Raw genomic sequence first — 269,421 nt, 5'->3', positions numbered from 1 at the left:
TTCGTTTTCTTCATTTATTTCCTTTGCTAAAAGGTATGAGAAAACGTCATCAATATCATCCATCTCATTTCGTTTCCATATCTTTCCATTATGGATGTAATTGATAGAAATCTCATGATTTCCTTCAGATTCAAGATGCTCTATATTGTCGTTAGATTCACAATTTTCTTCTTCCAAAATATTTTCTGCTATTTTGGGAGTATCATGCTTTTCACATTCCTTACGTTTTCTAGGAAGTTTATCCTTTGAACCAATAGGTCTACCGCGCTTTAAACGTGTTCCTGATTCACGTGTATCAACTGCCGTTCCACCATTTTGTGGTATTTCAATACGAGCAGGAGTATTTGCAGCGGGTATATGTGATTTAGTTACCATTTTGGTATCAGCAAATGCATCAGGTAGCTGATTTGCTATATTTTGTAAATGCATGATACGTCGAACTTCTAGTTCTGACTGTTTCGTAGGAGGATCAAGGTGTAATAACGATGGTACACTCCATTTGATCTCTTTTCCTACTTGTTTATTGTCTCCCCCTAGAGTTGGGAATTCTTTCTCATTGAAATGACAATCGGCAAATCGTGCCGTAAACACATCACCAGTTTGTGGTTCTAGGTATCTTATTATTGATGGAGAATCATAGCCAATATATATTCCCAACCGTCTTTGCGGTCCCATCTTTGTACGTTGCGGTGGTGCTATTGGAATATAAACCGCACAACCAAAGATTTTTAGATGAGAGATATTTGGTTCTTTTCCAAATGCTAACTGTAATGGGGAATATCTATGGTATGCACTTGGTCTTATCCGAATTAGTGCTTCTGCATGCAAAATAGCATGTCCCCATACAGAGGTTGGGAGTTTTGATCTCATGATCAATGGCCTTGCAATTAGTTGCAGCCGTTTAATTAATGATTCTGCCAAACCATTTTGTGTATGAACATGAGCAACAGAATGCTCTACTTCAATCCCTGATACCATACAATAATCATTAAAAGCTTGGGATGTGAATTCACCAGCGTTATCTAATCTAACTCTTTTAATTGGATAATCTGAGAACTGTGCTCTTAATTTGATTATCTGAGTTAGAAATCTCGCAAATGCCATATTTCGAGATGATAACAAACAAACATGTGACCATCTACTCGATGCATCGATTAATACCATAAAGTAGTAGAATGGTCCACACGGTGGATGTATTGGTCCACAAATATCACCTTGGATTCTTTCCAAAAACTTTGGTGATTCTTTGTCAATTTTGGTTGGTGATGGTCTTATGATTAATTTCCCAAGAGCACACGCATCACATGTCATTTTATTACTTTGGTATATATCTTGGGTTTTTATTGAATGACCATGTGAGCTTTCAATGATTTTTCGCATCATTGTAGTGCCTGGATGACCAAGGCGATCATGCCATAATGTAACATCTTCTGGATTTCTTTTTATCACAAGATGTGATTCTATAGCATCAATATAAGTGTGATGCAATCCAGAAGGAAGTTCTGGAAATTTTTCCAGTACAAGGCCTTTGCCTGATTTTTCAGAAGTTATATACAAATACTTCTTTCCATTCTCAGTTGCAGACTGAGTGTTATACCCTTGACGGTATATATCTTTGAAACTCAACAAATTTCTCTTAGAATTTGGAGAATATAAGGCATTATCTATGGAAAACTTTGTTCCATTAGGCAACATAAAGTTCGCCTTGCCAATTCCTTCGATCAGGTCTGTAGGACCTGATATTGTGTTTATAGTCATTTTTACTGACTTTAAAGTAGAGAAATATCTCTTATCCTTCAGTATAGTGTGCGTTGTGCCACTATCTGGTATGCAAACTTCTCTACCAATTTGTTTAGTTGTTGTTCCATTTGCTTTCTTATCCATTTCTGTAACACACAGTTAATATTAATAAAGAAAATAAACTTTCATAAGTAAACATATTATGCATCAATAACAAGTACACAATAATTATACATTAGATATTTTGAAATACAACATTATTTTGAAAGTGAAATACATAATATTTTATGGCATCACTAGGCATTATTAAGCTTGATCAGTACAAGCACTTCAATTATTTTGATGAGTGGCCTCGTCGAAATCTCCCATAAAGTCAGAGGATTCGAGGTATGTCGATGTTGTACCCACAAGGTGTTCATTGAGATTTACTTCCTTTGCCTTGCCTTTAATAGATTCTTGGTACAATTGGCATAGATGCCGAGGAGTTCGACATACTTGAGACCAGTGTCCCTTCGATCCACATCTGTAACAGACGTTCTCATTTTTATGAGTAGGGTTTTCTTGGGTTTCTTTCCCTTTTACCCGATCAGATCGATTCCATGTGTTGGATCCCCTTCCTCTTGGGTTGTTACTCCTTTCATGGTTGCGGTTAAATCGATAACCACGACCACGACCAAAACCACGATTGTGACCACGGCCACGACCACGCCCACGATAGGAATAATTTCCTTTTTCCGGATTTTTTATATCCGTTGCATTTACCTCAGGAAATGCTTTGGTTCCCGTGGGTCGGGCATTGTGGTTTTTAATGAGGAGTTCATTATTTCTCTCCGCTATTATAAGCGCCACAACGAGTTCAGAGAACCTCGTATACCCACAATTTCTATATTGTTCTTGTAGAACATAATGATTTTTGTGGAACGTTTGGTAAGTTTTCTCGAGCATTTCTGCTTCCGAGACAGGCTTACCGCAATAATCTAATTGCGCCGCTATTCTCAATATAGCGGAATTGTACGTTTCCACTTTTTCAAAATCTTGAAATCGTAGATTTTTCCACTCATCGAGTGCATGGGGGAGAGTAATTTTTCTTTGGTTATCAAACCTCTCCTTCAGAGCTTTCCAAAGATCTAAGGGATCTTTGGTTCTCGCATAATCATGCGTAAGATTTTCATCTAGATGCCTTCTCAGAAATATCACGGCCTTAGCCTTTTCATGAGAGGTTGATATATTGCCGTCTTTTATTGTTCCGAGTATTTCCTCGGAATCTAGATGAAGCTCCATGTTTGTAACCCATGCCGTGTAGTTTGTCCCAGTTACTTCCAATGCCGGAAACTGAAGTTTCTCGATTTTTGCCATTTGTATTTCTAAAGCACATAAATAAAAATTATTAGAATATTATTCATATTAAAAGGAACCGTTTACATTAATCATGCAAGCAATTACAAGGAGAAGCGATGTAAAGAAAATTAAACCGATATTCATCTTAAATTCACTCGGAGTAAATTCTCCAACGAATAAACCATAAATAGAAACACAAATAAAAATGGCACATAAAAACAAAAGTGCGCGAATCATCTTTCTTGAAATGAAAAATCGGAGGAGAGCGATTTGAAATTTTTGAGAGAAGATGAAATGTTTTGGATGATGAAATGGAGTGAAAATGAGTTGTATTTATAGATGAAAAACACTGTTCATAACCGTTGGAGAAAGGGGAAATTTTTGAAAAATTTTCTTTGTGACCGTTGGGGTTAAATCGAGTGCACCAAAAATTAGTCTGAAAATATCGTATTAAACGGTCAATCAAATCTATAATATTTCATAAAAGTAAAAATTATGACAATGAAATATTTATGTTATGACAACAAATCATGCGACGGCTCAGCCGATCAATGCAGAATAATAAATAAATTATACGGCGGCTCGGCCGACCAATAAATAATAAACAGGATATAAGGCGGCTCGGCCGACCAATAAATAATAAACAGAATATAAGGCGGCTCGGCCGACCAATAAATAATTTAAATTACTAGTAAATAATATAGGCGGTATTCCGGCCATTATAACATGATATAAGTAATAGTAGAGGCGGTATACCGACCATTATAACAGGGTATAAATGATACAAATAAATTTTACCGAATCGTAGAGTGATCGTGCTGATAACGTGTTATAAAAAGAACTGGTATTTTATTGTATCGCAGGAATTTAAATAAGGGCAAAATTTTATACCCGTAGAAAGAAATAACACTGATATAGAGAGAAAAATTTTCTTATTAAGGAGAGAAGAGATTGAGGTGTGTGATCATTTACAAATGATCGAAATCGATCATATATATAGAAAAGAAATTTACTGTGCAAATAGTGCAGCGGACCCCACATCCTTTATATTTTCAACTTATGCGGCGCTGTCTCTATATGACTTTCATAACAAGCTGATATTTTCTTGTTTTTTTGTCGGTTAAATTGAAAGAGATTACTTTGTTTAATGGTCTATTTAGGTCAATATACAAATTGTGGATGGTAATTACAGATGTGTGCATTTTTTTAAAAAAATAATTGGCGAACCAAGTAATTTATGTGATGAGTTGTCAATTCTGTCCTCGAAATGACACTTCTGTATTACGTATATGTTACCTGCTACCGGCACTGATGCCAAAAAAATGAGTTTTATTTCTACTAAAGGGGAAACGTAAACTACAAACGAAACCGGATACATTGATGGTAATTGAAGAGATAAGAGCTTGAAACCGGATATAGCTTTAATAATTGAAGAGAGAAGAGTTGTAAGATATTTTACAAATTGTTTGTCCGAAATGTGATTCATAGCAAGATATTTTACAAAATGTTGTTCCATGTTCTGAATGTAAGGTGGGAAGTGCTCGACGCCATAGGATCATGGTTTCCTGTTCAGCTAGAGATATCCATTAAAAAACTACCGATGTTGTATGAATCTTTTGCTTAAACTGTATTTCGTCCATTAAATCCTAGAGTTATTTCACTTGATGAACATTAATCGTGAGTTATCTAGGTAACTAAGCTTTAGCTTTCACCAAGAGATAGAGGAAGCAAAGAGATAGAGGAACTCATATATTTGTGACTATGCTGTAATGATTGTAGGATTACATATTTCCCCCCCCCCCCCCCCCCCCCCGGATTTTAATATTAGTAACCTGATATTTAAAAGTAGGATGCATATCAACATATTAACGAAGCCAAAAGATAGAGGAACTCATATATTTGAAAGTAGGGTGCATATTAACGAAGCCAAGAGATAGAGGAACTCATATATTTGTGACTATGCTGTAATGATTGTATGATTACATATTTTTTCCTCGGATTTTAATATTAGTAACCCGATATTTAAAAGTAGGGTGCATATCAACATATTAACGAAACCAAGAGATAGAAAAACTCATATATTTGAAAGTAGGGTGCATATTAACGAAGCCAAGAGATAGAGAAACTCATATATTTGTTTCAGAACAAGACGATATACTAGAAAATAAATTTATATCAAACCTCTTTGGGTTTTTGCAGTCAAGAGAAAGAGTTTTTGAACATTCATGATTCTTTGCATTATTATCACTCTCTCTCTCTCTCTCTCTCTCTCTCTCTCTCTCTCTCTCTCTCTCTCTCTCTCTCTCTCTCTCTCTCTCTCTCTCTGCAACCGTCTTTTCGGATTCTTTAATTTCCCGATTGTATTTCTTTTTTATACGAACAAGAACACTTTCGGTATTACTCAAAAATGCACAGTTCCTTATCCACTTACCTAATATAGTTCTATATTTTTGCTATCTAGTGCAAAAACCCTCGTTTAATTCATACTAAAAATGTATGAAATTATGAAAATGAAAAAAAATGTATGAAGGTAATTTTATGGGATAATTTGTCCAAAAACCAAGGAAAACATGGAAAGTAAAAAAATGCCAAAAATAGTGCAACAGGAAAATGTGTTGGTTACGTGGAGAGGTTGATTTGTCCAGACTACCCTTCAACAAAAGCGATCTTCCTTTCGTATAGGGCTCAGTGAAGTACAGTTAGAATCTTCCTAAATCTAACTAAGTACAAGAAGATTTGGAAAATATATGGGAATAGATTTGTAAAATATCTCTCGATCAGAGTGGGTGACCAGTGCTCTCATGCAGGTCTTGCATAACCTTCTCCACTAACTGTGTGACACATAAGGCTCAGGGAAAAAAAAGAGAAAATCCAGTGAAGAGATTGCATAGAAAACGCAGACAACTACGGGTAATGAAATACTTGTACTGTTCAGAAAACATTGGGCATCTATAAATGGTGGTGTCTGGTCTGTTAAGCTCAGAAAAAACTCAGAGAAAGTTGTAGAGATTAAATCTGAAGAAAGGTTAGCTTCATCCTTTTTTAGTCATCCCGACAGTTTTTGTAACTGTTAATTCGTTGCGTTGTATTTATTAGATCGTTTATTGTTCTGCATATGTATACCATCATTTACTCTCGTGAATCAGTTAATGTTCAGGTGAACCAAACTGAATCAATAATTTACAGCATTTATGGGTCGTAACTGAAAATCCGTAGCTGAGTTTATGAATATGAAACGCATAAGTTCAAAGTTACTGATTATTATTTATTTTTTTACTGTTTTGTCGCAGGACATGGAGAGGATGTTGCGAATGTGGCGTGGAGAGTGGAGGAAGAATGATTCCCAGTACTGGCATTTTGTTCCGGTACAAACCGATTTCGGTTTGTCTTTGTACATGGATGAGGGTGAGAGCTTCGCCACTGTTGAGGGGATTGTGAGGACCCATTATGGTGTCAGTGAGACCACTCCAATGGTTATCACATACGGATTACCTGAATGGATGGTTGTCCCAAGTGGTCATTCTCCACCTCTAACCATAGGAAGTACGACCGAGCTCGTTGACCTGATGGCCGGAAGACCTTGGATGGTGGAGTTCACATTGTTGGTGACATTGGGGGCGAAGAGTGTTGCACAATACCATTTCAACCGCCGCTCACCGTTTTACATCGGTTCCTCATCTTTTGTTGTTGACCAAACGCAAAAGCGTCTTACGAGAGTGAGTATATAATTTAGAGTATATTTCATAGTCTATAGTTTATAAGGTTATAGCACTTGGCTAACATAGTGGGTGTGTAAATATCAACGTCTCAGGGTTGGTGTTTGGCAAAAGGATGGCAACAAGTGAGAAGGTCATGACAGAGATCTTCGGTGAGGAAGAGATGGTGGTATTTTACAGAGTTGCAATGGAGATGGAGTTTGCGGAGAAGGAAAAGACTCGCCAGATGGACGAGCAGGCACAGCCAGGGCCTTGGCTGATTTGTCTTGACGAGGACTCTGATATGGAAGACGCCAGCAAAGGTGTTGGGCGTATGGATTCAACCATGGGAGGTCTGAAAAGTAAGTGGTTCAACCCAAAAAATTTTGTATCCAGCTAATAAACGTTTAATATTGGCTGGTTACCATATTCGGATCAGAACCAATAAACTGGTTAGCTGTGAAAACATAAGTCGTAGATGAGCTAATTAAAATATAGTACGGTTACGTTTTTTGTTACGGTGGTTAAATTAATTCCTGAACGGCTAACCGTGCTTATAATTAGCCATGTACAAAATGATGGCAACCAAAACATTATATCATGTCATTATGAATTTTGTTTGGTTAATGTTAATAAGATACGCTAACAAATATTATATCATGTTACTATGTATTCTGTTTGGTTAATGTTAATCAGAACTAAATTATTCTATTTTGCACAGGGGGACAAGGCACTCTGGATAAAGGAAAGGGTATCATTCAGGAATCTGTGGGTCAGACCAAAGCACCCGCGGTGTTGTGGGATGTGGGGATAGATGTTCTGACTTTCCCTGAGTTTTGCAACCGTGAGCGTGCTGCTGCTATGGAGGCAAGTAGGAATGTGTTTTGGGTGGGTGTTTTGCGTGAGGAGACCAAGTCAACTGATGAGACAGAGTCAACTGAGGATTTACCTGAATGCGATGGAGGTGGTGCTGTTGGTCTTGGATTAAAAAAAGGTGGAGCTGTTGTGAAGGAGGGAGTTGTTGTGGTCACGGGTGATGATGGTTCCTCATCCACCAGCGACACTGCAGTGATTTGCACTCAGGTTGGTCCAAAGGCAACATCAGTCCGCATGGAAGTGGGTGGTGTGGTCGAAACTGCAGTGGGTGTTGGATCTGTTAGCGTGGACCCATTGGAGGACAAAGGTATAGACCAAATTAAATTCTGTTAGGTGACTTATTTTTTTAAGCTTACGTAAGTGATGATTTATATACGTTGTGTTTTCCATGCAGGGGGACGCAACGCAGCTAAAATCCCACCGATAGGTGATAACCTTTCTGCTGGAAGTCAGGGGCTTCCTCCACCGGCTCTGATGCTAACCTTAGCTTGCGGAGAAGGGGAAGAAAAGGTGGGAACAAAGTCTACTAAGACCACAGAGGGATCAACTCATGCAAGCGACAAAGAGGGTGGGTCTGGAAACGCTTAAGTCCATCACCAGCTAATGGGTTTAAATGTTAAATTATGTCATATTTTGTTTATGTTGCAATAAGGAGGGTACGGATTTTGGAAACGGTTAACATAAAGTTTGGCCGGGGTGGTTGGCTTTTGTTGGGGTAAACTTTTGAGTAACCGTTTATGTTTAATATGAACCTATGTAAGAAAGTTGTGTAACTTTCCTAATAATGCATGAATGGAAATGCAAAGTTATGTTTACATTTATCTGTGTACAATGTATTTTAACCGTTCCAGCATTGGACTTAGCTATTTATGAAAAATGGCACTTTAACATATTGTTTTGGAAAATTAATTAAAGAGTTAAGACTGTCTAACCAAGTTTTTTAGTGTTATTTCTCGTAATGATGATGTAAGTTGTATAACTTTTAAAATAATGTATTAATGGAAATGCAAAGTTATGTTAAATTTAGGGTATCTGTGTCAACATTAGACTAAGCTATTGATTAAAGAGAATGCCGCTTGACCATATAGTTGTGAAAATTTATATTTAACTAAAGCGTTAGGACTGTCCAACCATGCTTTTTCATAATTATTACTCATAATGATTACGTTGTCCGCCGCTTCCATAATATATATGTAACATAGCCTTTGTCTCTAATACATCACTAGTAACAAAATGTAGCCTTTTTGGGTGTTCAGGAGAAGTTGGTGATCAGGAAGGGAAGTTGGCTGTTGGAATGATTTTCAGAACAAGAGAGGATTTCAAGCAGCATATGGCCTTATACGCAATCAGCCAGAAGTTTTGTTTCCGAAATGCAAAGTCCGATCCAACAATGATGATCCTAAAGTGCTGCGGAAGGGGGTGTCCATGGCGCGTCTATGCGGTTAGGTTAAAGGATTGTGATGTGTTTGAAATAAGAACCTACGAGAGTAGGCACCAGTATACAATAGACGAGCGTGGAGGTTACCAGAATCAAGCCACGGCTTCTGTTATTGGCATGCTAATGAGGACAAAGTTTGCTGGTACTGGGGGTGGGCCCCGCCCGGGAGAAATAAGGCAAATGATGCGGGGAGATCATGACGTCAATATCTCATACTGGAAGGTTTGGCGATCGAGAGATTTGGCAATAGATAATGTACAAGGGTCTTGTAACGCATCGTACATTCACTTGCCATCGTATCTGAACAAGCTTGTGACCGTGAATCAAGGAACCATAGCCAATCTTTGCGCAGAGCCCACAGATGATGGAGAACACCGCTTCAAGTACATGTTTGTGGCATTGGGAGCTTCTGTGAAAGGATATCAGTATATGAGAAAAGTGATTGTGGTTGATGGGACTCACTTGAAAGGGAAGTATGCAGGTTGCTTGTTGACGGCCTCTGCACAAGACGGTAATTACCAAATATTTCCGTTGGCTATTGCTGTGGTTGATAGTGAGAACGACGCATCATGGGAATGGTTTTTCAAGCAGCTAACAACGTTTGTGACGAACATTGGGGGTTTAGTGTTTGTTTCTGACCGGAATTCTTCAATTTACAAAGGCCTAAGCAAGGTAAAGGGCGCGATCCTTGGCATAATGTAAATTGTATTATTCTGTCCTAGTATGAATTGGTAGGTTAATGAAATGCGTAGCCAAAGTCCGTTTTTGTTAGCTAGTTATAGTTTTATAGAGTTGTGTAAATGTAGCCATAATCAATATTTGTTAGCTAGTTAGATTGTTATAGGTACAGATAAATGTAATTCAGTTAGAGTGTTAGCTGGTTAGAGTATTAAAGGTGCATGCAAATGTAGCCATAAATAATATTTGTTAGCTGGTTAGAGTGTTATAATTCGGTGAGCATTAATCTTAACTTACTATTGTGCATCCCTAGGTATATCCTGGCGCAGGGCACTGTGTATGTATCGTCCACCTAAAGAGACACATCCGGACAAATTTCAAAGGAAGGCACCTGCCTTTCTTGGTTGCCAAAGCAGCTAGATCATACCGGCTAGAGGACTTCTACAAAACGTTCAACGAAATAAAAGAAATGGATGCGGGCTGTGCAAAATACCTGTTGGATATAGGGTTTGAACATTGGGCAAGGTCGCATTTTCCTGGAGATAGGTATGACATAATGACGAGTAATCTAGCGGAGTCGTGGAATGCAGTCTTAAACGAAGCGAGAGAGTTCCCGGTTATCCGGTTGGTTGATTACGTTAGAGGGAAGCTGACGGAGTGGTTTGCAAGCAGGAGAACTTCAGCAAATAGGAATAACAACGCCCTATCGCCCCGTGTGCTCGGGATTGTAACAAGAAACTTTGAGATGACAGGGGGTTACGAGGTAACTAATATTGCTGATGGCGAGTTCGAGGTGCGGGACAAGAAGGGAGGAAGCTTTCATGTGAAACTCGCTAACAAAACTTGTAGCTGTTTTGCGTTTCAGATGCTCATGGTATCCCATGTCCACACGCGATAGCTGCGGCATTGCAGTCTGGTGTGTTGGTTGAGAATTTAGTGATGGAAGCTTACAACGTAAGTATGCTGAGGGGTGCTTATCAGGAGAGGATAGTGCCGGTTGGGGATTACAGTGGATTTCCAGAGAATGATGCTATCTTCAATGGCCGGCGCCTTAGTCCTCCAGCAACGAGACGCCCCTCGGGTAGGCCGAAGAAACATAGGTTCTTCTCGCGTGGAGAGAAATTGGTAATGTCTATCAATCCAAACTTATCGCTTGTTCATATATATTTGCATTACGTAAACTAATATAATGCTGGGTTGGCTATGGGTGTTGTGTGGCTTATCAGATGAAATGCGTCCGTAGGAGAATTGTATGCAGCAGGTGCAAGGGTCTGAACTATAACAAGGCGACATGCAAGCGTCCAATATAAGAAAAAGTAGCAAGCCGAGGGAAGGAGATGGTTGCGTGGGAGAGTTGTATGGAAAGAGGATAGTTCAGTTCAGCAGGGCTAAAATAAAACTTTTGTTATGTATTATATTGTAGCTTTCTGCTTTGTATGGGTTGTTGGATTAGTGGTAATATCGCAAAGTTATGATAAATAAAGGTTTTATTCCCTACTAAATTTGACGCTTGTCTGGACAAGTAAGAATTGTATATTCAGAAAGATGGTGATGATAGTGGTTTGATGGAAAATCAATTTATAAACTGTAAACCAAATTTATATTTAGAAACACATACATTTCTGAAAGATGGATGGTTGGCTAGTAGAAAAATATTAAATAAAGTCTACTCGAAAGGTTATACGGTTAATCATAATATTACACGGTTAACATGTTAAAAAACACAGAGAACTAGCTAAACCAACCATACGTAATGTTAGACGGTAAACATGTTTAAAAACACAAAGAACTAGCTAAACCAACCATCTATAATGTTAGACAGTTAACATGTTTAAAAACAAAAAGAAATAGCTAAACCAACCATCCGTAATGTTAGACGGTTAACATAATAGCCGGTTAACATGTTCGAATAACGGTAAATAGAAAATTTAGAGGGGGTAGTGCCCAGTTATGAGACAATAACATGGTTCATCGTATCTCCGCCCGTTTCCGAGTAGAACCAGGTAACTATACTGGAATTGAGTAGTTGTAAAACATACAACAATCAGAAACAATGTTGTTACTTGTCATGCATCACATACTTCTGGACATATTGCATTCTTTTCATCACATGTGTTAGAGATTTGTAACCAATGATGAAAGGAATATTGGCTACACATTCGATTTCAAGAGCTGGCTAATAATTTAAGGGAAGTCCATAGTGTATATGGCTACAGAATATATAACACCTTCATTAAACTTAAATCGACATTATAAGAGTTCGATCAACATGATTCTCTTTATTTTTCATAAGAGTTATTGAAACGTAGAAAAGACCTAATAAAAAGCATAAGAGTATGATAAGCAGTACGATAGTCCGTTTTCATAGATAGAGAGACTTAGCAAAAACAACAAACACACATGTGCATGACATAAAGGAGTGACGGTAGGACGGTTTAGAGCATTCCCACGGTGGCTTCGTAAAACATAACCGCCAGCCTCTCAACTTCGCTGCCGATTTTATCAGGGGTAATGCATTTGCAGAGGTTGACACCTGCGACGGCGTGAGCTTGCACGAGAAGAAGGGCTGACACAGCAGAGTCCGCATGAGATGTATTTTGCGGAATGCTACGAGGTCTCTCAATGGGAAATGCTCTAGCATCTTTGTGCAGAAGCTGTTTACCCCATTGTTTCAGCAGGTATGGAAACATCTGAGCAATGGGAGTAACCTCTTTCACCATCATGCTGTCAGTCCTGAGTTCTATGTTGCAGTCCATCAGAACAATTGACCAGCTGCTGCAATCAACGCAAACACCGACCCAGTGTTTTCTGTCGAGAATGAAAGGAAGATAGTAACGGTCAGCGTCTGGATAACTTCGTACTCGCTCAAGTATATGGCTGGGAAACCGGAAGGACTCTTTCTTGGACATCTTAGAAAACTTGGTAAACAGTTTTGAGAGCTGGGAAACAAACTGAGTGTCCATGAACACAGGGTGGTTGGACTGGTTTGGGGGTGAGTTTAGCGTAAACTGTGAACTGATATGGCCAATGAGAACATCAACCACCTGTTATTGAAAATTAAAAACAATAATATTAAGGTACAATATTCCTAGCAGCACACCAATAACATTGCAGGGCAGATGAACAAACCTTTGGTGGCAAGGGAGAGGATCTTTGAACAAGCTCTTTTAGGTCATTGCTCTCTAGCGTTGATTGGCCAATGTGTATTGTACTACATGAGGACGTACAAGAAAGTTTAGAAGACGGTATCTTAAATAATTATACAGCTAGCAATTAATTTGACCATCTAGAATATAAACTTACAATGGTGTCTTCAGTTTATCGAGGAGGGAAGAGAACTTAGCAGCGTAATCAATGTTCCCGCCTATGTTGTCGGGATCTACAAATGCTACTCGGGCCCGATTGAGGAGACGCATGTCGCATTCATACTGTCCCACCAGAGACTTGGGTAGGGCCTTAAGTCTCTTACTTTTCCGGCAGGCACCCAGCTGATCATCCTGTTCGCAAATTTCTTTGCCAGCAGCATTTGCGCACGTAGTATCGCCTTCAGTGGCAGCCTCCTTCTGGTGCGGGCGTTCCTCCTGAGTTAGCCCTAGGGAGAAGGTTGGTTTTGGGAATGGTAACTCATGGTCAAGATTCTGCAAAATTAATTAGACTCAAATTAGGCAGAGGGAGCAGTGTGGCGCTGTGCAACCTGAAACAAAGTTGTACGTACCGTATCTGGTGAGCTTTGACTATGATCAACATCATTTTCACACATGCTAACCCCTTCAGTGACAGTCTCTTTCAGGTGTGGACGTTCCTCCTGAGTTAGACCTAGGGAGAAGGTTGGTTTTGTGAATAGTAACTCAGGGTCAAGGTTCTGCAAAGTAATTAGACTCAATTAGGCAAATGGAACAGAACTGGCGCAGTGCTACCTAAAACAAAGTGGTACATACCATATCTGCTGAACATTGCCTATGATCAGCAACTTTTCCTTCACGGCCAAGGGAATATGTTGGTGGGGGATTGTCAACGACCAACGATGCAGATGTGTTACTGGCAACCTATTAACAAGAAAATATCACTAAAGACTTAGAAAAGAATCAAAGGGAGTCATCGTGTTAATCGGCTGGTATCATAGTGTAGCCGGTTATTGAGAAACTTACATCGACATAAAATGTATTTGCTTGATTTGAGAATAGGATTGCACCGGGGGGATGGTCAGTTATCATCTCTTCATGGCTGTCGCGCTGTGTCTGATTTCCGGTGTGTATCACTGGCTGAATCCCTTGTCCTCCGTTCAGGCCCTGCAAAGTGGTGAATATTATGTATACAACCTCAGAGAATTATCTGGTTAACATAATATTTGTCTGGTTATTGAAAAACTTACATCGACAGGCAATGATGTTGTTTGGTTTGCGAATCGGATAGCGTCGTTGATAATATCATTTTGGGCGGATTCGGTATGAATACCTACACAGTGTGGTGAAGTGCGCCTGATGTCTCGATGTTGGCCATCTCTAGGGACATTGGAAACATTTTCAGTCTGCGCTGAAGAGCTAACTGGTATCTGGCCAGAAGAAACCTCCGATTTACGAACCAATTGTTGGATTCTTTCTAGGACATTGGTTTGGAAGGTGATAAAAGATTCAGAAAGCGTGCTTAATTGCCTCTCAATCCGGGAAAGATCTTCTCTAACTTTGTCTCTGACCATCGATGCAACTGATTCAACATCTATGACCTCTGAGGTTGTTGTCTGTTTTGTCTGCTTTGGCTTCACTGTTTTCTGGTTAATTGCCTCTGTTTTTGCATCTTCGCGCATCCTATTGACCTCTAGCTTAGTTACGCCACCGGTAAAGCTTGACTTGTTGAAGGGAAATTGCTGCTCGAGTAGACTCATCAAATTGTCCACGATAGGATCCTCCTCGTCGTCCGACCAGCCAAGATCAGGTGACGCTTTGAAGTGTTCTTTGTCTTCTACTATTATAGAATGAACTGCGACCTACCACGCAAAGTAAAAAAGTAACGAGAAGTCAGTGTTGGTTGCAATGGAGACAGTGCTCAAATTGTACTATTTCACATTTTGACTGAGGACGTGAATAAGTATGGGTAATGGTAATATGTACCTCTCCAGCTGCGTCAATGACGCGAGCATGACCCGGGCTGAGGCTCCGCTTCCCATTCTTATCTTCATCTACTAGATCATCTTCCTCACAGCCGTCACTTTCTGAGCCAGATGAGGATCCATCGTTGACAACCTCTGTTAGAGCAGGGATGGCTTCGACCATTACAAGCTGTAGTGAAAGCACAAATCCTTTCAGAGCAATGGTGTTTTGCGACAGTGAAACCTCCTTCCTCTCTTTAATACTACTCATGAGCATGTCAAAGGATACTCTGCCCCATGGGTATGCAAAGAAATCATCTATGTCTTTGATAAGCTCTGCGTGATCGTGTGAGATACGCGGTGTGTGCGTGGTTGGTAGAATAACAGCAGCTAGTAAAGCTAATAGAGCGTATTTCACACGAATGCAGCTATCTTTGACGGTTCTTTTCTTTAGCATTCTTACAACAGAAGTGACGGGGACCTCCTTCAGTGTCCCAAAAAGCTCCCCCCAGTATGGTTTTTCCGAGATAATTTTCTTGGCTCTTTTTTTTTGTGTGTTTGGGAAGCTTGCGACAGTTTAGCCCAGTTACATAGGCGAACTCTCGAAGAGAAAAACGTACAGGTTTGCCTGCGAAGATGAACCAAGCTTCGTGTTTGCTTGAGACTAATAGCTGCTTGGAGATTATGAAACGGCCAAAACGTCCGGAGAAAGAAGGCTTCTCCCCAATCACAATAAGCTTCCCGAACGATGAGCCCCTGATGGTGTCTACTTCTTCAGGATCGAGAGTGTTGAGTATTTGCCTAATGGCATAGGGTTTGTGGTATGGCGTTACTCTAACGCCGACTGGTTCATGGTCCACCGCGAAAATCCTGTCTGGAATGCGTAGAGGTGGAGATGAGCGATCTTCTTCTTCCATTTTGTTACTAATTTTGTAGAAATTGGGGTTTGGTGATGAACCTCGATGATAACGATGAGAGAGATGGATGATTGTATCGGAGAAAGAGGAATGAGATTTCAGAGAGTAAATATATGAATATATGTAAGAAGAGAAAGATTCACTAAATCTATTAAGATTTCTTAAATATTAAGGACTGACAAAATCTCAAACTACGTACTTCATATCTTCTATTTTAGATTTCGTAATCTCACGCCGAATTGGTACATATAGGGGTAGCAGTGTCTAGAAAATTTACAAATAGTGTTCAGAAAAGTGTTCAGAAAAGTGTCTTTTGGTGTGGTGTTAATTATGGTATAATACCTTGGTATACGTCCTAATTTCTCTATTTCTCTAATTTTATTAGTATTGAGTAGCCGACTATCAGGGAAGAACATACCTCTCTGAACATGGGACCCACCGTCATGTTATGTTGCAAAAACGCGTTGTAATCCTACCGCCTGGGATGATTAGTGTTCAGATCCTACGGCTAAAGATGAATCTTAAGACTGTTCTTCCCATGTAATTTAATTATGGTATTTGATATTAGTAGTATGACTTAGTGTTGGTTAATGGAAAATGTTGATTAGTAATTAATGATTAATCAGATGCCTATCTTCATTTTCGAACATCCGAATTAAAAGTCCTGTGTAGGATGCGGATGTAACGTTTGGTCGATGATAAGAGCCGTTGTTGTGGACCTGTGGTTACTCCGATTTTTCAAACAATATAACTTTCATAATTGACATCATCAAACGAACAAACACTTGTTTTATCGTGTAACTATACGTCTTCAGCAACTATCACGAGTTTACCTTGATGTGAGACTGGCTAGTTGACTGTAGACCCAACTGCATAAACGTCACCAGCACACTCATGACGAACTAGCAGTTAACATATAAGGGCATTTCCGATGACACACAAATTTTTTTATATATTTCACACTAAAATAGAGTAATTCTATTATAAAATTGAATTTGCTCAAATTGTTCACTCTATAATAAAGTGAAATATAGAATAATGTTAGTTTTTCACTCTAAATATAGAGTAAAAAATAACATTACTCTATATTTCATTTTATTATAGTGTAATTTTATTATGGAGTGAACTATTAGAGAAAATTAACTCTATAATAAAGTTGCTCTATTTTAGAGTAAAATATAAAAAAGAAATTTGTGTATCATTGGAGATGGTCTAAAAGGCTTTTGATAGTCAACATCAATCCACCATGGCGAATAACTACAATCCAAACATTAGTGCAAGTTTTTCCTTAGAATCCAGAAAACAAAATGCGATACGTACGTGCATCTAAATGTATTTAATAGGACATTTATTCATATTTTTTTTTTTTTTTTTTGACATTTATTCATGTTGGTTGCTGATCAATAATCAAATAGTGTTTGACTTCTAGTGATAAATAGCACTACTAGTCTTCAAGTTGGATTAGCGACTCGCTATTGTACTCCCTCAGTTTTTAAATATACGATATTTAGTTAAAAACACACATATTAAAAAAAACAAATTTTGTTTAGAAAATAATATTAAAATTATAAATTAATGGTATTTAACTAATTACAAAATAAATTATTAAATATGATTGGTTACACAGTTTTTAATAAAGTAAAAAATAATATAAAAAAAATAAATACATTTTATATATTAAAATATTAATTTTTTTTAAAGCATCCTAAATATTTAGGAACAGAGCGCAGGAATATCTTCTTTCGAGAGTACCTACACCAAGTTAATCTGTATTGGTGGTTGAATGCTCATTTTCATGAGACCAAAACTTGTGGGATTTTGAGAAAAAAAATAATGATTGGAAAACAATAAAATAGTCGGTGTAGGTCACCCAACCCATCATGCCTCACCCTTTTGTCAGAAATTTACTTATCATCAATAGTTCAGCTTTTAAAATATAATTATGCTTGTTACTATTATTAGCGATTTAAGTAAGATCCAGACCCAATCTAGATTCAGTATGCTCAATCCAAATCTGAAAAGTGAAAACTAATGTACATGATCCAAAGTATACATCGGTGTTGTTACAGCACTCTCAATACGATTTCATTGATAATGTTTTGCATTGAAATTAATAAAAAAATTAAAAGAGAGAATATGGTTTCAACCAAATTAATAAAATTAGAAAAATTAAATCAATCAATGCTGTTACTTTTAGAAATATCATCGAACATGGTTGGAACCGATTGAAACAATAAAAGCTGACGAAACTGACAAGTCTGGACTCATTGCTGACTAGTGACTAAACATAGTGAAGGCCCAATACCGGTCTTTAGAAGAACTCACAACTTGTACTTTCTGTCGGGCATGAACTCACAACTTATAGGCCCAAGAGACTGAAACAATGATCTTATCGTGAAAAATGGCACACATCCGAACGTCTTACAAAAGGCGGTTAGATGAAACATAGTGGAAACATATTTTCGAATGAGGAAACATCTTACATATACAATAACTTTTTCCTTTAATTAAGTACCTTAAACTGACACTTTAATCTAAACCAAGATAAGATAGGCGACAATCAATAATGTTCAACTGGATATTCTAATAATATTGAGACTATATATGATATGATGACATACTATTTCTCTCATTTCACTACAAAAAAATACAAGTATAGCGACGGCCAAAATCCTCGTTATTTCCTCGTAAAAGAAGGGTTACGAGGAAATGGCGGTGCAAGGCGTTTCGTCGTTAAATGTTTGTCGTAAGAGAAGATTCGTCGCCATTTTCTCGTTCATTAGCGAGGTTATATTTTCCTCGTAAAAAAGAATTAAGGTTTCGTCGAAAAGACCACGTGGGGTTTCCACGTAATGCGGTCGTTGTGTTTCCTCGTAAGTAACTCGAAAAGGATTCGTCGTAAAAGACCCGCAAAAACCTCTAAATATATTCGTCGTAATAAAAACGTAAATAACACAAAAGTAATTCGTCGTAATAGAATCGTAAAGTATACGAAAACGAATCCACGTAAAATCCTCGTTAATAGTTCCTCGAGATTTTGTCGTTAATTTTCCTCGTTAATACATCGGGAATTAGCTACGAAATTACTTTGTTTTCTATTTACTGAATTTATAAATAAAAATAAAATAAAAATTATATTTATTTAATTTATTAATAAAATTTTAATTGAAATTAAATCGAATAGAAAATTTTTTTTTGGCCGAATCAAAATGAAATTATATAATATATAAATAAGTTTTGAATTTTAAAATACAATAACAAAAAAAAAACTAATGCTGCATTGCCGCGTCGTAGAATTCCTCGCTCCTTCTCGAGAGATCTGCCTCGTTGACTTGCACGGATGCCTCGCCTGGAATGGGGTTTTGTTGTTTCATGGTCCTGAACATGGCCTCCCATTCCGGATTTGTGGCCGCTATGACGTCCAAGAAGTTCTCGAGACCACTCATACGAGCTGTGAACGACGTTTTTGTCGAGGCCAACTCGTTTTGTGTCGACGACAGCTGATGTTGTGTCGTCTCCAACACGTCGCGCAGCTCAGAGACTTCATCATCCCGTCTCTGGCCATAAGAGGAAGTCGCTCTCGGAACATCGTTGACGGAACCAATCCCCAACACACGTCCCTTTTTCCTAGGAGCGACCTTAAAAAACAATAAAATATATATTAAAATTTAAATTTTAAAGTAAAATGGAATTAATAAAAAATTTATATAAAATTTACCTCCTCGTAAATTCTATCCACTTCTATTGTGGATAAGACGACGGGTGATCCGTCGGCGGACTCCTGCGCCAGCTGGGTCTCACGCTCGTCAATACGAGCTGCCACATCGTTGTAGATCTTCTCAGACTTCTCATCTACAAATTCGCCCGCCTTGTTCTTGTGGGTCCGATCGAAAAGTTCCATAAGAGTCGGTAAACGTCCCAACTCCTTGGCCTAAAAACAGTTAAGAAAGTTTTTATTATACATATATATATATTAAAAATTAAAAAGTTAAATATTTAAATTACGTACCATTTCCAAACGGACGCGGGCGTGTGGCTTTTGGCCCGTACTATGTTGCATCGCCCTGTGGCCGTGCTCATCTACCGAGTTACGGGAGGCGGAGCAAGACTGGGCGACTCTCATGGCATCAGGATCCCTCCAATAACGGATGAGGCCATCCCACACGTCCGTGGTTATGGTTGCGGGTTTGCCCCGCTCATAGCCCTTCACGATCCAGTCACCCTTCCAGTTGGAGACCGTGTCCAACAAACGTTTCTTCGCCTTGTCGATAAACTCTTTCGCACCTTCTCATTGACCCCCATGGACCAATTAAATTTTTACTGCAAAAAAAAAATATATTAATAATTAGTTTAGAAAAATAAAATTTAAAAAAATATAAATCAGGAATAAATTGTAAAAACTTACAGCGTAAATCTTGAACCACGTCCTTCTGATGTAGATCGGAGTGGATTTCCAGTTGGGATGTGGCATGGAGAAGTAACCTTTAATCGTCTCGGTTACTTCTGTTGCAAGGCAGTTATCAACCCCAAACCTGAAAAAAAAAAACAAATTTAAAGTTTTAAATATTTATTAAAGTCACAAATGAATTTTAAAAAATTAATGTAACATACATACCAGAGAGTTCCGTCAGGTCGGTCGGGGTCTATGATCGGTAAGCCTTCTCTGCCTGGCAAACCGAGAATGTCCTCAACAGTGTACTGAGAGTAAGGACGACTCGGTGGCACCATCAAATCAGCATGAACCTGATTGGCGGGCATCTGAGGAGGCACATGAGGAGCTGGCATCGGAGGAGGAGCTATCGGAGGAGGCACATGAGGAACTGATGGCGATGCCGTAGAAGAAGGCGAGACTCTCTGAGAAGATTGAGTCTCGGGGACGGTCTCCTGCTGACCCGAAGAACCGGGAGCTGAAGAAGAACCGGGAAGTGAAGGCGGGTCTAACCGACTACCCGGTTGACCGAACATCTGCGAGTAGTGAGCAGTACGATGGTGCTTGCGAATAGTCTGCAAAATTTAAATTTCTAAATTAAAATCAAGAGTAAAAAAAAAATTATGAACAGTATTAACTACGTAATTAATAAAATTACGAAACCTAAATTTTCTAAACTAATTTCCTAAACTAATTTCCTAAACTAAATTCCCTAAACTAACCACCTAATCTAAATTCCCTAAACTACTTAGAGAGGAATGAGAGACTTACCATGGCGAGAGGAAATAGAGAGGCTGTAGAGAGGAAATAGAGAGGAAATGAAGAGGGCTGCGGTTTCGCCTATATATAGGATTAGGTTTCGTCGAAGATTCGTCGCAAAATGACGAGGAAAGACAGAGGCCCGTCTTTCGTTTCGTCGCAAGGCCCACGCAAATTAACGAGGAAATACAGAGGCCCGTGTTTTTTTGCGAGGAAATACAGAGGCCCGTGTTTTTTTTGCGAGGAAATACAGAGGCCCGTGTTTTATTTTACGTCGTTCTTGCGACGATTTTTGTTTTTATCATCGACATTACGTGCAAATAGCGAGGCTTTTTTTGCTAACCCCTAAAATCTTAAACCCCAAAAACCTCAAACCCTATCTTTCTTATCTCCAAACCTCAAACCCTATCTTTCTTATATTTCTTATCTTATACTTCATATATTTCTAACCCTTTAACTTCAATATATATATTTTTTTGAATTTGAAAGGTTTAATACGTTGAAAAACTATTTTACAAATTTTGAATTTGATATATCACACAACAAATCAAACACACTCTACAAATCAAGTATGAAAGGTTTAAAAACAAAAAAAAAAAGAGAAGAAGATATTTGAATACAAATGATGTACATTTATGTGGGCTACACTTACGTATCTCGTCATATGTGTTTCCAATATCTTTCTTCTCTCTTTCTCTTTTTTTAAGTTTATATAAAATAGAAAATAATTTTTTTTTAGTTTATATGAAGTAGGATGGGGAGTTTTAGGGTTTGCACATTTGGGGTTTAGGGATTTGGGTTTCATTTTAGTTTAGGGTTTATATTTACCGACGAATTAACGACGAAAAGTAAAATAAAAAAGCGGACCTCGCTCATTCCACGTAAGTTCACGAGGCTCTTACGACGTTTTGATCTTACGTGGAATAAGCGAGGTCCGCTTTTTTAATTATAAAGCGTCTCTTATTCCACGTAAGTTCACGAGGCTATTACGACGCTTTGATCTTACGTGGAATAAGCGAGGTCCGCTTTTTTAATTATAAAGCGTCTCTTGTTCTACGTAAGTTCACGAGGCTATTACGACGTTTACTGTTACCGTGGAATATGCGAGGTAATGTATTATAAATCGTCGTAAAATTCCCGTGAGGTAACGTGGAAAGTACGACGACTGTCTCTAAACCCCTAAAACGAAACCCCAAACCCCAAACCACATCTTCTTTATCTTCTACTTCATATATCAAACACTTCTATCCTTTAACCTCAAGCAATTCATTCTAATCCAAACCGAAAATTATAAAAACACAATTCCTTTACTTATAATTAATGTCGATATCTTATTTATAAATAAACTCCCATTATCTTTAATTATATATAATAAATCAAACTCATACAAATATCAAATACATTAATCGGATTCATCGACATTCTCGTCATCACTTGAAACATCATCATTTTCATGAAACTCGTCTTCAACAGCTTCCTCCGTGGGATCTTCGGTAAGATCTTCATACTCGTGATTATGCGGATCAATGAGAAGGATGTCATCAATTTCTTGTTCAGGTTCATGAACTTCATTTATTTGTTCTTCTTGCAATGGTGGTTCTTCTCCTATGATGATTCGTCCTCGAGGTGTAACTTTGATCACGGCTAACCAATTTATACCCGACTCTCTCATCCGAGGGTATGGAAGGAAGCTAACTTGGTCTGCTTGTGAAGCTAAGATGAAGGGCTCGAATTTGTTGTACCTCCGGCCACCGTTGACATCTACTACACCAGATTTGTTCAACCGAACACCTCTATTGACGACGGGGTCGAACCATTCACACTTGAAGAGGACGCATTTTAGCTTCAATATCCCTGGGAATTCGACTTCAATAATCTCCGTCAAGATTCCGTAGAAATCTGTTTCTCCTTTCACACAAATTCCATAGTTACTGGTTGCCCGCTGTTTACCATACTCATATGTGTGAAAAGTATAGCCTCGTGTGAAATACATCTGTGATGTGGTGACCTTTACAAGTGGAGATTGAATTACTTCGTGTAACCACTTAGGATAATCTGCATCGTCGTCATAATCAACCTATTTAAAAATAAAAAGAACGTTGAAATACAAATCATTCATGTATGAAAATTTTAAAAGTATTTGATTAATACCTGATTCTTCAACCACTTAACAAAGTGTTGATCTTTTCTTTTGTCTACGTCACTTGTGGATATACCAGAAATGTTTCTTCGACTTGTGAAACAAACATGCTGTAAAATCACATTTTACATGAATTAATCTCTCTCAATTATATAATGTATACTCAATTTAAGTTACCTTTCAAAATAACGCATCAATGGATCCTCGCAATTGAGTAGAATATAGGTGTGTGCACTATGAGCGTCTTCTTCACTCGACCACCAAACCTGTTTTGATTTCCCACCAAGTCGTCCAATCTGGCTAAAGATTTCTGGAACACCAACAACTGCATATGTGGGCGCAACGCCACCATCATCATATCTTCTTGGAGCTCTTCTTCGGGTACGTACTTTTGACGCAAAGTAGTACGATGTGAAGTGAGAAACTTCTTCTGTCAAACTTCCAGCAATTATAGAACCTTCAACTTTGGCGAGGTTCTTTGCTTTTCCCTTCAAATATTTCATGGCTCGCTCGTACTGATACATCCATCCGTAATGTACCGGTCCACGAAGCAATGCCTCATATGGGAGGTGGATAGCTAGATGCTCCATCACGTCAAAAAAGCCTGGAGGAAATATCTTCTCCAAGTTGCACAATAAGATAGGAATGTTCTCCTGAAGCTGTTCTACGACTTCTTCTTTAAGAGTGCGTGTGCTCAAATCCCTGAAAAATGCTCCAATGCCTATTCCAAAAACAATTAAACACATTGTTAGTCAAATACTATTATTGTAAACTAAACCAATTTAATATTATTGTCCTATTGTAAACTACCTGCAAGTGCTTCATGTACGTTTGTTGGAAGTAGCTCCGCAAATGCAAATGGCAGAAGTCGTTGCATAAAGACATGACAATCATGACTCTTCATCCCGGAGAACTTTTGACCCTTTTCAACACATCTTGAAAGATTTGAAACATACCCATCAGGGAACTTCACTTCTGATGCCACCCAATTGAACAAAACCGACTTTTTTTCTGAAGACAATCTAAAAATTGGAACGGGAACTTGGCCATTGCTTTTTATATGTAACTCACTTCTTGAGCAAATATCCGGCAAGTCCAACCTCGATTTTATGTTGTCTTTTGTCTTCCCTGGGACATTCAATATTGTATTCATGATGTTCTCAAAGAAATTCTTCTCTATATGCATCACATCAAGGTTGTGGCGCAGAAGAAGATCCTTCCAATATGGTAACTCCCAAAATATACTCTTCTTGTGCCAGTTGTGATGAACACCGTAAGAATCAGGCATATTACGAGGGACATGCCAATTACCACCCCAGCGAACTGTTTCGTTAGCTCCGTGATAGTCGATTTGCGCTTCAATTTGTTCTCCAGTTAGATATGGAGGAGGAGTGTCTCTCACAACCTTTTTGTGCCTAAAAAAATTCTTGTTTCTTCGGTACGGATGGCCAACTGGAAGAAATCGACGGTGACAATCGAACCAACTTGTCTTTCTACCATTCTTCAGTTGAAATGCATCTGTCGTTCCATTACAATATGGACAAGCTAATCTCCCATGTGTAGTCCATCCAGACAACATCCCATAGGCAGGAAAGTCACTTATGGTCCACAAAAGCATAGCTCGCATCGTAAAATTCTTCTTCGTTGAGCAGTCATACGTCCTCACCCCTGTTGACCACAAATCCTTCAACTCTTTTATCAGTGGTTGTAGGAAAACATCAAGTGACCTTTTTGGATGCTTCGGACCGGGTATTAATATGGTCAAGAATAAAAACTCCCGTTGCATGCACATCTCCGGTGGCAGGTTGTATGGCGTAAGAAAGACTGGCCACAATGAATATTGTCTCCCTGACATTCCAAATGGACTAAATCCATCTGTGCATAATCCGAGGTACACATTCCGGCTATTGCTAGCGAAATTCGGATGTACTTTGTTAAAATGTTTCCAGGCTCTTGCATCTGATGGATGAGTCATCTCACCATCCGTCTGAGTATGCTCGGCATGCCACCTCATCTTTCCAGCAGTCTGCTCCGATTGGTACAATCTTTTCAATCTATCTGTAATTGGTAGGTACCACATCCTTTGGTACGGTACCCTATTACGTCCCCTTCCTTGCGGCTTGAATCGTGGTTTCTTGCAGAATCGACATTCTTCCAACTTCTCATCATCTCCCCAGTAGATCATGCAGTTGTCGATGCAAACATCTATCATCTCCGAAGGCAACCCAAGACTATAAACCAGTTTTTGAATCTCATAATAAGAATCAGCAGACTCATTGTCTTCCGGCAAATACTCTTTAAATAAATCTGCCCATTCGTTCATGCAACTTTCAGGTAGATTGTGATCAGTTTTAATATTCATCATTCTAGCAGCCAATGACAATTTAGAGAGACCTTCTCTACAACCACTGTAAAGTGGTTGATTTGCCGCATCTAACATTTCATAAAACTTTTTTGAATCTATGTTAGGTTCTTCATCTTCATCATCATGAGCTACGAATGCATCAGTTACCATATCATGAACCCTATCATAATCTACCATCGGCTGATCCTCCTGATGGTAACTATGTGCATTATGCAATTGATGATCAACCGGTTCTTCTTGAAAGTTGCTATTACTACTACTAGCTTCATTCTGATCATAACTATAACCTTCTCCATGTTGAAACCAGATATAATAATTTGGCGTGAAACCTCTATTTACTAAATGCTTCCAAACATTTTCACGATTTGCCAACTTTGAATTGTTACATTTCCTACAAGGACATAATATTTTACCGCTTTCTTGGGCGAGCGGTGTAGAATCTGCTTGATGCATAAAACGCTCCAACCCAGCAAGATATTCTTTCGTCACTCTCCCGTTAGCATCTCTATGCATATACATCCACCTCCGCAACTCGAAAATATTTCCCAAGCCCGACATTTTTTTCACGTTTTTTTTTCTTGTTGGTGTGCTTAAAATTATGTTCAAACCTCCATATTTATAGAAAATTTTCGAATCTGGTAGTTGAATTTTGCTAGGAATTTACGACGAAATATTAGGTTGGTTGCAAAAAAAACGTGTTAAGTTGGTGGATTTCTCGTTCTTTCCTCGTAAGTTATTTCCTCGTAAAAATCATGCTAATCTTACGACGAATTTGCGACGAAACACATTTTTCTCGGAATAACCACGTCAACTTACGACGATTTTACGAGGAATCGCTTTACTCGGTATTTTACAAGGCCGTTACGAGGAAACTTTATTTCCTCGCAATTTCATCGTTAAGTCAACGTAATTTCACGAGGATTAATTTTCCTCGTTAAATTTCCTTGCTAAAACCGTGTTTTCTTGTAGTGTTTGCTCATCCGTGCGTGAACCCTAGTTGGACAAATATGATATAAACATTACGTAATGACCGAAATTAACGAGTTTGGTCAAATATAAAAATTAGAAGGCGAGAGACATGACATGATTAACCTTAGTTAGAGAAATATGATACAAACATTACGTACGATTTTTTCCAGATATAAAAATTACAAGGCGAGAGACATGATTAATTAACTGTGGTGAAGAGGGTTAATTTTTTTTTTTTGGCTCAACTACAATTTTCATTAACCAACTGGGAATTACATGATTTTTACCTCTACAGAGATTAAACCACACATACAATGCAGTCAACTAGTATCACCTAGAAAGAGCGTTAATTAGAGCATCTGCAACGCAGGATTTAAAATAATTCTTAACTGTTCAAAAAATAATAAAATAATTATGTGGAGTCCGTGTTTTTAGGTTTTTGTGTCACCAAAGTTTCAAATAATCCTTGCTTAAGGATTCATTCTTATGCAATATCGTTACTGTTTGTGGAACTCGAATAATTATCTTTTTTTTCAGCTTAAAAATAAATAAATAACAATAAAAAAATTTTAATTACTATTTCTAACAATTTGTGCACAGGTTCGGTTGCTGATGTCCTTATGTCCACGAAGACAGGTATTGATGCTTGGGCTGAAGACTTTGAACTTTTGACTAATATTTTTTCTTATATAAATAACTAAACTATACATTTTCTTTAAAAGTTAAGGAGAAAATATATCTCTAATAACAAGTGCACACGCTTGGGAAGTAAAAACCAAAAAGAGTCAAACCTAAAAGAGAGACAAAACGGGTATAAACCGAGGAAACTTGGCTTTTTGGAATTTCATTGGGTTTGACGTATATAGCCTACCTATGAATTTTCTTTCCTACCTATGAATTTAGACTTGTGCCTATAGTGCGATCTGGTTTTGGAGTCGGTACCAAAAATTAAACTCAGGTGAAGCAGGACCATCGAGATACATTCTATTTTTCCAGTTTTTCACAAGTTATATTTTTATATTTTGCCTTGTTGATGCCCTAGTTTGTTGAGGTCAAAACGCATTGTTGGAACTTCTAAAAGTATTTTTTTTATGCGCGGGTAAGATATATTTATCAATCTAGTATCCGTTTTGAAATTTTGAATGTAAACATTCCAGTATGAGACACTTCACAAAATGCATCTGACGTTCCAAAATAACTGTGATGCGCTTAGTCAGTAACCTGTTTGAATAATTATTGGATCACTTCTTAAGAAATATTCATACAGAGCTAAATGATTTAATAAAAGGTACCTATAAAATTCGACAAATAAAACTAAAGACTTGAATCTACTAGTTTGATGGAAAAGACTGTAAGCATATGTATAACAATACGAAAATCCAAAACATTTAACTTAATATGGATCGACTATGTAGTTATTACATCTATGGTTGCGAAAAACTAATATATGTTTCATTAGTGACAAATACATCTAGTAGGGACTTAAGTTACAAAAAAAATACATCTAGTAGGGACAGAACAACAAATATCATATCTACGTTATATCTCCATAAATCAAACTCATTCTCTTTCGTGAAGTCATCGTTTTGTATTTTATCCCTTCTGTGAGTAATCACCACTTTACTGGTAGACTGGTAGTGATATTAATTATAAATCTGTGCCGTTCTAGGTAATCAACATCAATTTCATATAAATTCTATTTGCCTTGTCAATTAGCAGCTAATAAATTATATGACCAGACTTCCGGAAACCGATAAATTACTACTCCATTTGACGGTGTAGTAAAAAAGATAATTGACGGTACTTGTACATACACAAGAATGATTAAATAAATTAAGATTGAATTTTACCAAAAGCAAGAAAAGGTTGAGAAATTCTATACTTTGGTATTCGGTATTTCAAAAACCAACAAGAAATTCGAGTAAATTTGACTTTTGTTATATAAATGCTACACACATCTAGTTAATGTTACCTGTTTAATTAACCGCGTACCCGGTAATATTATAACCTATTTTGCATTTACTATAGTACTTCAGAACTAATTAAGATTTATTATTACTCCTGAAGTCCTTTACGATTTTAGTTTCCCCTACTTCGAACTTTGGAGATGCTTATCGTTTCTTGAAGACACGTTTATATGGAGGCAGCATGCCAGCATACGTATAAATATATATGGATTGTGCGTGTGTTTACTTTAACAACATAAATTTTAAACCCTAACTGAATTCACTTCTTGTAGCAATTTTAATTTACTAAGTCTAATAGGATTGCTACGTGCAGCGCAAACTATATAAAAAAGAATGTGATTGTGTAGTTTTTAGGTAGTTAATTTGGTCAAATGAGTGGATGTAGAGGATTAGTTACATCTTACTGCCGATATTAGTAGATGCATGTTAGCCTTGGGATTAGTGTAAACTGGCTTAGTGAAATCTAAAAATCGGATTTCGTTAAATTATCATTCAGTTTTGTGAAACGTCTTCAAGATAAAATTAGAAATACAAATGTTAGTTTAAATACTTTTGTTTATAAACCCTATCATCTATCTGATCGGCCCTCGTATATCTAGGGACTTAGTGACAATGTTTTTACTCTACCGAAAATAATTCATTTTGCCCATCACAACATTTCAATCAAAAGTACACAATATCTTATATAGTTACAGGCTGAGTGAATCATATATATAAATAGATTTATTCTTTGCGCTTCATCAAAGTCACCGTAGTCTCCGTCAACTAGAAGCTATTGCCTATTGGAGTAAGCCGATAAGTATACACATATGCCGGAGCGACCCATATTACAGCCTTACATGATGGCATAGTTTTTTTTTTGTTGCTAAACTCAGAATGACAGGATGACACACAAGTTTTTTTTTTTTTTTTTGCTGAACTCAGGATGACACACAGTTGAAGTTTAGATACAGTTGAAATTTACCTCAAAGATAAATTGCTTATGAAAAGGTATGTCAAACAATAGAATTAAAAGAATAACACTTAATTTACAGGTCAATGAATAAACCAATGTATTTGATTTATTCTTCTGAATAACACCAATGTGAGAGCATTCTTAGTTTGATAATCCTTGATATATATATATTTTTAGCTGAATATATATAGTTGCAAACGGGATGGTACTCTGCGTACAGCTAATTACTCTAGTGAACTAGCGGAGTTAGCCTAGTGGTACTTGAGGGAGCTTCGGCCCAAATACGGTCCCGGGTTCGATTCCCGCTGGCCATCCGGGCTAGCGTTAAATCGCAAGAATACGTGGACTGCCGTGGACTTCGTGGTATTAGTCGGTTGACCACGATCGTCGGATCAAAAAAAAAAATCTTAATATATGCAAATGTTTTTTTTTCGACTGAATAATATATGCAAATATTGCGATAATGAACTTTGTGAAGTTAGATTCTTGAATTAAAAATATACGTAAAAGTCGACCCCTTCAACTAATTTCATAAAGTCTTTCCTTAAGAGGATTTGAGTCAAAATATAAGAGTTGTCGGTTGGACAATCCTAAACGCAGAAGTTTCTAAAAAGGTCAAAGCCAACAGAATCTTTCAGACATTTAGTCAAATCGAATGAAAGGGTGAAACGGTAAATTAAGGTAATGTCATTGATCCCATTGGGCATTGGCCACATAAGCCCATTAAGCTATCTTTTTAAGTTTAACTAAAAGTTTTTATTTGTAATCTTCTGACATTGGTCAGTGGGAATAGAAACTGTGATGTGGAATGGAATAGAAACTGTAAAGATTTTTAAAAAATTCGCAGTTTAGTCTTAATTAGAAACCTGAAGGCAATTGATTAGTAATATTTTTATTAGTACGATTGAATTAATTTCGAATCTTTTTGTAGTGGCAGCTGGCCTCGATCGGCCCTTGTTTCCTTTTATTAATTAAAAGACTTCAAACCGAAGCGACAATATTAAAGCGGTTCTTAATTGGTCTTTAATAATTTTTCATCTTCGTTCATAACTAGTACTGATAAATTACATACATTCAAACACACACTAGTATAAATACGGGGTGACGAAAATTTCATGAACTTCCTGACGTCGTGGTCCATGTGTGTCTACGTTACATGTACGTGCGTGTGTATATGCGTACATGACTACATGAGATGCTGATTATTCTTGAAGTAATGACAATGTTTAATTTCATTTGTACGTATTGATATATACGTATTTTACGTAATAGTAATATGTAAGAAATACAGATTGTATAAAGTATAATACTACGTTTTTTCATTTGTTTTTCTTGCGCTTGTCCTCGTGTTTATAACCTTTTCCCTCAGCTCCATTTTTTTTTAAATTGTCTTGAAGTAAAACCAAAGAAGTATTCAAACAAACTTTCTTGGGAGATTAATTCAAAAAGAAAAAATGGAATAAAAAACTCAGCTGAAATGGCGGCTGATCCTTCGGGTTCAGACCCCTCGCAAGGAAGCATAAATTGATTTCACCTTAAGCTAAATCACTTCACTTCCACTTCTCTACCAGAGTCAATATTTTTCCAGTTTAGGTTTCTTTCTCTAACTCCTTTTGTTTTTAGGGTTTTAAGGAAAAATGGAAGAGAGAAACAACGATGGTGATCAGAAAATGGAGGAAGTATTGTTGCCCGGGTTTAGGTTTCATCCAACCGACGAAGAGCTTGTAAGCTTCTACTTGAAGCGGAAGGTTCAACACAATCCTCTCTCCATTGAACTCATACGACAACTCGATATCTACAAATACGACCCCTGGGATCTTCCAAGTATATAATTTTTATTTTTCATACTATATCTCATATTCTTTGTTTACGTATAATATAATGGAATAATTTCTAAGCAAATCTGTTTGTTATTTTTGTTGTTGTGAATCAATATTGTAGAGTTTGCCACGGGTGAAAAAGAATGGTACTTTTATTGTCCGAGGGACAGGAAGTATAGGAACAGTTCGAGGCCGAACCGAGTGACTGGAGCCGGTTTCTGGAAAGCCACGGGAACGGACAGGCCTATATACTCGTCGGAAGGAAACAAATGCATAGGTTTAAAGAAGTCACTAGTGTTCTACAAAGGCAGAGCTGCAAAAGGAGTTAAGACTGATTGGATGATGCATGAGTTTCGTATGCCTTCGCTCTCTGTGCCATCTCCTTCTACTAAGAGGTTCTTTGATTCGCCTGTCTCTCCAAACGTAAGCTCACGTTAACTTCATCTATACATGCTGACATTAACTCAATGATTTGTCTAGATTTGATTTATTTGGAAAGAGAAAAAGTTATGGAGACGACTAAGAGTACTATATTTAATTATTAAGATTGAAAGATTTGGTTAGAAGTCTTTTGAGAATAAATTTTCAATGTGTAAATAATATATTATGTCTTGAATCTGGTGCATTTGTTTCTCAAAGTAGCTAGTGAGTTGAACTAAACTATGTATTTATGTATTGCATTGAGAAAGCAAATGAAGTTATAAGTTTGATTTATAGACAAATACGAGAGATGTGAATATATGGTTTTTATATTTTTCTGGAGTCACTCTTTTTTCTAACTTTTCCCTTTGATGTAAAACTCATTTTCGTGCCTACTAAAATCCTTTTTAATAACAATGAGGTTTTACAAAACATCTTCTTAAAATTTCAACTCAAACGCAAAACATAAAAAGTGCAATATATTATCTTTTCTTATAAATATGAAAACACATGTTGCAATATATATATATATATATATATATATATATGAAAAAAAAACCATATTACATACCGCAAATGTTTTTGCTTGAAATGATTTGACTCTTATTTTGTTATAGATTAAACAACTTAATATTTGTTACTTATACAAAATAATGTGGATTTCTGCAGGATTCGTGGGCTATATGCAGAATCTTCAAAAAGACAAACACAACGACCCTAAGAGCTATGCCTCACTCATTTGTTTCCTCGTTGCCATCAGAGACAAGCATAGACACAATGTCGTCCGACCAAAAGCTATCAAACACATCACACTTTTCTTCAGACAAGATCCTCAAAACTAGCTCTCACTTCCAGTTTCATCATGAGAATATGAGCAGTACTCCCAAAACTAGTACTAGTCCAACTTCTCATGTTGCCACTATAAATCCATTCTCTTACTTGGATTTCACTTCCTACGAGGAAACCACCAACGTTTTCAATCCTGTTTCATGTCTAGACCATCAACACCTCACTAATCTCTTTCTTGCCACACAAGAAACACAGCCTCAGTTTCCAAGGCTTGCCTCACCTAATGAATCCCCCTCGTTTCTCGTAAACATGTCTTCATCAGATTGTGCCTTGTTGGGAGAATGCACAAGCCAGATCGACCTAAGCGTGATGTTGGCTCAAGAGCAGTGTCCCGCGCTTGTAAGCCTACCACAAGAGTATCAAGAGAAGGGACTCGAAGGAAATGGGGAAATAAAGAACCTGGGTGGTTGCAATGAAGATTATCATTATCAAGACGTGAAACATAACATGACATTGTTGGAGAGTTATTATTCCTCTTTGTCTAATGGCGAATTGGCAAATTGTTTCTCCACAACTTGATTGATGTGGGTCGATTTCATGTCTTTGCCTTCTTGCCTTGGCTTTCTAAGCTAGGTTGTTCCCTTTGTAGGTTTTCTCTCTTTCACTAGCTGATGCAATGAAATTAAACCATTATCAATTATGCTTCGTTGAGTGTTTTATTTCACACAATTTAGTGTAGGATTGACTCGAGTGGAGGATATAAACAAAAAACTAAATTAAACGAAAGAAAAACCTTAAACATATAACGAAGCCCAAACAAACCTTTATATTGATATAGTACCAAAAACAAATCTTTTCTAGAGCTGAAAAGTCAGAATGACCACAATAAAATACAGAATTGTTACTGAAATATTGCAAACAAAACAAAATTGGAATATATAGTTATAGCATAAAGAAGTAGGAACATTCAAAATGACAATAAGTGTATGCCAAAAATGGTTCGGCAATTCACAAGAAATGTTGGGGTGTAGTTTCCATGAACTATTTACTTCTGGTTAGGCCTGAGCGTAATATCCGTAACCCGAAATCCGAACCGAATCCGAACCGAAAAACCTGATCCATATCCGGTCCGAAATGTAAAAATTATCTGAATGGATCTTGTAAGGTGGTACAAAACATATCCGAACCCGAAGTGTTATTAACCAAACCCGAACGGGTAACCCGAAAAACCGAAAAAATCGAAAAATCCGAAAAAATATCCGAAGAAACCGATCTGAATGTCCAAAATAATATACAATATAATTATATGAAACATGAATATATACTTCAAATATTCAATTTCATATTTATTTTGATATGTTGTCTAACAATAAGTATTTAAATTTTAAATAACTACCTTAAATACTTAATTATATATAAATAAATATATATTTCTTATGTTTTACTTTTAAATTTTAGATTTTATTTCAGGTATATCCGAACCGATCCGATATAACCCGAATCTGAATGATATATGATTACTTTATGGGTTCTATGATGTGATACAAAACCGATCCGAACCCGATGTGTTATATCCGAACTCGACCCGTACTTGCAAATTTACTAGAATGGGACCTAGGAGGTGTTATAAAAGAGAACCGAAATCCGAAAAACCCGACCCGAACGCCAACAGGTACCCGAACGCCCAAGCTACTTCTGCTAATATATTCAATTTTTATTAAAAAGAAAAAATTTCATGAACTGCTGAACGAATGGCCATTGATGAAGTTGAGCCTGATCCAATAGAACTTTCAGAACCATGTCCAAAGTTGCAGTCAAATAGAAGGCATTTGTTGGCCTTACTTCAGAGGTTTACCAGTTTTAGTCTGCCCAAAAAAATTAGAACCAGACAGATATTACTCGGGAAGGAAGATGTTCATAGTGTATGATGCTCGAGTTCATTCTATATATCAGCAATGGCACTACGTACTTATAAGTGTCAATCAAACTAAAATGTAAAAGACACTAGGACAGGTAAAAATGTATGTAATTTATAATGTCAGAGACAAAGATAAGTGAAAAAGATGTATCCCCAAAATAAAATAAAAAACGTAAAACCCTCAAGCCTTGGTAGCTACTTTCTCCTTAGCCTTTTGGAGTTTCAAAACTTTCTTCACGATCTTCTGCTCTTCAACAAGAAATGCTCGTACGATCCTGTAAAAATCCAAAAACACACACACCACTGAGTTTAGCAAACTCTCAAGTTCTGTAATACAAACATATGACTTATAGGTTAAACAAACAAACCTTTCCCTGACTGCCAAAGCAGACAAGACTCCACCATAAGCACGGTTCACAGTCCTCCTGTTTCTTGATAACCTAGACCTCTTGTATTCTGTAGGCCTCAAGTGAGGAATCTGAAATAAAAATGTAAAACCCATTATAACGTAGTTACACTCACAGTAAAATATACTTATTAAAAAGATTAAAAATTTCTGCCACGGGTGGATAGTAATCCCTTATGTAATTAGGGAGGGACAACTTGAAAGACAAAGTGGCACGAACACTTTAGCTTATGAATATGTTATGTACTGATGGATGTTTGTCTAACCAGCACAAGACCGTCAATAAGCACGACACTATTTCAACCAAGTTACATGGTTTCCTAATTCTACAGACTGATCAACAATCAAAGACATCAACTTCATTTCAACTCTCATCTAAAGATCAAATCTTGCATGAATCAAAGACTTACTCCATGGATACGCTTGCCTGTAACAGGGCATTTGGGGCCACTGGCTCTCTTCTTGGTGGTTTGATACACCAATTTGCCTCCAGGAGTTTTGACGATACGGTGCTGGTTCGATTTGGTGGCGTAGCTGTGTCGCGACCGGTATACAAGACGCTGCACCATTTTCTTCGCCGCTCTTTCTCCTCTTGGGGTTCTCTTGCGACGGAGATAATATAAGAGGGAGACGACAAAGCCTAACCTAGACTCATTTGGGCCTTGTAAGTCACATAATGGGCCTCTTCATCTTCCTACTACTACGGTTCAAATTACAAGCCCACATAAGTTTTTTTTTCAAAAAAAAGTTTAAAATATTATATATTCATCTTCCTCAAAAAGAGTGATCCGGCGAACTTACACATTTCGGTTAACCAAGCCGGCCCTGAAATTTTGGGGGCCTATGTATAGTTTTTTCCTTTTACAAATTTAGAGGCCTAAAAAATTGGTTAGGGACCTATTTGTATTTAAGTTTTTACAAAAAATTTAGGAGCATGTAGCAAATGTTTCACTTAGCATGGCTCATGGTCGGCCCTGCGGTTAACCGGACGAAAGAGAGGCCCTAGGTTACATGGATCTACAACAGCAAACAATCAAAGCAATAAGAGCAAAAAGAAGAGGCTCAGCGTGGGTGAGGTCTAGCGTGGGTGAGAAGACCTGATGTAGCACATAAGTTAAAACTTCCCTAGATTTTTATTTACGGGTTTCTTATTTAAATTTTATATACGCCGCGGTGAGTATTTATTTTACTGTTTGGAGTTTGACTACTCGAGTACCTTAGTATATATGTGAATTAATCGGAAAATTTTATGTTAATGTGAGAAAAAGACAAGCAAATTGTCATGTCTAATCTTCTATAAACTTCCTTGCAAATCAATCAAGATTGGTTTACTGAACAAAGGTAAATACAAGATTTTTTCTTCTTCTTCTTTTGCAAATGGATGGTCTGATTGTATTGACACTAGTCAGCTTCATTTTGGGTATGCAAAAGGCTTCTTGTTGATGTTTTAGTTTGTAAATTTTGTAGGGTATTCACAAAGTTTAACCGTGCTGATTACTACTAAGCTAAGGCAAGGGAAGAGGATTGTTCATGATGGCTTGAATGCCAAGTTTATGTGTTGCCACGGTCAGTTGGCTAACCGTCAGCCTGGAAGTGCGTTCTTGGCGGCTGGTGCACAATGCTGACTTGTGTATTTGGCTTCGATAAGTTTTGGATATATATATCTTGCTATATAAAGTAGACATTCGTTCTTTTTTGGTGAAACCACCTCATCAAATAAGAGAAGAAGAAGATGCCACGTGTTTCTGTCTTAAAAAAATTGTTTTTCATTTGACTTTATATTTGGGTCATATTTTCTAAGTCCAACTAACACATCTTAACCTATCTTTTACCATCGTCGAATCACTTACCCTAACTCTTGTCGGCTCTCCACAACTTCCACTGAAACGTATTCACTCTATATTCACACCAAGCAATTATTCTTCTCATTATTTCCTCCAATCCACGAAACCCACTACGTCCTAATTTAATATCTCTTTTATACTTCTTCCTATTTGATGAGGTGGCTTCACCAGGAGAGAATGAATGTTATTTTATATAGTAATAATATTTCACTCTGTATTCACACCAATCAATAATTCTTTTCATTATTTCCACCAATCCACGAAACTCACTACGTTCTAATTTAATATCTCTTTTATACTTCCTCATATTTGATGAAGTGGCTTCACCAAAAAATAATGAATGTCTACTTTATATAGTAAGATGAGTATTATTTGCTAAAAACAGATTAAATATTAAATACTATATGTATGGTTTAAATGTTATGTCATCAAAATAAATCCTTTATATACTAAATCGCAAGTCGTCTAGCGAATCAAATACTGCCATGTGAAAAAACTTTAAAAAAAAAAAACAAAAAAGAATTGAATTTCTTTTTGCATCCTAACTTTTATGTAATTCAGATTTTCAACTACTCTTCTTCCTATTTTTTCTCAAAAATCTAAACCCATGTTAACTTGCATACTCTTAAACGGTTTTCTTCATCTTCTATACAAATTGCAAACCTACTCTACTATGTTTTTTTACTTTGCGTCTCCGACAAACAAAATGTATACCCCGGCCTCTTCAATATTTTTTTGGTTTTCATTTGTTGTTAAATTATCAAAATGAAGAACTGCATCACGTTATCAAAGGAAGAAGTAGGTGTTTCATTGTTATCAAATTTATGTTTCTTGCAACAGTAATATAAAAGTGTATGTTATCAATCTTATCTATGTGCAACCATAATCAATGTGAGTTTTCTTTGGCTTATAATATAAATCTAGATATCAATTTTTGAATATGTTTCTCTCAATTATATTTTAAAATATTCTACTGCATATTTTCTATAGATGGAGAGAACAAATGCTAAAGAAGATGACAAAAACCTGCAACTCTGCTCAACCATCTCAATATTTGATGAATCATCGACAAGACAAAACATGAGATAAAGGTGTGTAGGGGTTCAACGTGAGATAAAGGTGCTTAGTGGGTGAAATCTATGTTCATATTTAATCTTAAAATCGTGTCAGTTATTGTCAAATTGCTTTTTTTTTTCTTAAGAAATCTAAGTTCATATTCTATTAATTTTAAAAAATAGTGGGTTATTTTCAAATGGTTTCATGTGTAAGTTAAAAATCATAATATATCTTAGTATATTTCAACTACTCACTCACGCGAAATATCTCACACGTGTTTTTTTCCGGAGCATCAAAATATTGATATTATTTTTAATAATTGTTTTTTTCTATGTCATAATTTATCATAATTTTATTGTTTTTCAAATTACTTTTATTCAAAATACAAAAGTATATTTTATGAAAGATTTATTTGCAATGCAAATACATAAAAATTGAATAAATCAAGTATAATTTTTCTTAACAATGTTTTTATATGTTGTTTATATCTCAATTAGATAACATAAAATGCTTACAAACATATATCATCATATCTATTTTTAAAACAAAATTCTTTTAAAACATCTATTTTAAAACAACATTAGATATTCTGTAAACCGTTTCCAGCTTATTTTTTTTTTAAATATTACCTATGTGACAATGTTTATAGGATGTGTAAAAAATTATAAATTTATATGATTTAAAATTATGATAAAATAAATTAAAATTTAATAGATTTGACCCGTGCATAGCACGGGAGTACACTAGTATATACTAATAACTAACTGCGAAGCGTCAATTGTGGTATCTTCTACCATTAGGGTTTGATTCACATTTGGCAAGAATGCTTTACGACTGAAATAAATCGGGCAATGTCCCAGGAACCAAATCTGGATTAAAAAAATTCACTAAAAAGGTATATAGCTAAATAGTATGATAAATTTATTTAACTTATTGATTATAATCAAAGAATAAACATAATGACATTTTCATCATAATATTTTTAAAAAATGTTTTTATTTTTAACAAGAATATAAAAATATTCATTAGAATATTACTTTATTTTAACTATATTTTACTAATTAATATGTTTTAATTATTTTCATATGATTACCCGCCCGTAAGGCGGGTTTTACCCTATATATATATATATATATTTGATATACATATATATATTCGAGCCATCAGTTTCGTAGTTTACACTTGGGATTTTATTGTTCACGTTGAGCGGGCCTTGTGGTCCAGTGGTAGTGGACGGGCCTTGGATGCAAACACATTTCGGGTTCGATCCTGCTACTGCGGAAACTAAGTCACATTGTCTTGCTCACCACGGCTGCGGATACGTCCGTATGAAAATCTGGGAGAGGGTCTGTCGTGGGCTGCACCTCCCACCTAGGGGTTAGGTCTGTGTCTTTAATTGACCCGGGTTTAACCCTTTTTTAACAAAAAAAAAAAATTATTGTTCAAGGAGGAGTGCTATGGTAGACTTTTGATTTCTTTTTCTTCAAAATAGTTGTTCCTGTTATGAAAGCCGCAATTGTTGAAAATATAAAGATGTGGGGCCCGCTGTACTATTTGCACAATGAATTTCTTTATATATATACAAACATTTTCGTTCGTTGTAATACACACTTCAACTTCTCTTCTCACTTCTAATAAACTCTCTCTATCAGTGTTATTATTTCTTCGGGTATAAAATTTCGTCTTTATTTAAATTTCTGCGATACAATAAAATTCCAGTTCTTTTTATAACACGTTATCAGCACGATCGTTCTCTAAATTGGTAAAATTTATTTGTATCATTTATACCCTGCTATAATGGTCGGTATACCGCATCTGCTATTATTTATATCATGTTATAATGGCCGGAATACCGTCTATATTATTTACTAGTAATTTAATTTATTTATTGGTCGGCCAAGCCGCCTTATATTTTGTTTATTATTTATTGGTCGGCCGAGCCGCCTTATATTCTGTTTATTATTTATTGGTCGGCCGAGCCGCCTTATATTCTGTTTATTATTAATTGGTCGGCCGAGCCGCCGTATAATTTATTTATTACTCTGCATTGACCGGCTGAGCCGTCGCATGATTTGTTGTCATATCATAAATATTTCATTGCCATAATTTTTTTTTACTTTTATTAATTTTTATGAAATTTTATAGATTTGATTGACTGTTTAATACTATATTTTCAGACTAATTTTTGGTGCACTCGATTTAACACCAACGGTCACAAAGAATTTTTTTCAAAAACTTTCCCTTTCTCCAACTGTCATAAACAGTGATTTTCATCTATAAATACAACTCATTTTCACTCCATTTCCTCATCCAAAACATTTCATCTTCTCTCAAAAACTTTCAAATCGCTCTCCTCCGATTTTTCCATTTCAAGAAAGATGATTCGCGCACTTTTATTTTTATGTGCCTTTTTTATTTGTGTTTCTATTTATGGTTTATTCGTTGGAGAATTTACTCCGGGTGAATTTAAGATGAATATCGGTTTCATTTTCTTTACATCCCTTCTCCTTGTAATTGCTTGCATGATTAATGTAAACGGTTCCTTTTAATAATAATAATATTCTAATTATTTTTATTTATGTGCTTTAGAAATACAAATGGCAAAAATCGAGAAACTTCAGTTTCCGGCATTGGAAGTAACTGGGACAAACTACACGGCATGGGTTACAAACATGGAGCTTCATCTAGATTCCGAGAAAATACTCGAAACAATAAAAGAAGGCAATATATCAACCTCTCATGAAAAGGCTAAGGCCGTGATATTTCTGAGAAGGCATCTAGATGAAAATCTTACGCATGATTATGCGAGAACCAAAGATCCCTTAGATCTTTGGAAAGCTCTGAAGGAGAGGTTTGATAACCAAAAGAAAATTACTCTCCCCCATGCACTCGATGAGTGGAAAAATCTACTATTTCAAGATTTTGAAAAAGTGGAAACTTACAATTCCGCTATATTGAGAATAGCGGCGCAATTAGATTATTGCGGTAAGCCTGTTTCGGAAGCAGAAATGCTCGAGAAAACTTACCAAACGTTCCACAAAAATCATTATGTTCTACAAGAACAATATAGAAATTGTGGGTATAGGAGGTTCTCTGAACTCGTTGTGGCGCTTATAATAGTGGAGAGAAATAATGAACTCCTCAATAAAAACCTCAATGCCCGACCCACAGGAACCAAAGCATTTCCTGAGGTAAATGCAACGGATATAAAAAATCCGGAAAAAGGAAATTATTCCTACCGTGGGCGTGGTCGTGGCCGTGGTCACAATCGTGGTTTTGGTCGTGGTCGTGGTTATCGATTTAACCGCAACCATGAAAGGAGTAACAACCCAAGAGGAAGGGGATCCAACACATGGAATCGATCTGATCGGGTAAAAGGGAAAGAAACCCAAGAAAACCCTACTCATAAAAATGAGAACGTCTGTTACAGATGTGGATCGAAGGGACACTGGTCTCAAGTGTGTCGAACTCCTCGGCATCTATGCCAATTGTACCAAGAATCTATTAAAGGCAAGACAAATGAAGTAAATCTCAATGAACACCTTGTGGGTACAACATCGACATACCTCGAATCCTCTACCTTTATGGGAGATTTCGACGAGGCCACTCATCAAAATAATTGAAGTGCTTGTACTGATCAAGCTTAATAATGCCCAGTGATGCCATAAAATATTATGTATTTCACTTTCAAAATAATGTTGTATTTCAGAATAACTAATGTATAATTATTGTGTACTTGTTATTGATGCATAATATGTTTACTTATGAAAGTTTATTTTCTTTATTGATATTAAACTTTCATAAGTAAACATATTATACAGAAATGGATAAGAAAGCAAATGGAACAACAACTAAGCAAATTGGTAGAGAAGTTTGCATACCAGATAGTGGCACAACGTACACTATACTGAAGGATATGAGATATTTCTCTACTTTAAAGTCTGTAAAAATGACTGTAAACACAATATCAGATCCTACAGACCTGATCAAAGGAATTGGCAAGGCAAACTTTATGTTGCCTAATGGAACAAAGTTTTCCATAGATAATGCCTTATATTCTCCAAATTCTAAGAGAAATTTGTTGAGTTTCAAAGATATATACCGTCAAGGGTATAACACTCAGTCTGCAACTCAGAATGGAAAGAAGTATTTATATATAACTTCTGAAAAATCAGGCAAAGGCCTTGTACTGGAAAAATTTCCAGAACTTCCTTCTGGATTGCATCACACTTATATTGATGCTATAGAATCACATCTTGTGATCAAAAGAAATCCAGAAGATGTTACATTATGGCATGATTGTCTTGGTCACCCCAGGCACTACAATGATGCGAAAAATCATTGAAAGCTCACATGGTCATTCAATAAAAACCCAAGATATATACCCAAGTAATAAAATGACATGTGATGCGTGTGCTCTTGGGAAATTAATCATAAGACCATCACCAACCAAAATTGACAAAGAATCACCAAAGTTTTTGGAAAGAATCGAAGGTGATATTTGTGGACCAATACATCCACCGTGTGGACCATTCTACTACTTTATGGTATTAATCGATGCATCGAGTAGATGGTCACATGTTTGTTTGTTATCATCTCGAAATATGGCATTTGCGAGATTTCTAACTCAGATAATCAAATTAAGAGCACAGTTCTCAGATTATCCAATTAAAAGAGTTAGATTAGATAACGCTGGTGAATTCACATCCCAAGCTTTTAATGATTATTGTATGGTATCAGGGATTGAAGTAGAGCATTCTGTTGCTCATGTTCATACACAAAATGGTTTGGCAGAATCATTAATTAAACGGCTGCAACTAATTGCAGGCCATTGATCATGAGATCAAAACTCCCAACCTCTGTATGGGGACATGATATTTTGCATGCAGAAGCACTAATTCGGATAAGACCAAGTGCATACCATAGATATTCTCCATTACAGTTAGCATTTGGAAAAGAACCAAATATCTCTCATCTAAAAATCTTTGGTTGTGCGGTTTATATTCCAATAGCACCACCACAACGTACAAAGATGGGACCGCAAAGACGGTTGGGAATATATATTGGTTATGATTCTCCATCAATAATAAGATACCTAGAACCACAAACTGGTGATGTGTTTACGGCACGATTTGCCGATTGTCATTTCAATGATAAAGAATTTCCAACTCTAGGGGGAGACAATAAACAAGTAGGAAAAGAGATCAAATGGAGTGTACAATCTTTATTACACCTTGATCCTCCTACAAAACAGTCAGAACTAGAAGTTCGACGTATCATGCATTTACAAAATATAGCAAATACTCCTGCTCGTATTGAAATACCACAAAACGGTGGAACGGCAGTTGATACACGTGAATCAGGAACACGTTTAAAGCGCGGTAGACCTATTGGTTCAAAGGATAAACTTCCTAAAAAACGTAAGGAATGTGAAAAGCATGATACTCCCAAAATAACGGAAAATATTTTGGAAGAAGCGAATTGTGAATCTAACGACAATATAGAGCATCATAAATCTGAAGGAAATCACGACATTTCTATCAATTACATCCATAATGGAAAGATATGGAAACGAAATGAGATGGATGATATTGATGACGTTTTCTCATACCTTTTAGCAAAGGAAATTAATGAAGAAAACGAAGATCCAGAACCAAAGTCTGTATATGAATGTCAAAAGAGACATGACTGGATAAAATGGAAAGATGTGATTCAAGTCGAACTAGATTCGCTTAACAAACGAAACGTATTCGGACCTATTGTGCTCACACCCAAAGATATAAAACCTGTTGGGTACAAATGGGTGTTTGTCCGAAAAAGAAATGAGAAAAACGAGATTACAAGATACAAAGCTCGTCTCGTAGCCCAAGGTTTCTCTCAAAGGCCAGAAATTGATTATGAGGAAACTTATTCTCCTGTTATGGACGCAATCACATTTAGATTCCTGATGAGCCTAGCGGCCAATGAAAATTTAGAAATGCGTCTCATGGATGTCGTTACGGCATATTTATATGGATCATTAGATACTGATATCTATATGAGAATCCCAGATGGATTTAAAATGCCAGAAACATTAAGTTCCAAACCTAAAGAGTTATGTGCAATAAAATTGCAAAGATCATTATATGGGTTAAAACAATCTGGACGAATGTGGTATAATCGTCTCAGCGAACACTTAACAAAAGAAGGATACACGAATGATCCTATATGCCCTTGTGTTTTCATAAAGAAAACAACATCCAAATTTGTGATAATCGCGGTGTACGTTGATGATCTTAATATTATTGGAACTCAAAACGAAATCCAAAAGGCATCAAACTATCTAAAAGGAGAATTTGAGATGAAAGATCTCGGGCAGACAAAATATTGTCCAGGATTACAAATTGAGCATTCTCAAAAGGGTATATTTGTACACCAGTCTACATATACCAAACGAGTATTGAAACGCTTTAACATGGATAAAGCAACTCCTCTTAGCACCCCGATGGTCGTTAGATCACTTAATGTTAAAAATGATCCGTTTCGACCATCTGAGGAAAATGAAGAAATACTTGGTCCTGAAACTCCATATTTAAGTTGAATTGGAGCTCTTATGTATCTTGCAAATTGTACTCGACCTGACATATCTTTTGCCATTAATCTTTTAGCGAGATTCAGTTCGTCTCCTACGCGAAGACATTGGAATGGAATTAAACATGTCTTTCGTTACCTTCAAGGAACAACTGATTTAGGTTAGTTTTATCCTAAAAACTCGAAAGGTCAAATGATTGGTTTTGCAGATGCAGGTTATTTGTCAGATCTACACAAAGCTCGATCCCAGACAGGATATGTTTTTACAATTGGAGGTACCGCCATATCTTGGCGTTCTCAGAAGTAGACACCTGTTGCTACTTCTTCAAATCACGCTGAGATCATTGCACTCCATGAAGCAAGTAGAGAATGTGTATGACTAAGATCAATAAGCCGACACATCTGTTCAAGCCGTGGGATTGACAAAAATACGGAGCCAACTATTCTATATGAAGATAATGCGGCATGTGTTGCTCAAACGAATGAAGAATATATCAAAAGCGATAGAACCAAACATATACCTCCGGAGTTCTTCTCATACACTCAAGAGCTCGAGAAGAATAAAGAGATTAAAGTAAGATATGTTCGATCATGCGACAATGCAGCCGACCTCTTCACAAAATCACTACCTACCTCGGTATTCAAAAAACACATCCATAACATTGGAATGCGTCATCAGAAGGATCTATGACTGCTTATTCGAGGGGGAGCTTACGTGGTTGTACTCTTTTTACCTTACTATGGTTTTTCCCATTGGGTTTTACAAAAAAAAGTTTTTAACGAGGCAACAAAGACGTTAAGCGAGAATGGATAGTGACACCGGTCCCCAAGGGGGAGTGTTATGAAAGCCGCAATTGTTGAAAATATAAAGATGTGGGGTCTGCTGCACTATTTGCACAGTAAATTTCTTTCTATATATACGAACGTTTTCGTTCGTTGTAATACACACTTTAACTGATCTTCTCACTTCTAATAAACTCTCTCTATCAGTGTTATTATTTCTACGGATATAAAATTTCGCTCTTATTTAAATTTCTGCGATACAATAAAATTTCAATTCTTTTTATAATAATTCCGATTTTTTTATGTTTAGTTATATTTCTCCAAAAGTACTATTTGGATACTTTTGCAATATTGTTGTAGTGAACAATATCACTAGTATTTTAATGTTAAAGTGCAATATTGGTGTAGTGAATAATGGAGAAAAGCGGACATTACATTATCGTTTTCCTTTGGTTGTCATTTTCTTTTTATTCATCATAAACATCCCCACAAAAAATAAAACAAAAAAATCGTAAGCATTTTCATGTTTATAAATTAGGCTCAGCTTTAATCATTCAAACATAATCAGGTTGTCTTAATCATGACTTGTTGTTATCATCCCCCTCGTTTGTATATTACCCACTTGATATTCTTTTATTTTAACACAACAATGTCGGGAGGAAAAAAAAATCTTGAGTTGGTCGTGTTCATATATATAAGAACGAATAAATACATAAATCATATAACTTTATGCATATACAGCAAAACTCATGACATTATTCAGTTTACCGACTTTGTTTTATTATTTTTGGTTATCATGTCCTATTCGAAAAGGTAAGAAGTCTAATGAAAATGTTAAAACTTATAATACAAGATATTTGATAACGTGAATGCGTTTTATCATATATAATTGAATTTCCCGAATAAGTTTGTCGTGAATTGATTTGAAGATGTCATGTGAGTTTCAAAACTGACAAATACCCTTCATTTTTAACGCAAACTAAAATAGTGATTGAAATGTATTTATGTTCATAATAATTATCTACTTAACTAAAAAATTTAAGACAAATAAAATTATTTATAAAATGGGCTTTTTGCAAAATTGACCTACAACTTAAAGTCAAACACAAAACTAACCTCTTTTTTTTTGAAAATTGGTTTTGACCTATTCACCCCACAAGTTCATATAATTTACGAAAATGCATCAATTTTTTTTTTTTTTTTTTTTTCGAAAATGACATCTTTACTCCCTCACCCTCATCATCATCAAGTAATTACAAGATTGCCATTGTCATCAATACCACAACCACCATGAACAACCAATTTGAAGCTCTTAAAGCTCCCAAAATCGATTTACCCTTCTTCTTTTTCCATTCTTGTGAACTAAACACAACATATCTCTCACTTTCTCTCCACAATGAGCTAAAAAACCCAAGATTTTGATTCTAAAATTTTTATGGTTCATAGAGTCATAGAAGCTAACGATTCTGGGTGGGTGACTTTCGTTTGTGATTCTGTGTGCTTGGAGAAGCCTTATGTATGCTAAGGAACTTATCTCACCAATTTAAGGTATGACATCGAGTTTTTTTCCAGATCTGTTCGTCAGACGACTTACTTGGGAAGTCGTCTGGCTGTAGACGACTTAACTGGAAGTCGTCTGGCTGTAGACGACTTACCTGGAAGTCGTCTGGTCAACGCAAAGGTTATTTTTGCAATTGACTTTGAAATCTGTAACCTGAGACGACTGAAAGTTAAGTCGTCTACTATTGTTTGGTTTCAAAAAAATTTCCAAAGAACCTAGACGACTTACATTTCAGTCGTCATAGGTTAGTTTTGCATTTGACTGGATAATTACAGAAGTTTGACTTCCCCAGACGACTTACATTTCAGTCGTCTGTCGAAAATTAAAATAATAATATTTTTTTTAAAAGTAAACGACTTACAATTAAGTAGTCATAGGTTAGTTTTGCAATTGAAAAAAAAAACTTCAAGATTTAATTATACACAGACGACTTATAATTCAGTCATCCACCAGACGACTTACTTGTAAGTCGTCGAGGATTTTTTTTCGAGATTCTGGTCAAACCTCGTAAATCCTGGACGACTTACATTTCAGTCGTCTCGTGGACGAATGAATTATAAGTCGTCTGTATATAATTAAATCTTGAAGTTTTTTTTTCAATTGCAAAACTAACCTATGAAGACTTAACTGTAAGTCGTCTACTTTAAAAAAATATTATTATTTTAATTTTCACTAGACGACTGAAATGTAAGTCGTCCAGAAAAGTCAAACTTCTGAAATAATCCAGTCAAATGCAAAACTAACCTATGACGACTGAAATGTAAGTCGTCTAGCTTTTTTAGAGTTTTTTTTTTAACCAAACAATAGTAGACGACTTATTTTTCAGTCGTCCGAAATAACAGATTTCAAAGTCAATTGCAAAAATAACCTCTGCGTTGACCAGACAACGTATAGTTTAGTCGTCTGGACAACTTAGATTGAAGTCGTCCGCGTCTTCTCCGCTAGTTTTTAAGTCTTCTACGTTAGTTTTTGAATAACTTGTATTTTTAAGAGTGATAAGTAACTTCAAGATATGTAAAACTCATATTTACAAAATATGTTCTCTCCCTTAGTTTTACTAAATTTGACTAAGTTTTTCAACGCAAACTTATAAAAAAATATGATATGCTTTGACTAGTTACTATTGTTTGTTTCTATCTCTTAAGTATTATTGTTATAGACAATAATGATGACTATTGTTATGAGTTGGAAGAAGGGTTAAATGCTTCTCAAAATGTTGTATCAATATGAAGCTACCAACATTCTTGTTTATTAAGATGAGAAAAGGCCATTGGAATTTATTATTGCATATGAGAGATCCAAAGATAAGAAAAAGGCTATTGAAGTCTATTATTTCATTGATTTGTAAATGTGTAAACACATTGTTAGCACATTTAATACATCTTGGAAAATATTATTACTGATTTTACAAAAAATTCACAACTAAAAGAGTAGACATGCAATTCACAAAACAGACCACAAACAAAACTATTATAGATCATTTCTCTACAAAGACAAGCTTGGATTCCACTTGAGTAGACAAGACCAGACGACTTCTAAGAAGTCCAGACGACTTCTAAGAAGTCCAGACGACTTCCAGCAAGTTCAGACGACTTTGTCAGAAGACTTTTAGGAAGTTAGAACGACTTCCAGACGACTTTACAGGAAGTCCAGACGACTTTTAGGAAGTCCAGACGACTTTCAGACGACTTCCGGACGACTTCCAGATGACTTCCAGACGACTTCTAGACGACTTCCAGACGAATTTCAGACGACTTCCAGACGACTTCCAGACGACTAACAAGTAAGTCGTCCCAGAAGTCTTCCAGATCTGAAAAATCTGCATATTAAATCCAGATCTAAAAAATCTGCATATTCAAAAACGTTCAAATGGCTTAAAAACAGAAAAATGAGTGGAAGATTAGATAAATCTACCTTTACAGAACACACAAAAATACATATCTAAAAATAATAGATCTACCTTTAAATTAGTGGAAGATGAGTACCATCTAATTAAAAACCTGCAAAAAAGATAGATTAGTAAGAAAGACATGAGACAAAACTGAAAAATTCATATAAAGTTTGGTGTTTTGAAGTCAAAGAGATTAGAGTGGGTTTGGAGAGTTTTAGTTTGGGAAAAAAGTAAGAACTTTATACAACAAGAAGTTACCAAAAGAAGAAAAATCAGACATAAGAACTTACCAAAACGCTCAGAAAAATCCAGACGACTTCCTGGAAGTCCAGACTACTTTGTCAGAAGAAAAAGTGTAAATTGCATTGAAATTTCAAAATAATATTTTTGTGTGATAAAGAAAAAGTGTCAAAATATATTTGTGAAAATAATAAATCTAATGAAAAATGATCTCTGATATTTTTTTTTATTGAATAGTAAAATTTATTTATCAACAAAGAAAAGAATACTACAAAAAGTAGTTTGGGGGGGGGGGGGGGGAGGAATTCGAGACATTTTAAACAATCACGACAAGCCTAAGGGAAATAGGAGGCGTGTAGAAAGAAGGCCGCTCAAACCAGCGCTGCGACAGTTTGCTGTAGAGCACAATGTTCTTATGCCGAAGTGAAGAGAGGCGGTTCCGTATTATTTTCTCAACGTATCCAACAAGCTGAGAAACAGACCGATACTCGTTCTTGTGCTTCCGTGTGTTCCCGCCATATGGTGTGAATTGTAGCCTGAAACGCCAGACGTAATATGGGGAGATCTAGTGCTGGGACGTTGCTGGAAAGGACGAAAGATACTGTATCAGTCCAGTCCGGAGTAGCCCTTGCGCCAAGAAGGTACCCCACCAGTTCGGTCCACAACGTGTACGAGAATGGACACGCGAAGAAGAGGTGGTGGTTCATTCTAAGGCGCGTATGAAGTCACGCGCCCCTAAAATCGCGACAAAAAGGCGACCTAATTTTTGTGTCCAAATCTCAATCGGCGAGCTCACCGCCGAGTACCGTCGCCGGCTAGTTATGTGCTCTACTTCAGAACCTCTGCGTCTTCTTCAAGCTCAGTTGTTTCAACCATGGAGATGACCATTAAAGCTTCGACTACCCGAGTTGATGCAAACAAACCACCTAGCTCTGGCACCGTTGTTGATGTCGAATCTGATGAAAAACAAGCTACGACTCCAAATCCTAGATGGCCCTACGATGGTCATCAAACCCGCTTCACGAAGCTTCAGCACCGGCTGCGTTGAAGCTCGTTCCACCGCATCCTCAGACTGGTCTTATGGTTGAAACAGAGTCCGGTACTTCTCTGACTGAAAATGGTGAGAATGAGGGTCCGCTGGATGATTTGAAGATAGTCGCCCCTCTCGGCGACAGTGGCGCTCCACCAACATCTTCAGTCGTTCCACCTTCTGTGACTCACGACCAGGAATCCTCTATGGTTGCTGCCGCTCACGACTCCTCCACCATCTCTGACATCCATAACTCCTCCCTCGTCACTGCAGTCCACGACTCTCTCGCCACTGCCGTCCACGACTCTCTCGCCACTGCCGTTCACGACTCTCTCGTCGATCTCGCCCACGACTCTCTCGTCGCTGACGTCTACGAGTCTCTCGTCGTTGCCGTCGATGAGGTCATTGTAGACAAAGCTCCACCACCAGCAAGCTCTGACTTAATTGGTGTAGATGACAAGGATGAGCTTAATGAAAATGAGAATACTGGACAAAAAAATACTTTTTTTCAGTCTTTGGGTGCGTGGTCCAAGCCTCTTCACTTCACTCCTCCTCCACCTCAGCTTGGAGTCTCTGAGGCGGTTCAATGTCAGATAGATTCCTTATGGCCGGCGATCGGTGAGGCTATTGTAAATGGTCCCAAGACCAAAAAAGGACAAAGGTTGTTTCCTGAACAAGCAAAGCCGCATCTACCGGTAAAAACGATTCCGCCTCCAGCTCTTAAGGAAGATGGTAGTCTTCGATTCCCATGGGCTGGACGCATGAACCAGTCTTCTAGAAACCTTTTTCGTGCTACTGAACCAACTTATCGTCCGGACGGTACACCTCAAGTGACAATTCCCGCAAAGGTTATTAGATTAGGACCGGAGAACAAGGAAGAATATGTTGTTGGACAGTTTCATAGGTGTTCAAATCCGCCTGGGGGTCTTATCCATGCAGTTCTGAATAGGTTATGGGGTCGGGAATGTAAGATTTCCTGCCAAAAGTTAGGAGACTCGTCATATTTATTCCATATTCCTCATGAAAATACTCGTAAATGGATTATTCAAAGAGGCGTGTGGCATGTTGATGATTGTCTACTCTTTATGGCTCCTTGGAATCCTGTTGACTCATTTAAAACACCCGAGATATCTACCTTGCCGGTGCGGGTAACGCTTAAGAATATTCCAGATTTTTGCTTCTCTAGACTAGGAATCAGCCACGTAGCATCGGGTTTGGGAGAGCCTATGCTTACACACAAGCCCCGTTTAGATCCAATCAACATGGGGGAAGCAAAAGTACTAGTTGAGGTGGAGTTAGATAAACCATTCCCGAAGCTCATTGCACTTGATGACAAGCAAAGTAATATCTATTTCGTAGAAGTTGAGTACTCTTGGATTCCTAGTGCTTGTGAAAGGTGTGGAGCACTTGGACACAAGGAGAAGAGGTGCTTATTACCACCTCAGTCATAAGATAATGCTCATATTACAAAAGAGCATCATGTCATATATGAAGAGATCCCAATGGTGGACATTGTTAAGTTGTTGCAAAATTCCTTTGCATCTGGTGTAGATCATCCGGAGCCAAGTTCACGCTCACCCATTGCCCAGCAAACACATGAGACTTTCAAAAAGCCATTGGTCACTCTTCCTCCTAAGGATGCATTTGCTAGTCTGGTTACACATTCGCATGAGGTACACTCGGACCCTTGCTCACAGATTAATCACACTTTACCCTTGTTAGCAGCAGAGAAAGCTGTGCCAGTTCAGTCACATATTATGAAAAGCATTCCATCACATTCTATCATTTTGGAAGACTCTGAGACTTCTAAAATTGAGCAATCAATTGATCCTCGTTCTCCTTTCACTCTTGATCATCACAACTTCCATACAGAGGATACTCCGCCTGTATATGGGAAAGGTAATGGTTTTGATGTGGTTGGAGATTCCTCTAGTTACACCATAACTAGAAGTGGAAGGACTATAAAACCAACACAAAAGGTTCAAGATATGGGGTGGACAAGGGCTAGTGGAAGAGGTAAAAAAGGTCATCGTGGCCGAGGGAACCAAAATCACTAGTTAATGTCTTTAACTATCTTGTTTTCTAAGATTCAAATGTGAATCTTTATCTAGGATCTCTATACCCTTTGATTTGTGTCAAACTTTACCAAACTTAATGAGTAAAAACTCATATTATGTAGTTTCTTGCACTTTAATATGAAAGCCATTTTACAAAAAAAAAAAAAAAGAGGTGGTCGCGCGTCTCATTCGGCTCTCCGCAAAGACGACACGATTGGACAATACCCCAACTCCGAGTGCGATCACCAGTGGACAGTTTATCTTTAAAAGCTAGCCAAGTAATGAACGAGAAACGCGGAACAGCCTGTGTAAACCATACGAGCTTGCTCTAGGTCACACGATGATGGTGTTCCCTCGTCAGGTTCCATGTCTTCGTTGGAGAGAAAGCGGGTCGGAAGTCATCATCGCCATGACGCCATAGAGAACAGTCTGCTTCAGCTTCATCTACCGGTGGCGGAACAGAGTGGATTCGATCTATCATCGCCCATAGGTGATAGCCTCGACTCCGACTAATGTTCCACCTTCCAGACGATGCAGCCTCTGCAACTGTGGCATAACGGCGGATCCCCAGAACTTGCGTACCGGATGGACCTCCAATGTCAAGTAATTTCCCCATATGTAGCCAATCGTCAAAGCAAAACAGGGTTGATCTGCCATTCCCAATCCTTGCTCGAAGGAAGTGTGCTGCTTACATCACGAAGCTTTAACAGCTTTCGCCATATCCATGAGCCGGCATATTTGTCATTTGCATCCCAGAAACTGTGTCTCCGATATTGACTATTACTTAACTGCACAACCATTCTATTAACTAGACAGAATTAATTAGAAACCGATTTCTGTTATCGGTGGAAGTTGGGCTTTTTGCAAAAGTGACTCAAAACTTGGAGTCAAACAGAAAACTAACTTTTTCTTTTGACTCCTTTTTTTTTGAGATTTTAACCCCACACCTGCATTTTATCTACGAAAATGCCATTACCATTTTGTTTTTTTTTTTTCGAAAATGGCTTCTTTACTGTCTCAACCTCATCTTCTTCAAGTATTTACAATATTGCCACTGCAATGAATAGTGGCAACAACCTTGTACGAACTGTTTGGAGCTTTTAATGCCCTTTAATGCACGTAAATCTCTTTACACTCTCTCTGTTTCAATTGTTATGAACTAAAAACAACATTTCTTTCACTTTCTCTCTATATTCATCCAAAAAACTCAAGCTTTTGATTCAAAATATGGGCTATGGTTGACAGAGCCATATTTCTTTCGTTTTTACTTACGGTTGCTTTCGTTTGAGGTTCTGGGTGGTTGGAGAAGACCCTGTGTGCAAACGAAGTCATCTCACCTAGTTTAAGGTACGAATTTGAATTTTTTTTCAAGATCTGTTCGCGTAGAAGACTTACTAGTAAGTCATCTGTATGTAGAAGACTTACTGATGAGTCTTCTGGTCAAACGGACGACTTAAATTAAGTCGTCCAGCTTTGTTTGTTAAAAAAAACACTCCAGACGACTTATATATACGTCGTCTACGAGAAACGGGCTAGTTTTGCATTTGACCGAATCGTGTCAGATCTTTGACTATTTCTGGACGACTTATAATTCAGTCGTCTCTGGGAAAGTTAAAATTTCAATATTTTATGAAAACTTGACGACTTACGTGTAAGTCGTCCTAAGGTTAGTTTTGTAATTGAAAAATAAAACTTGAAATTTAACTTTCTCCAGACGACTTAGATGAAAGTCGTCCAGCTAAACGACTTAATTTAAGGTCGTCCGGGATAAGCAAGGTTTGACCAGAAAATTGGGAAAAATTCTGGACGACTTTGCTTTCCCCGGACGACTTTAAATTAAGTCTTCTGGAGGGACGACTTTATATTAAGTCGTCTGGTTAAAGTTAAATTATGAAGTTTTATTTTTCAATTACAAAACTAACCTAGGACGACTTACACGTAAGTCGTCAAGTTTTCATAAAATATTAAAATTTTAACTTTCCCAGAGACGACTGAATTATAAGTCGTCCAGAAATAGTCAAAGATCTGACACGATTCGGTCAAATGCAAAACTAGCCCGTTTCTCGTAGACGACTTATATATAAGTCGTCTGAAGTTTTTTTTTTAACAAACAAAGCCGGACGACTTAGAATTAAGTCGTCCCTTTTAATTTTCAATTGCAAAAGTGACCTCTTTAGACGACTTACCTTTAAGTCTTCTGGACGACTTAATGCTAAGTCGTCTGCGGCAATGTTTATTGAACTTCTTCATTTTCTCTATGTTTACTAATGTGTTTTATTTTGAATATTTGCAGATGATTTTTCAGTTACATGCAGTGTATGGAGAATGGTTGTTGAGAGATTTCCGTTGGGATTTTGTGGTTGATGATCTCAAAGGAGCAAGATTGTTTTTATTGAATGAAGATTCAACACATGCTGAACTTGTTGCAATGGCTCAAGAAGATTATAACCTGGACATGAGAACAGTGAGTGTGGAGATTAGCTACTCATTACCAGCAGAAATGATGATGGCTCCAGGCAGTCTTCCCATTCATGTTACAAGTGATAGACAAGTTCGAAACTTGCTGGAGATACTCAAAACCCATAGAGTATGTCTTTGTGTATCAAGCCGCAGCAAGGTCGAAACGGTTTCAGAGAAAAGGGATATTGATGAAGCTGGTGAATGGGAAAAAGATGTTGGTGATAATGATGAAGCTGGTGAATGGGAAGAAGATGTTGGTGGTGATGATGAAGATGTTGGTGATAATGAGTTTGTTGAAGATGAAAATCAAGATGGGGAGGAGGAAAATGGGGAGGAGGATGCTGATAATTCTATTGTTGGTGAAACGGATCAGAATGGTGGGGATTACAGTCTTTATGGAAAGGTTCCAGATGAGGACGAGGAAGATGATGATAATATTTGTTTTGAAGAAATCCAAAAGGCATATGCTAAGACAAATGCTATTGAAGGAGGAAAATCGAATGGTACCATCTATGTCAACCAGAGTTTTGTTAGCAAGGGTGCACTGCTTTCAGAGCTGCGGTTGGCAGCAGTGAGGGGTAAGTTTTCTTTCAGATTATACAAATCAACGAAAACTCTCGTTGTGGCAACATGTCCGGTTAGCTATTGTGGATGGAAGGTCAGAGCGAGTGTCAAACATGGGACAAACACGTTTTGGGTAACAAAGTATGTGGAAAAACATTTATGCTCAGCGGGAGACCGAATCGCTCAGCGGAGACACTGTACTCCGAAGTATGTAGGTAGTCTTTTCATTGATCGTGTTGGAATCATTGATGGGATAACTCCGCAGCATATCACTGATGCAATGAGGAACATGTTTGGCATGGCGCTTGATTACACCACTTCATACAGAGCACTGTTATATGCACAAAGATTGGTGAGAGGATCAGCAGAAGAAGGGTATTCGCGTCTGGCATCATATCTCGAGCAAATCTCCATTGCAAATCCTGATTCTATCACGGCGATAGAACTTGATTCTATGAAAAGATTTAAGTATCTATTTCTCTCTTTTGGAGCTTCTATCAAAGGTTTTAAGTATCAGAGAAGGGTCATTGTGGTGGATGGAACTCACCTAAGTGGAAAGTATGGAGGAACTATGTTAGTTGCAGCCGCACAAGATGGCAATTTTCAGATATTCCCATTGGCTTTTGGGATCGTGGATGAGGAAGATATACCTTCTTGGGAATGGTTTTTCACAAAATTGGCTAGTTGTATATCTCATGACAAGCCTCTGGTGATAGTCTCCGACCGGCACAAGGCCATTAAAAGTGCGTGTGATAAGGTGTTTCCTTGGGCAACCCGAGGAATATGTTATTATCACCTTCAAGATAACATTGTCAAAAAGTTTAAAGGGAAACATCTCATGTACTTGGTGAAAGGGGCTGCTTATGCTCACACGGTTTACGATTTTGACCGGTACATGGCTGAGATACGGAGTGCAAACCCGGAACTTGCAACGTATTTGGAGAAAGCCGACGTCAGGCTATGGTCAAGGGTTTATTGTAAGGGGAACAGGTTCAACATAAAAACAAGCAACATTGCTGAATCTATTAATTCCGCACTGAAGCGAGCAAGAGGATTTCCGATTACGTTCCTGCTGGAGTTCATAAGGCAGAAGTTAGGAAAATGGTATTGGAAAAGGAGACAAGATGCTTTGAGTCTCACAACTGAACATAGCCGGGCTGTTGAATACTTGCTTGCTGTTCGAGAAGAGATAGCGGGTATGATGACGGTCGAACCAATTGATGGATGGCATTTCTTTGTCAAAGGTGGCAAAATGGACTGTGTGGTTGATTTGGAACATGCAAAGTGTGATTGTGGTGTCTATGGAGTGGAGAAAATACCTTGCTCTCATGCTATAGCTGCTGGAATACATGCTGGTTTGCATATCTCCACACTTGTATGTCCACTGTACTCAAAGAATTATCTGTATGCAGGATACTCAGAGAATATATATCCTATCGTGTCACAACATATTGAGGAACGAGAATGCTTTCCTCCAGAACTAAAGCGTGGTCGGGGGAGACCGAAGAAATCAAGATGGCAATCTTGGTTGGAGCTATCTAGGATGAGAGGACACAAACCCAGGAAGAAACACAGGGCACGGAGATGCTCAAACTGCAAGGAAACTGGCCATACGAAACCACAATGTACACAACCAGTTGACTAGTTGTCCAGACGACCTAAATTTAAGTCGTCCCGTCTTGATTACCCGTCCAGACGACTAAATATTTAGTCGTCCAGTGTATTTTATTTTTAGACGACCTTCTACTAAGTCGTCCAGTGTATTTTATTTTTAGACTACCTTCTACTATCCCTTCAAGTCGTCCAAACCTTCTAGACGACTTATTTGTAAGTCGTCCAGTTGGAAAACCTTCCAGACGACTTATAATAAGTCGTCCAAACCTTCTAAACGACTTATTTGTAAGTCGTCCAGTTGGAAAACCTTCCAGACGACTTATTTGTAAGTCGTCCAGTTGGAAAACCTTCCAGACGACTTATAATAAGTCGTCCAAACCTTCTAGACGACTTATTTGTAAGTCGTCCAGTTGGAAAACCTTCCAGACGACTTATTTCTTCCAGACAACTTATATCATGTTCAAATACAAAAATCATGTTAAAAAATCATGTTCAAATACAAAAATCATGTTAAAAAATCATGTTCAAATACAAAAATCATGTTAAAAAATCATGTTCAAATACAAAAATCATGTTAAAAAATCATGTTCAAAAATCATACATGCCCACGAACTTATCACCATCCACATTTTCTTTCAGATGCTGATCAACAAGCTCCTTCCATATATCCACCGCCATATTATCCCTCATTTTCTTCGCGTTGCACCTAGCAAAGTCTTTAGGGTCAAAGGAGCCCCCGAGCGCATGACATTCAATGTACTTTACAGTGTACACGCCACAATCACCATTGTTGGCCGTGGGTACACCTTTCAGCGGTCTCTCATATGTGTATGGCTCCAACCCGTATTTGACCCGCATTTCGTCGGTGGCTGCGCACTCAACAAGCAGATAAGGGACCATCTGGAGAAAAGGCTCCATTATCGCATCCCATGCGTCTGGTACACTAGATGAAGGTATGCTGTCCCAGACGACTATGTGCCTCTTAGGGATCGATATCCAAATAGCAACCCAATGCTTGTCGTCCAAGTTCACTGGCGCATAGATATCATCAATGTCCTCCCCCCACTTCTTGTTTGATTGGCAAAATGAAGGTATTGATCCGTCATAAAAATACGACGCCCCACCAGGTAGAACTCTTCCTAAACCTTTGTGATCAGGTTCCGATGTTTTGAAGAGCTGATACTGCTCTCTCCAAGACTGAGAAAAGTTGTGATCCAGGAAGCACATTCGCTCGCTCCTGAAAGCTTGTGGGTTCTCCTGATACCTCTGCCTTAGCACATTAATCCAAGCATCTATATGCTGCATATTAAATATAACAAGTTAGAAGTTACCAGACGAAGACGACTTATATTTAAGTCGTCTACGTGGTCGTCCAAGTAGACGACTTTCCAGACGATTTATCTTTAAGTCGTCTGGAAAGTAGTCTACTTGGACGACTTTGTAGACGACTTAAATCGTGTGCAGAAGACTTACGCAGTCTTCCAGCCATCCTCTGGCTGTCCGGAGGAAGTGGTACCACCTTGTTGGTGATGTACGTGGTTTGTCCTCGATCTTAGTTAAATAATGACTGCAAACAAAAAAGCAATCAGTTTTGGACGACTAAATCAAGCTATTATGGGTAAAGCAATCACTTACGGATCAGTTTTCAACCAATCAGCGAGTTCCTTCAACTTTTCTTTGTTTACTGGCGGAAATGGATTATAGGCTGCCACTTTATCTTTTTTTTTCTCTGCCATATAAGGAGATCTCACAGTAGGAGCAGGTTTCTTCGCTCGTTTACTCTTTGCACGCTTGTCCAATACAACCAGGCTCGGTTGTGAAACTGGATCGCTTGGCTCGGTGGAAGCGAGGCTCGGTTGTTGATCTGTGGAAGCGAGGCTCGGTTGGTGATCGGTGGAAGTGACAGCAACAATCTCTTTGGAGGTGACACCATCTGCTTTATTTACCGAGTTCGCCTCGGTTGCTGTATCCTCCGGCAACCATCTCTGCAATAAAAGTTGCACACAAGTTAACCCTGGACGACTTAAATAAAAGTTGTCTGGACGACTAGTTGACCCTGGACGACTTAAATAAAAGTTGTCTGGACGACTAGTTGACCCTGGACGACTTAAAATTAAGTCTTCCGTGGTCAACTAGTCGTCCAGACAACTTACGTTTAAGTCGTCCAGGGTCAACTAGTCGTCCAGACAACTTTTACAGTCGTCTGGACAACTAGTTAACCCTGGATTTGATACTAACATCTTTGATTTGAGGAGGCTGTTTCTTTTGAGGAGGAGGCTGTTTCTTTTGAAGAGGAGGAGGCTGCTGCTGTTTCTTTTGAGGAGGAGGAGGCTGCTGTTTGGTTTGATGAGGAGGAGGCTGGTTACTAACCACGGTTTCATTGGCATGAGGGGTAGCCTGTTTGTTTCTACCCCCGGTTTCTTTGGCAAGAGGGGTAGGCTGTTTATCTTGAGGGGTAGCCTGATTGGTTAGAGGTGGAGGGGTAGCCTGATTGGTGACACCAACCTTCTTCTCCACAGCTTCCAATCTATCAGACAACTTCCTAAACTCCCTCATGCACTTATTAAACCCTTTTTTCATAGCCTCAGCTACGCCCTTGAACATAATTTCCAACTCCTCTCTGGTCACCCCTCTAGCCTCTTCTCTAGCCTCTTCAGGAGCCTCTTTACGAGCTTTCTTCCGAGGTCTTGGATTGTCTTCCTCCTCCTCCTCCTCCTCCAACACAACCATCTCTTTGGCCTTCTTCGATGGAGTCACAACCTTAGGTTTTGTATTGACCTTAGTACCAGTGACTTCCCAGCAATCCATGGTCCACTTCCACGGTCTCCGCTCATACATGACTTTAATGATGTTCTCCGCGGGCAGGTCCTCAACCTCAGAGTCCCATTTTGGCCACATTTCACTAATGTCCTTCTCAACAAAGTTGATCACGCGGGTCTGCAGTAAATAGAAGAATCGAGTTAGATATTTGAAAAAAAATACTAAATAGACGACTTAATTATAAGTCGTCTACTAAGTCGTCCAGCTGGAAGACCTTCCAGACGACTTATAATAAGTCGTCTAATAAGTCGTCCAGATGGAAGACTTTCCAGACGACTTAATTAAGTCGTCCGATAAGTCGTCCAGCTGGGAAGACTTTCCAGACGCCTTATTATAAGTCGTCTAATAAGTCTTCCAGATGGAAGACCTTCCAGACGACTTATAATAAGTCGTCTAATAAGTCGTCCAGATGGAAGACTTTCCAGACGACTTAATTAAGTCGTCCGATAAGTCGTCCAGCTGGGAAGACTTTCCAGACGCCTTATTATAAGTCGTCTAATAAGTCGTCCAGATGGAAGACTTTCCAGACGACTTAATTAAGTCGTCCGATAAGTCGTCCAGCTGGGAAGACTTTCCAGACGACTTATTATAAGTCGTCCGATAAGTCGTCAAGCTGGACGACCTTCCAGACGACTTATAATAAGTCGTCTGCGCAGTCTTTTGGATTGAAGTAAATACCTGACTCAAGATAGCAGCTTTCATTGATCTGCGGCCTCTGCTGCCCTCGTAAGCCAGTATCGGTGGAGACGGACTGTCTGCTCTGGGACCACCAATACTAGCACCCAATTCCGGCATAGCTGTGTACGTCCAGACTTGAAGAACTTGTATAAACCCATCCACGGTGTAACAGCCAGCAATTTCTTTGTTCCACAAAGAGTCCATCAGCACCTTAAACGCGACTCTCCCCCATGGATAATTCTCAAACCGTTCTAAATCCATCACTAGCCTTGCCAGAGTAGATCGTGTAGCGGTTGAAAACTTTCTCCCTTCAATGAATCCAGTGAAGATGGAGAGGTACGCGAGCCGCTTGCGATCTTCCCTGGACCAATCCCCGCATCTCTTCAGTGCTGCTATTATCTGATCAGTAGTTGGCCCAGCTTCCAGATGAACTCCCAGCATCCCCCAGAAAGAAACCATCTCTGGGGTAACGTCACATTTTGGTGTCTCAAGGTCCTCGATGTACTCGCAGTTTAGACCAGTGAGGTTTTCAAACTCTAACAGTGAAAACCTCAAAGGTTCTGGACCAACGAGAGACCACATCTCATACTTCTTCTTAATGTCCAGCTTGAAACTGAGCATGTAGTGAACCAGCCTTGAAGCCCAACCAAATCCCTGCTCCTTGAACTTGATGAAAACTCCCAAACTCGACTCCTTGAGCTCTTCAAATTCGTCATCAGTAAGAGCTTTCCTAAGAGCAGTATGCAACTTGCTGTTATCCGTATGATACGAAATGCTATTGTGGGCTTCTGGCTCTTCCCCTGATGTGTATAACCTACGGGGAAGTTCTGGAATATCCATCCTTTTTGTCTGCAAAATAATCAAAGACAAAAATATAAGTCCAGACGACTTAGTAGACGACTTATAATTAAGTCGTCTGGAAAGTCTTCCAAATGGACGACTTATATTTAAGTCATCTACTAAGTCGTCCAGTTGGAAGACAAAGCCGGACGACTTAAATTACTTACAAGTCTTCCAGTCGCAGAAGGAGTTGGAGTACTCGTCATTGCGGTTATAGATCTGAAAAAATAAACGTGAAACGGTGAGAATGAGTAAATTGATAGAGACAACGTTTTATGTTCATCTTTTCCTCAAGATTGATGACTTAGCGGCGTTAGGGTTTACAGAGAAACGGCGCTAAGGTTTACAGAGAAGAAGCGGCGGCGCTAGGGTTTAGAAGAAGCGGCGGCGCTAGTGTTTAGAGGAAGCGGCGGTGAGAACGTTGGTGACCACGGTGGCGAGGGCGACGGTTTGTTCGGAAATAGTGGAAGCGGCGGCGCTAGGGTTTAGAGGAATCGGCGGCGCTAGGGTTTAGAGGAATCGGCGGCGCTAGGGTTAGAAGAAGCTGCGGCGACAACGGTGAGAATGAAGTGAGATAGATAGCCGACGTTGAGAACGATGGTTTGTTCGGAAATCGTGGGAATTCGAAATCGCCTTTGAGAGAGAACTGTTAGGGTTTTGAGAGAGAACTGTTAGGGTTTCTGAATTTCGCGAAAAATGAAAAAAAAAAAAAAAATCACCTTATATATTGGGTAAATAATCCGGTTAGCTTTAAAAGTACATTGGTAAACTTTAAGGTTTGGTCCGGTTTAGACGACTTATTCTGGCTGATAATGTACAACAGACGACTTAATATTTAGTCGTCTGTTTTCAGACGACAAAATATTAAGTCGTCCTAGACCCTAAAATGAACCCCTAAACTAAAATGACTAGATTAACTAACTAACCACGTTATAAAATCAAATTATACTTAAATAGTGTTTACTATACACAGAAATGAACACGCATAAGTAATTTTAAAAATTTTCAAAAACGGTTTTAATGCTTTCCAAAATCTAACCCTAAGAACACATACAATACTACAACATATGTTGATGAAACATAAACTAAAGAATATCATGACTCACTACTTTCACTCATCTATGCTGAAAACAATTGAAATTTGTTATATCTTAATTTATACCTCCTAAGACATATGTTAATTACATAATTCCCATTTTTCACTTATCAAAATATTTTTTACAAAATTTTTAAATTATATTTAAGACTAACTGTCCAGACGACTTTCAGTTAAGTCGTCTGGACGACTTATTTTCAAGTCGTCTAAACAGACGACTTGCGAGGGGTAGAAACGTAAAACAAATTCCGTTTTTTTGTTTGGTCACAAGGGGATAGTTGTAATTTCAATAGCCTTTTAGGTTATTTTTGCCTTTGACCCAAGTTGGGGTATTGTTTTGGGTTTGACTCCAAGTTTTGAGTCACACTTGGCAATTCTCCCGTGGAAGTTGGATTGATTCGAAACTTGTCGACTCCACCATAACATTTTACAATACTATTAACTAGGTAATAACTCGCGAATTGCGCGGAATGTGATTATTAGTTTCGTTATTTTTAATAAAAAGACATTAAATCTGTTTAATCTGGATATTGGTTCGGTTTTAAGTTTTTTTTTTTGGTTTTTAATCTTCTAAAATATAACTATTATTTTAAATTAATATTCATTTTAGTTTATTCGGTTAAAATATTTGATTTTTTGGTTTTTTCCGGTAAAAACCAAAAATTAATATTATTTGTTTATTTTGATGTTATGAATTTTAGATGATCGTCATGTCAAACCAATAGTTTCATATTATAGTTTCTAAACAGATAATAATTTAAGAAAAAGAAAAGAAAATTAGTATTTCACTACAATTTGGTCGATAGTGAAAGAAGCATTAAGAAAAAACATTTCAACTTTAAAAAAAAATTAGATACTTTAGTTGTGGTGAATACTTAGTTACAAGGTGCTCACATCAAGGTGCACATGTATGTGTATGTGTATGTAAAAAGTATATAAAAATAGTTGACAAATATATAAAGATATTGCTAATTAATATTAAATGACATTTTTGTTCAAAATAATACATGAAAGATAAAATTAAAATTAATTTAAAATAAAAAAGGCCTTGACATTAGTCATTTTTTACATATAAAGAAAATAAAATTGTATTCGTAAATAGGTGTGGGCACATATCGAATATCTGGGTATTTGGAAGCATTCATGTCGATTCGATCTTTAGCCACCTAGATATTCGGTGACTCGAATATCCGAAATGCTTTAGAATTTTACAGAATATCCGATTTGATCCGTAAATAAAATAAAATTTTAAAAATAATTGAAAATTTTAATAATAACATTTTATTACAAAAATAAAACATTATTTAACTTTTAAAATTCTTGTACCTAATATAATAAATTTAATTCATATATCTCATATAAGATTATTACTAAGATTATTACTAAAGTCTTAGTCAACCGGCTCAAGGAACATCTGAGTAATATCATCTCAGAGAATCAAAATGCTTTCATCCCGGGAAGAATGATTTCAGAACACATTGTGATAGCTCATGAGGTATTCCACAATCTTAAAGCTAGGAAAAGACAGGCTTCGTCTTACATGGCAGTTAAGACAGATATTACTAAAGCATATGATAGACTGGAGTGGAATTTCTTAGCTGAGACTATGAAGGTTATGGGTTTTGATGGCAAATGGATTCGATGGATAATGAGTTGTGTCACTGCAGTTAAATATTCGGTGTTAGTGAATGGATCTCCGGAGGGTCTTATCACGTCAGCTCGTGGACTAAGACAAGGGGATGATCCTCTATCCCCTTATCTGTTTATACTGTGTGCAGAGGCGCTATCACATTTGATGACAAGAGCAATGCTGGATAGATCACTATTAGGAGTGAAAATATCAAACAATGCACCAACGGTCAATCATTTGTTGTTTGCGGATGATTCTTTATTCTTTTCCTTGGCTAATGAGAAGGCGGCAAAGAATCTCAAGACTATATTTAGCATCTATGAAGCAGTTTCAGGCCAACCAATCAATCTCTCCAAATCTTCGATTACTTTTGGAACTAAGGTTAACCCCACGGTTAAGACAAAAATGAGTTGTTTGCTAGGAATATTTAATGAAGGAGGAATTGGTAAGTACTTGGGACTGCCAGAACAAGTGGGAAGCAAGAAAAGTGAGATGTTTGCCTATATTATAGATAAGGTTAAATGTGTTACACAAAGCTAGAAACAGAGGTACTTATCTACGGGTGGAAAGGAGGTTCTATTGAAAGCTATTGCAGTGGCGATGTCAATCTTCTCAATGAATATATTTCGGTTACCAAAAGAGGTATGTGATGAGATCAATGCAGTCTTAGCTAAATTTTGGTGGGGAGCTGGTGATAAGAAAGGCTTGCACTGGTATTCTTGGGATAGAGTAAGTGTGCCAAAAAGAGAAGGAGGTCTACGTTTTAAAGATTTGGAAATTTTTAATCAAGCTCTGCTAAGCAAACAAGTATGGAGAATTATGCAACATCCTCACTGTCTGATGGCTCGTATTCTGAAAGCGAGATATTTTCCCGAGGAGGACATTCTGAATGCAAAGCTAAAAAAGAAAGCTTCTTATGCTTGGAAGTCGATTCTACATGGGCGTGATCTTATTAATAAAGGAATGCGTTACATTATTGGTGATGGAACTCTGGTTAATATGTGGACAGATCCATGGATACCGGATCACCCACCTAGACCACCAAGAGCCCGTGGAGTGTATCAGTTGGAGGAAAATATGAAAGAATATTTCAACACTACTTGAGATCAATGGAATGAACAAAAACTGTGGGAAGTGATCATTGATGAGGATGTGGATAAGATTCTAGCTCTAAAGATAAGTTCAGTGGCACGACAAGACTTATTGGGTTGGCACTATAATGAAGATGGTATTTACACAGTGAAATCAGGATATTGGCTAGGTACGCACTTACCGTCCAACACACCTACAACTCCAACTCATGGACCTGCAGTTTTGAAAAACAAGGTTTGGAAAACAAAAACTCCTGCTAAGCTAAAACATTTCCTGTGGAGGCTTCTGTCTAGGAGCTTAGCGACTGCTAATAACCTGAAGAGATGTCACATAACTCAAAATGATCAGTGTCGAAGATGTTGCTCTGAAGTAGAAACGGAGGATCACATTTTCTTTGAATGCCCTTATGCGAAAAGGATATGGAGAACATCTGGAATCTCTAATCTCATTATCAGCAACCCGAGTTCAACGCTAGAAGAGAAGATTGATGCATGCTTGCAATGCTCCTTATCAACTCGATTGTCACACATGCAGTATTTGCCCTTTTGGTTGCTATGGAGATTATGGAAGAGTAGAAACATGTCAATATTCCAGCAAAAGGAAATTCACTAGAGAAGATTATTGAGATATGCACGAGAGGATGCAAAAGAACGGAAACAACTGGATAATAAGATTGAAGAGATTCATACAAGACGGAGACAGAGTCATCAATTGCCTGAGTGTCTACATTGGAAGAGACCTATGATTGGGTGGGTTAAGTGTAATACAGATGGAGCTTATAATCCACTACTAAATCAAAGCTCGGCTGGTTGGTTTATAAGGCACGCTAATGGTTCTTATAAAGGTTCGGCTCAAGCGAGGGGGAGGGTGAATAATGATGCTTTGGAAAGTGAACTACAAGCTATACTGATGGCTTTACAACACTGCTGGAGTTTGGGTTATAGAAAGGTTATTATAGAAAGTGATTGTCAGAAGGCGATAGATTTCATTAACAAGAAGAGACTTCACTTTGCATATTATAATTGGAGAAGAGAGATTCAATGGTGGGCGGCAAAGTTTCAGGATGTTAAGTTCCAATGGACAATAAGAAGTGCAAATAAAGTTGCAGATTTGTTGGCAAAACAAATTGAAGATGGTGTTGCATTTTCTTTTCATTATTATGTACCATAGTAATTAAGTGTATTACTCCATGATGATCATTTACATTCAAGTTAAATCAATAAATCAACGTTATATAAAAAAAAAAAAGAGTTGGATTTTATGAAATTGTTTTTTTCTAAAACATGTTAGTTTTTTTTATCTCCATGTATACTTGAACATTCGAGTCAAATTCATTTCTCTGTTGTTTTTTTTCTGTTTTTCTTAACTTTTTTGTCAGCAAAAATAAAATTGTTTCGTGTTCTTAATCTTTTTATCTCTCTCTCCTTTGCCTTTGCCTTTGCCTTTGCCTTTGTCTTTGTCTTTTTATTAGAGCATCTCCAAAAGACACTATATAACTCCAATTATGAAGTTTTTGTTATACAAAAAGGAACTTCAAGTGGAATTCTATATTTAAAATTTTACTATTCAAAACTTTAAATTTTTTATTTGTATTTTGGTCCCTACAATCATACAACACATTTATGATTCATAAATATTTTCTTTTTTATTGTTTTAATCCTTAAAAAAATTATAACTCATAAATATTTTAATTTTTGTTTACAGATTTTAAATTTTACACATAAAATTAAATAAAACTTTTAAATAAAATTTAAATTAAACTAGATTTAGACAACAATAATATACAAAAAAAGACTTAACAAAAAAAGATTTTTTAAAATTACATGAAAATATGACTATTACACATATTTAAATATTACAACAACACTAATAGTCAGGTAAGTTTGATCCGGAACCTTCAAAATTTTCAAATATTTTCCAATTTTTTTTGTGTAACTGAAGATGGTTGTTCTTGTTGTTGTTTTTGATGTCTTTATTCGTTCAATTCGTTATTGTACATATCGAATATATTCACGAGTATTAATATCATCGAAAAGAAATTAGTCTCAATACTTTATGTTTCTCTTTTACTTTCTTGTTCCGATCTAGTGTATTTACAAGTATCAATATCACTCGATTTCAATAACTTTTAACTCGTAATCTACAAAGTAAAAATGGAGAGAGCTATTTTTACTTCGAAATACACTAATAGATCATATATTACGAAAATAAATTTATGGAATAATATGGTATTTTGTTTGAAGTTTAATATTAATTAAGTTATTTTTATTTTTATTTTTATATTTTAATAGAATATTTATTAATTAATATTGTTGTAATATGTTTATATAAGTGCTAGTATTTAATAAAGTTTTATGAGTTCAAATTAGTTATGACAAATATAAGGTCTATATTATAAAATATAAATAGTTTTAAAGTTGAGTTTGAATTTTTGATTTTGAAGAAGAACATTTTTAAACTTCAAATATAGAATTTTGGGAACTTCAAAATATAGTTTGTGTTATGTCTCGTGGTAACTGCCATATTTATCTATTTATTTAACTTAATATTTTCAATTGTATTATAATTTTATTAATTCATTTAATATTTTCACTTGTATTATATTTTTTAACCGCGTAATTTCAAAATATAACCTCTTCCTGATTACCAACTAGAGGAATTCACAAGACAAATAATTGAAACGGTCATTCTAACTATAAAATACCCAATGTTTCATACCTATTTTTCAGAGAAAAAAAAACAGATAGGAAACATTTTATACTTAGATTTCTTTTTCTTTTTGAAGAGGTAGTGATAGAACTTAAAACTTGTCAATAACTAATGGAAATACTGTACCTGGTAAAAACAAAGAAATGGTACTAGTGTTGCTTTACTAATGCTAACACCTAAAATGGTTTATACCCCTGTTCAAAAACGCGGGTACTACGGGCGATTAGTCAGCAAGGAGGCGCTCGGCGGTGCCTGGCCGTGACCTGCTTTTTTTTAATTATTTGAGTTTTGAATTCTTAAAATCTTGTGTCTTGATGACGGATCTATAGATTTTAAGTATAAAAACATGAGAACACACCAAAATCTAATGATATGTGTGATTATAAACGTTTACGGCCATGGAAAGGCTGTAAAATCAAAAACCCTAAACATAGTTGGGGAAGATGAAGATGAAATGATGCTAATTCCCTTCACTAAAAGCAAAAAAAATTAGAAAAAAGAAAAACGTGTTGCTGTACGTCGAACCCAGGTTATTACGTTGAGCCAAGACTATGTAACCACCAGAAGACTACTCCGAATACTTGTCTACTATTATGCAAAACTAATAAAAATATTTCAAACTAGGCCCCGATTAATCTCTGATTACTCTCCGATTAATTGTTAACTCGTTAGGCCTATATTGTCTGTCCGACTAGTGCCTAGCGTAGTTCGGAACAATAAAAGGGATATAAACACACATACATACAATTCAACAAGAAAACACTGAAAACTTGTATAACAAAAGGTTATTATGGTAATCAACTTGTAATTTGGATGTTCTCAAAAGCCGTGAGTTGAAACTAAAATAGTCTCAAAACTAAAATAGTCTCGCTAAAGTCGGTGAAAATGATAATTTGTTTTCAAGCCTCAGTGACATGTTTAATGTTTTGATTAACTAGTGGAAAATCATTATGAGATTATCTCGATGAATATGTTTGCTGTGACTCGTGAGATGTGTGATCTGTGATTAGTTTAAGGTATGGCCAGGTAATAAGAAGCAGTCTCTTTCCATGTGCAATCAAAAGATGTGAAACGACCGCCATCCGATTATCTCCCGTAGATTACAAGCTCGTTTTGGAAGGCTAATCCTAAGGTCAATACAACACCAAGATACTGTCAAATCTCTATGACAACAACAACTAGTTCTTTTTCTTTTGCCCTCTCTCTTGCAATATTTATAAAATAAAGATGAAGGGAGCATCCTTAACTTCATTGATAATCGAGTCCAAGAAGGCAAGAAACGTTACTTTTATTTCAAAGATAAAAATATATGCTTACATATCTTCTTAAGAATCTAGATATATTTTGGACACGCAATTCATATTCCAGAATTTTGTGAATATATATTTTGAAATTATTATATATTTATTTGTAAAATAAAATCATCCGCATAATTTATTAATTGTTGGCTGTTGTTATTCATGGGTTATATAGCAACTATCAAAGCTTGCATGCCTAATTCACTCTGCAAATCAGAATTTCAAAATATTAAGCAAATAAGATTTCTTTCCGGATAATGCGAAAACTTGAAAAAGCATTCACATGTTTTTCCCTTCTGACATGCACAAAGCAAAATAAATTTTGCTTTTTGAAATAATATTTGATACTAAATCACATAATAAATTAAAATACTAAAAAAATAGATATCTTGACCAAATAATCTCTATATATACATTTTAGAGTCTCCATTTCGCTTATCACCCTCACTATTGTCTCTCTCTCTCTAACGATATAACAGCTTCTCTCTCTCTTTCTCTTTATTGAATACAATGGCTGAAACAACTCCATTAAAGCGCCACCGAGAAGAAGAAACCCTAGCCGAAGAAGAAACCAATAAACGACAAAAGCCCTCCTCATCATCTTTTTCCTCATACAATGACCAGATTCTCTGTCTCCTTGACGATTCAGACGAACTTAACCTACCCAACAACGACCTAACTTCTTTTATAAACGCTCTACAGCAAGATATCTCACCAGATGACCAAAACGGTGTCGTTTCTGGAGTCTCCAACGTGGAAGATTCGTCGACTTCGTGTGTTTCCTCGAAGGAAGACGATGTTGATGAAGAGAACAAGGAGAAAGTCATGCAGCATCTTTTGGAAGCTTCTGACGACGAACTAGGGCTTCCTAACAACGAATTTGGCGAGAGTAATTATGAGATGATTAAGAATGAATCTAGTCAAGATTATGTTTATGGAGATAGTTTGTTAGATGGGTTTGGTGATGCGTTTTGGGAGCTTGAAGATGAAGCTGCTAATTATTACACGTTGCTCCAGTCTCAGCTGTTCTTGTAGAAATCTTAAGGATAAATCTGGGGGAAAAAGTTAATTAATATGAAAGAAAAGGCCAATTAAAAAAATAAAATAAGTGGGTCGGTTTTTTATATGAAAAATTAATTTCATTTTTAAGGCACACATTGGTTTCGGCGGAGCTACAAAATAGTTTCATTTTAATTATTTGATTAATATGTAGTGGACAAATGATAATGGTATTATTATTATTTTTTTATTAATTGTTTTTTACTCTACTTACTCGCTAGTGCGTCGAAAGATCGTAATGCATAAGTATAATAATTTAACTAAGAAAGTATAATTTAAGTAACGAATATAAACTTGATTTAAGAGTCAAAAATCGTTTCTCGTGAAATTAAAGTGTTATATATGTTTTGGAGCTTTCGATTGATCTTTTATCTTTCGTATAGTTTTTATTTTGCATGCTGTGATAATATGTATGGCTTAATGCCATAGACCACTTATCGTTAGGAATTAGTCTGATCTTTCTGTAGGTTCGAGATACTTCCAAATTAATCCAAAAAAAATGTTTCGGAAGTATCCAAGAAAACCAAACTGAGTTGTACTATCACGAGTTGTACTACTTATGAGCTGACGAGGACGAAGAAAAATCTAGTCTTTAAAGTAGCATTTTCCCTGGAGCTCCCGATAAGGAGTTGGGCCATTGAAAAATAGCAGTGTCCGATCCTACAACAAAGATACATGAAGAAAGATACTGGAAGACAAGCCCAAAAAAAAAGAGCAGAATCAGCTTCCATTAAATCAACCCGAGACTATTATTGTTTACTAACATATTTATCCAGGCGCAACAACCGAGAAAAACAACAATTTCCAGCAAAAATTAGCAAAATTAGCTTGAGACTGATCAGTTTATTCTGGTTATCACGCATCTTAATCTAATGTATGAGTTCATAGTCAATAAAAATGCTTTTTAAAATCATACTTTTAATTTTTTTTCTAAATTGGTAAGTGCTAATACATATTATTACTATTATTGAAGCCCATAGTGAAGCTCAACTTATGATCCATTAAGAAGGTTTTGAAACCATGTCACTAGGGTTTTATAAACCACTATATATGTCGTTAGAATGCTTTCTAGTATATAACTTTGGCTGCTGTAATAGAGCAGCCCTTCTCCAAAACCTTATATGAAATATTAATCTTATTTTGCTCTTGGTGACAACGTTAATTTTCCCCTTTCTCTTTACCTTCTCCTTAAATAAAAGCTCACTGAGCTATTTCATTTTGTGTTTAATAATGTCTCTGAGACACAAATCTATCTTGTTCCACAAATGTTATCAACTATTATTATGATGTTTCATTAAACTATTTTTCACAACTACAAAAAGTTTGAGATACATCTATAAAACTTTCATTTGACACGATACTTTCTAGGGGTGGACGTTCGGATACCCGTTCGGGTTCGGATAGGGTATTTCGGATTTTCGGGTATTTCGGTATAGAGGTATAGATCGGATAGGGTATTTCGGATTTTCGGGTATTTCGGTATAGAGGTATAGAACCCGTTCAGGTATTTCTGTACTTCAGGTCGGGTTCGGGTATTTTTAGTTCGGGTTCGGATATTTAGATTTTGAAAAAAAAAATGAAATTTTTCATTTCTCAAAGTTCTTGTATTTAAAAATATAACTTTCACTTAACTAATTTTTTATTTTTAAATGTTGAATGATTAATAAATTTGGACATAACATTTTGAAACTAAAAAAGACATTAATTTGGTTATTGTTTTTAAATTTTGGATGTAACTTTTTGTTAATTCTTGAAATAAAAAATTTTTGACATGCATTTTAAGTGAGTAGCAAATCATTTTCTCCGTAATTCTATGTATATCATATGAATTTAAAGTATGTGTAGTATCAATATAAATATTTTATATAAAATGAGAGATGTAAACTAGAAATATATGGTTAATTATACATATGATCGGTTGTTTTTTGATATCCATTCGAGTTTGGATATTACTCGTTCGGGTTCGGATATCCAATCTCTCCTAATTCAATACCCGTTCGGATATTTTGCTACTTCGGTTCGGATTTTTCGGATCGGGTTCGGTGCGACTTCGGATATCGGGTAAAGTGTCCACCCCTACTTTGTGAGAGTATAGATTTTCTGTTATAAACATAATTTTTTTTTTGTCAACAAACATAGTTATTAATTAATAAGATTGTGGTGGACAAAAACTCTTATTAGTTTATGACAATAACAATTTAAAAGAAATAAATAAATAGAAGTATAGAACGCCGTGGCCAAACAAAAATTGGTTCTCAGTAAAATAATGTGATAAACATACATACTTATAATTATTTTAAAAACCCCGAATTTATATATTTTCAAAATTCAGAATCACTAATTAGAAAATATCCTTTCTTCAGCGAAAAAAATAGAAAATATCCAAAACAGAAGGTGCGTCGATAAAGTTGAAAAAATGATTCATCACAAAAGCGAATATTTAGACAAATACGAAATGCCGATCAAAAGAATGCGAATTTTGAAGGAGCTAAACAAGTAGAGCCAATTAAATCTGCGAGAATACATATGCATACTGGCCGTACTATATGAATTATATATCTTATATCAAGTGATACGAGTTAGTGATATCAAGTGATCACGAGTAAGTGACATCTCTTACGGTTGCCCAAGGGCTGATATGTTCAAAATGACTGTTCTGAACAGTTTTATGCTATGAAAGATTGTTTTTTCAAGCACATATAATTTTTTTTTCCCGTAGAGCCTATTCTCGTGGAGAACCATCATATATATTGCAAAACTGCGGTTTAAAAGAGCGGTTATGTAATCACAACAACAATTGACAACATGCCTCTTGTTCTTGTATTCTTTTTTTTCTTTGTAGCCGATAAATTCTGAATTTTGAACAATCGCTTACGATCTGTAAATTTGTAACTAAGCCCATCATTATATCATATAGTTTTTCTTTTAATAAAGCATATTCCAGTGGATTACCATATTGCAAAACTATGGTTTCGAAGAGCCGTTATATAATCTCAAAAACAATAGACAGTACTGCTCTTGTTCTTGTATTCTTCATTTTCTTTTTCTAAATCGATGAATTCTGAACTTTAAACTAATAAGCTTTTGAATCAAAGAACAGAACAAGGTAAATTAGTATCATTTCCAAAATTAACTAATTATCTTGTATTTGATCAAAGTTATTTATGTAAACAGTTATATTGGAACTCATAATTAGTATTCATTTAAGTTCCGAATCTGGAAATGGTGTTTACTTTAGAGTAGTGGTCAGTGGAGGCAATGGCATTAGCAATAATAGTATAAACAATAAGCAAATCAATATTATTTTCTAATAACATCACTTTTGAAAGCTGATGTTGCATTAGTGGAGAAAACATTAGGGAATCAGCAAAAGCAATCTCATTTTATGAGATTTTACAGTTGTATTAGACGACAAATTAACAGATTTAAGTATGTTATTAAAATGATAATGCCAAAATGGGCTACTATACTAGCACAAGCCTCCACCAACACTAACCTTGCTTTACCTTTTTATGCCTCAATCATGGGCTCATTTTCTACTGCACCAAAAGAAAAACTTGCAGTGGTCAATTAAAAATGACATTTAAATCAAATTAAAGTTCTACTCGAATATGATACTCCTGTCAAAACATTTCATCACATAAAAATTGAAAGATAATATATTAATATTAAATAAAAAGGAAAATTCATCTTTATATACATTGGTACTTTAGCATAATCAAATAGTTGAAGATTCGACCCACATAAATATGCTTTTAGAGTTGATGCAGGTGCTACTGAATGTGAATAAATACTTCACAGACTTGGAGTTAAAGTACTCGACTGAATCAATAACTTTTAGGTCACAAAACGACAAAAACAACTAGCAATCTTTAGTGATATCTACTCTTTAGTGATATCTACTCTGTTTTACAGTGAACTAAGATGTAATCACACTTAAATCAATTTAAAAGCTGTAACTGAGTATAAGGATCAAGAGTTTGGAATCTCTAGAGCATGAGAAAGATCTAAGAGCTAAAACCGTAACAAATGAAAAGATGAACCATACATTGAAGTGTAAGATCAATAGAACTCAGCAAGAAACATGAAACTACACATTAACAATAAGAAACAGAACAACAATCTCCTCAAATTTCATATTTTAATCATAACTAATAGGCCTCTCAACAACTGCTAAACCAACATTCTTTTTTCACTTCTTCAACAGCTCATCACGGCGCAATTGTAAACGAAATTAACAGACTGTTTCTGGCCAAGTAAATGCCACTGCGGTGCACCATGACTTGGAACCCATGAGTTCAGCTCAATGAACCCTTCACCAGGAGCCTTCGGTCCACCGATCACTATAACCTGATCCCCACAAGCTCTAAACGCTAAGCCCCAACCGTTCATCGAACCCGCTTGGTCAGGCAAACTCCCAACTTGAACCCAAACCCGACTCTCCTTATCATATCTCCTAACCGCCATACCGGCATGATCAGCCGCGTAAAGCTGATCATTCACAACCGCTACAAGCGGCGGAGCCATCGCAGCCGCAGACATCCCATTCCCTTGGTTCGACCTCGGCGGCGACATATCAGGAATCTCTCTCCACGCCCTCGTCTTCATATCGAACTCTTCACCACAAGTCAGAACCTTAGGCTCGTTCCCTTCCCCAACACCAATCCCACCAATCACATAAAACTTCCCATCCATAAACACACCCGAACACATCTTCCTCCGCTTGTTCATCGCCGGCAACACCGACCAAGTCTGGTCCTCGGAGTTATACATCTCCGCGGTGTCAAGAATCCTACCGTTCGAATCGCAACCGCCGGCTAAAACCGCGATCTCGCCGCAGCTAGCGGAGCCAAACAAGCATCTAGGCATGTTCATACTCTTCCCGGTAGACCAAGAGTTAGTCAAAAGACTGTATCGATAGATTACGTAAGAGCTCACTTCCCAACCGAACACAAGCAAATCAGTTCCGACAGCGAGAGACTCCTTGTCCGCGTACCTGAAACACTCGTTCTGCGGCATACTCGGCAAACGCATCCACCGTTTCGACCTCGGATCAAACGCTTCCCATTCGTTGAGATGGCACGAGAAGTAAACCCAGTGCTCGAGCGTCCCTTGCAGCCTCCGGAGCCTATAAATCTCGCCGCTTCGGATCAGAGCGCGTAGGCTCCGGCTCACCGAAGCAATGGAGCAGTAATCGGCTCGAGAGCAGCGAAGCAAACAGCTGATTGAGTCGTCTTTGTTCATCCCCGGGATTAACGAACCCGAATCTGAAGAACCGTTCTCTCCATCTCCTCCTCCGTCGAGATTCAAGAACTTGTGAATCTTCTTGCGGTGGCGACGATCGGTCTCGTGGCTCTCGTCGTCGTTGAGAAAGGGGCGTTTGGTAGAAATCGAGAAGCTCCATTTGGTTTCTTGATGAGTTGGCATGGTGAAGAGAGTTGAAACCAGACAAGAATCTCGTGGTCGACCTTCGAACATCTTGTCGGAAAGAGAAATAATCAAATTCGCAAGAAAATCTAGTTCTTGCTTCAGATTGGATCCAAGCTTTTAACCAAGAAGAAGCACAAAGTCAACTCCATGTTGCGGAACTATAACTCGGAGTTCAAACTTTACCTGCAACTACAATATAACATTTCTTGTAAGAACAACAAAACAGAAGATGGATAATTGTAATAGAAGATGAATGAGACTTTGCTGATTAAGAAACTTAATATTTAATTAACTAATGTTATCTCTCTCTCTCTATGTTTTCATTTGTATATCTTTCTTCATAAACCTTAGGCTCATCTGCAAATCAGAAGAAGCGAATGGCCTTTGTAGACAAGAATAAATCTTAGTGTTGTGCACATTTATTAAATTAAACATTTATCTAATTATTCTGTACTGTTTTACTGTTGTCGTCGTTTAGCTACAAAACGAATAAATATTTAGTAATTAAGTTCTTCATTACAGAACACAGGCGTGTAATCCAACACCTTGAATCTAACCATGCCATATTGCTTCAATCGTACAATATTGTTCTATAAATTTTTAAGTACCATACTTTTTTTTTTTTTGAGCAACATGGTACCATACTTTATCATCAAAATAACAGTTTATAAAATTGTAATCGTACTCTTTCCTTTCTTGGGACATGGGTGGTGCCAAGAATGTGGATGATTTTTTTATTGAATTAATTACTGAAAAATTTTGGATAAGGACGAATAAAACGTAATCATCGGAAGTTTGTTGTTTTCCCCGGCGGTTCTACGACGGGGCCGCCGAGTTTTGCGGTGATAATGAGACCCGGTTCGAACACGTGTCGTCGCCCCCTCCACAACTTGTCAGTTTTAGCTTCTTCTTTTTTTTTAACTTTTGACTCAATAGTTAAAAGCCGCCTAGGGACAGACTGGAATAGCCTACGGCTGAGAGTACGATACACCTGATGCTTCTGGGCCCCACATAAACTCGAGGGGAGTTTGGTATTTGAATACAGCAAGATGTCATGTATGATGGTCCCTGTTAATTAACGTTTGGTCACGAGTCATGACGATGATCGTTTTACACCTAACCATTGACTTTTTGTTCGAAACTCAATACATAGATCAACGACATTGTAATTTAATAAAAGTACAACACTGTTTTCATGTTGAAATCTTCCGATTATTTGACTAGTTTGAATAAGTACTCATGCTTATGAAGTTTTTTTCTTAATTAGCGGTAAAACTTCGTCCAGACATATCGTTACATGTTCCATCAACTAAAGTTTCAACATTTTGAACTACATTATTCACGTTCTATTTTTCTAAATTATGGTACGGTAGTTTGTGTTTGTAGCTTGTATGTTTTAATATCAGGAGTTCAGAAATAATGTCATATTCTCTAATAGAGGGATTTTAGCAACCTATATTTTTGTTACCTTTTTTATTTAGAGTTACAATGACAATGTACCATTGTATGATCGAACCGATTACTTTTTGTAAGAGTTTTTGAGTTAAATGTAGTTTGATGGACTTTCTGCGATTATAAATTTTAGTCTAAGACCGTCTCCAAACCCACTTCATTTTTCACTTCATTATCTCACAGTATCAAGTTTGTATGAAACACGAACACAAGAACTCGATTATCAAATATCAGTTTCTTATTAATCACTCAATCACAAAACCCATAAAATCATTGCCACACATTGGTATTCACTTATATAGGACAAGACAATTCCTATTTTTATTAGGGATAACACAAACACATATTTCCTAATCACTTTAGTAATCCATATCTTTATGTGGTTAGGATAGCTTGCAACTCAAGCTAACTTCAAGTTTATCCCAACATTCTCACTCTTAAACTTGAAGTTATCTTCACTCACCATTTGAACTCCAATCAACTTCCTCATCTCGATAAGTTTTACTCTTCCAAGAGACTTTGTCAAAATGTCAACTCCCTGCTCAATACACGGAACATGCTCGACTTCTACTTAATCATTCTCAACACACTCTCTTATAAAATGAAACCTTCTATGTATGTGTTTGCCTCGTCCATGAAACATTGGATTCTTAGTCAGAGCGATTGCAGATTTATTATCAACCTTTATAACTACCTTTCCGCTTGCTTGACCAATGACTTCCCCTAGAAGTTCTTGAATCCAAATCGCTTGCTTAGCTGCCTCAGCTGCTGCCATGAATTCGGCCTCACACGAGGATAAGGCCACGATTTCTTTCTTACAAGAACACCACGAGATTGGACATCTATTCAGATAAAACACATACCCCGCAATACTCTTCCCATCGTCAATATCAACATTGAGAGAGGCATCACTAAAACCTGTCAGCTCCAAACTTGTCGACTGTGTGTAGGCAAGACCAAGTGAGATAGTTTCTCGTAGGTAACGCATTACCTGCTTCAGAGCAGCGCCATGCGACTCATGCGACTCCTTAGGAGCGTGCATGTACCTACTCAAAACGCCCACACTAAACGAAAGATCAGGTCGCATGTGGAGCAAGTATCGTAGACATCCAATGCTTCTTCGATAATATCTTTCATTAACGCTCTTCTTCTCAACTGACTTTGCCAATTTTACGTTGAAATCCATGGGAACAGAGGTCGAGTTGCAGGCGTCCATTCCACACTCTTCAAGTATCCTCCGAGCATACCGATCTTGCTTTAGTGTGATGCCTTCTTGGCTCTGACATACTTCAATCCCAAGGTAATAGGTTAGCTTTCCAAGATCACTCATCTCAAATTTTTTTGCCATCTCCCTCTTAAATTGTTGGATCGAATGTACTGATGTTCCTGTGACGAGTAGATCATCGACATACACTACCACGATGAGAGTTCCACCCTTTTCTTCCTTACGATACAATGAAGGCTCTTTCGAACATCTTTGGAACTTAAACTCTCGTAGGATCTTGTTCAACTTAATATTCCAAGCCCTAGGTGCTTGTTTTAATCCGTAGAGAGCTTTTTTCAATTTGTAAACCTTAAGTTCCTTGCCTGCAACTTCAAAACCTTCTGGTTGAGTGACGAACACTTCTTCTCTAAGTTCTCCAAGAAGAAATGCGGTTTAACGTCAAGGTGATGAATTTCCCAAGCTTTTGAGGCTGCAAGAGCAATAACCAGACGGATAGTCTCAATACGAGCCACTAGTGCGAACACTTCGTCATAATCAATTCCTTTCTTTTGAACATAGCCCTTTGCAACCAACCGAGCTTTGTACTTAATGATAGTACCATCATCATTCCTCTTTATCTTAAATATCCACTTCAAACCAATAGGTTTTACTCCCATAGGAAGATCAACAAGTTCCCATGTTTTATTTTTTTCAATACTAAAGATTTCATCTTCACAAGCATCAACCCATACCTTTAGTCTTTTAGCCTCAGTGAAGTCCCAAGGTTCGTCATTTATTATTGTTAACAAACGTTCACACTCTGCTTCAGCCATGAGAGCGTAATCCTCGAGGTATGCCGGCTTGTTGCTGGTTCTAGACGATCGTCTCAACTGTGGTTGTTCCTCTTCATCATCGCCATTGTCATCCTCATTATCCACTTCATCTTCTTCACCGGTTTCAATGACAGTCTCTGTCTCATTCTCTGTTTCACTCGTCCCATCTATATCATCGCTTTCACCCATCTTCTTGAACTCAATTGCAAAGGTGCCACCATCATCATCTTGAACTGTCTTGTTATTAATCCAGTTCCATCCTTTACTCTCATAAAAAACCATATCACGGCTGACTATTATTCCCTTCTTCGTAGGATCAAGTAAACGGTAAGCCTTAGAAACCGATTATGTTCCCAGATGAACAAGGATCTTAGACCTATCATCAAGTTTCTTTCTTCCCACTGCATCAGTTTTGGCGTAACAGACACAACCGAACACCTTAAGGTGCGCCACATTAGGTGTTTTACTTCGCAGAACTTCATATGGCGTCTTGCCTTCTAGAGTTTTCGTCGCAACCCTATTGATCAGGTACGTAGAATGTCTAACAGCTTCGCCCCATAACCCATTTTCGGTACCTTCATGTGTTTTAATATACTCCTGGTCATCTCTAGAAGTGTTCGGTTTCGTCTCTCGACAACGCCATTCTGTTTATCCCAACACATTTTGTGTTTCATTTTGAAGTAAGTTTTACTCCAATCTCACTTCATTTTCTGTTTCAAAATAAAGTAGTGAATAGTGTTACTTCAAATTTGAAAATATACTGTGCATATCTTCATTTTTTTTAAGATAAATTTTTCAAATTGTTAATTGATCCTTAACTTTTACTTATTCTCTTCTTTTGCCAAATTTGAACTACACTATTCACATTCTATTTTTCTAAATTATGGAACGGTAGTTGTGTTTGTAGCTTGTATGTTTTAATATCAAGAGTTCAGATATAATGTCATATTCTCTAAGAGAATCTCCAATGTATTACTTCAATTTTTACTCCAAAATGGTGTAACTCCAAAATGGAGTTGAGTTTTACTTCAATGTATTATTCTATTTTTACTCCAAAAAAATTTCACAAATGATTCCCTATTTATTTAGTTAATAATTGTTAGTAGTACCTTAAAATTTAACAATTAACCCAACTATTTTATGTTTACAAAATTTCATAAAAATATTATATTTATTAATAAAAATACAGTTAGAGCTTTTCTTCCAACTTCAATTGGTGCAATTTTCATCATATGCAAATTTTCTAATTCAAAAACAAAATTATGCAAACATAAATAAGAAAACAAAGTTTTGTTTTGTAATTTAAATTACGTACTTGATCCAAAATTTTGTGCATATATTAAGCTTAGTAAGTACGAATGTTATCAATTGAAAAGTTGACCCACAAGATAAACAAACTCATCTATTCCATTTGAACGATACTCTTCACCGATTTCAAAAACAGTTTACAGAATTATTAAATCACTTATTTTTATTATATTATATATAAATTTTTTATGTTTTGTTTTGATTTTTAGTAATTTATGCATCTTTTATGTAAAACTATTAAATAATATTTTGTGGAGTATTATATTTATTTTCATGTTATTGTAATATTTTAAATATTATGTAAGTATGAAATAAAAATATTCAAGATTAAAATGACCATTTCATAAATAAGAAAGTGCAACTCCAAAATGGAGTAATGGGTAAGATTACTCCATAAATGGAGTAACCCTAGCCATTACTCCATTTTGGAGTTGAATATGAAGTGGGGTTAAAAAAGATTTTACTCCAAAATGAAGTTTGAAATAAAAAATGGAGTAAGGTTGGAGATGTCCTAATGGAGTGTTTTTAGCAACCTATATTTTTGTCAATGTGAAACTTTTTTATTTAGAGTTACAATGACAATGTACCATTGTATGATCGAACAATTACTTTTTGTAAGAGTTTTTGAGTTAAATGTAGTTGATGATCTTTTTACAATTATAAATTTTAGAGTGTAAGTAGTCAAGTGTGAGGTTAAGGATGAGGATCACAACATTTCATTAAAATAAATTTGGATGCTGGCAAAAGTTCTTTGACATATCGAACAAAATTGTTTTTTTTTCAAAGTTCTTATATTACATTTTTTGTTTTTTTTAAACATAGGAACAGGTGCAAATATTAAAGGCAGAAAAAAAAAATAAAAGAACAATATAAGTTTTTGTGTTTCATAATTATGTACCAATGTTTTTTTATCAAATCTTCTGCATGAAGATTATGTAAACTCAAGTTCTAATTAATAATAAAGTATGATGTTATGAAAAAAAGAACAATATAAGTTTTAGGTAAGTCATGTCAGGAACTTCTCTACAATATTGCTTTTAAAACAGAATTTTCATTCAATCTCAGTTTAACAAATTCTAATAAAACGGAGTTTAGAAACGATGCTAAATACTCAATGATATTATTACTTTTGTATCTATGGTAAAATTATTTAACCAAATGATTAAGTTGATTGTGTTTTGTTTTCTTTTCAGATTTAACATTATTAGTTTCTAAAAAAATAGATTTGATTCGTTCGAATTTACACCTAAATAAATCAGATGTTTAAGGTAATTGATATAACCATATAGGCTAAATTCTTCTTATGCGATTTTCCCATTTGACACTCCTTTTATAAGAGTTGGAATTTAAACTTTCTATTATATTAGAATCTTTCCTAACCACTAATATGAGAATTATATATGATGTTGGCTATATATTTAACATGCATGTAAGATGTTTGTATGACTTTTGTGTCTTTGTCTAGTACTTTCGACTTTAACCTTGAAATATTAAATTTTAAACAAGTTACAACTATGATCTAGACAGGAAAAGAGAATTCGTCTTGGACAAGCAAAGACTTGCTTTAGGCGGCTATTACAAATAAAAAGTGTGTTCACCACTGGGAAAATAGGCATTTAATTCCCGAAGTATTTGAAATCGGCAGTTTTAATACTCAAGTATTGCTTACGCATATTTATTCCTCAACTAATAGTTGACTGCGCAAAATTGGGAACAAAATAGTCAACGGTTAACTGATGAACGGAAAATAACGGTTTCCGTCAACTTTTTAACGGTAGAATATTCTAATCATGATTTTATGCAGTCAATGATTAATTGGAGAATAAATATGCGCATATAATACTTGAATATTTAATTTTCCGACTGAAAATACTTGAGGAATTAAAAACTCATTTTTTCTTTATATTTCGTATAAGATTGAAAGTCACTAACATCAATCCCTTTAAAAAAAACATAAGTAAAATTTTTTTCAAGTTAAATAAAATCATTATACGAGATATTTGCCTTTAGAAATAGATTGTTGATTTTTTACAATGACATATAAAATAATACAAAATAATTACAGTTACATCGTATTGTTGATGTACTTCATGTTTAAATCACTTTAGATGATTTTTAAAATAATTCATAGTTAGAAAGGTTCATAATTTGAAATAATATACAAGATATTTAATCCCAGAAAAAGATTTATTTAGTTTATAAAAGCATTTAAAATAACATAAGATAATTACATTTGCATTGTATTGCTGATATACAATATATGAATGTGTAAAGTACATATAATTATATATGATCGTCTAAAGTAGAGATCCAATGTACAACATATAATTGTCTAATAGATAAAACTCTCGTATATTGGTTATATCTAACTTGAGAATATTTCAAATTATAATTTTCTATAAAAAAAAGAGTGTTGTTTTTAATTAAATACTCAAGTATTATATGCGCATATTTGTTCTCCAACTAATCAACTGCGCAAAATCATGATTAAAATATTCCACCGTTAAAAAGTTGACGGAAACGGTTATTTTTCCGTTCATCAGAACAGTTGACTATTTTGTTCTTAATTTTGCGCAGTCAACTATTAGTTGGGGAATAAGTATGCGCAAGCAATACTTGAGTATTAAAACTGCCGATTTCAAATACTTCGGGAATTAAATGCCCATTTTCCCGTTCACCACTCTACTTTAAATCGTTGAATAGATAACAATGGATGTCATTTTATACATAAATAGGATTCAACGTTTTCTTACAAAATTAGAATTTGCTTACTCGTTTCAACACGCATGGGAATGCGAAGATATAATGACAAATTTGAGAAATATTAATGGTATTAGCCTATTAGGAAGCAGGAAACAGAGAGAAAGAATACGAAGTTAAAGAAAATTTGTCCAAAAATGAAGAAAAAGTCAAAAAATTAAAAATGAGACTCTAGGTTTTAGTCACATGTCTGACTCAGCATCTGACTAGATTAGACTCGACGCTTAAGTTGGCGATGGCCCCCATCTCATTCTACCCATTTAAGTTTGGAGAAATGCAACGAAAGAAATCCTTAACATTTCTTACAAAAATAGAAAAGGTAGTACAAAGAGATAAATGACAAAAAATGGTAGATGATAGATAATTGGTCATATTTGTTTCCGTGTGTATGTATGTTGTGTATAATTAATGTGGTATGTGATGGACTATATGTTTAATTAATTTTCTTTTTGTTTAATCAATTTTTGCATTCTTATGTATTATATAGTTTTGATTGAATATATTATGGTAGACTTGTTGAATATATGCTTTTGTGGGTTTGGTTCCGTCGAAACCCCAAGTGGGCTTCGCGTTCCGCGGTCCAGCCCCAAATCTCAGCCCAGATAAATCAGTTAAATGAAACTCTACGTTTCACTACTCGAGTGGATAAGGTTGTTATAACGGCCAACGATTCACAGAGAAGAGTAGACGATCAAAATTAGAGATCGAGAGAGAGATAGAGAAGGTGACTTAACTCGAGATCGTGAGGGTGAAGTACGACGGAGTTGCGAACGCGGTACACGGTTAAGCTGAACCATTCCGGCGGCGACTTTCTGGCTTCACAGAGGATACGATAAGCTTGCTAACTTCTTTAACGCTTTCTTTGTTTTGGCGTGTGTTGTCATTGTTGAGATCTTGTACTTGTGATCATAAAGTGATAGTGAAGTTGTTGAGGGATCAGATTCCCTCCCCGGTGAGTAGATCAGCGAACATCAGGTGAACAAATCTTGTGTCGTTTCTTAAGTATTCGATCTCAACCTAAAACCAAAACAAATCGATTCAAATCACTCGAATACACGAAGCTAGAATCTAAGAATTGAGATCTAAAACTCTACAGCTTTTTTATGTTATGTAGATTTTAAGGTACAAAATGGTAGATTTTTTATTATTGAACTTGTTGTGTACATTTTTGATTATGTCATATAGAGTTGGAGTATCCAGCTATAACTAACTATCTCGACGGAAAAGCATTTTGCAACTCATAAGTATGATGACTAGCTACTGTGTTTTCTCCAACACTATGATATTTGTAGATGTCAGAGGTATGATGTGTGATAACTATTAGATTCTTTTCTGGGTGTCGTTGGATCGAAGCCAGTTCATTATCTGCTAATTCGTCACTTGAATACATTTTAAAATTATGAAACGTGGATTTTGGTTGATAATTATCAACTAATTAGGCTTATGTAGTGTGAATTTGATGCGATCACAAAGATAACTACCGAGCCCGAGCCCTACGCGGTATGAATTTGGTGACTAATGGTCTGGCTGGTTTTTCCGCTACCACCCGCAAATGCAGTTTTTGTGGTTGGTAGTGGTTGTTGGTTGAACCGATTTACATCGAACTACTTCTGAAAATCAAAAGCTGGTTGCAGCTAGCGTTTGCGATTGCGGACGGTTACGAGAGAATAAATTGTTTTTTATTTTTTTGCAAAAATTATAAAATATAAAAATAAATAAGTTTTAAAAATTGAGATGATATAAATACTAATATATATATAAAAGTTTAGTACTATAATTTTATAAATATAATTTTTATATTTATTATTTATTTTTGGGTTTTAAAATTATCATTTTTTGTAATTAATTTTTTGTCTATTAAATTTTCTTTTATTAATTAATGTTTGTATTTGTGGGTAAACCGGTCAAAAATAATCTGCAAATGCAATAATTTTTAAAAATTATGTCAGTCGTATGAAACACTTAATAAAGTTTGAAACCGCAGTCACCCGCTTCTGTAAACTCCTGCACCCGCAACCGTAAATCGATGCGTTTAAACCACTCAGGCCTAATGGTTCATAGTGAACCTTAAACAGCGTCTGAGTGGGTCTTCAAATTCATATATTTACTGATTCGAATTCCTTATTCTTATATACATGTTACCAATTCACAGGCTCACAGATAGGCATGGACGTTCGGGTACCCGTTGGCGTTCGGATCGGTTTTTTCGGGTTTTCGGGTTTTTGGGTTTACGCTCTTAGGTCCCATACTAAAATTTTATTAATACGGATCGGGTTCGGATAATAACACTTCGGGTTCGGTTCAAAATTGTATTGCGTCTTAAAACCCAGAAAGTAATCATATATCGTACGGATTCGGATTATATCGGTTCGGTTCGGATATAACCGAAGTAAAAAAACAAAAAACTTGAAGCAAAACATAAAGAAAAACATCTAAATTAAATAAAAATTAATCTATCACACATAAAATTGATAAAATAACAATATATTAAATCAAGCATGAAAACAAACATTATTTGTTAACAATATGTATTGTCTTATAGAGAGTAGACTTTTTTATTTCAATGAGCAAATTATAAAATACTTATTTATAAGTAATTGTGTACTTAAATTATTTATTAAAATTTTAATATTTATTATTACATATCATATTACCAGAAATTTTGAATTTAATAATTGAAATACTTATATATATTTCAAAATATTTATATTAACTATTAATTTCGGATTTTCGGGTTACCCGTTCGGGTTCGGGTTCGGATAATAACACTTCGGGTTCGGATATTTTTTATACCACCCTACAAGACCCATTCGGGTATTTTTACATTTCGGATCGGATAACGGGTCAGGTTTTTCAGTTCGGGTTCGGTTCGGATTTCGGGTTCCGGATTTTATGCCCAGGCCTACTCACAGCCTACTATATGTATGTGTATATGTTCTCTCGGATGCTGAACACAGAAAATCACAAACAACAAATCACTATTACCACACACTGACTGTGACACACATAATAAACACACACGTACATATATTATATGCATAGAAAATAACAAGAATGTTTTTATCAAATAATAAGAAATAATAAGAATGTAAAAAGCATAACGTAATGTTCAACAACAACAAGAAAGCATCGTGTAATTTCTGCTTTTAAAAAATCAGAATACTTTGGAGGATTGGGTTTGCGGAGAAGAAAGGGAGTGGGCATCTTTATAGACAAATTTAGACACACCTCATTAATCATTTGTTTACCATTTTTTACGTTTAACCATTTGTATTATAATAAGACATTTATATCCTTTTATTTAACTGACTTAGAACTCTTTGCTCATTAACAAACTTATTTATTTATTTTCATTTATCCTTGTGGAGTTTCAAGATCAAAACAATATAACTTGCAGACCTCTACAGTCACCATGTCCATTTATACGTTAAAACAAGAAAACTAAGTATGATACTATATGTTTAAACTAAGAAGAGTCATAAAACTATATCTCAGTATTGCATATTAAACTAAGAAGAGTATAAAGCTATGTCTCAGTATTGATATACTAAAATTCTTAAGTTGGATCTAGACTCATTTCAGGATTCATAGTAACTATACCACGTATGCACAAGGCCATATATAAGTAACAAAGGGATATAATATGCACGGATTTTCTTTTCTTCCATACATCGAATGCTTTTTTGTTGAGGGTCCGTATCTAATACTATGACATCGATATGAGTTTACTATTTTTGAATCAAAAGAAAAAAAATTATTCATTTTAAATTATCTAATATGTGTGCAAGATTATTTGATTTTGTAGTTAGTTTCTCTAATGACGCATATCAACTATCAAGGGCATGCATGCTGACTAATAAGTATGTAAAATATATTAATAGCGGAAAAACAAATGTAGATAAAAACAGGTCTCAGTATTAGTTAAATGTCACTTTCACAAAACCACGTTTGATCTCATGATCATTTACACGTAACTGGAAATACTCAGATGCTAAATAGGATTTCTTTTTAAAATTCTGTTTTAGAAAGACGTGTTGCAGACTTGCAGTGGATGGTACTCGTGTGGTTATAAGCATATCTTCCATAATGGAAGCATCCTTTATTTTAGCATGATTCATCCGTGTGCAATGTATGTATGCATCTTAAAACTGAAAGATAAGGTTGCGTCGAGATAAATATATAAAGAAAACAACTGGATATTTCTCCTAATTTCCTGAAAACAACTTGCATTCTTTTTTTTTGTTAGCTTTTCGAAATCGATATGTTTCCGCTGGACCGTGGATATGTTGGGAATCGTGTTCTTCGAGGGAGCATTAACTCTAGATGTTGATTGATGTAACTGAAACCTAAAATCATAACATGAATCTGGCCAAACCCAAACTCCAAACACTCACACAGAAAAAAGTAGAAGACGAACAAATGCTTTTGTTCAAAATTCAACTCTTCCAACTCCCACACGCCGTTATATTGAAGCTTTGCTCATTGTTTTTAACACCCAAGTACGAATAATTGCCGAGAAAGGGTAAAACAAATATAGAAACTTAAAAATATTACAGATTAGTTTTTTTTTTCTAAATCAATAAAGTACAACAGTGGGAAAAAACAGAAAGGTGTACCCAATTAAATTCAATCATAGTTGTTCATTTTTAATAACTTTTGACTTGATCATAGTTCGATCGATAGTTGCCTAGTTGGTTGTTTAAAACGAGATCAAATGATTCTTTCAGGATGGCTATGCAGCAGAACATATCATGAGCTAAAGTTTATGAAGCATCAGTTTTAGATGGAAAATTTATGTAAGAACTTAATGGCATCAAAATTTCATACTGTAATGGTTAACAACAAGTTTTTATGTTCATGTTTTAGGCATCCAACTAGATAGAATTGGGTCTACTTAGTTTGGATCAGTCATGCCGAGTGGATCCAGATGAGGCTAATTAGACCTCATATCGTGGACAAATACAGAGAGCCACATGGATCATAGTTTTTGTCTATGTAGCAAATACACTTTCTGCTAATTTGTAAATAACAAAGCTACATTGACAAAAGATAATGGGCCGTACCTATGGCAATTAAAGGCCTTTAGTTAAACAAATAATAGGCCCAACTCAATAAAATAATATCCTTCATTCACTACGGATACTCCGGTCATCGTCCCCGACGAACATAGGTATCACTGCCAGTGTTGACTTTGATCAGATCGGCGCCGGAAATGGGAAACACGAGAATCTTAATCTTCACTTTGGCTTGTGTAGCCTTACTCTCCGTAGTGAAAGCTCTTCCTCACGAACCACAACTTGGCTCAGCTCGTGTCGTCTTCCAGGTTCATTCTTCGTCTCCTCTTCTCTGTACTGTTTTCGATTTCTCTTATGAATATTAGCATCCTAGATTCTGGGTTTCTAGAATTTAGGATAAAAATCTCATCTTTGATGTTGCAGACTAGTTATGGAGATATCGAATTTGGATTCTATCCCACGGTGGCGCCAATAACGGTGGAGCACATCTTCAAGCTCGTTCGTTTAGGTGGCTACAACACTAATCATTTCTTCAGGGTACTTTAAAAAGGCTCAACCTTTGAATCTGATTTTTACATTCTCTTAGCCAAGACTGTGAGGTCATGATGCTAAGTGTTGAAGTGATTTTGCAGGTTGATAAAGGTTTCGTTGCTCAAGTTGCAGATGTGCCGAATGGAAGATCAGCCCCGATGAATGAGGAGCAAAAGAAAGTAGCGTACAAGACTATTCTTGGAGAGTTCAGTGATGTCAAGCATGTCAGAGGCATCCTTTCCATGGGAAGGTACTAATGAATGTTGTGTGTTAATTAAGACAATAGCAAGTTTTGATTTGTTTTTTTTTTTGGTTCGGGTAGACATGATGATCCAAACAGTGGTGGATCTTCATTCTCGATGCTTCTTGGTGATGCTCCTCATCTTGATGGCAAGGTCAGTTAGCTTTATTCAACTTTTAGCTATTTCATTTGTCTAGTAATGAGATTAGTGGTGTTCGAACAGTACGCTGTGTTCGGTAAAGTGACTAAAGGAGATGAAACATTGAGGAAGCTTGAAGAAGTTCCCACTCGCCGTGAAGGCATCTTTGTAATGGTACTACTACTAGCCTCTCGAAAAAACGGCTGTTTTATTTCTTGGTCTGCCTAGTAACTAGTTTGGCTTTTTTTTTTACCTTCCCCTTTTGCAGCCGACGGAGAGGATCACCATTTTGTCGACATACTATTACGGTAAACGCAATCAAATCCAATTAGTTTCTTAGCTGATTAAGTGACGTTTGATGCTGACATGTGACACTTCAATAATGAGACGTGACTGTAGCCTGCATCGCTTTTGAATGAGGTCGTTCATGTGTCCTAGTAGATAGGACTCAGGATATCTAGATAGCCTTTTGAGCGATTGGTACTGTTTTGGAACATAATAAAATGATGCTGAACTCTTTTATAATCTTTGTTCTTAGACACTAAGATGGAGAGCTGTGAAGAGGAGAGAACTGTCCTGAAAAGAAGGCTTGAAGCATCTTTTCTTGAGGTGGAAAGACAGGTGATTTGAAATGTCCTAGAGATCACATTTTTTTTTATTAGAAAACTCGACATTTTTAATGAAACCGTAACAGTTTATGGTCCCTTGTGTTTTTTAACAGAGAATGAAGTGCTTCCCGTGAAGACCTTTGTTAAGTTAAAAAACTGTTCAACAAAGAAAAACCGACATGTATGTTTCTTTTTTTGCCGTTAAAAAACTCTGGATGCTAAGACAGATTCATTGGTCTTAGAGTGTAACAAGTGTAAAAAAAAAACTGGTTGAGAAACATTTGATCATGGTTTGTTTCCTTCTTGGTCTGCAAAATCTGATTTCAACCGGGACAACATCCCAGGTTCTGAGCACCAAATAGCTCCGGAGGAAAATTGCAACAACACATGTGCTCTGCTTTTGTGGCTCTTCTTTTCTCTCTCTCTTGAAAAACAAGGCATGTCTCTCGGTTCACACAAAGTCTTTTCACTTTCGTTGACTTTTGTCTCTTCCTTTCTCCTTCTTTGTCACTTTCATCTTAATTTTAAATCAACTATGTTTTTGTTTTTGGTCTAAATATCCAAACATCACCACTTCTCTTGCATTAAAGGAGATGGCTAGTTGTGTCTGTTGTTTAGGGTTCTTATAAAACAAATTAGACCCCAAAAACTTAGGAAGGGGTTATATGATATGAACCCATGGCTTAAAACAAGTGTTGCATTAGGGCTTTGTAGTGGTGTGACAACTTCAGTGACCCACCACAGTAGTTGTTTAGCCCATTGGTTGCAATTTGCGATAGTATAATAGTCTATTTACCAAAAAATAAAAATAATCTGACACGTGATTTGATTAAGATATCCACTTTATAGATCAGAATCACATCGATTTGATTCCATTGGCAATGCATTTGCAGTCTCGAGATCTATGAGTGAAGTTGTTTTTGTTCACATGATAGGAGAAAGTAAATTAACCACGTGAGTTAAATTTCTTTTCTTTTACAAAAACAAAACATCAAGATCCTTTCTTTTTTTGTTCCAAAACACAAACATTCTAATAAATACCATTCTAAAATATTTTTTTCCTAAATTACTGGAAGTTTGAAAACATAATTTGATGATAATATAACCATCATTCATTGATATCTTCCTAAGGTTCATCTTCTTTTCCATTTTATTACTCTACATGCTATGGTGCTTTGATGACAAGAAAGCAAAGAGAAACATGCTATTTTCCTATCATGTTATTTCTTTCTGATTTTTAATTATTTTACTCAACACCTTATTGTGTCGTATGCTTACTTGTATTTCTTATGTCAAACCCGAAGCAGAATATATTATCTTTATTTTTGCAGTATCATTTGTTTGGGGATTGAATGTATTGTCTTGATTTTTTTTTGTGTCTGTTTTGTGGGGCAATGCAAGTCAAAGTTATAAGATGAATATTACTCGCTTACTCGTATCAATGGCTTAAAATTATCTTGTTTCTTTCCAATTATTTGAATAACTAGAAGTTTATAATTACTATAATATTTCTGTTTTCAAACGCATTTTGTGATGTACTGCCAGATAGTTATGGTTGAGCCCGAAATGAATACATTAATTGTTATACCTTCAGATATTATCTGGCCAGTTTTCTAAATTTTATTTATCAGATTTATATTTGATAAATCCCAACAATTCATTTTACATTGCAATGTGTACACATCAACGTATCGAGTAATTTGTCAGAAATTGGATTTTATGAGAAGACAACAGTGGCAGAACATCACATGAGGCCTCACACCCAACCTTTTCTATTTCATTTTTTTCCACAGAAAACTGTAAGTCTTGTGGGTTTTGGACACATGTTTCATGTTTGGATCGGTCAGATAAATTTGTGGACATGTTAATTATTGGACATATCACCGAATGTTAAAATTTTGTATGTGAGTAACTGTTTTGGGTCAGGTTCAAATGTACTCTTCAGTTCAAATGCTTCTCTGCATCACGTACGTTTATCAAAGTAATACATATATTTGACCGATTAAGCTTTATTCTTCCTTTTAACGAAAAACTTCCAACACGTTGATTTCTTTGCTTACTTGTAATTAGTATCTTAAATCATATACTGATGGATTAAATAATATAATTAGTATCACTGTTATAAAATCATTTAGGGCAACTTCAATCTCGATCTATTTTTCATTCTAAAATAAAGTTTAAAGTAAAAATGCTCTAATTGTACTATATTTTTCACTCTATAATATAATGAAAAATAAGTTTACTCTAAATATATAGTAATTTTTTTTTTGTTCATCACTATATTTTCTACTCTAAAATATAATACCATTACAGTAAATTCAAATTCTATTACAGTATTACTCTATTTTAGAGTAAAAAAATAGAGTAAATCATTGGAAATGGTAAGATACAGATTAATTTCCATACAATAGTTTTTTTCTTGTTTCGCCCCCCCCCCCACCCTTTATTTAATTAAATTTAAGTTTCGATCATACCACAAAATTTATACTACCTTGTTGTAGCGATTGTACAAGGATCCAAAAGTTTCAAGAATATATCAAAAACATCGTAAATATTCTATTATAATTTTGAAAGATTTGTATATGTTTATTGTAATAGCATTAGTCCAAAACAGGTTACATAATTGTAGGTATTGTAACCATTGCTCTTATCATCTTATGATAGTAAATAGAGATTTTTCTAATTACATGTATTTGAAGTGGGCCTCTACATGCGGACAAAATACCTATGTAACCTCTCAAACTAATTGTATTTTAGTAGTACGTATATGATTTCATGAATCTATGTTAAAAATGCTCCTTCTTTTTCTTTATATCTATGTGGTTGGCGTAGAGTCAAGCTCGTGGAAAATCATTTCATTCCGAGAGATCAGCTATATATTATAGATTTAAGCTAATCCTACTAACAAGTAGAACGCAATCGGATTCGATCTCGAGGGATCCTTATCCTACCTACATCCACACTAGTTGTATGTATGCCAGGAAGATGCCACTTACAAACACACGTATTCGTACAATAATTAATGAGTTTATTAATGATATTAGAACAACATTAGGGAGATTCTCTGCGTCATACGAACTCCAAGAACGTTGTTTAGTAATAATACTCAGAAAATCTCTGGACTATCGTCCTTGCACTGTTCAACAAGTAATTGAATATACGTAAATATATGCTTCCATCAATGTATCTATATAATTAAATAATGAAATGTATTATAAATATTGTTTGTAAATGAAAGAAAAACAGAGATTGCGAGACAACACATGACATGTTTTACAATCTGGGGTATGGGTTGGTTTTATCGTTATATGTCTTTGACCGTCAACAATGTGTGGCTCCTCCAATCGTTTTTAACCTTTTAACCCATACTATGAATTGTCCGCAACTAATTTACTTGTGACGTGATAAGCATCTTCTCGTTTAAAACGTCTAGGGTTCGGCTTTGCCACAAACAGAGAGCCAATATAGAAACACTACACAGGTTTTGAGAAAAAGTACTATAGCTCAGTACTACCTAGCTAGTAGTCATCAGTTAATTAACTTCATTAGTTCATATTCGAGGCATGGTCTTTTGGAAATAGTATAGAAAACGGTTACAATTTTGTGGTTTTTTATGACGTAATTAAAGTCAGAAAATGCGGCATAAAATTAAGAGGTGGAGTGGTTCCTAATTAATAGGAAAGCTACTGATCTCGGACTGTGTGTAAGGGTAGGTTTAGGTCTCATTAATAGATATGCATGTTGTATTCACTCCGCCGGAATTAACCGTATTATACTTTCAGATTCCTATTCCAATCAAATCCTCAAGTCTCGCTTCAATTTAGATAGTCGATTCTGTATCCAATTTCTATATGGGTTTAGAGCTTTAATTGTGTGTTTCAGCAATGTATTTTTAGGTTATATGTGTATATCAACGTATATTGAACCTGAACCAAAATTGTCGCTTCCAAGTGGATGTTCTTTTCATAGTAATCCAAGATGTTCATTTAGTTTTTAGTACAAGTAATCTGTCCTGTAGCTTTGGGGGTTATTGTCAAACAAAACAAGTATACATACTAATTTTTTCAAACTGTATGGGATACCAAACAGAAATTAAATTAAGCTAATACAAGTCTAATTAATAAGACAAAATACATATTTTCATTGTTTAGCTAAAAGTATGATATATATATATATATATATATTTATTTTTGTGTGATTAATAGAAAAAAATCCGTTCTTGACAGAAAATAAAATAAAACCGTGATAAACAGAAACACCTACCTGATGATCAACCGAAAAAATCATCAAGCTGAACCCAAATGATAATCAAACACTTTACCTCTACATCTACCTGATCATGATACATGAAATTAGATTTTTATGGACAGTAGTTTTAAATATCAGAGTTGCAAGTGTATCGCCCAACATGATCCGTATTTTGGCTTCAACATCTTTTGGTATTTTCTTGTACCATATGTCCTACACTCTTTTGATGATATCGACCTCCATAAAGAAAACTAAAGAATATATGTTAATTAATCTCATAAATTACCATAATTTTTTTTTGCTTTCTTCGGTTTAGTCTTCGCCAATATACACAAAAATCACATTTTCATCTGATATATGGATATGAAAACCTGCATGTATGAAGAATACATTATGTGATCCAAACCCATACACATATTACATTCACATAGATAAATGCAAGAGTTTGAAATGAGAAAGAATGGTAGAAAGAGAAGAAGAGAGAATAGTGGATAAAAAGAGAGACAAGGAAGTAATACATATAACGTGGGGATGCAATGGTGAGACTGACAGAGAGAGAAGGCAAAGAGGGACAGTTTAGTTTGGCGATAAACACACATTTTACCATTTTAAACCCCACTTGAGCCCTCTTCTCATTTCCATGGCCCTCTCTCCTTTTCTACGTCACTTTCTCTTCGTATTTTATTTCTTTGTTTTTTCTCATTTGTTTATACTAGCTAGTCGGATGTGTAGATCCAAAATGTTGCAACGAGTTAATTCTACTTGGCCCTGTTCTGGAAGGCTATATATGTAGCACTGTGGACTGACTTTGATTGTATTTGCTTTTAGTTTTAGATCGAGTGCGGATTAGTCCATGGTTAAACGTTAACCACAACGAAAAATGGCCTGCAGCGGTTTGAACTGTGTCTCCATCTTGACTTATTTGGTCCTATATGGATTGGATAAAAGATGGCTTCAATTTTTTTTCTTTCTAAAACATAGAAAACCCATGTTATTTGAAGTTACTAACACATCATGAATTGTGAAATTTTGTTACATACAAACATCTCTATATAGCTCATATGTAGTAGATATTTGGTTAGCCGGCAGAACCAACATCATATGGGTTCCTAAACAAAAAAAAAATTGGGCTATCTTAGTAACAAATTTATCACAACCACATATTCAGATAGATCACTCAATAATACTGGTGGCCTGAATAATAAATGTTTGCACATAAAATGGAACCACATCTAAGTGTGCATTAACCCTTATCCGTATATTGGGTACTCATATGTTCAATACTGAGAAAAAGGAAACATGTAGCTTTGAAATACCACTAAGGTGTTAAGTTGAAGTTGATACTGTACCATGTGAATAGCTCGTTAGAAAGAAGGTTAAGTGGAACAAGATAAAAGAATTTCAGAGAAAATAATAAAACCCGACGAGGTTGAGTTTCACACATGTAACAATCAAGACGTTGGTCTCGCAAGAAAGTTATTTTAGAAGCTTACCCAAAATAAACAGTATCTTTTTGTACTAAGCGATGATGCAAAAAAAAAACGGAGAACAAACAATAATAAATAGTCGAAAGCTAACTAAGGACGCTCTTATAAAGAAACATAACCCACACCCTCGCTCCATTCACTTGTCTCGATCTTGTCTATCTTCTTCCTCCTTCATCTTCTCTCTCTTCATAAATTTGCATTATAAAAACACGTCCACTTTGCTCCTCCATCTTCAAAACAATCTTCTTCGTCTTCTCCACTCTTATTCTCTTTCTCTCTCTGACACATCAACTACTTATCCTTGCTGCATTCCTCTCTCTCTCCACACACACACACACACACACACACACACAAACAAAGACACTTACTAAAGATATGTCGAGCAGAAGATCATCACGTTCATCACGACAGTCAGGAAGCTCAAGAATCTCTGACGATCAGATTTCCGATCTTGTTACTAAGCTCCAACATCTCATCCCTGAGCTCCGCCGCCGCCGTTCTGACAAGGTATATACAATTCAAAAATCCATTATGTAAATCTATCTTTCTTAAAAATACAGACAAACAGATGTTCCATGTTTGTATGGATATATGTTTACGTTAGCACATGGACTTGGAAAGTTCAAATGAATTTGAACCGTATAGTGTATAACTAATCAATATGAATGGTGAAACCCAATGGCGTCTTGAGTAAATACATGTGGTCTACAATTAACTATCCGTAGATAAAGTAACATTAATTCACAGCCTCATTTATGCATATATACACTATCTCTTTTGTTCCTTGAATGTTTTTTATGCATTTAATTTCACAAGTTGGTGGTGTGGGGTTCAGTTTGTTCCCTTCTTACTTCCACGTACATTAACTCCATGTCTCCTCATTACTCTTTTGAGTCTTCTCTACCAAATACTCACCATAACTCACCATAATCTATATATAGATGAAAATAGAATTTATTAAATAGTGGCCGTTTATACCGTTGTGAACATTGAAATACTAGTAATAGTGAAAATTTTATTTCTGCTTGCCAAATTTTGAAGATATATATGAAATGGTTATATAGAATAAAAAGCAGTCGCACATGTCATGTACTCTTTGTAAAAATCTAAATTATCGTTATTTTGTACTCTAATTTTATATTCTTGTAAATATAAATGGACAGGTGTCAGCATCTAAAGTACTACAAGAGACTTGCAACTACATCAGGAACTTACACAGAGAGGTTGATGATCTCAGTGACCGTTTGTCCGAACTCTTGGCTTCAACGGACGACGACAGTGCCGAGGCAGCCATCATTAGGAGCTTGCTTAATTATTAAAATTCTCACTAATTAATCTTGAGAACTATAAATCATAAATTTCCGCCACGGAAATGTATCGTTATTATGATTATGAGTATTTGTTTCCTTCTACTTCCAATATTATGTTATAGCTAGGGTTTCGGGTCATTGTTAGGCCAACTCATATATTATATATGGTTTATGTATGTATGCATCTTAATTGTATGTGAGGGTCCAGACATGGCTGTATAGTAGCCTGTGTATCATGAGATCCTCTAATATTATGATTAATGACACAGTCCGTTTTCCTTGAATTACTAATGAGATCAACCATTACAAGTTTTATGTCTAAACTTTTACGCAAATAAATATAGTTCTGCTAGGAAGTATGTATATACAATATAAAAACGTTGAGAAGCTGTTACTGAATTTAAATTGTTTAAAATATGAGAAACAAACGAAGACCTTGATGTTTTCGAGGTCGTTTAGTTTGGACTGTCTGATTATAAATATTATCTATGGTGTATGCTATGGTCGTGCCACTTTATTTAATCTTTTTGCATGTGATCATTAATGCGTGATCTTCGTCGTGTATCATAACACGTATTGACTCGATAATTAATTACGGTAATAGCGTGATGAATTTAATACTAGATAACTTATTTTTGAACTTTATTGGCAATCTAATATCGCGCGAATAATAAGAAAAGCAGTTTCTCGTATTATACGGTATATATATATCTGTACTCGAAGAAAAAAATGGAATGAAAAGGTTCATTACAAATGCAAGAAGTTCACATGCAGAAAGTATTGCGCCTGAGAATTAAAGCACCTCTGTAGTATCATGAGGAGTTCTCAGCATTTAAAGAAAAACTAAACCTGGTCGCGGATATGAATTTTCAGTTTTTAATTATTTATTTTATTAAATGATGTATTTGTAATATTCGTTTATATTGAATTCATTAAGTAAATATTTTTTTTTGCATCTTAAACTATCTATTTTTTTACGAATATGTGATATCATATAAAAAATATATAAAAAATGAGTATATAGTTAATTAGATAATTTTAAAACATAAATTTTTCTTTCGTGTGCGATATCATATAAATAATGATCCGCCCAGTTAATAAAAATCATGATTATTTTATGTGTAATTTTTTTATTTTGACCATTTCATTAAAACTATATTAAATTTTACATATTTTAATTAGAATATTTTAATATCTTTACCTTTTTATTTGAAATGCAACTCAATATTTAAAAAATATTTTTAGAATTTGTTTGAAAAATATGAAAATTACATTTTAAATTAAAATTATCCTAAAATATGATAAGTTTTGATGTAAACGAAAACTCAAATTATGTCAAAAATAATGATATTCAATGATAATAACAATTTTAATTGATTATTTTTTAAAAAATACATTTACAAAAATATTGTTTGAAAGAAAATTCATTTATCTTTCAAATATAAAATGAAAATATTATAATTAAATAATAAAAAATATAAATAAAAACCATAAATTTAGCAAACGACAACTGAGTTATATTATGCTAAAATTTTCTTTCTAATAATTTATCAAATGACAAATGAGTTATGAGCAAATAATACCATATAATTTTTAAAAACATAGCCATTCTTAAATATTTTTTGAATAAATAATTATTTTTAAATTTAATCAACTGAAAATAATATCCGTACAATTGTGTGAGTCAAATTCTAGTTTTATTGATGCATGTTATATATTAGTGTTGTATGTTTTAGGTAACATTTTAATGATGCACGTTTTTAAAAAATTTCATTATTAAAATTATGCACGTAAGGATAACTCATGAGTTTTTTTGGTTGATTAAATGACATTATGTCCAAATTTATTTAAGGATATTTCATTAAGGTAACTGAAGACAAACAATAAAATAGGAAGTTTAAATTCATTTAAGCATATTTCATTAATGTAATGGAAAAGACAAGTAATAAATTAAGCAGTTTTATTCGTTTTAGGATATTTCATAAATGCAACTGAAAAAGACAAGCAAAAAAAAAGGAATTTGATTAATGAAGTTAGAACATTTTCAAATAGGTACTTCTCTTTTAATAATATAGATAAAAATAAAATAAAATTAGAAAAAAATGATTTTTTTTAGTTATGAGTTTTAAGAAACTTTGAGATACTAAAAAGACACATGTCATTCAAATAGATGATTAACTAGTTTTTTAAAAAATAAAACATAAATAAATAATTTTAGTACTAATATTTTTTTTTTGGTTTAGAAACCTTCCTTAGAGGTGCTCTAGTATATATATAATTATGTATTACAAAGTTAGTATCTCTATAATATTATTTGAGAAGTCAGTTTTCTATGTGTCGCGCTCAAGTTAACTCTCACGATGGTTGATTACACTGATACCTTTAATGAATTAAAAATATTACATTTAAATACTATTATTGATTTTTATTTAGTAATTTCCTTTTTAAAAATTTGAAAATAACATATATAATAAAAAGGAAATATTTATAAAGTTTAAAAACGAAAATATATGTATATATAATATCATTTCATTAAAAATGAAAGTTCAAAAAATAGTAATATTCCATTTAAAAAATATTTATAAATAACATAAAATATACTTTTGAAGTAATAAAATAGTTTCTTTATATCTATATTTTCTTATATGGAAAATATATATTTGTATATAATGTGAATACCAAAGAAAATCAAATGATAACATAATATTTTAAAATAGCATAACACTATATACTTTAACGAGGGAGATATATTATATTTTATCATTATTAAAATTATATGTTATCTTAATATATAATTTTCTTTTAAATTTTAAATTTTAATGTTTGTAGAACTTAACATATAATCAAGATACCAAAGCAAATCTGAATTCTCATTTAAGATTAAAATAAATTTCAATTTACCATTCAATAAATCTAAGGCATAAAATTATTTAGAATTTATAAAATATTTTAATTATTATAAATATTGATATATGTTCATGAACTTCCAAAAATGTATGAGTTACTTATGTATGTACTTATATATATGCATGAGACTTTATAGTATTATTGTTATATTAATTTATGTAATTTAGAATCAGACACCTAAGTTTATTTTTTATTTTATTCTAAGCAAAAATATATCTTAAGGTATACAAAAAATTTCCAAAATATATTTACATATCTAAGATAACAACCAACCTAAATGCAAACGAGGAAATTAATGAAAATTTTAATATATTTAGAATAAAAATATTATAGTTGAATTCAGAAAAATAGATGCAATCTATTATAGCCAAATGATAACTAAATCGACTGTGAAAAAAAAACCGTCTGGATATAATATATCTAAAATAATATGTCTAACTAAAGTAATATAATATTATTAATATAAATTATGCACACAAATTATAAATTAATTTAAAAATAAAAAAATAGCAATCAATTATTATAATATATTTACTTTATAAATTTATATATGTGTACGAGCACGGGAAAATCACCAGTATATAATTATATATTACAAATTTTTATCACTGATTATTTTTCTATTACACGAGACTACGTGCTGGTCAGCTCGAATTCATGCCTTTTCTAAGAAGAATTAAAAACCCGAAGAAACATTAAAATTAACTTGAAGACATGATATGAGATAATGTGATACACGTTCATGAAATGGTATAACACGTTTTTACTGATAATCTCTCTATTTTTATTTACTGAAAATATTAAAATAATCGATTTTTGAGTTTGGACCAAAGTACTGAAAAGAGAATTGGCCCAATTGCTGGCTAAATTTCCTTTTATCCAGCCTATATAAACATATTTTATCATCAATCCGACTAAAATGGGCTTTGTATCAAAATACAATCCGCTGAGATGGACAACTCTTGTTTCCCGGAAAGTCTATACCTACCTACCCATGAAAGGGAAAAAAGCCATGTTCGTTTTATAAAAGGCTTTAATAATGGAAGAAGTCTAATATACTAGTGAAAATTTGTATTATGTTTAGTGTTTTTTAATACTGATTAATTATAATATTACAAATTATGAAAAACATAAATAGAAAATACTATAGCCAAAACTCCCCATAAAATCATTTGCTGACAGTATTCTTTGCGGCAAATCTTTTGTAAGTATTTTTTTCAAATATTTTTCATAGTTTATATTTTTGAAAATTGAAATTCACACCTTTTTGGTGTAAAAGTAATAATGAATCCTTGATCAAATTGATGTATCAAGGGGATTCCAACAACTAATATTTAGTTAGATAAATTTTTTTAATTTATCTGTAATTTTTATATGGTTTTGAGCTATTTGAGAAAGATTCACTTAATTAAATACAAATATTCCTCTAATTTTATATATTTAAATGAGAGATTTTAATTGATAAAGGTAATCTAATAAAGGTTTGAATATACTTTTGACGACAAAATCGCAAGTTCTTAATGTTATAAATAAATCATACTTTTAATTTTAAATATATCTTAGAAACTGATAGTTCTACTGTTTTAGCTTTTAACTAGATTGCCTAGTATATTCTATCTACGAAATAATTATTTCTTTTACAACTGTTGTGTAGTAAATAAACTTGTTTCCACCAACCGTTTGGTAACCAACTATACATACAAAAGCATATAGTATTATATTTTTATATGTGATTATATGGATAGAGGTAGAAAACTAAGACCATGTAGGTTTGACATACATACTCGAATATTATAGAAATATTACAAAATTTATACTAATAATATTAGATTTAGATGTTATATTAGAATATATTTTAAAATAGGATAATTATTATATATACGTCGTGTTATTATCTGAAAAGTAATAGTAACAACATGATAATTCTTATATATATATATATATATATTATTTTTTCTATATAATTTAATTTTGATTCTGAAAATATGTTTATATTATAAAATTTAAACATTAAGATATAAAATAATTTAAATATTAATCAAGCAACAAAAATTATATAAAGATATTTTCTAAAATATTTCTAATAAATGAGTATTTTTAAAATTTCAACACAATAATGACTCTATATATTTAATAAAAAATAATTTTAGATAAAAATAATTTGTTCTTTGATTTAAAAAATTTGGAAATATAAACAATAATTTTTTTTACTGGTTTTTGAATTATTAAGGCATACAATAATAAGTATTCATACAAAAATTATCCCCACATGTGATTCGGTAAACTACTCAAATTACCTTATCAAACTATTCATATATCCTACATAAAATATATTTTGTTATAAGAATCATATAGTAGTTGAATGGTTTATTTTAGATTTTGAAGATAATGATTCAAGTTATTCTACGATTGACCATTATCAACTCTTTAGTGAAAAAAATACTTCATGATTTGGTACTGGAAACTATAATACACGCAGTGTTAGTCGTCTGATACAAATAGCAAAATTACCGAACAGAAATGATGGATTCTACAAAATACAATGCCATATTCATCCTAAAGATATATATATTAGAATAAATCGTTTATCACTGTCTTATTCTCTCTACAGCTTCGAGGCTTGACTCATATACTATAATAAAGAAATTAAAACCATATGTCTAGCCTATAAGTGGTGTGTTGTCTAGCCGATTCATTTCACCACCATATCAGACTCGTTATTTCTTTTGCTCTCCTTCTCTAATCTTACCAAAATCGATTCAGAGAGGAGACATGTCTTGTAATAATGGCTTAGCTTTCTTCCCTGCAAATTTCAGTCTCCAAAACCATCACCAGGAAGAAGAAGATCATCCCCAGTATCTTCTTCCTTCTTGCACTCCACCTCAAGACTTCCATGGTACATCGCATTAATACCATCCAAATTCTCATTCCCCTGTATTTTTTTTACTTCTCTTAATTTCCCATGATCTGCTCTGTTTTTAGGGTTTCTTGGTAAGAGATCTCCAATGCAGAACGTAGAAGGGTTTTGTAACTTAGAGATGAACGGAGAGGAAGATTTTTCAGACGATGGATCTAAGATGGGAGAGAAAAAGAGGAGATTGAACATGGAGCAACTCAAGACGCTAGAGAAGAACTTCGAGCTTGGTAATAAACTCGACTCAGATCGAAAACTAGAGCTGGCTCGTGCCTTGGGGTTACAACCAAGACAAATCGCGATTTGGTTCCAAAACAGAAGAGCGCGATCCAAAACAAAGCAGCTCGAGAGAGACTACGATGCCCTCAAGCGTCAGTTCGAGACTCTCAAAGACGAGAATGATCTCCTTCAAACTCAAAATCAAAAGCTTCAGGCTCAGGTAATAAAATTCCTTTCTATCTTTTTTCCATAATAATGGAATTAATTATTTATTTAAAAATATTTATTAATTTATGTATGCAGGTAATAGCATTAAAAAGCAAAGAACCAATAGAATCAATCAATCTGAACAAAGAAGAAGGTTCATGTAGTAACAGAAGTGAGAACATCTCCGGTGACATCAGACCGGGCCATCCACCGCCTTCACCGACAGCTACAACGATGCAGTTTTTTCACAACTCGTCACCAGAACAGAGAATGGTGAAAGAAGAGAACAGTATCAGCAACATGTTCTGCGGAATGGATGACCAAACTGGATTTTGGCCATGGTTTGACCAACAACATTACAATTGAATGTGGTCGACTTTATTTTGGTTATCTAATTTCAAATTTTACGTTTATTAAAGTGGTCAGAGGAACCCATTCATGTTTCAAGAATCTATATGCACCAAACAAGCAAAGTGTCACACACTACTTGTTTGGTAATAAGATGTAAAAAATGGGGAAATATTCATATATTCTATAGTAATTGATTAATCACATGGGGCCAATGATTAGACACTAAAAAGTCTGAACCATGTGGCTGTATATCGTACAGCTCATATCCAGAAACGCTCAGAATATTTAAAAAACACCACCAAGAAAGACTTTTCCATGAACTGGTATAATCATATACACTGTGTATACGTTGTGATTATAAATCAGTAAATCACTTGGGTAAAAATAGTGAAGGTAACCTAGATAATGTACATTCCAAGAAATTACTGTAATGTTTTTTTTTAACAAAATTTACTGGAATGTTTGAGAACTGTTTTGTAGCTATCAAAACACCCTAGGTAGCTAAACATGGTTTTATATTTCACAAAAAGTCTCCTTTGAAAATTTTCACACATATTAGAAAATTATTTTACTTTCTATTCATACACTAAATTTTCTCTCAAGTTAAATTTTAGGCGAGTAACACATAAATGAAATTGCATACTCCCTCCGTTTCATATTGAGTCTCGTTTTAGGAATTTTTTTTGTTACAAAATAAGTGTCGTTTTAGATTTTCAATGCAAAATTTATTTTTCTATTGGTTGAAATATGGTTAGGTGTATAGGTAAATATGTTTTTTTATATGAAATGTACAAAATTAATTGTTTTCTTAATCCGTGTGCCGAAACCTAAAACGACATTTATAATGAATAGAGGGAGTAATATATAAAATGGTACGGTTACGTGTGGAAAAAAAGGGAAGGAAAGAGCATCAAATTACAGATTTCGAGGAGAGGATGCAGACAAATATGGTTGGAAAATGTCCATTCTCTTTCAGAAACTGGACCCAAACACTGACATTAATCGACGACTCTAAGGTGAATAGAGTTTCATTGCTATCAAAACAAAGCGATTAATTAAACAAATCTTGAGGAAAATGTAAAAGGTAAATCGAGTTTCATTACTATCAAAACGAAGCGATTAATTAGAGTTTGATTGATTATTAGTTTAACGGGATGAGTTAAAATATTGATTGGGGAACAAGAAAGCGACAGAATCTGAAAGCCTAGAAGATTATCTTTGTATTAAAACGTTGACAACCTAATGCGGAGGGAGATCAAGCTTGTAAACTGCGTTATTCCAGATTATTTAAATGCAAGAATCTTCATGGGATCATGTGCATTATCTTAATCTATGTTTTGAGCTTTGCTGCAAAGAGCTTAAAATATTCTCTCACGTATGTATATGAAAGTTTTGGCATTTTAGTGATAATTCTGCATATGCCAACACGTATTTCCACTCGTCTACTAACAAAATTATATAATTAAAGACATTAACCAAATTAAGAATTGCCTGTAAAGAAGAACTAGGTATGTGGCCATGTGCATGGAGGTTTATTTCCCTAGTTAAGTACTCATTTTCAAATGGACAGGTAGATCAGAAAAAAAAAAAAAACATAAAAGTAGAACTAGATAAGAGTACAGTTCATTTGTTTTTATCGGATGTTGTAAGTATTTAATTAGTTGTTATAATTCTTTCGTTAACTACAATCTGCAGTAACAATTTGCACATAGTTTGTGTTTTGATCAATCAATTTGCACATAGTTTGATATTCTATTAATGCCTAGATATTTATAAACAATGTATATTATTTGGTGAGTTGAGAGAGTATTACTTGGAATATACAGTTTATAGTTTTTTTTTATTTTATCACAGTGTCCGGCGACCGAGGTCAACCGACTATTCTGTGGGCTTCAGAAGTGCAATGTTAAATTCTTGTGGCCAACGGGAATCGAACTGCGGATTCACCGTATTGGGGTTATCCCTCAAGTTCCACTAGCCCAAGGCCCGTTGGTTTATACGGTTTATAGTTGTTTGACTTGTGTCATAATATTTTCTTTTATAATATAGGACTTCTGAATGAATTTAAGATATGCAACTTGTAGTGTCTAAGAAAGAGTCTGTTAAGTGAATAGTAATCTTTATGAAAAGCAAGAGAGGAAGTGTGTGACATAGTTAGAAAACAACGACTAGGTGACTCTATCGTATTATAGAAAATTTTGGAATGTTTAGAAAAGAACAAGACAGTTACTGGGACATCATATATGTATGCACTATGATATAATTGATTAATATAATAAATATGTTCACTTAGTCTGCTTTTTTCATCCCAAAGGATTTCTTGTAAATTTTGCCTAGTTGGCGAATAATTAATATATCATTTCAAAACATAAACACAAAGAGAAAGAAAAAAAAAAAGAAAAAAGAGAGATGGTGGGATTGGGATGCATGTGACTGGCAATGACACGAGGATAGTGGTTCGATGTTTTGGACTTTGTTTAAAGAGTTGGCAAATGAACACTCGTTGCCATTTCCCATTGCAATGCACTTTAATAGTATATTTCCTTAGTGACCACAAAAAAAAACATAGTAATTCCTTTTTGTCAACGGCCGAAACCAAGTTGGACTTTAGAAACCCACTTCCGCGAGGACTCTTCTTTTTGTCATAATAAATCTCCACAAACTACTTCGAGTGAAATATTTTAGATAGCCAGATGCTTTTGCATACGGTAAACAGTTGAAAATACTATTTGCATTAAATACTTTATAGTGATAAATATTTTATTCGTGAACTGATGAACCGATAATTAGATAGTAATAGAACAGACCAATCATAATTTGATTAATCACTTACCAAAGTGCACTAGTGAGCGTGTCGGAAAATCAGCTACACTGGGCCAATCCAAGACTAAAAGCATTTTTAGGAACATAACACTTTTGTGATTTATGACTTCTAGGTTCAAGTGGTAGTGGTCTTTATGGATCGTGAATCTGGAGACTTTATCATAATGGACTTTCTGGATTGTAATGTTAAATGGCTTATAAAAATCTCAAAATTAATAGAGTTTCAGTCCAATAATAGCTAAACATTTGAAAATTTTAATCATAGACGTAGAAGAATACATATTATGGGTCCTTCGTAAGTGCCGTGAGTTTCCAGGTCTCATTTTTTTTTCTACATCTATTTTAGTTTACCAATCATGCTTTAAGAAAAAAATTAAAACTACGGTCATAAAAACTAAAATAGGAAACAAAATAGCTTTAGAAATCAATTTTTCTAGAGTTTATATTTAGTGCTCTGTAAATAATTAATCTACAGCTACATCAATAAAATCTAGAGCTTTTATTTTACCATCATCCCAGCTTATTATAATTTCACAGTGATTGAAGATTGAACCACGGCAGGTAAGAATAAAATAATGGGCTGGGCTGGTTATAGTCTGGGCAGCTTATAGACCGGGATAAACTAGTTTGGGCATTAAAAAGAAGGTTTAGTTCATACGAGTTTGACGTATGCACTAAAAAGAGTGAAAGAGGGCAACGTCCGGTTCCCCTCGCAGTCTCGCAGACACATGCTTCCATTTCAATTCAAGCCCCAAAAACTGCATGTATCACGTGTTAGTTTTTCATCATGCAGATTTATTTGGCTGCTACAAACAGGGCCGGTTCTGGGCAAAGCCTAACGAAACATTGACCTTAGGCCCCCAAAAATTTTGGAAAAAATTACATAGAAAAAAACCACTAAACTTTTTTTTAAGTCCCCAAATTTACCAAAAAAATTTATAGCGGAAACTTTTTAAAAACCGCCTACATCCCCCTAGATCTCAGGACCGGCCCCGGGTACAAATACATAATAAAATTTACAACGTCAAGAGACGAGAGATAAAGTTGCACAACATATTGTTCTGTTAAAGTTTCGATAAAGTTGCACAACATACAATGTTGTGCAACTTTTGCAACGCTATTGTCAACAATTACACGCACAACAATGTTCAAAAACTTTATTCATTATTAGTAATATGTGAGATTTGTAACATGTCCCATTTTTCCAACCTATTTTGACCCGTATACCCTACTTAGACAACCTTAGTGAGAAAAATAAACTTTGATACGAAGTCTGTTGAATTGTATTATGTTTCAAAGATGTATATATAATTACAAGAACACAAACGGAGGTTTTCTACTTCACCTCTAATAATCTAATATATCCATTAACAATATCCAGACCAGTCTTCGTCAAACAACATGCCATTATACGAAATCAAACTTTAGGAACTAAAGTTTAGTAAAATGTAAAAAATATATATTAGATAAGTTGTAGTAGACCAAACTAGCAATGGGTGGCGCACACGTTTGTTTCTGTTTGACCAAACATCAATTACAAAGACCATCTCAATTCCTTTCCCTTTTCTTGCACATTACCCTGTCCCTATCCTCTGTTTCTTCTTCCCATTTTCCCTTTGTTATTTTTCTTATCTATTTTGTTTTGTTTCTATCCTCATCAAGATTTATAGTCTCACATCGTTGCTTCATCAAACACAATATATACCTTGATTTCAGTTTGTCGTATGATTTTCTTTCTCTATCGCTGATTCTATCTAATGGGTAATTGCTTTGGTTCATCTGCAAAAGTAGATAGCAGAGAAAGTCCATATTGTGGTATGTAACCATACACCTCTTTTCTCTCGTATATTTGTAATAAAGTTATATATTATCCTTCTATAACTCTTGATCAATTAAATTGAGACGTCGTCTTTGATTAGATAAAGTGTTTATTATCATCAGGATCCTCAAGAATCTATGCCAAACCGAGCCAATCGTCTCGCCTCTCAAGCCTAACCATACCACCGCCATCTTACAGCGATGACAGGAGTTCCACCTCTCTTCCCACTCCAAGAAGTGAAGGAGTGCTCTTAGCATCTCCCACGCTAAAGGCCTTTACGTTTAACGATCTAAAGACAGCCACTAGGAACTTCAGACCTGATAGTGTTATCGGTGAAGGCGGTTTTGGTTATGTTTACAAAGGATGGATTAACGAGCGGACGTTAACGCCTTCAAAACCAGGATCAGGCATCGTTGTTGCTGTCAAAAAGCTTAAAGACGATACGCCTCAAGGACACAAGGAGTGGTTGGTAGGCTCATCAGCTCTGTGTTCAAGAATCAGATTTATCCCTAGAGTTAAAAATTAAAATTAAAATTTATAAGGAGTTGCTGATTTTTATTACAGGCTGAGGTTGACTATCTGGGGAGGCTTCACCATATGAATCTTGTGAAATTAATTGGATACTGCTTGAAGGGTGATTACATTAGGCTTTTGGTATACGAGTACATGCCCAAAGGAAGCTTAGAAAGTCATCTATTTAGACGTAAGTAAACTTGTCCTTAAGTAAGATCTATTGTCTCATAATTATCTTGGAGTCCCTTTGAAAATTTCATATTAAATTTATGTTTGATGTGTTGTAAAACATATTTATAAAATTTAGGGCCCAAATATAAAACTCACAAACTATCACTTATTTATTAAAATAAAAATGAGGGTATATTATGTAGGTGGGGCAGAGCCGATTCCGTGGAAAACAAGGATGAAAGTGGCAATTAGTGCCGCGAGAGGGCTTGCTTTCCTTCACGATGCACAAGTCATATATCGAGACTTCAAGGCCTCCAATATTCTACTAGATTCGGTACGAGTAAATTAGCAACATTTTACATGTTTGTTTGCCAAATTTATCTTATAAATTTTGTGGTTCAGTGATAAATGCATAGGACAATCTTGTTTACAATTTGGTTTTAGTACTTTTTTTTTTTTGCTTTTTTCTATTAATGTAGAAGTTATGTGAAACCAATAAAAATATTTGTAGTTTTTTTAAGTTTGGATAATAATAAATATTTCAATATACTATTTAATATAAACATATTTAATTAAACTTTAAATATTAGCTGATAGCAAAATTCCTGTTTAATTTGGTACGAATACTATAAAGTTTGTTACAAAATCAAAAACTGATCGGTTATATTATAAGCATATATAATTTGATTTAAGAGAGATTCATGGTTATATTATAAGCATATATAATTTGATTTAAGAGAGATTCATTGGTTTCATCCACGTGCAGGACTTCAATGCAAAGCTTTCTGATTTTGGTTTGGCGAGAGAAGGACCAAAAGGAGACAGAACACACGTATCAACCCAAGTGATGGGAACTCATGGGTATGCAGCACCTGAATATGTCTCCACGGGTCGAATAACCACAAAAAGCGACGTCTACAGCTTCGGTGTGGTCTTGCTCGAGTTACTCTCAGGACGTCCAACTGTAGACCAATCGAAAGTCGGAGTGGAAAGAAATCTAGTGGATTGGGCAATACCTTACTTAGGAGCTGATAGAAGGAAAGTGTTTAGGATAATGGACACAAAACTTGAAGGACAGTATCCTCACAAAGGGGCTTGTTTGGCTGCTAATATTGCGTTGCAGTGTCTCAATCAAGAGGCTAAGTTGAGGCCAAATATGTCGGATGTATTATCTACTCTTGAAGAGCTTCAGATGAAGAGTTCTACATCAAAGACGGAGAAACGGAGAGTTAAAGCTCCGGGTGCTTCTCCGGTGGTGACTCGTCGGAGAGGTCCACATGACAGGTGAGGCAGCAGCCGAAGATAATTTAGGTCTTAATTATGAGTGTATGTATTTTTGTTTTTGGTAAGGGTCCGTCGTTAATTAACATCACATTCTACATTGGTCACAAAAATGAAAAATAGACGATTCTCCTAAATAGACAATTTTCAAGTTTTGGTCATAAAAATAGAATACAAAGAAGAAAATGACCAAAATCTTTCATTTAATAGGTAAAATAACACTAATACCCTAGATATAAAAAAAATAAAAAATTAAAGAATTTAAAAATTAAAAAAAACTAGAAAAATTAAAAAAAGAAACTTTTTTTTTATAATTTTAGATTATTTGTTTTCAAATTCGAACTTTTTTATAAATTTTTTTTTTCTTGAAATTTTTTATTTTCAAATTTTTATTTTCAAATTTTCTTTTTGTAATTCGAAAATACTTCTTGAAACTATTTTTAAAATTTTTATTTTCAAATTTTTAATTTTTAATTTTTAATTTTTATTTTATAAAGTTTTAAACCTCAATCTCAAATCCACACCCCTTAACTCTAAACCCTAAAGTTTGGAATAATCCTAAGGGTATAAATGTATATTTACCTTTTTAATGAAACATTTTGGTCATTTTCCTCCTTTTGGTCTATTTTTGTGATCAAAATTTTTTTATTGCTATCCTAGAGTATTTATTATTATCCTCTCTCTTTTCTTTTGAACTTAGGTTTCGTGGACTGAGCTTAGTCACTCTCTTCCCTCCTCTGGTCGGATGGGAATTCCTTTTAAGACTAGTTCTGAAAGTATGCGAGCTGCTGCTAGATTAATGCACGCTGGCATATAATGTGAGTTTTGTACTTGTCCATTTGAGTTGTTACTTGTTAGTTTATCATAAAACGTTGACTTTTGTAAATGGAATTGAATTTGTAATTTTCATACATATGATTATTCTAGTATGATTGTATACTATGTATATATATCGTGTAGACATAATAAACATGCCCTATATTTATCTATCTTATTAAAACTCAAGTACAAATTAGGTTAGTTTGGAAACATAGATTGAAGTTTTAAAAATATGTTTTTTTTTGCAAAAATAGATAACTGTATATTAAGAAAAAAAAGCAATAGCTTATATTTTCAAGAAAATTAGAAGTCCAAAATATTACGAGAAACTATCTATCTTGTACCTAATCGGGTTCGGTTCAGGTCTGTTTGGATTTCGGGTTTTTGGGGTCAAAGATTTCAGCTCCATTCGAATATTTTTAAATTTCAGTTCGGGTTCGCTTCGGATTTTTGTGGGTTCGGTTCGAGTTCGGATAACCTATTTAAATCACTTTTAAAATTTTAAAATTCATTATATATTTTAAATTTATCAAAACTATAAACAAAATAATATATTAAATATAAATTTGAATAAAATATGTCAGAATACCTAAACTTAACATATAAATTAGTTTAGTTCAAATATTTGGATAGAGAATAAATAATTATTTTAAGTATTTTTGGTGTTTTAAGTATACTTTTACAATTTTAGATATTTACTATTGATTATTTGTATACGTTTTCAAGTATTTAAACCAGCTTAAAAATATCATATATATTCTAGATGTTTTTATATTCATTAAATCTAAAAATAATTAATATATACAAGTATATAAATTTATTTCAGATACATTCGGGTATCCAAAATACTTCGGTTCGGATCGGATTCGGTTTTGCTTCTCCAAAAACCAAAATTTTGAATCATTCGGATATTTAATCAATTTCGCTTCGGGTTTGGTACTACTTTTTCGGATAGCGGTCGGTTCGGTTCTTAAGTTTCGGGTATTTTGCCAAGCCCTTATATTATTGACATGAAAAACAAATAGAAACATATTTTTGGAAAAAATACACCTGCGCGGGTCAAAGTCTAAGTTTGTATTATATATACTACTAAATAGAAATGTACAACGTCCTATACTCAAATGTAAAATGAAAATTTGGAAAAGTATATAAGATGAAATCCGTTCCAAAATGATATTTCCAATTATATATCGGTCTGAATTTGATAAACATTTGCATATGACTAATATAGTTATAACGAATTTGAAAATAAATATAATAATAGTTATTAGCAAAAGAGGAAAAAAAGTGTTAGCATCAATTGAGAACTACCTTATTTTCTGGATGTATTATATTTGAAACCGTAGAATGGGTCCAGGAGTTCCCCCAAACACTTCAGTGGGTAATCTTCATAAGAAATTGTATACCCAATGAAGTGCTCAGAGGAACTCTAGGAGACATCCGACCAAGAATATTGATACTTAGTTTATATGTTACAGGTTAGCATTGCATGTATATATATGGGTGTAAATATATTTAGCAAAAAAAAAAATATATGGGTGGAAATATGAACACAAGTGATTGATGTCATGACCAAGGAAAGCATTTTGAATGTAGACGTTAGTTGGGGTAAAAGGAAAGAGTAAGGAGAATAAGAATTTTGCAAAAAGTCCTTACGGCTTTTCACAAGGTAGAAAAGATTTAAACACGTAACGTAAGTAGAGATTCTGTTATATTTTATGTGCTCGAAGTGCCCATACCGGTTCTTGCTACATTTTGAAAAGGATATACTCTTCAATAGTTAATTTTGTATTTTTCATTATTTTGGAGAAAAGCTTAGTAACATCTTGTTCCTGATCAACTGATTAAAAAAAAATGATGATCATCAACAAAAAATAGTCTTACAACATATTATATATATACACTAATAAATGATGTAAAGAATTGTTCTTCTTATAACTGAAATCGACTGATTCTTTGAAACTAACTAGTTAACAAAAGAAGAAAAAAAAAACTCTTTAGCCCCATACGTGGTGCATCGTATGATTGTATCAAATTTATATATTGAATTGAAAAATTCAAAGTCAAATAGATGATGTAAGAAGCGATTAACTGATAGTTATGGAGAATATATGGTATACACATTAATTTGATGAGTGATAATAAACAAAAGAAGAAGAAAAGACATAGAGTATCAGTGTGAAGAATACTTCTGTCGTTTCAAAATATTTCCGAGCAAACGGAGGGACAAAATAAAAATATTCTGTCAAATACCTAACGAGGCCCAACATTTCGACTCGATTCATCTTTCACATAATCGAATTTCCACACGTTCTTTAATTGATTTATTCGAATATAAGATTATTGGTCCCATTATGAAAATTTTGATTGGAGACCTTTGCAAATTGCAGTGATATATAAATAGGCATGCAATTTGTATTATTTTATCAGGCCAAGCTAGAAGAAAGTCAAATGCCCCCATGAGTTCCCTTTAACGCTTCATTGTGATTACTCCAGTCACATTTATTTTTCTTAAATGTTTGGTCGATTTTTGTATACAACACTGAAGTGTTTGGGGGGACTCGTGGTGCCATTCTGGCGTTGAAGTGGTGACTGTTGTACCGATTTTTATGGTTTCTTTTAAATTAGTAAGTTTTCATAGTATTCCACATGTTTTCATGAATTGTCTTTCTATCTTATAAATTTAAGGTTCAATGATAAATGCATAGGACAATCTTGTTTCAAGTTTGGTTTTGGTACATTTCTTCTTTTGGTTTTATGATCTGTTGTAGCAAGTGAAATCAATTTTGTAGGTTTACTCTTGAGACGTCAAAAGTCGGAGTGGAACTAAATCTGGGGGATTAGGCAATACCTTACTTAGGAGATTGAAGGAAAGTTTTTTAGGCTAACAAACACAAAATTTGAAGGACAGTCCTCAAAAAGGGGCTTCTTTGACTGCAAATATGTTGCAATGTGGGAGGCTAAGTTGAAGCCAAATATGTCTGATGTATTATCTACTCTTAAAAGAGTTCTACTTCAAACTCGGTCATGACATTGACATCTTCCTCTCTGCTGCCGGAGAAACATATAGGGTGTAACTGGAAACTATTTTATGGAATCCCTATATATTATTTGAGAATTTTTTAAAAATTTATAACCTCAATTTTGTATTAATTACAATATGTAATTGCTGAGGTGTCATTGCTTAACATCTTTATATTGCTTATGTGGCAGCCTTATAATGACTTTAGAAAAATGTTAGACTAACTTACTTTTTCCTAGAGAAATTTATTAACATTACATTAAACAGTCCGTGTATTTACATTGTTATAAAATGTATCATATTCGACAAGACTTGCATTAACCAGTCTGGTCGTATGGCCATTACGAAATTAGTTCAAAGCTTCGTCACCATCACAAATTGTATTGTGATCGTTTATTAACCACTAAAGCTAATTCAAAGCTTCGTCACCCACACAAAGTAATAACTAGATGTTATCATCCTTTCACAAACACATCGTTAAAATCAAGGATGGCAATCTATAACACATGATATGTAATAATTTGATGCTCATAAGAACGTCAGTTGGCAAGAGAGAAAATCTATAACACATTTCTCAATTGGCAAGAAAACAATATGGTCGTTGGTGAAGTAAATAAAATAGTATGTTCATTCCTCTGTTTGTTTCACATGGTCCAGAACTGTTTTCACTGTTCGTGTGATCACAATAATTAAATTGCAATCTCTGGGCAAAAATTGCCTAACTGGTTCAGATCAAAAAGGCTAAACCGAATCTGTAGTTAAGTTTATATGTTGACCGGTTTCAAGACACTAACCGTTTATGAAAAGGAAACCAATCGTGAAAGACAATTTTTTTTTTCTAATAGCTTTTTATGTCTTTATGGACAAGACTAGGTGTTAATTAAAATTAGCATAACAAAGTAAGTGATGGAAACTAATCGTAGAAAATAAAAAAGTGTATCAATTTTCCCTTATTGCTTCATGAATTTATATATGGTTGGTGAATATATCGTCTATAGAAACAATCTCATTTAAATATATATAGTAGTTATTGTGGGAGGCTAAAATCTAGCAATTGCCAAAATTAAATGATTCAATGCTTTTTTTTTTAACGCTGATTTATTATGATCTTACAATTATGATATGGAAAGATTACATAGACGATTCGACAACCGACAATACTGTCTACCTTATGAAGACCTACGCCTAACTGCATCACATGAGCCGTACTATGAAGATCCACGTCTGGCAAGATTTACTTGCACCATGTTGAAGATCCATTGTAAGCCTTTATTCCGTAGTCTGCATAATTGTTTAATAAATCGCTCTCTCCGGGACTTGAAACCTGGATTTCCTGTAATCTGCAATAAATTGCATAGTCTGGGATTCGAACCCCAGACCTGGGTGTAGAAGCCTTTAAACCTTAACCAATAGGCTACGGTGCTTCTACAATGATTCAATGCTTTTGAGAAGAAAAACACACATGTACATTTCATTCATTTATAATGGATAATGTAAATATTCTTAAAAATCAAATTTCACTCTTATCCTAGTAGTCACTACTATATAAAAGAGGCTAAATCCCTGCTTTCTAAGCACTGCCACATGGGCAAAAAAATTGAGCACTAATCAATTTGCCATGTCATCCCGGACTGGGCTTGAATTAAAAAAAATAAGCCATTTTCGAAGCCCATTAGACCCATCTCACAGCCCAATCCCGAGCCTCTCTTGATAGTGTTGCATAATCCCGTGTTCTAAACATCTCTCTCCTTCTACACCTAACCCTAATCGCCGTCTCATCCCTTCATCGATTCTCTTCCTCTCCCCTAACTCCTCCCGTATAACGCCTCCGATGAGAGTGCTGGCACTTCAATGTGCTCCCATAAATCCCCCATTCAAGATCCCTACGGACCCTCCACATCCCCCTCCGGCTCGATGATATCTAGATCCCTATATATACCCTTATCACTCTTACCTCAAATCGTAAAATCCATACCCTTATCATGGCGAAAAACACTGCAATTCTTACCGGCGAAGCTTCTTCTCCTCTTCCGACATGTTTCACCAGGACCCGGTGATTCCACCTTGCAGTTTAGGCTTCTTCATTTCTGGGAAGCTCGCAAGAATGTCAAAGGAGGACCCGACATCCTTCTTGGGATCGAGATGCTTATGATCGATTCGGAGGTATGTCTTCCTGTCACATTATGCATGTCGTTTTAGCTTCTGATATACACGAACAGTAAATTATTTAAGCGTATCTTGAAAAAAAAAATTGATCAATTGGGTTGAGATGAAATTATATAGGCGTATCTTGAAAAAAACTTGATTGATTGGTTTGAGATGAAATTATATAGCTGTATCTTGAAAAAAAACTTCATTGATTGGTTCCTATCTTATTATGCATGTCGTTTTAGCTTCTGAAATACACGAACATAAATTTTTTTAAGCGTATCTTGAAAAAAAAAATTGATCAATTGTGTTGAGATGAAATTATATAGGCGTATCTTGAAAAAAAACTTGGTTGATTGGTTTGAGATTAAATTATATAGGCGTATGTTGAAAAAAAACTTGATTGATCGGTTTGAAATCAGATTAGCGTATCTTTGATTGGTCTTCCTGTGTATATATTATATTAGTGTGTCTTGATCAGAACTGTTTAAACTGTTATATGATTGGAGTTATGTTGTTTTGCTAATCACCGTATATCTGTTAAGCTTTTGTATTGTTAACTTGAGAGTGTTGTGATAGAGAAAGACCAGTACTTGAAAGTTTGTTTTTTTTTTTGCCTAAACCGCTTTTAATTTTAAACATTCTACTTAAGGATATTCAACTGACTCGATATTCTCTTCCTGTTTTGTAGGGTACTTTGGCTCAGGGGTTCATCGGTCAGAACCTTCGTAACCAGTATGAAAAACAGCTCCGGCGTGGGAGCATCTACACACTGACAAGCTTCTATGCATCCAACAGCAAGGTGATGTACCATGTTGCTGATCAGAGGCTGGTGATTTGCATCTCACACGCATCTCACCTGTCGAAGGTTGAAGAAAACACTGAAGGGATTTTGACAGAGCGCTTCAGAATCCATTCATTTTTAGATTTTGAAGCCAACTGCGATCTCAGAGGGGATCTTCACGGTAAAGTTTAACCAATTGAGTAATTTTTTTTCCTTTTTTGAGCAATGCCAATTGAGTAACTATGCGTGTGACTATGTGTTGTAGATGTTGTTGGCCACCTTAAGCTGGTTTGACAGCCAGCCTCTCCATCAGCGTCCGGTTTTGTGCACCAATGATGACTCAGCTTCTCGGAAAGTTATGGTTCAGCTGTTGTAGTTCAACCAATGCATATATATTGTTTTCTGATTTATGATCCTTATTTAAACATCACTCTTTTTTAAACTGCAGCGGTCCAGTGATTAACGTCTACCTATGGAACGAGGCTGCGGAAAATTTCCGTCTGAAGTTTGACGCCTGTGCAGCCACTCCAACGGTTCTATTGGTCACAACGGTCAACCCTAAAAGACTCGGTGGTAATCTCTCACACTTCATATAAGACCTCCTAATCTTTCACACTCAGTTACTTAAACCTATCACTAACTGCTTCTGTATTGGCAGGGAAATTGTGCCTAACTTCAATGTCTTCATCGAGAGTGTTTTTGGACGAAGAGGTTGACCCCACCAAGGAATACTTGAACTGGTTAGTATTTTTGTATTCTATTCAAACATGTTATCATGCGACATATATATCGTTTTCTGATTTATGATCCTTGATGATCGCGTGATTAAAATTTCTTTCCAAGGTTGAACACGAACCCTTCTGCAACTTCTACGGTCAACCCTGTTGAGGTGGTTAAGTCTGAGACGCTCACAATAAGTGAGATTGCTGCCTTCATCAAGCGTCAGCCTGCTAAGGTAATCCCATTTGATTATTAAATTCAAACATTTTTCTGTGTTTAGTTGATGACAGACCTTGGCATGGGATTACAGATTGCCTTCTTTGACTGCATTGCCACAATTGATGATGTCAAGCTTGGCACTGAGTGGTATTACATTGCTTGCAAGGATTGCCAGACAAAGCTAAACCGCGGGCCGACTACACTGCTTTGTCCAAAATGCGGCAATGAAAATGCTACTGCAGTAGCCAAGTAAGATTTTCCATTCTAACATGTTTCATCCTACAATGTATATACTAATCACTTGCCTTTGAAACAGCTACCGGGTGGAGATGTCTGTGTATGATAATGAGGAGCAGTGCACATTCATCATTCTCGGAGATGCTGGGAAAGAGCTCACTGGCAGGAAAGCAACAGAGTTGATCGACACATATGTTGAGGTAAAGATAATTTTGATAATCTTGACACTTATTTTCATCATAAAGTGCTACCAATTTGATAAATGATTCTGTTATAATAGGAAAACGGGGGAGATGGGGCTGAGCTTGAGGTTCCACTACCACAATGTTTTATCGATGCAATAGGACAGACTAAGAAATTCAGGATCAAGGTGGCGCCCTACAATTTCACATCTACACGCCTATCCTTGACCGCTACCAAAATTGTCTCATCAGCAGTTTTGCCCCCAAAGAACCCCCCACTCAACACGCCACCAGGAACTGAAGTGAAAATCTCAGAGTTAGCTGAGAGCAGTGGTGGTGGTACTTCAGCCACTGACGACCAGAAGAATGCGTAGCGTACCAAGCATAGTGGCTAGATCAGATGCAGTAAAGTCACTCCATGAGTGGCTGGTACAGACTGCCCAGTCATCATGCTACTCTAATAACAGTCTTCTCATTTCTCTTTAATAAATTTGTTTTTTCTTCTTGCTAAGACAGTTTGTTATTGGAAAAACCTTTTCGTTTGGCTTTCTTATTAAAGTTGTTTGGTTCTCATTATTATCTTGGTTATGAAACTATAGTTTTTAATGTCTAGGTGTTCATTATTCGACTAAGAACAGGTAAACAAAACAAAAAGCATGCAGTCAATAAGGACTACGTACTTTAGAAATCACATTATAGTAAAACAATGCATGCATCGAATCTTTATGTCTAGCGAGAAGATCAGTTCAGATTCTCACATATTTGCCAGCATAAATCACGACATAATAATATTCTTCTAGCATAAAGAAAATTTCCATAAGTCATGCCAAAATTGAATAAAATATCTTCTACCATTAATACAAATAACTAAAGATATGGAAACAAAACCATAAGGTTTTTGAAAAGATATTCGGCCTCTGACTGTAACCTCAATACGTCTCTACCATATCAAACACCCATTGCCTCCACCGCGATTCTCCTTCTATCTTCCCAACTACGTCTTCGACGCCTGAAGAGGAAAACACCTACCGCCCCATTAGGTAAGAAATCGTATCCCATAAACCGGCTCTGCCCTTCGTCTCAGAAGCGAATTAGCTTCACATGCTTGCATCAATATGACAATATCATCCCTCTTACCCAATCCTGGTTAACTAAGTTTATTTATCCCAGTTTGGTTCATCGTATCTTAGCTATTTCTCCTTTTCGTTTATTTGATTGTTTAAGGAACGGCTGTCCCTAAACACCATGGTGAAACTAACCTCCAAAGATCCTCCGAGGAGGTATTTTGAATTTACAAGTTATTTTTTTAATCAAAAACATTATTAGTATTATTATATTAATTTAATACTAGAATCCAAAACTCTAATGAAACAAATATAAAAGGTCATAATTATAATTATTTGCAAATGTAGGTTTATCTTTTATTTAGTTTAAATATATTTTTAATTATTTACATCTTATTAAATTTGATTTGTTATAATATTTTTTTTAAACCATATACAACAAAGATATTATTTTCCGAAAAATATGAAAAGTTAAAAATTAGTTTCCAAAAACCCCACAAATAAGAAAAATCCTATACACCCGAAATTATATACTGTACCTTAACTATTATAATTTTTGAATCAGAAACATTCTTATTATCGAAATGTTAATTAAATGTTTAAACTTACTTTATATTTTAAAACAAAAAATTAAACTGATATTTTTAATGAAAATTCACATATATTAAAACAAGGAAAGTCACAGTGTCAAATTATTTTACATCTTATTAAATTTTATTTGTTTATAATATGTTTTTAAAACATACAAAAAAAGAAAAATATTTTCTTAATATCAAGTTCTATGTGGATAACAATTATTTAATATATTTGTGTATTATTATATTAATTTAATACTTGAATCCAAAACACTAATGAAACAAATATAAAAGTTCATAATTATAATTAAAGATCATCATTGGATTGCGTTTACACAGGTACTAACATTTTATTAAATAATATTTTTAAAAGCAAAAAATATATATAATACAATCATTTTTTGTAGATCCAAACTGGTACGTCTAACTATATGGAACAACGAGGTGGCTAATTTCAGGGAGTTAAATCGCATATCTACCAGGAAAAACCAAATCGTAATAATCACAAGTATCATTCCACGGTTACATGAAGGTAATAAACTAACAAAAAGTTTATGTCAAACTAAATGCTTACAAATATTTCACTTTTCCAGGGAAGCTATCACTCACAACCACACCTGGATCGCGCTTCTACTTTGACAACGATATTGATATCATACAACGCTTCCAAAAAAACAATAAACTGCTATCCTAAGTCTGATAGCAAACGACACCAGTCAACTTTTTAAAAATTTACGTCAGCGCTTCCTACGTAAATTAAAAAGACACACTCAAATATTCTTTTCTCTTACGAAATTTGACTCCTAAACACAATTTATTATTCAAACTTACTTTTGTTTAAAATATAAAAACTAATCACTGCTACCTACGTCTTCACATCCTAAAAAAACAAAACTTAACTCACACTTTCAGAAACTAAAAACTCCAAATTTTAATAAAACATTACTTTAATTAAATATGTAATCCGTGCGAAACGCGGACACCGGCTCCAGTATAAATAAAAGGAACTGAAATGAATGAAACAAAACTAGTTATAGGAATAAAAGGAATGAAGTAGAGATAAAAAAATAAGTATGAATTGAATTAAAAATAAAATTAGGCGCTCCACTCATTTCATTTATTCTTCAACATTTATGTTGCTGAAAGATTTTTTTAAGAAAATGTTCTCTTTCCATTTATTCTAGGGGTGGGCGTTCGGGTATCCATTCGGGTTCGGTTCGGGTTTATTCGGGTTTCGGGTTTTCGGGGTTAAAGATTTTAGCTCCATTCGGGTATTTCTAAATTTCGGTTCGGGTTCGGTTCGGATCTTTGCGGGTTCGGTTCGGGTTCGGATAACCCATTTAAATGATTTTTAAAATTTTAAAATTCAATATATAGTTTCAATTTCTCAAAATCTGTAAATAAAATACTATATAACATATAAACTTGAATAACATATGTCAGAGTACCTAAACTTAACATATAAATTGGTTTGTTTGAATATTTTGATAGACAATCAGTAGACATTTCAACTATTTTTGGTGTTTTGAGTATATTTTATACTATTTTAGAAATTTACTTTTGAATATTTGTATATATTTTCAAGTATTTTAGACAACTTAAAAGTATCTTATATATTTTGAATGTTTTTAATATACATTGAATCTAAAAATAATTAATATATTTAGATATATAAATCTATTTCGGATACATTCGGGTACCCGAAATACTTCGGTTCGGGTCGGGTTCGGTTTCGGTTCTCTGGATACCAAAATTTTGAACCCGTTCGGATATTTAATCAATTTCGGTTCGGATTCGGTACTACTTTTTCGGATCGGGTTCGGTTCGGTTCTTCGGATTCGGATTTTTTGCCCAGCCCTAATTTATTCTAAAATACGTTTTAGGAATGCTTTATGAATAATCTTTCACTATAACTGGTGTTAGTTGTTCGGAATCAAATGGAATGACTCATTCCACGTATTCCAATTCCAAATTTTGTTGATCCAGTTGTAGCCATAGTAAGTGCTCTGGAAGTACCCGTACATTCTAGTTGTTAGTTTAACATAAGACGTCCACTTTGCAATTACAATAATATTTGTAATTTACATGATTATTCTGATAAGGTTGGAGACACAATAAACAAGATGCAAATTATACATATTTTCAGCAGAAAATTAATTGCAAACTACATTGATTTTATAAATAATTTTATTTATCTTAAATATTATTGGTCAAATATATTTCAATCATTTTTTTCAATCTGTGTGAAAATTTCAAAATGACACTTATTAAGAAACGGAAGGAAGATGTATTAAGGAATGGTATGGGTGTCAACATGATCTAGCTCGCTCAACTCAGCTCAGTAGGGGTGGGCGTTCGGGTACCCATTCGGGTTCGGTTCGGGTCTATTCGGATTTCGGGTTTTTGGGGGTCAAAGATTTCAGCCCCATTCGGGTATTTCTATAGTTGGGTTCGGGTTCGGTTCGGATGTTTACGGGTTCGATTCGGATTCGGATAACCCATTTAAATTATTTTTAAAATTTACAAAATTCATTATATATTTTAAATTACTCAAAATCTATAAACAAAATAATATATGACATATAAATTTGAATAACATAGGTCAAAATACCTAAACTTAATATATAAATTAGTTTGGTTTGAATATTTGGATAGAGAATAAATAAATATTTTAAATATTTTTGGTGTTTTGGGCATACTTTAACTATTTTAGTCATTTACTTTTGATTATTTGTATATATTTTCAAGTATTTTGGATAAGTTAAAAGTATCAAATATATTTTGGATGTTTTTTAATATACATTAAATCTAAAAAATAATTAGTATATAAGTTTATAAATCTATATCGGATACAGTCGGGTACCCGAAATATTTTGGTTCGGATCGGGTTCGGTTTCGGTTATTTAAATACCAAAATTTTAGATCCGTTCGGATATTTAATCAATTTCGGTTTGGGTTCAGTACTACTTTTTTGGATCGGGTTCGGTTCTGTTCTTCGGATCCGGGTTTTTTACCCAGCCCTAAGCACAACTCACAAAGAGCTCGGATATTTCATGAGTTAGCTCAGCTGATCTCATTTATTATATGAGCATCAATATGTAAACTCGAACTCAGATCATCTAGATCATGAGTTAAATGAGCTAACTCGCAATCAAATATAAAATATAAAAATTATTAAAATAATTATAAACTAAAATAATTTCCATAATATAATTTAAAATTAACCCAAAACATTAATATTAAATACTGAATAAATATAACACCTATTAATAAATTAAATCAAAGCTAAGTTAGTGATCCGAAAATCTATTCCATATAAGAGTCTTGAGATGATTTATTTTCAAAGTTTTCATCTATTTAAATCATAAATATATATATTCTGCATGAGAGTCTTAGGAATATTTTGTTTTAGTTTTTAATTCTAAAGATATATGATATGAGGATTGATATCAATATTCTTTTACATTTTCGTATATATTTATAACTTTTTGGTTTTACATTTTAATTTTAGAAGATAAATACGATTAATATAGAACCTATATTTTCTTACATAAGAGAAATAGAAATCATATATATATACATATATATATATATATATATATATGTATATATACATTAATATAAAAACGATGAAGCTCATGAGTTAGCTCATGATCATTAAAGATCGTTCATATAACTTGTGATCTAATTTAAGTTCGATCATTAAGCTCATTTATTAAATAAGCATAAAAACAATGATCATGTTCATGAAAAATCGAGCTCAGCTGAGTTAGCTCATGAGATATAACTCATTTTAATATCCCTAAGGAACGGATGGAGTATGTATTTGTACTAATAAAATAGAAATGTTGAACGTGGCATTAAATTTGTTTTATTTATAGGTTTAAATTTTAAGTTTTGGTAAATGTGGAATAAATTGAAAGAAGATGCCGCTTTTTTAATTTGTCACTTATTTTCTTGATTTTGAATATATCAATATAATAAAAATACGTCCTTCTCTAATACTAATATATTTTTTTTTTGGGTAGGAATATGGGAGAATGACTCCCAATTTATTTAAAAAAGAAACCCAAACTTCAGCTTACAAGACGAGTTTGTCGTGGCCGCAACGGTCCAGCAACATCCTCATGAACTAAAACAGCGACCTCAATCGGTGTCACAACAAAACTATGAAAACCAAATGGAAGAGAAAATGCAAGGTTAGCCAACCCATCGACTAAGCGGTTTGCTTCCCTATACACATGAACGAATCGGACCAGACAGTCCCTCGTCAAGAAGCCATGGCACAAGCATACCAGGAAAGACAGCGGATGAGTATCCCCCAATCCCTATCGTAAGAAACTCCATCACCATCATAGAATCGACCTCTACCTCCAGCCTTCTCACCCTTTTCTCCCAAGCAACCACTAAACCATAGTACACACCCCATAACTCCGCTAATGGTGCCATACAACTACCTATATTAATCGCAAAACCACCACACCACTCGCCTTCTCCTTTTCGCAGTGCTCCCTCTTCAGCCGCCAGCCCCGGGTTCCCATGTGATGCCCCGTCCGTGTTCAGTTTCATCCACCCCACACAAGGTGGCTTCCATCCCACCATTATCTCAACCATATGTCTCTCCTTTATGTGAGCATTCTCTGCTCTATTTGCTGCTATAACTCACTTCGCCAAGTCACGTAAGAACTTGACTCTATCTCTCCACAGTCAGGTATCACCAAATACATTTCCACATCTCCACTTCCATCCCCACCACATAGTCAAAGCGAATATAGTAGCCCACGGAATACCACCACCTGCATTGTTGTCACATAGGTTCTTATATAACCATTCCAGTAACCGCATTCTGAAGAAAACATCCCTTCTCGTTCTCGGAACAAATCTCTCCCATATACATTTTATCGCAGGACAATCATGTAACACATGTATTATAGTCTCAATTCCTCCTCTGCAGACCTGGCATAAGTCAGTCCCACTCAAGTGCCTTCTATGTCTCTCTGCATTCGTCATGATTACTTGGTTTGCCACTAGCCAGAGGAACATTCGAACTCTCTCAGGTGCTACAACGCGCCACATAGATCAAAAAAAACTCCCCATCTGCGGTCTTGGATTCTCATCTCTTGTAAGCAAGGCGTATGCAGACTTCACCGTAAACTGCCCATTCGGAGTCTGCCCCCATGCCAAACGGTCCTTTGCTCCAGTAACAGTATCCACTACTACTGCCATAAGCTCTAGTCTTCTCTCAGCTGTTACCAACGAGGTAATTCTATCAAAATCCCAACCTCCACCTTCCCCCCACATATCTCTAACTGTTATATCTTCATATCCTTCTGGAAGCCCTGCAATCACTTCAGTCATGAGTGGTTGGCCTGCTATACAACTATCCATCCAGAACCTGATATTTCTCCCATTACCAGTGACCCAGCTATAGCCCACAAGAACCACTTCTCTTATCCCCATTACCACACTTTTCCATGTTGACGAGCTAGAGCTACTCCCTACCATCCAATCTGTGTCATGTATGTCCCCCACACCGTACTTACTTCGTAAAACTTTGGCCCATAAGCTCTTAGTATCGTGTAACAGATGCCATCCCACTTTAGCTAACAAGGCTTTGTTCATATCTCTCGACACCCTGATCCCCAAACCTCCGGCCGCCTTTGGTTTGCATATTTTATCCCAGGAGACTAAGTGTTGTCCACTTCCCCACACAAAGCTCCTCGCTAGGCTATCAAGCTTCTCCAGTATACCCACTGGCATGCTAATCGTACTCATCGTATGCACCGGGATTGATGACAGAACCGACTTTGTCAATGTTACCGTTCCTGCAAGGCTTAATGTTTGTTTCTTCCATCCTGCTAGCCGTGAAGCTACTTTCTCCAGTACCTCCCCAAAAGTATCTTTATTAATTCTTTTCTGTAGTATCGACATCCCCAAGTATTTTCCCAACTCCTTTGTTGATGCAATACCACTTTCTCTGCTTATTCTCTCTTCTCTTCCTTTAGAGACATTATTGGAAAAGAAAATCTTCGATTTCTGGAGGCTTACTTTCTGACCAGAGGCTTTACAAAACTTCTCCAACACTTTCCTGATCACTCGAATCTGCGTCACCGATACCTCTGTAAATAGGATTAGATCATCTGCGAAGCAAATGTGAGATAGCTGTGGACCACCTCTTGACAATCTTATCGGTTTCCATCTTTTATCCTCCATTGCTTTCTCAATCAGTTGACGTAATCTCTCCATGCATAAGACAAACAGGTACGGGGAGAGTGGATCACCTTGTCGCAGTCCTCTTGATAGCTTAAACGGCTCAGATTTCTCCCCATTTCACAAAATACACATTGATGGACCAGACACACATTCCATAATCCTCTTGACCCAATTCCCAGACAAACTAGCAGCCCTTAGTGTATCTTCTAGAAAATCCCAACGCAGCCTATCATATGCTTTCTCCAAATCTAGTTTCAGCAGCATCCAACCCGTGCGGCCTTGCTTCTTTTTCATCGAATGAACAGCTTCCTGAACCACAACAATGTTATCCGCACTCAATCTACCCGGGATAAAACTAGACTGAGCATGACCAATCAGTTTAGGCATAAATACTCTTTAGTATCCCTACCATGGCCTTCGTGATAGTTTTAAACAACACGTTGCAGAGACTTATCGGTCGAAACTGAGTAATATACTAAGGTTTTGTCACTTTCGGAATTAGCACCACGAGTGCATCATTAGTATTCTCCGGCAACTTCCCCGTCTCAAAGAAAAGAAGGACAAACCTGATCACAGATGCACCAACTGTCTCCCACCACCTCTGATAGAAAACTTGTTGAAACCCATCCGGACCTGGTGCCTTGAAGCTGCCCATAGCTCTCACCGCTTTCTCTACTTCCTCCGCAGAAAACGTTTTATCAAGATCCATTTTCTCTTGTCTTGTAAACCCCACAAATCTCCTCTCCAATATCATTTGTATGTCTGTATCCACGTCTTCCAGAGAATATAGTTTTCTGAAATAATCCACCGCTAGCTTCTCAAGTTCTTTTGCATCTGACACCCACTGAGTTTCATCTTTCTTTAGCATCTCCACTCGATTTCACTTTCTCCTATTGATTGTCGACATATGAAAGAACTTGGTATTTCTATCTCCATGCACACGCCACTTCTCCCGCGACTTTTGGAACCAGAGCACTTCTTCTTGCTCGAGGACGATCTCAAGTTCTTTTAATAGCTCTCCCTCCTTTACCAAGATCTCATCAGAGAGGTCTTGCTCAATTTTGTCCTGTATCTCTGTAATCTTTATCAACAAGTCCTCTTTCCTTCTTTGGACATTTCCGAAAACTTCTCTGTTCCACTTTCGGAGTGTCAATTCCAACCTCTGCAAAGCCTCTCTTGGATCAATATCACGATCCCATGAAGCTGTTAGCAAGTCTTGAAACTCATTATGTTGTAGCCATGCCGCCTCAAAACGAAATGGACGTCGACGTGCATCACCCTTAACCTCCGGTGTGAGCTGTAGATACAAAGGAGCGTGGTATGATGCTAAGAAAGGTAAATGCCTCACAATTGCCTCCTGCCATCTGAGTCTAGACTGGGCACAACATAATATTCTATCCAGCCTCTTCGCTACAAATGTGCTTTCAGTTTTCCCCCTTTTCAATGTGAATTGATTGCCATGAAATCCCATATCAATCAGTAACATATCATTTATCCAATCACCAAACTTTAGAGAATCCTCAGACAATCTCCCATTCCCACCACTCCTTTCATCTATCCTCACTATTGTATTAAAGTCTCCCCCAAAGAACACCGGACCCTCCGCATTACGCAAAACTTCTTCTAAAGCAGCCCATAAGCCACTTCTATGGCTCGGTGAAGGAGCCGCATACACAACAATCAGATTAATCACCTCTGCTCAATTCCTGATTCGAGCATGTATAAACTGATCCAACGACTTGACCACCTCAAGCTCTCCAATCTCCTCCCTCCATAACAGCCATAAACCTCCACTCTGGCCACACGCATCCACCCGAAACGAGTTCTCAAACCCTAGACCACGACAAATCCGGCCTGCCGCTTCTCCACCAGCATGAGTTTCAAAAACAACAAGGATATCTGTCTTGAACTTCTTCACCAAATATCTAATCGATCTTCGAAATTGAGGTTTATTTGCCCCCCGGCAATTCCACAAAATGCACTTCATCAGATCTTTATAATCAATAGATAGAATCACCGGGGCAAAATGTTATGCCACCACACTCTTCAGGACTTCTCGTCCTTGGCTCGCACTAGCTTCTACCTCATCCAACTCCAGATTCTCCATCTCTGCAAGTTGCTCCTGAGCGTTGCTTTTATCGTACACATGCCCAGAATTCTTCTCATTTCTGTCTAACTCCCCATCTTCTACGAAAACACCACCTGGTCGGCCGACATTTTCCTTCTCTACTCGTAGTCTCTTCCCTCTCACCGACAGGCCACTCTCCCCACTTATTGGGCCAAACACCAAACCCCGCATAGGCCCAACATTTCTCAGTTTGGTCTTAGGAGAATTTGGACCTCTCATGTTGCTAATCTTCTTATCTTTTGGACCCAATCGAGCTGGTTGTTGGTTCCTTATGTTCTCATTCTTTCCAAACGAGAATTCCTTCCCAGTCTCTTTGCTTGCTCCTCCAGAAACTATATTAGTAGTATTCTCATTTTCTTTATTCTCTTCTCTATTCCTATTCTCCTCCACTTGTTCCTCCATATCCTCCTCCACATTCAACCCTCCAAACCTATTCGAAACCCTTATCTCCTCCGACATACTGTCTTGACGAGCCCCCCGACCTTTACTACCGATCAACGTCTTATTTCCTACCATCTCCCTACTTTCATTACTCCGCAGTGTAACTCCTCTCTGCCCATTCTGAGTTAGCCCTTTCCTCGCCTGTCTCACTGAGATAAAATCTGTATCCATACCTCCAACCTCCGTATTCTTTTGTGTCATGTCCACTGGAAGAACCACATTTATAGGAGTTTCCTCCAGTACCTTACGTGGGCATGAATAGGCTAGATGTCCATACATACCACATGACGAGCAGATCGTCGAGATTCCTTCATATGATACGCAGTACCTCTCACCATTAATCATCACTGTCCCTTTCAATGGCTTATTAAGGTTAACCTCCACACAAATTCTCGTAAATCTAGCTCTTTCAACTTTTAGCGTGGTGCAGTCAACCTTAATCGGTTTTCCTAACCCCTTGGCAATCCCCATCAGTATCGTTTTATGATAAAAATTAACTGGGATATGTGCTAAACGAACCCAAACCGGTGTCGTAACTATCTCATCCCTCAGCGGATCAAACTCAGGCGTCCATGCTTGCACCATAAGGTAACTCCCAAAAGCCCTCCATGGGCCACCTGATAGCGCATTCATATACTCCTCCTCTACTCCAAAACGAACCATGAAAAAATTCTTCGGGAGATCCATCACAAACATTGATCCCGCAGGTTTCCATAGCTCCTTCAGCCTTCTCGTTAAGCTCAATAATGGGATACTCCTCCCCAAGACCTTAACAATCATACATCTATTCCATAAACCATTCATAGCAATCAAAACGCTCCTCTCAAATCGTTATCACCGGTTCTCCATCCTCACCATTCGGGAACTCTAGTTTCAGATTTGATTCCACAAAAGACTCGTCCACAATCTCCTCCGGTACAGGCATACCTCCTTCATTGCACCCTAATACCTTCTTCACCCAAGAGTCTGGAGCATCCGATGGATCTCTGGGCGGTCTCCCATGCTCCCCGATCTCCTCCATATTCTCATCTTGCACTTCCTCACCCAAAACCCTAAAATCACCACCCAAAACCCTAGCCATCATATTTTTAAAACTCAGATACTTAGGCATCTATTCTAATACTAATATTTTACCCCAGTGTTGTTGACTTTAACTTGGCCCGGCTTCGATTATTTCTTAATTCTTTTTGGGTTCGATTTGTCACGTGCCACGTGGCAGAAAATATGTAGGTGAAAATGTTGAAGGCAACCACAGACACTACGGTTTTTACCGCCGCGAGTTAAGGCAGTTGAATTTGACCTTGATACGGCGTCGTTCACAAGCAAACTGGTAGCAACTAGCAAGCAAGCACGTACGTAACTCTAGAAAGAAAAAAAAAAACAAAAACAAAAATAATAAAATATCAGTTATCATCCTTATTGAAACCTAAATTAAATTCGATCCGAGACGGAAAAAAGCTCGACGAGTCGGCGGCGGAGTAAAACAGTCGGAGGAGCTATGGCGATGCAAACCGGAATCGGCTTATCAAGGATCTTTCTCTTAGCCGGAGCAGGTATTGTTTCTCAATTTCTCTCAGCTCATCTCTCTCTCTTTGTGCTTCACTACTAAATGGATCTTCCCTGTTTGTTGGATCGTAAGGTTATACCGGTACGATCATGATGAAGAACGGTAAATTATCTGATATATTGGGTGAATTGCAGGTAACTTTACATCAATTTTGCTTTTTATTTTTTTATTTCGTTTACTTTGAAAAAAAAATTGACCTTTTTTTGATTTGGTTTGTTTGGATTAGTCTCTGGTGAAGGGTATGGAGAGATCTGGAGAGGAAGGAGACTCTGATGTCTCCGATGCTATAGCTGCACAGGTTCGTCGGTTGGCTATGGAGGTTCGACAGCTAGCTTCGGCACGGCAGATAACGGTTATGAATGGAGTTTCTGGTGGTATGTAAAGATTCGAACTTTGTACTTGTTCTGACATATTCTGTCGGAGAATCTTTTTTTTCTTTTTCATCATTTGTCTTTCTTGATTTTATTTGTGTGTGTGTCAGCGAACTTGCAAGCACTTGCTGTTCCTGCTGCGGCATTGGGAGCTTTAGGATACGGTTATATGTGGTGGAAGGTGAGATGAAAGTTCTTTAATCTGATTGTGTCATGTTAGGGGAACTAAAAATATGGTTGTGTTTGGTTTATTGGTTAGGGACTCTCGTTCACTGACCTTATGTATGTGACGAAAGCCAACATGGCTACTGCCGTGGCTAACTTGACTAAGAATCTGGAGCAAGTTTCAGCGACCCTTGCGGTGAGTCTTGGTGTTTCTGGTGATTTATTAAAGTGTGGATCATAATCGTTTGGGTTTTGCAGGCTGCAAAAAGGCATTTAACGCAAAAGATTCAGAATATGGATGATAAGGTAGAGAAGCAGATTGATCTCTCCAAGGAAATCAAGAACCAGGTATGACTTACGATATAGTTTTTTTCTACTGGAAATGATTTATTAGCTTTCATTGTTATGTACAGTCATGGACCAACGAAATGTGATTTTGGTTATGCTGAACAGGTCACCTTGGCTCGTGGAGATATCAACTTGCTTGAGAATGAGTTGCAGTCATTGAATGATTTGATTAGTGGTCTGGTGAGTCTTTTTAAGTTTTATGAGCAATGCTGAAGATCCCGATATAATAATGAACTCAGCCGTCAAATATTTTAGTCTTTTGAGTTCATATCAGGAATTAGAATTCTCCTTTCTAGCATTTCATTTTCTTTTTGTATCTCTTCTAATGATTACTGTCCTGTAACATTTTTTTTTGCAGGATGGGAAGTTGGACACGCTGGAATACAAGCAGGTACATTTATCTTATAGCTGTGACTGTGAACCACATGAATTCTTATTAGCAGGCATCATTAGCCTTTGAAAATCAAATTATAATCATGGTTTGTTAAGCGAATCACCAACAAATTGGTAGCTCAGAGCTGATTTTGTTTTTGTTTCTGGTGGCAGGATGTCACAAATGTTTGCATGCTACACTTGTATAACTATTTTGGAGGCAAGAGCACTAAACTGCCTGACATGGTAGGGCTTCTCTTATATCGGATTGATCCCTCTATATGTCTATATTAACTTCCTTTTTTGCGTTAATGTGATATATTTTGCGAACTTCAATCTTACAGGAGCAGCTTCAACTGCCTGTAAACCAGAAAGCTCGTAATTTGCTTGGAGATGTTGGAACTAAGGTGTCTTTTCCTTATTTATGCCAGATTGAGTTTACTGTGCTTATTCAAGTTAAAAGGTCTTTGTTTGTTGATTGTCGTCCACTATGTTGCAGGGGCTGAAAAACTTTGCTGAACAACTGCTTATAAGCAATGACACAGAGGGAGGAGCAACCACGGTGAGAAGAATTGGTATAACCAGGGCCAATGACAAGTCGGGGCCGCTGTTATCAAGGTCTGGTGATTTTGCATAGCTCCTGTATATCTCTCAAGTAAGTTTTGGTATATGTATAGAGGCGTGACAGAGAGGAAATGTGAATGCAGGGTTGCTTCAGCTGGGTGTTGATGTGGAAGTTTCCTGATGGTGGTTGGCTTGCGGGATGTATATAAACAACAAAACTCTTATACTAAATTGTCTCGTGAGCTCACGGTAGAAAGGCTCTCTTATATTTATATTCGTTTGCTTGGTTTACCTCTCCTTCCGCTAAACTATATTGGGTTTGTACTTTGGGAATGTATTATCTTGAACTTTTTGTTTATTGACATGGACATGTGTTGGTGTCCGCTTTTTGGACTTTTGAAGCAAATAAAATAAAGTTGATGTGGGGGATTATGCACCTTGTGAGTGGGCAATACAAGCCAAATTAAGGCTTCAAATGGTAAAAGCAGTTCAAGCGGGACAGATCAAGCACCGATCAAATAATTTATTATAATTTATGAATGACAAAATCATTTAAAAACTATATATCATATATTAAAACAATAAAAATGACACCTAGATATCTAAACAAATATCTTAGATGTTATAGTATCGTCCGAAATACCTGTAAATGTTTTATAAGATGCTTATTCTTCTTTTATTTTCTTATTTAAAAAACTAAAAATTATATGACAAAAAATAATAGGTAGAAAATAATAATTTTGTATTGTTAAAGTTGTAAATAAAATAAAAATATTATATTCATAAAATTAGATAAATATATTTTTAAAGTTATGTGTTGTAACAAAGTTATTTATTGACCAAACAAAAAAAAAAGCAGATCAACACTACCAAATGTTGGCGGGTGAGATTTGCATGCAGATCTCCTGCTTTTTCCACAAAAAGACAAAAAATATTGAACTGCATGCAGATCTCCCGCTTGAACTGTTTTTACAAACAGAAAAGAGTGAATGGTAAATGCAGTGCGGGAGAACTGCATGTGCAGGAGAACTGCACTTGTCCCGCTCCTCCATTCGGACACTAAGATATATTATGGTTTCAGCGACTTATCTAGGAACGAATGGTGTCCTCGATTAGGAAACTAACACTAGTTTCTGTTTTGCTTTTATGAGAAAAAGATGTTTAAATACTAAATCATCATCGTATATATAGTACCAAAATATTAAGTTACTCCCACATTTCTGGAAAGTAATCTAATATTGATCCACTCGAAAATTTTGTATTCTCATTACCCCATTTCTTTTCTAACTACCCTATCATATTTTCATTCTCTTTATTACCATCAACTATCATATTATTATCTATTTCTCGCGGATCCCACACCTTATTTCTAATTTTAAAAATAAAAAGCGGACTCCTCATCCCACATAAAATCCATAATTAATTGGACACCTAACAGGCGGCCCCACACTCTATCTACCTCTCTCCGTCCCACCGCTGTCCATCTGTTCTCTTTTCTCAGATCTTGCTCCTTTTTTTCCAACCACCTGCGAATGCTTCTTCCCCTTCAAGTTCCATTGGCGTTTTTTTGAAGGTTCTTTTGACGAAAATTGGTACGATTTTTTCATGAAATTTTCATACTAATATACTACTTATGTTCTATGTGTTATGAGTAACAAAAAAAAGTAAAAACTTAGCTGTAAAAATCGTGAAGTTTTCAAAGAAAAATGAAAATGAAATTTGAAGAAGGTTCTCTTTTTTTAACACGATTTTGATAGGGAAAAAACATAAAAATGGTGTTAGACGATAATGTGGGTTTTGTAACACGTTATTTGTTGATTAAACATACTTAAACCGAATGAAAGATTAAAGTTTTAGGTATACTGGTATGAAAATGATGCTTGAGGACAATTTTGTATATTTCTGCTAATTTTTCACTGTTTAAAACAAAATAATACATTACAATATTGGTAGACGATATTGTGGGTTGTATAATACCCCATTGGTCAGTTAAAAGGGTTAAATCAACAAAAAATGAAAATTTATAGAAACTACTGGAATTACTAGTACTACTAAGCTAAAACATGTATTACTTGTATTACTAAATCGAGTATGTACCAAAGATCTTGGACAACCTAGATTATTTAAACGGTTAACTAATCATAATTTTTGTTTGAGGTAATCTATGACCTCTCCTATTACAATAATATGTTTTGATTACGGAGGACGTTACATCAAAGATGGGGGTGAGAGAAGATGGATCTCGGGAGAAGATGAAATTCACACTCTAGTGATGAAAACAGCCGTGGAAGAGATTGCGTATTCTAAATTGGTTGAGAGTATATGCAGAAAGATTAAGGCAAATGGAGATGGGATGGTGAAGATTAGTTACTTTCCAATGGTATTGTATTCGAACAAGCCATCATATATTTGGTGTGATGAAGACGTTTTGGGTTATCTCATGCAAGTAAATCATGATATGTAGAAGTGTTTTACATGTGGAGATCAGCAGCGACATGAATGATACATATGGTGGTATGTCACTTTCAGGAGAAGATGATGAAACTGATGATAGCTATGTTGGTCTTTCTGATGGAGATGATGATGAAACTAATGATAGCTATGTTGGTCTTTCTGATGGGACCGAGGAAGATGGAACTGAGCAAGATGGAACTGATCAGGATCATGAGAAGGATGGCGTGGTCGCACTTTACACAGCCGAACAACATGAAGACATTGAGATGCATGAGAATTTAGAGCATGGGTATGAAGGAACATAAGTAAGAGTGGAAGAAGAAGCTGCAAGAGCGGAAGTTGAAGCTGCAAGAGCAGGAGTTGAAGCTGCAAGAGCAGTAGTTGAAGCCACGACAGCAGTAGAAGAATAATGGGATGATGGTCTCGATTTGGTTAAGGGTCAAGAATTTAGAACTAAGGTAGCCATGCAAGTTCTAGTTCAGAGGGGTGCACATAAGAATGGTTTGGAGTTTGAAACATTTAAGTCCGATACTGTGATATTTGTGGCAAAATGTCGAGGAGCCAAAGAAGGTTGCAAGTGGTATTTGCGTGTAGCAAAGCTTAAGAATTCAGATCTTTGGACGGTTAGAACTTGCAACAAGTTTCATACATGCTCAGTAGTGACTACAAGTACCCTTAGAAATAGAAGGAGAGGCACACCACAGGTTGTCGCATCTGTTTTGAGTGAAGAATATCCCGGTAGATATGACCCACCAACACCAAATGATCTGATCAGTATGGTTACCCACAATGTTGGTGTTGATGTGTCATATGCCACAACATGGAGAGGAAAAAGGATGGCTGCTAGTGAAGTCCAAGGTACTCCGGAAGAGAGTTTTTCTATGATACACTCCTATATGTACATGCTTAAGTTGAAGAATCCTGACTCAGTAAGTTATGTTGAAGTGGATGCGGCGAAAAGATTTAAGTATCTATTTTTCGCATTTGGAGCTTCCATAGAAGGGTTCACAGCGATGAGGAAAGTTATCATTGTGGATGGAACACATCTTAAGCATGTTTATGGTGGAGTTCTGCTTGTTGCGATGGCTCAAGATCCTGATCGTCACCACTACCCTATCGCATTTGGTGTAGTTGATGGTGAGAAAGACGAAATTTGGACGTGGTTTATGAATAAATTGAGGTCGATGATCTCAGATGAAGGCGAATTGGTGTTTCTTTCGGATAGAAATGAAAGCTTGATCAAGTCAATACGTGAGGTGTTCCCAATGGCTGCACATGGGTATTGTATCTGGCATCTGTCTCAAAATGTCAAAGGACATGTTTTCAACAACAGAGACGCTTGCACAAGTAAGTTTACAGAGTGTGCACATGCTTATACAGTGGCTGAATTCGATGATCTCTATGATGCCTTTTCCAGAAGGTATCCTTCTGCTGCGGTGTATCTGGAGAAAAGTGTTTAAGTGAGAAAATGGGCAAGATGTTACTTTGAAGGAAACAAATACAATGTTAACACAACTAATGCGGCAGAATCCATTAATGGTGTTCTTCGGGAAGCGAAGAAATTCTTCATGCTACCGATGATTGATGTTATCATCAAGAAAATGACTGAATGGTTTGACAAACATAGGAAGAAGGCAGCTGAAATACCAGTCACGAAGAAGCTTGTGCCAACAGTGGAAAAGGAGTTGTCAAAAAGATGTTTGGAAGCGAGGTGTTTAGATGTTGTTGAGATAAACAGCTTCCACCTTGAGTACAATGTCAATGGTAGTGACGGAAAGATTTATACGGTTGATTTGGCAAGAAAAATGTGTACCTGCAGGTGTTTTGATATAGACAAAATCCCATGTGTTCATGCTGCTGCTGCTACCAAGTTCTTGAGCGTAGGAAAAGATCTTCATCTACAAGAGTTTTGTTCGAGATACTATTTGGTGGAGTTGTGGGCATTGGCATACTGTAGGACGATTTATCATGTTCCTCATATGTCTGAATGGGTCATACCTGATGAGATTCTAGCACTTAAAGTTCTTCCCCTGGTATATGAAAAAAAGAAAGGACCCACTCAAAAGCAAAGGTTTCCATCAGCCGGAGAATCTCGTGGACGAAGAAGAGGACGCGGAAGGGGAAGAGGCAGGGGCAGGGGAAGGAGAGGCGGACGTTTGTATGAGTATTTTGAATGTGGAAGTACTTCTGCCACCACTGAGTAACATGAAAATCTTGTACTAGGTAACACTGCACTACTCGGTACTATCGGAACTACTATGTGTAATATGAACTACTAGGTACTACTAGGTACTACTATGAACTACTATGTGTAATATGGACTACTAGGTACTACTATAGACTACCTAGGACTACCTTGAATTACCTTGAATTACTATGTAGTATGCATATTTCTAAGAACCTTTGTTTTCGTCTTATTATTTATTTTTAGAAAACATATCTCATATATTACGAGATTATATGGTCATATTTGTGTTTATTTGCCAAATTAGACATAGAATACTCTTAAATTCTGAAATTAGTTGAAAACCTCTCATTTCTATAGAAAACAGCCTTCTACTTCTATACTAATGTCTTGATGGGAAGACCATAATGAGATGAAATTCAGAAAATACACATTTTCTGAAAAAATTTTATGCTAATGTGTTATATATAATTTAAAATTGTCTAAATACATTTGTATTATTAATAAATTTAATTTCTTGAGGTTGTATTACTAAAAAATGTTCTAATTTACAAAAATATTACTATGAAGAATGAAATATTACTACTTCCTTGAGTACTACTACGAGTAAGATAATATTAATTTAATATTCAAACATGTTTGTTTAATATTATATTTTACACGTTTTAGACATGTGCCATTTTTAATTTTTTCTTATATTTTACACGTTTTGGACATATGCCATTTAATATTATATATCATGTTATATTTTTTCTTTTTCTTAAAGTGTTGACAATATTTTTGTCTTAGTAATACATAATAAACCTAGTACTATAAGTGTGTTTTCATAAGATTTAGATTGTCTTGTCCTCAATTGGGCCAAACCTGCTGCAAGACAATCACACAACACAAAGCATCCTACATAAGAGATAGCATTCAAGTTTTACAGACCAGCAAGCAACAAAACATAACATCTTACATAAGTTCACAACAAAGCCGAAATAAATACTAAACACCCAAAATATTTTAAGCTTTTTGTCTTCTAAGCCTTTGTTCTAGGCTTCTTCTTGCCCCCTTCAATCTCATCAGTGTTAGCTTCAATGAAAGGAGTGGAAATCCACTGTGAACGTAAACGTATCCTTTTGTCTGTTCTGGCGTTTCCTGTTCTGGCGTAGTGGACTTCTTTGGTTGAGTAGCCTTTCTCGGTCTACCCCTCAGCTTAGGAGCCTGCTTCCTCAACGCCATTTGCTTTGGCCTATGCTTGACCCCAGTTCCAAAAGGTTTGGCTGCTCCCTTGTCAGCTTCCTTCGTTTCACAAGTACTGTCTTCGTAGACAACCATCTACCACTCTTGCTTTTCTTCCTCAGTATATTTTTCAGTCTCTTTCTCGGGTTCTTCCACCTCATCCTCCACCATTTCTTCAGCCTCTTTTTCAGGTTCTTCCACCTCTTCCTCCACCATTTTTCCAGCCTCTTCCTCAGGTTCTTTCACCTCTCCCTCCACCATTTTTTCAGCCTCTTCCTCAGGTTCTTCCACCTCTTCCTCCACCATTTTTCAGCCTTTTCGAACAACTTCTCTGGTGTTGTAAGGACTTGTCTCTTCGCGGCTGCTGCCTTAGTCCTACCACGTGGTGGTGTAGGAGTTTTCTCGGTTTCAACTTCAACCCGAGCTTCTGTTTCAACCTCTTCTTCAATCTCATTGGCTTCATTCATCTCAACCTCATCTTGAACCTCATCAGATTCTTTCTCAGGTATTTTTTCATTCTCAACCTCTTCATCCTCTTTTTCTTTGTCTTCTTCAGCTTCTGCTTCAGGTTCAGGTTCTTTCTCTTCCTCAGAACCTCTATCGTCCTTCTGAGCCTCTTCTTCACTCTCTTTCTCATCCCCTTTTCATTTGTCTTCTTCAGCTTCTGCTTCAGGTTCAGGTTCTGTCTCTTCCTCAGAACCTCTATCGTCCTTCTGAGCCTCTTCTTCACTCTCTTTCTCTTCTACCACCTCTGTATTTTCAACCATATCTGCATCTTCAGGTTCTTTGGTTGTTGCGTCCACTTCATTTCTGTCATTCCGCTGCCCACCCCAGTCATAATCCATGCCTTGGTAGTCGAAACCCTCATTGTTCTTGTTATCCTCCTCCTTCTCTTTCATTTCTTTCTCAATGCCATCAATCCTCCCGTCCAATGTCTCCACCTTCTTGACCTTCTTTTTTAAATAATATTGGCAATCTTCAATCTTCTCAAGCTTCTTCTCCATTACCTTCATCCTCTTACACCTCTTGTTCATTTTCTCCACCTTCCCATTCACTTCACTCAAACATGTCATCAACCTCTCTTCAAACCCTTTCAAAACGTCTTCCAAACTTGTATTAGAAGAGGATGCTTCTTCATGCACTTTCCTTTTGTCTTTCTTCTGAGGAAACTCCCTTGCAGCCACATCAGCCACATCTAACTCATAGAGTTCTTGTCAAAAGATAGGCTTCTCCTTAACAGGCAGCCATGTGCTCCACAAATTACTCACGCCTTCTTCATTTTCATAGTCTAGCTCCCTATCCATTATGCGTACCATGAGAGGTTCCTCATCAACAGTAGGAACAAGAACACTATCAATAACCTGAAAATTTATACCAAAACAATATCAAACACATAGTATCCCACTCACTTAATAAAAACAAAACAACACTCAACACATACCTTAATTTCTCCAAGTGTGTCGTATAAATCCGCAAGAGGATAACCCTTCATGCTGTTACTTTGGAACCGCTTTTTACACATCCTCAGACACTTACTCATACAGCCATCTACACCTTCTGTAAATCGTGCTTTCGGAGCTGGAATACACTCAAATGCCAGGATCTGATTGTCAAAGCAAAACACTCAGAGCTGATTCTCGAAAGAAAAAAAAATCATAAGAAGAAGTAAAATTTACCTCCAAAGGAATTATGAACCCGAGAAAGTTGACATTATTCTTAGGTTTCCCTTTCAGATGCTTCATCACGCGAGTGATGGACCGGAGAGCATCTTCAAACGTCAACCGACCCCAAGGAAAGATTTTACAAACCTCCACATCGTTGACGACTCTTAATATGAAAGGGTCAAAAGGGGCATTATACCTTCCCTTCCCTCTGATAATCGTGCCTAAGAAGTAAAGCACCGCCCTCCTGAGTCGATCCCCACACGCACCCATACTCAACAATTTCTCTCTCATAGATATCTTCGTGATCTCCTTATGTGATTTGAAATGCATGTCTACAAACGCAAAGCTTCCAATCTTCTTATACTTAGCCGGGTAGTCATGACAGTCCAATCCCGACATGAGAGCATGCTCTCTCATTGAATACCGAATGGGCACTCCATTAACAGCAAACCAAGCTGTGTCCTCTGACTCGTGTAAAGGAACAATGCGCAGTAGAAGCATCCACATACCATGCAGCTTCAAGTTTGGTTCATCGGGCATGTGGAAAAAATGGCAAAAATGAGGGTGGTTTTCAAACCACTCCAGCTCAGGCTTAAACCTAGCCTTTTTCAGGATCTTCACCGTCGCGGTCACATAGCACTTGCTCTGTATCTTACACGTCTGGGTGAACTCGGTGTTCTTGAAACATAGCTCATCAGGTGGCAGTGGTTGGCACTCTTGTAAACCAAATAAAAATTATATTAGCGTTTATTTATTAGTTGTACTAGTCACACTAGTAATACACCAATACCAATTTTTTGGGAATAATTTACCTGAGATGATGCAGACTAATGATCAGACTCCTTTCCGCGTGCTGACAGATCATCACTATCATTCCCTGTTGAAAGCTCTTCTACATGCTGCTCTTCTACAGGAGCACTGTTTCTTTTTGTGGACTTTCTCTGCTGAGATTTTTTTCCCTCGACCTCGGCCTGCCATTATCTATAGCCTCTCAATATCTTGATCCCCTGAATATATATATATATATATATATATATACAATAAACGTTTAATAACCACCAAAGCTAACAAACCCATTCAATGAAATATCTACAAAATAAATCATTGATTCTTATAGTATCACGATCTGCTTAATCTCAAGTCATTCCTTCAAGTATTACATCTTCAAACTTTCAAACATTCAATCCCGAAAACAATGACTCCAAATCATTGACAACAAAACAGATCATTCATTTATTCTTCCAATTTAATGAGTTGTCTGATCTCAAAACCCAAAACCATTCATTCAATAATAAAACTCCAAGCAATCAATTTGATCACTACATCACAAACATTCAATCACTCAACTCGGTTTCACATATCAAACATTCTATCACCAAAACAGTTAGTCTTCAATAATCACTAGACTTATCTCAATTCTGAAACCAAACTTTCAATCTCTATAACCTCAAAACCAAACGTGTCCAAGTTTCAGTCTCTGTAATCCACATTCTGAAAAAAAATCTGAACCTAACCGATTTTCAACCACAATACTTTCAAACCCACAACAAAATCAATCAAAAATTGGAGAGAGAACGTACCTTTTACACGGAAGAGACGAGAACGAAAACAAGAGATGAAAGATGAAGTCTAGGGTTCCGTCGATTTCGCCGCCGACGGAAGGAGCGCGAGAATGGAATACGCCGTAGGAGAGCAGGAGCAGTTGATTCGATCAATTTTTTCGGTTGATTTCGTCAGATCTAGGGTTATAGACTGATTTGGGGAAATGATGAAATCAGAGTAACAAGGAAGGGCACATGGGACTAAGGGAAGACCAGAGAAGAAGCAGTGAAGGAAGCAGTGAATGCGGTGGGTTTCATTCGTCGGTTCTAGGATTTTTTTTCAATTTTCAATTTTAGAAGAGAGGGAGAGACGACAAAGGAAGAGAAAAGGAAAAGGAACGCGCAGATCTGGTTAAAAATCCGGGTTATAGTGGACCGAGTCAAATAGTTTAGGTTGGACCTTGTAAATACTTGGTTTCATTAAGGGCAATTTCTATTTTCACCACGTTCTTGATTAAAATATATTAAAAAATATATTATTTTTAATTGGTGGGATAAAATAAAATAAGCATGGGAGTTAGTGGGGGCAATCGAGAATAAAGTCCCACATTTTTTGAGTTATATATATATCACGGGCCAATATTCTGTCACCCTCGAACTAATTGTATTCCACTTAATGGAAAGTCAACAAATTAAACGATTTGCTTGGAGATTTTAACTGCTCAAACATTTTTTAAAATTCAAATAATTTTGTTTTTGTAATTTTGTTTTAACTTAAAATATTGATGATGTATGTTTCCATCAGTGTTTTTAAAACCGGACCGACCCGATGGTTGGACCGGGTTCGACCATGAACCGGTTATATAGCCGGGTTGGTCTAGTAATTGGTTCGACCATGAACCGGCCACATAGCCTGATTATATTTCAAAGTTATTAAACCAATAAAAACCACTAAAACTATCGAAAATCTATAAATCATCCATAGAAACAAGAAACTAATTTATATTTATAATATTTTATGTTCAAAATTGATTTATATTTTAACTATGCATCATGTTTACTAATTTTACTTTTATATTTACATACTAAAAAAATATTAAACCATATTATTGAACCAGGTTTGACCCGGTCGAACCATATTGAACCGTGACCCAAAATATTTCCGGTTCAGCTTCCGGTCCGGTTTTAAAAACACTGGTTTCCATGCCAATAACCATATAAATTTACGGGATTTAAAAGCTAATGGCACTGTTGTCTTATATGAAGAAAATCTAGGGGACCTAAAAAAAGGTTACATGTTTTACTAATATAGATTCCATTCCAATAATATTATTATTGGTCCCGTCATGAAAAAATAATTGAAGAAGGAAGAATTGAAGACTTGCAAATTGCAGCGATATATAAATAGACATATGCAGCAAGTATCTTCTTGTTAGGACAAGAGCTAGAAGGGAGTCAAATGTCCCCATGAGTTCCCTTTAACGCTTCATGAACACTCCAATCACATTTATTTTTCTTAAATTTTTAATTGAATTTTGAATACAACACTGAAGTGTTTGGGGGGGGGGGGGGGGGGGGGGATTGGTGCCGTTCTGGCGTTGAAGTGGTCGCACCGCTTCTATGTTTTCTTTTAAATTAGTAGTTTTCTTAGTATTCCAGATGTTTTAATGAATTGTCTTTCTGTCTTGTGAATTTCTTTGAGAAGCCCCACATAACACATTCTTTCAGAAGCGGAAGAAATTATTCCAAATGGTAAGCAAAATTGAAATCTAATTTCAGTTTTTCTCCAGCTTTGGCAGTATCTTTACCACCTTTAAATGGTTGGTTGTCAATTAATTAATAGTGAATATATCCTAACTCCATATTCAGCTCGTTCTACCATACCTCAAAGATGAAGCTCTTATCCGTTTTAAGATTATCTGTAAGGGCGTCTCGAATGAGGTTGATCCACTGATTTGTTCCCATGGCATCATTTTGATGAAGGGAATACATGTTAGTGTAGTCACTATATATAGAGATTGTTCTACCGAATTCAAACCATTTTGATGAAGGGAATACATCATTTAGTTGTTTTGTTTTATGGGATGAACAAGATAAAAATTTTGTATCATAGGACGTCATCATTGCATTGCTATATATGTTTGTACTATAGTATCTCATTTCATTACTAGATACTTTCTCTCCCCTTGCATTACTATTTTTTTTTGTAGTTCTATGTCTTGTTTCGTGGTTATCCCTTATATATTAAAAGAGAAGTATTATGACATATTTTTGTACACTACAAGAAAACAACGGTATTCTGACGGACATTCCGACGGAAAATGAAATCCTCGGAATTTCCTCGGAATATACCGACGGAATTCCGAGGAAATATCAATCCGTCGGAATATTCCGAGGAAATTCCGAGGAAAAATGTGTTCCTCGGAAAAAACCGATGAATTCCGAGGAAATATTATAGGGATATTACAAAATTCCGAGGAAATTCCGACGAACTAGTGATCGATCGATGCGTTTTTGGACATATACCCATCGATCGATCACATTATTACGCTTTGGTCCATCTTAGTGATCGATCGATGCGTTTTTGGACATAAATCCATCGATCGATCCGTTTATAAAAAAACATTCGAGATTTTGAAACCCCAAACACTAGTTCCTCGGAATTTCCTCGGAATATTCCGAGGAAATTCCGAGGAACACTTGATATCCTCGATCGATCGATGGGATAATCTCATCGATCGATAACATTGTTACGCTTTGGTCCATCTTAGTGATCGATCGATGCGTTTTTGGACATAAATCCATCGATCGATCCATTTATAAAAAAACATTCGAGATTTTGAAACCCCAAACACTAGTTCCTCAGAATTTCCTCGGAATATTCCGAGGAAATTCCGAGGAACACTTGATATCCTCGATCGATCGATGGGATAATCTCATCGATCGATCACATTGTTACGCTTTGGTCCATCTTAGTGATCGATCGATGCGTTTTTGGACATATATCCATCGATCGATCCGTTTAAAAAAAAATTGACGTTTTGAAACCCCAAACACTAGTTCCTCGGAATTTTCTCGGAATATTTCGACGGAATTCCGAGGAAGAAAAGGGTTTCCTCGGAATTCACTCGGAATATTCCGAGGAAATTCCGAGGAAATAGGGTTTTTAAACCGAAAACAACGTTTTGCGGTTTGAATAACACCTATATAACCTTTATTAAGTGTCTTACGTTCATTATGAAGTCAAAAAATTGTTCCTTACCCTATAATAAACACTTTTCCGATTGTATGAACGAAATCCCCACAACATAAGAAAAACACTTATACACTTTAATGAACGGTAAAGGGAATACTTACAATTCGTTTTGAAATTTGTTATTTCATGGTTTATGCTCATCTATACAAAGAATCCTCAATGGTATGCATTACAATTGTATAAGAAATGAAATAAGGCAAAAAAAATTGATGTTTTGAAACCCCAAACACTAGTTCCTTGGTATTTCCTCGGAATATTCCGAGGAAATTCCGCGGAACAATATAAATTAATAGAAATACATGCACAGGATATTCTTTTACCTCGAATTAATGAAAATATTCCGAGGAAATTCTGACGGATATTTAAGTGGCCGTCGGAATTTCCTCGGAATATTTTCATTTAACCGGGCAAACAAGCCGCCAAATATTTCGCGAAAATTGAAATTGAAAATACTGAGGGAATTCCGACGGAAAATATCCGTCGGACCCAAGGTTTTATAAACTCTAAACGCATCTTCTTCCCCATTTTTCTCTTCTTCCTCTCCGGCGATCTCTCTCTCCTTCTGGCGTTCTCCACCTTCTCTCGCGACGATCTCTCCGGCGAATCATTTCCATTCTCTTACAAATCATGTAAGGACCCTATCCCACTCTCTTAGGTCCTATTTGTTAGGTTTTTAAGTAGATTTGATGATTTTAGAAGGTTTTTGATAGATTTTTGTTAAGGTGATTGGGTAGGATTGTGATTTGTTGTGTAATAGGTTTAGAATTGTAATTTGGTTGTGTTGAATTGATTTAGAACTTTTTTTATAAATTGTTCATTATTTTTGTATTTACAAAACGTTTTTTCTATATAAATTCGATTTTACAAAACGTTTTTTGTATATAAATTCGATTTTTGGATTTATAAAAGATGATTTCATATTTATAAAAATATTTATATTTATTAAAACTAATTTTGTATTTATAAAACATTTTTTTGATTTATAAACACTATTTTTTTATTTTTGTATTTATAAAAACTATTTTTAAATATACAAACCGTTCTTTGTATATAAATTCGTTTTTTGGATTTATAAAAGATGATTTCATATTTTGCATTTATAAAATATTTTTTTTTGATTTATAAACACTATTTTATTATTTTTTGTATTTATAAAAACTATTTTGTATTTATAAAAAGATGATTTCATATCTATAAAAATATTTATATTTATAAAACTAATTTTGTATTTATAAAACATTTTTTGATTTATAAACACTATTTTATTATTTTTTTTATTTATAAAAACTATTTTTTACTTATAAAAAGATGAATTCATATTTATCAAAACTAATTTTGTATTTATAAAATATTTTTTTATTTATAAAAACTATTTTATTATTTTTTGTATTTTAAATATGTTTTCTATTTCAATTTTAATTTTATATTTTCGAATTTCAATTTAAAAAAATAAATTTATAATATATATTTTTTTTTAATTTTGAAAATATTCCGAGGAAGTTTATCCCTCGGAATATTCCGACGACATCTTCCTCGGAATATTCCGAGGAATTTTCGACGAACTTGTGGTTCTCGGAAATTCCGAGGAAATAGGGTTTCCTCGGAATTCCGTCGGAAATTTCCGAGAGATTTCCGAGGAAATAAGAATTTTCGAGGAGTTATTTCCGAGAATTTTTTTCGTCGGTATGTCGTCGGAATAGCGTTATTCCGACGACATACCGACGATTTTTTCCCTCAGTATGCCGTTGTTTTCTTGTAGTGGTAGCCACGTGTCATCATCACAATCATTCCTAGAATATTTAAAAAAATATGTTGGTCCATATAAATATATAATAAGCTTTTTATTAATCTAACCATAAATTAATCATGAATGTTCTTCATTGTTTCCTTAAATAAAAATCACGGAATTACCTAATGTGGCTAAATTATATATGACAGTTAATGATTTTGAATAATAAAGATTTGATAAAAATTAGTCTATTCTCCATCATTTTTTAAAATTTTAACTTACTAAAATAAATTAAACAACCACGTTAACTATATAATAAAAATTTAGATTTTTTCGTATATATTATATTTTAAATTTAAAAAAAACGACTATAAATGACTAAAGTTGTTAAAAACTCACCATTTAAATTTTTGTGATCCATGTTTAAAATTTCTGTTATAACAAGATTCAAATGATTACGAAATTACATAAGTAGGAAGTCTCATTTAATAAATATTATATATATGTATATTAATATTTTTTAAACGAAATTATATACCATATAAAATACATAAGTATTTTAGTTTCAAAATTTGCTTTGAATTTTTTTGATAAACATTTTGAACAAAATTGACAACTTAATATTTAGATTTTAAACTTTGCATTGAACTTTTTTAAAATTATAAATTACTAAAACTATTAAACTTCCCACAAATTGTTTATTGTTATCACTGATTTAAAATTTTTGTTATAAAGAAATAAAAATGATCAAAAATAATAGGGCTGGGCAAAAAACCCGGATCCGAAGAACCGAACCGAACCCGATCCGAAAAAGTAGTACCAAATCCGGACCAAAATTGATTAAATATCCGAACGAGTTTAAAATTTTGGTATCTAAAGAACCAAAACCGAATCCGACCCGAACCGAAGTACCTCGGGTACCCGAAATAGATTTATATACATAAATATATTACTTATTTTTAAATTTAATATATATTAAAAACTTCCAAAATATATAAGATACTTTTAAGTTGTCTAAAATACTTGAAAATATACATAAATAGCCAAAAGTAAATGTCTAAAATAGCTAAAATATATTAAAAACACCAAAATGCTTGAAATATCTATTGATTTTCTATCCAAATATTCAAATCAAACCAATTTATATGTTAATTTTAGGTATTTTGACATATATTATACAACTTTATATGTAATATATTATTTTTTTATTGATTTTGAGAAATTTAAACCATATAATGAATATTAAAATTTTTAAAATAATTTAAATGGGTTATCCGAACCCGAACCGAACCCGCAAAGACCCGAACCAAAATTTAGAAATACCCGAATGAGGCTGAAATCTTTAAATCCGAAAATCTGAAACTCGATTAGATCCGAACCGAACCCGAATGGGTACCCGAACGCCCACCCTTAAAAAATAATATAAGTATAAAATATTTTTTAACAGATGTCAATATTAAAAATGTACTATATATCTATGTTAATATCATTTAAACTTAAATTTATACCATATAAAATGGAAAAAAGTGTTTGTATGAATTAATAAAATTTATCTATGTATTTGCACCAATTTAACTATATATGTAATAGTTACTAAATTTTTAATTATTCAATATATATTTAATATTTCATATTATGTAAAAAACATATAATACATAAAAGTAATTATATATAATATTCATTCCGCGCAAGGCGCAGATCTTAACCTAGTATATATTAATCTAGTGTTTGTTCTTATTTCATTACTACACTCTTACGCAGTGTCACATTTTATGGTTACTTGATTTTGGTATTGTATTACATCATTTCAGTACTATCTTACTATACATGTCTAGTCTCTCGTTTGATTTCTTGATATGTGTCTAGTCTCTCGTCTCATCACTTGCTATTATACTTGTCTACTCTCTCTCGTTTAATTACTATATACTTGTCTAGTCTCCCGTTTCATCACTATACATTTTTTACACAAGTGGCTTCGAGATTCCCTTATCATTCTCAATTGTTTGAAACATTGATGAGGCTATTCGTCTCTATAAGGCGTCTGATGCCAGAGACGCCCAACAGGAAGTGGTAATCATTTGTCAATCAAATATTATTTATAAAGATAAGATTACGTCGTTTATACGGGTAGTCATCGTCTCATTTCCCTCAATTAGTTAATTAATGTATTGATACTCTTGCTCTTCTTGACTTGATGATCTGAAGTGAGGAGTTTGTTAAGGTTTACAATGAGATAAATCCCACTGACCCCTCTTTGAGTGATCTTGTTGGAAAAGATGGTCTTCCGTTGTATTCTTTGCTCGACCATGTTCATCTTGCTGGAAAAGATGGTCTTCAGTTGAATTCTTTGCTAGACCATGTATGTATCATTTCTTACCAAGTTGTGAGTCAATTTTTTCAAAAATTCTTTGAAGTTAGCCTACATGATAAATTTTGAATTGATAAACAGTTTGCAATGCTTTTTGAAGCATTCATAGGTTTTAACATCAACGTCTATACATGTGCTGTCCAGTTATGGTTCCCATGGCCATGTCGTGTGCGTTTTCTGTACCCTTTATATTTTGTTTATGATATCAAATGTCATGTTTCTTTAAGTAAGTATAATATGTGTGTTTAATAAGGATTCACAAGACCGATGATATCCTAATCTTCTTAGTTTGATGATCTCAAGTGAGGAATTACTTAAGAATTAACGATATGGAAATTTCCTCCGACTGATCCTTGGATTCCTTGCCAGAATATGTATTTATATATTTTTTTGATGTGTTATCAAAATTTCTTTGAACTTTAGCCTCCAATGATAAAAAAAAATTGAATGAGGAAGCTCATTTTCAGTGGCGGTTGTATTTGAAAATTATATAAGAGCGATGTTTATGTTGCTACGGCTAGGAGGCACATGGTTGAATACCATAAAAATGCAATGAAGAAGAAACCACTACAAGAAAACAGGGGCATACCGAGGGAAAAAATCGTCGGTATGTCGTCGGAATAACGTTATTCCGATGACATACCGACGAAACAAGTCCTCGGAAATAACTCCTCGGAAATTTATTTTTCCTCGGAAATCCCTCGGAAATTTCCGACGGAATTCCGAGGAAATGAATTTCCGAGGAAACTCCGAGGACCACCAGTTCTTCGGAAAGATCCTCGAAATATACCGAGGGAGAACTTCCTCGGGATATTTCGATGGACTTTCCGAAGGTCCAATCCTCGGAAGTTCCGACGAAATGTTCCTCGGAATTTTCATCGGGAATTTCCGAGGAACGAAGCTCTCGGAAAATTCCGAGGAATGAGTCCCTCGGTATATTCCGAGGAAGAGGTCCCTTGGTATATTCCGAAGAAATGTTCGTCGGAAATTTCCGAGGGTTCATTTCCTCATAATTTCAAAAAAAAATTATTTTTTTTTTAAAAAATAAATTTTTTGAAATTTAAATTCGAAAATATAAAATTAAAATTGAAAACATATTAGATAATATTCAACGTTGTACAAATAAAAATAAAACATTCCGAGTTTTTGAAAAAAAAAAAAACTACGGGTCTTGCACGTTCGGGAACACCTCGTTCGGGTACATCCTCAGCATCATCTCCATCATTTGCTGGTTCAGCCTCTTCTGTGCCTCATAGCCCGCCTGTTGAGCCGTCATCTGGGTCTCCAACAAAGATATGCGATCATCCTTGTCTTTCAACTGAACCGTAAGTACTTCTGGATCAACAAAGGGCGGTGGTGCAGAAGAAGGAGAAACCGACCGCGTGCGAAGACCCTAACCGACCAAACGTCTCTTCTTCTTTGGAACCGACTGAAATAGAAAATAGCCAAATTTAAATAATATAAAAAGATGATAAAATAAAAATCAAGAAATAAATGAATTGAACTTTAAAAAAAGAACTTACCGATTCAACGATTTCGTTGATTCGAAACCGGGACAAGTTGGTCGAAGCCGTCGAATCGTCATCCTCGGTTTGAAGCTGAGACACTTCGTCTTGCACCTGAGTTTGGACCAGGGTGACCACTTCCCTCACAAGACCGTCATCAATCTGGCCGGTCTTTTTGTTTGTATACGCCCTCTTCATTAGGGCGAGATCATCAACCGGCTCGCCATCATTTTCTACCGCCTTAAAAAAACATAAATTAAACAAACATTAGAAATTAGAAGAAATGCAAAAAAAATAAAATTTCAAAACTTAAATAATTGAAGAAAAAACGGCTGAACTTACCTTGCGATCCCCCAGAGTGGCAATAGATTGAGCACCCAAGTTATGCTTGAAGACGCCATTCCCTTTACGGTCGCTCCTGCGGTTGGTGGAATTGGTGGAAGAAGTTTCTTTCGTCTCTTCCTTATCCCAATGCGCACACAACTCCATCCAGACCGTGTTGTTTATCGACTTTGGGACCTTTTAATAAAAAAAAAGAAAATAGTTTAATAAATTGAAAAATAGTTTAATAAATTAAAAAAATGTTTAATAAATTAAAAATAACCTTGTTGATTTCCCACTTCTTCTTCCACTCGTGGATCTGTTTCTCATAGTTGTCCATAACTTTATGGACGAAGTGGTGATAGATAAAGAGCGTCTCATCGGAATTCCAGTTGAATTCTTGCCGAAAAAACAACAGAATTAGTAGAAAATTTATATTAAAGATTAAAAATATAAGTAAAAAATTAGAATACTTACCGCAAACTGACGAAACCACAGATGCTGCTTCTCGGTAGGGAAGTCAGTGAAAGTCAGATGTCCCTTGTCGAGGGCCGAGTACATCATACGGTTGATCCATGCGCTGATCTCGTTCCCGGATCGGTTGAACCTAATAAAAAGAACAAATTATTAATAATGAATCAAATTTTACTAAAAAAAAAATACGTTTAATTACCATGTTTGACCCCGTCCATGTGGATACGAAGTGAGATAGGGAAGATGGTCACGACCGGGCTGTCGAACCAACTCCGCAACACTCATCACTCCCGGAGGACCCAGAGGAGCAGGAGTGGGAGCGAGAGGAGCAGGAGCGGGTGCAGCAGAGGGAGATGTATGGTAGGAGCTGTGGGGCGAAGCTAAATCCTGAATCTGGCTGGAATCCCGAGACTGGCTCCCCGTACCACCACGACCACGACGCTGTCGACGCCGGGTCTGATCATCATTAGACCTGTAAATTAAAAAAAACATATTTAAAAATTAGTTCTAGTAATTTTAATAAATAAAAAATACATATTTAAAAAATATTTTTTAATCAAAAATAAATAAATAGTTTTACAAAAAATAGTTTTAATAAATAAAAAATAGTTTAATAATTACAAAAAATAGTTTTAATAAATAAAAAATAGTTTAATAATTACAAAAAATAGTTTTAATAAATAAAAAATAGTTTAGTAATTACAAAAATAGTTTTAATAAATAAAAAATAGTTTAATAATTACAAAAAATAGTTTTAATAATATTAAAAATGTTTAATAACTACAAAAAATAGTTTTAATAATATTAAAAATGTTTAATAATTACAAAAAATAGTTTTAATAAATAAAAAATAGTTTAATAATTACAAAAAATAGTTTTAATAATATTAAAAATGTTAAATAAATATAGAAATTTATATTATATATATATATATATATATTATTTTTTAAAAAAAATCCCAAATAATAGTTTTTAATCACAAAAAAAGTTTTATAGATATTAAAAATGTTTAATAAATATATAAATGATTTTATAATGCAAAAAATAGATTTTATATACAAAAAACGTTTTCATATTATATATACATAATTATCAATTAGATTTTTATAACCACAAAATTAATGAAAACAAAAAAAAATTCCAAATCAAGTGAATACCATAGTCAAACTCAATTTTACACAATCCTACCATTCACCCTAACAAAAATCTATAAATATCATTCCAAAAACATCAAATCTACTTAAAAACCTAACAAATCTAACCTAAAAGAGTGGGATAGGGTTCATACATGATGCAGTGACTGAAATTGCGAAGGATTAGGGCGGATTCGCCGGAAATCGTGGAGAGAGAAGGGAGGAAACGGCGGAGAGGAAGAGAGCTTCGCCGGAGAGGAAGAGAGAAATGGGGAAGAAGATCTGGTTCGACCTAATAAAATGAGGCGTCCGACGGAAAATGTCTGTCGAAATTTCCTCGGAATAATTAAATACTTCCGTCGGAATTTCCTCGGAAATCATTAATTCAATTTTCGCGAAATATTTGGCGGCTTGGATTACCCGGTGAAAAACCCTTAGTTCCTCGGAATTCCCTCGGAATATTCCGAGGGAATTCCGAGGAAATCCTTATCTTCCTCGGAATTCCGTCGAAATATTCCGAGGAAATTCCGAGGAAAAAGGTTTGGGGTTTCAAAACATCGATTTTTTTTTGCCGTATTTCATTTCTTATACAATTGTAATGCATACCATTGAGGATTCTTTGTATAGATGATCATAAACCATGAAATAACAAAATTTCAAAAATAATTGTAAGTATTCCTTTTACCGTTTATTAAAGTGTATAAGTGTTTCTCTTATGTTGTGTGGTTTTCGTTCATGCAATCGTAAAAGTGTTTGTTATTGGGTCAAACACCAAAGTTTGACTTCATAATCTGGTTAAGACACTTAATGAAGGTTATATACGTGTTATTCAATCCGCAAAACGTTGTTTTCGGTTAAAAACCCCTAGTACCTCGGGAGGCGCTGCATCATTACATGGCAATCGTGGCTTTTCAAGCCAGTAAACTTTCCTTCCTTTCTGTCGATACTGTTACACAAATTAGATGCGTAACCGTCTGGAAATTCCACATCGTTTGAAATCCAATCAAAGAACGCATCTTTTTCCTCTGCATCAAGTCGGTGTATGGGAAAAGGAGCCCTACCATTCTCATCAACATGAAGTTCTGAACGAGCACATATATCGACTAAATCCAGTCTTGACTTCAAATTATCCTTTGTTTTACCTTGAACATTAAGGATCGTGTTCATGAGATTGTCAAAAAAGTTATTATCAATATGCATGACATCTAAATTATGCCTTAGCAGATGATCCTCCCAGTATGGCAGATCCCAGAAAATACTTTTTTTTTGTGCCAGTTATGTAGGTCTCCAACAGCATCTACTGGAAAACGCTCATGTCCACCGACGTCTGGCGTCCTTTCTGCACCAAAATCTCTTAGTTGTGTCTTCAAATCTTTCCCACAAATTTCCGGAGGTGGATTGTCAAACACCCTCTTGTTCTTCGTAAACAAATTCCTACTCCTACGATATGGATGATCAGGTGATAGGAATCTCCTGTGACAGTCAAACCAACACGTTTTCCTTCCGTGTTTTAGTTGGAAAGCATCAATGTTATCTTGACAATATGGACATGATAGCCTTCCATGCGTTGTCCATCCAGATAACATATCATATGCTGGAAAATCACTTATTGTCCACATTAGTACTGCCCGCATTTGAAAGTTTTTATTACACGAAACATCGTATGTTTCAGCACCTTGAGCCCATAGTTGTTGCAACTCATATATTAGTGGCTGAAAAAACACATCAAGTGATCTCTTAGGATGCTCTGGTCCGGGAAAGAGAATCGAGAGAAACAAAAACTCTCGTCGCAAGCACAAGTTTGGGGGTAGGTTGTATGGTGTAAGAATGACTGGCCATAGAGAATACTGTCTTCCACTCTTGCCAAACGGGCTGAAACCATCAGTACATAATCCAAGGTAGACATTTCTTCTCTCATACGCAAAGTCGGGATACTTTGATTGGAAATGCTTCCACGCTTTTGCATCTGAAGGATGTCTGATCTCACCATCTGTTGAGTGCTCCGCATGCCATCTCATTGGTTGCGCTGTGCGTTCAGACAGATACAACCTCTGCAACCTTTCCGTCAAAGGCAAATACCACATCCTTTTATATGGCACTGGAACTCTTCCACTCGTATCTTTATAACGAGGCTTCCCACAAAATTTGCATGTAACCCGCTGTTCATCCGCCCTCCAATAAATCATGCAGTTGTCACTGCATACATCTATTACCTGATACGATAATTCAAGACCAACTACGAGTTTCTAAACCTCGTAGTATGAACCAGGAGCTACATTATCCTCGGGTAGAATACCTTTTACAAAATCAGCAATCGCATCCACACAGTCTTCAGCCAAATTATAATTTGTTTTAATGCCCATCAATCTTGTAGCAGATGATAAAGCTGAATGACCATCTCTGCAACCTTCGTACAATGGTTGCTTTCCAGCATCCAACATATCATAAAATCTCATAGCTTGTGCATTGGGTAAATCTTCCCCTCTAAAATGATCATTTACCATCTTCTCAGTACCTACACCATAATCTACATCCGTTCTAATTGGTTCTTCTAATCTAACCGATGGCTGAGGTTCGCTAGTACTACCATGTTCATAATCAGTTTCTCCATGATGATACCAAATTTTGTAACTTCGTGTAAACCCACTCAAATATAGATGAGTCCAAACATCTCACTCTTTAATAACCTTTCTATTTTTACAATTAGATCAAGGCCATCTTAACATATCTGTTTTTGCTTCCGGTTGTCGGTGAACTAACCCCATGAATTCGGTTATACCTCGTTGGTATTCTTCCGTAAGCAATCTTGTGTTCGGATCCAAATGAGGTCGATCGATCCAAGAACGAAAATAATTTGAAGAAGACTTGTTTTTTTATGAATCAAATTCGTGTGTAAAGAGAGTAAGAGGGAGGATGAAGATATGGAGTGAATGAAGACAAAGAGGGGTGCTTGTATTTATAGTTGAAATCCTGCCGACAGACCGAGGAAATTCCGAGAGAATTCCGACGCCAACGGCTAGTTCGTCGGAATTTTCTCGGAATTTTTAAAATCCCCCAACGGCTATAATATATCCTCGGAATTCATCGGTTTTTTCCGAGGAATACATTTCTCCTCGGTATTCCATAAGAATATTCCGACGGATTGATATTTCCTCGGAATTCCGTCAGTATATTCCGAGGAAACCAAATTTTGTGTTTCTTCGGAATATCCTCAGAAATTCCTCGGGATATTCCGAGGATTTCATTTTCCGTCGGAATGTCCGTCAGAATACCGCTGTTTTCTTGTAGTGACCAGTCAATCAGTTGTGATAGTTAACTCATGTGGAAGCTCTTCGCCTTTCTACTAGCAAGGATGACATAGAGATGTGTGCTAACATTGAGAAAGGAGTGAATCAGTTTTCAATTGTATGTTGATTTGAAGATTGGTACACAATAACATGTGTTTACCAATAATTCAGGAGGAGGTTACTAAGCGCAAGATTGAAGACCAGATGGAAGCATTAAAAGACTGGCAAATCAACTATCTCTATTTTAAAGATGAGAAACTGTTTAGTTATTTGACTTTGTGATTTTCATGATGATGGTTTAATGGAAGATGAAGAATCTGACAAGCCATTTATAAGAAGCCAAGGTGTCTTTTCTTATTTCAGAAGTCTTGTCAGCTTGAAATTACTCAAGGAGCCTTCTTCGTTTGCTGATTGACAATATTTCGTCCACTTTGTTGCAGGGGCTGAAAAACTTTGCTGGACGATTTTATAAGCAATGACGCAGAGGAAGGAGCAACCACAGTGAGAAGAATTGGTATAACCAGGGCCAATGACAAGTCGAGGCAGTGTTATCAAGGTCCGGTGAATTTTGCAAAGCTTATGTATCTCTCCTGTGAGTTTTGATATATATATATATATATATATAGAGGCGTGACAGAGGAAATGTGAATCGAGGGTTACTTCAAGCTGGGTGTTGATGTGGAAGTTTCCTGATGGTGGTTGGCTTGCAGAATGTATATAACAATAAAATTCTTACACTAAATTGTCTCGTGAGCTCACGGTAGAAAGGCTCTCTTATAATTTATTCGTTGGCTTGGTTTGTCTCTCCTCCCCCTAGACTATGTTGGTTTGTACTTTGGGAGTATTTACTTGAACTTGGAGTTTGCTTAATAACATGGACATGTGTTGTGTCTGTTTTTTTGGAATTTTGAAGCAAATAAAATAAAGTTGATGTGGGGGATTATGTTACCTAGACATTTGATGTGAGTATTACAAGCCATGTTTAGATAAAATAAGGTTTCAGTGACTTCACTGACTTGTCTAGTCACTCAGTTAATTACATCATACTTTATATACAGTTCCGGGTAATTGCATTTGCAACTCAGAGAATAAAACAAATTATCGATGGTGGTTAATTAAGTTAATTTATATCTTACTTCAATCTCTCCAAGCAGTCTGTTGGCTAGCGAGCCTCTTCCTGGCTTCTTCTATTTTGGTAAGCTTGACACCCTAAACCCTTAATAAAAGACACCCAACGCTTTGACCCTTTGCCTAGCGTGAACACATTCCTCAACCTTGTTGCCAACTCATGTCCTGTTGAGTCTTGTATGTGGTGGTAGTCTCAAAGCTTCCCTTAAGCTTCGCATGGTTTCTAATCACACCAACACGCCCTCTGTTTCTACCTCCAGTCACCATCACAACATTACCGAAATCTAACTTGATGAACTCAACAATCTTGTTCTCCTCCAGGTCGAGCTTAATGGTTTGTTATGGAAAGAGATGCCCTTTTGTTCGAACTGGATAGTTCGAACCTTGCAAAGCTTATACTCTAGAGAGGAAAAGAAACAAATCTTACTGGTACACATACATGTCAAACATTACTCTAAATTATATCAAGAGCAAGAGAGATCAAAACCTTAGCTTCTTCGTCCCTGATGGAGTGAAGACGGAAACGTCCCTCGCTATCATAGAGAAGACAGAAATTCTCATAGAAGAAATACAAATGCACCACCAAGTTTGTCAAGCATCCAATGTTTTGGAGCATTGAGCCTTTTCATATGCTTCTTTAAACCTATTGCCTGTGTAATAAGTAATAACCGAACATAACACATATGTTAGAGCTATACAAATGATATAGCCAGTGATACATGTTCGATTGAGATCTAAGTAAGCCATATCCAAGGACTAATATCCACTAAATGATCCCAACACCAGAGCCTTCTAAAAGTCTTCCCATGAAAAGAAAATTAATAAAGAAGTATCCTATAAAGCCAGTATGATGTAAGGTCAATCTAATATTTTCAGACTGAAGTCAAAGGTTGGTCTAAAAAGGGCATCGGTCATCAAACTAAGCAACATGAACTCATATATATATACTAAGACCCCCTTTAGATTTTTTAAAACCGTAAATAAGAACTTCATTGTCAGTTAAAAATGACAAATCAGTGATTTTGAAGGCGAACAAAACGTTTGAATCAATTGCGATAAACAAATTAGTTTTACACGAAACCAAATATGCAAGATAGAAGACCATTTAGATTATAATTACAATTTATTTAAGTCTGTATTCATCTTCCCTTTGCCTCACATTCCATCTATATATTTGGATGTTAAAAAACCAACAAATTTTGGGTTTTGATCATGAATCATATTTTTATGATTATAATATATATATATATACATAAATCTATTATAATAATTAGGTTTAACATAATAAAATTAACCACAATTATATTATACTGATATAATTATTTTTACTTATTTTCTTTCCTACAAGGTTAAAAAATATTAAATAATAAAATAAGTCTGTGTACATATTTATCTAATAAATGAAGTAACATTTGTTAAATAATAAGATAAATATATGTATATATTTATCGAATATACGTAGTAAATATTATCATTATCTAAATTTTATCTTTTAATGTTTTTTTTAGTTAATACAAAAATAAATTTATGAAATGTTTTTTTTAGTTAATACAAAAATATATTTATGAAATGTTTTATAAAAGTTAAACTGGTTAAAATTATTAATACTCTTAATAGTGATTAAGTTTATCATTATATAAGTAACTACAAATGTATTATAGTAACAAAATTATCATCACTATATTTCTTTCAAAAAAGATTAAAACTTATAAGATATAATATAAAATGTGTATATATATTTATCGAATAAAGCAAAAAAAAACATTATCATTATTTCAATTCGTTCTTCTTTTAAGTTATCATAAAATTTAGTTTTTAATTTTATCTTTTAAATATGTATAATTAAAAATTAATTTAATTCAAAAATTAATATTTTAAGTTATACTCAACCACCGCAAATTTATCAAAGAAGTCAACCATCTTCGCCAATCTACAGATGAAAACTATGACAACAACACGTATTTTTATGGTATTTTAATATTGTGCATAGCAATTTCGAAGAGGGAAAATAATAGCTGGATAACTTATCCTGAGAGAATAGTCAATTCCGGTCCAATCAATCAATGTTGGACCATGATAAAGAATTCAATTACTGGATTAGAATCATTTTGAAGACAGCGTATGTAACTAATACGTCTACAACGAAGCTCCTAACAAATTGCTACATCGACATTCAAAGCATGCGAGGATTGTTACTATTTTAAGAGGATGAACAGATTTATTATCTTTCTTCGAACAAGATAATCACAAAACAAACACATGCATTTAAATTTATATCTTTTGGATCATCAACCTTATTTATGTTTTGAGTTGAACTATATTTATTTTGGTGCAACTATCAGTTATTTATTCTGTTTTTGTTTAATGGATCGGTGAAAGCTACTTATACTACTGTCACTAACCACTATCAAATGGATCAAAATAATCGTATGTTTTATTTTCTAGTAAATTTAAAATGATTTTTATATGTTTTAATAGTGGTTAGTGACAGTAGTATAAGTGGTTTTTACTGATTAATTCAATAAAATATAATAAATAGTTAATAGTTGCACCGATGTAAATATAATTGAATTTAAAACATAAAACAAATTTAAAATTCCAAAAAAAAGAATGTAACTGCATGTGTTGTTTTGAAGAACGAAGATAATAAATTCGTTCATCGTGTTAAAATAATAACAATTTTCGCATGCTTTGTCAATGTCATGGATGTGCTAATTTCTCATCGTCTATTTCTGAATCCAGTAAGTGAATTATTAATCATGGTCTAGTATGTGCTAATTTCTCATCATCTATTTCTGAATCCAGTAAGTGAATTATTAATCATGGTCTAGTATTGATTGGATCTGAATTGACTATTTTTCCAAGATAATTTATCTAGATATTATACTCTATATAAAGGTAAAGACCATTACATAATATAAGTATTGCACAAATTTCTTTTACAACATTTTTCCAAAAAAAAAATTATAATGGTAGGACCAAAGAATTTAAAATAATTTCTAATTGTGTATTATTTAATCCTTCTCACACTTATTGGTTTCTAAAATTCAAGAAATAAATAAAATAATATAAATATATTTTAAATATTTAATTTATTCACACCTAAAAATAGCAAGACTTTTCATCATTTTATTATTTTTACTAATTTTTATTATTTCATTTACAAATTATATGATAATCAAATTAAGAATAAGAAACTAGACAACCAACACATAAACTAAGAAAGCGGGCCAAAAAGAGAATAATAATCGAAATGCCAAAGCCACCAAAAAGCAGGAAAATATATGCCTAAAACACCAGAATCACAACCAGTAGCTAAAAAGTAAGAAACACCTCACAGACTAAACAAGAACATACAATACGGCATGCAACTGAAAAACCACAAAGCTCTGGATAGAAGGGACCAAAGCTCCAAGAGACTAACTCCGCACACCTATACCAAAGAAAACATGGAAAGAAAAGAAACAACTTGATAGAGGGAAAATGGAAGACAACCACCAAAAAATCAGAGACTAAACTTGAGACCAGAAATAACCGTCCAAACCCACATAGCATACACGAACGAAAACATTATCCAAATCTCGAGTGGCAAACATGGTGAAATGTAGTTTTTGGTGTTCTGACTTCTATGCTCTCTTTCATAGCTCGAGGACGGCTCCATAGTTTTTGGCTCGAGCTCGGTCGCTGCAGCAACCGAGCAGAACACGCGTTCGGTTGCTGCGTAGCGACCATTTTCGAGCTCTTGTCCGATGACTCGCGTTTCCTCCGCAAAGCTTTTCGTAAAGAAGAATCTATTTCGAAAAAGTGTTTGTCGAAGAAGGTTTCTACGTTTTCTTCTTCGGGGATTTGGACGTTAACTTCGTCGTAACCGTTTTCGACCCCAACAATGCAGTTCCTAACATCAGCTGAAATCTAAGGAAGAAGATGAGCAATCAATATGGACTAGAACAGCCTACAATGCCGTGGGAAGCAACCGAACAACTGAAAACTCATAAACCCGATCTGCAACAAATACCATATAATCTCATAGGTGAAGAAGGCAAGAAGAACAAGAGAAAAAATGTGAGTTTTTTTCTGGTGATGGGCAAGAAGAACAAGAGAAAAAATGTGAGTTTTTTTCTGGTGATGGTGAGAAGCATCGCACACCAGAAATGTAACGAAATACATAGACGGTGAGGGCTCAAGTTTAAAATATGGGGAAAGGGCAAAAAACATCTTAAAAATTATAATTTTCAAAAATATGAAAAAAATATAATACAATTTTGACGATGAAACCGTTAATCTTAGAATCAACAAATGCGTAGATGCAAAGTTATTGAAATTCAATATTAGTTTACGTTAGAGGCTCATTTGACTACTAAGAAGTACTATACACACAACAACACATTATTAAAAAAAAAACGCAAAATATATTAACTTATCACCTACTACATAACAAACTAAAAACATCAAATAATGATCTTAACAAATAAAAACGATAACATAATTACATTATCCAAAAAAAATCATGCTCTTAGCAATAATAAAACAATATTCCGCGCGGAGCGCGGACACCCCCCTTGGACTTAATTTTGTCCTTTGTCTTGAAACTTTTTCGAGCATCTACAGCTTCTGTGTATAAGAAAGAAAAAAACACTTCAATTATACTGAAAAAAAATGATAAAAAACATCATGAGGGTTTCAAACAAACCTGAAGGCATCACCGTCTCTCCAGATTTTGACTTTCTTGAGTTTCACTATTGTTCTTATTTGATTCCATGTGAGCGAGAACTCCAACAAATGTCCAATCTAAAACAGTTTCAGGTTTTGTTGTCAACAAGAAGAGAGTCTCGACAATCTTTCTGTTTTCTCTTAGAGATGCAACTTCTAATGGCTTTTTCTCTTCTTGAAAATCACAGCCATATGACGATTTGTGTTCATCACTAAAAAGCTGATTGTTATGTTGAGGTTACCTCGTCTTTCTGATTAAGATCACCTCCAGCTTTAAGTAAACAGTTGATTAACTCAAGATCTCCAATATCAGCAGCAAGGCACCATCAAAAACATCAAGCTTTGGACAGCAATTTTTTAGCAACTCGATTCCCCCTAGTGATAAGCAAAACAGAACATTTGTGAGCTTGGAAAGTGAAATGAAATAAGCAACAGACTAAGTAAAAACAAACTTGTTAGTGCTGCATGATTCAATGAAGTAGCTCCTATTTCTTCTTAGAGAATGACTTATGGGATTTTGTTCGGTGGGACTATTCATCTCAAGCAACGAAGAGATTTATTAGCGAAGCTTCAGTCGGTTACGTTGGAGGATGTTAATGCTGATTTATTTCGAGAGAGTGGGAGTAGCTGAGCAAAAGACGTAACGCTTGGACTAATGTATACATAACTGAAGTGTTACATAGATGAAGGTGGAGGCGGAGAGATGTGAAGAGATACGGCACAGCCTGCAGCGCTAAGACGAAGCAAACCCTAATTAAAACATAGAATAGTTTTTTAATAGATGTAACTTGTGACTAACAAAGGCGTGAAATACTTAAAATTAAAGTGATCACACGTGGAGTCTTTTGCCCTTGTGCTCTTGCTGACGTGGACACAGGAGAAGAGAGGTAAGTCTCCTTTATATATATAGATATATAGACATGTCAATTAGGGCCAAAGCCCGTAGCCCGAGCCCGCCCAGCCCTAAAAATTACCGGGCTTGGGCTTAGCTTTATAAGCCCAAAAAAAATTAGGCCTTTCGGGCAAAGCCCATTTGGGCTTTGGGTATTTTGGGCTTAAGTCCGTTTGGGCTAGGGCCGGCCCGAAAACCCGAAATTTATATTTTAGCGTAAATATTATCCTTCTTTCTTGTAATCGAAACTATTATTAGTATTGATATATTATTTTAATATTCTTATCTAAACTCTAATAAAGCAAATATAAAAGTTTTTAATGCACTTTATTGTTTCATCATTACAAGTGTTACATTTTAAATTTTACAAAAGTACATTCTTCTTTCATGTACAACATGTTTTTATTTTCAAAATATAAAGTATAAAACGTTTGACCATGTTTATCATAAATTTTGTTCTCTTATATTTTTTGTTTTAATTGATATTTGATTATTTAAATCTTATTAAATTTGGTTTGTGTATAAAATGTTTTTAAAACATACGAAAAAATAAAAAATTTGTGATAGACAAGAAAATTTTAAACTCACTTTATACTTTTTTTATTTTTTAAAAATGAAACTCTTTTTTTAATGAAAATTCACATGTATTAAAACGATGGAAATGACAATGACAAATTATTTTTCGAAAAGCCCACAAAAGCCCGAAAAGCCCTGTAGCCCTATAAGGGCCAGGCCGGGCTTTGAATTCTAGGCCCAAATTATTTTCGGGCCGGGCCGGGCCGGGCTCAAATATTTACGGGCTTAGCGGGTTTGGGCCGGACCGGGCCGGGCCAGCCCGAATTGACACCCCTATAGATATATAAGATATGATTATGTCTTCCACTATCCCAATAAAATTCAGTTAAATTACTGTCTGCTAGCAATTGGTATTTTTCGACGCTCTTTTTCAAATAATAATAATTAATTACACTAAACTTTTTTAACATGATTAAGTACGAATCTACTATATGATATAAGAACAATCAAGCAAAGTTGTGTTTCTCATACTTACAGAGCTCAAAGATCTTACTACATGGGTTCTCTCGACTTGCCTCACGCTTCATCATTTAAGGTTTTTTCTCTAATATTTTTTCTAATTCTTACAAAATTCAAATCAGTTAATCAGCGTGATAATAAATACATGTTTATATTGTGTAATCAGGGAGGAAGTGAAACATTTCTTCGTGATGTGCTTCAAAGTATATATACTTAAAACGTACTTGAGGAAGAATCCGATGGCCAAGACGGTATGGGAACTAGTTCAGTCTGTGGACAATGAAAAGATCTCCTACGACCACTTCTTTTTCGGGACATTCAAGGTACTAATTTACAATTCAAGAATTGGTTTAACCGTTTAACTAACCATGCGCATGCCCGGCTCTGTCTTAAGCCCAACAAGTTGGTTTTTTACACATCAAAAGATATTAAGAATGTTTTCAAAAAAAGAAAAGAAGATGTTAAGTATTTAAGGGCATCATTTTGGAAATTATGGTTATGAGTTATGACTAAGATAAATTGGCTTTCAAACTTCCATGGAGTATAAACTTTCATGGAGGGTCCATTGTGCTTGTTAGTAGGCTACAATTTGTTTTTCTTCCTTTAGCTACAATAAGGAGTGTTCTCTCTAGGCCTGGGACGGATCCACATATCCGGATCCGTCGGATTCGTTAGTTTAATATCTGAATCCGGATTTGTGGCTTCTGGATATCCGGATCCGGATTTGTGGCTTCTGGATATCCGGATTTTAGATATTCGTCTAGATATTACATTACTTCCGCATATCCGGATCTGGATCCAGATCCGAAAAATAATTAATTTTTTTATAAATTACTAAATATTTTAAATAATACTTAAATCAAATATTTATTTAAGATTTATTTATATATGTGTGTGTGTATAATATTTTAAAAATTAAAATACAATATTATAAGACTAATTTATGTATAAATATTAATATATCAAAAATAAATATCAATGAAATTTCAAAATTTAATATATTTTAAAAATACGGATCCGGATATCCGGATCTAAAAGTTAAGATATCCGGATCTGGATTCGGTTTTGACAGATCCAAGATCCGAATTCAGTTTTGACGGATCCAAGATTTTACTATTTAGATTCGGATCCGGGCACTCCGGATATCCTATTGTCGGAGCGGATCTCGAATCGTTTTTGTTTATTTCAAGTTCTCTCACTGATTTTGTTTATTTCTTTGGGTGTGTTTTAGGTTGATGGTTATGGGATAGAATCTTTGTCGAGCTTTTTCATGGATTATGGATATAAAATTGGAGGCAGACTTGAATTTCCAAAAAACAAAGTACAACTTGTGTGGCTTTCTCCTCCGGATATTCACGTCCCGGGTGATGGTCACGGTCTAGGCAATGGCCCTTTGCCCCGGCTTGTTATAGCTGAGCTTCTTGTGGACGAACTAAGCCCTGAATCACAGGTATGGATAACAACGAACATAATGTTGTCATTATGAGTCTTCAACGTATCTAATTTGTGGTTATACATGATTTTTTTGACATTTTCCAAATGTATGGTTAATTAGGAGATAATAAGGAAGTATTTGAAACCAGAAGGTGGTAAGCAAGCGATTCTTTCAAGTACTTTGGGGTCTTTAATTTGGGAAAAGCCAACATCCGCCGACTTTAATCAACTTGTCAAGTATATATCAGATAACTTCTTAGACATTAATAATATACTAGGATAAGACCCGCGCCTTGCGCGGAATTAAGTTATTATTTTTATTATATTTTGGAGAATGAAACAATAGTTTGGCTTCATTTGGATTACGGGTGTTCAACCCGGATATCGGGTTAGTTTCGGTTCGGTTCGGTTTTTTTCGGTATTTGGTTAGTAAAATATAACTACTATTCTAAATCAATATTTACTTTGACTTTAGTCTTTCACATACTTTTGAAAGATTTCAACTGGACGACTAAATTGATCAGCCAATCTTGTTGCTTTAAATCATTAGTGTTTATATATATATATTATTTAGTTTGAATATTTATTAAATAAAAATTCATATGCGTTATATTTTATGATCATTTGTAACTTATTATAACAAAAAAATAATCTATTGATCACAAAATTTTCAGAGTAGGAATATTCAAATTTCTAATAATCGATAACAAAAATTTCAATGTGAAATCTTTAATAAGTTTATAATTTATAAATGTTTTTGAAAATTCATTGAAAGTTTTAATATTAAAATATTTATGTAATCTTATGGTATATAGTATAATCTATATATATATATATAAATATATATGTTTTATTATTAAATGATATTTTTTACTCATATGGTTTTAAAATAATGTGTATCTTCTTATAATATTAAATAAAAGTTCATATTAATACAATTTTATGACCATTTGTAACTTATTATGACAAAAACAATAATCTATTGATCACAAAATTTTCAGGGTGGGGATATTCAAATTTCTAATAATTTATAGACGTTTTGAAAAATTCAAAATATAACATATAAGAAAAATTATAAATGTTTTTATTATATATTTAATGTGATTTTTAAATATATTTTAATAATATAAAATTAAAAAAAGAACTAAGATACAAAAATTGTTATCAAATATTTATTATTCATTATAATTAATTTTCACATATACGTTAATCATATTAGATAATTTCGTAGCTTTTATTTAAGGAAAGTGCAAAATATTTTTTGGTACGTTATTTATCAATTCGATAGTTAGTTTAATAAAAAGTGTAATATAAGTTAAGATGGACCAACCTATTTTTCTAGGAATAGTATATATTGTATAGTTATTTATTAAATAAGAATTTATAATCATACGGTTCTATGATCGTTCATATCGTTTTATAACAAAATATTTAAATCATCGATAACAAAATTTTCAATCTGAAATCTTTAATAAGTTTATAATTTATAAATGTTCTTGAAAATTCATTGAAAGTTTTAATATTAAAATATTTATGTAATCTTATGGTATATAGTGTTTAATATATATATATATATATATATATATATATTTATTTTATTATTAAATGATATTTTTTACTCATATGGTTTTAAAATCATGTGTATCTTCTTATAATAAAAATGTTAAACCAATTGATCATTAATTTTTAACATAATAATTTTAATAGTTTTAGTCATTTATTGTCGTTTTTAAAAATTCAAAATATAACATATACGAAAAAATCTAAATTTTATTTTTATAGCTAATTTGATTGTTTAATTTATTTTAATAATATAAAATTAAACAAAAAATGATGGAGGAGATATACATTGTTATCAAATCTTTATTATTAAACTCATTAATTGTCATATATATATTAGTCATTTATGGTAATTCCGTACGTTTTATTTAAGGAAAGAAAATATCATATCATATCATTATATCATATAGTTTGACCAACTTATGTATCTAACAACATATAAAAATCGAATGTGGACCTACTTATTTTTCAATTGAATGTAATTGACTACCTAATTGAGTGTCACCTATGCATTGGGGCCTCTTTTAATTAATACAAAATTGAGGTTACATCTTTTCAAATGTTCCTCAATTAATATATAAGTGATTCGATAGTTAATTTAATAAAAAATATAATGTAAGTAAAGATGGACCAACCTATTTTTCTAAGAATAGTATATTTTATATAGTCATTTATTAAATGAGAATTTATAATCATACAGTTCTATGATCATTCATATCATTTTATAACTGAATATTTAAATAATAGATAACAAAAATTTCAATGTGAAATCTTTAATAATTTTATAATTTATAAATGTTTTTGAAAATTCATTGAAAGTTTTAATATTAAAATATTTATGTAATCTTATGGTATATAGTATAATCTATATATATATATATATATATATATATATATATATGTTTAATTATTAAATGATATTTTTTATTCATATGGTTTATTTCAAGTTCTTGTTGTCGGAGCGGATCTCGAATCGGAGCGGATCTCGAATCGGATCGGATCGGATCTCGAATCGTTTTTGTTTATTTCAAGTTCTCTCACTGATTTTGTTTATTTCTTTGGGTGTGTTTTAGGTTGATGGTTATGGGATAGAATCTTTGTCGAGCTTTTTCATGGATTATGGATATAAAATTGGAGGCAGACTTGAATTTCCAAAAAACAAAGTACAACTTGTGTGGCTTTCTCCTCCGGATATTCACGTCCCGGGTGATGGTCACGGTCTAGGCAATGGCCCTTTGCCCCGGCTTGTTATAGCTGAGCTTCTTGTGGACGAACTAAGCCCTGAATCACAGGTATGGATAACAACGAACATAATGTTGTCATTATGAGTCTTCAACGTATCTAATTTGTGGTTATACATGATTTTTTTGACATTTTCCAAATGTATGGTTAATTAGGAGATAATAAGGAAGTATTTGAAACCAGAAGGTGGTAAGCAAGCGATTCTTTCAAGTACTTTGGGGTCTTTAATTTGGGAAAAGCCAACATCCGCCGACTTTAATCAACTTGTCAAGTATATATCAGATAACTTCTTAGACATTAATAATATATAACTTTAATTGGTGGTTATAGAGCTGATCAGTGTTTTAATTGTATGTATCTCTTATATACTAAAGCGCAAGTCGTCTGGCGAATAAAATACTGACATGTGGCATTGGTTTAAAATATAAATTTAAAAAATGTAAATACAAAAGTGCAAATACAAAGATCTTTTAAAGAAACCGTTTATCTATTCAAATAACTGAATTTTATTATCTTCTTTTCCTAAAAAATTAGACAAAATAAAAATCTATATTATCTCTCCCAGTACTTCATGATCTCAAAATCTCTGAACCGTTAGCCTTTCTCTTTATAAGACTTGACTCACGAGTCATGTTGCTATAGATTCTTCTCAACAAGCAATCGCTTCATTTAATCTTTCTATGAGAATTTTATGAAGTTTTTATTTCTAACAAGACAGATGAATGACTTCTAGCGATTGTATCAACACTGTCAAGAATACAGTTCTATATGTCTGGGTTGACATGGGCTCTGGCCAAACGGCAGCACAACAATACTCTTCGAAAACGTCTTAACAACGTTGGCGGATGAAAGTTAAAATCCAGGTTAGTGAGACTAAATAGTAAAATAAGTCTAAACTCTTTAATATTCAAATCATTATTTATGTCATGTTGCTCGAAAGTTTAGTAAGGAGTAACATACACATTGGTTTTTATTTTTCTTATATAATGTCACCTAATTTTGTAGACTAAATATACAACCAGAAATGAAGAAAGATATAGAGAAGAACTAAAAACTACAACAGATAACATCAGTTATTCTACAAAAATATAGTCAACATTTTTTTTTACAAGAGCCTAAAATTCATATCTAATACTCATATTTATTTTACCTTTATATTTTGGGTCTATACTGAAGTGTCGTAAAATATAAACTAAACGGTAAATTTTTATTCTTAAGTTTATCACTAAGTCTATTGAAATAACATTTCTTTTTGTTGTAAGTTTTACATATTATATTTTAAAAATATGTGTACATACGACAATGCCCGTGCTATGCACGGGAGAGTATACTAGTGAATGGTAAAGAGAGAGTGAGTATGCGGCATGGGCGCTTATCCACGGCTACACACTGAACCATCTTGCTGTTGCGGTTCATCGACTTAAACACCGTCTCAGTGACATTAACTACGTCCAAGAGTACTTCCAAGATATTGGATTCAAACTGAACAAAGTCGGAGGAGATATTCTTAACGGTTTAATTTTCTTCGCTTATTAAAAATTTTCATTTGAATTGTTCTATTCTGTAACCTTTATTGAAATGTATGAAACTATCTTTCAGAGAGTGAAGACGGTCTACTCTTACAAGTGACGTTGGCGTCGGAGAAAGTTGCGATTGAATTTGCAGACGGGGTAACTGAACCCATCACAGCTTCATACATTGAGTTTGTTCAACGTCTAGTTCTTCCACAGTTCAAAGATGTACAGATTGATGAGGTACAAAGCGATTACATTCATTACATATATGATACATATTGTTCGACATTTTTTTTTTCATTTTCGTTGTGATGCAGATCAAAGAATTTCATAGACGCGAGGGACTCGAGCAAGCTAACGCCAACCGCATTATGCAAAGCGCCCTTTCACAGCACAAGAATGAAACCAACTGACTTGTCTTGTTCGGCTCACTGTATGTCAAATTTGTGTGTGTTTAATTGTTCGTATGTGATTTGGATCATTTGCAAGCAAGATCAAATTATTTGTGTGTGTTTAACTTACACAACCTCTCATGATGGCTGATGAATAATGGAGAACACAATGTCATGGTGTGGTATTTGTTGTGTTTTTCCTTTTCCAAATATAATAATTTGTGTGAATGGAGATAACCCGCTAAGTGAGTTGATTACCTTTGTAGCACAATAAAAACAGATTTATCGGAGTTCCCTTTTAGTAATAGTGATAAGTGAAAAGACAACCGATCGAAATTTTAATATGCCCATACTAAGTAGTTAGAGATTACAACTTAAATGCAATTGAGAATCACACAGGAAAGAAAACAAATAAAATAGTAATCTCCTAAAATTTATACTAGATATACAAGAAGCAACAGATTTTAAGAAAAATATATAAGGAAATTTTTTTTTTTTTTTTTGATAAGGAAAATGTTTGTCTTAGAGATCACTTAGATTTGGAGGCAATGGTTTAACACCTACGAGTTAAGAGACTTTGAATGTATGGATTGCAAACTTACCAATAAGAAACTGAAATTAATGACGACCTTGTCACTACAAGAAAACAGCGATATACTGAGGGAAAAAATCGTTGGTATGTCTTCGGAATAACGTTATTCCGACGACATACCGACGAAACAAGTCTTCGGAAATAACTCCTCGGAAATTCACTTTTCCTCGGAAATCCCTCGGAATTTTCCGACGGAATTCCGAGGAAACAAATTTCCGAAGAAACTCCGAGGACCACCAGTTCGTCGGAAAGCTCCTCGGAATATACCGAGGGAGAACTTCCTCGGAATTTACCTCGGAAGTTCCGACGAAACGTTCCTCGGAATTTTCATCGGGAATTTCCGAGGAAATGAACCCTCAGAAAATTCTGAGGAACAAGTCCCTCGGTATATTCCGAGGAATGAGTCCCTCGGTATATTCCGAGGAATGAGTCCCTCGGTATATTCCGAGGAACATGTCCCTAGGTATATTCCGAGGGTTCTTTTCCTCGGAATTTAAAAAAAATTAATTTTTTTTAAAAAATAAAATTTTTGAAATTTAAATTCGAAAATATAAAATTAAAATTAAAATTGAAATCATATTAGTTAATATTCAAAGTTGTACAAATAAAAATAAAACATTCCGAGTTTTTGAAAAAAAAAAAAAAAACTACCGGTCTGGCACGTCCGGGAACACCTCGTTCGGGTACATCCTCTGCACCATCTCCATCATTTGCTGGTTCAACCTCCTCTGTGCCTCATAGCCCGCCTGTTGAGCCGCCATCTGGGTCTCCAACAAAGATATGCGATCATCTTTGTCCTTCAACTGAGCCGTAAGTACTTCTAGATCAACAAAGGGCGGTGGTGCAGAAGAAGGAGGAACCGACCGGGTGCGACGACCCAAACCGACCAAACGTCCCTTCTTCTTTGGAACCGACTGAAATAGAAAATAGCCAAATTTAAATCAAGAAATAAATGAATTCAACTTTAAAAAAAAAAGAACTTACGGATTCAACGATTTCGTTGATTCAAAACCGGGACAAGTTGGTCGAAGCCGTCGAAGCGTCATCCTCGGATTGAAGCTGAGACACTTCGTCTTACACCTGAGTTTGGACCAGGGTGACCACTTCCCTCACAAGACCGTCATCAATATGGCCGGTCTTCTTGTTGGTATACGCCATCTTCATTAGGGCGAGATCATCAACCGGCTCGCCATCATTTTCTTCCGCCTTGAAAAAACATAAATTAAAGAAACATTAGAAATTAGAAGAAATGAACAAAAAATAAAATTTCAAAACTTAAATAATTGAAGAAAAAGTGACTGAACTTACCATGCGATCTCCCAGAGAGGCAATAGATTGAGCACCCAAGTTATGCTTGAAGACGCTCTTCCCTTTACGGTCGCTCCTGCGGTTGGTGGAGTTGGTGGAAGAAGTTTCTTTCGTCTCTTCCTTATCCCAATGCGCACACAACTCCGTCCAGACCGTGTTGTTTATTGACTTTGAGACCTTTTAATAAAAAAAAGAAAATAGTTTAATAAATTAAAAAATTGTTTAATAAATTAAAAACAAACCTTGTTGATTTCCCACTTCTTCTTGCACTCGTGGATCTGCTTCCCATAGTTGTCCATAACTTTATGGACGAAGTGGTGATAGATAAAGAGCGTCTCATCGGAATTCCAGTTGAATTCTTGCTGAAAAAAAAACACAATTAGTAGAAAAATTATATTAAAAATTAAAAATATAAGTAAAAAATTAGAATAATTACCGCAAACTGACGAAACCACAGATGCTGCTTGTTGGTAGGGAAGTCAGTGAAAGTCGGATGTCCCTTGTCGAAGGCCGAGTACATCATACGGTTGATCCACGCGCTGATCCTGTTCTCGGATCGGTTGAACCTAATAAAAAGAACAAACGGTTAATAATGAATCAAATTTTAATGAAAAAAAATATGTTTAATTACCATGTTTGACCCCGTCCATGTGGATACGGAGTGAGATATGGAAGATGGTCACGACCGGACTGTCGAACCAACTCCGCAACACTCATCACTCCCGGAGGACCCGGAGGAGCAGGAGCGGGTGCAGCAGCGGGAGCGAGAGGAGCAGGAGCGGGTGCAGCAGAGGGAGATGTATGGTAGGAGCTGTGGGGCGAAGAGAAACCCTTAAAATGGCTGGAATCCCGAGACTGGCTCCCCGTACCACCACGACCACGACGCTGTCGAGGCCGGGTCTAATCATCATGAGACCTGTAAATTAAAAAAAAATATTTAATAAATATAGAAATATATAAATTAATTTTTTTTTTAAAAAAAAAAATCCCAAATAATAGTTTTTAATCACAAAAAAAGTTTTATAGATATTAAAAATGTTTAATAAATATATAAAAATAGTTCTAATAAACAAAAAATAGTTTTAATAAATAAAAAATAGTTTAATAATTACAAAAAATAGTTTTAATAATATTAAGAATGTTTAATAAATATTGAAATTTATATAATATAAATATATATATATATATATATATATATATATATTTTAAAAAAAAATCCCAAATAATAGTTTTTAATCACAAAAAAAGTTTTATAGATATTAAAAAATGTTTAATAAATATATAAAAATAGTTCTAATAAACAAAAAATAGTTTTAATAAATAAAAAATAGTTTAATAATTACAAAAAATAGTTTTAATATATTAAAAATGTTTAATAAATATAGAAATTTATATTATATATATATATATATATTTTTTAAATCCCTAATAATAGTTTTTAATCACAAAAAAGTTTTATAGATATTAAAAATGTTTTGTAAAATCCAAAAAATCTAATTTATATACAAAAAACGTTTTGTAAAATCCAAAAAATCGAATTTATATACAAAAATCGTTTTGTAAAATACAAAAATCGAATTTATACGCAAAAATCGAATTTATATACAAAAATCGATTATATAAATACAAAAAAAATAAAAAATTTATAAAAAAATTCTAAATCAATTCAACAAAATAAATTATTCAACCAAATCACAATTCTAAACCTATTATACAACCAAATCACAATCCTAACCAATCACCCTAACAAAAATCTATCAAATCTACACAAAAACCTAACAAATAGAACCTAAGAGAGTGGGATAGAATCCTTACATGATTTGTGTAAGAGAAGGGGGAGATCGCCGGAGATATCGTCGGAGAGAAGGGGGAGATCGCCGGAGAGGAGGGAGAGGAGCCGGAGAGGAAGAAGAGAGAAATGGGGAAGAAGAAACGGCTCGTGGTTATAAAACCTAGGGTCCGACGGATAGTTTCCGTCGGAAGAATTTCCTCGGAATTCTAATTTCAATTTTCGCGAAATATTTGTCCGGTTAAATGAAAATATTCCGAGGAAATTCCGACGGATACTTAAATATCCGTCGGAATTCCGTCGGAATATTCCGAGGAAATACCGAGGAACTAGTGTTTGGGGTTTCAAAACATCGATTTTTTTTGCCGTATTTCATTTCTTATACAATTGTAATGCATACCATTGAGGATTCTTTGTATATATGATCATAAACCATGAAATAACAAAATTTCAAAACGAATTGTAAGTATTCCCTTTACCATTCATTAAAGTGTATAAGTGTTTCTCTTATATTGTGGGGATTTCGTTCATACAATCGGAAAAATGTTTATTATAGGGTAAGGAACAAATTTTTGACTTCATAATCAGTCTAAAACACTTAATAAGGGTTATATAAGTGTTATTCAAACCGCAAAACGTTGCTTTCGGTTTAAAACCCTACTTCCTCGGAATTTCCTCGGAATATTCCGAGGTAATTCCGAGGAAACCCTTATCTTCCTCGGAATTCCGTCGGAATATTCCGAGGAAATACCGAGGAACTAGTGTTTGGGGTTTCAAAACATCGATTTTTTTGCCGTATTTCATTTCTTATACAATTGTAATGCATACCATTGAGGATTCTTTGTATAGATGATCATAAACCATGAAATAACAAAATTTCAAAACGAATTGTAAGTATTCCCTTTACCGTTCATTAAAGTGTATAAGTGTTTCTCTTATGTTGTGGGGATTTCGTTCATACAATCGGAAAAGTGTTTATTATAGGGTTAGGAACAAATTTTTGACTTCATAATCAGTCTAAGACACTTAATAAGGGTTATATAAGTGTTATTCAAACCGCAAAACGTTGTTTTCGGTTTAAAAACCCTACTTCCTCGGAATTTCTTCGGAATATTCCGAGGGAATTCCGAGGAAACCCTTATCTTCCTCGGAATTCCGTCGGAATATTCCGAGGAAATACCGAGGAACTAGTGTTTGGGGTTTCAAAACATCGATTTTTTTTGCCGTATTTCATTTCTTATACAATTGTAATGCATACCGATAAATCATATTGTTGTCGCTGCATACATCTATTACCTAATATGATAAACCAAGACCAGCTACGAGTTTCTGAACCTCGTAGTATGAACCAGGAGCTACATTATCCTCGGGTAGAATACTTTTTACAAAATCAGCAATCGCATCCACACAGTCTTCAGCCAAATTATAATCTGTTTTAATGCCCATCAATCTTGTAGCAGATGATAAAGCTGAATGACCATCTCTGCAACCTTCGTACAATGGTTGTTTTCCAGCATCCAACATATCATAAAATCTCCTAGCTTGTGCATTGGGTAAATCTTCCCCTCTAAAATGATCATTTACCATCTGCTCAGTACCTACACCATAATCTACATCCGTTCTAATTGGTTCTTCTAATATAACCGCTGGCTGAGGTTCGCTAGTACTACCATGTTCATAATCAGTTTTTCCATGATGATACCAAATTTTGTAACTTCGTGTAAACCCACTCAAATATAGATGAGTCCAAACATCCCACTCTTTAATAACCTTTCTATTTTTACAATTAGAGCAAGGACATCTTAACATACATGTTTTTGCTTCTGGTTTTCGGTGAACTAACCCCATGAATTCGGTTATACCTCATTGGTATTCTTCCGTAAGCAATCTCGTGTTCGGATCCAAATGAGGTCGATCGATCCAAGAACGAAAATAATTTGAAGAATTCATGTTTTTTATGAATCAAATTCGTGTGTAAAGAGAGTAAGAGGGAGGATGAAGATATGGAGTGAATGAAGAAGAAGAGGGGTGCTTGTATTTATAGTTGAAATCCTGCCGACAGACCGAGGAAATTCCGATGGAATTCCGACGGAAACGGCTAGTTCGTCGGAATTTCCTAGGAATTTTAAAAATTCCCCAACGGCTCTCTAACGGCTATAATATATCCTCGGAATTCATCGGTTTTTTCTGAGGAATACATTTTTCCTCGGTATTCCATAAGAATATTCCGACGGATTAATATTTCCTCGGAATTCCGTCGGTATATTCCGAGGAAACCAAATTTTGTGTTTCCTCGGAAATTTCTCGGGATATTCCGAGGATTTCATTTTCCGTCGGAATGTCCGTCAGAATACCGTTGTTTTCTTGTAGTGAGTGTTTAGTAAACATGTCTCCAAGTTGAGCTTTAACAATATCTTTCTTCGTGTAGATGAAACCATCTTGTATAACATCCTTAATAGAGTAACAACCAATTTCAATTTATTACATTTATTTTCAATGAAAACCGGTTAGTTGCAATATAAAAAGCATCTTGACTATCAACAATCTAAAATTATAGGACCTTCATGTGTGACTCCAAAATCAGCTAACAAAATTTAAAATCATTTTATTTCTTCAACGATCACGAACATGCTTATTATATGTTAGGTTTCAGCCAATGAATGGGCAAAACTTTTGTTTTATCTTGATTTTCCACGAGATAGGCAAAGATCAAAGGTAACGAACCAGATACCACCTGAATGTCAAGTCAAGTGGCATCTTGCCGAATAAGAGTCGCATCAACCTTAAAAACGAAAATCACAATCAGATTTTAGAAAGATATTTTGGCTTAGAGTACTTTTCAAATTGCGAACAATTCTCAATGCATGGTTGTTACATGAACTGAGATACAAGATCACACTATATGTATGGTCTGATTATCAGGCCTGTCTCAACTTTTCTGTGTATAATTTTAAAAAAAATTGAAACAAGGGCCCTAATTTTTTTTTTGAAAAAGGCCCCAAATACAAGCTAAAGTATTGTCAAAAAAATTTGGACCTGGTCTGATTATATGAGTGGCTGCGCAAGATAGATTAATCTTTCATCGAGACGTCATATCGCTCAGTAGGCCTGGGCAAAATAACCGGAACCGAAGAACTGAACTGGAACCGAACCGAAATACCCGAAACCGGAATCGGACCAATACCCTCAAATATCCGAACGGTTCTTATATTTTTATATCCGAAATAACCGAACCGAACCGGAACCGAACCGAGAACCGAACCGGTACCCGAATATATAAAAATATTAATTATATATACATATAACATCACTAAATATATATTGTTAATTTAAAATTCTATTAAAAGTATCTGAAAATAGTTGAGAATAACTAAATTATTATAAAGTATCCAAACTACCCGAAAGTATCTGAAACTATCCGGATAGTTTTATCCGAAATGTCCAAAGTAATCCGAAATATCCAAAAATTTTATGTAAATCATCCTAATTATTTAATATTTTACCCTAAATAACCGATATTTTATCCAAATTATCCGAACTATCCGAACTATCCGAACCCGAACCGGATCCAATGAGAACCGAACTTTTTCCGGATATTTTCCGGTTCCTACATTTACTATCCGAACCGAACCGAACCCGAAACTATCCGAACCGAACCGAACCGAAAATAGATCAAGTACTAAATGGATCCTCTAGCCCCTATCCGAACTATCCGAAATACCCGAACCGAACCGAACCGATACCCGAAATGCCCAGGCCTATCGCTCAGGATCGAAATAGAATGTGCACTCTATATTTGATATTTTCATCAACCGGTTGCAACCAATTGATACCAATTATGGAAACCGTCCGGTACAATTATTTAAACCCGATTAAAATAATTTTATTTCACAAGAACTAAAACCATAATAACACTTCACAGCCGGTTTAGTTCAGATGTCGTCGCTAAGACAAAAGTAGGCAGCGACCAAACCATCAGTTCAAAGAAACCTAATTTCCACCGTCAGCTAAATGTCCGAACTCAACGAGGCTCCATCTCCGGCTGATGAAGAAGAAGTATGGAGCTGGGGCGCAGGCACGGACGGCCAGTTAGGGACTTCCAAGCTGCAAGACGAGCATCTCCCGCAGCTTCTCTCGCTGACGTCACTTCCTTCCATCTCGATGCTCGCCTGTGGCGGCGCCCACGTCATCGCCTTGACTTCTGGTTGGTAAACACCTAATCTCCACTCAGTTTGAGTACTTTATTATATTCTGATCCAACATTTAAAGTATGCTCTTTTTTTTCCTTTTGCAGGTGGTAAGGTGTTCACATGGGGAAGAGGAAACTCTGGTCAATTAGGACATGGGGACAACCTCAACACTTCATTGCCAAAGCCACTATCTTTCTTTGACGACGACTATTTTATATCTCAAGCTTCAGCCGGATGGAGTCACTCTGCTTTTGTTTCAGGTCAACTTAAAATGAAAATGTTTTGTAATTTCACAAAGAGAGAGATTGATCTCACTTGTCTGTTTGTATGTGTAGATTCTGGTTGTCTTTTTACATGTGGGAATGGCTCGTTTGGTCAGCTTGGTCATGGTGATAACATCTCACTCACCTCTCCAGCTAAAGTCTCTTACTTTGTTGATAAGAGTGTGAAGATGGTAGCTTGTGGTATGCGCCACTCACTTGTCTTGTTCGCAGGTAAAAACATCTTCTTCATACGGTTTTGCGAGGATAAAAAACTGTTTCTTCATTTGATTTGTCTTTGTGGTCTTCAGGGAATCAAGTGTGCGGATTCGGATCCGGAAAACGGGGACAGCTAGGTGTGTCATCAGACAGAACAAAATCAGTTAATCTTCCATGTGTTGTCTCTGGACTAGAAGGTGTTGAGGTTGTTCGTGTAGCAGCTAGTGGAGATCACAGTGCAGCTATATCTGGTTTGGTTAATCCTTTGACTCTCTTCATGCTCAGATTCATTGATTGATTCAAATCATGTAATTGTTAAACCATGTCTTCTGGTGTGCTTGACCAGCTAATGGAGAGTTGTTCACCTGGGGAAGAGGCTTCTGCGGCAGCCCTGATGTTCAAACCCCTCAGTGTTTGCCTTCGTCTCAATCTTTCAGAGAAGTTGCTTTGGGATGGAATCATGCTTTACTGCTAACCTGTAATTTCCATTGTGGATGCATCAGTAACTTCCATTAGCTCTCACTGAACTCATTCCTCTGTTGATGGACTTGTTGAAACAGTTGATGGCAAAGTGTTGAAGCTTGGTAACACCCTTGATAAACAAAACGAGAAGCAACAGTTGCAAGAAGATTCCTCTGAAACTCTCTTGGAGAAAGTTATTGGTTTTGATGGAGTTGAAGTTCTGCAGATTGCAGCAGGAGCTGAGCATTCTGCTGCTGTAACAGGTAAATGGGGGAGGGAGGGGGGAAAATGGGCATTTAATTCCCGAAGTATTTGAAATCCGCAGTTTTAATACTCAAGTATTGCTTGTGCATATTTATTCTTCAACTAATAGTTGACTGCGCAAAATTGGGAACAAAATAGTCAACGGTTAACTGATGAACGGAAAATAACGGTTTCCGTCAACTTTTTAACGGTAGAATATTCTAATCATGATTTTGCGCAGTCAATGATTAATTGGGGAATAAATATGCGCATATAATACTTGAATATTTAATTTTCCGATTGAAAATACTTGAGGAATTAAAAACTCATTTTTTTCTTTATATTTCGTATAAGATTGAAAGTCACTAACATCAATCCCTTTAAAAAAACACATAAGTAAAAATATTTTCAAGTTAAATAAAATCATTATACGAGATATTTACCTTTAGAAATAGATTGTTGATTTTTTACAATGACATATAAAATAATACAAAATAATTACAGTTACATCGTATTGTTGATGTACTTCATGTTTAAATCACTTTAGATGATTTTTAAAATAATTCATAGTTAGAAAGGTTCATAATTTGAAATAATATACAAGATATTTAATCCCGGAAAAAGATTTATTTAGTTTATAAAAGCATAAAAAATAACATAAGATAATTACATTTGCATTATATTGCTGATATACAATATATGAATGTGTAAAGTACATATAATTATATATGATCATCTAAAGTAGAGATCCAATGTACAACATAGAATTGTCTAATAGATAAAACTCTCGTATATTGGTTATATCTAACTTGAGAATATTTCAAATTATGATTTTCTAAAAAAAAAAGAGTGTGGTTTTTAATTCCTTAAGTATTTTTAATCGGCAAATTAAATACTCAAGTATTATATGCGCATATTTGTTCTCCAACTAATCATTGACTGCGCAAAATCATGATTAAAATATTCCACCGTTAAAAAGTTGACGAAAACCGTTATTTTTTCGTTCATCAGTTAACAGTTGACTATTTTGTTCTCAATTTTGCGCAGTCAACTATTAGTTGGGGAATAAGTATGCGCAAGCAATACTTGAGTATTAAAACTGCCGATTTCAAATACTTCGGGAATTAAATGCTCATTTTCCCGGAGGGAGGGAGACATTTCATCTCTTTGTTCTTCAGGCTTTCTCAGTTTATAAACAAACAACCTGTGTATATTGCCTTGCAGAGAGTGGAGAAGTTCAGACATGGGGATGGGGTGAACATGGCCAGCTAGGTCATGGAGACACCAATGATCAGACCAATCCTCAACTGGTGAGCTTAGGAAGTGGAGACCTGCAGACTAAAGAGACCAACGTATATTGCGGAAGTGGATTTACCTATGTTGTAAGGCGAAAACAACAGCTTTCTTCTTCGCCAACTTCATCATAAAAATGGATGTACTATATAAACTAATGTGTGTAACATTTATACAGTGCAAGAACTCAACTGTTTGCATGATTCTCGTCAGATGAACATAATGGGTTTTGTATCATTACAGTGATGGAAAATTTGAGATATACAGATTTTTGACTATCTACAAGCTACGTTTCATACGCTAATTGTTACTCTGCTGTTTGGATGAATATGTAATGGCTCTCGTGAAGAGAAAAAGAAAGGAGCATTTTGATGGCCACAAAAGACAAAAACAAAAGTTCATACATAACAAAAGAACGCCATTTGATTAAAGTTCCAAACCCGAGACAAGGCTTATATATGAGTTATAGCGGAAAACATAGAGAGACGCACTCAAAAGCCATAAAGAGGCAGCAAAGCTAAGACGCAACACTAACATCAGAGTCTTGGTGGTTGTTGTTGTATGAATGGCCATTTCCTCCACCACCACGTCCCCTTCCTCTGTTGTTGTAGTGGCTCCTTTGGTAACCGTTTCCACCTGAATTATCATAAGATTCATACCGCCCGTTTGAGTATCCGCCACCACCACCACGACCTCCCAGGGGGGCATTGGAATGGCCTCTTCTAGCACCTCGATGACCTCTCTGGTTCTGGTGGAATCCTCGTGGCACATACTGTTGCTGCTGGTAATCTCTCTTTGACCTCCCTCCTTCCACCTGAGTGTAGCCTTGTTCCTGCTGTCCTTGAACCACCTCTCCTTCCGTCACTACTGACTCATCCTTCAAACCCAAATAGATAAATAAAATCATCAGATTCAGCCTCAAACAATCGGTTTAAAGATACTTTTAAGGATTCGCATTTCGCAAGATTACCTTTGGTTGCTCAGATTGATCGTTAACGTAAGATTCTTGTTCTTTAAAGTTTGATGCGTCTTCTTCCTGCAAACAACAGCGAACATCAGTCTTGCTCGAAAGAACACAAAGGAATAGATTGTGTGTTCTCAACAGCACATAACTAGACACTCAGAAACAAGTCTCAACATTCCATAATCAATATAGTGAAGACAAATATTGTAACGATTTGTAATCACCACCACTCGCATGAATAAACCAGAAGCATATAGTAGAACACAATTCTAGCCAGGATGAAGTGTTCTTTCGGTGTTCTCTAAAACCAAAACAACACTTGTAACAGCCAAACAAGCAACTTAAGATATATACTTCTCTATCCTAACAAAACAACTTAGCTTACTGATGTTCTCATGCCACATCTCACTCTCGCGATTGAATCCGATACAGACTGACTCCTTCACAAATGAAACTTCATCTCACCCCAACTAGAGAAAGGAGATCACTAATCTCCTCATTCAGATCAAGTTAGAGCTTCGCATTCACAAAGCCATGAATCATATACACTAAAAATGTGAATACCTTTTGCTCACTGTCAGCAGCGACTTGGAAAGAACCGTAGCTACCAGCTTCAGCCGTTGCTTCAACGGGCGCCACTACCATCTCCGGGGTAATAGTGAAGTAATTAGAACCCATAATCTTCTTCACCTTTTCTCTCAAGGTAGCATCTGAAACACACGAAAACCTCAATAACTAGAAACCAAAACTCAAAAACAAAGTTGGTATTTTTTCTTACACGAAACTTCACAGTTGGAAGCAATCGGCTGATCCGAGTTAGCCAACCACAGCTTCGCATGCTCAACGCAACGCTCCAAAGCGTTCTTATGAGACAAACTCGAATCCGCAGGCCTAGACACCATCATACTCCAAAGTCGCGAGATCAAGTCCAGATCTTTATCACAAAGCAGATCCGCGGTGGACTCATCCGTAACCGTATCGTACACCAAACAGCACCCTCTCTCGTGCGTCCTCGTCATCATAATCGACGCGAGCTCGTTCTGCGACTTCACGTCGAAGAGCGAGCCAAAGTACAACAGATTCACCAAATCCTCCAGCTTCTCGACCTCCTTCTCCTTCTCCTTCTCCTCCGGGGCCACCGCCACCGTGGTGTTTTGATCGGAGGAGGGAGCGTTGTGGTGAGTCGTGGCGAGGGCGATTTCTTCGGAGACGGCGTTGGAGAGGGGATTGCGGAGCTTGTCGAGCTCTTCGATGAGGACGAGGACGGAGGGTTTGGAGCGGAGGACTTCTTGCTGCTCCTTGTTTAGGGTTTTGCCCTGGGAGATCGATTCTTCCATTTGGGCGATTCGGTTGAGTTTCTTGCGGAGGGCGCGGAGGCGTTTGTTGATGAGGGCCATCACTGGTCCTTCTCCGGCGTCTGAGGTAGCGGTAGTAGTAGCCATGGTGTTGGAGATCGGTTTAAACGAGTGAGGAGAGTCACCACCGTTGAACAGCGGCGTTGGAGAAAATGAGACGGTTAGGGTTTTTTTTTTTTGAGAGAGAGATGGGGATAAGTTGAAGCGTCTGGTTATTGAGTTCTTATTTATAGATTGGATAATTTTGATAGATTGATTAGTCCTAATTTCTAGATTAATATTTTAATACAGTGTTATTTATCGGAGCAATCTCATTTTCAATTATTCGGTTACACTTTGAGATTTTTTCTAAACTATTTGTCGCGGATTAGATATTTTTAATGATTTTTTATCAGTTTAGGAGGTTCTTGGAAATAACAAACGAAAGTACACACAGATCATGCAAATTTATTTTCTTACAGATGAAGAAGACAGAACGTTATACAACTGGACAAAAAAAAAGGATACGTCTCCAAAGGGATAGGTTTGACAACCCACTTTAAGGTGGACTGATGCATAGTGAATACTGACTAAGGTCATTAGTATTGTGCTATTTGATTTTTTCAGGTTAGTGATGCTCGCATATGGACTTCATTTGTGAATATTTGTATTTGTTATATCAACTCTTACTAAAGAGCAAGCAATGCTCAAGTACCACGAGTCTTGTATACCAGCTACCAACTCTGATTATCTTCTAGACTTCCTACAAGGTTCATATCATAATGCTCCACTACACAAGAAGCCAATCACTCATTTCTAATGTCATAACTGAATATGGTGAGAGAGCTTCAAGCAGATAATGAGAATAAAAACGATTGCAACTGCTTACTAGGAAAACATTACATTTACAACAATATGGGATACTAATACTCAGTGGCGGAGCCAACGAAGGATCACATGGGTCAGTTTGACCCCTGTGAAATTTTGAATTTGATATAATATATGCATATAATTGTTATATATTTTGATTAATTGTTTAAATTCTCATGGTCTGACCACCTTCATTAGTTGAGTAATTTTGCATATGTAAATTTTGACCCTGGTAGATTCTTTTTCTACTTCACGTCTAGATGCTAGCACAGAAAGGTACTAAAACGACATGCAATGTTCCACTGTTAGGAGGAAGTTGCAAACAGAGGGGAAACAGCTTGCCATCTAATGGACTGCGAGTGCACACCACAGCATCCACCAAGCACGTTTCTTCTCGCAGCGTCTGAGTTAGCTCGGCCACGCTGTTCCCTTTAAATGTGCAAGCATATCCAACGGTTGATTCATCTCCCACGTGTCCTTCATCATCAACTATATGGTAGTAAATCGTTCTCCCACCCGATTTTGGTGGATACACAACCGACTAATCAAAATCAAAACTCGTGTCAAGATTGTAATTTAAACCAATTGTGAGGGTGTTTTTATAATTATAAAAAAAGAACTCACACTTTGATCACATCTCAGTGAAAGAGAGGACGTTCTCGAATGTGATGTCCTCCTATGCTCCAGAGGCTGCTCTGTCTCCGCCGTCACTTGAGGATTGATCAGGAACTCAACAACATCAACATCCCACGAGATGGAATCATGAGTAGCCGACAAATGAAGATTATCGTGCGTGACGGAGTTTCTCCACGGAGGAAGACCACCGTTAGCTTTTAGATAGTTACCGTATCTCGTCTTGAGCTTGATCTTGGAGCCTTCTCTCACCGGTTCCCACTCAACAGACGAGTCGGGTCCACTCGGTTTTAACTGAACCACCTTCTTCCCCGTGCCTCCGAGCAAGAACCGCTCGTTTGAAGCGGTTAGGTATTTACCGTAACAGCTTTTAAGACGGATTACAGTGTATGAATCGGGAACCGGTTCGACGGTCCACTGAGCGTTTTTGGTTGAACCGTTTCTGTTTTGAGTCACTGTTTCTCCGTCGTCGTCTGCTGATAGATACTTGTTGTGGCTGTTACGCATTCGAATAGCTTTAGCTTTCTGGAAAAACTCCATTGCTGATGCTGTTTCGTTTTGGTCGAAGCTACTTGTCTTCTCCTTTTGGCTGAAGCTGCTCGTCTTCTGTTAAAAAAAAAAATTAATGAGTGGGGAATATATATGTAAGAAGAAGTGAAGATGTGGTCTGTGTATTTATACGTGTATGGGCTTTTGTGGTTAAGCGGACACGCACGGACACGGGACTGGTTAGTGTTGTAAAGTAAACTGGAAATGTCAGACTTTGCCGACTGGATATTACCGCGTTTTAGTTTCGACGTCAGCACAATATGATAGCATGTTCTGTTAGCGTTTAGAACGTGTTGGTTGCTTCACGTCTTTATAACGAGTCTCACGATTTCAAAGTAGCACACATGCATGCACAATGTTACATTTTCTGGATTTGCAAACTTCCAATCATGACAAAGAGTCAGTGGCGAGAATCCCAAGACACCAACTATATTTTAGCCTGTGTTCCAGACCAAAATCAGAATATTAACATTTCTTTTACTTTCCAAGATTAAAATTTATAAATTATATTCTAATGTTTTATAACTTTTGAACTTGGGAGTTATATCTGAGAAGAAGCAAAATAGAGTTAATATGTATTTGATAAAAATCATATATAACATATAATATAAATAAATTTTCAGTAAGGTTATACTCCCTCATTTTCACAATACATGATATTTTAACTCAATGCACAAAGATTAAGAAATTTATTTTTTTCTAAAAAGTAGTTTTAAAATATAATTTAAATATCATTCAACCAATTACATAAATGATTATAATATCTAATTGGCTACACAGTTCCCAATAAAATTAAAAATAACATTAAAATATCAAAACATCATCTATTATAAAACAACACAAATCTTCTAAAACATCAAGTATTGTGAAACGGATGAAGTAATTTTTTTTGAAAGAATGTTAAATTTATTCAAATAAATTTTTTATAAGTATATGTGGTATTTTTTTGTGCAATATATTAATAACTTTTTAATTTGAATAAATTTAACATTATTTCAAAAAATGTCACTATTTCCCCATGATTTTTTTTTGTTAATTTTAAAAAAAAAATTCAAATCAAAAATTTCTCAAATGAAATGAAGAAACATGTCCAGTGACAGTTATTTAAAAATTACTAACAAGTCTTAGCACTATTTGTTTTTCTATTAATCACAAACTAATGACATTTGGAAGTTCTTAGTGATGCATCATACTGAAAAAATCATCATCTCCGGCATATTCCCAGGATTCATAATACAAAGGCGGGACACTTTTGCACGCGGTGTACGAAGTCAATCGTCCTATTTTGTCCATAAAGACACAGAGTTCCTCTATTTAGTTAGCAGATCCTTGAGTCTATTTATGTTGCTGAAAAAAGTAATACAAAACTTACATATTGACAATTTGAATCCTGTAATCTTACGTGAACGTCTATTAGTCTTTTATGAACCAAATTTACATAGAATGTTTAAGGTCAATTTTTACATTGACCTATATGACCATAACTTTAAGGTCAATTTTTACATTGACCTATATGACCATAACGAGTTAAATTATTGTAACAGAGTGCAAAAGCATGTCAAAAGGATGACAGGACGATGCTGTTTTTTCTTTTGGTTCAATCAATCAAACTTGAAATATGAAGCTTCCAACGCCTTGGCTTTCTCACACGCAGTTATGACAGCTTCTGTATTGCCTTCCATAGCGTAACTCTTCTCCTGTTACAGCACATCAACGTTTCATAAACCGTAAAAACAAATCATTCCATGTAGACGTATAAAAGTATCCTGAATCAATAGTTATGCACATATAAAGTGACTTAAAGAATACCAGCAAACGCCACAAGAAAGGAGCGCCATCTCTCTGTCTGATCCTCTTCTCCAGTACTTTAATCGCTGCAATGTGTTTAAAACGCAGAGTTAGCTTTGTAAAGGGGAAAAAACAAGCTGAAGAAAAGTGTTTTCGTGAGTGTACCACTAGAAGTTTTGCCGTTGAGTAACAACAGTTTGTACCATATTTCATTAAAAACATCCATCTGTAAATCCGATGCTCCAATCACCTATTTTGAACACGAAAGAGGTAAAATCATTTTGCTGTATTTTCTTCAATAAGTGCAAGAACATGCATTACCTTATAGTCAGCAGCGTCAAAGTCTGGACCGAGCAGTTCTAGAGCTTTTTTGTAGTTGCCTTTCCCATATTCATAAACAGCTTCAGCAACCTGATTTAAATTAAGAAAAGCGATCTTATGATATGATAAAAGAATTCAAGTAGTGTCATATAGTTTATAAGTCAGTATCAATAAGAACTGACCTGGATGGCTTTCTGCATCAACTGTTGTTTCTTCTTGCTCATCTTAGATGTTCTGTTAGAATTAGATGAGTTAAGAAACAAAAATTTCATTTGAAAAATGTCACAAAAGAGAAAGAAGAACTAACCGGGACTTGAGGCCCTCGAGCAATACATGTGCCTGTGTAGTGTTTCCAACTTTACTCAATGCCCAAATTATTGTAATATCAAAGAGCCACTCCCGATACCACATTCCCTGAACAATTGAAATCACGCAAACTTTGTAAGAAGTGCAAATAAATGCAAGGCAAACATATAGATGGATTACTTACTTCATCAGTCAAGCAGTTTGCTAGGATCTTTAGTCTGTCTAAAAACTCATCTTGTTTATCGCGTGTGTCCAAGCGTAACAACAAACCGAGAGCATCCATATAAACCTGAAGTTCAGTATTACATGTATAAGACATTATATTGCTTATTATGGAAGTACCATGTTCCATTATTTAAAAGGGGAAGACACATGATAAGGGATACTTACATCTGTAGCAACAGCATCTTCTTTCTCCAGTTCTTTACACATTTGATGATCATATATTTCTTGTACCTTACTTAGGGGTGACCCTCCTTCCAAGTAACAAACAGCTACATGCCACCAATTATGCGAATACCTATTTATATATTTATTTAGTAGATGATCAGAAGATGTTTCTAAGTAATTTGAAAATGATTTTTATACCTTAAGGAAGAGCAAGAATCCCATGAAGCTGCGCATCCTTCCATGAACTCTACTGCTTCCTTGAAACGACATTCAGTTTGAAGAACATGACACAACTGCTCAAACATACACAAATGTAAGCTTGCATATGGATAAAAGGAAATATTACCAAAAGACTTGGGTAATAAACGTGGAACTCACGCAATGATGAGCCCAAGAGTCGTTTTTGTTGATCTCATATCCTTTCCTAGCCGCTTTCTCAGCTTCTGCTAAATGTCCAAGCTCCAATAAGGGAAAGGCAAGCATACCGAAAACATAGTCTTGGTCTCGATTCTCCGGTATAATCTACCAAGTGAAGTAAAACAACAGATAATGATGACAAAGTAATTAAAATGTTAACCATGCAGTAACCATCAATATGATCAACATGTGAGGCACCTTCTTAAACAGAGGCAAAGAGAGATCAGGTCGACCCATGTAGAAACAGAGAATCTCTACTCTCTTCCAAGATAGCAAATCTTTGGGAAACTTTTTCAATAACTGCAAAATATAAAGAGTTTACATGAGAGTTAGAATAACGGCTAGGAGATCAAGCAGGACTACGAAGAACCAGAAGCCAAGAAACATCCTAACCTTAGAGTGTAACTCCAAAGCCACGTCTTCGTCCATATGATCAGATATCAAGTAATTAACAGCCTTGAAAACTGCTTTCTCATACGGTGTAGCTTTTCCCTAAAAGTAAAACCAATGAATTTTAGAGCTCAAACGACACTAAACTAGACACTATAAGGGGTAGATAACAAGATAGAGCGAGCTTACAAGATGAGATTCTGCAGCTTTAGCATAGGTTTTGGCTCTGGAAACGTCAGAAGAGATAAGGCAATGGGCAGCCAAAACGTTGCCCAAAACACAATCTTTATCATACAATGGAGCTTCTAGAATCACCTTCTTCTCTCTTCCATAGCCAAGAACCTTCATCAGACATACAACAATGTCAAAAAACCAAAACGGGACTGACATAAAAGAGAAACGGTAGGAAAGTACAACCCTACTGTAGAAAAGATAGATGAACCTGGTGAGAATAGGAGTTAATGGCAGCGATGCAATCATCTGAAGAGGTGTTGACCTCATAACCCCACCAAACATATCTGCTTCCTTTTCTGTACTTATGAATCTGACTTTCATCTTCTTTCTGTTGTACCGGAGATATGAAACAGAGTTCACGCGTGAGGTTAACCGATACATAACAGATTGGTAAAGAAAAAAGACAGAATTCTCTAAACAGAGTGATCATATGTTCCAAGGGTTTTTGTTTTCTTGTGTGACAAGTTACAAGACTCCGTCAAATAAATTATTTCCGATTGGTGATTTTATACGGTAAAAATATTTAAACAGTAAAAAAAGAGCTATATAAGGTTACATATAATGAAAAATGTAAGAGATAAAACGGTTAGTGTTCATTTCAATAAAGGGTTACTAATCACACCTGTATAAGCTATATTGGCTGGTCGTGCATATATTATGCATGCATCTGTTATTTTCGTATAACCCGAACGTTAAAAGAACAATAAGAAGGCAGATGAATTTTCCAAAATACAGAACGACATCGCAATCGAAGAAAGGTCACTTACCATGCATTTCAAAGACATGGACAAGTTCTGACTAACACAATATGAAGCCTTCATTTTGATCAATCAACAGGATTAAACAAAAACTGGATTTTGCAGAAACTTGAGAAGATCCGTTAGGTATTTATTGACTTAGAATATCGGCAGAGAAAGGTGGCATAACTTGTGGATAGACACGAAGGAAATTGTATTTTCTTTTGAATATTTCTTTAAGTAGTGTATAAAAAGTTTTATATTAATAAAACTTAGGAATAAGGAGGACTATTACAAAAAAAAAATTACTTGCGAAATGATACCATGAATCCGTACACTATCCAAATTCTAAAGCAACCCAATCTCCAGCACATCATGTGTATACATGGAAGTATTCCTTTTATCCATATTATATAGTTTATTCTGTAAACAAGTTATTTTTTATTGAATTATCTATATTATATACAATAATATTACTCTTGTATATAATTTTTCGTCCAAAATTAATTTGAATCTTGATTTAATATTATTTTTGTGTTCCAGATTCAAATTAATTTTGGACGAAAATTTATATTAAATCAATTAAAAAAATTACTTTGGATATATGAATAGTTATGGACATAAATTTCAGACTTTTCAGGATAATATATATGTAGCGTTCGAACGCTAATAGCCTAATATTAACAAAAAAAAAAAATTAGCACGAGGTCATGTTCTATCTGCTCAAACCCGTTTGGATAATAGTGTAACGTCAGCTATATAGTTACCTTGATGTTATGGCCAGACCAAAAGATCTTTATAGTATATTTAAGTTACGTCTCCTTATCTTTATTTTCTTTCAATTTGGTTATCATGAGATGTCAGATTTACTCGATCATTCTTATCGTATTGTTAGCCTGCTGCGTCAGATTTTTGCCTTCACTTTGTGTAAAAGCATTTATAAACGACAAGATAGTGACAATCTCTAAGTTTGTAATTTGATCACTCTTTTACTTTCTTTAAAGGCAGAAAGATTCATGAATCATTATCCTAATACAGTTAAAATTCTCGGCTGACTTTTCCACGTAAACTAGTGAGTTTGACCTGCGGTTCAGAAGATCTCAATTGTTAAGTTGTTTCTAATTTTGGATAACAACATATCCACTATCAAAAGTAGTTATGCAAAAAGCGTCTAGTAACTTTTGTCTAATGTTCATCTCGAACTCGAAGTCATATAAGATAAAATGATGCTGCGCACTTAATGATCGATGTTGACTCGCTTGAACACTAGACAAGCATAACTACTTTTGTCTAGTTTGTTCATCTCGAGATGGCCACCAGAGAAGCAAAACTTCACAGAGCAGCATCCTCATGAAGCTAAAGGAGATCGTCACAGGTTCACAACACAAATACATATACTACTGATAATTATGCATCTATCTCACTCTCAATGCTTTGTTTTGGTGATGTTACGTGGACCGAAACTGCTAGAAATTTTGATTAATGGCTTGGAGTTGAACCTTCTTTAATCAGGTGTATGTAATCTATTGTTTGATCTTTGGCCAAAAAGAGCCGAATGAAAATGTTCACGGACTCTGATGTTATGGGGTTAAGAATGAAAATCAGGTCGACTTCAAAACAAACTATGGGAGAACTATTTCGCTTAAAAAAATTGAAGTAACAACAATATTTTCATAATTTTCAAAGAAGTAAAAGCCACCAGGTCAGGTATAAGGATTACCATATAACTTGGCTAGATAGGCCTATTTTCGTAGCCCGTTTACAGTGGTCCTATACGATCTCCTCGCTGCTCCTGATACTATCTTTTCATGGGAGATGAATATGTAGGTCCGTTTCTGTGGAGATCCATCATCCATTGAGTTAATGATATATTGCATTAAGCTTACTTTGTTCTCGGAATGAATAACTTTTGATTCCAAACTGTTATCTAGATTGTTTTTAGCTTTACAAAAAATGGTTACAACCAACGTCGAGTTGGCCTAGTACTAAGGGATTGCGGCTGTCACTACCATCACCTGAGTTCAATTTGCGCTGGGACGGACTATTTACAATGCTTGAGTTCCCGGCAAAGAAATGAAACCATATTTTTAACATTTGTACCAAAAAAAATGGTTACAAGAATCTGCATTAGCTATTTCAAATTGACAACCTCTAGATTCCATTTTAGAGAAGATTTGTGTATGTATCTGCCTAGTGACAAGTTTTCTTTTGGCTCCTTTAGCTTATTAACATCCTGTGTTTCAGAGATCGTGGGTACTATTCCGTGGAGATAACATGGCCGGTTCTGATATTTTAGGAGTTATACACGGTTTAAGAAGAATTTCAATAATTTGGGGACCTAAATTTTTTTTTTTACAAATTTAGTGTCTATTTTTATACAAGACCGTGCCTGAGAATGTTAGGCCCTAAAGCCCAATTATTAATTTGGCCCCTCAAAATTATGAAAATTTAAAATGTTATGGGGAAGAATCGAACTGGGCACCTTATCTACTTCTAATAGGTACATAACCAACCTAGCCACTTAGTAATTTCTGTTAGGATTTGGCCCCTAATATTTATATAATTGTTCAAGGCCCCAAGCATATGCTTGATTGGATTTTACTCAGGCACGGCCCTGTTTTTATATATATATTTTTGAAAATTTTAAGAACTTCGGACTAATGTTTTATCTCGCTTGGCCAGGAACGGCCCTGGGAAACATCAAACTTTTGGTCGTCTTGAAAATTCTTTAGAGAGTAGAATTACAATCTTGAGAGGGAATGAAGAAGTCTGGAAAATCCCTCAAGTGAAAGAATTGTAATGTGTATACTCGAGCTGCTGATATTGGATCTCAACGGGAACAATGAAAGCCATTGAGGCAATTAACTTATTATTTACAACTTGAAATCTCAATCGGAGGCATGTGGCTTGTACACATTAGCGTGGGTCCGCTCTTGCTCACTACCATGCGTGCAACGGCGCAAGCAAAGTGATGTCCTGTGATGCCCACAATTCCAAAGAATATGAACATCATAATCGCAAAGAAAATTAAATAATTTTAGAAAGGACACCGAAGTTTGATTTATAATTTACTAGTGGTATTCCGGCGCTACGCGCCGGGTTTGTATATTTTATTCTCTAATGAATTTAAAATTGTTTTTTCTGATCCATTTGATAGTGGTTAGTAATAATAGTGTATCACTTTGTTTTGTAGTTGCTTAGGTCAAAGAAAAATAGCATAAATTGTTTTCATAGATTAATACAATAAAAATAGAATAAATAATTGATAGTTGCATCAAAGTAAATATAGTTGAACTTAAAACATAAAGTAGAATCGATGTTGGAAAAAGAAACATGTAAATGTATGTGTTTTTTTGTTTTATATTTATGCAAGGAATATTTTTATTTTGATTTGCAGATTATAGGATTTCAAAATGTAAGCTATTTGATATATTTGATATTGGTAGTAGGTGCCATTAGTGTTAAACTGTGTTTCCTTTATTAGTGTTAATAGTTGAAATTAGGGATGGACGTTCGGCTACCCATTCGGGTTTGCTACAGGTCTATTCGGATTTCGGGTCTTCGGAGTTAAAGATTTCAGAACCGTTTGATATAAATTTTGGTTCGGATACGGTTTGAGTTCCGATAACCCGTTTAAATTATTTTTAAAAATTTTAAATTCATATATATTTTAAATTTTTCAAAATCTAAAAACAAAAATAATATCTATAACAATGTTCTGAAATATTGCAATCATATATATATTGTTTTGCATAATGTTGGTTTTTATTTTTTTTGTAACTTATCATATTTGGTTTTAATTTGTTTACCTTGCTGTGTATATTGTAAGTTTAGATTTTGACTTCTGATTTCTAATTGTATTTTCACTTTGAAAATATATCCTTTGATAATATTTATAATTTTAAATGGTTTGTTTTTATTTGGTCAAATTTATTCTCAAATTTTCTTTTTATACTTTGAATTTATTAGATCAATAAATACACAATTGTCCATTTTCTACATTTATGTTCTGACACAATTGTCCATTTTCTACATTTATGTGCATATTCCATTTTTTATCTTCTATTTTTATTATTTCTGAATTGCTACATCTAAAGAACACTGGTGAAAAAGAAAAAAAAAGAACACTTGGTGTTATATTGTCTAAAACTTGGTTTTTGATGTGTTTGATATATATATATTTTCTATCGTGCCATTATATTATTTTGATTCTTACTATCCATTTTTTTATTAAATTTAAAATAACGTAACTTGCAATATTGTTTCTATGTCAGAGTAGAAATATTCTTCATTGTTGTTTTAGATACTTAAATCAATTATTAAACCGTTTAAAATGGAGTTGGAAAAATGAGAAGTAAATTGGAATTTTTTAAAAATTTGTAGGAGGTTCTAGCTAAAATTGGTGATACTTTTTTAGTGCTAAAACCCTATTTACCGTCGTCTTTTACATTTCATAAGCTCGATCGAAAGCTTGAGAGTAAAGTACATCACGTTAAATCTCGGTTTAAAGTACATATTAATGAGAGTGGAGGAGGTTACAGAGAGTTGATCGGCGACGTCATCTGAATCAGTCGGCAGCTGAGCTGTAAAAATCCAAGTTCAGAAAATGACGTAAACCCTACACTTCAATGGGCCTGAACAAAACATATTTTTAAAACCCAAATGCCATAACAAAACCTTTCGAAACTGAAAATTGTTAGTCTGCCACGTGTCCAGAAATGCCTCATATAGAAAAATGATGTGGAGGGCTAAGGTAAGAGAAAACTCTCCTTTATTATTATAGATAGATATATACAAAAATTAAATGAGAAACCATACTACACCAAGAACTGATTAAATTTTTTGAATTATCTTAAAAGAAACTATATAACTGAAATATGTCGATACAAACCCTAGAGCAACAATGGTTTAAAAATATGTTTCAGAAAAAAAACAATGGTTCGCTTAAAAGTATTAATCTAACTAAGCTGTGCATATGTTACCTATGTTTGCCTAAAGATGGGACCCATAATATTACTGGTCACGCTTCGTATTATATATTGAAGAACTCAACTATAGTTAAAAACAAATACTTTTTAGCCTACAATCTGATGAATATGAAATTGTATATTATTCACAAAGAGCAGTGCTCTAGCTTTATACATCGAGAGAGAGCCTAATTAATAAATGTTTATATACAGAGAGTAATGCGAGAATATATGATTAAAAGTGATGATCGCCTTTCTATATCTTACATCCCCCCTCAAGATGGACCGCCTTTGGCGAGGCCAATCTTGTTGCATAGGGACTGATGTTTGCCACGAGGTAAAGGCTTGGTAAGGGCATCGGCAAGCTGATCAGCTGAGGTGACATGTGAGACACGAATGCGGCCACCTTGGACATGGTTTCGAACAAAATGGTAGTCTAGAGCCAGATGTTTCATGCGGGAGTGGAAGACGGGATTAGCTGCAAGATAGGTGGCTCCGATGTTGTCGCAGTAGATGGCTGGTGTAGTAAGTTGCTTCAGCCCCAGTTCGGTGATCAATGAGATTACCCAGCAAACTTCCGATGCAGTAGATGCAATGGAGCGATATTCCGCCTCCGTAGACGAACGCGCAACAGTGGTTTGTTTCTTTGAAGACCAGGCTATGGGGTGCTTCCCATAATAAACAATGTAGGCTCCAGTTGATGTGTAGTCGTCTCTGTTTCCCGCCCAATCTGCATCAGTATATGCGTGCAATGATGGGGTGTTGTGCTTGTGGAGGAAGATGCCAGTGGTCATGGTTCCAGCGAGATACCGAAGAATGCGTTTGACTCCATTCCAATGCTCATCGGTTGGTTTATGCATGAACTGATACATCTTGTTGACAGCGAAAGAAATATCTGGGCGGGTGAGTGAGAGGTACTGGAGGCTCCCAACAGTGGCTCGGTATTGTGTTGGATCTTTGAGAAGCGTTCCTGAGCCAAGAGTAAGATGCTTGTACGGACACATCGGTGTAGGAACAGTGTTGCAGTCCACCATCTTGTTCCTATGTAGAAGATCTGCAATATAACGATGTTGGGTAAGTAATAGACCTTGAGAAGAGTAATGAGCCTCAATACCCAAAAAATAAGAAAGTTGGCCAAGGTCTTTTAGAGAGAATCGCGTTGATAGAGATGTGATGAAGTTGTTGAGATGAGTCTGGTTGTTCCCCGTCAGGATTATATCGTCGACGTAAATCAGCATGTAGAGGAGAACTCCATTCTTATTGTAGATGAATAAGCTCGCATCAGCCAAAGAATTTGTGAACCCAGAGGCCAGTAAGAACCGGCGAAGCTCATTGTACCATGCCCTAGGGGCCTGCTTCAGACCGTAGATCGCCTTGTGGAGTTTACATACAGCTGTAGGATTGTCTTTGTCAACGAACCCTGGCGGTTGTAGCATGTAGACATTATCTTCGAGCTTGCCTTGTAAGAAGGCATGATTAACATCGAACTGTCTAAGAGGCCAGTTGTGAGAAGTGGCAACGCTAAGAACAAGACGAATTGTCGCAGGCTTCACCACCGGACTGAAAGTATCATGATAATCAATTCCTGGTTTTTGATTGAAGCCCTTCGCAACCAGACGCGCTTTGAATCTTTCGACTGTGCCGTCTGCCTTCCTTTTGATCGTAAACACCCATTTACAGCCTACAACATTAGCAGCTCTGTGTGGAGACTCTAAATCCCACGTATGATTTCGCAGTTGCGCGTTGATCTCGTCTATCATAGCTTGACGCCATCTGGGGTCTTTCAGAGCTTCTGCAACAGAGGTGGGAATCTTTTCAAAACCAATATTAACCACTGCACTAAGGTTAAGCTTGTCTACTGGTTTTCTTGTTCGCTGAGATGTGTGTGTTGGTTGTCTTGTCGGGAGAGGCTGAGAGATAGTCAAAGTTGAAGCCGGTTGTTGTTGTTGCTGCAGAACAGGTTGTGGTTGTGGTATCAACGGCTGTGGTGAGATCGGCAGAGGTATGACATTTTCAGGAGCAGTCGTAGTTGGAGTAGCAGTTGTAGCAGAAGGAGCTGCAGGAGATGTAGGTGCTGGTGCCGGGACCGTAGCAGGTTCCTGTGGCAGTGGTTCTGTCGGAATATTGGATGTAGGTGCCTGTATAGGAACTGCTTGAACTGTTGGTCCTCCTGTTGGTCCTGCTGTCTGTGAAGAATCTGCATCAACAACTTCAGTATGGTTCTCAGAAGTAAGTGGAGTAGGCAAAGAAAATGGATAAACATACTCATGAAAGACTACATGTCTAGATGTATAGATGCGAGAAGTAGCTCTATCAAGACAAAAATAAGCACTTTGTGTAGTAGAATAGCCTAAAAATACGCATGGAGTTGATCTAGAATCTAGTTTATGAGATGTGTAAGGACGTAACCAAGGAAAACATAAGCAACCAAATATTCTTAGCTTAGAGTAGTTTGCAACCTGACGAAACAGAGACTCAAAAGGCGATTTCATAGATAAAGTGGCAGTAGCCATACGGTTTATAAGGTATACTGCAGTAGCAAGAGCATAAGTCCAATAGCCTTTCGGCATTGAAGCATGTGATAGGAGTGCTAGTCCGGTTTCGACAGTATGTCGATGCTTCCTTTCGGAAATACCGTTATGCTCTGGAGTATGTGGTGGTGTAGTAAAATGAGAGATGCCATTGTCTGCTAAGAATGCAGTAAGAGCAATGTACTCACCACCATTGTCCGTATATAGCGTTCTAAGTTTTGATTGAAATCGGTTTTCAACCAACACTTTGAATCGCTTAAAAACGTCAGATACATCTGATTTTCTTTTTAAAGGATAAAACCAAGTATATCTAGTATAATGATCTACAAAAATAACGTAGTATTTAAAATTGTCAATTGAAATGATTGGAGAAGTCCAAACATCTGAAAAGACAATATCAAGTGGAGAAGAAGACGTAAGTGTTGAAGTTGAAAAAGGCAACTTGTGCATCTTATTAATAGAGCAAGCATTACACGGCTTGGTCAATAAAACATTTGAAGACAAAGGTAAACCAAATTTCGAAAGCATAGTTTTTAAAATAGGAAAAGCAGGATGGCCTAAACGAGAGTGCCAATCCGATAAAGTAGTAGAAGTAGCAGAAGCATAAGATAAAGATGGTGGAGTTGATGTCTGAGGTTTCGGCCAGACATAAGTTCCTCCCTTAGGTTGGCCTTCCAGTCGAAGAGCCCCCGTGTTCAGATCGCGTACCTGAAAGTACGTTGGAGTAAAGGTAACAGCCACACCATTAGTTTTGCATAACTGAAAAACTGATATCAAGTTTTTATCTAGAGCAGGTACGTATAAAACATTATCAATAAAGAAGGGAGATTTGAGAGAGGGAAGTGAGAAAGAACCGGTGTGTGAAATGTTGAGACCCGAGCCGTCGCCGAGAATCACATCGTCACCACCGTTGTAAGGGGTATGGAGAGATAGATTTGCTAAGTCCGACGTCATGTGGTGTGAAGCCCCCGAGTCAAGCAGCCATGTGGAGGAGTCACCATTCATCATTGCTACATTTGCTCGTGGCTGCCATGATTGTTGATAAGGAGCTTGCTGCCATGGCTGAGTTGTGTTCCACTGCTGTGCTGAGCTTGAACCAGGAACAATACGAAATTGAGGACAAAATTTAGCACTGTGTCCCTGTGTTCCACACGCCTGGCATCTTCCGAGATATGGACGGGATGATCGATTATGATTCTGGTTGGTGTAGTTCCTGCCACTGAAATTGCGATTGTTAGATCTCCACGCCTGGTTGTTGTTATTGTTGTTGTTCTTGAAGCGTGTGTCTGTAGCGTTTGCAGTGATAGGAGTTACTGGTGAAGATACCGGAGCTTTGCAGAGAATCATTGCTTCTCTGTTCAGGAGACGTTCATGAAGTTCAGGAAAAGAAATCGTGGTGTCTCTACCATGAATAGCATCGATCTCGGACTTGTAATCTTCAGGTAAGCCGTTGAGAACATATTCAGTGATGTCTTCAGGGTCCATCGGCTTTCCAAGTTGCGCCAGTTCATCGGTTGTGACTTTGATGCTCCTGAGATACTCAGAGATTGTTTTGGTACCTTTAGCAGATGATTGGATTTGGAGTTTGAGTTGTCGTATGTGACCACGGGTGGGATTACCGAAGGTTTGAGACAGAAGGTTCCAGATTTCAGCCGTTGTGGTAGCGCTAGAAACGAGCGGTTGTAGTGGGGTGGAGATGGCTCCAATAAGAGAGCTGTAGAGAAGTCGGTCCTGTCTCCTCCATGGAGTGTACGCCGGATTGGCTCCAATCTGGCCTTCGGGATTAGTCGCAGTGGGTGGGACAGCAGCCGTAGCTTCAAGGAATCCATGGAGTTCAAGACCTTCTAACAGAGCACAGATCTGTTTGTTCCACATTAGGTAATTGGTATTTGTCAACTTTGTGATGTTAGACATATTCACCGTAAGCAAGGTACTTGCTGGATCTCTCGGGTTGAAGACTGTGGTAGTCTCAGCCGAGGATGAGGGATTGGAACTTTCAGTAGCCATTGAGAACCCAAAAGAGAATTGAGAAACAGAGGTTGAGAAGAGTTAGAGAAGAAGACGCAGAGAGGCGGAAGAAAAAGAGGAATAAAAAAAAAAAAATTAGGTCTAAATCTTTTAGTGCTCTGATACCATGATGAATATGGAATTGTATATTATTCACAAAGAGCAGTGCTCTAGCTTTATACATCGAGAGAGAGCCTAATTAATAAATATTTATATACAGAGAGTAATGTGAGAATATATGATTAAAAGTGATGATCGCCTTTCTATATCTTACACAATCTACAGATCATAAATCATGGGTTATATCATTCTTACCCAATTGAGTTCCCATAATTCTAGCAAATAAATCAGATTTATAAAATATAATCGAATACTTGATGATTTTAGGGCATCTGTAAAACAAAACATAAATATTCATATATCTATTAAGGTGATTAATTTGTATATTCTGCGGTAAATGGTCCCAGGTAAATCATTTAAATTTTGAATTTGGGAAATGAATAGTGAAAATGAAACTAAACGACATGAACAACTAAAATGGATTGCAGCCGGGCACTTGTGGTCTAATTTCTCACCCCCATTACCATTAAGTACGTTGTCACTTGTGGTCTAATTTTGCAAACTCCACATATATATACTAATGATGATTCATGTCAAACAAAATATAAAACTTCCCAGAATAATAATGTTAAAACAATGCTTACCGTTGAAACAGATTCACAAATGTTGGCAAGAATGCTCAACGGAGAGGAGGAATATATGGTCGGTACTTGCTCCCATCATACAAGATATCTCGATCTCATTGAACGCAAATGAAGGTTTCAAAGTACAGTATCATCTGAGGAGTGGTAATAAGTCAGCATATAGGATAGCGAAGGAGACTTCTACGTTTACGTCCTTTGTCAGCGAAGAAGACTTCTACGTTTACGTCCTTTGTCCCTAAGTTATATTCTATGGTACCTATGTGGTTGAATTCATGTGTTGAGGCTGATAAGCCCAATGTAAGACTCTGAAGTTTGGATTAATATAAAGTTGTTGTTGAGCAAAAAAAAAAAAAAACAATGCTTACCGTTTAACAACTTTTTTTTGATAATGTGTAGTTGCTATCTCTCTCAAAACCACCTGGCTGTCTTGAATCATTAAAATAATATTATAAACTCAAGAATTCATTTTTATTGTGATATTTCTAAAATATAACCGAAACTAATAATGATATTAGCGGTTAATTTGTATTTGTATTTGAGAATTCGGCCAAAAAAAACCTTAACTTTGCACGAATTACCAAAAGAAACATAACTTTTGGGCTGACCAAAAAAATACCAAACTTTCATTGACTTTAGAATTAATTAACAATGTTTTCGCTGACTTGCCAATTTAGCACGCCGTCAACAAATTTAACAGAAATATTTGACGTCGTTTAGTGAAACGACGTCGTTTTCAAATGAGATGAGACGACGTCGTTTTACATGATTTGAAATTAAAAATATGTAGACCAGTGGATTCGAACCCAGGTTATTTGGTCAAATGGCAAGGTCTTTTACCACTAGGCTAGTGGAACTTTCAATGTACTTACTAACATGTTTACTTTTATTTGGTACTGATTGAATATAAAAATATTCTCTAAAAACTTAAAAAGATCTTTAAAATTCCAAAAAATTGAAAAATAAGATTTTTTTTATAAAATCAATTTTGAAATTAAAATTGAAAATAAATTTTATTTTTCTTTTTAAAAAATAAAAACTCTTCCAAAATTTTCTATAAAATTAAAACGAACTTTAAATTCCAAAAAATTGAAAAAAATAAAGATTTTTTTTATAAATTAATTTTGAAATTAAAATTGAAAATAAAATTTTATTTTTCTTTAAAAAAATAAAATTTTACATTTCTTTAAAAAAAAAAATCTCCCAAAATTTTCATAAAATTAATTTTGAATTAAAATTAAAATATTTTTTTTCTTTAAAAAGTCAAAAAGTTTCCAAAATTTTCATTTTTTAAAAAAAAATCCAAATTTTTAAAAATTATAATAAAATGCAAAAAATTAAAGTTACAATTATCAACTTTTTATGTGTGTATAATTAATTTCAACTTTTAGCAAATGTATTAAAAAAATTGAAAATTTTGGAAGATTTTTTATTTTATGAAAAAAAATAAAATTTTATTTTCTATTTTAATTTCAAAATTAATTTTATAAAAAAATTCTTTATTTTTTCAATTTTTTGGAATTTTAAAGATCTTTTTAAGTTTTTAGAAAATTTTGGAAGAGTTTTTATTTTTTAAAAAGAAAAATAAAATTTTATTTTTTAAAAGAAAAATAATTTTTTTATAAAAATCTTCTTTATTTTTTATTTTTTTGGAATTTTAAAGATCTTATTAAGTTTTTAGAGAATTTTTTATATTTAATATGTACCAAATAAAAATAAACATGCTAGTAAGTACATTGAAATTGTGAGTAGCCTAGTGGTAAAATACCTTGCCTTGCTAAATTGGCAAGTCGACGAAAACATTGTTAATTAATTCTAAAGTTTTTTTGGTCAGCTCAAAATTTCATGTTTCTTTTGGCAATTCGTACAAAGTTGAGGTTTTTTTTCGCCGAATTCTCATTTGTATTTGGAGTTTTGATGATATCACCGGTTAAGTTTGTGTTTCTTACCGTTCATAATTTGATTACAAACAAGCTTAGCTTCTCAAAAAAGCTTTATAAAAGGTCGTAACTTTATTATTCCACACACAAAGGTCCAACTATTTATCTTCCCCTTTCCCAGTGTGTGAACTCGTTAAAACGACGTGGTTCTGAAACAGTAACTGGCTGACCATCATCATCTTCGTACGCCGGATAGTGACCTCCCAAAAGAAACACAGAATCATTATTATTCCCCTCTTCAAATCTTTCGTCCCCTTGTGCATTTCGCTTAAAAGTTGGAACCCAAAATCGTAAAAAGTTTTTACCTTTTCTCATTTTTTTGTTTGCATTAATGGCTTACCAAAATTTGTGAGCTCTTGAACTAAAGACCCTCTCTTTCTTATTCTTTCTTACGGTTTTGTGTTTGGAGCAATGAAGAAGCCCAAACTCGAAAACTCCGCCTCACAGAGTCGATTCGGGCTTGTTCACTCCCTATTAGCTCTTCTCCTCTTTTACTTCCTCTGCATCAGCTTCCAAATCCCTTCCGGGTCTGATGACGTGTCTTCCTTTGACGCATTGCCGAGACAGATGCTTGTCGGTACGGAAACGAACCGAGCTCCTGTCGGAGAAGAAGAAGGAAACAAACCGGGTCGGGTTAATCGGGTGGGTCACGCCCAGCTTCGCTCCCCGGAGCATAAAGTTCGAGACTTTAAAACCGTCTCCGAACTCTTCTCCAACGAGACCTTCTTCGCCGGCGGCGATGAGTTCTCCGTCTTCTACAAAACGGCGATCTCGACGGGGAAGAAAATGTGGGACGGGCTCGATTCCGGTTTAGTAACCAAACCGGAAGAAACCAACCCCCGGAATGAGAAATGTCCGGATATGGTTTCGGTTAACGGGCCCGAGTTCGTGAACCGGAGCAAGGTCTTGGTTTTGCCGTGCGGGTTAACGCTGGGGTCTCAGGTAACCGTCGTGGCGACGCCGCACTGGGCGCACGCGGAGAAAGGTGATAAGACGGTGATGGTGACGCAGTTCATGATGGAGTTGCAGGGGTTGAAGGCGGTGGAGGGGGAAGATCCGCCTCGGATCCTCCATTTCAACCCGAGGATTAGAGGTGATTGGAGTGGGAGGCCAGTGATTGAGCAGAACACTTGTTATCGTATGCAGTGGGGCTCTGCTTTACGATGCGATGGGCGTGAGTCTAGTGATGAGGAGGAAGATTCTGGTATTGACTTCTGAACTAGCGTTGACTTTAAATAATTGTTTAGTTTGACTTGTAAAGGTTCGATTTTTATTTGGTTTATGGGTTTTGTTGAAGTTGATGGAGAGGTGAAATGTGAGAGGTGGAAGAGGGATGATGATGGTGATGGTGATGGTGATGGTGATGATGAGTCAAAGAACACATGGTGGTTGAAAAGGCTAATGGGTGGGAGGAAGAAGATAACACATGATTGGCCATACCCTTTTGAAGAAGGGAAGCTCTTTGTCCTTACCCTTAGAGCTGGGATGGAAGGTTATCACATCAGCGTTAATGGAAGACATATCACGTCTTTCCCTTACAGAACCGTGAGTAACAGAACACAAACAGTTCATTGGTTTAGTGGTTTATCATTGGTTATTTTTCTATCTCAGGGGTTTGTTCTAGAGGATGCTACTGGATTAGCAGTGAAGGGGAACATTGATGTGCATTCGATATACGCTTCATCTTTACCCTTCACAAACCCGAGTTTCGCGCCGCAAAAGCATCTTGAGATGCAAAGCATATGGAAAGCTCCTGCGTTATTACCTGAGAAGCCTGTAGAGCTCTTCATTGGGATCCTCTCTGCTGGTAACCATTTTGCAGAGAGAATGGCTGTGAGGAAGTCATGGATGCAGCATAAGCTAGTCAGATCCTCGAAAGTTGTCGCCCGGTTTTTCGTGGCATTGGTAAGCACAGTTCTTGATATTATACAGAACATCACCTAAACATAGTCTTTGCTTATGTGAATTAATCTCTTGCAGCACGCAAGAAAGGAAGTCAATGTGGATCTAAAGAAAGAAGCTGACTACTTTGGTGATATTGTGATAGTACCGTACATGGATCATTACGACCTCGTTGTGCTCAAGACCGTTGCCATCTGCGAATATGGGGTTAGCACAGTGGCGGCAAAGTATATAATGAAATGTGACGATGATACGTTTGTGCGAGTGGATGCTGTTATCCAGGAAGCAGAGAAGGTTAAAGGAAGAGATAACCTTTATATTGGAAACATTAACTTCTACCATAAGCCTCTGCGCACTGGGAAATGGGCTGTGACATATGAGGTACATATGCTTAGAGTCTTTACACTCACTTGAGCTTAACAAGTAATGTGTGCTTAGCCTTTTATGTTATTGTCAAACCAGGAATGGCCAGAAGAGTATTATCCTCCCTATGCTAATGGTCCCGGTTACATCTTGTCATATGATATAGCTAAGTTCATCGTCGATGATTTTGAGCAGCAGAGATTAAGAGTAAGTCAACCTTTCTACCCATTTGGTGGATTTAGCATCTGTTGATGTGATGTTGTACATGTTGGTTATTGCAGTTATTCAAGATGGAAGATGTGAGCATGGGAATGTGGGTGGAGAAGTTCAACGAGACTAGGCCAGTGGCGGTGGTTCACAGCCTCAGGTTCTGCCAGTTCGGATGCATAGAAGACTACTTCACCGCTCATTATCAGTCGCCACGGCAGATGATTTGCTTGTGGGATAAGCTGCAGAGACTTGGGAAGCCCCAGTGCTGCAACATGAGATGACTTTACATTGTTTTTTATTTTTTGCCGGATTCATTTGAAAAGAAAATGAATACGCAGATGTGTTGAGTTTATGGAGCTAACTGCTTTAGATCTCTGTATAGAACAATCTATAATGTATCTATATATATATGATATAAGGAAGAGCTCTTGAAAAGTTGACAGAAAACTCAAAATAGTTTTGCTACTGCAAGTGTGCTATCTCTTACAACTTCCTCATCAAGATGAGGAGTTTGAATTATTTTAGCTATACTCTGTTTCATCAACAGAGAATCTTTAAAGATTGGTTCGAGAAAAGTACAAGGAAGGATAGGTAATATTATTGTATTCTAACGTTTAGCAACTTTAGACTACGTCACTAGTAAATCACTCCTATAATAATTATTTATTTGTTTTTGAAGGTTTTTAGTTCTGAGTGCAAAGATAAACAGAGGAAATAAACCATAAAACGAAACATCGACAGAGTTGAGGGCTAAACACAAATTAAGCTGACAGCCCCACACATTTTTGCAAAATCAACAGTTGATGAGAACACTGGTGGCGTGATAACCAGATAGTATAATCGGTGTGGCTCTCCACATGTCTGCGTCCTCTTTATCAAGGTCACAGCTTAAGACCTCATAATCACATCCCCGTTTAAAAAGGATAACCTTATTGTTCCATTGCCCTAGTTTGAACCTGAAATCAGCCCGAGGCACAGACACCCAGCTCCAAGAATTCTTCTCTGGATCAAACACTCCCATTCCAGGTATGTTATAGTTGAGGAAATACACTTTGTTCCTAACAACAGTGTAGGAGTGCACCGACAGTGTTTGCCCCGAGTCTAACTCTTCCCAAGTCTTCGTTCTGGGGTCATATGTGTCAATGAACCTTAATTCATTGCCTGAAAAAAGATGTAAGAAATTTTATACAGATGGAGTATTATTTAATAACTGCTTTTAAATATTTCACTAAAATTAAGTATTATTTTTTTGAGAACTGACTTTCACTAAAATCTAGTATTTTGCTAATTATATCTAACATATCTCTCTATTATATATTTAAAGATGGGGAGATTTTGAAATATATTGTTACTAATTATAATATATTTTTATTAGAACATTAATTTTCTAATTAATGATTTGAATACAATATTTTAAATTTTATATTTGATAGATTCTTAAATTTTGTTTCATATAAATTATACCAATCAAAAATCTAATATGTTATCCTCAAATTTGGTATCGTTTGTTTCAATTAAAAAAAGGAATTCAATTTTCTACTACTATTAAGTGTTAAACCCATTCAACATCTTTCCTCAAAGCTATCTTTTCCTTCTTTAACCAGATATTTTTTTAATAATTTAGCTCTTTCTTGTCAAACTGACCAAATCCATATTTTTATGGCAGTTTTTGGATATTTATTTCCAAAATCATCAAACCTCAAACTATCTTAGTGTAAAATATCTATATTATTAAAAGATAAGTACCTATTTGAAAATGTTCATACTTCTTTAATTAAATTTCATATTTATTTGCTTGTCTTTTTCAGTTATATTAATGAAATATCATTAAATGTATTTAAACTACCTATTTTATTTTTTCACTACAAGAAAATACAAGTATAGCGGCGGCCAAAATCCTCGTTATTTCCTCGTAAAAGAAGGGTTACGAGGAAATGGCGCTGAAAGGCGTTTCGTCGTTATATGTTTGTCGTAAGAGAAGATTCGTCGCCCTTTCCTCGTTCATTAGCGAGGTTATATTTTCCTCGTAAAGAAGAATTAAGGTTTCGTCGTAAAGACCACGTGGGGTTTCCACGTAATACGGTCGTTGTGTTTCCTCGTAAGTAACTCGAAAACGATTCGTCGTAAAAGACCCGCAAAAACCTCTAAATATATTCGTCGTAATAAAAACGTAAATAACACGAAAGTAATTCGTCATAATAGAATCGTAAAGTATACGAAAACGAATCCACGTAAAATCCTCGTTAATAGTTCCTCGAGATTTTGTCTTTAATTTTCCTCGTTAATACATCGGGAATTAGCTACGAAATTACTTTGTTTTCTATTTACTGAATTTATAAATAAAAATAAAATAAAAATTATATTTATTTAATTTATTAATAAAATTTTAATTGAAATTAAATCGAATAGAAAATTTTTTTTTGGCCGAATCAAAATGAAATTATATAATATATAAATAAGTTTTGAATTTTAAAATACAATAACAAAAAAAAAACTAATGCTGCATTGCCGCGTCGTAGAATTCCTCGCTCCTTCTCGAGAGATCTGCCTCGTTGACTTGCACGGATGCCTCGCCTGGAATGGGGTTTTGTTGTTTCATGGTCCTGAACATGGCCTCCCATTCCGGATTTGTGGCCGCTATGACGTCCAAGAAGTTCTCGAGACCACTCATACGAGCTGTGAACGACGTTTTTGTCGAGGCCAACTCGTTTTGTGTCGACGACAGCTGATGTTGTGTCGTCTCCAACACGTCGCGCAGCTCAGAGACTTCATCATCCCGTCTCTGGCCATAAGAGGAAGTCGCTCTCGGAACATCGTTGACGGAACCAATCCCCAACACACGTCCCTTTTTCCTAGGAGCGACCTTAAAAAACAATAAAATATATATTAAAATTTAAATTTTAAAGTAAAATGGAATTAATAAAAAATTTATATAAAATTTACCTCCTCGTAAATTCTATCCACTTCTATTGTGGATAAGACGACGGGTGATCCGACGGCGGACTCCTGCGCCAGCTGGGTCTCACGCTCGTCAATACGAGCTGCCACATCGTTGTAGATCTTCTCAGACTTCTCATCTACAAATTCGCCCGCCTTGTTCTTGTGGGTCCGATCGAAAAGTTCCATAAGAGTCGGTAAACGTCCCAACTCCTTGGCCTAAAAACAGTTAAGAAAGTTTTTATTATATATATATATATTAAAAATTAAAAAGTTAAATATTTAAATTACGTACCATTTCCAAACGGACGCGGGCGTGTGGCTTTTGGCCCGTACTATGTTGCATCGCCCTGTGGCCGTGCTCATCTACCGAGTTACGGGAGGCGGAGCAAGACTGGGCGACTCTCATGGCATCAGGATCCCTCCAATAACGGATGAGGCCATCCCACACGTTCGTGGTGATGGTTGCGGGGTTGCCCCGCTCATAGCCCTTCACGATCCAGTCACCCTTCCAGTTGGAGACCGTGTCCAACAAACGTTTCTTCGCCTTGTCGATAAACTCTTTCCGCACTTTCTCATTGACCCCCATGGACCAATTAAATTTTTGCTGCAAAAAAAAAAATATTAATAATTAGTTTAGAAAAATAAAATTTTAAAAAATATAAATCAGGAATAAATTGTAAAAACTTACAGCGTAAATCTTGAACCACGTCCTTCTGATGTAGATCGGAGTGGATTTCCAGTTGGGATGTGGCATGGAGAAGTAACCTTTAATCGTCTCGGTTACTTCTGTTGCAAGGCAGTTATCAACCCCAAACCTGGAAAAAAAAATTTAAAGTTTTAAATATTTATTAAAGTCACAAATGAATTTTAAAAAATTAATGTAACATACATACCAGAGAGTTCCGTCAGGTCGGTCGGGGTCTATGATCGGTAAGCCTTCTCTGCCTGGCAAACCGAGAATGTCCTCAACAGTGTACTGAGAGTAAGGACAACTTGGTGGCACCATCAAATCAGCATGAACCTGATTGGCGGGCATCTGAGGAGGCACATGAGGAGCTGGCATCGGAGGAGGAGCTATCGGAGGAGGCACATGAGGAACTGATGGCGATGCCGTAGAAGAAGGCGAGACTCTCTGAGAAGATTGAGTCTCGGGGACGGTCTCCTGCTGACCCGAAGAACCGGGAGCTGAAGAAGAACCGGGAAGTGAAGGCGGGTCTAACCGACTACCCGGTTGACCGAACATCTGCGAGTAGTGAGCAGTACGCTGGTGCTTGCGAATAGTCTGCAAAATTTAAATTTCTAAATTAAAATCAAGAGTCAAAAAAAAAATTATGAACAGTATTAACTACGTAATTAATAAAATTACGAAACCTAAATTTTCTAAACTAATTTCCTAAACTAAATTCCCTAAACTAACCACCTAATCTAAATTCCCTAAACTACTTAGAGAGGAATGAGAGACTTACCATGGCGAGAGGAAATAGAGAGGCTGTAGAGAGGAAATAGAGAGGAAATGAAGAGGGCTGCGGTTTCGCCTATATATAGGATTAGGTTTCGTCGAAGATTCGTCGCAAAATGACGAGGAAAGACAAAGACCCGTCTTTCGTTTCGTCGCAAGGCCCACACAAATTAACGAGGAAATATAGAGGCCCGTGTTTTTTTTACGAGGAAATACAGAGGCCCGTGTTTTTTTTTGAAGGAAATACAGAGGCCCGTGTTTTATTTTACGTCGTTCTTGCGACGATTGTTGTTTTTATCATCGACATTACGTGCAAATAGCGAGGCTTTTTTTGCTAACCCCTAAAATCTTAAACCCCAAACCTCAAACCCTATCTTTCTTATCTCCAAACCTCAAACCCTATCTTTCTTATATTTCTTATCTTATACTTCATATATTTCTAACCCTTTAACTTCAATATATATATTTTTTTGAATTTGAAAGGTTTAATACGTTGAAAAACTATTTTACAAATTTTGAATTTGACATATCACACAACAAATCAAACACACTCTACAAATCAAATATGAAAGGTTTAAAAACAAAAAAAAGAGAAGAAGATATTTGAATACAAATGATGTAGATTTATGTGGGCTACACTTACGTATCTCGTCATATGTGTTTCCAATATCTTTCTTCTCTTTTTTTTTTAAGTTTATATAAAATAGAAAATAATTTTTTTTAGTTTATATGAAGTAGGATGGGGAGTTTTAGGGTTTGCACATTTGGGGTTTAGGGATTTGGGTTTCATTTTAGTTTAGGGTTTATATTTACCGACGAATTAACGACGAAAAGTAAAATAAAAAAGCGGACCTCGCTCATTCCACGTAAGTTCACGAGGCTCTTACGACGTTTTGATCTTACGTGGAATAAGCGAGGTCCGCTTTTTTAATTATAAAGCGTCTCTTATTCCACGTAAGTTCACGAGGCTATTACGACGTTTTGATCTTACGTGGAATAAGCGAGGTCCGCTTTTTTAATTATAAAGCGTCTCTTATTCCACGTAAGTTCACGAGGCTATTACGACGTTTACTGTTACCGTGGAATATGCGAGGTAATGTATTATAAATCGTCGTAAAATTCCCGTGAGGTAACGTGGAAAGTACGACGACTGTCTCTAAACCCCTAAAACGAAACCCCAAACCCCAAACCACATCTTCTTTATCTTCTACTTCATATATCAAACACTTCTATCCTTTAACCTCAAGCAATTCATTCTAATCCAAACCGAAAATTATAAAAACACAATTCCTTTACTTATAATTAATGTCGATATCTTATTTATAAATAAACTCCCATTATCTTTAATTATATATAATAAATCAAACTCATACAAATATCAAATACATTAATCGGATTCATCGACATTCTCGTCATCACTTGAAACATCATCATTTTCATGAAACTCGTCTTCAACAGCTTCCTCCGTGGGATCTTCGGTAAGATCTTCATACTCGTGATTATGCGGATCAATGAGAAGGATGTCATCAATTTCTTGTTCAGGTTCATGAACTTCATTTATTTGTTCTTCTTGCAATGGTGGTTCTTCTCCTATGATGATTCGTCCTCGAGGTGTAACTTTGATCACGGCTAACCAATTTATACCCGACTCTCTCATCCGAGGGTATGGAAGGAAGCTAACTTGGTCTGCTTGTGAAGCTAAGATGAAGGGCTCGAATTTGTTGTACCTCCGGCCACCGTTGACATCTACTACACCGAATTTGTTCAACCGAACACCTCTATTGACGACGGGGTCGAACCATTCACACTTGAAGAGGACGCATTTTAGCTTCAATATCCCTGGGAATTCGACTTCAATAATCTCCGTCAAGATTCCGTAGAAATCTGTTTCTCCTTTCACACAAATTCCATAGTTACTGGTTGCCCGCTGTTTACCATACTCATATGTGTGAAAAGTATAGCCTCGTGTGAAATACATCTGTGATGTGGTGACCTTTACAAGTGGAGATTGAATTACTTCGTGTAACCACTTAGGATAATCTGCATCGTCGTCATAATCAACCTATTTAAAAATAAAAAGAACGTTGAAATACAAATCATTCATGTATGAAAATTTTAAAAGTATTTGATTAATACCTGATTCTTCAACCACTTAACAAAGTGTTGATCTTTTCTTTTGTCTACGTCACTTGTGGATATACCAGGAAATGTTTCTTCGACTTGTGAAACAAACATGCTGTAAAATCACATTTTACATGAATTAATCTCTCTCAATTATATAATGTATACTCAATTTAAGTTACCTTTCAAAATAACGCATCAATGGATCCTCGCAATTGAGTAGAATATAGGTGTGTGCACTATGAGCGTCTTCTTCACTCGACCACCAAACCTGTTTTGATTTCCCACCAAGTCGTCCAATCTGGCTAAAGATTTCTGGAACACCAACAACTGCATATGTGGGCGCAACGCCACCATCATCATATCTTCTTGGAGCTCTTCTTCGGGTACGTACTTTTGACGCAAAGTAGTACGATGTGAAGTGAGAAACTTCTTCTGTCAAACTTCCAGCAATTATAGAACCTTCAACTTTGGCGAGGTTCTTTGCTTTTCCCTTCAAATATTTCATGGCTCGCTCGTACTGATACATCCATCCGTAATGTACCGGTCCACGAAGCAATGCCTCATATGGGAGGTGGATAGCTAGATGCTCCATCACGTCAAAAAAGCCTGGAGGAAATATCTTCTCCAAGTTGCACAATAAGATAGGAATGTTCTCCTGAAGCTGTTCTACGACTTCTTCTTTAAGAGTGCGTGTGCTCAAATCCCTGAAAAATGCTCCAATGCCTATTCCAAAAACAATTAAACACATTGTTAGTCAAATACTATTATTGTAAACTAAACCAATTTAATATTATTGTCCTATTGTAAACTACCTGCAAGTGCTTCATGTACGTTTGTTGGAAGTAGCTCCGCAAATGCAAATGGCAGAAGTCGTTGCATAAAGACATGACAATCATGACTCTTCATCCCGGAGAACTTTTGACCCTTTTCAACACATCTTGAAAGATTTGAAACATACCCATCAGGGAACTTCACTTCTGATGCCACCCAATTGAACAAAACCGACTTTTTTTCTGAAGACAATCTAAAAATTGGAACGGGAACTTGGCCATTGCTTTTTATATGTAACTCACTTCTTGAGCAAATATCCGGCAAGTCCAACCTCGATTTTATGTTGTCTTTTGTCTTCCCTGGGACATTCAATATTGTATTCATGATGTTCTCAAAGAAATTCTTCTCTATATGCATCACATCAAGGTTGTGGCGCAGAAGAAGATCCTTCCAATATGGTAACTCCCAAAATATACTCTTCTTGTGCCAGTTGTGATGAACACCGTAAGAATCAGGCATATTACGAGGGACATGCCAATTACCACCCCAGCGAACTGTTTCGTTAGCTCCGTGATAGTCGATTTGCGCTTCAATTTGTTCTCCAGTTAGATATGGAGGAGGAGTGTCTCTCACAACCTTTTTGTGCCTAAACAAATTCTTGTTTCTTCGGTACGGATGGCCAACTGGAAGAAATCGACGGTGACAATCGAACCAACTTGTCTTTCTACCATTCTTCAGTTGAAATGCATCTGTCGTTCCATTACAATATGGACAAGCTAATCTCCCATGTGTAGTCCATCCAGACAACATCCCATAGGCAGGAAAGTCACTTATGGTCCACAAAAGCATAGCTCGCATCGTAAAATTCTTCTTCGTTGAGCAGTCATACGTCCTCACCCCTGTTGACCACAAATCCTTCAACTCTTTTATCAGTGGTTGTAGGAAAACATCAAGTGACCTTTTTGGATGCTTCGGACCGGGTATTAATATGGTCAAGAATAAAAACTCCCGTTGCATGCACATCTCCGGTGGCAGGTTGTATGGCGTAAGAAAGACTGGCCACAATGAATATTGTCTCCCTGACATTCCAAATGGACTAAATCCATCTGTGCATAATCCGAGGTACACATTCCGGCTATTGCTAGCGAAATTCGGATGTACTTTGTTAAAATGTTTCCAGGCTCTTGCATCTGATGGATGAGTCATCTCACCATCCGTCTGAGTATGCTCGGCATGCCACCTCATCTTTCCAGCAGTCTGCTCCGATTGGTACAATCTTTTCAATCTATCTGTAATTGGTAGGTACCACATCCTTTGGTACGGTACCCTATTACGTCCCCTTCCTTGCGGCTTGAATCGTGGTTTCTTGCAGAATCGACATTCTTCCAACTTCTCATCATCTCCCCAGTAGATCATGCAGTTGTCGATGCAAACATCTATCATCTCCGAAGGCAACCCAAGACTATAAACCAGTTTCTGAATCTCATAATAAGAATCAGCAGACTCATTGTCTTCCGGCAAATACTCTTTAAATAAATCTGCCCATTCGTTCATGCAACTTTCAGGTAGATTGTGATCAGTTTTAATATTCATCATTCTAGCAGCCAATGACAATTTAGAGAGACCTTCTCTACAACCACTGTAAAGTGGTTGATTTGCCGCATCTAACATTTCATAAAACTTTTTTGAATCTATGTTAGGTTCTTCATCTTCATCATCATGAGCTACGAATGCATCAGTTACCATATCATGAACCCTATCATAATCTACCATCGGCTGATCCTCCTGATGGTAACTATGTGCATTATGCAATTGATGATCAACCGGTTCTTCTTGAAAGTTGCTATTACTACTACTAGCTTCATTCTGATCATAACTATAACCTTCTCCATGTTGAAACCAGATATAATAATTTGGCGTGAAACCTCTATTTACTAAATGCTTCCAAACATTTTCACGATTTGCCAACTTTGAATTGTTACATTTCCTACAAGGACAGAATATTTTACCGCTTTCTTGGGCGAGCGGTGTAGAATCTGCTTGATGCATAAAACGCTCCAACCCAGCAAGATATTCTTTCGTCACTCTCCCGTTAGCATCTCTATGCATATACATCCACCTCCGCAACTCGAAAATATTTCCCAAGCCCGACATTTTTTTCACGTTTTTTTTTCTTGTTGGTGTGCTTAAAATTATGTTCAAACCTCCATATTTATAGAAAATTTTCGAATCTGGTAGTTGAATTTTGCTAGGAATTTACGACGAAATATTAGGTTGGTTGCAAAAAAAACGTGTTAAGTTGGTGGATTTCTCGTTCTTTCCTCGTAAGTTATTTCCTCGTAAAAATCATGCTAATCTTACGACGAATTTGCGACGAAACACATTTTTCTCGGAATAACCACGTCAACTTACGACGATTTTACGAGGAATCGCTTTACTCGGTATTTTACAAGGCCGTTACGAGGAAACTTTATTTCCTCGCAATTTCATCGTTAAGTCAACGTAATTTCACGAGGATTAGTTTTCCTCGTTAAATTTCCTTGCTAAAACTGTGTTTTCTTGTAGTATTTGTCTTTTTAGTTACATTAATGAAATATCCTTAAATGAATTTAACTACCTATTTTATTGCTTGTCTTTTTCATTTACATTAATGAAATATCTTTAAATGAATTTGGACGTAATGTCATTTAATTAACAAAAAACTCATAAGTTATCCTTACGTGCATAATTTTAGTAATGGAGATTTTTCAAAAAGTGCATCATTAAAATGTTATCTAAAACATACATCACTAATATATAACATGCATCAATAAAACTAGATATGGCCCTACATAATCGTAAGTATATTATTTTCAGTTGATTAAATTTAAAAATAATTATTTATTAAAAAAATATTTAAGAATGACTATGTTTTAAAAAACAATTATATGGTATTATTTGCTCCTATCGGTAGAATAACTTTATGAAAAAAACTTAGCATAATAAAACTCATTTGTTATTTGCTAAATTTATGGTTTTTATTATTTAATTATAATATTTTCATTTTATATTTGAAAGGTAAATGAATATTTATTTCTAACAATATTTTTTGTAAATATATTTGTTTTTAAAATAATCAATTTAAATTGTTATTATCATTGAATATAATTATTTTTGACAGAATTTTAGTTTTCGTTTACATCAAAACTAATCATATTTTAGGATAATTATAATTTAAAATGTTAATTTTCAGATTTTTCAAAAAACTTCTAAAAAGATTTTTCAAAGGTTTTGTTATAATTGTTTTTTAAAAATATTGAGTTGCATTTCAAAAAAAAAGGTAAATATATTTAAAAATATTCTAATTAAAATATGTAAAATTTAATATAGTTTTTAGGAAATGATTCAAATAAAAAAATCACACATGAAAGAAATCATGATTTCTGTTAAGTGGACGGGTCATTATTTATATGATATCGCACACGAAAGAAACAATCTTCTAATTAACTCAATATACTCAATTTTTTATATGGTATCACACATTCGTCAAAAATGGATAGTTAAAGATGCAAAAAATATTTATAGTGAATATAATATGATCAAATATTACAAAAACTTCATTTAATAAAATAAATAGTAAAAAACCATAAATTCATACACGCGCTGGCGCGCGGATCATGGTCTAGTCTACTCTATTAAAATAGAGTCATTATTTTATCCTTTTAAAAGTTTTAATTATGTTAAAAAGAAAACTGCAGTAAAACCTCTATAAATTAATAATGTTGGGACTTTGAAATTTTATTAATTTATAGAGATATTAATTTAGCAAAGATTCCTTATTTAGATTTTTTCTACTTTAAAATATTTTTATTTATAAAATATAAAAATATTTAATTTTACTATATGTATATTTTTAAATTTTAGATATTTGACTTTCATATTGTTTTATTATCTTATTTGGTGTATATTTTTATGTTTCATAGAATTGTTATATGGTTTTCGATATAATATTACTAATATTATCAAAATATATTGAAATGCTAAAAAAAAATATTTTCCTCGTGAATATTAAACCAACAATATAATGTTTAGCTTATACTTATATAAAATTATATATATATAGATTATTAATTTATAATTTTAATGAGACTATATATTGATATAAGAGTTCTGAAAATATTATTATCTTATTATTTTATCGATCCGTAACATATCTACCATAAGCCTCTGTGCAACGGGAAATGGGCTGTGACATACGAGGAATGGCCAGAAGAGTATTTATCCTCCGTATGCAAATGGTCCGGGTTACATTTGTCATATGATATAGCCAAGTTCATCTTCGATGATTTTGAATATCAGAGGTTAAGAGTAAGTGAACCTTTGACGCATCTGCTAGATTCATTTAGCATCTCTTGATAATGGTCATTGGTACATGGTGGTTAATGCAGTTGTTCAAGATGGAAGATGTGAGCATGGGAATGTTGGTGGAGAAGTTCAACGAGACTGGACCAGTGGCGGTGGTTCACAGCCTCAGGTTCTGCCAGTTTGGATGCATAGAAGACTACTTCACTGCTCATATCAGTAGCCACGGCAGATGATTTGCTTGTGGGATAAGCTGCAGAGACTTGGGAAGCCCCAATGCTGCAACATGAAATGATTTAACATTGTATTTGGCTGGATTCTGGAAATTTTCGCCAGGAAGGAAAATGAAGAATCAGATGTGTTTAGTTTATGGAGCTAACTGTTTAGACCTCTGTATATATAGAACAACCTATGATGTATCTATATATAATATAATGAAGGGCTCTTGAAAAGTTGACAGAAAAGGCAAATAGTTTTTGTAGTGCAAGTCTGCTATCTCTTAGACTTTCTCATCAAGATGAGGATTTAGAATCCTTTTGATGGCCTTCATGTCGCAACTGCCCAATATGTTGAATGTCTGTTAAACACAGATTCACAAATCCTTTGAATTCTTAAAGAATGTTCAAGGAGTCATGGGAACCAAGAGTCTCCTCTTTTTTGTTTTTAATTGATTATAGAAGCAAAGGTAAAGAATAAAAATAAACATACTAAAAGTAGTGAACTTAAAAGAAGCAAATAAGCTTGAGAAGAGGAAATTAAAAGAGAAAAACACACACAAAAGCCAAAACACACCATGTCTCCAAATATGAACAACACATCTTTTTTTGTCTTTTTTTTTTGTTTATTAATTAACACCAGTTTGTGTGCAGTTTCTTTACTTCTATGTGGTAGTAGATCATGTAAACTCAGAACCACCTTTTGAGCTGGCCTCACCTTCTTCAAAAGTGCTGAAAAAATTGGTAAGTTTCTGTGTCTCGGTGAAGTCACTCTCTTCGCCTTTAAAATCATCATCCCCTTCGTAAACCAGATGAATCCCATGCATCTTTAGCTCAACGCCTTGTTTGACTGGTGGTTCACGTTTGGTGACTTGTATTGTGTACCCGTCTTTAAACATAGCTACCATTGGATGCATAGCTGAGTATCTGCAGATGTGGAGTTGGTCATCACTTGTTCTAGGCACTCCAGAGAGGTGCAATGTGTGGGTGTATAAGGCTAGATCAAGTTTGAGAATTTGGGCTTGAACCTCCACCACATCAGGAAGCTGGTAGTCATCTTTGCGTTCATGGTTAAGAGCCACAACTACGGCCAGGATTACGCCTCTGAGCTCTCTGTTCGGCTGAGTTGTGTATCTGAGAGGGCCTTGTGAGAACCAGACTGGGATTCTGTTTCCAGGTAAGCTCAGATTCACCATCATTTTCAAAGAAGCCTGCAGTAATAATTCAATATATTGTAAGCAAAGTTGTTAAGGATTTTGAGAAGTTTGTGGGAATCACCTTGGAGAGTCTTTTCTTTACTTCAGAAGAGCACTTGGACTTACAGCCGCTCATGTATAACCGTTTCAGAGCCTTCAAGTGCTCTAGTCCTGGAATGTCATCCACTTTCTTACAGTTTGTGAGATTGAGTTCATGCAAGATCTTCAGCTTGGAAAGGTCTGATATACTCTCCAATGAAAAGCAATTTGCTAGGTTAAGCTGCTCCAAGTTACATGGAAGAGGAGGAAGACACTTTAGCTCTCGGCAGTCATACAATGAAAGTTCTCTGAGATTCAATAACCCCTCGAGGCTAGATGGAAGACTGTGAAAATAGTTATTCCCCAGTTTAAGTATCTTCAGAGATGAAAGCTTTCCAAGAACATCTGGGATCTTACCACCTATCCCCCAACTGCGAGCATCTAGTTCCTCAACAAGAGGTTTGAGAAAGAGCTTCGTACTTCTACAAAGCTAGGAGTAGACTCACTCTCACAGCTTCTAAAAAGAGGTTTCTTCAGCATTTTCAATGTCACTAGTTTAGAGAGGTTTCCAAAACTTTCTGGCAACTCCACAACCAAAGTTTCTTGCATGAACAGATGGTGAAGAGATTTCAAGTCTCCAAAGGACTCAGGAAGCCTCTTGATCTTTTTGCAGTTGTTCATTCGGAGTAAGACTAAGTTCTCCAGCTTGCCAAAACTTTCAGGCAGTTTCTCAATGTTGGAGCCTTCAAGGCATAAGCTATGGAGTGTGTCCATGTCTCCTAATGACTCAGGCAGAACCTTCAGAGACTTGCAGTTCCTCAACACAAGTTTTCGAATAAAGTGCAAGCCACCAATCTCTTTTGGTAGAGTTTCAATTGGGGTCCAATCCAACTCAAGATCAAGAAGAGAGTTTAGTCCTCCAATCGAACTCGGAACCTGCTTCAGATGTTTGCATCCTCCTGCTGAAAAGTCAGTCAAAGATGGCAGTGAGCCAGGGTTTAAAGGTAGCTCCTCCACCGCGCTTCCGTTGATGAATAGTTTCTTCAATGATTTAAGCTCATTGATAGTGTCAGGTAACTTAGAAAAGGATGCACAGTGCATCAAATAAAGCTTCTGGAGATTTTTTAGTTTTCCAATAGAACTTGGGAGATTTTTCAATGCTGTGGCAGTAAGATTTAGCTCTTCAAGCGATGCCAACATTCCTATGCACAAAGGTAGCTCTTGAATAGATCTGCAATCCTTTAAACTAAGCTTTACAAGTTTCTTAAGCCGGGAGATTGATTCTGGTAAGTAGGGGTGGGCGAGGGTATCCGTTCGGTTTCGGATCAGGTATTTTGGATTTTTGGGTATTTCGGTATAGGGATAAAGAACCCGTTCGGGTATTTCTGTACTTCGGGTCGGGTTCGGATATTTTTAGTTCGGGTTCGGTTATTTTAAATCGGGTTCGGATATTTAGTTTTTTTTTAAAAAAAAAATTCATTTTTTAAGTTTATTGTATTTAAAAATATATTTCATTTAACTCATTTTTTTATTTTTTATAGATTGAATGATTAATAGGTTTGGAGATAATATTTCAAAAACAAATAGATATTAATTTGGGTATTGTTGTTCAAAAAAAAGAATGTAACTTTTGTTAATACATGAAACAAAAAGTTTGACATGCATTTTAAATGAATATCAAATCATTTTTTCCATAATTATATATATACTTATGATCTTAAAGTATGTGTAACATCAATATAAATATTTTTTAAAAAAATGAGAGATGTAAACTAGAAATATAAGGGTAAGTATACATATGTTCGGTTATCTTCGGATATCCATTCGGGTTCGGATATTACCCGTTCGGATTCGGATATCCAATCTCTCCTAACTTAATACCCGTTCGGGTATTTTTCTACTTCGGTTTGGATTTCTGTTCGAATTTTTCGGATCGGGTTCGGGTGCTGCTTCGGGTATCGGGTAAAGTGCCCACCCCTACTGGTAAGTTCTTTATGGCAGTGTCACCAAGAAGAAGCTCTTTCAAACATGGCATGTCACCAATGTTTTCTGGTAAGACACTCAGATTTGAACAGCCAGAGAGGAAAAGCTTTTCAAGACTCTTTAGTCCAGAAACATCCACAAGAAACTCGGTAAGATTCGAACAGTAACTGAAGTCCAGTTGAAGCAATTTACTCAGATTACCAACTGATCTAGGAACCTTCACCAGAAGCATGCATCGTTCCAGAATAAGCTTCTCCAGGGATTTATGGTTTGATAAATCAGGAATAGCTTCTAAGCTGTGGCAACCACGCAAATTTACAACCTTCAAGTTCCCATCCATCTGAAAAGGCAGAAAGAACTTTCTTAGCAGTGAGATTTTGACTCAAAACTATATACATATAGTTGCCAACTTTAGAGGAAAATAAAAAGCCATACTATTTAAATTCGGTTTATTATGGACTTCCAACTTAAAATCAATCGACATGAAGTGAATTGTCCTAACCCTTTTTCTAACTACGGAAGTGAGACTTTTATTCATTAACACATACCTCTTTTCTGTGCAAACTCTGAACTCGTCTTATTCCACTGTCTGCAAGATCAAGAACGGCAAGTTGCCTAGCAAGAAAAACTGGTGGAACATCCTTTAATGGGCAACCTCTCCATTGTATCCATTTGAGTTCAGATGGAAGGAGCTTAAGATCTCCTTCAAGCTCCACATGATTAATCTGAAGAAGTCTCAACTTCTTCATTGGTACAAAAGGCTCAACATGAGTGGTGATTTCAGAACTTTTTGGCTTTTCCTCTGCTGGAAACTTTACAAACTTATTCTTCAGGTAACTAAACACTGATCTTATGCCTGGCTTGTCATGTAGATTCCTGAATGCAATTTCCTCTGCACTTGGGTCCCTAGCTAACTTCTTTTTGAAGTCCAATACTATTCCTTGGATGGATGATAGATGATCCCTATAACCCCATTACAGAAAAAAATAATAATGAGAAAATGTAAGTCAAACACAAAATGTTATATAAACTGTAGATATAAGTACCTTCATGTAGTTTAATACATTCATGATTTCACCACGATCCCATAGTCTACCTCGAGTTTCAAGGTCCCCATGATGTTCTTTAAGGTCTATCTGCATACCCATGTCTCGAATCTGTTCATGCATCCAAATAGTTTCATCTACCAAGAACTTAACAAGAGACTTCTGTCTTAGCACATTGAGAGCAGCCTCAGCTTTAAACCCACAACCTTTCAGTACATCGATGACTTCCTCTTTCTTTATCTCCATTTTAAGGAAGAGACACGCAATGTCGAGGAAGACTGTCTTCTCTTCATCTCCCAAGGATTTGAAACTCAGCGCCAGAAGAGCCTGAAGATCGCCTGGTTGGGTACTCTTTAGCTTCTCTAATTCAGTTAGCCATTCATGTTCCTTCTTGTCATACAGATGCGAACCAAACACTTCAATAGCCAATGGCAAGAGTCCTGTTATCTTGACAATCTTCTTTGACAACTCGATAAGACTCTCTGTTGGTTCTTTCTTTTCCTAGTGAATGATAACTAAACAGCTTCAGTGCTTGCATCTCAGTCAAGCAGTTGACCTCATACTTTTGGTTCACAGAGGGCCTACTCAGAATCTCTTCATCTCTGGTTGTGATGACTATAACAGTTCCTTCACCGTACCAACTTTTTTCACCAACCAGGGCATTAAGCTGGTCTACATTATCAACATCATCTAAAACCACAAGAATCTTCTTCGCATGAACACTTGTTCTTATCTTGTCTATGCCTCCGTTAGCATCTTCTATTTCAGGTACCGAATGGAGAAGTGCCTTGATGAAACTCTTTTGTAGATTGACTAAACCATCTTGGTCTGATGAGTTTTCTCTAACGTTTGAGATGAAAACTCTATGCTCGAACTCTGCAATGATCTTGTTATAGAAGGCTTTTGCAAGAGTTGTCTTACCAATACCGCCCATACGATAAAGTCCCAGGATTTGAACATCGTCACAACTGGGTTTTAAGTTGATCAGATTCATCAAGTCCTGGACACGTGATTCCAGCCCCACCGAGTATTCTCCAACTTTCTCGGGCGTATTGCTCACTTGTGCTAAAACGCTTTTCACCACAAGCTCTATCAGGTCCTCTTCAACCGAGTTTTCTCTGCCAAAACAAAAAAACAAAAACACTGAATTTCAGACAAGAACTCAGTTCATGGTGTAGACATGATTTTTTTTTGTTAGTACCAAGAGGCCGAAGCCCGTAGTGCCCCTAGACCTAAAAGCGCATGTAATATTAGTTTCGTTCTAGCAGTCACTCGAACCAGAAACCTCAAACCTCTGACACAATGGTTTAGGATCCTTTCTGGTTGTGCTAATGACTTGTAGTAGACGCAGAGAATATAGAGTCCTACTTGCAAACAAAACCAGAGAGATTTCCGACCAAAGTCATAGCTCGCGCTTCCATAGCTGTATCTTCTCCTCACTAAACCTTTCCGCGTGCTCCTCAAAATTGATATAAAATATAGATCTATAAAAAAATTGGACTACTTAACTATTAATATAGGGAAGGACACCAGTCTGCTTGGGCCAGGACTCTTGCATAGGGATCACATCATAAAAGATAAGGTATCACCAGTCGTTTCAGAGACGTTCTCAGAGCACGCTTCGTGATGTTGTGGCGCGTGTCTTCGCCTCGGAAGCTGAGGAAGGCGTCAAACTTGAGCCTATACGGCTTGGACATAACCTAAGTCTCCATCTCCGATTCCGAATCTTCCCTCTACAAAGTTAACTCTGATGTCACCGGCTCTCTACTTCTCCGGCCCAACGGTGGTCAGAGAGAGAAACTCACGCAACCATGTACGTTGATTCGTTGACTATAGTAATGAAGGCAAAGAAGCTTTGGATTTTGGGAAATGCCATATTTCTACTTTTTATTACTCCGTTTTTTTTTTTTAATATAAGATGTTTTAGAATGAGAAAAAGACAAAAATAGCACTAAATCAAGTTTTTGTTCTCAAACTAGTATTCAAGGTCAAAAGTCACAAAAATAGCACTTAATGTTTTATCAAAAGTCACAAACTTAGGGTTCAGAGTTAAAGGGTGGAGTTTAGGATTTAGGGTTTAGGGTTTAGAGTTTAGAGTTTAGGATTTAGGATTTAAAGTTTAGGGTTTAGGGTTTAGAGTTTAGGGTTTAGAGTTGAGAAATTAGGTTTTAGGGATAAGATTTCAAATTTTGAAAAATAAAAAAATTAAAATTTTCAAAAGATAAACTTAGAAAGGTGCTATTTTGGTCATTTTAGTTTTTGAGTGCTATTTTTGTGATATAAACTTAGAAAGATGCTATTTTGGAGATTTGCCATTTTAGAATTGTGAACATAGATTAAAAAATCATTAATTTTTCATATCTTCTAAATAAAAACATCATTAATTGTTTGCCTAAGCACAAATCAACCAATAATAAAATAGAAGGTATATTATCATTGGTCATATAACATTAAGTGTTAATAAATTTTACATAGAAACCGAAAACGCCATATAATTTGGAACATAAAAATTCCTCTAAAACGACTTATATAAAAAAAACAGAAGGAGTATAAAGAAAAGACTTTTAGTAACAAAAGAAATGTATCTTTAATGAGTCTCATATTAATTGGGAGTTCTAGGTAATGTATTAAAAAGAATGTCACTAAAAATGATACAAACAATTAATTATATTTTAAAAAACCAACAAAATCTAAAACATAAGTCTATAAAATTAAATAACAGCCAATTATCGTAATTCATCAAAAAAAGAAACATAAATTTACCGCAATAAATTTTAACTTTCAAATATAGTCAAATTTTAAAATTAATAATAATTTTGACATAACTTGTCTAAATATATATAAAATACACAAACTGTATAACAAAAATCAATTGAAATGTATATTATTTATAGATGAGCATTTTGTAATGTTAAATTCTCACAAACTGGCATAAGGATTCAGAGGTAACTTTGGCCTGGTCGATGTGGATTGGATTGGATTGCATCGTATCGATCAGGCTCTGATACCATGTTTTAATCTAATGAATTTCCAGCCTAAAATCAATTAATAATAAGTGGATTAACATATGTATCTTATATATTATTAAGGATCAGTTCTGATTACTGATGCAGAAGACTTTTCTCTAACACCTATGGGCAAACAAAAGCTAAAACGGATATCTTCTCCTACTGTGTTTGCACTTGATAGATGCAATGAAACGATGAGATGATTCTCAAGAAACTTACAAAAAACAGAACGATCCAAGCTTGGACTAGAAACGAAAAGAGGGAAGCTAGATCAATAATCCTTGTTTTAATTATTCAATAAAAAAACATCTTTGTTTTCTATGTTGGATAGTTGTGACCATGTCTTATGGAAGATAATCAGAAAACAGACAGCCGCATGAATTGAAGGCTTAAGAGTTTTAGATGAGATGTATATGTAAAAGTCTCTACCAATCATATGATGTAAAATGTTGTTTGGAATCAAAAAGATTATAAAATGAAGAGGAATATGATTAGAGATGAAAACATTGGAGTACTCATACCTGATTACACATATCCGGAGATATTCCCCACTATTTTCATGGCTTCCCTCCATCGTTGTATCTCCTCCTCCCCAAATTTTTTCGAGTGCTCCTCAAAATCCATATCGAAAGGACACTGTCTCCGAAAACTCCATGGATCAACCTCATAAAAGATTGGTAATATTGGACGACCCAGTGATCTCAGATCGCAGAGCTTGGCTAATTCTTTAAGACACCAGTGAGACTTAGCGTAATCAGGGGATAGGACAACGATGAACGCCACCGAATCTTCAATTGCCTCCACGAGACTTGGACCGAGCACCTGATTCTTGCGTTTCACTTGACATTTCCATACCCGGACATGTTCCTTGATGAGCACTTCATTGAGACGATCCGTGAAACTGTGGCTTGTTTCTCTTTGGAAACTGAGGAATATGTCCCACTTGAGCCTCCAATGGGTCTTCATCATCTCTTGATTATTTTCTCTTCGAAATCAAGTTTAAAAGATGCAAAGGATGAATAAATTATTACGTGAATCCCAAGAAAAGGATATGCACCAGCACACGCAACCGGTTTTTATTTACTTTTTCAAAAGATGGAAGCTTTAGTAGTATTTACTTTAGTATTGCACCATCGCACTCCTATCTAATATATTAAAATCTAATCTATCTATCTAATCTATTAAAACAGAAGTACAAAAAAGAAATAACCCTGAATTTTCCTCAATAATTACCATCTCATGCCATTACCATATATAAAACACAACCGTTTGTAGTTATTACTAAACCATTACTAAACCAAAACATTAATGAACCATATAAATAAAGTTTATGTTGCTAGATACGATAGATACTTTCCTAGGTATCGTTGCATATTATTAAAACATTGAATGCGATTGTGATAATACATGGGTTCCTCTTAGTCTACAGAATCAAAACCATCAATAGATTCATTCCTACATACTTTTTCATAACATTACTAAACCATCGAATGACATTGGATTAATTCCTCGGTTAATCTTGGTCTGCAGAATCAAACCAATATTTTACATATATTAGATAGATACAAAATTAATTTGATTTTGTTTCATGGTTACTATGATGATATAGTATGATCGATATTAAGACCAACATGTAAACCATCTCTTATAAATATACTAAACCAGCGTAATCTAATTGACAGAATTAATTAAATTTTAAAATACTTTATTAGAAATTATCGAGGCACAAAATCACAACTAATTATTTATTATTTTCCGTTTTGAATATACCTTCCAAAATTTTTTCCTATATCTAAGCAATCACCATAACAATTACAATTTCAATCAACTAACACAAGATTCTTATTTTCTTTCAAATCTTGCAAATCACGAATAATATCTAATCATTAAAAACAAATATTTTATTATTATGATAAGTTTTTATAAAATGAAAGAATTTTGAAAAAATCCATAAGTATATTCGCTTTTTAATCGATAAAATCACAACTAATAAAATCTTTAATAAATATTTCGCATTTACCAAACCCTTTCCTATGCCAACTCTATATATATCTCTTCCCCAATAATGTGAAAATGATATCATCCTACACAGAGCATCCTAAAATACGTTTGTAAGCTGAAAACCATATCAACAGACTTATCGCTGGGTGATCAACAGGTTACGTGAAAACCATATCAACAGACTTATCGCTTGGTGAAAATCATACACGGTTCTTCAATCTAATAAATTATTTTAGAATGTCCTACTTTGCTTTCACCTTACGAATTAATTACAATTGATAAGTAATAACTAACCATGTGTGTGATAAGTCTGTGTTGTTGTCTTCTTTTGCAGCTCGATTGCTGGTACTTTGGTTCTCAGAACGTCCAATCTAATCTATTAAAACAGAAGTACAAAAAAGAAATAACCCTGAATTTTCCTCAATAATTACCATCTCATGCCATTACCATATATAAAACACAACCGTTTGTAGTTATTACTAAACCATTACTAAACCAAAACATTAATGAACCATATAAATAAAGTTTATGTTGCTAGATACGATAGATACTTTCCTAGGTATCGTTGCATATTATTAAAACATTGAATGCGATTGTGATAATACATGGGTTCCTCTTAGTCTACAGAATCAAAACCATCAATAGATTCATTCCTACATACTTTTTCATAACATTACTAAACCATCGAATGACATTGGATTAATTCCTCGGTTAATCTTGGTCTGCAGAATCAAACCAATATTTTACATATATTAGATAGATACAAAATTAATTTGATTTTGTTTCATGGTTACTATGATGATATAGTATGATCGATATTAAGACCAACATGTAAACCATCTCTTATAAATATACTAAACCAGCGTAATCTAATTGACAGAATTAATTAAATTTTAAAATACTTTATTAGAAATTATCGAGGCACAAAATCACAACTAATTATTTATTATTTTCCGTTTTGAATATACCTTCCAAAATTTTTTCCTATATCTAAGCAATCACCATAACAATTACAATTTCAATCAACTAACACAAGATTCTTATTTTCTTTCAAATCTTGCAAATCACGAATAATATCTAATCATTAAAAACAAATATTTTATTATTATGATAAGTTTTTATAAAATGAAAGAATTTTGAAAAAATCCATAAGTATATTCGCTTTTTAATCGATAAAATCACAACTAATAAAATCTTTAATAAATATTTCGCATTTACCAAACCCTTTCCTATGCCAACTCTATATATATCTCTTCCCCAATAATGTGAAAATGATATCATCCTACACAGAGCATCCTAAAATACGTTTGTAAGCTGAAAACCATATCAACAGACTTATCGCTGGGTGATCAACAGGTTACGTGAAAACCATATCAACAGACTTATCGCTTGGTGAAAATCATACACGGTTCTTCAATCTAATAAATTATTTTAGAATGTCCTACTTTGCTTTCACCTTACGAATTAATTACAATTGATAAGTAATAACTAACCATGTGTGTGATAAGTCTGTGTTGTTGTCTTCTTTTGCAGCTCGATTGCTGGTACTTTGGTTCTCAGAACGTCCAATATCATGCAACACATTTAAAAAGGTGAATATCATTATATTCGTATTTATAAGACCTATGAGACAATCGTATCAAACCAAGAACACGTACTTGTAACTTTGACTAACTGATTAGTGTGCATTCCCTTTGTTCTGTGATGTTAGCTTGAAATCCAGTAACCTGCCCAAAATAATAGAGATGACAAGAGCTTGAATATTTTTGTCAATAGATGTAATATACAGAATGGCAACACCCTACATTTGAATAGACCCCACGCCTCTTAGCCCAGTACTTCATACATCTTAATGTTGATGGCTTACAAAATGTATTAGTCTATTTACCAAAAAAAACTGGGATTCAGCTGATTTTACCTAAATTTTGAACGAGTTTAAGAATCTGATCAGCAACCCTACCACCATTCAGACTGCGGGAAGTTTGCTCATCAACATTACACTGCACAGAAGAGTTGGAGACATCCAAATCCTGTTAAGAACAAGGGACCTGACTCAGCAAGAATATTTTAACTTTGGCGAGATTCATCTGAATACATGTATAATCATGCCTGAAGGTTTAAAAAAGGCATCCCAACATCTAAGTTTTCATTAAGGCGAACAATTTCCGAAAAGAGGTTTTTTTGATATCTCAGCCCTAGGCTGAGAGTAGGACAAAATAGCTTTGCTGAAGGTTTAAAAAGAGACAAAATATGTGAACGATAACATGCAACACAAGCACGAAAACCAGCAAACAAAATCCAAGATAGCATAAAATTAAACTATTACTAAAATCACCACTAAGTTTTTCCGGAAACAGAAAGAGCCTATACTGAAATCACCTGTGGTATAACAAGAAGTGAAACGCTAGCATACAGAAGATCAATCGATATACCTTGGAACTTAAATTTTATGACAGAGACATGGGTATCGGTAACAGGTGTTGAAGTTCAGTCACTTCTTCCATGTCATAGAATATATCATGCAATAAGATGAAGAAATCCTCCTGCAAGAATAAACCCGTTAGAAACTTAAACAATATGCATCATTAAGATTTGTGCAAGAGCCACCTCTCGGTTGACATAAGACGAGCCAATACATAAAGTATCAATATCAGCCCCACGTCCCATGTACCTGAAATCAAGACAAAGTCCTGGAAATTATTACGTTCAAAGGAACTTTCTGAGCGAATGAAAAATGTCGGTAGAAAGCGTGTCTCTGTTTTTTCCCCGAAAAAAAATATGGGTTTCGATTGTTAAGGTCCACTATGTAATTGTAAAATATGATGGACCAAAATTTTAATCATAACAAAATGGCCCAGTTAAATACATTAAATTGAGCTTGCTATATAAACTTTGCAAAAATCTGTACTTATTTTTGAATGTTTTTTAGTAACTTTTTCATTATTTTTGTAATGTTACTGTTTAAATAATGTATTTGTTTTAAAAAATCTCAATAAAACAATTTTAACTTTAAAATCAAATTTTAATCACAATATTTATAGTATAATTTAATAAAACACACACAAGTATACTTAAATCTCTAATATTTTAAACTTTAATGTTTACTTTATCAAGTAAAATGAATAAAAGTACAATAAAAGAAGAACACAATCTCACACTTTATAAATCGACGCCAAACAAATTGAACAAGACACACCAATATCAAAATTCAATAACCTATGAATCAATAACAACAACATAACCAATTATTTTTATAATGTTATTAGAAATAAAAAAATATATAATTACGAAGAACAAATACCCATGGGTCAAAGGCTAGTAATAATTATTTGTTGTTTTTTTTTTCTTGAAGGTTATTAGTTCTGGATACAAAGATAAACAGAGGAAATAAATCATAATATGAAACATCGACAGAGTCGAGGGCTAAACACAAAGCTGACAACCACAAAACGTTGCACACATTTTGCAAAATCAAAAGTTGATGAGAACACTGGTGGGGTGAAGACCAGATGGTTTAATCGGTGTGGCTATCCACTTGGCCGCGTCCTCTTTATCAAGGTCACCACTTAAGGCCTCACATCCTCGTGAAAACAGGATAACCTTATTGTTCCATTGCCCTAGTCTGTACTTGAAAGCACATTTTTCGCTCGGAAGCACAGACACGGAGCTCCAAGAATTCTTCTCTGGATCAAACACTCCCATTCCCGACTTGAACCAGTCGAAGAAATACGCTTTGTTCCTAACAACAGTGTAGGAGGACACCGACAGTGTTTGCCCGGAGTCTAACTTTTCCCATGTCTCCGTCTTGGGGTCATATATGTCTATGAACCTCCATCTATTGCCTGAAAAAAATAATCATCATCAAAGTATGTAAGAATGTTTTAACTCGAAATCATAATATATACGCAGGTCTTCTATTCTCACCTACAACGAAGAGTTTGGAATTGAAGGAGAATGCGAAGCCACTAAAGCTGTGGCTGTGTGGACAATCAATGAGGCTCCATTGGTTAGTTTCAGCATTGAGAATGCTAACATTATCTGAGGAAAGACCTCGGATCACATACAAAAGGCCGTCCACTACAGCATATGTAAAGTTGTGACGTGGTATGTTCATGTCTGCCAGTTTTCTCCACCTGTTTTTTTTTTATTATCAAAGAAAGAAAACCACCAAGGATAGAAACCCTAATGTCACAAATTGATCAGAGAGATTCAGACCTGTTAGTAGCAGGATTGAACTCGTAAACATCCGCCGAAGCAACGCAATTATATCTTCCACCGATGAACACGATCTTTCCGCCATCGAGCACCACAAGGCCGAAACCGCCCTTCAAAGGCCCAGGGATGTGAGGGATCCGTCCAAGTTGGTTACCGGAGCCGTCGAAAACTTCCCAGTACTTGTCATACACTAGAAGACACATTAACTCCTCCACCGATCCCGTCAACTTTCGAACGGCTCCGTAACGCTCGCTCCTGAGGAATCTTCTCCATCGCCAGCACACCTGAGAAATGATCTGAAAGCTAGAGCGCGGGATTCTCGAGAGGCACAGCTCTGCTAAGTCGTCCACCAAGCCCGGTATTAACGACGACGACTCCACCATTGTTACTTTTCTTTCACGATTTGCATCATTAGCTTAGTTCAAAGCTTGATATAAATAACTAAATAAGAGATCCACTACAAGAAAACAGCAAGCATTCTAAGGGAAAAAATCGTCGGAATTTCGTCGGAATATCGTTATTCCGACGACATACCGACGAAACAAGTCATCGGAAATAATTCCTCGGAATTTCTTCTTTCCTCGGAAATCCCTCGGGATTTTCCGACGGAATTCCGAGGAAACAAACTTCCGAGGAAATTCCGAGGATCACTAGTTTGTCGGAAATGTCCTCGGAATATACCGAGGGAGAACTTCGTCGGGATATTTCCTCGGACGTTCATCGATCGATGCGTTTTTGGACATATATACATCGATCGATATGAATATACCGACGGACATATTCCTCAGAATATTCTGAGGAACATGTCCCTCGGTATATTCAGAGGGAAATGTCCCTCGGTATATACCGAGGGAACAGTTCCTCGGTATATTCCGAGGAACAGGTCCGTCGGTATATTCCGAACATTTTTTTGTAAACAGATCGATCGATGGATTTATGTCCAAAAACGCATCGATCGATCGAGTAAAAAATATAATTAATTTCCTCGGAATGTAAAAAATATTAATTTTTTTAAAAAAATAAAATTTCTGAAATTTGAATTCGAAAATATGAAATTAAAATTAAAATTGAAATCATATTAATTAATATTCAAAGTTTCACAAATAAAAATAAAACATTCCGAGTTTTTGGAAAAAAAAAAAAACTACGGGTCTGGCATGTCCGGGAACACCTCGTTCGGGTACATCCTCTGCATCATCTCCATCATTTGCTGGTTCAGCCTCCTCTGTGCCTCATAGCCCGCCTGTTGAGCCGCCATCTGGGTCTCCAACAAAGATATACGATCATCTTTGTCCTTCAACTGAGCCGTAAGTACTTCTGGATCAACAAAGGGCGGTGGTGCAGAAGAAGGAGGAACCGACCGGGTGCGACGACCCAAACCGACCAAACGTCCCTTCTTCTTTGGAACCGACTGAATAGAAAATAGCCAAATTTACAAATTTAAACCAAGAAATAAATGAATTGAACTTTAAAAAAAAAAAACTTACGGATTCAACGATTTCGTTGATTCGAAACCTGGACAAGTTGGTCGAAGCCGTCGAAGCGTCATCCTCGGTTTGAAGCTGAGACACTTCGTCTACCACCTGAGTTTGGACCAGGTCGACCACGTCCCTCACAAGACCGTCATCAATCTGGCCGGTCTTCTTGTTGGTATACACTGATACACCCTAAATCGGGAAGGATCACTTTAGCTGGGTGTTGGATATGATCCGAGAAGGCAAACAGCACTTCTGGAACTGATATGGATTGAAAGAATCGTCAAGAGATGCGGAATGGCTCTTGATATACCCACGATCTAAGGCTAACCACCCAAGAATGAATGAATGTGTTGGCTAACCACCCAAGAATGAATGAATGTGTTGGCTAACCACCAAACAACACACAAAGATGAATTGGCTGACCACCAAATCAACAAGCCGGCTCACACCAATGAACTAGCTAAAGAACTCTCTCTCTCACTCAGAGAAAAGAAGAAAACAAAAATAAACTCAAACTTAGACTGATTTTATTATGAGAAGTGTTTACATATTTATACTACTTTAGGAATAGAAAAAGACTTAAGAATGTATTAAAGACAAACTTAGTAAATTGAATCTAGATGAGAAATTTAAAGACAATGTATTAAAACTCTTGGATCTCAGATCTGGTCAAAGAGACTCTTCGGCTAACGTCCAGGTTCGTCTGAACCAAGTGGTTCATTCGCGGTAAGGATCAAGATGTGGGCTGGACGATCCATACAGCCCAAATTCGCGAGAACTGAAGGTCTCCTGATTTACAAATTGCATAACTCCCACATCTGAACTCCGTTTGATCTCATTCTTCTTTGAGGAGCTCCGTAATTGAGTTGAGAACATTCTCCAAGTGATTTCATGCGAAGAGGACTCGTTTGTTGGAAGATATGAGTCAAACAATGAACATATATCATTACTGCTTTCCATGATCAAGCCATGCATGTCTGTTTTGTCCGGTGCGCTACTCAAGGGCGCATCATTCCCTCCCTCTTCAAAAATATTTGTCCTCAAATCTGGAACATTAAAAGGAAAAGAGTTATAAGCAAATGAATCATAATCAGAACATTGCTCACCTTGAGTTTGGTCCGGTTTTTGAATGGAAGAAGAGCTTTCTTGGTTTGCTTGATGACCACAGTTTTGTTCTTCATCTGGCCCTTCCTGCATTGACACAAAGCTTCCAAGACCAAAGTCATATGCACCAATATCAAGAGCATTCAAAGGACCAGAAAATTCATCCTTGTTCAAAACGTTTTTAGAATCCTTTTCAAACTGAGAAATTAATTCAAAACTACTTGGATTCTCTGGTTGTAAAACAGTTAATTGCAAGCAAGATTCATCAGGAACTGATTCAGATTGAGAAGAAAAATAAGTTCTTATGTTCACAAGATTTCAGACCTGCCATTGGCTCATGTGTGTAGCCATCGAAAATTGGCAATGGGTCTGAAAATTCTTCCTTTTCTGGCTCGGTTTCAACGTTCTCATTCTCCAAAGTCACCAACGATTTCTGGTTTTGGCACTTGTTAGCATAATGACCGATCCTATGGCATTTGAAGCACCTGGTAGAATGAGCTTTGCTTGTGGGTTTCACAGCCTTGCTTTTATCAGAAGACAACACATTAGTTTTCAAATCACAATTTGAAAAAGAAGAAGAATTACTTTGTTGTTTTGGTGCAGAAGAAGTGTTGGTGTTTCCCTTCTTTTTAAGTTGCCGGACAACATGAATCGCCTTATGCAACATTTTTTCCAAGCTGGCATAAGTCTGAAGCTCGTTCCGGTCAAGCACATCACAGTTGCTTCTCTTAGCCTTGGTGAAGGGACGATCACCATTTCTGACCCTCTTCTCATCATCATCGAACATGTTTTGCCTCTTTCTTTGGTTTCTTTGTTTCTGCACAGAATCAAACCCATTAGAAGAAAAATGTTTCATATCTCCAAAAATCAATTGCTTTTTTTCAAGCACGGTTTTAAAAGGATAATAAACATCTTGTTGTAGTTTTGAAGCCTGATTTGATTTCTTGTGAAGTCCAAACATCCTGCAAACACTTAACAAAAGAGTTAGCAAATAAAAATTCTCACACTCTCAAAGTGTTTAGCTCACGATTTTTAGGTGATCACTCAGAGTTCTTTCCACTGGTTCAAAGGATGATAGGGAGTCAAAATTCAGCAATCAAAACCCAAAACAAACTTTTGTGGGAAAAGAAAAGAGAAAGAAAGATGAAGAGAATTTTGATATGGATCCGCTTTAACTGTCCTAAGGCTGGGTTTCTCTTCAGCCAGCGGGGTTTCTCTTCCACCACTCCCCTTGGATTTCTCTTCAGAAGTGATTCAAACCAAAACTCTTTTTTTTTTGTTTTTTTTATCGATTTTTTTTTTTGTTTTTTTTTTATATAATAGGCGATCACAAGGGAGTAAAGGAACAGTCCGGATCCAAGAAATAAGAAAAGAAAAACGTGGAGAGATGAGAAGATGAAAGATGAAAGAAAACAAACCAGCCAAAGTGGCTCTGATACCACTTGATACACCCTAAATCGGGAAGGATCACTTTAGCTGAGTGTTGGATATGATCCGAGAAGGCAAACGGCACTTCTGGAACTGATATGGATTGAAAGGATCGTCAAGAGATGCGGAATGGCTCTTAAGAATGTATTAAAGACAAACTTAGTAAATTGAATCTAGATGAGAAATTTAAAGACAATGTATTAAAACTCTTGGATCTCAGATCTAGTCAAAGAAACTCTTCGGCTAACGTCCAGGTTCGTCTGAACCAAGTGGTTCATTCGCGGTAAGGATCAAGATGTGGGCTGGACGATCCATACGGCCCAAATTCGCGAGAACTGAAGGTCTCCTGATTTGCAAATTGCATAACTCCCACATCTGAACTCCGTTTGATCTCATTCTTCTTCGAGGAGCTCCGTAATTGAGTTGAGAACATTCTCCAAGTGATTTCATACGAAGAGGACTCGTTTGTTGGAAGATATGAGTCAAACAATGAACATATATCATTACTGCTTTCCATGATCAAGCCATGCATGTCTGTTTTGTCCGGTGCGCTACTCAAGGGCGCATCATACACCCTCCTCATTAGGGCGAGATCATCAACCGGCTCGCCATCATTTTCTTCCGCCTTGAAAAAAACATAAATTAAAGAAACATTAGAAATTAGAAGAAATGCACAATAAATTAAAATTCTGAAACTCAAATAATTGAAGAAAAAACGGTTGAAGTTACCATGCGATCTCCCAGAGTGGAAATAGATTGAGCACCCAAGTTATGCTTGTAGATGCCCTTCCCTTTACGGTCGCTCCTACGGTTGTTGGAGTTGGTGGAAGAAGTTTCTTTCGTCTCTTCCTTATCCCAATGCGCACAAAACTCCTTCCAGACCGTGTCGTTCATCGACTTTGGGACCTTTTAATAAAAAAAAAAGAAAATAGTTTAATAAATTAAAAAATAGTCTAATAAATTAAAAAATTGTTTAATAAATTAAATTGAACCTTATTGATTTCCCACTTCTTCTTTCACTCGTGGATCTGCTTCCCATAGTTGTCCATAATTTTATGGACGAAGTGGTGATAGATAAAGAGCGTCTCATCGGAATTCCAGTTGAACTCTTGCTGAAAAAAAAACACAATAAGTAGAAAATTTATATTAAAGATTAAAAATATAAGTACAAAATTAGAATACTTACCGCAAACTGACGAAACCACAGAACCTGCTTGTCGGTAGGAAAGTGAGTGAAAGTCGGATGTCCACTGTCGAGGGCCGAGTACATCATACGGTTGATCCATGCGCTGATCCCGTTCCCGGATCGGTTGAACCTAATAAAAAGAAATAAACGGTTAATAATGAATCCAAATTTAAAGAAAAAAAATGTTTAATTACCATGTTTGACCCCGTCCATGTGGATACGGAGTGAGATACGGAAGATGGTCACGACCGGGCTGTTGAACCAACTCCGCAACACGCATCACTCCCGGAGGACCCAGAGGAACATGAGCGGATGCAGCAGCGGGAGCGAGAGGAGCAGGAGCGGGTGCAGCAGAGGGAGATGTATGGTTGGAGCTGTGGGGCGAAGGGGAATCCTGAAAATGGCTGGAATCCCGAGGCTGGCTCCCCGTACCACCACGACTACGACGCTGTCGAGGCCGGGTCTGATCATCATGAGACCTGTAAATTAAAAAAAAATATTTAATAAATAGAAAAATATATAAATTATTTTTTTAAAAAAAAAAAATCCCAAATAATTTAATCACAAAAAAAGATTTATATATATTAAAAATATTTAATAAATATATAAAAATAGTTCTAATAAACAAAAATAGTTTTAATAATATATATATATATATATATATATATATATATATTAAAAATATTTTTAAATCTCAAATAATAGTTTTTAATCACAAAAAAAGTTTTATAGATATTTAAAATGTTTTGTAAAATCCGAAAAATCGAATTTATATACAAAATGTTTTTTGTAAAATCCAAAAAATTGAATTTATATAGAAAAATCGATTTGTAAAATACAAAAATCAATTTTATATACAAAAATCGATTTTATAAATACAAAAAAAATAAAAAAATTCTAAATCAATTCAACAAAACAAATTATTCAACCAAATCATAATTCTAAACCTATTATACAACCAAATCACAATCCTAACCAATCACCCTAACAAAAATCTATCAAAACTACACAAAAACCTAACAAATAGAACTTAAGAGAGTGGGATATGGTCCTTACATGATTTGTGTAAGAGAAGGGGGAGATCGCCGGAGATATCGTCGGATTTCAGGGGGAAATCGCCGGAGGGAAGAGAGGAGTCGCGTAGAGGAAGAAGAAGGGGCTCGTGGATATAAAACCTAGGGTCCGACGGACATTATCCGTCGGAATTCCGTCGGAATTCTAATTTCAATTTTCGCGAAATATTTGCCCGGTAAAATGAAAATATTCCGAGGAAATACCGAGGAACTAGTGTTTGGGGTTTCAAAACATCAATTTTTTTTGCCGTATTTCATTTCTTATACAATTATAATGCATACCATTGAGGATTCTTTGTATAGATGAGCATAAACCATGAAATAACAAATTTCAAAACTAATTGAAAGTATTCCCTTTACCGTTCTTTAAAAGGTATAAGTGTTTCTCTTATGTTGTGGGATTTCGTTCATACAATCGGAAAAGTGTTAATTATACGGTAAGGAACAAATATTTGACTTCATAATGAACGTAAGACACTTAATAAGGGCTATATAGGTGTTATTCAAACCGCAAAACGTTGTTTTCGGTTTAAAAACCCTATTTCCTCGGAATTTCCTCGGATTATTCCGAGGGAACTCCGAGGAAACCCTCTTCTTCCTCGGAATTGTCTCGGAATATTTCGAGGAAATTCCGAGGAACTAGTGTTTGGGGTTTCAATACGTCAATTTTTTTTTATAAACGGATCGATCGATGTATATATATATATCCAAAAACGCATCGATCGATCACTAAGATGGACCGGACCGTAAGATTGTGATCGATCGATGAAATTATCCCATCGATCGATCGAGAATCTCAAGTGTTCCTCGGAATGTCCTCGGAAAATCTTGTAAGTTTTTTTATAAACGGATCGATCGATGGATATATGTCCAAAAACGCATCGATCGATCACTAAGATAGACCGGACCGTAAGAATGTGATCGATCGATGAGATTATCCCATCGATAGATCGAGAATCTCAAATGTTCCTCGGAATGTCCTCGGAAAATCTTGTAAGTTTTTTTATAAACGGATCGATCGATGGATATATGTCCAAAAACGCATCGATCGATCACTAAGATGGACCGGACCGTAAGAATGTGATCGATCGATGAGATTATCCCATAGATCGATCGAGAATCTCAAATGTTCCCCGGAATGTCCTCGGAAAATCTTGTAAGTTTTTTTATAAACGGATCGATCGATGGATATATGTCCAAAAACGGATCGATCGATCACTAAGATGGACCAAAGCGTAAGAATGTGATCGATCGATCCGTATTTGTTCAAAAACGCATCGATCGATGCGTGTGCGGGAAACATAATTATAAGGCAAAACCCGACCTTTTTTGGATCTAAACTTCAGAACTCTCATCCCCTCCGATTTCCCCTATAATTCGCCCCCCCTTTCTCTCTCTATAATCATCCGATTTGAACAATTTTGGGCTCTATTCCCCTTGATTTTTCGAGCTCTACCTGATTCCTACACTCGTTTTCACCCTAAGACATCTTAACATACCTGTTTTTTCTTCCGGTTGTCGGTGAACTAACCCCATGAATTCGGTTATACCTCGTTGGTATTCTTCCGTAAGCAATCTCGTGTTCAGATCCAAATGAGGTCGATCGATCCAAGAACGAAAATAATTTGAAGAAGACATATTTTTTATGAATCAAATTCGTGTGTAAATAGAGTAAGAGGGAGGATGAAGATATGGAGTGAATGAAGAGGAAGAGGAGTGCTTGTATTTATAGTTTAAATCCTGCCGACAGACCGAGGAAATTCCGACGGAATTCCGACGGAAAAGGCTAGTTCGTCGGAATTTCCTCGAAATTTTGTAAAATCCCCCAACGGCTCTCCAACGGCTATAATATTTCCTCGGAATTCATCGGTTTTTTTCGAGGAACCCATTTTTCCTCGGAATTTCCTCGGAATATTCCGACGGATTGATATTTCCTCGGAATTCCGTCGGTATATTCCGAGAAAATTCCGAGGAAACCCAATTTTGTGTTTCCTCGAAATTTCCTCGGAAATTCCTCGGGATATTCCGAGGATTTCATTTTCCGTCGGAATGTCCGTCAGAATACCGCTGTTTTCTTGTAGTGATCATTACTGCACTTTGGATTCGTCCATTATTATTCAATAATTGATTTTAAATATTTTACTAAAATTTTGGTCATTATATTTAAATTATCTCTATTAAATTTTAGTGGATTTTCAATCTTCTATTACTATTTATAATAGGGAAATTGCATTTTATAACTATTAAAAAAATTAAATTAGGTAAGTAACCATCACTTATATTATTCTGTATATTTGTATATTAATTGCAATTTTGTAATCCATTATCATTAATTGATTTTAAATATTTTACTAAGATTTTGGTTATTATTTTTAAATTATATCTATAAAGGTTTTTTCAAATCTTGTGTTACCTAGAGTGTCATTTCATAGTTTTTGAGGGATATGGATAAATTATTTGAAAACTCCATTTCACTATATTTCTCTCTTTAAGTAGTATATTAATACAATAAAGTTAAAACTAATTTTTCTAAGAATATTGAAGATACAAAACAATCTTTATGAAACAAAAACAAAACTTTAAAACAACACGCTTTATGAAATGGAGAATATATTGTAAATCAGTTAAGAAAATTGTTTAATTAATCATTTGAATTAAAATATTTTCAGTGAATTTGAATTTAGTTTCCTATATAAACTAGATTGAGATCCGTGCCTTACGCGGGATGAATGTTGTATATATATACTATTTTATGTATTATTTATTTGCGTTTTTATACTTATATTAAACTAGTGAGAGGTCAGTGACTATTATATATAAAACTAAATTGGTGCGAACGTATAAATCAAAATAATCAGTGTTGTTTAAAATTATTATATGGTAAATAAATCAAAATAATAATTTTTATCGTTTATTTTGTTTATAATTAAATTTAAATTGATATCAACATCGATGTATAGTATATTTTATTAATATGACTATTTATTAAATAAAAAATTTCTATTCACATGGTTTTATGATCATTTGTATTTTTGTAACAAAAAATTGAAACATTGATAACAAAATTTACAATATGAAACTTTTAATATTTTTTATTAATTTATAATCATTTTTACAAATTCAATGAAAAATTTGAAACTAAAATATTAAATTCTTAGTATTTGTTCAATAAAATTTTTGAAATTTAAATATTTATACATTTTATATTATATATAATTTAATTTAAATGATATTAATATAAATAAACATATATATCTTGTTATAATTTTATGAATATTTCTATCTTGTTATAAATAAAAATTAAACTATTTATCACAAATTTTCAAAGTGAGATTTTTTTAAAAGTTTATTAATTTATATTCGTTTTAAAAATTCAAAATATAACATATAGAGAAAAATTGATTTTTTTATTATTTGGTTAATTTATTTTCTAATTTATTTAAATAATAATAATATTACAAAATGATAAAGGATGTATAATTATTATCAAATATTTATTATTTAAAATTATTAATTATCATATATATTTTGATTAGATTGGGTAATTCTGTATTTTCGATTTAAGGAAATAATGAAGAATGTTTTTATATTAATATTTAATTATATGCTTATGTTAATAAAAGTATACTATATGTTTAGATAAACCAACTTATTTTTCTAAATATTTTGAAACTAATTCTTGTGATGACGTGTGCCATGGTTCAAATTTTGTAATGTTTCTCTTTTAATATACATGGGATATATATATATATATTTAATCTAATATTTATAAAATAAGACATCTTACTCATATAATTTTATGAACATTTGTATCTTTTTTTATATAAAATTAAATTATTGATCACAAATTTTCAAAGTAAGATTTTTTAAGAGTTTATTAATTTCTATTTATTTTTAAAAATTCAAAATATAAGATTTATAGAAAAATCAATTTTTTTATTATTTGGTTAATTTGATTGTCTAATTTATTTTAATAATATTAATATAAAACAAAAATAATAGATGATGTATAAATTATTATCAAATCTTTATTAATTGAAATCATTAATTATCATATATATATTTATCAGATTTCGTTTGTTCTATTTAAGGAAATAATAAAGAATATTTTTATATTAATAATTAATTATATGATTAGTTTAATGAAAAACATATTATATATTTAGATGGACCAACTTATTTTCCTAAGGATTTGGAAATTGATTCTCATGATGACACGTATCATGGTTCAAATGTTGTAATGTTTCTACTTTAATATATACGTGAGATTATGGAAATCAAAATCTAATATTTTATCCCAAAATTTTGTATGATTTGTCATTAATATAAGGTAGAGTCAGAGGCTGAGCTGGCAAAGGGACCCGAAGCTGGAGTGGAAAGCTTACGTGCTGCAAAAGAAAGCTGAGCTGGCAGCAAACACTCGTCCTGAAATGAAGAAGAGGAGATGCAGATAGTTCGTTCATAAAGGAGAGAATTGGAGTTTAAGAATATTACGAAACCTAGCAAATTAAACTGTTTTTCTTGCAACGGCGTAATCCTTTGTGACTCTTAACCATGAATACAAAGATTCACGAGCAGCTGCCTGATGTGGTGGAGGTTCAAGCTCAAATTCTCAATCTTGATCTAGCCTTATACACCCACACTTTGCAATTGCACATCTGTGGAGTGCCTAGAGCAAGTAATGACCAACTTCACATCTGCAGATATCCAGCTTTGCATCTAATGGTAACCACGTCTAGAGACGGGTACACAATACACGTCACCACCACCAGTCAAACAAGGCGTTGAGCTAAAGATGCATGGGATTCATCTGGTTTACGAAGAGGGTGTGGTGATATTAAAGGTGAAGAGAGTGACTTCACGGAGTAACTTCACTTTTGAATAGAGCTAGAAATTTTAATCATTGCCCGCGGGCCCCGTCCCGTTTGACCCGCCGTGGGGCGGGTGCGGGTCGAACCATTTGAAATTTTTAAATCGCGGATGCGGGTGCGGGTGCGGGTCGAGATTATTTTGAACGGGGCGGGTGCGGGTCAGCCGAATTTGAATCGCGGGTACCCGCCAACCCGCAAATTAAAAAAAAAACATTTTTGAAAAAAAAACATTTTTTCGTAAAATATATAAAAAACAATAAATATTTGTATAGTTTTAACTATAAATATATTTTTTAATAGTATTTTTTAAAAATAACTATTATATAAATAAAAAATAATTATTTTTAATTAAAATAATTATTATATAATTAGAAAATAATCATTTTTAATTAAAATAATTATTTTTAATATAATTAATATTACCCGCGGGTTTGGCGGGTTACCCGCGGGTTTTGGCGGGGCGGGTGCAGATATAAAAGTTTTTGTTTGCGGGTTATGCGGGTCGAGTTTTTGAATCGAAAAAATGATTCGACCCGCGGCGGGGCGGGGCGGGTCGGGGCGGGTTGACCCGCGAACCCAGCACTACTTTTGAAGAAGGTGAAGCCAGCTCAGATAGTGAATCTTCTACCCAGTGTCTTGCCTATTACTCCAAGAAATGGTACAATCCTTTTCTTACTTACTGTTGAACAAATATCACCACTACAGTTACATGCGCAGTGTATTAAACGAGACACAGCAAACTATTTATCCGAAACTTGCCAAATTTTCAGCTCTTTGGAAAAAGGTGAGGCCAGCTCATAAGGTGGTTCTACTGTTACATGATCTACTCCCACACAATAAGAAAATGAACACAAACTGGTGCTAATAAACAAAAAAAAGATGTGTTGGTCATATTTGGAGACATGGTGTTTGGCTTTTGTGTGTGTTCTTTTTTTTTTTTTTGTGTCAAACAAGATTTTATAGATAACTAGTTTTCATTAGAGGAGGAATTGTTTACAAAGATGATAAGAAAGTCATACTGGCCAACCACTTTGCTGCAACAAAAGGCAAGCAGAAACACAAAGATAGAAATAATCACTATACATAAACAACTAACATTGCAAAGACGTCTTTATATCTTGACAACACTAGACTTAAGCAGCGGAATGACGCCATGGGAAACAAAGAACACAATCAGTGATCTAATGCTTGTGATTGGTACCGCAACTAGTGCAGGAATAACAATCGTAACACTGGCTACAATAGCAGAGGCGATGTGACACCAAGATGCTGAGCCTTTGAACAGTACAGAGAGCGAATAATCCGTAGAGCAATCTTTCAATCCAAAAGCTGACCGTGCAACACATGAGCAGCAACTATACACAAATTATGGTAATTAGGAAGTTGAAGTGGGTTTCAAAAGAGTGGTGATAATCAAGAGTGAGTGGAGCATAATATTTTATTCTTACGGTTTTGGTTTTTAATATTTAGGTTTACAGAAAATTAGCTACAATAATAAAATTTAAAACCAATAACTATCTTGGTTTTAGTTGGGTAACTTGGGTTTTTATAGTATTGTTATTCTATCTATTCGATTTTATACCAAAAATCATAAAGTTATTTATTTTTATAATATTTGAGTTTCTATGATTAAAAATCAGATTTAATTAAACATAAAGATATTTTTCAGTACTCTAACCTTTAATTAGAAAACTTTTTATTTACAAATAATAAGTTAAATAAACAAATATTATTATTATTATTATCACAAAATAAAATAAGAAAAGTTAAATAACTACTTTTTAGGGTAAGTATAAAGGAAACTTGCCCTTCACGATTTGCATCATTAGTTATGTTCAAAACTTTATATAAATAAGAGATCATCACCACTTTTGATTTTATAGTAATTCAATAATTGATCTTAAATTCATATTTTGTAATTTTAAATATTTAAAAACTGTTTTCCATTTATAAAGGAAAGACATGTTCAATAAATATAACCAAATAGTAAAAAAAAACTAATGGGTCAATTGAAAGTTGAATGTGTCAACTTTTGCCAATTGTCATTATAAATTATCTATATTAGGCTTTAAAGGATTTTCAAATCTTTTTTTGTCATCAGGATTTTCAAATCTAGTGTTACTATTTATCATACCTTTATTAAATAAAATTATACACTTTTTGTGTATTGGAAAATTATTTAACCAAATAATTTTCAATAATTTGGATCTTTCTGATCAAACTAACCAAATCTTTATTTATCTCAAAATAAAATTCATGTGAAATCTTAAGTTTAATAATAACTTTTTAACTTAAAACTAATTTTGTATTTGTTATACTTGTGGGCCTAAACTGCTTTGGTCGTGAGCTCATCTTCAGCCTTAGACCAAAATCGAAACGTGCACAAAATTGAGAAACATAAGTCATTGAGCTTATTGGGTGTAGCAGTTAGAAGAAGTCATTTTGTGCCGTCCTGCTTAATGCTAGTATTTGATTCTCCACGTCTAAAAAATTCCGGCTTGCGACTAATCTCGTTAGTATTATTGGTTCATCAAATAGCATCTTCAACGGAAAACTATATGTTAGCTTCGTACGTACAATTATTAATCTGACTGGGTATCTATACGGAAAACTATTGTTTTTAAATGAAAATTTTACACCTACAGACATTTTATGAGTTTCCATTTACATTTTAAGACACATTGAGCTTGTCACACACATTTTGTGTGTCTAAAGACTCCAATACCCTTATTGTCTCTCTCTTTACCTTCTCTCTCGTTACCTTTTTTTTTATAACTAATCAATAATATTTTTTTTATAATAAAATCTCACAAACCTGCACAATCCTCTCGTCGAAATCTGTAATCTTCTTGTCCATGAAATCCCTAACCCCACCGATGAAACCTCTCTCTCTATCGTCGATGGAGCCAAATCCCTAACCCAATCAATGGAACTCCGGAGGAGAAAGAAGGTCTTGTATCTTAGATCTGTAAATTCTCTGACTTTTGTGGTGATTCCGGTAACTCGAGATGTCATGATGCGATGAATGAGGAACAAGTTTGTCCATGGAAAGAGAAAGATAATGGAGAAGATGAGTTTGAGGAGAAACATAATGGATTGTGGATTCAAACTCGGGCATGGTGGTGGTGAGTGAGGAACGAGTCGGTCCATGGAGAAGAAATGTTATGTTTACTGGATAGATCGAGCGACATTTAGTACAGTCGTTTTATGTGGAGTTGGTAGAGAGCGACAAGAAGCATAGGTGGTGGTCAGGAACGTTGGTTTGAGAGAGATTTCCATTGGTAGGAAATTGAAAGCTTTGATCTTTATGGTTGATTTATATTATCCATACTTCAAAGTAAAAGTCCAAAGTCTTTCTCCAACACCAATCTCTTGTTTCAGTTAAAGTTTCCTCCTTTTATTTTTGTTTTTGTTTTTGTGATGATGATTTTTTTTGCAACAGAAGTTATGGATGTGGATGGCCACCATGAAAAATTATGTCGCTGTTCAGCTACTCTCCTCCCTCCGTCACGCAACCAACTCTTCTTCTCAAGTCGCCTCTTCACCGTGGTCACCTCATCTCAGATTGCCGTCTTAGCTTCCAATGCGGTGAGTTTTCACGCCGTGCTCAGCTCCTCCTTCGTGTTGTGCTTTCAGCTCGTGCTCGCCGTCTCCGTGCACCATAACAGACTTGCCGTCTTCTCTCCTAGGTCGAAGATTGAAAACTAGCCAACAATGGTGAAGTTCATATTATTTTCACATCAGATCCTTCGTATTTTGTAGTTTTTTTTTGTTTTTGACCCCAAATTCTTTGGCATGCAAAAATATCCTCTTGATTTCATCTCAAACTTTTAATTGTACACTTTTATCCACAAAAAATTTTCCATATAATCTTCCTAACTATGTTTTTGATAAATACAATTCAAACACTCATCCACTAGATTAATTTATCTCATCCACTGCAATATTAACACCTGTCCACTAATTTTTTTTCTCGTAACACAAACATACAACAAAAATTGTGCGGACGAGTGTTTGAATTGTATTTGGCAAAAACATGAGTGGACAAAACTATCATGCTGCAAATTCATCCATCTATGTAAAACCCATCCACACATGACTGTTTTATACACCACTATCTCATATAGACACCATCTCAACATCACCCGTACACACATCACCTGTCCACACATCACATGTCCATATATCCCGTCCACATATCATCTATCCACAAAAATGTTCATTAAGGATAAAATTATCCAAAATCTACTGCTGGCCCACAACAAAGTGTCTCACATGTAAGATGTGGTCTCACATGTAAGATGTGCCTCTGAGTGTAAGAGAAAGATAAAAAATGCCCCTCAATGTAATCAACTATTTTTAAATAGCTGTGTGTGAATAAATTTGTAAATATTATTTGAAAGATTTAACAATAGTTTTGGGAGTTTAGAAAGCGGGCATTTATTTATTTATTTAATTAAAAAATATCCAAAAAGGCAACTTGTCGTCGTGTTCCCAAAAAGTCATCAAAAGGAGCTTTGTCGTCGTCTTCATCTTGTAGTGAACCAACGATCAAATCCAGACTCTCTCGATCGTCTTTCACAGTTTTGACTTGGAGGAAGAGATCGGAGATGGAGGCTACCGCTCTTTCGAAGCCGCCGCATAGGTACAAGCACGACGTCTTCCTCAGTTTCCGATCCGAAGAAGATGACTTCTCAAAGCGTCTCTACAACGCGCTAAGTAAGGAGGTCCGCGTCTTCCGCGACAACAACGAAGGTATGGAGCGAGGAGGGACTGACGAGAACAACAAACGCCTCTTCAAAGCCATGGAGGACTCAGCTGCCTCCGTCGTCGTCTTCACCCAACACTACGCAGACTCTCGATTGTGCCTAGATGAGCTTGCTATGCTCTGCTATCTCGGAACATCTCTGGATCGTCCCATTTTGCCGATCTTTTACAAGGTCAATCCCTCTCATGTACGCAAACAGAACGATCATTTCAAGAAGGATTTTGATGAACACGAGAAAATATTTAGCGAGGAAGAGGTAAAACGATGGAGAGACGCTATGAAATTAGTTGGAAACCTCGCTGGATATGTTTACAGCCACAGGTAACCATATAACGACCCCCTCCATATCTCTACTTGGAAAGATATTCTAGTTCGATGTTCATAGGACTCTGTTTTATTCTCGGACTATTATTTGCCAAGTGATTTTTTTTATTTGAGCTCTAATTTTTAAAGTTAGACCGGTTAAAGTTATGTTTGGAGCAGTTATATATCGGGACCTTGGAGACAAATAAGCAATGTTGCATCTCCATGTAGACATAGAAGATGAATTGAAGTTAACATTTTTGAATTTCTGTGTTCTTTTTTTTTTTTTTTTTTTGCAGAAAAGGGACGGATGAGGTTGAGGCTGAGGATGAAATAATAAGTCTTGTGGTGAAGAAGGTTTTAGCTCAAGTGAGCAATACACCTGAGAAAGTTGGAGAATACACGGTGGGGCTAGAATCACGTGTCCAAGATTTGAAGGATCTTGTGGACGTTAAATCCACTGGTGACGATGTTCAAATCCTGGGACTTTACGGTATGGGTGGTATTGGGAAGACTACACTTGCGAAACGATTCTATAACCTGATCCTGGGGAACTTTGAGGACCACCGAGTTTTCATCTCTAACGTTAGACAAGAATCATCAGACGGCTTGCTCAATCTACAGAAGACTTTCATCCAGTCACTTTTCGGTTCGGTACCTGAAATAGAAGATGTTAACAGTGGCCGTGACAGGATTAGAGGGAGAGTTCGTGAGAAGAAGATTCTTGCGGTTTTAGATGATGTTGATAACGTAGACCAGGTTGATGCGCTGGTCGGTGAAAGAAGTTGGTATGGTGAAGGAAGTCTTATCATCATCACCACCAGAGATGAAGAGATTCTCAGTAAGCTCTCTGTGAACCAAAAGTATGAGGTTAACTGCTTGACTGAGGTGCAGGCCTTGAAGCTGTTTAGTTTCCATTCACTACGGAAAGAAGAACCAACAGAGAAGCTGTTGGAGTTGTCAAAGAAGATTGTCAAGATAACGGGGAAGTTGCCACTTGCTGTTGAAGTGTTTGGTTCGCATATGTACGACAAGAAGGAAGATGAGTGGCTAACTGAACTAGAGAAGCTGGAAAATACCCAACCAGGCGATCTCCAAAGTGTTCTGGCGCTGAGTTTCAAATCCTTGGGAGATGAAGCGAAGACAGTCTTCCTCGACATTGCGTGTCTCTTCCTTAAAATGGAGATAACGAAAGAAGAAGTCATGGACGTACTGAAAGGTTGTGGGCTTAACGCTGAGGCTGCTCTCACTGTCCTCAGACAGAAGTCTCTTGTTAAGATATTGTCAGACAAAGACAATACTCTTTGGATGCATGATCAGATCAGAGACATGGGAATGCAGATGGTCCTTAATGAAAGCCGTGAGGATCCTGAAATGAGAAGTAGACTCTGGGATCGTGGTGAAATCATGAATGTATTAAACTATGTGAAGGTATTTTTTTTCTATCTACAACAATTATATCATTTGCAAATTTGGCTTCTGTTCTCATATGATAATGTGATGACAGGGAACAACATCCATCCGAGGAATTGTATTAGACTTCAAAAAGAAGTTTGTGAGGCATGCAACTGCAGTTGAAATAGCGTCGAGCAATCTACAAAACAATCCAGGCATCAGCTCTGCGGTTAGCTACGTGAAGAATATGTTTGCAAAGTTTCCAGAAGAGGAGAAGACTAAAACTTCTGAAGTCACCATTCCCACAGAGCCTTTTGTACCAATGGAGAAGCTGAGACTTCTTCAGATCAATCATGTGGAGCTTGAAGGAGATCTTAAGCTCCTCCCATCTGAACTCAAGTGGATACAATGGAGAGATTGCCCATTAAAAGACGTTCCACCGGTTTTTCTTTCTGGACAACTTGCTGTTCTTGATCTTTCAGAGAGTGGAATAAGAAGAGTCCAGACTTTATGGTTCAAGAAGGTACAGCTTTCTTAATCTCCTCTACCATGGTTTTTGAGTTAAAAAGTATTACTGGTGCTAAAACCCTCTCTGCTTTGGACAGGATAATGAGAACTTGAAGGTTGTAAATATGCGCGGTTGCCACAGCTTAGAAGCCATTCCTGATTTGTCAAACCATAAGGCCTTAGAGAAGCTTGTTTTCGAGAGATGCAAGCTTCTGGTGAAGGTTCCTAGATCAATTGGTAATCTAAGCAAATTGCTTCAACTGGACTTCAGTTACTGTACAAATCTTACTGAGTTTCTTGCGGATGTTTCTAAACTGAAGCATCTTGAAAAACTCTTCCTCTCTGGCTGTTCAAATATGAGTGTGTTACCAAAAAACATCGGTGACATGACATGCTTGAAAGAGCTTCTTCTTGATGGAACTGCTATAAAGAACCTACCGGCATCTATTGGTGGTCTTGAAAGACTTAAAAAGCTTAATCTGTTCGGCTGCAGATCTATTCAAGAGCTACCTGTAGGCCTGGATTCATTGACATCACTGGAGGAGCTAGATCTAAGTTATACTGCACTGAAAACCCTTCCAAGCTCTATTGGAGGTCTGATAAATCTCAAGAAGCTACTTTTGATGCACTGCACGTCCCTTACTGAGATTCCTGACACTATCAATGAGCTCAAATCACTGGAGGAGTTTTTCATCAATGGAAGTGGGGTGGAGGAGCTACCTCTAAACCTTGGATCACTACAATCTTTGACTGAATTTTCAGCTGGAGGATGCAAATCGCTGAAGCAGGTTCCGAGTTCCATTGGTATGTTAAATAATCTCTTCCAACTTGAGTTGGATCAGACTCCAATTGTAACTCTACCAGAAGAGACTGGTGACCTGCGCTTTATTCAGAAACTTGAACTGAGGAACTGCAAATCCCTCAAGTTTCTGCCTAAATCAATAGGAGGTATGGACACACTCAAAAGCTTATACCTTACAGGCTCTGACATTGAAGAACTTCCTGAAGAATTCGGAAAACTCGAAAAACTAGTACTACTCCAAATGAACAAGTGTAAGAAGCTCAAGAGGCTTCCTAACTCATTTGGAGACTTGAAGTCTCTTTATCATCTCTACATGGAGGAAACTTCGGTGGTGGAGTTGCCAGAAAGTTTCGGAAACCTCTCTAAACTAATGACATTGAAAATGATGAAAAGACCTCTCTTTAGAAGTGATACTCAAGGTAGTACAAGTGCTGAACCTGGTTTTGTAATACCAGACTCTTTCTTAAATCTCGAGTCCCTTGAGGAAGTGGATGCTCGTAGCTGGGGAATCACTGGTAAAATCCCTGATGTTTTTGAGAAGCTTACATCTCTGAAGATACTCAACCTTGGGAATAATTATTTTCACAGTCTTCCTTCTAGCCTCAAGGAGTTAACAAATCTCAAAGAGCTTATATTGTATGACTGCCAAGAGCTCACCTGTCTTCCTCCTCTTCCATGTAACTTGGAGAAGCTTAACCTGTCTGACTGCTTCTCACTGGAGAGTGTATCTGACCTTTCGAAGCTGACGATGTTGCAAGAACTCAACCTCACAAACTGTAAGAACGTGAATGATATTCCGGGACTAGAGCAGTTGAAGGCTCTAAAACGGTTATACATGAGCGGCTGTAACTCCAAGTGCTCCTCTGATGTAAAGAAAAGACTCTCCAAGGTGATGATTCCCACAAACCTCCTCAGAATCTCAATTAGCTTAAACTAACAACTTGCTTCTCTTTCTCATTACAGGCTTCTTTGAAAATGCTGAGGAATTTGAGCGTACCTGGGGACAGAATCCCAGACTGGTTCTCGCAAGGACCTGTGAGGTATTCAGCTCAACCGAACCGAGAGCTCAGAGGCGTAATCGTTGCTGTTGTTGTGTCTGTTAACCAAGAGAGCAAAGATGACTTCCATGTCCCTGATGTGTTGGGGATCCAAGCCCAAATTCTCAAACTTGATAAAGTCTTGGTCAACCACACGTTGAACCTAACTGGAGTGCCGATAACAAGTGATGATCAGCTTCACATCTGCCGGTACTCGCAGCACTACCCAATGGTTTCGATGTTGAAAGAAGGGTACACCATACAGGTGGTCCAACAGAAGATGTTGATCAAACAAGACGCTGAGCTGAAGATGCATGGGATCCATCTGGTTTACGAGGGGGATGATGATTTGGGAGCCGAAGAAAGTGACTGTGTGACGGAGACAATGCAAACCGTTTCTCAGAAACTTGCCAACTTTTTCAGGTCTTTACAAGAAGGTGAAGCCAGCTCACAAGTTGGTTCTACTGTTACATGACCGAGAAGTTGAGAAACTGCACTCAAACTGGTGGTAATACATAAAAAAAAAAAAAAAAAAAATGTATTTGGAGACATGGTGTGTTTGGCTTTTGTGTTTTATTTGTACGTTTTTTTTTAATTTCCTCCTTGAAAAACTATTCTCAAGCTTGTTTGCTTCTTTAACTTTGCTTTTACAATCAATATAAAAAAAAAAAACAAAAAGAGGAGACTCTTTGTTTCCCATGATTTCCTGAGCATTCTTTTAGAATTGAACGTAAGTGGCAGGCTGTTAAGTTGATAGTCCGGCCAAGTGATGTCAAGGCTTTGAAGGGATTTTAGTTTCAAAGTCTTGAATCAACTTAATAACAAATAGTTGACTTTCACAGCTTCTTGTCACAGTATCAAAGAAGAGAGACCAACATGTTAGTTATCAAAAGGAAATGGTGACAAGACGATGGCATTATTCAAAGTTAAGTGACAGTAACATAACGTTTCTTTATGTCTCTTGTCTCTTATCCTAAGACCAAACCCCACATTTCATCCAAAATATATCATCACAACACAAGACCAAATGCCATCCAATGCATAACTTTAAAAAATTTAATATTGACAGTCGAATCAAAGCTTATTCAAATTATTAACTCCAAGATCAAATGCCAAGAACTTGTTAGCTTTGTGCACACAATTAAGAAACAAGGCACAATCAATCTTTCTCATTTCATACATTCCAAAGATTAAACTAATGACCCAACGAATGTACAGAACTTTACTTTACAGTAAGCAGGACAGAAGAAAAAACAAGAACACTAAAAAATAAGAACAGTGGGATAAGTAACAAAGAACCCCCAAAAAAACAAGTTAAATTTTCAGTGTCACCAAGATTTACAGATGTGGTAACAAACTCTCAAGAAAAAAAACATTAGTAACCATTTCAACTCTCCCAAAAATAACCAATTAAACAACGAATTAAGTAAACTATTAATGTCGTGTTGGCATGTATACTCGTCAAATGTACACCTGAAGTTAACCTCAGAAACCAACTAAAAAGAATTAAAGTCATCATTCTTGTTGTTGCCTCTGCCAAGGCAAATAGCCAGTCGCTTGATCAGCAAAACTCGACAAAACCAAATCCTTCAAACCAGTATCCCACACTTCACAGAACCGTCTCTTCCAATCCACGGGCTCAACCGCCTCCGTCCCCAGCCCCGGAGCTCGATCTTTAGACCCTTGGTTCTGATTCTCTCGCCAGTCCACAACATAAGTCGCCACTCTCCTCTCAAACTTCGCTTTAAAAGTGTCCCACACTTGGTACTTGTAATGGTTCACCACCGCAACGCTCTCCACCAAACTCACATGCCCCACACCTTCCCTCATCTGAAAATGATGTACTTCGTTGAGCAAAGAGCTCGTCAGCAGTTCTGGTCTGATTATCGACTTATGTCTCTCCGGGTTCGCTTGTCTACAAGTGTAACCCACCGTCACGCCTTGGGGCGGAACCGAGGTTAAACCGGACGGACCGTAGCTATGACATTCGGTTCTAATCTCTCCGACCAAACCCCACGAAGTGTAGTTCGAAACAAGAGAGGATAAAGCGTTTTTGCTAGGTAGGCCTTGAGAGCGATGCGTAGGGAAGTAGTAGAACTCGTCCACGTCGAAGAACCCGACCCAGTTGCATTCACTTTTAGCTCTAACCGCGCAATGAGAGAAACCAGCTTCTTGTGTCTTGATCCACGGCCAAACGTGTCGGCTCACGTTGTAACTCTCCGAGTTAAGCAAATTAATCTCCTCTTGAATATCGTCGTCGCTGTTGTTGTCGTAGATAAACCAACGCTCGACGCCAAGCCACGAGTGGTACATAATCCATTCACGCAAGAAGGGAGCTTGGTTCCATAGCATCGTGCAAACGCAAAGCTCATGCTTCTTCACCTTCACGATGGAATCTGAACCGTAGATTCTCGCAACGGATGGTAAAGCAGGCGTGGATCTTCCTCTTACTCTTACGCTCACACGAAACGGCTCTGGATTTAGCTTCAAGCTCTCGGGCAAAACACACCTCACGACTTCTTGCGCCGCAGCGAGAGCTTGCGTGACTAAAACTTCGACACGTGTCTCGAACTGGCATTTGTAGTTAGAAGGATCCGACTCCTTGTGAGGTCTTCGAGTCAAACCTTTGACAAACACAACCACCGTGTCGTCGTCGTCGTCGCTGTCGACCACCGCGTCGTAAACAACTTTTGACCAATCATGAACCTTCTCACTCTGCTTCTCCCTCTCTCTCTTATCTCCACGGAATCGGACATGAACAGATGAAGAAGAATAGTTCAACGGAGTGTTGGGGCACCGAACTATCGATCTAAACTCGTCGAGTTCGTCGCTAGAAATCGATGGCAATGCCAAAGTCTCTTCCTTTCTTCCTCTGTGATAAACACAGACTATGTCCTTCTTCACACTTTTCTCGATTTTGGTCGAGAGAATGAGGAGCAGATGGTCTGGGAACTGGACTCTGTCTTCAACTCTCAACGGAGGGAATAATCTACCGTGAAGGGAACGGTCCATTGAAGATAAGACGGAGAGAGCAGGGAGACGAAGAGACGGTCTCAGAGAGTCGGAACGGACGGAGATTCGGTTGGAGGATAAGAAGAAGAGCAAGACGAAGAAGCAACATAGGCTTATTGTTAGATACCTTAGAGAGAAGAACTGTGGTTTTGTTTGTTGATGCTGCTGTCTGTTCCGAACTTTCCTCTTCTTCCCATTCTCGTACTCCATCTTCTTCGTTCCCCACTTAAGTTTTCTAAAATTCGAAACTTTTTCTTCTGGGTTGGTTAGAACAGAATAGGTTGCTTTAATAACTGATGTTTAACTCTGGAGGAGAGATCTGGTGTTTGCGCCGGCAGACACAAAAGTACTCTGTTTCTTCTTCTTTCGTAAGAGAAGTAAAGAAGGGAATATATATAATTTAATTTATTTTTTGAAATAATCGTTTGTGATGAGTTGCGTTAAGCGGCGTCGTTTTCAATAATAATGTTCGGGTACCCATTCGGGTTCGGTTTGGGTTTATTCGGGTTTTCGGGTTTAAAGATTTCATCCCCATTCAGATATTTCTAAATTTCGGGTCGGGTTCGGTTCCTTCGGATCTTTGCGGGTTCGGTTCGGGTTCAGCAAACTCATTTAAATGATTTTTAAAATTTTAAAATTCAATATATTGTTTAAATTTCTCAAAATCTGTAAATAAAATATTGTATTATATTTAAATTTGAAAAACATATGTCAGAATACCTAAACTTAACATATAAATTGGTTTGATTTGAATATTTTGATAGAGAATTAGTAGATATTTCAAGTATTATTAGTGTTTTGAGTATATTTTAGTTATTTTAGACATTTACTTTTGACTATTTGTATATATTTTCAAGTATTTTAGACAATTAAATCTAAAATAATTAATACATTTAGATATATAAATCTATTTCAGATATATTCGGGTACCCGAAATACTTCGGTTCGGGTCGGGTTCGATTTCGGTTCTCTGGATACCAAAATTTTGAACCCGTTCGAATATTTAATCAATTTCGATTCGGATTCAGTACTACTTTTTCGGATCGATTCGGTTCGGTTCTTCATATTCGAGTTTTTTGCCCAGCCATAATGGAAGCCAACGATTAGTCCTAATCATTTTCCTACTTTTGGGGTTTGGTTAAATAATTAATCAAGGACTTTACGTCATTTTCTAATGGCTTAATGATTTTTGCTAGTTTAATAACGAATGTGAGAAAGATGATGATGCTCTAACAACGTGGACTACTCTAGAAACTTTTTAATTTGTTAAATGTTTTGGGTTTGAAAAAAAAAAGGAGAGATGTATGATTCTTCTCTGACAGTTGTGTTGCGTGGTCTTTTAGATTTTTACGGAAATCAATATCAATTGTTTTCGAAGATTAGCCGGAGGAGAGGACCAAACTTGTTGGCACAATGCATGATTGAGATTGAATTATCAAGGCTGCTTATGTGTGTAGCTAAACTATTGGTCGGTGTGGAAAAGTATGGTTGATAAGTTTAACTAGTATTTAACATCAGAACGTTGAATGCTTGGCATTCGAATTAAACAACATAATTACATATTTCAGTATAATTCTTTGATCGATCTAATTCCTTCATATAATATACTACTATCTTTAATTTCTTCTTAAGATGTTGAATTAAGCTTGAAACTAAAGATAGCTTGAAGAGTAAGCTAAGGAGACCTAATCCTACCGAGATATGGAAAAGGAAACATAATGAGCTTAGGAGTTATCTAAAATTGTGTTACCAAATAGGATTAGGAATAAATAAGTTCTATATAAGTAGATATTGAGTTGTGATATCACTTATAGAGTTTAGAGATTGAGAACTTGAATTTTGAGTTATTTTCTCAAGTTAATATTAAGAGAGCAATTCTTATTTGAATCTTTAAGTTTTATATTTGGTATCAGAGCCTTCCAAAGCAGAGACATTCATACAAAGCAATGGGAGACTTATCAATTGTGACGACGGTGAAACCGAAGGAGGGTGGATCCACGATCAAGTGCCCCATGTTAACTTCATCCAACTATATCGTGTGGGCCATCAGAATGAAGAACGTACTTAAAGTACATAAAGTTTGGAGCATCGTTGAAACAGAAACAGAGGAAGAAAATAAGAATGATTTGGCGATTGGTTTAATGTTTCAAGCGATACCCGAAAGTCTGATCCTACAGGTTGGGGAGCTAAGCACGGCAAAGAAGGTGTGAGAGGCTGTTAAGATGCGACATGTTGGTGCAGAACGAGTCAAAGAAGCCAGACTTCAGACCTTAATGTCTGAATTTGACAGACTCGTGATGAAAGACGCTGAAAAGATAGATGACTTTGGTGGAAAGTTATCTGAAATATCATCAAAATCTGCTGCACTAGGAAAAGAAATTGAAGAACCACAACTGGTTAAGAAATTTCTTAAGGGCCTTTCACGCAAGAAATACATACATATAGTAGCATCATTGGAGCAAGTGCTTGATCTTAAGACCACCAGTTTCGAAGATATTGTTGGACGTCTAAAAGCTTATGAAGAGAGAGTAGCCGAAGAAGAAGAGAATCACGAAGATCAGGGGAAACTCATGTACACAAACACAGATTATCACTCTGTGCGAGAGTACCATGACGATTATAGAGGAAACAGAGGACGAGGCGGTAGATCGTATAGAGGAAGAGGTCGCGGACGTGGCTATGGAGGCAGAGATACCTCGAGGGTAATGTGCTATAGGTGTGACAAGATGGGTCACTACGCCTCAACATGTCCCGATCGTCTACTAAAGTTACAGGAGGCGCAAGAAGTGGAGAAAGATGATACGCAAAACGCAGACGAGCTCATGTTGAATGAGATAGTGTATTTGAATGAAGATAAAGTCGTCCCAAGCAAGTTCGATACGCATGATGAGAAAGAGAATATGTGGTACTTGGATAACGGAGCTTCAAACCACATGTCGGGAGATCGAAGATACTTCACAAAGATCAACGAATCCATAACCGGAAAGGTGAAGTTTGGAGATGATTCTCGGATCGACATTAAAGGGAAAGGATCCATAGAGTTTACTGATATAAATGGAGAACCAAGAATCATGTGCTATGTGTATTACATTCCGGATCTGAAAAGTAACATCATCAGTCTCGGGCAAGCCACTGAAGCGGGGTGCGATATAAGACTAAAGGGAGAATGCTTGTACAAGGTTCAGATGGAAAGCTACTAGTAAAAGCCACAAGATCCAGGAACCGTTTGTACAAGGTTCATATGGGCATAAAAGACAAGACATGTTTACTAACAACGGCAAGCAGCGAGTCTATACGGTGGAATGAGAGGTTAGGTCACGTCAACTGGGAGACAATTGAGTTGATGGTACAGAGAGAACTTGTGATCGGAATACCGCGAGTTACTAGTGATAAAAGGGTGTGTAGCTCATGTATGCTTGGGAAGCAAACAAGGAAGAGTTTTCCTCAAGCCACGACATATCGAGCTAGTAGAATACTCGAACTTGTTTATGGTGACTTGTGTGGACCCATAACACCAAGCACACGTCCTGGGAACAAGTACGTGTTCGTACTCATCGACGATCGTACACGATACATGTGGACTACTTTGCTAAAGGAGAAAAGTGAGGTCTTTCAGAAATTTAAGAGGTTCAAAGTAATGGTAGAACAAGAGTCAAAACAGAAGGTTCAAACGTTCAGAACGGACAGAGGGGGAGAATTCACCTCTCAAGAGTTCAACGAGTTCTGTGCTCAAGAAGGAATACAACGTCACTTAACAGCGCCATACACGCCTCAACAAAACGGGGTCGTTGAGAGACGTAACAGAACGTTAATGGAGATGACTCGAAGTATTCTAAAGCACTTCGGACTTCTAAACTACCTTTGGGGGAGGCAGTAAGGCATACTACATACATATTGAACCGTGTAGCTACCAGAGTGTTAAAAGACGTGACACCCTATGAAGCTTTTCGCGCAAGAAAGCCTAACCTAGCTCACATACGGACGTTTGGATGCATAGGATATGCAAAAGTGGTGAAGCCGCATCTAAAGAAACTAGAGAACCGATCTCTTATACTCATACATCTAGGGACCGAGCCAGGATCAAAGGCATACAGGATGCTTGATCCACAGACGAAGAAGATCGTAGTGAGCCAAGATGTAGTTTTTGACAAGAGCAAAGGATGGAATTGGAAAAACGAGGACACAGGAGAGAATGCAGTAAACGATTTCAAGATTTGTTTAGGAAACTTTGGGAATCATGGAATACTAAACGAGACTTCTAACGACTTGAGTAAGGACTCTTTGGTACAGCAACTCGAGAAGAATGATGAGATGAAGAGTGAAACAGTAATACTTGATAACGAAGAGGATGAGGAAGAAGAAACAGAGTTTGAAACAGAGCCAGTACTAAGAAGATCTTCTCGACAAAGCCTGATGCCGAAGTATTTGGATGATTATGTGCTGTTACTCGCAGAAGCTGAGGAAGAATGCGAATATCTTCTCATGAGCATAAACAGTGAGCCAAGAGACTTCAATGAAGCAAGGGATTCAAAAGAGTGGAGAGACGCGTGTGTAGATGAGCTGAAATCAATTGAGAAGAATGGAACGTGGACACTCATTGATCTTCCTGTCGGAGTCAAACCAATTGGTCTAAAGTGGATATTCAAGATTAAAAGGAACTCTGATGGAAGCATCAATAAGTACAAAGCAAGACTTGTCGCAAAGGGCTATGTACAGAGGCATGGAATAGATTTTGATGAGGTTTTCGCTCCTGTTGCGCGAATAGAGACGATCAGGCTACTCATAAACCTTGCAGCCGCACACAACTGGGAGATACATCATCTCGATGTCAAGACGGCATTCTTACACGGAGACTTGAAGGAAGTAGTATACGTCACGCAGCCGGAAGGGTTTGAAGTAAGTGGGTCTGAGAGTAAAGTATACAAGCTATATAAAGCTTTATACGGCTTACGACAAGCTCCTAGAGCGTGGAATCATAAGCTTAACTCGATTTTTCGGGAGCTTCAGTTCATTAAATGCGCAAAAGAACCATCAGTCTATCGAAGACTTGTTCAAGGAGATCTACTGGTCGTTGCAGTTTATGTCGATGACCTATTTATTACAGGTTCAAACGTGCAACATATAATTGATTTCAAGAAGGAGATGTCAGCACAGTTCGAGATGAGTGACCTTGGGAGACTAACGTATTATCTCGGTATAGAAGTCACACAACATCAAGGAGGGATCACACTAAGTCAGAAGAGCTATGCAGAAAAGATATTAGAAGAAGCGGGAATGAAAGACTGTAACCTAGCACACACACCCATGGACTCCGGGTTAAGGTTATCAAAATCGGAAGAAGAGAGGTCTATTGATGCAACAAGTTATCGAAGAAATATTGGTTGCTTGCGCTATCTACTGCATACACGTCCGGACTTATCTTATTGTGTAGGAGTTCTTAGCCGGTATATGCAAGATCCGAAAGAGTCTCATGGAGCAGCCATGAAACAATGTCTGAGGTATCTAAGAGGCACCACAAGCCATGGACCGGCGCTTGAGAATGCAAAGGCGAGGACAACACGACTTGTTGGCTATAGTGACTCAAGCCATAATGTAGATCACGATGATGGCAAGAGCACAACAGGTCATGTTTTCTACTTAGGTGATAGTCCAATAACCTGGTGTTCCTCAAAGCAAGAGACCGTAGCTCTCTCATCTTGCGAGGCGGAATTCATGGCCGGTACAGAAGCAGCTCGTCAGGCGATTTGGTTACAAGACCTACTCGGTGAGATAAGTGAGAATCTATGCAGGAAGACTGTTATACGGATAGACAATCAATCAGCCATTGCACTCACAAGAAACCCTGTCTTTCATGGTCGATCAAAACACATACACACTCGTTACCATTTTATTAGGGAGTGCGTAGAGAAAGGGTTACTAGAGGTTGAGCATGTTCCAGGAAACGAGCAGAAGGCGGATATATTGACTAAAGCTCTTGGGAGAATCAAGTTTAAAGAAATGAGAGATTTGATTGGAGTTCAAGATCTATCGAAAATAGAGTTCAAGCTTAAGGGGGAAAATGTTGAATTAAGCTTGAAACTAAAGATAGCTTGAGGAGTAAGCTAAGGAGACCTAATCCTACCGAGATATGGAAAAGGAAACATAATGAGTTTAGGAGTTATCTAAAGTTGTGTTACCAAATAGGATTAGGAATAAATAAGTTCTATATAAGTAGATATTGAGTTGTGATATCACTTATAGAGTTTAGAGATTGAGAGCTTGAGTTTTGAGTTATTTTCTCAAGTTAATATTAAGAGAGCAATTCTTATTTAAATCTTTAAGTTCTATAATGCCTTGGTAAAACAAAACTTGGTGAAGATCACGTTTTGTCACTAATATACCACTATTTCGAAATTTAAAATAATAATACTTTTTTCTTTGATTGCCTTTTTTGGATTGTTAGCTAATTTACAATGCAAAGTAGAAAATCTATTAAGTGATGTCTCTTAGTTAAATAAATAATATCAGCTTCTTTCGTCCTATTACAAGGTAGGTCTTGATGAATGTGACGCTGAGGGTGATTGCTATTCATCCATCTCGCGTTGCCGACCTCAGTAGCAACGTTCATTCGATCGGTGAGTTTCAAGAAGAACATACAATTTTGCTTAGGGTATAGTAAACTGTTTTGTGTCGTTTGGTATATGAGATATTTTGTTGTTAAGTTTGTCGTATATAACCGACTCCAAGTATTTCATTTCATCTTTTAATCTATCATTGACTTTGTTACGTGTATACGTGTGTTTTGTGAGATTAGTATTGTATTCTTATGCAATATATACTAGGAAGAAAGTGGGATGAATTAGGTATATATGGAACCCAACTGATTATCAATTATGCAAAGCAAGCAAACATAGTTTGTTTAATTGGAGTGGTGATCTTTTTAATCGTATATTGATTGATTCTGTAATGAGTCATTATTAAAAGAAGAAAGGTTACCAGATTTGGGAATGAGGAACGTGGAGATTAGGTAGAGGGTTTATGGTAGTGAGAAGTTGCTTAGAATAGCTGGAATCATGTTCCTTTGTTCTTTTTTTTTTTTCCATCAGATTTATATTATTAAAAACAAATGGGCCACGCCCAGATACAACTGAAACACCAAAGGTCCAAACATAAACGGGCTACAACATACGGCCGAAGCCCCAAACAACTTATACGGCCCCTCGGCCCAACCTTACAAAACCGGACGATCAAGGCCCATGAGAGAAACAAGGAAGCAGAAGAAGAGACACGTGGGATGATCAGCACCATTCAGACCGGCATGCGTTTCTCCGCCTCAACTTGCCCTTCATCGACTCCGGAAGAAACCGGAAGAGATCGCCGGACCGCATGTTTCGCCGGAGCTCAGATACCTGCAGAGCCTCCGCCGAAACCACCTATTTTCCTTGCTTTTACATCGTGTCTGAGGTCTTTCTCAAACCATCGAGATCTCCCCCGACACAACCAAACTTCCAACCACTAGAGAAATCATCGTTCTACCCGCACTGTCAACACGCGGAAGAGATCAATCGAAACATGAGATCATCTCCGCCTTTGAACCGCTTAAAACCCTAGACGCGCGCATCGAGAACCACCTAATTGTTGACTTGACCGACTTCACCTCGGCAGAGAGCTTCATCATCAAAACGAGAACTCCTCCGCCCTGACCCAGAACCACCTAGACAGTAACCACTTCTAGCTTCGCACTAAACAAACAATAGTAACCTTGACCCAAAAGCTTCGGGTTTCTCATCGGCAGCGCGGATCTATGAAAGCATCCGCACTCTGTCACCAAACCGGCGAAGGTAAATCTAAGGAAGACTCCCTTCCCGTGAACTTGAACCGGCGTCGGCGGAGCTGAAGGAGCCTCCACCTCCCGGAGAAAAGCCGGCGACGACGGATCTGTGGTAGCCTCCATCTCCCGGAACCACAACTCGAACATGCAATCCGATCTTCTGACGCCACGGCCTCCACGCGAGCGCGTCGTCCCTCCAAGCGAGGAAACCACCTTGGATGATGGCTCCAATCCAGAGCTCCGACAAGGCACTAAGGTCAGCTCAGCGACGTCTCTTCCGATTCACTCCCTCTCATGCTCCTCTCTCTCCTCGCCGAATTCCTCATGTTCCTTTGTTCTCTCCCTCGTTTTTCTTTTATATATTTTTAACTTATAAGATTATAACTAATGATTGATGTACAAGAAAAACGATAAGAGAGGAATGTGTCTTCCATTACAATTATACATTCATCATTTTATTCCTCTTCTTGTATGTTATTCTTGTTGGGCTCTTCTTTTCTGAATGATTACAATAAAACCAATAAATCCAGCAACATTCTTCATTCCGTTCTCCCAGCTTTTGTTTTTTCTTGTTTATCACTTCTTATATCTTCAATCATAGCGCCCATAATTTGTTCATCCACCACATGCACATGTTATTATCCATACTGAGTCAAACAACTCAGAGACAAAATCAAAATATAGTAGCTAGCCCTCGGTGTATGCAGAGAGTAATGATGATCAAACGTATGCACAGAAAACGTCTGATGATCAAATGAATGGTGGGATATGGTAGCTTCTCATTTCTCACTAAATAAATGGAAACCATCAAGCACTAAGATCACTCACGCCCTTCCGAAGTCAAGAGTGGGATCAACCCTGATAAGAGACATGTAAACCTTGAGAGAGTTGGGATTAACTTACACATCTGAACTATCTCCATTGCCTGTTTGTTTATTGTCTATTTTGTAGTTGATTATTGTTCCCAAACATTTGCGGCTCCGAGTTTGAAACCAATGCGTTCTGGTAATTATTCACGCTTGAAATTCAAATATCACAATATTCTACAATGCGTGGTCCACAAGTTACAACCAAAGTTAATCGCCGAACTTGGGCCCAACTGGGGCGGCCCGAAAAGAGACCTCAAAACACGTTGGGGGTATAATACAGTAGCTGCTCACTTAATTTCTGACTTGGCAAATGGATTGAAGTGAAGTATGTGTATTGTCCCAATTCTTCATCTAGCAACCACTAAATTCTTGTTGAGATTTATTAAATTCATGTCCACCTCTATATTGTTTGATTAGTACGATATTGTCCACTTTGGGCATAATTGACAAGCTCGCATGGATTTATTTTTGGTTTCTTTTCCAAAAGGCTTCGTACTATTAGAGTTGGACATCTCTTTATATATTAGACTCTCTTTGTCTAATTATCCATTGTGAGACTTACTTTGTTTATATCACATTATTCCCCTCAAACTAAGGATCACATTCATCTCGTGTCCCACAACTGACTTCCAGTATCTTTTGACTTGATCTCTGCCACAGACACCTCTCATTCCTAACTCGAAGGGTACCTATTCATCTCTCGAAAAGTATTTTGTCTTCTTGCAGATTTCTTGTCAACCGCGCTCTGATACCAATTGTTGGGATTTATTAAATCCAATGTGAGACTTAGTTTGTTTATATCACAATTCTTGTCTTCCCGGAAGATCTTATTAGACAAGACAGAGTAAACACAAACAGTCACACAAATCTAGACATTCTCTCTGTCCATGGTTTTGAGCCATGTTCGAAAACACGGCCGCCTAGGCGCTGTTCGGAGGTTGACCGCGACGATTATGCCCAAATCGGTGTATCTAGGCGTTGACCCGCGTAAAACCGTCTAATTTCTGCGTTGACCGCCTAATCCCGCACCGCCTAAGTTTTTTTTCCGTCCGTGTAAGTTAAAATACGGTTGATTATTTTTTACTCATTATTGACAGATTTTGTGTAATTGTTCATTACTAAATAATTATAATTAGCTATCAAACCCAAAACAAACACATACATACTACATTTAGAGATTTTTTTCGTATCAAACCCACCATTTACGAATAAAAAAAGACTGTTTAAAATTATATAATTATATCTAAGAACTAGTATCATCATGTTTAAAATTAGTTAAATATATTATAAATATATTACATCTTAATCTATTAAAACAGAAGTACAAATTTGAAATAGCCCTGAATTTTCCTAAAAAATTACAATCTCATGCCACTGGTTTTAAAATTTATTCTCACTTGTAAACACTACAAGATCATGTATCTTATTATTATTCTCTAATATATTGCCTCCCAAGATCTTCCTTGAAAAGCGTTAATCAATTAATGATGCCTTTTGTAATTAGTTTCCATATTTTGCGCAAGGAATTTGAACAATTTCTAAAATTGATTATAGAGATTTTCAAAAGATACAATCATAAGATTAACTTTATAAAATTGAAGGCAGAGGATATCCGAGCTGTATCTAAGCTCGCCATATCTACCCTCTTAACCTAGACTCTTCACCCATCTATACATATACTGGGTCTAGAATTACCTACTACCTATCCATATTTCACTCTTCATTCACAGAAAACATGGCGAGCGCAAAAAATATGTCTCTTCTAAAGGATGTCAAAGCGTATAAAATCGGGTGGCCAGTTCGTGTCAGATTGCCTCATCCGTGGAAGCAAAACACCCGTAGTGGTGGAGAAACTCTTGAGTTCATCACTGCAGACGAAACTGTAAGGTAAATATGATTTCATTTACATAAATCGTATGAAAAATAAAACTGAATCTTATGCTTCTTTGTTTTTTTTCAAGGGTGTAAAAATTCATGCAAGTAAATATGTTTTCATTATATATATATCGTATGTCAAGTAATGCCGAATCTTATACTACTTTGTTTTTTTTAGGGTGTAAAAATTCATGCATCATGCAAAAGAACTCAAATGTATATGAGGTACAGCTGGGAACTTACCGGAAGAGGTTCAGTTGGGAACAATATATGGACCTTAGTATCCTGTTCAAATTCATCTTCCTCAACTGGGTCATAGAAATCTTCATAGATCAAAAAGAAAAAGGGATATCAGATTTTATTGTTGCATACTAAACACATATGTAAATGGTTTTCACTTTGGAAATTCAATCAAGTAGTGCTAACAGAGCAATTCAAGTAGTCGTAATAAAGCAATACAACTCACAAGGAAGGCAATAGTTGAACTTCCTAACACAAAATTTAATAGTTACTTTATAGCATATCTCAAAATTAATACTAAGTAACTTAACTCAAAATCTCTTTATAGCAACTGAACTCTATCAGCCATCTGACACATTTTCTTACCTCTGTTACAGTTTCATATCAAACATTTGAAAGATTTCTGTGACATCCGTCACCTCCCATCTGGACAGCGTGCCACCAACAATATCTCATAACACAATAGCCCATATACATAACTCCACTCACTCTAAGCCCAAATAAAAATTCGAATAAAAAGCCTAGTAGCACCAAATCCGTCTAAATATCATATACTCGTCAGTCTCACCTGCAAGGGGGGGCAAATGAGGGGTAAGTAACGGGGAAGTCACTCAATGAGGTATGGGATACTAAACCCGAAGTCCATGGACCCGGACAGAGCACTCCGAATAATATAATTTAATCCTAACACGTTGCAAACATGGTACCTAAAGTACCCAAAGATCACACAACAGTCCTAACGAGGTGCACACTCGCTGTCCACTAACAGGGCAAAAACACCACCGAATATTTGCTCGGTAAGACACGCCCGTAGACGATTTATCGACCTCCAAGCTTTGGCACAACAGGTCGACTACGCTGTGCCGCAACATCCACCACACCCAAAGTACTGTCTCCGGCCGATACATCTATGGTCGAGTAACATCCAAATCACATCAATATACTATATATATATTATCAATTATAAATGAACAAGCATTGTTGAACCATCTAACACCCTAGTTCCGGTTTAAGCAAAGAACCTAAAACTAAGCAAACAATGACATACTTGATTTCATATAGACGGAACACATTAGAAATAAATTATACTTATTCGAGGTCCTAAGCTGTGTAAGAAAAGCTCGGGAAAAGAACCTCACCCTTGCCATGATCGGAAACCGGAACGGATTTGAGAATAAAACACCCGGTCTCGGCTTCACGCCATCATCATGTGAGCATAACAAAATTGTGCATGCATAAAGACATGAAACCATGACATAAGTTCACGGTTGGCAACAAAGGTGGCAAATGATTAATCAAATGGAAGAGAGGAGCCTTGGTGCGCAAGAAAGAGTTAATCTTACCCTAAGATCTCACGCTTCTCCTTGGTTAACCACGCGACATAATCTTTGACAACACAGAAACGTCTCCGGTGACATGGGATGCACCGCCGGTGGGTCACCCCTGATGGTCGTGTGGATCGGTGACGGTGGCGGTGAGACACGGTGTCGGCGGTGATGAGATGCTGCAGCTCCGTCGCTCGTCTCTCCTCCATATCTCAGCTCAGCTCCGCTAAACGACACTAACAAAAGCAATGATGGCTCCATGGACATCAGCAACGATGGATACGGTGGTGATCGGCGAAGAACAAGCCTCCGGTTGTGGCTATCGATGTGATTGGTGACATTGATGGTGTTCCTCCTTTGATTGCCATCAAAACCGAAAGATGAAGAGATGGGAATTGATCGTAAAGGAGTATAGAAGATGGAGATGGTGATCAACTCATTCTCTTCCACGATCTAAAAGGAAATGGATGCTGAGCTTTAAGGAACCAATTATATATGTATACACATAAAGGAAAATCGATGGCTTGGTTTCTTTTCCTTTTTTTTTTACAAATGGTTTGGTTGAATCTAAATTAATTAAAGAGAAATCAAACCAACCGGTTAAGAAAACCGGGTCGTACAATTTCATCGTCAGCTTCATTGATCGATGGGTCTGCTATCTTAGCAGAAGGAGGAAACGCTTATTCAATCTGTATATATATTAGAATTAGAATATCAGACAGAGATATGAGACAAGACACATATATGATTAGTGACATCAACTGTGGGGACATGGACAACCTTGAATACCTTTTGAGCTGTAAATATTATTTAAACAAGTTAAAAAAATCTCAGAACAAGAAAGAAGCAAAAGAAAACTGAGAGACACATATTACGTTCTTCCTTTCTCTGTCTCCCCTTTAATCCATATTGCTTCAGTACTTCTGTTTGCTACTCTTCCCACGATTTATCTCTCTGTTTATCAATCTGACCTAGGCCTGGGCATTTTAACCTGGACCCGAAGACCCGAACCGGAACCGACCCAAAAATACCCAACCCGGAACCGGACCGAAAATTTACAAGTACCTTTTGGGTCTAAATTTTTTTTACCCGAAAGAACCGGAACCAAAAAGGAACTGACCCGAATAGACCCGGACCCGAAAAGAACCGACCCGATAAGAACCGATTTGTACCCGACTTAAAAACATGTATATCTAAAACTATGATGTTTTTGTGTTCTATTTTATATTAATTATTTTATAATTTAGTTGAAATATCTTTTGTTAACAACATTTGTTATTATTTTTTAACATTTTTAAAGTAATATAAAACTTTAAATGTAAAATTTAGAGTTTTAAAATGTTTTATTTTAATTATTAATAGTTTCATTTAAGTTGTTTTGTAAAATTTTAGATATATATGACAAATATTCAACTAAAGTTGATGGAATTTGGTATATCATGTCCTTTTCAGATCCTAAATACCCGAACCCGATCCGGACCCGATATGGACCCGAAAAATTACAGGTATTTTATGGGTATTTTAATTATAGACCCGAAACGACCCGGACCCGAGAAGAACCGACCCGAACCCGAACCGAAAATTTCTAAGTACCTATTGGGTCTAAATATTTAGTACCCGAGAAGACCCGGACCCGAAAGGAACCCGCCAGAACCCGACCCGAAGATTCGAACGCCCAGGCCTGACCCAAATCTTAAGAATCTTTCTTCAATAAATCGGATGCTACTGTCTATCTCTCTATATATCTATCTCCCTATATAACATAACTATGAGATGGTTTTGATACTAATACTTCATGTATGAAAAATATTTAAGACATTTGAAATCAACCTTATTACAAAACAAGTACTAACCTTTGTATGACGATTCCGATTAACTAGATTCTATGTTTGGAGTTTTTATTTCATATGCCAATACCTGATCTTTTTTTTTTTTTGCTAAAATTCAACTAATAACGTTATACGAAAGAGTTCAACCTGATCTTCAACATGATAATCCATTCATCCTCTAAATTTCACATCCCCTGCTTTCTTCTTAGATTGAATGTTTTGATCAACCAATTAGTCTCCGATCTACAACGATCTCTCATATTTAATAAAGAAACAAATGCTAAATCAATAAAACTGAGAAATTAAATCACACAAGATAAAGGAAAGAATATGGAAACTCTAACCTAGAGGTTGTTGGTTTTCATTGAATTCGCATATGAACTTTAGAAGTTGGAGGTTAGTTGAGCCACACAAAAATATAGTTAAGTCTTGGTTTTCTTCTTCTCCGTGGAGTTTGCTCTTTGATAAAACCGATGGGGAAGCAAAGAGACGAAGGGAGAAATAAGCTAACTTTGATTCACCGATAAAAATACATTAAACTCAAAAGGAAAAGGTTATGTATGTTTATTTTCTTCTTTTTCCCGGATTAATCTGTTTAGTACCAAATTTAGGCTTAGTCTTTTTATATTATCTAGAGCTTGGTCCATTTGTTTGAATTATACATTATTAACCACTTTTAATTAGCACAAATATGTACAAAGAACTAAAAATGTAAAATACGAATGATGTAAATAATAAATTAATATCACGTTGGATGAAAAAAAAATTAATATCACATTGTTATGAAAACAAAATTTATTTGCAAATTTGTTTCTTAATAAATATTTGATATAGTTTTTATTTAAATGAAATCTAACAATACAAATATTTATATAAACTACTAGAATATATAAAACTACTATAGATTTCTGCTATAAAATTGTGTTGGTTTTAAAGTATATACATTCAATAATATAAAAAAGTTCAAAAATATGAAAACGAAATAAAACATCCTGCGCAGGTTAGAATTTAGCTGTATTTAAAACTAGGTCATGTGTAATCCTCGAATACTCTCTGATTTTTCGATAACTTGCTAGGTCTGGGGTTACCGACCGACTGGCACCTAGCGTAGTTCCGAAGAGGGGTTTTGAGATAGCTCTAATGAGTAATGAATGACACATTACAATAAAAATCACTTTTATTCACATGCCTTTAATCCTTGAAGCTCTATTGATTCACTTGCTGATTAATTTATTAGATTATTTCTTCTTCTTTTTTACAAGAGAAAGCTTAATATGACATGTGTGTGAGAGTGGACAAGGCAGACATGCGGTTGAAGCAAAGCATTGAATATGAGATTTGGATTTTTCATTGTCACCGTCTGAGTCAGTCTGGTCAGCTTCTATTTTACTTCAATCTCCGCATCACTCTCTTCCCCTATTAAAAAAAAGATCAATTACTTATGTGCATTCTCTCTTTTACTTCAAGTAGACAATCTGAATATACAAACAAGCTAACCACCGAGGAAAGCAACTAAAAGATGGTTTTACCTGGTTGTTGGTTTCTGTAGCGTTGTATGCACGGAGTCTTGAAACTGGTTTCTTGCTGATCTCTTTTGAAAAACAGAACCTCTCTTTTGCATCCCCTGGTCAAAACTATTCTCATGCGCAGCCGTTTCACTGGCTGTGCTTCTGGTTTGCATTGGTCTCTCCTCTGCTTTTCTCCAGTACTTGTGACTTAAGAACTCTGCACCAGGTAGTTTTGAACAACTCTCTCCTCCACAGCTACTAGTCTTAGGTACTCTCCCGTTTGAAACCGCAAGATCGCATGATATTTCATCCAAAGCCATCTCTAGACCGCTTACACGAGACTCCAGAGACTGGATCCCACTCTGTGAGCTTCCCATAAATTTCTACATCCAAAAGTATTTCAGTGAGGTTTGACCCATCTATAACATTCCTAAACCAAACATTTTATCTACATTTAAAGACCAATTATGTATACCCGAAGTAGGTCTAAAAGACTGGACTGCTGGTTCTCAATCATAGCAAGCTGCTCGCGTATCAAAGAAAGTTCCTCACTATCTTTCCTGCTCTCATCAACACCATCTTTACCATTCTTGACAAGAGAATCACAAGAATCATCACCATCGTCGCTGCATGGTGCCACCCTAGAACCAGACCTCAAACCACAATCAAAGCCACCTACTTTCTTATCTTCCCGGCCCTTCTCAGAGATTGTATGTTTGATTATATCTGGTCCCCCTGACTTCACCTGCTCCTCCTCCCTAGAAGCTACTGACACGGTCACGTTCCTTCTTGGAAGATTCTCCTTTTGTTGTCTACTTGCTACATATGATCTATTCACAGGCAAAGATGGTGACCTCTTGATCATACGCGTTGACTTCTTTAGTCTTGAAGACTTGACACCAACGTCAAGGGAAGATGTACATGGAGACAACAAGGCTTCGTCTACATCATTGGCCACTTCTTTCCACTGACTCAATGCTCTATTCATAGTCTCTCTCACACTCTTCACCTTATCAAACCTTCTGCTTTCAAGAGCCGCCGTGCAAGCTTTCTTGTATTCCCACGCCAACTCCTCCTCGGCCGCCGCGACTCTACTCAACCCCTCCGCAGCGGATTTCCTCGCCGCCCAATCTTCACTGCTCAGAAAGTCTATCAAAACCGGAACTAACCAATCCAAAACCGGTTTACTTCCCGCGCCACCCGCGGTGATGATACTACCCACGGCGCTTAAAAGCGCCGCCTTGGCCTTGAAAGCCTCGCTCTTTAGCATCTTCCCGATCTTGGGAAGAGACTTCCTCAACTGCTCCGGCTCAGGATCCGCCGCAGCTTCCACCGACGCCGCCAAACACACCGCCGCTCCGGTCTGCACGTTCGAGTCGCCTTCCTGGATCAGCGTCTCGATAAGCGGTTTCGCGACGGAGGCGAACGGTTGCCTCGTGACGTGAGCGGATATATCGGCGGTAGCGGCGGCGCAGGCGGAGCGAACGGAGGAGTCGGGGTCTCTGAGACGGCGGATGATGGTGGAGACCATCTTAGAGAGGTGAGGAGAGAGAGACTCGCCGTGGTGGCGAGACATGAGCGATAAAACGGCGACAGAGTGTTTCCGCACCGGAGATTTAGAGGAGGAGTCGGTGGTGTGGATGCAGCTGAGGAAAGAAGAAAAGGAGTCGTGAGTTAGGTTTCTGGCGATGGAGTCGAGCTCCGCCGCGGCGAGAGCTAACGTGTCGCGGTCCGCGAGCTTGTTGAGGCAAGCGATGACTCGTTGCTTCAGGTCAGGAGACGACGGGGAGTGAGAACTCGGCGATGAGGAAGACGCCGGAGATAATGAAACCGGCGGACTCGCCGGGAATCGTCCGTGAAGAGACATGTTTCCTCTGTTTTTGAGTCTCCGGTTTGAGATTTCTGAAGAACGTGTTAATATGGCGGCAGATAAAACTCCGGTTGGGTAATGTGTTTTTTTAAATACTAACTTAGAGAGAGATGTCAATAAATAATTAGATAATATTTTATTATAAGATTAATACTAACAATAATAACAAATAATCTTTATAAATCTAAATTGGATTTGAAGAAATCCTCATTGGTGTGTTTTCTTACAGATAATAGTGTAGGTCAGAAAGATTCTGTCCTTTTTGATGTCGTGTTAAATCCTTACAAAAAGTAAACTATAATATATATATATATATATATATATAATGTTTACAAATTCGAATGAAATGTTGGCGAAAACAAAATCAATGATTTTGATTCAACAATAGCAAATGCATTACTACCAATACGCCTGGGCATTTTAACCTCCATCCGAAAATCCGAACCGAAACCGACCAAAAAATACCTCATTTGGAACTGAACCGAAAATTTACAAGTATTTTTTAGATCTAAATTTCTTTTACCCGAAAAAACCGGAATAGAAAGAAACCGATCCGAATAGATCCGGACCCGAAAAACCCGGATCCGAAAAATCCGACCCGAATAGACCCGACCTGATAAGAACCGATTTGTACCCGACTTAAAAACATGTATATCTAAAACTATAATTTTTTGTGTTCTATTTTATATATAATATTTTATGATTTAGTTGAAATATCTTTTGTTAACAACATTTATTATTATTTTATAACATTTTTAAGGAATATGAAGATTTAAAATGTAAAATTTAGAGTTTAAAAATGTTTTATTTTAATTATTAATAGTTTCACTTAAGTTATTTAGTAAAATTTTAGATATATATGACAAATATCGACTAAATTTGATGGTGTTGGGTATGCCATGTCCTTTTTAGATCTTAAATATCTGAATCCGACCCAGACCCGATATGGACCCGAAAAATTACGGGAATTTTAATTATAGACCCGAACCAATCCAGACCCGAAAAAAACCGATCCGAATCCAATCCGAAAATTTCTAAGTATTTATTGGGTCTAAATATTTAGGATCCGAAAGATCCGGATCCGAAAGATCCGGATCCGAAAGGAACCGGCCTGAATCCGAAAGGAATCGGTCCGAACCCGACCCGAAGACCCAACGCCTAGGCCTAATTACCAATACCTAATAATTATTTTAGATTACGACAAGAAATTTAAATTAAATAAAAAAACTGACAGGCAATGGAACATATTCTAACTGGCGAACCTTTGAACAGTTCCAAGATTACAGAAATATATTAATTAATTAAGTGAATAAGACAAATTGAATATGATATGTTGTAATGTTGTGCTCTATAATTCTGTTTGACATTTGACTTGTTCAGAGTATCAATGATGCTCTCTTATCAGAGATATTAATCATCATATTTCTGTTTTTTCAACTAAAATGGCCATGATTATTTAATTTAGGGTTTTTTGCAAAAGTGACTCAAAACTTGGAGTCAAACAGAAAACTAACATTTTCTTTTGACT

At 35.9% G+C, this 269,421-nt stretch overlaps 25 protein-coding genes, 2 long non-coding RNA genes and 1 pseudogene across 38 annotated transcripts; 15 read left to right on the top strand and 13 right to left on the bottom strand.

Annotated features, from left to right (window-relative positions):
* Positions 1-12,200: 12,200 nt before the first annotated feature.
* LOC106378217 lies at positions 12,201-15,768 on the bottom strand. Its single transcript, XM_013818378.1, has 9 exons — positions 15,442-15,768; positions 14,874-15,335; positions 14,138-14,749; positions 13,914-14,054; positions 13,704-13,811; positions 13,481-13,627; positions 13,069-13,403; positions 12,895-12,976; positions 12,201-12,809 (listed from the first exon to the last, which is right to left on the bottom strand). The coding sequence occupies exons 1-9, from the start codon at positions 15,766-15,768 to the stop codon at positions 12,201-12,203; spliced, it is 2,823 nt and encodes a 940-aa protein (XP_013673832.1).
* Positions 15,769-27,182: 11,414 nt separating this feature from the next.
* On the top strand, positions 27,183-33,555 carry LOC125591515 (protein FEZ-like). Its single transcript, XM_048765895.1, has 2 exons — positions 27,183-31,595; positions 32,262-33,555. Exons 1-2 carry the CDS (start codon positions 31,512-31,514, stop codon positions 32,958-32,960), a joined length of 783 nt encoding a protein of 260 aa, XP_048621852.1. The 5' UTR covers positions 27,183-31,511; the 3' UTR covers positions 32,961-33,555.
* An 838-nt stretch (positions 33,556-34,393) lies between these two features.
* Positions 34,394-35,343, bottom strand: LOC125591514 (60S ribosomal protein L34-1-like). The gene is made up of 3 exons (XM_048765894.1): positions 35,116-35,343; positions 34,668-34,777; positions 34,394-34,574 (listed from the first exon to the last, which is right to left on the bottom strand). The coding sequence occupies exons 1-3, from the start codon at positions 35,272-35,274 to the stop codon at positions 34,481-34,483; spliced, it is 363 nt and encodes a 120-aa protein (XP_048621851.1). The 5' UTR covers positions 35,275-35,343; the 3' UTR covers positions 34,394-34,480.
* A 33,459-nt stretch (positions 35,344-68,802) lies between these two features.
* On the top strand, positions 68,803-69,810 carry LOC125591513. Its single transcript, XM_048765893.1, has one exon. The coding sequence runs from the start codon at positions 69,049-69,051 to the stop codon at positions 69,571-69,573; it is 525 nt and encodes a 174-aa protein (XP_048621850.1). The 5' UTR covers positions 68,803-69,048; the 3' UTR covers positions 69,574-69,810.
* A 3,795-nt stretch (positions 69,811-73,605) lies between these two features.
* LOC106430463 (F-box/kelch-repeat protein At1g26930) lies at positions 73,606-75,420 on the bottom strand. Its single transcript, XM_013871250.3, has one exon. The coding sequence runs from the start codon at positions 75,073-75,075 to the stop codon at positions 73,798-73,800; it is 1,278 nt and encodes a 425-aa protein (XP_013726704.1). The 5' UTR covers positions 75,076-75,420; the 3' UTR covers positions 73,606-73,797.
* A 12,268-nt stretch (positions 75,421-87,688) lies between these two features.
* Positions 87,689-89,417, top strand: LOC106430433 (peptidyl-prolyl cis-trans isomerase CYP23). 2 transcript variants are annotated; one of them, XM_013871221.3, is made up of 8 exons: positions 87,689-87,907; positions 88,023-88,136; positions 88,232-88,380; positions 88,453-88,525; positions 88,595-88,684; positions 88,779-88,818; positions 89,049-89,131; positions 89,232-89,417. In XM_013871221.3, exons 1-8 carry the CDS (start codon positions 87,797-87,799, stop codon positions 89,250-89,252), a joined length of 681 nt encoding a protein of 226 aa, XP_013726675.1. In that variant the 5' UTR covers positions 87,689-87,796; the 3' UTR covers positions 89,253-89,417. The 2 variants fall into 2 exon arrangements, with proteins under 2 accessions (XP_013726675.1, XP_022566901.1); XM_022711180.2 differs by having other exon boundaries at positions 89,205-89,417.
* Positions 89,418-94,777: 5,360 nt separating this feature from the next.
* On the top strand, positions 94,778-96,447 carry LOC125591490 (transcription factor PRE6-like). Its single transcript, XM_048765823.1, has 2 exons — positions 94,778-95,360; positions 96,017-96,447. Exons 1-2 carry the CDS (start codon positions 95,229-95,231, stop codon positions 96,170-96,172), a joined length of 288 nt encoding a protein of 95 aa, XP_048621780.1. The 5' UTR covers positions 94,778-95,228; the 3' UTR covers positions 96,173-96,447.
* Positions 96,448-101,672: 5,225 nt separating this feature from the next.
* LOC106430452 (homeobox-leucine zipper protein ATHB-23) lies at positions 101,673-102,962 on the top strand. Its single transcript, XM_013871242.3, has 3 exons — positions 101,673-101,966; positions 102,053-102,423; positions 102,507-102,962. Exons 1-3 carry the CDS (start codon positions 101,843-101,845, stop codon positions 102,774-102,776), a joined length of 765 nt encoding a protein of 254 aa, XP_013726696.1. The 5' UTR covers positions 101,673-101,842; the 3' UTR covers positions 102,777-102,962.
* A 3,305-nt stretch (positions 102,963-106,267) lies between these two features.
* On the top strand, positions 106,268-109,546 carry LOC106430457 (probable serine/threonine-protein kinase PBL4). The gene is made up of 5 exons (XM_013871244.3): positions 106,268-107,399; positions 107,526-107,872; positions 107,968-108,106; positions 108,291-108,421; positions 108,854-109,546. The coding sequence occupies exons 1-5, from the start codon at positions 107,342-107,344 to the stop codon at positions 109,373-109,375; spliced, it is 1,197 nt and encodes a 398-aa protein (XP_013726698.3). The 5' UTR covers positions 106,268-107,341; the 3' UTR covers positions 109,376-109,546.
* A 1,408-nt stretch (positions 109,547-110,954) lies between these two features.
* On the top strand, positions 110,955-119,096 carry LOC106430441. The gene is made up of 3 exons (XM_048764502.1): positions 110,955-117,329; positions 117,397-117,517; positions 117,598-119,096. Exons 1-3 carry the CDS (start codon positions 117,145-117,147, stop codon positions 117,871-117,873), a joined length of 582 nt encoding a protein of 193 aa, XP_048620459.1. The 5' UTR covers positions 110,955-117,144; the 3' UTR covers positions 117,874-119,096.
* A 7,135-nt stretch (positions 119,097-126,231) lies between these two features.
* LOC106430443 lies at positions 126,232-129,001 on the bottom strand. The gene is made up of 3 exons (XM_048766918.1): positions 128,759-129,001; positions 127,395-128,688; positions 126,232-127,046 (listed from the first exon to the last, which is right to left on the bottom strand). Exons 1-3 carry the CDS (start codon positions 128,999-129,001, stop codon positions 126,232-126,234), a joined length of 2,352 nt encoding a protein of 783 aa, XP_048622875.1.
* Positions 129,002-129,237: 236 nt separating this feature from the next.
* On the top strand, positions 129,238-131,739 carry LOC106430467. Its single transcript, XM_013871253.3, has 12 exons — positions 129,238-129,473; positions 129,560-129,621; positions 129,714-129,861; positions 129,969-130,039; positions 130,118-130,219; positions 130,282-130,371; positions 130,477-130,551; positions 130,730-130,762; positions 130,918-130,989; positions 131,088-131,150; positions 131,243-131,361; positions 131,451-131,739. Exons 1-12 carry the CDS (start codon positions 129,419-129,421, stop codon positions 131,470-131,472), a joined length of 912 nt encoding a protein of 303 aa, XP_013726707.1. The 5' UTR covers positions 129,238-129,418; the 3' UTR covers positions 131,473-131,739.
* A 2,486-nt stretch (positions 131,740-134,225) lies between these two features.
* Positions 134,226-135,221, top strand: LOC106430444 (protein FAR1-RELATED SEQUENCE 5-like). The gene has a single exon (XM_013871235.2). The coding sequence runs from the start codon at positions 134,226-134,228 to the stop codon at positions 135,219-135,221; it is 996 nt and encodes a 331-aa protein (XP_013726689.1).
* Positions 135,222-137,412: 2,191 nt separating this feature from the next.
* LOC125591969 (uncharacterized protein At3g43530-like) lies at positions 137,413-139,374 on the bottom strand. Its single transcript, XM_048766917.1, has 5 exons — positions 138,847-139,374; positions 138,612-138,773; positions 138,435-138,531; positions 137,871-138,365; positions 137,413-137,810 (listed from the first exon to the last, which is right to left on the bottom strand). Exons 1-5 carry the CDS (start codon positions 139,372-139,374, stop codon positions 137,413-137,415), a joined length of 1,680 nt encoding a protein of 559 aa, XP_048622874.1.
* A 20,376-nt stretch (positions 139,375-159,750) lies between these two features.
* Positions 159,751-161,577, bottom strand: LOC125591654. Its single transcript, XR_007327762.1, has 3 exons — positions 160,739-161,577; positions 160,529-160,661; positions 159,751-160,364 (listed from the first exon to the last, which is right to left on the bottom strand). It is a non-coding gene; the product is annotated as an uncharacterized LOC125591654 (long non-coding RNA).
* Positions 161,578-161,702: 125 nt separating this feature from the next.
* On the top strand, positions 161,703-164,026 carry LOC106359285. Its single transcript, XM_048767052.1, has 4 exons — positions 161,703-162,289; positions 162,380-162,536; positions 163,445-163,663; positions 163,769-164,026. Exons 2-4 carry the CDS (start codon positions 162,405-162,407, stop codon positions 163,928-163,930), a joined length of 513 nt encoding a protein of 170 aa, XP_048623009.1. The 5' UTR covers positions 161,703-162,289; positions 162,380-162,404; the 3' UTR covers positions 163,931-164,026.
* Positions 164,027-166,129: 2,103 nt separating this feature from the next.
* LOC111204120 lies at positions 166,130-168,579 on the top strand. Its single transcript, XR_007327902.1, has 4 exons — positions 166,130-166,499; positions 166,605-167,962; positions 168,049-168,203; positions 168,281-168,579. It is a non-coding gene; the product is annotated as an uncharacterized LOC111204120 (long non-coding RNA).
* A 7,376-nt stretch (positions 168,580-175,955) lies between these two features.
* Positions 175,956-178,989, top strand: LOC106361948 (ultraviolet-B receptor UVR8-like). The gene is made up of 7 exons (XM_013801759.3): positions 175,956-176,248; positions 176,339-176,494; positions 176,570-176,728; positions 176,806-176,964; positions 177,060-177,191; positions 177,274-177,438; positions 178,643-178,989. Exons 1-7 carry the CDS (start codon positions 176,056-176,058, stop codon positions 178,843-178,845), a joined length of 1,167 nt encoding a protein of 388 aa, XP_013657213.1. The 5' UTR covers positions 175,956-176,055; the 3' UTR covers positions 178,846-178,989.
* A 71-nt stretch (positions 178,990-179,060) lies between these two features.
* On the bottom strand, positions 179,061-181,244 carry BNAC08G20270D. Its single transcript, XM_013801758.3, has 4 exons — positions 180,454-181,244; positions 180,240-180,385; positions 179,682-179,747; positions 179,061-179,588 (listed from the first exon to the last, which is right to left on the bottom strand). The coding sequence occupies exons 1-4, from the start codon at positions 181,115-181,117 to the stop codon at positions 179,229-179,231; spliced, it is 1,236 nt and encodes a 411-aa protein (XP_013657212.1). The 5' UTR covers positions 181,118-181,244; the 3' UTR covers positions 179,061-179,228.
* Positions 181,245-181,869: 625 nt separating this feature from the next.
* On the bottom strand, positions 181,870-183,153 carry LOC106436748. The gene is made up of 2 exons (XM_013877694.3): positions 182,504-183,153; positions 181,870-182,420 (listed from the first exon to the last, which is right to left on the bottom strand). Exons 1-2 carry the CDS (start codon positions 183,050-183,052, stop codon positions 182,136-182,138), a joined length of 834 nt encoding a protein of 277 aa, XP_013733148.1. The 5' UTR covers positions 183,053-183,153; the 3' UTR covers positions 181,870-182,135.
* A 1,283-nt stretch (positions 183,154-184,436) lies between these two features.
* On the bottom strand, positions 184,437-187,869 carry LOC106361950 (tetratricopeptide repeat protein 38). 3 transcript variants are annotated; one of them, XR_001272996.3, is made up of 16 exons: positions 187,675-187,869; positions 187,116-187,235; positions 186,863-187,015; positions 186,677-186,775; positions 186,482-186,583; positions 186,245-186,388; positions 186,065-186,159; positions 185,867-185,996; positions 185,661-185,765; positions 185,478-185,584; positions 185,353-185,404; positions 185,171-185,260; positions 185,015-185,099; positions 184,871-184,935; positions 184,571-184,758; positions 184,437-184,531 (listed from the first exon to the last, which is right to left on the bottom strand). XR_001272996.3 is itself a non-coding variant. In XM_048764516.1 (16 exons), the coding sequence occupies exons 5-16, from the start codon at positions 186,710-186,712 to the stop codon at positions 184,663-184,665; spliced, it is 1,107 nt and encodes a 368-aa protein (XP_048620473.1). In that variant the 5' UTR covers positions 186,713-186,775; positions 186,863-187,015; positions 187,116-187,235; positions 187,530-187,574; positions 187,675-187,759; the 3' UTR covers positions 184,437-184,662. The 3 variants fall into 3 exon arrangements, 2 of the variants coding, with proteins under 2 accessions (XP_048620473.1, XP_013657216.1); XM_048764516.1 differs by adding an exon at positions 187,530-187,574 and having other exon boundaries at positions 184,437-184,758; positions 187,675-187,759; XM_013801762.3 differs by having other exon boundaries at positions 184,437-184,758.
* A 12,002-nt stretch (positions 187,870-199,871) lies between these two features.
* Positions 199,872-202,712, top strand: LOC106361951 (hydroxyproline O-galactosyltransferase GALT4). 4 transcript variants are annotated; one of them, XM_048765838.1, is made up of 8 exons: positions 199,878-200,699; positions 200,733-200,994; positions 201,088-201,122; positions 201,153-201,335; positions 201,402-201,695; positions 201,771-202,073; positions 202,155-202,262; positions 202,337-202,712. In XM_048765838.1, the coding sequence occupies exons 1-8, from the start codon at positions 200,202-200,204 to the stop codon at positions 202,544-202,546; spliced, it is 1,893 nt and encodes a 630-aa protein (XP_048621795.1). In that variant the 5' UTR covers positions 199,878-200,201; the 3' UTR covers positions 202,547-202,712. The 4 variants fall into 4 exon arrangements, with proteins under 4 accessions (XP_048621792.1, XP_048621795.1, XP_048621794.1 ...); XM_048765837.1 differs by having other exon boundaries at positions 199,878-200,994; XM_048765835.1 differs by having other exon boundaries at positions 199,872-200,699; positions 201,088-201,695.
* Positions 202,713-214,674: 11,962 nt separating this feature from the next.
* Positions 214,675-222,356, bottom strand: LOC106361933 (annotated as a pseudogene).
* LOC106360165 (putative F-box/kelch-repeat protein At1g27420) lies at positions 221,138-228,025 on the bottom strand. The gene is made up of 9 exons (XM_048766077.1): positions 227,604-228,025; positions 227,313-227,521; positions 225,996-227,230; positions 225,821-225,931; positions 225,307-225,418; positions 224,882-225,115; positions 223,683-223,764; positions 221,909-222,372; positions 221,138-221,414 (listed from the first exon to the last, which is right to left on the bottom strand). The coding sequence occupies exons 1-3, from the start codon at positions 227,984-227,986 to the stop codon at positions 226,860-226,862; spliced, it is 963 nt and encodes a 320-aa protein (XP_048622034.1). The 5' UTR covers positions 227,987-228,025; the 3' UTR covers positions 221,138-221,414; positions 221,909-222,372; positions 223,683-223,764; positions 224,882-225,115; positions 225,307-225,418; positions 225,821-225,931; positions 225,996-226,859.
* A 15,198-nt stretch (positions 228,026-243,223) lies between these two features.
* Positions 243,224-248,257, top strand: LOC111213130 (disease resistance protein RPV1). Its single transcript, XM_022714796.2, has 5 exons — positions 243,224-243,832; positions 244,114-245,245; positions 245,322-245,732; positions 245,815-247,407; positions 247,482-248,257. The coding sequence occupies exons 1-5, from the start codon at positions 243,354-243,356 to the stop codon at positions 248,028-248,030; spliced, it is 4,164 nt and encodes a 1,387-aa protein (XP_022570517.1). The 5' UTR covers positions 243,224-243,353; the 3' UTR covers positions 248,031-248,257.
* Positions 248,258-248,701: 444 nt separating this feature from the next.
* Positions 248,702-251,039, bottom strand: LOC111213128 (glycosyltransferase family 92 protein At1g27200-like). The gene has a single exon (XM_022714795.2). It carries the CDS (start codon positions 250,775-250,777, stop codon positions 249,071-249,073), a length of 1,707 nt encoding a protein of 568 aa, XP_022570516.1. The 5' UTR covers positions 250,778-251,039; the 3' UTR covers positions 248,702-249,070.
* Positions 251,040-252,789: 1,750 nt separating this feature from the next.
* Positions 252,790-253,767, top strand: LOC111214380. Its single transcript, XM_013799013.2, has one exon. The coding sequence runs from the start codon at positions 252,790-252,792 to the stop codon at positions 253,765-253,767; it is 978 nt and encodes a 325-aa protein (XP_013654467.2).
* A 7,002-nt stretch (positions 253,768-260,769) lies between these two features.
* On the bottom strand, positions 260,770-269,115 carry LOC106360167 (TORTIFOLIA1-like protein 4). 6 transcript variants are annotated; one of them, XM_048765885.1, is made up of 9 exons: positions 266,499-269,115; positions 266,045-266,406; positions 264,860-265,931; positions 264,373-264,768; positions 262,705-263,657; positions 262,501-262,554; positions 261,728-261,929; positions 261,365-261,444; positions 260,770-261,114 (listed from the first exon to the last, which is right to left on the bottom strand). In XM_048765885.1, the coding sequence occupies exons 1-3, from the start codon at positions 267,888-267,890 to the stop codon at positions 265,919-265,921; spliced, it is 1,767 nt and encodes a 588-aa protein (XP_048621842.1). In that variant the 5' UTR covers positions 267,891-269,115; the 3' UTR covers positions 260,770-261,114; positions 261,365-261,444; positions 261,728-261,929; positions 262,501-262,554; positions 262,705-263,657; positions 264,373-264,768; positions 264,860-265,918. The 6 variants fall into 6 exon arrangements, with proteins under 6 accessions (XP_048621842.1, XP_048621844.1, XP_048621841.1 ...); XM_048765887.1 differs by having other exon boundaries at positions 260,770-261,126; positions 264,373-264,758; XM_048765884.1 differs by having other exon boundaries at positions 264,373-264,758.
* Between the last annotated feature and the right edge of the window lie 306 nt (positions 269,116-269,421).

The sequence above is a fragment of the Brassica napus genome, chromosome C8, assembly GCF_020379485.1.
Source record: "Brassica napus cultivar Da-Ae chromosome C8, Da-Ae, whole genome shotgun sequence".
Lineage (NCBI taxonomy): Eukaryota > Viridiplantae > Streptophyta > Magnoliopsida > Brassicales > Brassicaceae > Brassica > Brassica napus.
Note: the sequence above shows the minus strand (reverse complement) of the source record. Positions and strands in the feature narration are given on the sequence as shown.

What these genes read in the sequence shown, in the direction of transcription:
- LOC106378217 (XM_013818378.1), bottom strand. Translation starts at nt 15,768, where the DNA reads ATGGAAGAAGAAGATCGCTCATCTCCACCTCTACGCATTCCAGACAGG. An exon ending in CAACATCATTGCCTGTCGAT is followed by an intron (nt 14,055 to 14,137) that starts GTAAGTTTTTCA and finishes ACCACTTTGCAG; the next exon opens with GGCCTGAACGGAGGACAAGG. An exon ending in GTCAAAGCTCACCAGATACG is followed by an intron (nt 13,404 to 13,480) that starts GTACGTACAACT and finishes TTAATTTTGCAG; the next exon opens with AATCTTGACCATGAGTTACC.
- LOC125591515 (XM_048765895.1), top strand. Translation starts at nt 31,512, where the DNA reads ATGATGCATGAGTTTCGTATGCCTTCGCTCTCTGTGCCATCTCCTTCT. An exon ending in ATTCGCCTGTCTCTCCAAAC is followed by an intron (nt 31,596 to 32,261) that starts GTAAGCTCACGT and finishes GGATTTCTGCAG; the next exon opens with GATTCGTGGGCTATATGCAG.
- LOC125591514 (XM_048765894.1), bottom strand. Translation starts at nt 35,274, where the DNA reads ATGGTGCAGCGTCTTGTATACCGGTCGCGACACAGCTACGCCACCAAA. An exon ending in CAGGCAAGCGTATCCATGGA is followed by an intron (nt 34,778 to 35,115) that starts GTAAGTCTTTGA and finishes TTTTTATTTCAG; the next exon opens with ATTCCTCACTTGAGGCCTAC. An exon ending in GCTTTGGCAGTCAGGGAAAG is followed by an intron (nt 34,575 to 34,667) that starts GTTTGTTTGTTT and finishes GGATTTTTACAG; the next exon opens with GATCGTACGAGCATTTCTTG.
- LOC125591513 (XM_048765893.1), top strand. Translation starts at nt 69,049, where the DNA reads ATGGCTGAAACAACTCCATTAAAGCGCCACCGAGAAGAAGAAACCCTA.
- LOC106430463 (XM_013871250.3), bottom strand. Translation starts at nt 75,075, where the DNA reads ATGTTCGAAGGTCGACCACGAGATTCTTGTCTGGTTTCAACTCTCTTC.
- LOC106430433 (XM_022711180.2), top strand. Translation starts at nt 87,797, where the DNA reads ATGGGAAACACGAGAATCTTAATCTTCACTTTGGCTTGTGTAGCCTTA. An exon ending in TTTGTCGACATACTATTACG is followed by an intron (nt 88,819 to 89,048) that starts GTAAACGCAATC and finishes CTTTGTTCTTAG; the next exon opens with ACACTAAGATGGAGAGCTGT. An exon ending in TTCTTGAGGTGGAAAGACAG is followed by an intron (nt 89,132 to 89,204) that starts GTGATTTGAAAT and finishes AAACCGTAACAG; the next exon opens with TTTATGGTCCCTTGTGTTTT.
- LOC125591490 (XM_048765823.1), top strand. Translation starts at nt 95,229, where the DNA reads ATGTCGAGCAGAAGATCATCACGTTCATCACGACAGTCAGGAAGCTCA. An exon ending in GCCGCCGCCGTTCTGACAAG is followed by an intron (nt 95,361 to 96,016) that starts GTATATACAATT and finishes ATAAATGGACAG; the next exon opens with GTGTCAGCATCTAAAGTACT.
- LOC106430452 (XM_013871242.3), top strand. Translation starts at nt 101,843, where the DNA reads ATGTCTTGTAATAATGGCTTAGCTTTCTTCCCTGCAAATTTCAGTCTC. An exon ending in TCCACCTCAAGACTTCCATG is followed by an intron (nt 101,967 to 102,052) that starts GTACATCGCATT and finishes CTCTGTTTTTAG; the next exon opens with GGTTTCTTGGTAAGAGATCT. An exon ending in ATCAAAAGCTTCAGGCTCAG is followed by an intron (nt 102,424 to 102,506) that starts GTAATAAAATTC and finishes TTATGTATGCAG; the next exon opens with GTAATAGCATTAAAAAGCAA.
- LOC106430457 (XM_013871244.3), top strand. Translation starts at nt 107,342, where the DNA reads ATGGGTAATTGCTTTGGTTCATCTGCAAAAGTAGATAGCAGAGAAAGT. An exon ending in CAGAGAAAGTCCATATTGTG is followed by an intron (nt 107,400 to 107,525) that starts GTATGTAACCAT and finishes TATTATCATCAG; the next exon opens with GATCCTCAAGAATCTATGCC. An exon ending in AAGGACACAAGGAGTGGTTG is followed by an intron (nt 107,873 to 107,967) that starts GTAGGCTCATCA and finishes TTTTTATTACAG; the next exon opens with GCTGAGGTTGACTATCTGGG.
- LOC106430441 (XM_048764502.1), top strand. Translation starts at nt 117,145, where the DNA reads ATGACAGACCTTGGCATGGGATTACAGATTGCCTTCTTTGACTGCATT. An exon ending in AATGCTACTGCAGTAGCCAA is followed by an intron (nt 117,330 to 117,396) that starts GTAAGATTTTCC and finishes CCTTTGAAACAG; the next exon opens with CTACCGGGTGGAGATGTCTG. An exon ending in TGATCGACACATATGTTGAG is followed by an intron (nt 117,518 to 117,597) that starts GTAAAGATAATT and finishes CTGTTATAATAG; the next exon opens with GAAAACGGGGGAGATGGGGC.
- LOC106430443 (XM_048766918.1), bottom strand. Translation starts at nt 129,001, where the DNA reads ATGGCTAGGGTTTTGGGTGGTGATTTTAGGGTTTTGGGTGAGGAAGTG. An exon ending in ATGGTGAGGATGGAGAACCG is followed by an intron (nt 128,689 to 128,758) that starts GTGATAACGATT and finishes ATGATTGTTAAG; the next exon opens with GTCTTGGGGAGGAGTATCCC. An exon ending in AGGACGAGAAGTCCTGAAGA is followed by an intron (nt 127,047 to 127,394) that starts GTGTGGTGGCAT and finishes GGAATTGAGCAG; the next exon opens with AGGTGATTAATCTGATTGTT.
- LOC106430467 (XM_013871253.3), top strand. Translation starts at nt 129,419, where the DNA reads ATGGCGATGCAAACCGGAATCGGCTTATCAAGGATCTTTCTCTTAGCC. An exon ending in AAGTTTCAGCGACCCTTGCG is followed by an intron (nt 130,220 to 130,281) that starts GTGAGTCTTGGT and finishes TGGGTTTTGCAG; the next exon opens with GCTGCAAAAAGGCATTTAAC. An exon ending in GCACTAAACTGCCTGACATG is followed by an intron (nt 130,990 to 131,087) that starts GTAGGGCTTCTC and finishes TCAATCTTACAG; the next exon opens with GAGCAGCTTCAACTGCCTGT.
- LOC106430444 (XM_013871235.2), top strand. Translation starts at nt 134,226, where the DNA reads ATGCAAGTTCTAGTTCAGAGGGGTGCACATAAGAATGGTTTGGAGTTT.
- LOC125591969 (XM_048766917.1), bottom strand. Translation starts at nt 139,374, where the DNA reads ATGCCCGATGAACCAAACTTGAAGCTGCATGGTATGTGGATGCTTCTA. An exon ending in GGTTCATAATTCCTTTGGAG is followed by an intron (nt 138,774 to 138,846) that starts GTAAATTTTACT and finishes TTTGACAATCAG; the next exon opens with ATCCTGGCATTTGAGTGTAT. An exon ending in GGCTCAGAAGGACGATAGAG is followed by an intron (nt 137,811 to 137,870) that starts GTTCTGAGGAAG and finishes ACAAATGAAAAG; the next exon opens with GGGATGAGAAAGAGAGTGAA.
- LOC106359285 (XM_048767052.1), top strand. Translation starts at nt 162,405, where the DNA reads ATGTGCTTCAAAGTATATATACTTAAAACGTACTTGAGGAAGAATCCG. An exon ending in TCTTTTTCGGGACATTCAAG is followed by an intron (nt 162,537 to 163,444) that starts GTACTAATTTAC and finishes GGTGTGTTTTAG; the next exon opens with GTTGATGGTTATGGGATAGA. An exon ending in AACTAAGCCCTGAATCACAG is followed by an intron (nt 163,664 to 163,768) that starts GTATGGATAACA and finishes ATGGTTAATTAG; the next exon opens with GAGATAATAAGGAAGTATTT.
- LOC106361948 (XM_013801759.3), top strand. Translation starts at nt 176,056, where the DNA reads ATGTCCGAACTCAACGAGGCTCCATCTCCGGCTGATGAAGAAGAAGTA. An exon ending in TCACAGTGCAGCTATATCTG is followed by an intron (nt 176,965 to 177,059) that starts GTTTGGTTAATC and finishes GTGCTTGACCAG; the next exon opens with CTAATGGAGAGTTGTTCACC. An exon ending in GCATTCTGCTGCTGTAACAG is followed by an intron (nt 177,439 to 178,642) that starts GTAAATGGGGGA and finishes ATTGCCTTGCAG; the next exon opens with AGAGTGGAGAAGTTCAGACA.
- BNAC08G20270D (XM_013801758.3), bottom strand. Translation starts at nt 181,117, where the DNA reads ATGGCTACTACTACCGCTACCTCAGACGCCGGAGAAGGACCAGTGATG. An exon ending in TTCCAACTGTGAAGTTTCGT is followed by an intron (nt 180,386 to 180,453) that starts GTAAGAAAAAAT and finishes CGTGTGTTTCAG; the next exon opens with ATGCTACCTTGAGAGAAAAG. An exon ending in CTGCTGACAGTGAGCAAAAG is followed by an intron (nt 179,748 to 180,239) that starts GTATTCACATTT and finishes TGTTGTTTGCAG; the next exon opens with GAAGAAGACGCATCAAACTT.
- LOC106436748 (XM_013877694.3), bottom strand. Translation starts at nt 183,052, where the DNA reads ATGGAGTTTTTCCAGAAAGCTAAAGCTATTCGAATGCGTAACAGCCAC. An exon ending in CACTGAGATGTGATCAAAGT is followed by an intron (nt 182,421 to 182,503) that starts GTGAGTTCTTTT and finishes GATTTTGATTAG; the next exon opens with TCGGTTGTGTATCCACCAAA.
- LOC106361950 (XM_013801762.3), bottom strand. Translation starts at nt 187,728, where the DNA reads ATGAAGGCTTCATATTGTGTTAGTCAGAACTTGTCCATGTCTTTGAAA. An exon ending in AAGCTGCAGAATCTCATCTT is followed by an intron (nt 186,776 to 186,862) that starts GTAAGCTCGCTC and finishes TTTTACTTTTAG; the next exon opens with GGAAAAGCTACACCGTATGA. An exon ending in CTTTCTTGTGGCGTTTGCTG is followed by an intron (nt 184,759 to 184,870) that starts GTATTCTTTAAG and finishes GTGCTGTAACAG; the next exon opens with GAGAAGAGTTACGCTATGGA.
- LOC106361951 (XM_048765835.1), top strand. Translation starts at nt 200,202, where the DNA reads ATGAAGAAGCCCAAACTCGAAAACTCCGCCTCACAGAGTCGATTCGGG. An exon ending in TGATGAGGAGGAAGATTCTG is followed by an intron (nt 200,995 to 201,087) that starts GTATTGACTTCT and finishes GTTTTGTTGAAG; the next exon opens with TTGATGGAGAGGTGAAATGT. An exon ending in AATGGGCTGTGACATATGAG is followed by an intron (nt 202,074 to 202,154) that starts GTACATATGCTT and finishes TTGTCAAACCAG; the next exon opens with GAATGGCCAGAAGAGTATTA.
- LOC106360165 (XM_048766077.1), bottom strand. Translation starts at nt 227,986, where the DNA reads ATGGTGGAGTCGTCGTCGTTAATACCGGGCTTGGTGGACGACTTAGCA. An exon ending in TTCAATCCTGCTACTAACAG is followed by an intron (nt 227,522 to 227,603) that starts GTCTGAATCTCT and finishes AAAAAAAAACAG; the next exon opens with GTGGAGAAAACTGGCAGACA. An exon ending in TTCCAAACTCTTCGTTGTAG is followed by an intron (nt 227,231 to 227,312) that starts GTGAGAATAGAA and finishes TATTTTTTTCAG; the next exon opens with GCAATAGATGGAGGTTCATA.
- LOC111213130 (XM_022714796.2), top strand. Translation starts at nt 243,354, where the DNA reads ATGGAGGCTACCGCTCTTTCGAAGCCGCCGCATAGGTACAAGCACGAC. An exon ending in ATGTATTAAACTATGTGAAG is followed by an intron (nt 245,246 to 245,321) that starts GTATTTTTTTTC and finishes ATGTGATGACAG; the next exon opens with GGAACAACATCCATCCGAGG. An exon ending in TAAAGAAAAGACTCTCCAAG is followed by an intron (nt 247,408 to 247,481) that starts GTGATGATTCCC and finishes TTCTCATTACAG; the next exon opens with GCTTCTTTGAAAATGCTGAG.
- LOC111213128 (XM_022714795.2), bottom strand. Translation starts at nt 250,777, where the DNA reads ATGGAGTACGAGAATGGGAAGAAGAGGAAAGTTCGGAACAGACAGCAG.
- LOC111214380 (XM_013799013.2), top strand. Translation starts at nt 252,790, where the DNA reads ATGCGACATGTTGGTGCAGAACGAGTCAAAGAAGCCAGACTTCAGACC.
- LOC106360167 (XM_048765885.1), bottom strand. Translation starts at nt 267,890, where the DNA reads ATGTCTCTTCACGGACGATTCCCGGCGAGTCCGCCGGTTTCATTATCT. An exon ending in GTCTTTTAGACCTACTTCGG is followed by an intron (nt 266,407 to 266,498) that starts GTATACATAATT and finishes TTTTGGATGTAG; the next exon opens with AAATTTATGGGAAGCTCACA.